This window comes from Molossus molossus, unplaced genomic scaffold (genome assembly GCF_014108415.1).
Source record: "Molossus molossus isolate mMolMol1 unplaced genomic scaffold, mMolMol1.p scaffold_m16_p_4, whole genome shotgun sequence".
NCBI lineage: Eukaryota > Metazoa > Chordata > Mammalia > Chiroptera > Molossidae > Molossus > Molossus molossus.
In genome coordinates this window covers 104,893,198-105,181,555 of record NW_023425377.1, presented here as the reverse complement: position 1 = coordinate 105,181,555, position 288,358 = coordinate 104,893,198, and the positions used below count along the sequence as shown (strand labels likewise).

The 288,358-nt window shown below is 38.7% G+C and overlaps 1 protein-coding gene across 14 annotated transcripts; it reads right to left on the bottom strand.

Annotated features, from left to right (window-relative positions):
- Positions 1-75,144: 75,144 nt before the first annotated feature.
- FBXW7 (F-box and WD repeat domain containing 7) lies at positions 75,145-240,619 on the bottom strand. Of its 14 annotated transcripts, XM_036242023.1 has the most exons (14): positions 240,607-240,619; positions 224,764-224,811; positions 167,650-167,699; positions 166,462-167,034; positions 104,927-105,009; positions 101,813-101,954; positions 92,291-92,425; positions 86,976-87,099; positions 84,915-85,051; positions 83,889-84,002; positions 82,505-82,686; positions 80,327-80,552; positions 78,630-78,840; positions 75,471-77,345 (listed from the first exon to the last, which is right to left on the bottom strand). In XM_036242023.1, the coding sequence occupies exons 4-14, from the start codon at positions 166,963-166,965 to the stop codon at positions 77,077-77,079; spliced, it is 2,127 nt and encodes a 708-aa protein (XP_036097916.1). In that variant the 5' UTR covers positions 166,966-167,034; positions 167,650-167,699; positions 224,764-224,811; positions 240,607-240,619; the 3' UTR covers positions 75,471-77,076. The 14 variants fall into 14 exon arrangements, with proteins under 14 accessions (XP_036097925.1, XP_036097916.1, XP_036097926.1 ...); XM_036242033.1 differs by lacking the exon at positions 167,650-167,699 and having other exon boundaries at positions 240,607-240,613; XM_036242021.1 differs by lacking the exons at positions 167,650-167,699; positions 240,607-240,619 and adding an exon at positions 177,332-178,154.
- Positions 240,620-288,358: the final 47,739 nt, after the last annotated feature.

Genomic DNA, 288,358 nt, shown 5'->3' with positions numbered 1-288,358 from the left:
GTCTCGTGAGCCCTTAACTTGTGGGGTCTTCAGGAACTCCAGTGAGGGTCAGAACTGAGAACTGCTTTGTGTGGGGAGCAGCCCTCAGTTCTGGTGGCAGGAATGTCCCGAGTGTGGCAGTCGCGTGAGAGCTGAGACAGTGGGGAGCGTAGTTTCTTCTTTGCACAGAAGAGGGACGTGAAGAGAGCAGGGTGGGCAAGTACCAGCCGCAAGAGGTGCAGAGGTCCCTCGGTTCCCCGGCCGAATCTTGATCTTCCTCTCCCTCAGCTCTCTCCTTCGGAGTTTCAGCCTCTATGCCCTTCAGAACAGTCCAGGCCTGCCCTCTCTGCCCACATGGCACCCTGCCTACTGCACGTAGGACTCCTGGCCCCGGGTCCCCGCTCAGGCGGCCCAGAGCCCACCTGGTGCTCCACGGCGTCTGACTCCAGCCCAGCTCCGTCCTGAATGGGGCCTGGATTTCATCTCCATCCTCAGCTACCACTCCACGCTTTCTCCTTTTCCCTCTCCTCCTCCCACTCCATGAAAAGGGCGGAGAATGTGAGGGCCACATAAGCAGAAAGAGAGTAGGTAAAATGGAATTCATGAATGATTTATAGCAGGAACAAAAACAAAAACAACAAAACAATCCTTCAGTTCAAGTGAGCCCCTCTCCGGGAAGCTGGTATGCAGTTCCATCTTGCCTTATCCCACCTCGGGCCCCAGTGAGCGAAACCACGGAGCTGACAGAAAAGGAGAAAATTCGATCTGACAACTAATTTTTCTACATACTGTCCAATGTCCCTTTTAGATGACTTTTCATTAGATTGTCCAAATATTTTCATTTTTCATTATAGATCCTGGGACATGTGGTATTTTCAACAGAACCCTAGTTGACTTCCATAATGGTTTTATACTTTTGCATCTCTTTGTTCCCAAAGTGCCTAACCTACTCAGTAAGTTAATTTTGAGTGAACGAATGACTTAAATTGTCCTTGGGTTAAGTTTGAAGTTGCTTAAAGGCAAAACCCAAAAAAGAAAAGCTCTCTCGTCCAGGCACGGCGAATTTGCTTTGCAGAAATCACCGCTCCGGAGAGGGCGGGAGGGCAATTCCTAACTTTTCTAACTGGCTGCTAATCAGATCGATACCAGCTGTTTACCACGAACAGAATGCATCCAAACCACCAGTAAGGCAAACTCTGCCCAAAAGTATTTCCTCTGTGTAAACTGTCCAAGGCCTTGTTTCTGTGTCAGAAACAGAACTGTGGCAGAAAAGAGAGAAACACTTTCTGCAGCAAATGTCCGAGTTAATAACGCAGAACCGTCCCGAGGCTGGCTCTTTGGACTTCGCCTTCTCCCTCTGCCTGTCTAACAAGCCCCTCTCTCCGCACAGATTTGCAAAGCACTCCACTGGATCCTCCCTCCGACCCAATTTGCCATAATGTGTAGTTAATGGAATCTGGACCTGGGACGCCATCCAAAATCATTACCAGAAGGACCAGAACAGTCCCACGGGGACATTTACACCCATGGTACAAGCCCATGACAAGTGCCCCCGAGACTTCCAGTATTTTATATTTGAGACCGCGGGGTCCTTTTGGTTTGGGTTGGGGGGTAGACATAAATGCTTATTTGGTTGCTTGTCTTACCCTTCCATACTTCCTGCACAAATCGAGAGACCACAGTAAAGCTGTACGTGGCGATACTCTTAGGAAGCCCGAATTTGTAACCTTTTCTCAGACACCCAGTAAGCAGACAACAAGCAAACAGGCCCCGGCGTGGAGCCGGCAGCAGGATGGGCTCCTCGCTCGGCCACCGCGCTGCCCTCCGACGGTCCCTCCACAGAATGACAAACTCTACATGCTGTGCACTTTAAACTGGAAAACAAACAAGCCCTGAAAGTGACGGTGTCATCTGTGGAGAGCAAGACTCTGCCATAAAGTAACCTCCCAGATTTAGGTGCTTCCCGGTTAAAACAACCTTACAGCGTTGTCCCTGATGAGCGTGGGGTGAAGCTGGAAAACCCTCCCAACAAGTCTGAAGGGCTCAAAGGTCTTCTGATACAGGAGCACTTACTACAGCAAGACCAACCCACCCTGGAGGGCAGGCCAGGCACGTTCCACCCCTTCGGAACCCTTTGGGGCAAAGGTAAAGACCTGGAGAAGGCAAGGGTGCACGCCCACAGGAAGGGCCTCCCGCCTTTGCTGGACACGGAGCTGGGCTGCCACTCACGCTGTCCCTGGATGCCTGGCAGAGGTCCCTGCGAACACGGGGCAGGTGAGAGGGGCTCCCTGGCCAGAGGCCACAGCTGGGCACAGAACGCAGACTTGGTGGCAACTCTGCCATTTTGCCCTCACATGTCCCTTTTCTCCCAGGAGTGCTCGCTGCTGATGAGGCCGCGTATCATCTGATCCTGTTCATTAAATGAGAATTGGAGACTGTGGAAGGAAGGAGGAACGTGGCTTCTGAGCTCAGCATCAATGTCCCCTTACGTACGCGCATCAAGAAGCCAGTTTCCCAGAGAAAGACGAGTGTCATGACCTCACTTATATGTGGAATCTAATGAACAAAATAAACTGACCAACAAAATAGAGCCAGACCCATGGAAGTAGGGAACAGACTGAGGAATCTCAGAGGGAAAGGGGGAGGGAGGGTGAGCAGGAAGAGATTAACCAAAGAATTTACGTGCACATATGCATCAATATAGACTAGGGTGGTGAAGACCTGGTGGAGGGGTTGGGGGCCTTTGCATCCCGCCCAGGATTGCTCAGGCAATGAAGTGTGTGCCACCTCGGGCCTGAATGTGCCTGGAGCACTCGGGATCCCTGAGCCAGGTTGACCAGTGCAATCAGGACACTTCCTGCAGGGGGACACCCAGCCCTCCCCCTCTGGACACCCGTGCCACAAGGAGAGGGCCACAGGTGTCCTCTGCTGCTGCCTCCTCGGTTCACTGGGCAGCCCTTCTCCCGAATGTCATCCGCGCAAAGGCGGTGCCTCCCCAGCCGCAACACAGCAACAGCCACTCAGTGCCCCGGACCCATCTGGCGAGCTCGCGAGGAGAAACTGCTCACCTGGCAGCATCTCTCCTCGCCACCCCACGCCAGAGCCGAATCTGCGTGTGAAGGCCGCGAATGCTCTCCTGGGGGCCACAGCTGAGCTCAGTCTAGAATCCGCTCCCTCGGCCTCTGCCCCGCTGCTGCCCCGTTTCCCTGAGGCCATTTTCTCCCTTTCGTTCTGAATGAGGACGAGCACTCTCCTGGGCCTCTGTTCCCCCAACCACGTGAACGTGGAGCTCCCAGGGCTGTCACCCCCGAATGTTCCCAGGGCACCCCGTGCTCGAGCGGGAGAGATGCCCCAGAGCACTCCCCAGGGAAGATTTTCTTCTCCCCACCATGTGCACAGCTCACACGACAGACAGCTGTGATCCGCCCTGGGGACCAGTGTGATCAGGAGAAGGAGAATAAAGAGACAGGGAGATAAAAGAAAACTAAAATGAAAAAAACCCATATAAATATATGTATATAAGTACATCTACAAACGAATCACTAAACGTAGAGGCAAAAAGACAAGTGGTTCGTTTGGCAGATCCATTTGTTTGTTTAATAACATTTCTTTCCTTTTAAAAAAATTTTTTTTTCTTTATTGATTTTTTTTAGAGAGAGAGAGAGACAGAGGAAGGGAGAGGGAGGGAGAGATAGAAACATTGATGAGAGAGAACATCAATTGGCCGCCTCCTGCATGCCCCCCACTGGGGGTTTGGCCCACAACCCAGGCATGTGCCCTGACCAGGAATCGAACCGGTGACCTCTTAGTGCATGGATCTACGCTCAACCACTCAGCCACACCGGCCAGGCTCAATGATACTTCTTTAGCCTTATTAATGTGCCAGACCCTGCTCTGATTACCCCATGACAAAGGGGTCTGAGTGTGGGAGACAGCACTCTGCTGGGATCTCCAGGATGTTCCTATGACTGTGGTTCCAATAGCCCCCACCAACCTCCACCCTAAGACCTTCAGAGGAGAAAGTCCTCTGGAATCGCCCTGTGGGGGCTCAGTGTCTCCTACAAAGGCCATGGTGGTCACAATTGGATGGGAAGGGACGTGTGCCTGGCCAGAGGCTGAGGACAAGTCATGAGAGCTCCCTCTGGCTCGAGGTCACCTGCTCGGTTCAGCTTCCTCCATGTGGCGCATCAAATCCCCTCAGATCAATAAGGCCCGAGTCAAAGAATACACTCCACGCTGCAGCTTATACACAGAGGGTAGCTTAGAGCAGTACTGTGAAGACAGGTGATGTGTAGAAAGCTTATGTAGATGGAAAATGAAAGGATTTCATAATTCAATATTTCCTGATATATTAAGGTATTTTTATAGGGCTGTCTGTGCTGTTAACCATAAAGAATATTAACTGATTTCACAGGATTTGAAGAGTAGGTATAAAACAACCATTAAGCATTATTTTTTTATTAACAAAAATAAAATAAGGTTATGTGTGTACAGTGTGTTTATATTCAGCTTTTATAGATGTACCTGCTGCTTTTGACTCCAGACCACTCTCCTTAGCTACACAGACAGATCTCAGGGGCTCTCCCTGTAGGGTGGGTTGGGTCAGGAGAAGACACTTGTTACAAAGAGGGATGATGATGGGAATGAGGATGATGGTGGAAGTGATATGATAGTGATGGTAGTGATGGTGGTGATGGTAGATAGTATAATAGAAGATTGGAAATGAGGTAAATCAGTTATAACAATCGGCTATTTTAATATTTTTAAACAATATCTTATAATTTTAAGCACTCAATGAAAGATTAACTTTCACCATCTGGCCTCAGTTCTTTCTTTCTTTCTTTTTTTTCCTTCTCTGTTACACCTAGAGGACAGTCCATTTCTCAAAAGTCAAATCATAAAGGTAAATTATTTTATATCTTCAGATTCCAGGGTCATTTCAGGATTAAACTAAGACGTATTCACCCCCAGGCACAGATCACCCTCTTTTGAGGCTTCCTCCAGGAAAGCAACTTGTAATTTATTTATTAGCCTACTATCTGCTTGCTAAAGACACTCCCCTCATGATCCTGGCATTTTCCCCTTTCCTTTTGGCCCCCAAGATACTATGGCACTACGACCTAAAGCAAACCAATTGCATGCAACAGGGAAAGGGGTAAACAAAGCTAGAAAGAGAGTCTAGAAATGATGCCTTTGTTGCTTTGCCCCTCTGATAAGAGAGCTTCTACAACACCCATTCATTCATTCCTCATTCATTCGACAAGTATTTACTCCAAGCACAGTGGACAAGGTCCTGGGGGGAAATGGAAAACCAAAGATTCCCATCCTTCCCTGAAGGATCTTAGACTCCAGAAGACATAATAAAGAGAATATTCCCAATGGAAAGAACAGCCAGGGCAGGGAGGGCCCTACACACCCCAGGAATATGGAAAGGAAAGATGAAGCAGTTGCTGAAGTATGATTTTCTGAATGCTCTATGGAAATTCTTTTAAGATCTCCTTTAAGAACTATAGGATTTCATAATAACTAAGAAGCTAGAAGGATGTTTCTCATGTGAGTCCATGGACTAATGGCATTATAATCACCGAGCAGTTATTAAAAAGGCAGATCCTGGGATCCCACTGCAGGCCTACTCAGTCAGAATTTCTTTTTGGAGAGGAAGGGGTATGAGATCAGGGTGCCTGCTTTATGAACATGCCCCATAGTAATTCTGCTGCACACAAAATCGCTAAGCAAAAAATAAGGAAGGAGATAAAAAAAAAAAATAGAGAATAGAGAAGGGTGTTTTATGACCAAGGTATGAAAATGAAGATGCCAAGAAACAGTTAAATAGAGATTGTGTTTAAATAGTAGAACATTTGAAAAATTGGACTGGGACCAAGAGACCTGGTTCTAGTATTGACAAGCTCAACGGCCTTCACCATCTCACTTCCTTCCCTGAAGGATGCAGCCCCTTCCTCTGTAAACTGAAGGGAATGGTCCAGATCTGCACCATCCAACACAGTGGCTACCAGCCATGTGAGAATACTGGGCCCTTGGAATGTGGCTGTTCTGAACTGAGATGTGATGCCAGTGAAATACATGCCAGGTTTGAAAGACTTTGTGTGAAATAAAGAATGTAAGATGCCCCAATAAAAACAAACAAAAAAATCCCATTTATCATTGAAAAATAATAATAATAATAAAATACCTAGGAATAAACTTAACCAAGGAGGGAAAAGACCTGTTCTCAGAAAACTACAGAACATTGAAACAAGAATATAGGAAGATATAAAAAAGTGGAAACATATACCATATTCATGGACTGGGAAAATCAACACCATTAAAATGTTCATACTACTCAAAGCAATCTACAGATTCAATGCAATCCCTATTAAAGTAACAACAGCTTATTTCACAGATCTAGAACAAATACTCCTAAAGTTTATATGGAACCATAAAAGACCCAAAATAGCCACAGCAATTCTAAAAAAAGAAGAACAAAGTGGGAAGGATCACAATATCAGATTTCAAGTTATACTACAAAGCCATTATAATCAAAACAGCCTGGTACTGGTACAAGAACCGGCATATAGAGCAATGGAACAGAACAGAGAACCTAGATATTGACCCAAGACAGTATACACAATTAATATTTGACAAAGAAGGTAAGAGTATACAATGGAGGAAAGACAGTCTCTTCAATAAATGGTGTTGGAAAAATTGGACAGCTACATGTAAAAAAATGATACTAGACCATCAACTTACACCATACACAAGAATAAACTCAAAATGGATAAAAGACTTAAATGTAATTTGTGAAACCATAAAAATCCTAGAAGAAAATGTAGGCAACACAATTTCAGACATTATACGCAACAGAAATTTCACTGATACATCATCTAAGGCAACAGAAACAAAGGAAAAAATGAACACATGGGACTACATCAAACTAAAAAGCTGCATGGCAAAAGAAACCAGCATCTAAATGAAAAGGGAACCCATTCTCTGCGAGAACATATTTCCCAATGATACATCAGATAAGGTGTTAATATCCAAAATATACAACTCAACAAAAGGAAGATGGATAATCTAATTAAAATGGACAGAGGACCTGAACAGACACTTCTCCAAATGACCAGGAGACATAAAAAAATGCTCGACTTCTCTAAATATCAGAGAGATGCAAATTAAAGCAACTGAGATATCACCTCACACCTGCCAGAATAGTACCATCAACAAATCCTCAAACAACAAGTGCTGGAGAGGATGTGGAGAAGAGGATACTCTAACACACTACTTGCGGGAATACAGACTGGTGCAGCCACTATGGAAGAAACATGGTATTTCTTCAAAAAATTAAAAACTCAACAGCCATTTGACCCAGTGATCCCACTTCTTGAAATATGCCCTAAGAAGCCTGAAACACCAATCAGAAAGAATATATGTACCCCCATGTTCATAGCAGCACTATTTACAATAGCTAAGGTCTGGAAACAGCCCAAGTGCCCATCAGTAGATGAGTGGATAAAAAGCTGTGGTACATTTACACAATGGAATATTATGCGGCTTTAAGAAAGAAAGATCTCTTACCCTTTGAGACAACAAGGAGGGACAGGAGAGTATTATGCTAAGCGAAATAAACCAGTCAGAGAAAGACAAGGAGCACATGATCTCACTTATTTATGGAATATAATGAACAAAATAAGCTGTCAACCAAAAGAGATCCAGAGTCATGGAAGTAGGGAACAGACTAACAAACATCAGAGAGTTGAGGAGTGTGGGAGGGGGAAGATAAATCAAAGAACTTATATGCACATATCCACATGCAATGGACACAGACACTAGGTTGGAGAAAACAGGAGGAGATAGGAGTGGGAAGGTGGAGGTCAGTGGGAAAAAAAGGGGTCATCTGTAGTACTTTCAACAATAAAAAATAATTAAATAAAAAAAATGTCCAAGCCCTGGCCTGTTTGCTAAGTGGTTAGAACATTGGCTCGCGGACCAGAGAGTCCCTGGTTGGGGTTTTGCCGGTGGCAACCAGTCAATGTCTCTCTCTCACATCCATGTTTCTCTCTCTCTCTCTCTTCCTCCTTCTCTCCCTCCAGCTCTATCTGAAGATAAATGCAAAAATATCCTCGGGTGAGGATAAAATAAAGGAAAATGATAATATTTTGGATATAGTGGGTTAAATACAATTAAGTTAAATTAAAATTAATTTTACCTATTTTTTTTTTTACTTTTTAATGTGGCTACTAGAAAGTTGAAATTACGCCCTACTGGTTTGGCTCAGTGGTTGGAGCATCGGCCCGTGGACCGGAGAGTCCCAGGTTCAGTTCCCGCTAAGGGCATGTACCTCGGTTGCAGTTTGTCCCCGGCCCTGGTTGGGGTCGTGTGGGTGGCAACCACTCGATGTGTCTCTCTCACAGGGGTGTTTCTCTCTCTCTTCCTCCCACTCTCCCTCCTGCTCTATCTGAAAATAAATGAAAAAAAAAAAAAAGAAAGAAAGTTGAAATTACACATGTGACTTGTATGTATGGCTTGTTGGATATTTTGACATGATATATGACGTGATGTTGGATGGCACTGGTCTAGATGATCTCTAATCCAGCATTAGACATTTGTGCAATTTTTAGATAGATTAATGGAGAATTGACAGAAGTGCCACTTGAATTGGTCCTGGATCAGAGCTTTGGTCCCTGGTCAGAAGTCAGTCAACTTCTAGCAAGAAGTTCTGCTCACCCAGAGCAGGAGGAAGCTGCAGAGAGGAGATAAACTGAAGAGCTGAGACACAGAACAACCTCAAACACTTTCTATAATGCATTTGGGCAGTGTTTAGCCTTTTTAAATTTATTTTTATTTATTTTTATTTTTTTACCTTGACATAATAAAGCTTTAATAAAACATGGGAAAATTACATTGAGGGAGATAATTATTCTAACATAAAATTTAAAGGGAACTTAATTTCTTATTCTGCATGTTTAGTACTTTAAGATTAGTGTCATTAATGTCCTTTTTTCTCATTGAGAGAGGATACATAAAAATATTCAACCCTCTCCAATTTGTTTTCTTTTTTTTTTTTAATTAATTTATTTTTTTTGTTACAGATGTTTTTTCTCCCCCCTCCAACCCCCGCTGATTCCCCCCTCCCTCTCCCTCCCTGCCCTGTCCCCAGCTTTGTTGTCCATGTCCATTGTTCATGCATACATGCATATAAGTTCTGTAGTTTATCTCTCCCCCACCAACCCCCTGCTGGGGATTGTCAGTCTGTACCCTTCCTCCACGTCTCTGGGACTACCCAAGGCAATATGCTCAATTAATATTTGACAAAAGTGGCAAAAGTATACAGTGGAGTAAAGACAGCCTCTTTAATAAATGGTGTTGGGAAATTGGACAGTTATATACAAAAAAAAAGGAAACTAGACCATCGACTTAAACCATACACAAGAATAAACTCAAAATGGATAAAAGACTTAAATGTAATTTGTGAAACCACAAAAATCCTAGAAGAAGATGTAGGCAACACAATTTCAGACATCATATGCAGCAGAATTTTCACTGATACATCACCTAAGGCAACAGAAACAAAGGAGAAAATGAACACATGGGACTACATCAAACTAAAACTCTTCTGCACAGCAAAAGATACAATCATCAAAATGGAAATACAACCCACTGAATGGGAGAGCATAATTGCCAATGATATATCAGATAAGGGGTTAATTTCCTATATATATAGCCTTTTCTTAAAGATTTTTTTAAATTGATTTTTAGAGAGAGAGGAAGGGAGAGGGAGAGAGAGAGAAACATCGATGTGAGAGTGAAACATCAATCGGCTGCTTCCTGTATGCCTCCTACCAGGATGGAGCTTGCAACCCAGCCATGCGCCTTGACTGGGAATGGAACCAGCAACCTTTCAGTGCATGGGACAACGCCCAACGAACTGAGCCACACAGGCCAGGGCTGTTTAATCATTAAAAAATATATATATTTTTTTCTTTCTTGATTTCAGAGAGAGAGGAAGGGGAAGGGGGAGAGAGATAGAAACATCAATGAACGAGAACATCAATTGGCCAGTCCTGCACACCGCCCACTGGGGACCTGGCCCACAACCTGGGCATGTTCCCTGACCGGGAATTAAACCAGTGACCTCTTGGTGCATGGGATGACTCTCAACCACTGAGCCACACTGGCCGAGCTGTTTGGTCATTTTTAAACCTTCGTGGTCATTTACCATTCCTGGGCATTTTGTTGGATTTCCTCTGATCTCTGGTCAGCACACACCTGAAGGTTTTCTGGACAATCTGACATTCCTAGAGTGATATTTTGAAGTGAGTTTTCTTTCTGTGCAGGCTTCGTCTTGAAGACCATATGGACTATACTGAATATTAGACATCTTCTTTTGACTTACCAATAATAAAAATAAATTTTATTTTTCTCTCTTTCATAGGAATGAAAATAAATGTTTTAAAATTTCAACTCTGCCTTTGCTAACTGGACTGTGTTAAGTATGCCTAAAATAAACAGATCAGCTTCCTAGAAAGTTCTCATACACTCCTAAGTCGCCAGGATTTTGCCTTACATTTCTAATACTTATCGCTCTCCCATTCATCTTGGCATTTCTGTCCCTCCTTCCAGACCCCAGTTATTCCTCTCTTGATTCTCCTGCAACCTCACTGGCTTTCTTCTCAGTCTCCTTTACTGGGTCCTCCTGCTAGAATGCTCCGAGCCTCAGGACAGTCCCATCCTCTTCCGTGTCGATCTCCACACCCTCGGTGATCTCGTGCAGTCTTGAGGGCTTACAGTACACCTGTGTATGAGTAACAGCAAACTCTCATCTCCAGATTGCACCTCCCCCTCAGCTCCACATTTGTATCCACCACCTACTCACACATGTCACTGGTCACCTGCATGCCTAATGAGCACCACAAAGTGAACAGTCCAAGCTGAAGTCTGGTCTTCCCCACTGATCTACTCATCCCAGAGTCCCCCTGTCTTGGCAGAATTCGCGGAGTCACCTTTGACTCCTTTCTCTAACATATCCTCTATCCTATTGATCAGCAAAGCCTGTTGGCTGTCCCTCCAATATATCAAGCATCTCGCCACTTTCCACTGCTCTTCCTGGTGTAAGAAGCCACCATCTTATCCGGAGGCAGCAGCCTCCTGACTGGTCGGCTTGCACCCTCGCCCTTTACACACTGAGCTCAATAGGGCAGCCAGAGGAAGCCTTTTGAAATGAAAATGATGTAAATGAGATTAGGCCACTACTCTGCTCACTCAGAACACTTTACAGTGACCTAAGATCTCCTACAAGGTCTGGTCTTTGCTGTTTATTTCTTTCACAAAACTTGACATAGTAAATATTTCCTTTATTATCTGTTTCTTTCCACTAGAATATAAGGTCTTGAAGGCAGGGACTTTGTTTTGCTTAGACCGAATTTTCAACAGATAAGCCAGTGCAAATAGTTTTAAGTACAGTATTGAATGAGTAGAAGGTGTTCATGAAGTGAGTCAGAAGATGAGTGAGTGGTGAAATCGGTTGGTGCACACATGCCTGAAGTTGCATTTACAACCCTGGGAACCCAGAAACCTCTTTGCTTGGGCTCATGTGGCGGGAAGGGGGCTTTATGGGAGTAGAGCATGATCATGCCTTTCTCCTTTTCTCTCGTCTAGACCTGTATTCATTCAACTGGCGTGCACTGATGTGGGCTTCCACTGTGCTGCACATGGGGAACATACTCATGGTCTCCCATGAGCTGTTGTTTACCCAGAAGACCTTAGAAACATATGACCTTAGAAATGAGGGAAGTGGTGGTGCAGAGATGTATCTGGGGGGCAGTGAGCTCCACACAGGGAAACCGTGGGAGGCCAGGGAAGACTTCTCCAAGGGGAGGCAACGAAACCAAGTCTAGAAGATAAAGAGGAAGTCTTCATACAGACAAAAATAGAAGCACTCAGGAAAACAGGACCGGAGGACAGGGGACAGCATGGCACTTAGAGGGGCTACAAGTTGTTGGGAATCCCACGGTCCAAACAAAGCGTCAGAGAGCTGAGAGACATAAAGCAAGAGAGATCATCAAACATCATCGGGGGCTTGTTGGTACATTGGGTCTTCATTCTCCAAGCCATACAAAGGCTTGTTAAGCAAGAGGTTAGCACAATGAGGCCAGAAAGCAGTAATACAATAAAGCCCGGTGAGTGCAAGATTTGAGCTGTGCATTGAGTTCTTGGACATACAGGGGCGGGGTAGAGCCTAAGCCAACAGTTTAGAGGATTGGGGCAGGAAGGAAGGAGGGACTGACAAAGTATCCCCTAGGAGGGGTCACTAAGACAGCTTTAAAAGAACAGGGAGGAGTAAGACAGGCAGGCAGGAAGGACCAGGGCTTTCCTGGGAGAGGAACAGATTTCAAAGCCAGAGCTGAGTGTGGGCCACAGCTGAACGCCCACATTAATACTCATTTTAAAACCTAAAAGGGTCACCTAAATGCTTTCATACTTGCATCTTGCTTAATCCTCCTTGATCTTCATCAAACCAAGGAATCCTCGTTCTGAAGGGCTGAAGGGCATCTTAGACACATCTAGTCCAGTGCTTCTCAGTCCTCCCCACACAAGTTCCCTGAGCAATAAAGAATATGAACTAACTTTTTTTTCACATTGCCTATTACAGTCTTTTTTTTTGTAGTGTTAAATTTTGCATTCTGAGTCAAAATATCTGCATTTGTATTAATGCAAAAACAACAATTCCTCCTCAAAAATCTTCTAGTAAGGTTGATCTTCCATAGGAAGTTGCATCATCTTTATTCACAAATATCCCTCAGCCACACCCCCAGGAGTGTGGACACCCTTGGGAAATGCTCCATTTACACATGAGGACACAGAGGCCAACAGAGAGGTTAAGCCACCTGCCCGAAGTCACACAGCAGGGTAGGTATAGAGTGAAGCCTGGGAACAGCACCAGAACTATCCTCGGACCCTCTTTTCTCATGGGCCCTGTTTCACGGACTGCTCCTCCTTTACCCGCTCTTGCCTCCCCCAACCCCATTAGGGATCCAGAGGGTTCCGAGGCATAATGGAGAGAGAAGAGAGAAAGCCCTGCCAGGAGAGGAGGTCACAGGAAACAATACACTGAACAGCACTGGTCTGATTCTTAACTGCTACAGCTTCTCCTTCCTCTAGGATCAAAGGTTTATGAGGGCTTTTTAGCTGGTCTTGATTAATTATACCTTTGTTTTCTGGAAGCACTTAGAACATATTTCTGAGTGACAGCTTAGAGCACAGAAGGGAACACCAACAGCCCCCGTGCCTGTCCTGGAAAGGCTCGTGCTGACCACTTTCACCTGTGCTGAAGGTTTTCCGAGCATCCAGCAGGGTCCCCTGGATGGACAGCACCCACACTTCCCTCCCACAAAGCTGAAGAGTTGCTGTTTCAGAAAAGTCAGAATATTCTGGAGTTCCCTGAGCCAGGCGGCGCAGGAAAACAGCTAGGAAGCTTGCATGGTTTCTCTTCAAAACACAAATCTGATCTGGTCACTCCCTCTGCCTAAATCACGTCAGCAGCTCTCATTGTTCCCAGGACAAAGACATCTCCCTGAGGTGGCCTCTCAGAGCCCAAGTCTGTTCCCTCCTTGTGGTTCCAGACAACACCTGCACCCCTCTCTCTCCTCTTCCGCTCCAGTCACAGTGATGCCCTTTGCTTGCCCCTCTCCCTGAGCAAGGGCTTTGTGACTGCCCGACCCTCCACCTGGGGGCTCCTTCGTGCACTCTTTGCCTAGTTTACGCCTCAGCATCCTTCAGCTCTCAGCTCCCACCTCCCTCCTCAGAGCAGCTGACTCTGGCGCCAACAGTCAAACCCTCCATGACGGGTTCTCGGAGCACCAGGGGCCTTTCTTCACAGCACTTACCACAACCACAAATTTGCATTTACAATGATATCTGCAAAGACGTAATTCATTAAGAACAGCCGAATGTGACTGATTACTTGATTACTATTTGTTCTCCCGCAAGACTGTATGTATGACCCACAAGGGCAAAGTCCACGGAAGGAAATGCTCATCTTCGTATCTTCATCACCTAACATTATGCCTAGCATACAGTAGATACTTTAAAAATCTGTTTAAATGACAAATTATACAATGAACAAATAAATGAATAGATTTGCTAAGTTCAAAAAGTATTTGGGGAATGAATGAATGCCCACTATTATTTATAAAAGTTGCAGGGAACCAGAATTTAATGCTTGGACCTACCTGTCTGCTGAGGAGCATTTCTCATAGTAAGCAGCACTACCCCTCATTGGTTGTCACTGCACCATCTGGAAGTGTCCTTTATGTGCCTGTCATGGGGAGTATTCTGCTAAAAACTCCCTTGGTTATCCTCTTTCCCTCATCATCACCCTCTAGTCCAGTCATCAGGAAATTCTACCGACTCCATTCCAAGGTACATCAAATTCCACGAGACATATAAAAACTTACTTTATCACCAACACACTTTCATGAAAGGAACTTTAAAAGATCGAGTTTTGGAAGAAAGAAAATCATCTCTGAGGGAAGATCTAAGATGCAAGAAGAAATGTAAGCCAAGAACTGGCAAAGATACAAATAAATCTAAATAAATGGTTACTGTATAGAACTACAATAATAATGCATAATTTAGGAATTGCAAAAAAGGCAGTCAATAATAATGTGTAAGATACGAGGGAGTGGTCAGATTTAATGCAATGAAAAAGCTGTGGTACATTTACACAATGGAATACTATGCAGCTGTTAGAAAGAAAGACCTCTTACCTTTTGAGACAATATGGAGGGACCTGGAGAATATTATGCTGAGTGAAATAAACCAGTTAGAGAAAAACAAGTATCACATGATCTCACTTATTTGTGGAATATAATGTACAAAATAAGCTGACGAACAAAATAGATTCAGAGACATGGGAGTAGGGAACAGACTGACAAACCCCAGAGATAAGGAGGGTGAGGGGTAGGAAGAGATAAACCAAAGAACTGATATGCATATATGCATAACCAATGGACACAGACAGCAGTGTGGTGAAGGCAGGGGAGGCAGGAGTGGGGAGGAGGGTGTCAATGGGGAAAAAAGGAGGGAGGGACATCTGTAATGCTTTCAACAATAAAGACAAATCAAATAAATAAATAAATGTACTAAAAGTTTAAAAAGGAGTAGGAGACACTGGTAACTTTAGGCTTTGTTAAATACAATTAAACTTTTAAGGCTAACCAATAATGAAAATAGAGTTTATACTTTTCAAAAAGTAATAGAGAAAATACTTTATTAAAAAATCCTCAATCAAAAAAAAGTCACAAACTAAAGAAAAAAAGTATTTAAAATATTTAAATAAATAGCACAGGATGGTGAAAATAAGTTTAAATATATAAGCAATCACAATAAATGTAAATGGGCTAAAGTTGCCAGTTAAAGATGGAGATTGTCAAATTATGTTTTTAATATCAGCTCTGCTGTCCATAAGAGACATATCTAACATATAAGGAAAGGATAAATTGAAAATATCTAATAAAAAAGGAATAGTATATAAATATTAACTAAAATAAATCACATATAGTTATATTAATATAGATAAAACAGACTTTAACCCTTTTAAATATTAGGGAGCCACTTCATAATGATAAAATGTTAAAGTCACTAGGAAAAAAAATAACAATTTTAATCTTGTATGAACTAACAACCTAGCATCAAATATATAGATCATATTTGATAGAATTACAAGGATCAGTTGAAAAATCCATATTCAGACAAAAAATTAATATAAGTATAGAAGATTTGACAACACAATTAACGGCTTGATTTCACAGACATATAGAAAGCCCTGGATTAAAAACCAGAAAACACATGCATAAATTTATTTTAGAACATGTGTTAAGGGGTACGTGTGTAAAATTGACTTCATAATAGAGATCAATAAATAAGTCTCAATGTATTTGAAAGAATCTGTATATTTACAGACCATATTTTATAACTCTATGCAATTAGCTTAACAATAAATAAAAATATACCTTAATAACATTCATTTTAAAAATTAAAAGCTTATATCTAGAGTATGTCAAAAATGATAATAATCACGAAATAATGACCCATAACGATAATACTACCTGTTAAAATTTATAGGATGTGGCTAGCGGTCCTTAGAAGGAATTTTGTAGCCTCAGGGCCCAGTGAAGCTTTCCTTCATTTCTCCGATTATGCAGTTCATTGATTTATATGTTCATTCAATACATGCTTACTCTGGCACTGTGGAAGTCACATGGATGGAGGCTGCACAGCCCTCAGCTCCTAGAACAGCTCTAATAACTAACAGTTGCTAATAGCTGCAAAATGAAAACCCTGAGCTGCCCGGTCTGTTCTCCACTGCAGAGCAGCAAGAGCTGCCGGGAACTTAGATTCTCTCCGAATCAGGACATCAGAGGCTATAAATTCCCCGTGACTATTCTGCCACCAGTGAGAGGTATCGACGGTAGTCTCACGTTCAGACAGACTACAGGTAGTGGAATTCTTCAAACCAAAATGTGATACAGATCATCCCTGGATATGTTCTTGTCTTCTTGACTTTCTACTTCATCGACTGTGTTTCCCTTTCTCTCTTGATCGTAAAGGCTTCCTCCATATTCGCTCCACCCTTAAATAAAAAATCTCATGCGATTAAAGGCGGGAGGTGGGGGGAATCTACGGGTTTCCCAGGAGCAAATTTCAAGTGGAAATAAAAGGACAATAGCCACCAAAGCTTCCTCACATTTGCAGTGACAGAACAACATGATACAATTAGCAATGGTAATGAAGTCGAGTTTAAAGAATTACACAGAGTATATTTGTTTTTACAGATGTGTGTCATTATTTTTTTTAAAGCATGGTCACTTTCCACAGTAGAATCAGGATAAGGTCAATCTCTAGTCCATTTCTTTTTACCTTTCCAGGTTGTCCCAGGTTACCAGGTCTTGTCAAGTAAATTGTGTTCTGTATTTCTCTCAGTCAGTTGTCTAAATCCCACGCTGGAAAAATTGCCCCTCATCTTATTTTCTGTCATCAAAGGCTGTTACTCATTTCTCAATGGCAGGGACACATTTAAGGCTATATAGTAGTAGCTGAATTTTAGGGCCACCTAAATCCCAGCATTTGTTTGTTCTGAAACATAATACTTGCTGTTCTTTATTGATTAGATTTCCTCATTATGCAGGACATTTTAATTACAGTGCTATCATAGATTACATTGGATATGGCTCCTCTTCTGCAAGTTAAAAATAGTGTGCATGACGCAGCTGACTTTACAGATGCTGCGTCTGGGCAGATAACACTGAGTGTGTTACTGCAAATGCAAACTAGGGAAGATGAATACTGCTGCTAATCACAGGAGCCCGCTGTGTAGCTATTAGAGTTTGACTGTTCAAGTTAAAACAGTGGCTATGAGTCAGGCTGTTCCTCCCTCAGGCTTCAGAAGACTCGTCTCTTTAACCAAGAGGGGTTTACGCACTGGGTTGTGCATGATGAGGTTCCAAGGCAGGGCACTGGGAAGCCGGAGAATACACACCAAAGCAGAGTGCATGAGTCCTCTCCTCGATAACCTCCTCTCCCCAAAGATTTTCTGCTGTCTATTTAAAGCTGAGATTCCACAGATTGGTCTTCATCCCAGGGCAAGCTTGATAGACGACTGGCTTTAAGCAACACACTATTTATGGGCATGGAAGACGCATGCGCTGCCTACAGGTCCCGGTTCTTTATAGATGAACTTGCACTATCGGGCTCAGGATGCTCGGGTAATGGACAAACCAGCATTAATAAATCTCTGCAGAGAACACACTACATTCCTCTTCCTTTTGAGATTCAATTAAAAGCACCCTTTTAAATGCCTACTTAAAGACCATGACTGCACACTTTATATGGTCCCTTTGGTTTGACTCCAATAGTAGATGCCCTGAGCTAGTATAATATAAACTTCAAATAGAAAGCCCCACTTGGAAGAAACCAAACAGACTATCCTTTGAAATAGCATTCATAGCATTTTTTTTCTCTACTATAAAAGTAATACATTTCCATTGTAGAAATATTAAAAACAGAAAAGCAGAAACAGAAAATAAAAGTTACCCATGATCTTCCCACTGAGAAATTATTCCTTATATCCTTTTAGTCTTTTTTTCTAGGCACACATAGTTTTATAAGCCTGGACCATACATATATGTATGTATGTGTATAATGTGATCTGCAAGTTTTTACTTAATATGTTATAACCATTTTCTCCATTATCCTGGAATATACTTTTTGATAGTATTAAGTCATATGAATTTACCACAGTTTTGTAGACGAGCCCCCTATTGTTGAACATAAAATTATTTTCAATTATTCACTATTACAAGTCTTACAATGGTGAACATCTTTGTACATAAAAACCACCTTTGCATTGTTGGCTATGTGTATTAATTATTTAATATACTATTAAATTTTCCAGCACTGCATTTTATTTAGAAGTTTTGCATCTTTTGCACCTATTAATGCACTATTTCTAAAACTTGTGAGAAGTGCATGCAACCTAAATCATTGTGTCCCATGTTTCAGAAAGAACTGTCTTAGGGAAGAGGCTTGAAACGGAGCAGACTTGGTAACCCAGCTATGTACCGCGGTGTTTGCTACAGGTCCTCTGAAGAATGCAAAGCCAAAGTAATTCAATTGGCATTGGAATTAGAGCAACTGTTCTATTATTGTGTGCAAACTCCTGCTATAAATAACCTGACAGTATCCATCTGCATGGGATGCAGAAAAACAAGAAACATACAAAGTAAAGACCAAAATAGACTTGGATCCATCTGGTACACCCTCTCCATGGGGCCCCAAACAGATGGTACAAATTCCCAAGATATACCTGCCTAATGGCATTGTCCTATCTCAGGGAGGAACGGGGATTCCTTCCAGCAAATGGGGCCAAAAAGGAAAGGGAAACAAGCTGCTGAGATGCATCCTTTTATTTAACAAATAATCTGTGAACACCTGACATGTTCCAAGTATTATTTTAGATTCTAGAAATACAATGATGAACAGGAGAGACAAGTTCTCTCAACTGACCGTCTGGTGGTGGCGACTATTTTCCAACCTCATTTTGCCAGCTTTTCCATCTCTCTTCCCACCTGGTCTTCTTCTGTTCCCCCAGTTACATTACCCAGGCTGAGTGTCTGCTTTCCACTGAGTTTTTCTCTAGACCAGTTTGCAACAGCTTGTAAAAGTTCAGTAATTAGTAATGTCTTCAGCTTGGTTCTTCATCCACTAGACTTATTGGCCAGTCTGGAGTGCAGAGACTATGACCTGTTCTTTGAACTTCAGGCCCAGCATAGAGCCCAGCACCTAAAAATTGCTCAGTAAATAATGAACCTAAGAAGATATTCACCTTTCAGAAGAGACCCACCATCTCTGAAGAAGCCCTAGAAATTGGCGTCATCTTCTCTCCCTGATCTCTTCTCAGAGGACTAGAAAACATCATTATACTGTCTCGAGGAGGTGTGATGGAGAAAAATGTGTGTCATTTCAGGTATATACTGAGGTGTGCTTACTATACATTAAACTTGGAGGAGCTTTCTTTATGGGTCTCGCTAGCATTTGTCAACTCTGAGCACAGAGATGGAGATATATATATATATATAGAGAGAGAGAGGCGGACAGGTAGATATATCTATAGATAGACCAGTAGATAGAGATAGATGGATGACAGAGGAAGTGGAAACTGGCAGGAAACACCATGTGTCCCAGGCAGAAAAGAGATGAAAGATGAAAAGAAAGACTGATTATAGCCCAAAGCACCAAAGCTCTGAGTGATCCACAAAGGGGTGAGAATCATCGGGAGACTTGAGAATTAGCACTTTCCAGTAGACAGGGGCAGGGCTTGAAAGGTTTTCGTAAAAGGGCTCCTCACTTTTACTGTTTGCAGCTGGAGGGAAAAAAGAAAGGACAGTCGTTGAATGCTTTCAGCAAAGGGAGACGAAGACATGCGCGCATAGGTGCAGAGTGAGTCCTGTGCACTCAAAAGGTAGCGGGATGGCCTCCAGTCATCCATTTCTGACCAAATCCAAGCCCCGGATATGTCTCGGGATATGTTCCTTATGGCAAAGTTGCCTCAATTCCTGAGAGAGACAGAGTGAGAGAGATCTGAGATCCTCGCAGAGCCTGGTGCTGGGATTTGGAGAATGATGACTTTGAAAACAGGTGACCCTGCCCTTCCTTACCCACTGCCTGAGTCCCGCAGGGGGTTTTCCCCTAAGGACTCTGCAGTGAGGGGGTGCCACCAGTGGAGGTGAAGCTACATGGCCTCCAAAAGTAAGCTGGTGAGAAAACGAGGGCAGACTCAGCAGTCCCTGGGCTTGGCCCAGCACCTCTGAGCTTCCTGGCAAGCCATGACTCATGATAAATCAAGCCAAGTAACTGAGAATGAACTCGAGTCTGAATGTGGCCGTTAATCCAACCCAACCATCTGTGCCAAGAGAGAAAAAATCAAGTAGACAAACTTCCCCTCTGCCAGAAATATAACAACAATCAAACAAACCATTGCAAGAAATGTCCAGTTAAGTCTGCCCTCTTGTAAGACTGCTTGGTGTGGGCGCTCAGCTGGGCCTCTTCTGTTTCCTTAACCTCCTTTTACGAAGTCCACTTCTGCACACGCTGTGCTGCAGAGAATGGGATTCAGAGTCACGGGGATGTGGACGTGAATCCGTTTCAAACACTTACCTAGTCATTTTTATTCCTGGGAAACTCTGGTCACCACTGGATCCACAGAAAGCTCAAGCCAAGGTGAAAGCCCCCCTTTGGGAGGCTGAGCGCCCCCATACATTGTCCCTTTCTCTCCTTGAGTTTAACAGGAGGCATGTCTTGAAACCAAGAGAAGACTAAACCACTAAACAAGCCCAGAGAGACGGGCACAACATGGGTATTAAATGTGATCCATCATCACCGTGTACAAAAGACGTCTCAACCCATTTCTATTCATCCGCTTCACGAACACGTTCAATGGCCTTATTGTGAAGAATCACCACAAATATCAATCCTGCCAGTTCACCTCTGAAATTAGCAAGGCTTCCTGGAGGCTGCCTCCCCCACCTGTCAGAAGCAGCACTCTGCTGAGCACGAGGCCGAAGGCGCTGTGGAGGACAGCCCTGCGCAGGTGGGAAGGCGGTGATGCAGACCCAGTCCCCTTCTCTTGGCAGATACTGGGATGTGCTGTCAGGTCTAAATAGAGCCTTTTAAGAAAATAACTCAGTTCTTTCCTTGGCAAGTACGTTGGCCTATATTTTTAATCCATGTGGGGGTGTGCATAGATCATATTTATGCAGTCGTGTTCTCACTGAAGGATGAACCTGCTGGCAGTGTGACTGCGCACGAGTGTGACCGCAGAATCTGCCATATCCCTTCATCTGTCCATATGGGTATTTGGATGAGCTCTCACAGGGGCAGCAGTGGCTGGGCTCTCATGGACTCAGAGGCCCCAAACTGGGCACTCTTGAGATTGACTTGGTGAGTTTCAATCAATTTCTGCCTGCAAGTAGCCTACTCACAGGGAAGGAATGGGGAAGAGAGAATACAGTCACAGGTTTAAGGTAGGGTGACTTTCTTTTTTTTTTAAATCCTCACCCAAAGACATTTTTGCATTTATCTTCAGATAGAGCGAGTGGGAGGAAGAGAGAGAGAGAAACGTCGATGTGAGAAAGACATATCGACTGGATGCCACCCACACATCCCCAACCGGGCTGGGGACAAATTGCAACTGAGGTACGTGCCCTTAGTGGGAACCAAACCCAGGACTCTCTGGTCCACTGGCCAACACACTAACCACTGAGCCAGACTGGCCAGGGCGGTAGGATGACTTTTCTTTTCTTTTTCTTTTGGTACGTGCCCCTAGCGGGAACCAAACCCAGGACTCTGGTCCACAGGCTGACGCTCCAACGCTGAGCCAAACCGGCCAGGGCTAGGATGACTTTTCTAAAGGGAATGATAACTTGTACTCTGCCCTACAACATTTGTGAATGTGATTAAAGATTTATTGATTGAGTGCGAGGTGCATCCATGTACGTCGTCTCATTTATTCTTCAGAGGGCAACCTCAGGATGTAGGTATTACTAGTTCTACCTTTGTCAACGGAGGAACTCAAGCTGAGAGAGGCGACATGCCTTGTTCAATAGCACCCGAGAGTGGATGGCATAGCTGGGATTGAAATCTGGTGTTCCAGGGCTCCTGAGCCTGTTCTTACCACTGCAGGTCATTGATGGACGCATAGCCCCAGCCAGGCAGTGTTCTGAAACCTTCAGGTGGAGAGGAGAAAACAAGTTGAGGTCAAGCATGTGACCCACATGGGGCAATATCTGAAGGAAATCAACGAGGGCAGCTGGTAAACCCATTTTCCTTAGGAAAGAACCAGCAGAACCTTAAACTGAGAACAGTTCAGGTCTCCACAATGCCCAAGGTAGTTGGCACAGAGCCCAGCATGAGGACTTCGTTCCGGACAGTGGAGGTTTTTCCATGAACAGTGGGATCCTGGGTTGTCTGCAGAAGGATCTATTTAAGCTGAACACATGGGACAGCAGAAGTCAGGGCAAGCTTTGGAGAACACAGCATGCAGGACAGGGTAAGAGAATGTGCTTCTTAGTTCACAACTCCCCAAGAGGAGGCAGAGCAAAAACAATGAAATTAAGCTTCAGAGTCCTGTTTATGCCTTCCTGGGACCACCCGAGCCGACCTGTGAACGGCACCCTGAGGGGCAGCTGGCCACTTCTCCTGCCTGCTCCCAGGCACACCTCCCTACTGCTCCCCGCATCCTCTTCCTGGATTCCACATTCCAGCAGCTTCCCTGTGCCCCTTTGCCTCAGAACCCAGGACCACCCCCACCACCACCACCTCCACCTTCTGCTTCTTGGATCTTAGATTTCTCCCACCTGGTTTCTTGCTGAGGTGCAAAAATGAAAAGAGAAAAATTATTTTCCTGGCCTGGTCCCAAAACATTACTAAAACTGCAGCCAGTGGGGGTATCTGTGGTTCCCTGCCCAGTGGGAAATTGGCTGGAACTGGCTGGTGGGACTTCATAATCATCATGAGAGTACTTTAGTGGGTTTGAGAGGATGAAGCTAGATACTGTAAGTTGTAATGTATGTTCCAACTTCAGGGAAAAGTGACATGGTGGGTATATTGTTGTAGGGAGTTCAATCCAACTTGATTGAACAAGGTTTGAGGTGAGGGAGCATGGTGTTAAACATTGCTTGGGTGTTGGTTCAGGAACGGGTATTTAATTGCTTGCTTGCCCAATGCTTCCCATTGCTCTTTTTAACTCACTGTACTGAGAACTACAGCTAAGTCAGTGGAGACAGATGTATCAGTGGGAGATGGGGACGTCCCCATCCAGAATGTAATGGTCTTGAATCACCGATACTCACGGCCGAAGTTAGCAAGACCCCCATGGAGACACCCCAAAGAACCAAGGCATAGATTCACCCCTTACCAGGAGATGCTGCCCTCGAGGTTCTGTAAGGAGGCAATGGTCAGGGAAACAACAAGCAGAGGCAGGACGATGAGGGGACTCACACAGCCAGAGGAGCCCTCGAGAGGGGCTGCAGGGGAGGAACACGGAGGGTACAGCATTGCTTGCACAGAGCTTTATGAGCTCCAGGTGCACCCTGTGCAGGTCCCAGACCGTGGCTGTCCCATCACAGCTGCCACGTCATGCCATCTGAAGGAGCATTCACAGACCTACCTTGCCACCGTCTGCACTGAGTCTCACTGCTTTCTGGAAGGCTGGACAGAAACTCGTTTGTCCTGGGACTTCCAGCTTGGGTCTTTCTGCTGTCTTTGAGGGCCTGTCCCTGACCACCCAGCGGGCGGGCGGGCGGGCGTGTGTGTGTGTGTGTGTGTGTGTGTGTGTGTTCTGCACCACGCTGGGTGTGAGAGACTACTCAGAGATAAAGGGAATCGATACAGGAGGCTACCCTCAGGGAGTTCATAGTTTAGTTTTCCAAAATTTTCTTTTATGATCTTTTCCTTCCAGAATCATTTTAATAATACGTTCCCTAATAATTCTGTGAGGACTTTAGCTGACATTACATGACATTAAGTCTATACCTTGTCCTGGGTAGAAGGGATAGCTGTACAATACGTAGTTGTCCCATCTAAGACCAGGTGGCCTGGCCACTCCTTCTCAAGTTTTCTTTGATCTCTTAAAGTTTGTCATTTTTCTTCATATAGAGTCCACACATTTCTCTAAAGGGAGATTTTTCTAAGCAATGTTTTTACAGTCTTGAATTCCTTCAACGACATCGTGCAAGACACTAGGACTCTAGCAGTAGGCCGGACACCTCTACCTTGCCTTCTAGTCTAGTGGAGAAGCTACCTGTCCAGTAGGAAAGACAGAAATTTAAGCTGGAATTCGTCACTCCAAAGAACAAGGTAAGTATAGTGCTCTGAAAAGACAGCAGGGGGTCCCTCAGCAGTCTGAGGGACCTGGGAAGCCCTTTCTTAGGGCACAATATCTGTGGTTACATCTGGTTAACAGGTAGGAGGTAGTTTGACAACCCCATGGCAGTTCCAGGCCAAACATTTTTTTGTTTGTTTGTTTACCTCTTGTATTTTTCTTGAATATTCTAAGTATATTGGATACACTTGAATGTTATTAATTTTTTTTTTTTTTATCCTCACCCGAGGACACTTTCCCATTTTTTGTTCAGGTAGAGTGGGAGGGAGAGAGAGGAACAGAGAGAGAGAGAGAAACATCGATGTGAAAGGAACACATCGAGTGGCTGCCACCCGCACGACTGACCAGGGCCGGGGACAAACTGCAACCAAGGTACACGCCCTTAGCGGGAACCAAACCCGGGTCTCTCAGGACCGCAGGCGGACGCTCTAACCGCTGAGCCAAACCAGCCAGGGCGAATGTTATTAATTTTTATATCCTCTCCCGTTTATATAAAATTTTATTAATTCTAATAACTTTTTAATTAATTTATTTGGGTGTTCCTGGTAAATGATCATTTTATATACATATCTAATCTTTTTTTTTTTTTTTATCCTCACCCGAGGATATTTTTCCATTTTTTGTACAGATAGAGTGGGAGGGAGAGAGAGGAACAGAGAGAGAGAAACATCGACGCGAAGGGACACATCGAGTGGCTGCCACCCGCACCACTGACCAGGGCCGGGGACAAACTGCAACCAAGGTACACGCCCTTAGCGGGAACCAAACCCGGGTCTCTCAGGACCGCAGGCGGACGCTCTAACCGCTGAGCCAAACCAGCCAGGGCGAATGTTATTAATTTTTATATCCTCTCCCGTTTATATAAAATTTTATTAATTCTAATAACTTTTTAATTAATTTATTTGGGTGTTCCTGGTAAATTATCATTTTATATACATATCTAATCTTTTTTTTTTTTTTATCCTCACCCAAGGATATTTTTCCATTTTTTGTACAGATAGAGTGGGAGGGAGAGAGAGGAACAGAGAGAGAGGGAGAAACATCGACGTGAAGAGACACATCAAGTGGCTGCCACCCGCACGACCAACCAGGGCCAGGGACAAACTGCAACCGAAGTACGTGCCCTTAGCGGGAACCGAACCCGGGTCTCTCCGGACCGCAGGCCCACGCTTTAACCGCTGAGCCAAACTGGCCAGGGCCATATCTAATCTTTTAAAGACTATTTATAACTTCAATTTTTTCCTCTACCCCTTAGGGAGAGAAGTTTGAAAGGTCTTTTTCCTGCCAGATAACAGGCGTTTCCTTCTGTTGGTCCTAAATGTACAAACCTCACCAGGTGCCCACTAGTTCTGGAATTCCATAATGTGGTGAACAGGCCATGTTCACCCTACTTCTGCCTTGTATGAAATACACAATTTATTCACAGACTAAAAGCAAAAATACATGTAGTGCAACAAATTGGAAACCCTCCCCTTCTTTCATCAAAAAAATCCAAAAAAATATAATCCAAGCCAGTGCCGTCCCTCCTGGGTACATAGAGAGTTGCTTTGTTGTCAGTGCGGGGCTCTTGTAACGGAATACAATGGCAGATTCAAGGAAAAAACAAATGCTTCTTCGCACAGTAAAGGCAGGGACTACGGTTCTGAAGGGGCAAGAACAAAGCTCTCCCAGTGGGGGCAATGCTATTTTTTTAATAAAGTTAAGATTGTGTCATCTCCAAGACAAGTTAAACCTTACATAGGTGAGGTGTGCCACCTCTTAGGTGAACTAGTGAGGCGGCAGCCACCGGAGGCCGAATTAGCAGAGACAGACCCTCCGTGACTCTCCTCTGTGCTACTGGTGCAGACAGCAAGACGTGGGAACAGTCAGGGATAGACCCTCCTGCTCCTATGGGGATGCATAGGGTCTCCCAGGGAAGAGAATAAAGATGGGGAACCCAGGGACCTGAAAGAAAGAGAGGTTGGCCCTGGCCGGTTTGGCTCAGCGATTAGAGCGTCGACCTGTGGTTCCAAGAGACCCGGGTTCGGATCCCGCTAAGGGCACGTACCTCAGTTGCAGTTTGTCCCCGGCCCTGGTTGGGTCGTATGAGTGGCAACCACTCAATATGTACCTTTCACGTCGATGTTTCTCTCTCTCGCCCCCTCCCACTCTATCTGAACAAAAAATGGAAAAATGTCCTCGAGTGAGGATAAAAAAACAAAGGAAAGAGACACAGGTTGGATGGGAAGAACATGCATGGTGGATACCCTTTTTCCAAGATTCAGCTCTAGAAGGACCTTTCCTTATGTTGGGCGAGGGTATTGATCAAATTGATGAAGGTTCCAACTTTTGCCCCACCCCTTACCCCCGAAATGTTTACTAATCTGAGAACTTCTTTTTTACCTCTCTGTCATTCCTGCTTGCTGGTCAGGGGTGGGGGTGTTGATGAGACAGGGTGGCTCTGAGATGGTATGAACCCCACCTGTATCACTCTTCCTAAGGATCATAGGAAGGACTCAACACTGGAGCCAGAAATGAGCCCAGACTGTACCACTCACTGGCTGGAGACACCCTTTGAGACAGAAAACAAGTTCCACCATATTTGAATCACATGAGTCATGAACATCAAGAAGAAGTCAGTTACAGCACAGGAGGCCAGCCAGCAGGCCACCTGAGGACTGGCCATGTCTGGTGGGAACATTCCAGCACGAACTTCCATCGCTAGTGGAAGCCCGGTTCTCTGGTCCTCTTGGAACTGAATGGGAAGCACACCCAGGCCTGTGACTCAGCCTCTTCTGGAGAAGCTCTATCCTGCTAACACCCTGTCTATGACAGAAAAGTTTAAATCCTTGCAACAGGATTATTGAGGTGCATTTACAATCCCAGTTTTACAGATGAAGAAAGAGTATCAAAGAGGGTGCAGCAGATACTATCAGTTGCCAACCCAACAACAGCTCATCCCTGCCCTCCTATCCAATAGAAGCCTGGTTTTACTTAGGTATCCAGACTTTCCTGCATGGCCCTGAACGTCAGGGATCCCATCACCAGCCTAGGAGGTAGCAGGAGAAAACTATAGTTTATCTGGGTCAACCATGATGATTCTATTTCCTTTGCCAGTGATTCTTTAGAAGGTGGGCACGAGATGAACTTCTGGGAGTAGAATGTGAGGGTGTGTCTCCCAGATAGCTTCCGGGAACTGCCTTCTTCCTCGTGAAGCAGACCAGCCTTCTTCTGCAGCTGCACATTGTTGGGTCTGCATGAGGTTCGTGGAGCTGAGGCAGCCTCCTGCCATCACAGACCAGGTCAGGAGCCAGGGCAAGTCCATGCAAGGCGGCAGAGGAAAAGGGTGGAAAGAATCTAGGCTCTTCACATACCCTGAGCTGCTGCATTCCACATCCTCAGAGTTACCTTGAATCAGAACTTCTTACTCTAGGACATAAAACACTTTAATTTCAGTCTTCTGGGTTGGGATTTTTCTTATTTGCAGCCCAAAGCACCCTGGCAGATACAGAAGGCGAGTGACTTGCCTGGAGTCATAGCTGGAAGGCCGTAGAGTTGGACTAAATGCCAGGTCTGTGAGTTTAGAAGTGGCACGCTTTCTCCTCTGCTGGGGTGCACAAGTGTGAAGAGTCATTTCGCAGAGTCATCAGAATCCCTCCCCACCCTGGGATCTCTGTTCGTCAGGCATCTGTCAACTTTCTAGTGCTAAAAAAAGACTCCGTGAAAATGGCTTTTTAAAAAATACAAAACAAATCCCCTTCTCTCTCCTCACAGTGTTTTTCCTCTCTGAAGCATCATAACTGCTTTTTATTCTGCCCGTGGCATCAAGATAACAGGATTTAATTATCAGATTTATACACCACCAGCATGGCAAAAGTGCACCGGCCTGAACAGAGATGAAGGCAGTTGTTATAAAAGGAAAGAGATGCTGTCCATACAGTGGCAGCAGACTGGAAGACGGCAGTCTCATTTACTCTATCTCCTTGAAGGAAGCTGTTACGCCATTTCAAAGAGATTATTGGGTTTTAATGATCCAGGACATTATGTGTCCCAGTGACAATGGCACTGTACCTCAGGTAGAGGAGGCAATAAATTCAAGAAACAATGGGCTCTTTGTGACTGTCCCCACTGTGGTCATCCACCAACCAGTGCGGGCCGCTGGCGGGGACGGCCCTGAAGAATGCTGTTTAGCCTTCTGAGCAGGCGTGGAGAGCTTTCCAGGTCAAACCTCAGGAGCAGCTTTCAGGCTCCACCACGAAAACCACAGCCGGCGCCGAGCCGTTTCCAGGTGCCACAGAATTCCATCGCCCGTGCGCTCCAGCTGCCTCACCCATCCAGGGCTAAGTCCAGGCCCAAGACCCAGAGCCTCCTTCGGGTCCTCTGGGGCTGCTGGGCACTACCTAGACATCAGGTAGGGAGAGGTTCCCAGCTGACCTGTCTGATTTCCAAGGGCCCTGAGCAAATCAGCGCCAGAGAGCTCAGCCAGAGCAGTCTCCTCATCTGCCTTACACTTTGGACGTTCATAACAGGCTGTTTTCGAAGAGAAAGGAATGCAATTTTAAATGTCTGGAGACTGCGGATCTGGTCCAACCTCTTTACTTTGCAGAAACTGAGGACCGGAGAGGGGAAGCTGTGGTCTGGAGGTGTTGAAGAGAAAGAGAATGCTGGAGCCAGGTCTCCTCTGTCCCCAGGCTGTTCCTGGACCCCTGAGGGGACACGGACGGCACTTGAAGGGGTGATTTTTGAACCTCTAGCCTCCTTCCCCTTCCAGCAACCACACTAACCGGTAGCTGCGCCTCGTCCAGGTAAGTAAGTGGATGCGAGCGCTCCTCTCCCCAGGTGGCTTCTCTGAGATTCACAAAGGAAAGATTCAGTCATTCATTGGGTATTACCTATACAGTCAAAATTGAGTGAACTTCCTGGTACTTCATAGCCTCCTCAAGTTTTCTATAAGAAACCTGCTCCAGAGCTGTTTCCTTGGAGATGTGAAGAAAATAACTTTGTTAACCATTTTCCTAATGATATTCCTCCTCCGTAAGCATATTGGCACTTGGCTGAATTTTGCAGAAATCTCTGGACTTTTCTGCTGAGCTTAACAAGAGTACACCATTTAGATGCAGCTTCAATACGGTCATGGTCATCGGAGGTGATCTTACCAGCTTAAGTGGCGCCCTGCTGCTTTGTCGTGGAGGAACCTCTTGGACCACCGAGGCCAGAGAGCCCCCCGGAAGCGCATTTTACTGGGAGGTCAGGGCCCCAGCATCTGGGCAGCTGAAGACACTCAGCCCAGGGCGGGCCTGAGGGGGAGCCTGTGTGAGCAGGTGTCATGATGAGAATGTGGTCGGCTTGTGAGTGGGGAGAAATGGATGCTCTTGTCAGAGAGGGACTGAGGTGCCTGGGAGTGAGGAGTCTCAAGGGGGTCTCTGCAGAAAAGGGAGGCATCCCTAAGGATAAGGGAGCCCCAGTGACAATTCAAGTCCCAGATCTAGATGGGAAGCCAAAGGAAATAAAGATCATTGCTGGCTACTCCCCAAATAGTGCTTACAATGCAGACATGGAGACAGGCAGATTCCAGGTCACCTCTTACCAACGTAAAAAGAGAGAAAACCCAGGATGAGGTGGTCCAGCAGCAGCCAGCAGCAGCCAGCGGTTGGAGCCAGCCTGTCTGGGTCTCAGCCAGTCCCCCAGCCTGAAAGCTGAGCTACATGGGAAAACTCTTTTGCCTCTTTAGGCCTCAGTTCCCACAGCTGTGAGATGGGGCTACGCTCACTCACCCTTGGAGAGGCTGAGGTTGAAAAGACAGCAAGCCCTGGGGGCACTCAGCAGGGGGCCTGGGCCTCAACACCGGTAGCTACTGTGAGGGCTAGGCTGTTCTTCAGTGAGGTCTCTGTGGGCCAATCAAGTGCCGGATTAGAAAATCCCACAGAGCAATCCTTCCACCTTTTCAGAGACCTACCTGGTGGCCCCAGCCAGTTCTGGGGCCAGAGCGAGGTGTTGGTTCTAAGCATCTTGGGAATAGGAGGTGCAGGAGGGGGTATATCCTGAAATCTTTCTAGGATTCTCAGAGAGGAGGGGAGCTACAGGCTGCGCTACCCAGAGGACAGCCTGGAGTCCACTCGTAGGGCGGAGCCGGGAGGCAGCCCAAGGAAGTCCCACCTCCTAACGAGAGCAGAGGGTGCTGCCTGGAACATCTCTGGGCTCCCTTCTCCCTCCTTTAATGTGGTGACTGTGCGTGTGCTGTAAACAACCCTCAGGAGAACAGAACTAGCAAGACTTGGCCTCAGGAACTGTTTGAGTGGAAGCTGGATGATCCAGTGCTGGCGTGGGGTGCCCTGTAATGCACAAGGCTGGGACCAGGGGAGCCCCCCCTGGGGCATAATCTTCTACAGCTAGATTGCAGTCTATATGCCAGCAGGCCCAAGTCCAAGTGCTTAACACACTGTTACTGGCTCCATCCCCGACAACAGCAACACGAGGCAGGCACTACAGGTAACCCGGCTGTACAGAAGAGGACACTGAGGCACGCAGGTGGTGAGTCACTTGCCCAAAGTTGCACAGTTACTAGAATACAGAGCCAGGGTCCAAATCCAAGCACATTTCAGCTCAGAGCCTATGAACTAACCATTGCTCTGCACGGCTCCACCCAGGCAGTGTTCATCATTCCCCTGTCTGCAGGCTACTTGTGGCCAAGGCCTTTGGTGACAAAGGGGATGGGAGGATGCAGGTCTGGGAAGCAGGTGAGGGCCAGGGCAGGAGGCTGGCAGTTCCTTGCTGGCATTGCCCCTCTATCCTGGGGCGGGGCCCTGGCCCACAGCTCTCTGTATGATCTGAGAGAGATGACCCTGACTGGGGCCAGGAGGGTTCTGGGATGTGTCTCTAGCAGCACCGCTGGGTAGTTGCTTTACATGCCTACTGCTTCTGAATGTAGTAGGCATCTGATGCCCCACGCCTGCCAGCTCCCCATCTGTCTTCTCTTCCCTGCACAGTGGAACCTCGGTTCTTGAACTTGACTCATTCTGGAGGGCCGTTCGAGAAGTGATTTGTTTGAAAACGGAATCATTTTTTCCCTTTGGAAAATATTCACAGCACAATTTCCTGACTCACACTCATGCATTCTCTCCTTTGTTTGTTGCCGGAGAGACGTGTGACTGATCATACAGGTATCAGCACGAATGGGTTGCCAAACTAAGGATGAAAGTTTTGTTCAACAACTGGGACATTTTTTTCTGTGAACAATTTGGTCAAGAACTGAATTGTTCAAGATGAGAGAGATTCGAGGACCAAGATTTGACGGCATACCCAGTCCCTGAAAGGCACTGTCACCTGGCAGAGGTGTGGCTGTTGCTGGGCTTGGGACTGTCCTCCTTCCCCCAGCCCCCATGTCCCCATTCCTTCCCATCCCCCCCAAAATATGGAATCATTGACAAGAAGTGGATGAGAAGAAACAGAAAAAGCAGAATCAAGAAATAAAAACCCTAAGGGCAGCAACAATTATTACTATTATTTTTGTAGTTTCTTTCATTCCGTTGACACAATAGAGCAATCGATGTATGTGTTTGGGTTAACATCAGACTGTGCCTCTGTATCAAGGCATATATTTACTTAGATGAGAATATCAGGACTTCCCAGTCTCAGCATTTATACAATTTCTCTCTGTATATACTTTTCAGTCATATCTGAGCCAGAAATTTTTGCACAAATCTTTTACTCATGGAATGTCTCTGCCTTTTTCCCTAATGCTTCCCTGTGACACAGGCCGGCCCACTGTGACTTCATTCCATTTGCTAGGAGCCCACTGTTTACTGCTGTGTGAGGGACTGCAGAAGGCACCTACAGAGTCACCACAGTAACAAGGTGTTCCCTCTGCAGGACAGCACTGGTCTGGGGTGACCAGTGACTCTGAGGAAAAATGTACCACCCAGACTGAGTGAATTTTGTGATGTGCACTGAAGACTGACTTCACTTGGAAGGCTTTCTCACATTCATTGCATCCACAGGGTCTCTCTCCTGTGTGAATTCTTTCGTGTTTAATGAGAGACGTGTTCTCTGGGAGAATTTTCCACATTCCCTGCACACGAAGGTTGTCCTTCCCATGTAAAATCTCTGATGTGTTGTGAGGAAAGTCTTCTGGCCTTTTCCACATCTGTTGTATACGTAAAGTTTCTCACCTATTTAAGTTTGTAGATGGACCATGAGACTGTGGGATGAAGCTTTTCCCACAGTCACTGCATACAAACACGGTTTGTCTCCTATATATTTTGTAATGTATACTGAGCTGTGATCTCTTGAGAAAGGCTTTGCCAAACTGTGCATTCATGAGATTTCTCTCCTGTGTGCAATCTCTGTGTTTGTTCAGTGTGACCTTTCTATAGAAGGTTTTCCCACAGTGGCTACATCGATGGGGCTTCTCTCCTGTATGAAGATTCTGGTGATCACTGAGCAAACGCTTCTTCATGAAGGCTTTCCCACATTCACTGCACAGATGGCGTGTCCTTATTTTCTAAGACTGCTGATGCTTAGTGAGGGGGAACGTAGGGCTGATAAGTTTTCAGCTTTCTGGGAATCTCATTTTAATCTGAAACTGTTCACTGTTAGCATGGAGAAAATGATTTCCCAACTCCAGAACATTTACCAGGCTTCTCGATTTCATAGCTTTTGCTCTGGTTAAGTAAAGATAAATTTGATTTCGTACTTTCTCTTTGTGAGTCAAACATGACATGATTATGCTGTAGCAGAAATTGAGTTTTGCTCTGATGGACAGAATTTTCTAACACGTTCTTTTCATGCCACTGTTCTAGGCTACTGTCCATGCTTTCATCCGGCAGATGATCATCAAGATTTCCAATTTCTGAATGGGTTCGACAGTAGCTTTCACTTTCCATTGCCCGTGGTGGTTCTCCGTGACCTAACTTAGAGAGTGCATCTGGTTTGCTGGCTTGATTACCCACTGACGCCAGGTTGCTGCAGTTCTCCATCATCACATCCTGGGACAGGTTCTTCTGAACAGGAGTCAGGAGCTGCCACTCCTCCAGGTGAAGTCCACGGTGACATCACTAAGTGTCAGGATTCCTGAGCCTGGAACATTTTCTTCTGTCCTCTGAAAAAAGCTGGCAACGGGGAGGCTCTGTGTTGGTGAGTTCTGAGTCTGCTCTAAATTTCTGTTCAGAAACCCGTCTTCAGTCAAGTGTGTCCCTGGAAATGCTGATACCCTACCCTGCAACTTCTTCCCCATCACATGATTCTGTTGTTTCTGAGAGGCAGACCCTGTGCCTCTGAGGCGATGCTCTAAAAAGTCCCACCATTATCTGTGTGAAGTTCTGCTCAAATGTCGAAGCTGAGTGTCAGGAGTAGAGACACCATCAGAGAAATCCACTCTGAAGGGCACTCTGGCCTCCTCAGCACCCTCCGGTCACACTGGGGGCTGTGACAGAGCCCTGCACACTTCCGCTTCTGACCCCAGCATTCAGGGCTGTAGGACACGGGCCAAGGCCACTCCTGGCACCTCCTCCCATCACCCTCAATGGGCTGCCCAGGAACCAGTGCCAACAATTAATATTTAACTTGAAAATTGCCTGGGAACCAAAGTACATGCTATTCATGTGCAAATCATATGCAAACAACTCCACACCAATCCCTGGAATTATTCTGTAAACCTGCCTGTCCAGTTCTAAGGGCCGGTTTGAGGACCACCCCCAACCTCCCACCCCAACGCTGCTCCAGCTGCACAGTGCCCTATGCCAGGATTGGTAGGGGCCTCTGGGTGACAACTAGCTCGCCCTAGAACTTCTCAGGTAAAAGCCCCTTCAAATTCTGAGGGTCTGCTCCACCTGCAGGGGGTGTCCCTACCATGCAGCATAGCTCCCTCACCACTCCCCACAAGTGCCTTCCTGAAGGTCACACCAGACTAACTGATACTGAATCCCTGTAAAAAGAACAAAGTTGGAGGAATCATGCCACCTGATATCAAACCATACTATGAGGCCATGGTAATCAAAACAGCATGGTACTGACATAAAAACAGACATATGGTTCACTGGAACAGAATAGAGAGCCCAGATACAAATTCGCACCTTTATGGTCAATTACTATTTGACAAAGGAGGCAAAATCATACAATGGGGTAAAGATATTCTATTCACTAAATGGTGTTGGGAAAATTGAACAGATATGTGCAAAAAAATGGAACTAGACCACCTTTTTACACCATACACAAGAATAAACTCAAAATGGATTCAAGACTTAAATGTTAGACTCAAAATCATAAAAATGGTGGTTTTGAGAAGAAAACACAGGCAAGTATAATCGCAGACATTTCTTGTAGCAATACTTTTTCTGATATATCTCCTTGGGCAAGGAAAACAAAAGAAAAATAAACAGATGGTGCTATATTAAAGTAAAAAGCTTTTGCACAGCAAAGGACACCATCAACAAAATGAAAAAAACCACTGAATGGGAGAACTTATTTGCCAATCCATCTGATAAAGGGTTAATATCCAAAATTTATAAAGAACTTATAAAACTCAACATCAAAAAAACTAACAATCCAATTTAAAAATGACATACAGATGGCCAATAGGCATGTGAAAAGATGCTCAAGGTCACTAATCATCAGAGAAATTCCAATTAAAACCATAATGAGATATCACCTCACATCTGTCAGAATGGCAATCATCAATAAATCAACAAACCACAAGTGTTGGCAAGGACGTGGAGAAAAGGAAACCCTTGTGCACTGTTGGTGGGGATGCAGACTGGTGCAGCCACTGTGGAAAGCAGTATGGAGGTACCTCAAAAAAAGTAAAAATGGAACTGCCTTATGACCCAGCGATTCCACTTCTGGGAGTTTATCCAGAGAAACCAGAAACACTGATTCGAAAGAATATATATACCCCTATGTTCGTTGCAGCATTATTTACAATGGCCAAGATTTGGAAACAGCCCAAACGCCCCATCAGTAGCTCAGTGGATAAAAAAGCGGTGGTATATATACACAATAGAATGCTATTCGGTTGTAAAAAAGAAGGAAATCTTCCTCTTTGGAGGGACCTGGAGAGCATTATGCTAAGTGAAATAATCCAGTCAGAGGAAGACAAGTACCATATGATCTCACTCATGTGCGGAATCTAATGAACAAAATGAACTAACAAGCGAAATAGAGACAGACTCATGGAGAGCAAGCTGACAGCTGATGAGGGGTGGGCCGGGACGGGGGTGGAGAAAGTGCACAAAAAAGGAAAAGAGAAAAAACCTCATGGACACAGACGACAGTGTGGTGATTGCCGAGGGAGAGGGAGAAGGGGAGTAAAAGAGGGTAGAGGGGGGATAAGTGGTGATGAACTGCAACTTGACTTGGGGTGGTGAGCACACAATACTGTGTACAGCTGATGTGCTATAGAATTGTGCACTTAATACCTGTATAATTTGTTAATTGGTGCCACCCCAACAAATTCAATAAAAATATATATCTATGAAAAAAATAAAATACTAAAATGAAAGAAATCCCTGATACTAATGCCTCTGCTCCATCCTCCATGTCCAGGCAAGAACCGGCTGGTGCCTGAGCTGGCTCCTCCATGACACTGCCCGTCCCCACCCTCCCCCTTCTCTGTCCCTGTTGGTATTAACTCTAAGGTCAGGGTGGCCTGAGTAGGCTCCTCTCAGATAGGGGCTGGGTAGAGTGGGTCTCTCCTGAGGATGTGGGGTCAGGGAGGAGGCTAAGCTTTCCAATTATTCTGCATGTGTCAGGAAAAGAGTTCGGTGCCCCCTCCCTTCCCCGGGTCCCCAAGGCCCATCCCAAATGGGGCTAACCGGGAGCCCAGAGTTCACCTGCAGGGTTGGGTGACATGGCCTTCCAGGCTGAGGCCACAGGCTGAAGACAAACTTGGGGTGAAGAGCCTTTCCCTTTCTCCATGCAGTGGGGGGCTCTCTGAGCGGGAAACAGCCCACAGGCCTGCTCTCACCACTCACCTGGGCTCTTCCTGGCCCCGCCTCAAACTGCAGCCAACCTAGGAAAGGCCTCTTGGGCCACGGCCAGCGGCAGGTTCCCAGCCCCGCGGGGCAGTAGAACCTTCCGCACAGGCACCGTCTCCCACCTGGGCCTGAGCCCCTCACTCTGAGGCGTCAGGGTCTAGGAGGGCAGGGCCAGGACTTATTTATTCTGCATCCCAAGCACCCAGCCCCCAGCCCCCAGCCTGGGAGCCTACCTACAGCTGACCCTGAACAACGTGGGCGTGAACTTACATGCCGGTGTTTGCAGTCAACGCGGTCTGCCCCCTATCCTCGAGCTGCCCATCACGTTTCCCATCTGCGGGTTCAGCCAACCTGGGTATCAGTCCTTTTGCATTCCCAACAGCAGATTCCCAACCCTGGATGAAAAACTATTTTTGCATTCCCAACAGCAGATTCCCAACGTGAATTCCTAACCGAGGATGGAAAATACTGTTTTTGATCCACAGTCGATTGCATCTGTAGATGCAAAGGACCGACTGTAGTTAAGTTTGCCGGGAGTCAAAAGTTATATCTGGCCTGGCTGGTGTGGCTCAGTGGTTGAGCAGCGGCCTATGCACCAAGAGGTCACCAGTTGGATTCCCAGTCAGGACACATGCCCAGGTTGTGGGCCAGATCACCAGTGGGGGGGCATGCAGGAGGCAGCCAGTCTGTGTTCTCTCTCATAGATGTTTCTCTCTCTCTTTCCCTCTCCCTTCTTTTCTCTCTTAAATCAATAAAGGAAAAAAAATTATTTTTAAAAAAAAAAGTTATATCTAGGTTTTCCACTGAGCCAGGTGGGTGGGCACCCCTTACCTCATGGTGTTCTAGGGTCAGGCTGCATGTGGAGAGAGGGCCTGCCAAGACCTCAGTACATTGGCTCACGTTCGGCACCTAATGAGTGCTAACTGCCCTTGACAGTTAATGTTGAAATGTCTTCCTCCATTGCACTCCCACGGCCTAGAGCAGTGTGCTGGGAGGCCCTGGGCCAGCATCCGAGGCCACCAGGCCCAGGGCTGGGTGGAAAAGGTTGGTGGTGAGGGAAGGAGCCCCCAGCCTGTGCGCCCTGCTGGGCCTGCAAGAAAAGTTCTGATGCTGCCCCAAAAGGAGCTGACGGTCCAATTGCTGAGTTACAGAAGGGACAGCTTTCCTGGTGGTGATATGGAGACGGCAGGGGTGAGGGACCCAGGCAGCCGTGATGTTAATGCATTGAAGGCGGGTTTCCCTCAGAAAGCTCTGAGGAGGGAGCGCGGGGTGGAGACTGGAAAGTTGGAGCTGGAGCTTAAAATGACAGAAGAGAGAATGTGCTCTGGGTTTGGAAACAGCTTGGGCCAAAGTATCAAGGTGGCCGTGGACCACAAGCCCGGTCCTGGGAACTGTGCCTGGGGCATCTCCTCCCTTTTACTCCTATATGACAATCCCCTGATTCGGTGACACCCATGACTAACTGGGTCACTCATTCCACTGAATATTTAGTGAGTATCGGTGTGCCCAGCACTGTCCAGCACTAAACCAAAGCCCTTCCCTTCGCGGTCTTTCATGATAATGGAAGAGGTTGTTCTTCAGACGAAGCCTGATTGGCCAACAGCTTTGAGAGGAAACACACACACACAGTGTTCACTGCATTAAACATAAATAATGAGATCCAAAGTGAGATCAAAGTGCATCCCATTTTCAGAACCATTAAATGTGGGAGGAAATGTGCCTCTGAGATCTGAAGAATTATAATAATATAATTTATAGTAAAATAATCATAGTGACGTAGAGTAAAAGGTACAGTGTAGTAATATAATGATAAAGGGAGCTTAATTTTAATTACAACTCACCTGGTTGCAAAGAAGAGAAACTCCATCACATGTAAAAAGAACACAGGGCAGCCCTGGCTGGTTTGGCTCAGTGGTTAGAGGGTCAGCCCTCGGACCAAAGTGTCATTGGTTTGATTCCGGTCAAGGGTGTGGTACCCCAATTTCGGGTTCAATCCCTAGCCCTAGTTGGAGTCATACAGGAGGCAGCCAATATATGTGTCTCTCTCACATCGATGTTGTTTCTTCCTTCCTCCCTCCCTCCCACTCTACCTAAAAAATAAATCAATGGAAACATATCCCACTGTATAAATAGTGATGCAGCAGATGTTCCATTTGTAAAAGCATTGAGGGTGCCCATTTAATGATGGGACTTGGAGAGAGGATACCCATGGTGACCAATGTGGGAGAGATTTGGGAGTTTCATCTCAGAGAAAATCACTTTATCTGTTTAAGCCAAGGAAAGTATATTAGGTTTAGGTTTGGTAAGGAGAGAAGAGAAACCCACACAAGAGAGGGAACAGGGGGGATTTACAGTGGTCAAATTCATAGGTAAGGAATCTTACCAGAGTTTCCAGCAAATTCCTACTCTCAGTTTCCTCATCTAGATAAAAAAGCTCTCAAGGAGGACGGTAGGGAAGAATATTTGAGACAACAGGTATAAGGTACCAGGGGGTGTCTGCAACAGTAGGCGCTTAATAAATGGTAGTGTCTTTAGATTTGCGTGCACAGAAATGCAGTGCCCGGCCCAGGGCACTGCTCAGTCCGGAAGCTCAGACACTCCTTCCTCCCCTTTTCCAATCCTTGGGGATGTGGTCCTCCAATTCTAGAGGGCGTAGAGTCAACCCCACTCCCAGGGATTCTGATTTTGGTAGGCCTCGGGTGCACCCAGGGACTGCGTTTTCTTGCCATGGAATTTGGGGCCGGTGGTTGAAGGGCTGAGTTTTGAGAAATACTACAGAAAGGGAAGCGCCATCTCTCAGGCTGACTTTTCTCATCGACACAATCATCTTCTTACACAGTGGTCAACTCTGTGCTCCTAGGAATACAGCTTCTCTTGTTACTTTTTATGTGGTGTTTCCAGGGTGGTGGGGGGTGGGAAGGGAGTTGTGGGAGGGAGGGTGAGGTGATGGTGGGGTCATTTGGTCGTAAAAGCTTATTTGGAGCATCCACAAGCCCCATGATGGCTTCTCCTTTCACACTCCATTAGAAAACGAGCTCACCATTTGGGCAGCATCTGTGGTTGTCGCTGGGACCAGAATGTGCAGACCAGTTGGAGACACGGAAGCTCTATTAATAGTGGGGCTGGGTGAGGCCAGGCTTAGGTGTGAAATGCTTCTTCAGGGAGCTGACAGGTCCTTTGAGAGCCCAGGTCATCTCAGACTTCTAGTCATCTTGGCTGCCACCTTAAGTGTGACCTCTGGTGCCCCGGGTGAAGCAAGGACCTGGCCACAGGTGACCCAAGGGCAGCCCTTCCCGAAGTTTTCCTTTCACGCACAAGACACAGAGTAGGCCCTCAGTCCTCTGTACCTAATATCGATTGGATTTTTTTCCTGATTGCAGAAAAAAAAATATGCAATCATCATAAAAAGTGTTTTATTGGAAGATAGAGAAAGGCACAAAAGAAAAAGAAAAAGCCACCTGTAATTCTATCATCCAGAAATAACCACTCACATTTTAAAGTAACACGCTACTAGTTTTTCCGGTGCATATATTTGCATAAACTTGCATATATCCCATTTGGATTTTACCTAGTTCCCCTGCACTGTAACTCGCTTGCTTCACTTAACAGTGTATGATCCCCGCATCATCAACCGGTCTCCATCCTCACATCTTTGACAGCTGATCACGCTCTAACATATGGGCATACAACAATTTAGTCTGAGCATTTAGGTTTTACCTATTTTTTTGTTTTTATTTGTTCTATTTTGCTATTATCAATCTTATTTCATGTCAGTGATGGCTTTCCTTAAGATGGATCATGAAAAGCTAAATTCTTAGATCCAAGGGTTTTTTGTTTATTTGTTTTAGACATCTGTCACCGCAGTGTATATGCAAGAAGATATTAAAGACGTTGTAGACAAGGAAGAAGGTGTGATGAAGGCCAGGGATCCACACCAGGCTTCCGGGTGTGGGCAAGGCGGTCAAACTGAGGAATGTCTAACCGGAGCTCAAGTCTGGACACCACACAGGGGCATCTGGCCAAGCTGGGGATGTTAGGAGGATACCCTTCTCCCTGTTCCCTGTCAGAAAGCCCTAAGGGCCCCTTCATGACCCACTGAAGACTTCGCTTCTGTCTGTGCTCAACCCATTTTAGGGATTCTATGCAAATCTCTCTCTGGCCCACAGCAATTATTTCTGAAAACCAGACTTTTGACAGAAGTACATTTAACTTTTTTAAAAATAGCATTTTTAGTGCATGCTATTATCATTGTTACTTATTCAAATATGTTGACGGGGGAGTAGGTGGAAGGGTGATGTTTGCATTGGCATGGCAACCGGTGACTAATTGAATTCCCCTCACCACCGGCTTGGCTCCTCTGACTCACATGCGGCCAGAAATGGGTTTTCTCCGCCTGTGTGTCATTGGCGTGTGGCAGGGAAGCGGTCACCCACTCCTGGTCTCACCATCTTCTCTTCCATTTGTACTTGCAGGTTGGGCCACCGTCGGGGCTAATCAGTTCGGCAAGTTGACTTCCCAGCCTGTGAAGTCCACTTTCTTTTGCTCTAGTTACCTCTTTTTGGCTGTACAACATGCTAATTATTACAAAAGCTAGTATTTACTGAAACCTTACTGTGATCCTGGGGACTCACTAAGGTGTTTCACATATGTTATTTCTTTTCATCCTTGAAGAAACCCTAGGATTCGGGAACTGTCCTTTACCGTCCTTTCTTAAACTGATGAGGAAACTGAGGCAGAGAGCAGATGGCTTGCTGAAGGAGGCCCAGTTCACAAGAAGAGAATCTGAACCTGAGAAGTTGGACTCCGAGGCCGAGGGTCTAACCACTACCCCACCCTGGCAGCTGGGGGGCGGGGCTCCTCCTTCTGCTCTGGGGAGCTGGGATTGGATGAACCGGTCCGCGGGCCAGCACAAGCTTTCCTTTCATGCTGGAAGCCTGGAACAATGCCCTCTCAGACTTCCGAGGCTGGAAAGTGTGAGCAAATCTGTCTGTGCTCGTGTAAAAGTTCAAACCCTGGGAATTAACCAAGATTTTCCTCTCCCTTGTCTGAGTCACTGATGGTGCCTGAACCTCACCGGCTCTCAGCTCCTGCATCTAAAACACATGCACTCTGCAAGCTAGCTCCCCTGAGGGGTGGGACGGGGGCGAGGGACGGCCTCTGTAAAGGCCCTTTGCACCGGGCCGGCCAACAGTAGGTGCTCAATAAGGCTTCCTTCCTTCCACCTCTTGTAGGACTTCCGAGAGTAGCCTGTCCCCATCATTGAGATCTGGACTGTGGTCATGTCCGGCATCTGCACGCTTGTCCTGAGGGCAGAGGGCAGAGGACAGAGCTGACCCTCCTCTTTGGAGGGCTTCCACGCAGGCCCCGTCGGGACCCATGGTGCTTGGATTCCGGCCTGGTCCTCTGGTGAGTCATGGGGCAGGAATGTGCATGTTTGGGTCTATGCAGTTCCATCACATGACAAGTCTTTTTTATAGTAACCCAGTCAACACCCCCCATCCCCAGGGAAAACACTAGGAAAGTTGAACTGGGCAGGTAAGGCTGACGATCTCACCTCTTAATAGGGTACTTATGTTTGAAACATTAGTTTATGGAGAACGGTGGGACTAACGCAGAGAAAACAAGAGTTTTTAAATCTATCCTGAGGAGTCTGTAAGGTAGTGGACATTCGTAGGTTGACCCTGCCAGCTTCCAGGCCCCCTTCTGGTGGCAGAACTTGTATTTTGCTTCGAGAAACTGTCTCTCCGCCACTTGCCGGCCACAGGTGCAGGCGGGTCGCCCACGTGCTGAGCTTTGAGGGTGGGCACCTGGCTCAGGCCTGGCCTGGCCACCTGTTCCATCTGCCTGGCTGCAGGCCTTGGTCCCAGGACTTCCTGCTAATTCTCTCGGTGAAGACATTCTCGCTTCACCTGAGTGGCTACGCTGCTAAGTTACAAGCTTGGATTTCTGGGGGCCACCTGATAAAGAAAGTCTGGCTGGGAAAGAAGTCAGCTGGAAGATGGAGTTAGGAGACCGAGTCTTGACATGGAATGGTCTCCTAGAAGGAGCCGCGCCTGAGGGCCGCTACTTTTGGACTCCCCAGCTGAAGGAGGTAAAGAATTCTCGCCTCTTATTGTTGCACAAACCGGTTTGAATTGGGTTTCCTGACCCTTGTTCCTAAGAGTGTTTGAGTCGTGATTTACCTTAGTTCCTGATGGTAAATAGGGTACCCAAAGGAGGGTGGTGGTATTCTCCTCTTCCCAAAGTTTAAAGGGAAATAAGTACAACAGAAGGGGACACACACATACACAAACACGTGCGTGTGTGCATATGTATATTTCCCCATCTACCTAAGGGTTTCCAGACCAGTCTGAGAGTTCGCATGGTTATGTGGGTACCTGCCGACAGACTGATGCGTTTTCCTTCTTGAAAGAAAACCATGTGTGCCCTGGCCAGTTTGGCTCAGCAGTTAGAGCGTCGGCCTGCGGTCCGGAGAGACCCGGGTTCGGTTCCCGCTAAGGGCGCGTACCTCGGTTGCAGTTTGTCCCCGGCCCTGGTTGGTCGTGCGGGTGGCAGCCACTCGATGTGTCCCTTCACGTCGATGTTCCTCACTCTCTCTCCCTTCCTCTCTCTCCCTCCCACTCTATCTGTACAAAAAATGGAAAAATATCCTCGGGTGAGGATAAAAAAAAAAAAAGAAAGAAAGAAAACCATGTGTGTGGGGATCAACAAATATATGTAAATGAAGCCTCACACTGGGAGCCTGTAAATGTGGGTATTCCAATTTCCCTTGATATGGACAGATACAGCCTTGAGAGTTTCTTGGGTCTTTTGTCATCTGCCATTTACCAAGAGTGGGAAGTTAGGCAGCAGCAGCCTCGTCGGGGGGAGGCCAGAACGTGTTAGCACCAGCCGCCCCCAAAATGCATAGATGCACCCGAGAAGCTACTTAAAAAAATGTAAAAAGAAAGGTCCAAATTGTGAAATTACATCTCGTTCTTCTGCTTGATCTAAAGGGCAGCCACTTGGTTGCTATTGTGTTCTTGAAATGTACTGTAAGGAAAGTTTATGGCACTGGGAACTTAACTGTGGCCTGTTCCGAAGGTTTTGCCTTTTGCAGGAAATTACACTTGAGCTTTCCGAGCCCTGTTTTCCACGGTTGGCCAGTTCGGCTGGGCCAACCGTATTGCTCCTCGATCGTTGCTTCTTACTGGCAGTGCGGGGCCCAAGGTCTGAGGACAGCCATGCGCAGCTCGGCTCTGGCCTTCATGCTGTGCAATCATGACGTGTTCGCTGCTTCTCTTTGAGCCTTGGTTTTTCCTACATATAAAGTATCATACTGATACCTATTTCAGAGCTTTGTGGTAAAGATCAAAAATAGATAAGACACTTATGATCCCTTTGTAAACAAAAAACACTATAAACACATAAGATGTGACTTTGCAAACTCCTAAGGCCATGTTCTAGAAGCCACACGGTACGTACACACACACACACACACACACACTCCATCAGACCAGCCGTATGTGGGGAGAGTGTGATTTTCTACGACGAAGTAAGTTTAGTAAAGAATGGGTAGACTTTTACACTTCAGGGTTTGTATTGAAAATAATCAGAAGGGACTCTAGTTTGAAGGATGATAAGGATGCAAAAGGTCCCTCAAAATTCTGGGGAAAACAGGAGGAAGTTTCTGGAGCTGACCCTCGGGCTCCTTGGCATTGGGCAACTACAGAATGGTTGTGAGTGCACAAGTCTTGCAGCCCGAACAAGCAGAGTTTGAATCCTTGCCTGTGGCCTCGCCCGCATTTCCTTCCTTAATGTCTCTGCGCGGTAGCGTTAGACAGGATACATGCCAGAGAGGGTTAGTGTGAGGATTAAATGAGATAATGCAGGGAGGCTTTAGCTCCAAGCCTGGCAAGAAAGAATGCCAAGAATGCAATTATTTGAGGAAACTTGGGATTCCAGGAGAGCTAAAGAAAAGCATTTTTTTTTTTTAACAAGGCAAGAGAGAAAATAGAGACACATAAAACCACCCAAGGTTTGCAACAGATTAAGCTACATCTCTTCTGCTTTCATGTTACTGTTTCCTCTGTCCCTCATTGTCACCCCATCTGCATGCTGCTCTGACGTTTTCTGTCCTGTATCTCGACAGGCAAACCCTGTGGACATGAAACGGTATTTCCAACTTACAGAAAGTTTTCAGGAAGGGCAGCCTTGTTCCGGGTGATGCTTTGCATCGATCCAATGGATGAAGAGTCCGTTCCCAGCACCGGGGCTGTGAGGAGAGGTGTGAACGGAGGGCCAGGCTAGGGAAACTGGGCGGATCCCCAGATCCAATCGAGTTGGGTCTTTTTCAGCTCTGCTTCATCATGCTGTTGGGAATAAATTCCCAGAACATAAGATTCTGCCATTAAAACAAGATCCCAAAGCCCCATAGAAATGTTATTTTTCTGATCAGCGTGTTAAAGATGGTCAAGGCCGTTTTTCTCACCATCAGTACAACGAACCAAGAGCTGGCTAAATGGGGACTATTTTAGAAATACCATAAATAGTATTTTTAGCATTTGATCATAGCTCATCTTAGGATGGCCAAATATCATCTCATTTCCTTCCTTCTCACTCCAAGCAGGGGCTACACATCCTATTTATACAGTGAGTGACGGATGTCCCCAGGGTTTGAGGGAGAAATGAGGGCTGTATCTTATTCAACTTTATTTGCACAGTGCTGGAGTGGATACTAATGTGCATAAGCAAATAAATGTGAGATTTCTCAAAAGAAAAGTTTGCCTTCAACAAAAATACTAACTGGTTAGAAAGAGTCGTACACGGGTAACACGCCAATTCATATCTTCTATTAACATGTAATGAGGGCCCACTATGTGCTACACACTAAGTGCTAGAGATGTGAGCGTGGTTTGGTTCCTGCCTCCGAGATCCAGCCTGGCAGGGAAGAGGCGGGGATGGTCAAGGTTCTTGGTTGCAGACAATATGACTGACTCTAGCTGCTTTAAACTGAAAAGGATTTATTAAGGTTTATAAACATCTCACAAAATCACTGGGAAGACACAGGCTCTAGGATGTGCCTCCAGGGCTCCACCAAACTAGGGGCCCGAAGACAAGCTGTCGCTGCCATGGACAGGAACCCCTGAGTTGGTAGCCACCACCACCCCTGCGAGCTCCCGACCACGCCACATCCGCCATCATCAAGCCAGCAGAATGAATGGAGAATGATGTGACAAATGTACTCCCAGAGAAGGTTTCAATAACCCAGCATGACGGAGGCTTCATGGAAGTTAATTAACTTATTTGGACCTTGACTGAGTAGGATTTAGCCAGGCAAAGAAAACATTCCAGTGACATTCAACATCCAAAAAACAGTCAAGTCAATGTGAACAGACTGGCTTTATGCTCGTACTGAGCAGAGAGTTGGGAAGAAGCAGACCCGTGCCCTGCCCAGTGGAAGTCACGCCAGGGCCCAGGGAAGAGAGGCACGCATCTTGCTGGAAGGCTGCGTGTCCTGCCATAACCTAGCATCATGGTGCTGTGCTTAGGACATGCCACACGTGGCTTACTGTCCTCTGTCCTCATACTAGCTGTTGCGTGGACACCAGCCCAAGGACGGCTAATCCATGTCAGCCAGTGACCTCTAAGTCGCACTGAGCAACACTTCTCCCAATGGTGATTGGCTGCTGAAACTGGAATCTCTTTTTCTAAGGACTGAATCGGGGAGAAAGTGAGAAAACTCATCCATCGATTCATGGGACCAGAAGCAGAAAGGACTCATCTGCACATCAGAGAGCTGGAGCTCGGGGGGCCAATGGAGACCTTGAGTTACGTGTAAACAGAGGACAGGAATCCATGCGGGATTCCCAGTGGGTGGGACTCAGTGGTGGCAGAGGGTCTACACCCACCTGTGAGGGGCACAGTGAGGGAGCCGAGCCCCGGAGCATCACATACACCGCTTCCTGGGCTCTGCTCCCGTCTCTGCAGGGCCTGGCTCTGTGGCAGGGACCATGCTCCTGGAAGGTCCTGTCTCTTTAATTCCCACCTGCAACCTTTCCTGGCCACCCTGTGAGGGCGCTGCCCAGCACCTCTAGTCCATGCATCAGCTAACACACTGGAAGTTGAAGGTCCTGGAATTTGGTGCAACCAACATGGAAGGGTGAAAATATTTTTCTTAAAATCAAAAAGGAAAGCAGAGTTAAACATTAATTGATAACTGTTTAAATTTTAGATTTAATTATATTTAATTTATATCTATATGCTCATTTCTTACCAAAATGCTATATAGTGTTCATTGACTTCAGTCGCTATGAAAATGTTACTAACAATGAGTAAAATAGCATGTGCCAGGATCATACCCTCCCACCCCAACGCCCTTTGACCCCTGGCTCCCTTCCCGGAGGTGAGGTTTGGGAGCTGGGGTCACCAGGAAAGCAGGGAGCAGGAATGCATGTTGTACTTGATCATTGTAAAGGAAACCTACTTGACATTCAGAACAACCCAGTTCTCACTCAGCCTCTGCATGCAGTAAAATGCTGAACACATATCTGGTGCTCTTAAATGCACATTGATTGATAATGTTTAAAATCAAAGGACATTCAAAAACAGTTTTGCTTCTGTGTGAAGTCAGATTGGAGAAAGAAAGGCTGAGGGTTGCTGACCTAAACGGTGCAGATGTATCCTTTCCCGGAGCATTTCCTTAGCAGAGGGAGTTTGTTCATCCTCTGCCGGCACTGAGCTTCAGCGCGTCTCCCTTGGCTTCTACTGCACCTGGGAAGGGAGGGACACGACAGTCCAGGTGCAAGGCTAAGAGGTGCCGATGGACACCCAGGAGAGAAGAGAGGAGGAACCCGAGCTCCAGGGACAGGTGAGGGCCAGAGCAGGTGGTGACCCAGGAGGACTCAGGAGCGAATGTTGAAATAAGAGAGGTGTTAGGGCTGGGTCATTTTTTGATTTGTTCATGCATTCATTCAGCAGAGATTTATAGAGTGAAGATAGAACTAGAAGACTTAATCTTTGTTCTCAAGAACAAAGTTACAAAGTTACAAGTTAGGGAGTCCGGTCATCAGGGTGATCTCTATGAGGTGACATATGCAGGTGATAGAGAGGAAAAGCCCAGCCTCGTGAAACGGACTGGGAGGAGCTTGAAGGGATGAATCCCCAGCGGCCACCTGTGTTCCTGTACGGGCTTCAGCGCTGTCACGGGAGCAGGGTAGAGAGAGGTGACTGGCACACGGTTGCAGTAACAAAAATCAGTACCCAGGATCCCAGGCAGAATGTCAGTCAGGAAGTCTGCTATCATGATTATAACCATTAGCTGAGTGCTACATTTTCTTGAGCATTACTGCTGTGTGTAACACTGTGCCTGGTACTCTCTGTCTTTCTCCTTTCATCCTCACACCCACCTTAGGAGGTAGCGACTTTACAGGGGAGGGGCACCGAGCCAAGGGCGGCGAAGCTACAAGTCACTGTTACACAGTAGCAAATGCTAGAGCAGGGATCCAACCCAGGGGCTCCCAGGGCTGCTCCCCAGGCCCCCAGGGCTCAGTTCACGTGGAGGTCACAGGCACCTAGGAACACGGCCGGTCCTGACCCCACTTCTTCTGGCGGAATCACAGCTAGAGCCTGAATGTGCTGCTGTCACAGTCCTAGGGTCAGTGGGACCTCGGGCTAGGACAGAAAGGGTCGGACGTTCCCGCATTGGTAGAATTGGTGATGAATTGGCTCTCAGAGGACTCCCCCTCCCTCCAACAGCTTCTGCCAGACATTCTGGGTGTTGAACGAAGTTTAGCAGATTGACACAGCGCAGGGGTAACAGCGGCTAGAACAATGACGGCTGTTCTATAGAGAGATTAGGAGGTTTCGTTCCCGACGTAAGGTGAAATTGTCGGAGTTGGCTGGGGAAATAGGAGGATCCTGCTGAATGGAGCAGGGTCAAGTGGTGGGAAACTGAAGGGCTCCCTGTTAACCACGCAAGGGAGCAACCGCACAGGTGGCCAAAAGGAAAATCAGGGTGAATTAGGGAAATAAGTCTTAGAGAGATGTTTTTATGCATGCAGTTGGTTTTACCTTTAGGGTTCCCGTCTTCATTGAGCCCTGTTCTTTGGTCCTAATATTCTGTTCCATAGGGATGTTTTATTGAGTGCCCACTGTGAAGAAGTGGGCTCATTTAAATAAAATTTAACATTAATGTGATAATCAATCTTTAAACTGGAAACTAGGGGGCCAATTTGTCTTGATCGATCACATCCCCATTTAGATGCTGATTTATTTCTGTGGCCTCCCGTTCCCTTCCCTGGAAGTCCCCCCAGCCCCCGTCACTGTCATCATCATTAACGGCCCCTGCATCCAGTCCTCCCTCGGCAGGCATGACAGTGGCTGGCAGAGGTGACTCCAGCCACATCTTGATTTCCTTGTGCTCCAAGAGCTTCTTTATTTTATTTTATTTTTATCATCCTCACCCGAGGACATTCTTCCATCTTTTGTTCAGGTGGAGTGGGAGGGAGAGAGAGGAATAGAGAGAGAGAGAGAAACATCGATGTGAAAGGGACACATCGAGTGGCTGCCACCCGCACGACCAACCAGGGCCAGGGACAAACTGCAACTGAGGTAGGTGCCCTTAGCAGGAACCGAACCCGGGCCTCTTCGGACCGCAGGCCGACGCTTTAACCGCTGAGCCAAACCGGCCAGGGCTGTGCTCCGAGAGCTTTAGAAAGGGTGCAGACAGGTGCTGCGGGACTTCAGCGAAGGGAGCGATCCTACCTGCTGGGGAGAATGAGGGCCGGCCTCACGGAGGGTTAGCAGGTCTCCGTCAGGTGGCATTCTTAGGTCAGGGGAGGAGATCCAGGGGCAAGAAAAGAAAATGTTAAGGCCAGAAGAGAGGGGTGGGGGCGTGGGTGGGAGCTGGGAGAGATGGACAGGAACGAGAGCCAGGGGAAGGATGAGTTCGTTTTACAAGGACGAGCCTATTAAAGCTGCTACCTGCTCTGGCCATTGCACAGTAACAGTAGCCCCCCCTTATCTGTGGATGTATGCTCCATGACCCCCAGTAGAAGCCTGAAACCATGGATAGTACCAAACTCTGTATGTACACTGTTTCTCCTATATATACACAGCTATGATAAGTGTATTAGTAAATTAGGCACAGAAAGAGATGAACAACTAATAATAACAGAACAATTATAACAACATACTGTAATAAAAGTTACACGACCATCTTTGAAGCATTAGTAAGTAAAATAAGGGTTACTTGAACACAAGCACCGTGTACGGTGACAGCTGAAATGCTAACCCAGACGGCTCCTAAGTGACTTGGGGCAGGATCCTCAGCATGATTCACGGCCCTGGCGGCACAGAGCGGGAGGGCGGGAGGTTTCAGCTCAGTACTCAGAACAGCAGGCAATTTGACTTACGAATTATTTATTTCTGGAATTTTCCATTTAGTATTTTCATACAATGGTTGACGGAGAGTAACTGAAACCTCAGAAAGCAAAACTGGGAGCAGGGGACTACCGTGTTCTGACTGTGCACCAGGGCCCCTGGGGCGGAGTGTGAGCAAGGTCTCTCTCCCGAGTCTTCCCCAAAGCTCCATGAGAACGCGCGTCACTTTCCGAGTCACGAGTCACATCCCAGGCTGTGGGGCCCAGCCAGCTCTGGCTTCCAACGCAGTGGAGAAGCCACACTTAGTATTTCCAACAAGTGGATGCTGCTGGCCCGGGACTGCACTCTGAGAACCACCGCAGGCCTTCTGCAGAGGGCTGAGGCATCGCGGTAAAAACGACCTTTGTTTTTGTCAGGATAACAACTTGACTATCCTTTATAAAGAAATCTTATCAAATGAGATGAACCAAATGGAACACCAGGACACCCCCCCACCACCACCAAATTCTCGAGATGTAAACCGTCAAGTTAGATGCAGAGCATGTGCTAGTAAGTAGCAAGTGCCTGTTGGCAGGACCCTGACTGCACAGGGCCAGGAAGTGGGGTGCCTGGTCTGTGGCAGCTCTTTAGAAGCTCCTAAACCTGGGACTCCCTCCTCTGTAACCATGCACTTACACACCCCCGGCACCCACGTGCCAGGGCAGGAGGCATCAAAGAAGTTACCAGAACAAGCTGCTGCATCTGGAATCCAAGGCTGTGCTGGGTTCTCAGGAGGCCTCCTGAGCCCGTCTGGAACCCTTGCGGAGGGGAGACCTTGCGTCTCGGTCCCCTTGCTGTCTCATCCTCCCAGCAATCGCTCAATGTGGGACTACCTGGCTCAGATCTTCTTCTCCATCTATGGCTGTTACAGAAACAACAATCTCCTGCAAGCGTAGGAATCAGGAGCCATCTCACGACTCACATCTGTCCAAACGGAAATCTTTGAAATGAATGTTAAGGTAGTAATTTCCTTCATGCGTGTCACAGAGAATTTCTCTAGCATTAATGTCCTCCTTCTCCAACATGCTCACAAGTCTGTGGCACACAATTTATTTGGAACAAGAGGGTAGAGGGTGGGGTGGGGAGGGCTTGGGAAGAAGAGTCCTCTAAAAATCATATTTTGAAAAGATTACATATTTTTCCATTCCAGGAAAAACTACCAGATATGTAGAATATCATGTTAATAGTTGTTATCTTTGGTGGTAGAATTATGTGCGTTTTTTTAAGTTAGTTATTCTTTGCTTTTGTGGGTATTTGCAATTAAAAAAAAAAAAAAAAAAAGCATGTATTGGGAAAAAATCAGTCTTGGTCCCACCGCCTCTGGGGTGTGGTGTGTGCGCAGGAGCCCAAACCACAGGCACATGGTGGCAGAGACAAGGGTCCAAGCAGGAAGGGCGTCTGCGGGCCAGGGCAGAGGAGCCCAGGAGAAAGGGGTCCGCTGGTGCCTGAGGGCTCGGCTCCTCTGACAAACACGAGAATGTATATAATCTTATTTCTGAAACGAGAACTGCATCTAATTCGAGAGAGAGGAGGAGGAGGACACAGACTGCCCTTTAGGGAAGGCAGGGCTGGATGGATCGGACGTGCCCTCACCCTGGCCGGTCCCTCCGCCTGGACCGCGACGCCCTCACCTTCCCCCAGGGACCCTCGGAGGTGGAGGGAGAGCCGCAACCACTGGGTTTCCATACCTTTGCTGAAGCCTGAGTCCTTTCCTTCTTTCTTTCTCTTCCCCTCTTTCCTCTACAAGTGTCTTTGTCAGGAGCATTACACCTGATGCTGATGGTTCCTATAAAGTCTCCCTTCCCTTTGGGTCCTGCCCTCTTCTCGTCCTGAGTGGCTCGGCTCCTTTCTTCCACGTGCCAACAGCTCTGGGAGACGACCCTTACCTGAGCCACATACTCCGCTCACAGGGTGCCACCCTGCGGACCTCAGGGCTCGGGAGCCTCATCCCCCATATGCTTGTCGTCAGTGTTCCCTGAGGATCTTTCTTAGATTCTTGGACTAGAAATAACCTATAGAAGTCCATGATGGCCAATTCACAATAAAATGAAGGCTCATTAGAACAGCGAGATCTCATTTCTTACCTATCAATTGGCAAAGATTTTTAAATGATCACGTTTACACTCCCTCGTTTACCATTGTTGGAAGTAGACACGGAGGCATCTTTCCGGGAGGGCAACTTGGCACTGAATGTACAAACACCTGTAAGACCGTGTCGTGCCCCTTGACCTAGCCATTCCACTTCTCGTAACTAATCATAAGGAAATAATCAGAGATGGACACCAACAGTCATGCACAAGATATTCCTTGAAGCATTATTCACACTATTTTTTTTTTTAATCCTCACCTGAGGACATTTTTCCATTTTTTGTACAGATAGAGTGGGAGGGAGAGAGAGGAAGAGAGAGAGAGAGAGAAACATCGATGTGAAATGGACACATCGAGTGGCCGCCACCTGTACGACCAACCAGGGCCAGGGACAAACTGCAACCGAAGTACGTGCCCCTAGCGGGAACCGAACCCCGGTCTCTCTGGACCACAGGCCGACGCTCCAACCGCTGAGCCAAACCAGCCAGGGCTATTTACACTATTTTTAAAGGAACAAAATTAGGGGTTGATGAAGTAAATGTAAAATAACTGCATACAATAGAGTTCTTGGCAGCAATTAGGAACCATGTCGCAGAGGTATATTTGCTGCCATAGGAAATTGTTCGTGCCAAGTTGCCAAATAAAATACTGAACTGCACACCCTGCCTGCCATGACCACGGCCTTCTCCGGAGCAGGTGTTCATCGACAGCCACTTGTGTTTGTGACATGCGACACACCTCCTCCTGCCCCCACTACCCTGAGGTCTGAGGTCTAGAAGATTAAGACCAAATCAGCTTTCCCCTGGGTAGGCTTTTTGAAAATTATAAGTGAAAGAGAACCAAAAGCAAACAGGCTGAGGAATAAAGGTATTTAATTGGCTAATCGCCCAAAGGCAGGGCTGGCTTCAGTGCGAGAGACCATCTGTCAACGGTGTCACCAAGGGCTCGGCTTCCTTCTGGGGAAGTTACTTATCTCTCCCCGTTTTTTCTTATGAACGGCCTCTGAGTTGGTCATTGACAAGGATAATTGCCAATTTTCAATCTGGTAGAGGAAGCTGCTGGAGGAGTCCCTCATTTTATTACCCCTGAGGCGGAGCAGGTGCCCGACTTCGGCTTATCTTCATTGGTGGCTGCCGTAAGTTCATCTCTACCTCTGATCTTCCAAGGAGCCAAGGGAAAATGTTTCGGAGCTTCTGTGCGTGAAGTTCTGGGATCAGTGCTCTGGGTGCCCAAATTCTTTCACGTGACCCCCGACCCATCCCCGAACACGAGGGGAGGGGTAGGATGGGATGCCCAAATCGGCTACAGCTGGTCATGAGAGGCGACCGAAGGAACCCATGCTGAAATGAAACCCACCAGACACGGATTACATAAAGACAGTCAAATAAATATGGAAAATGTTAAATTAAATAAAGTTACTCAGATTTCATCTCAGCCTTTAATATGCTAATGTGCACTATAAACCACCAGAAAACAGGTGGGAAGAGGGAGGATAAAATATAATTTTACTCTGGAAAATGCTAGAGAAAACATAAGGGAGATCAGTGCCTATAAGTGAGGTGAACATACATCTGAGTGTTCCTGCGACAGTCTCAGCTTATTTCTGCTTCTCCAGGTAAAAAGTGTGGTATAATTATGACTGTCACTCACACTCACTCTCCAAAGGATCCCCACTTTAATGACAAATTATATGGTTACCTCCAGTGACCTGTACTGAGGACTTCATGTTGCTCCACGTTGAATTGTGACTCATTGACCCAATCAGATCTTCTCTTGAGGGTTGAGACTTAGAAAAAGAGACACAAGGAAGAAATCCAAACAGTGAAGCAGAAACAGCAGCTGCATAGACAGAGGGAGGCAGGGTCCTGAGGCTGGTGGGTCACCAAGCAGCAGCGGCCTGAGCATGCTCCCCCAGAATGGTAGCAGCGGGAGGGGTGGGGATTGTGGGACGGAGACTCAGCAGGCGCCTGCCCTGATGCCCCAACATCTCGGCTGCTGGGCTGCTGTCCTGGGTCTGCCCCCTCCCAGGATGCTCGCAGCCCTCATCCCACAGCTCCCTGAGCGCGGCTGCACGGCCGCGATGACCCTGGTCAGTGTGGTTCTCAACCCTGGCTACAGGCTCTCCAGGCAGCTTCCAGGGTGCAGGACCCCAGACCACCTCCATCCCGGCTCCAGGTTTCTGATCTATGAGAAAAAATATTTCAAAAAATACCATGAAACCAGGTTTCCAAAGCCTAGTTTGCTCTAGATGATGAGATTACAGCAGGTTTTAATATATCTGCTTTTGTTCTTTGTTGTATTTTCCAAAACGTCTGCAATGAACAGATATGTCTTTTGTAACAAGAATACAAAATGGTTATTAAAAAACAAGGCAATAGAAAGGAGAACTTTCCTCCTTGCTGGAGGTCAGCTCTCTCCGATTACAGAGTAATGGTGCTGTGCGGGGTTAAGTTCTGCCTTCCTCCAACCATCGCCCAGAGACCCGGGCTGGGGCACTGGCTCTGCCCCTCGGAAGCCGTGTGAGCTGAGGAGGGCAGTTGCTACCTGTCCCGGTCTCTTTTCCCCAACCTTCAAATGAGAAGCTGTGATGAGAGTTGCTAAGTCCATGACTCTAGTTGGAGTTTTGTGCGGCGTCTTTGTGGGCAAGGACAGTCAACTCCCTCCCAGGAAACCTGTAAAGCCACTGGTCTCATCCGGGGTGTGCATGAGAACCACTCACAAAGCACTGAAAACTTAGCTCTGCACAGAATCCCTCCAGCCCCGAGAAGCCTGGTGCTGTGGTTTGGACACAGAGCTTGGAGAGTTTTCTTTTCCTTTGTTTTTTTGTATTTCCTGACGATTCCCGACTGATTGACAGACCAGCTGACACATCTCCTTGCTTGTATCTCCAATACAAAGTGTAACGGATGTATCTAGCTATTATCTTATTATTAAGTTCGCTTGAACAACCACAATTACCAAAGAGGATGATTCTTGACAGGAAACAGAAACGCACAGGCTGGCTTCTGTGCCCTGATCTGTCGCTGGGAACTGGGGTGAGGTTTCACAGTGTGACAGCCAGAGCGGAAACAGCCCGCGCTGCAGCCGGGGTTGGCCCTGTCGGCTCTGACACAGCTGTGGCGGCAGAGCCGGGGCACGGGGGAAGCTCCTCTGCCCCTCTGTGTTGCGGTCCCCTGGAAACTGGCAGAAGGAGGCTTGCCGGACACCGAGGGTCTGTCATGAGCTGCTTTCAGTTCCTGGAGGTGGGTCGGAGGGGGTTGATCTCCAGGAGCTGTCATCATTTTAAAGACAACTGTAGGTCGGGTGGGAAGGGGCAGCCCGGCTCAGCTACTGCGGCTGAGACACACTCACCGGCCCACGAGACGTGGGGCCTCCGAGCTTTGTCCACGCACCTTCCCCTAGGTAGGCTCATATCCGTACTGTGAAGCTCCAGGACTTCCCCAACGTGGGAGACGCAGGGAGAACGGCACTGCCCTGGCCCGGGGCTAAGTTGGCTAGAGTGTCATTCCCAAATACTAAGGTTGGGGGTTTGATTCCCGGTCAGGGCACATACAAGAATCAAGCAATGAATGCATGGATGGGTGAAACAAGAGGCCCATCTCTCTCTCGCTCACTCTCTCTCGCCCCCATTCCCCCCCAAATCAATCAATAAAATGAAAAAAATTAAAATTAAAAAAGGAAGTAGAAATAAACCCTTATATTTACAACAAGGGTGATGAGGTCATTCAATAGCGGAAGGAATAGTCCTTTCAACAAATGACGCTGGGGAACTACCCCACCTGTAACAGAATGTAGCTGGACTCTTACCTCATGTCATACATAAAAATTAAGGTGGCTTACAGACCTCGATGTAGGTGCTAAAACTGTAAAACTCTTAGTAGAACATGTAAGCAATGGTTTCTTAGATACAACACGAATGGCACAGGAGACAGAACAGAGAAAGATATATTGCACCTCATCAAGATTTTAAACTTTGTGCTTCAAAGGACGCCATTCAGAAAGTGAAAATGCAACCCATGGAATTGGAGAAAATATTTGAAAATTGTATAGCTTCTGAGGGACTCATATCCAGAATATGTAAAGAATTTTTATAACAAATAATACAGTTTAAAAATTATTTCTATAAAGAAGATAGGCAAATAACCAATACGTACACAAAAAGGTGCTAACATCTGGCATGATGTATTAATTAGCTTGATTGTGGTATTTCACAATGTATACATATATAAAGACCTCAAGTTGTACATCTTACATATATACAGTCTTTATTGGTCATTCACATCGCAAATAAGTTGTAAGAAAGAAAAGAGAAAAGGTACTCAACATTAATAGTCATTAAGGAAATCAAAATCACAATGAGATACCTGACTTCACATCCAAAAGAAAGACAATAACAAGCGTTGGTAAGAAAAAAAATGGAACCCTGATACATTCCTGGTGGGACTGTAACATGATTTGGCCACTCTGGAAAACAGTTTGGCAGTTCCTCAAAAAGTTAAACACAGAGTTACCATATGACCCAACAATTTCATTCCTAGGTATATACCCAAGAGAAATAAAAACACATGTCCACACAAAACTTGTACATGAATATTCATAGTAGGATGAATCCTAAGGGCCCAAAGTACATCAACTGATGAATAGATACATAAAAGGTGATGTGTCCAGACAATGGCATGTTATTTAGCTGTAAAGAAGGAATGCAGCCCTGGCCGGTTTGGCTCAGCCGTTAGAGAGTTGGCCCATGGACCAAGGAGGCCTGGTTCGGTTCCCGCTAAGGGCACGTACCTCGGTTGCAGTTTGTCCCTGGTCCCGGTTGGGGTCGTGTGGGTGGCGGCCACTTGATGTGTCTCTTTTGCATCGATGTTTCTCTCTCTCTCCTTCCCTCTCTCCCTCCCGCTCTATTTGAAGATAAATGCAAAAATGTCCTCAGGCGAGGGAAAAAAATTTTGGAAAAAAAAAGGAATGGAGCAGTGATACACACAACAGCATGAAAACTTCATGCTAAGTGAAAGAAGCCAGTCACCAAAGATCACACATTGTATGAGTCCATGCACAGGAAATGTTCAGAATAGTCAAATTCATAGAGACAGAAAGTAGATTAGTAGTCACCAGGGTGTGCAAGGGTGGAGGGAATGACTGCTAATGGGTATGGGATTTCTTTTGGAATCATGAAAATGTCTTTTTTTTTTTTTTTAATTTTTTCTTTATTGGTTTTAGAGAGTGAGGAAGGGAGAGGGAGAGAGAGAGAGACAGAAACATCAATGAGAGAGAACATCGATTGGCCGCCTCCTACATGCCTCCCACTGGGGATCTAGCCCACAACCTGGGCATATGCCGTGACCAGGAATCAAACTGGCAACCTCCTGGTGCATGAATTGATGCTCAACCACTGAGCCACACCAGCCGGGCATGAAAATCTCTTAAAATTAGATAGGGGTGATAGTTGTGCAACTCTGTGTATTTCTGTGAATATACTAAAAGCAACTGAATTGTACATTTTTATGTACTTTTTATTCTTTTTTTTTTTAAGTTTATGTGTTTTTAAAAAAATATTTTTAATTGATTTTTAGAGAGAGAGAAAGGGAGAGGGAGAGAGAGCTAGAAACATCGATGAGAGAGAACATTGATTGGATGGCTTCTACGTGCCCCCCACTGGGGATTGAGCTCAAAACCTGGGCATGAGCCTAACCGGGAATTGAACCAGCAACCTCTTGGTCCATGGGTTGACGCTCAACCACTGAGCCACACCAGCTGGGCTGAATTGTACATTTTTAAAAGAATGAACTTTCTGGTATGCCATTATATCACAATTAAGCTGTTATTAAAAACAAAAACAAAAAACAACAATAATCAAGGAAGTCAGTGGTAACAAATGTGGCAGTGAACTCAGGGCGTTTTCAGAGGTGCTGAGGTTGGAACAATGGGAAGGACTGGGAAGGAATTTGAAAAACACACAAATGAGTGGAGATGAGGGGGGTGGTCCCCTGAATTTATCCCCATCCCACTTCATGTGGCCCACTGGTCTGAATCCTTTCAGCTATCATTGTGTTCTGGAGCATTTTTTTAAAAATCAAAAGATGATTGAGGGGCCAGTTATATCTTGCTAAGTCATCTGCTCCTGTTTTTAAAGATACATTTTATATTTTAGAACAGTTTTATATTTACAAAAAAATGGTGACGATAGTACAGAGAGTTCCACACACCCCACACTGGGTTTCCTCTACTAGTAACATCTGACACTAGTATGATACATGTGTTACAATTAAGGAACCATGTTGATACATGACCATGAACTGAAGTCTATACTTCATCTTAGTTGTCCTTAACCAATGTCGTTTTTCTGTCCCAGGATCCCCTCCAGTATACTGACTTCATTTAGCCACTGAGTCTCCTAAGGCCCCTTGGCTGTGGCAGTTTCTCAGACTTTCTGTTTTTCAGGACCTTGACAGCTTTGAAGAGAACTGGTCAGATAGTTTGTAGAATGCCCCTCTATTGGGATTTGTCTGTTTTTCTCATAATTAGACTGTGGTTATAGGATTTTTGAGGAAGGTCTTAGAGGTAAAGTACCATTTTTATCATATATCAAGGGTATATATTATCAACATGACTTACCTCTATTGACATTGACCTTGATCACCACCAGGCTGAGGGTAATATTTGTTGGGTTTCTTCTCTTGTAAAGTTACTGTTTTTGCCCTGGCTGGTTTGGCTCAGCAGTTAAAGTGTTGGTCTATAGACTGAAGGGTCTGGGGTTTGATACCCAGTCAAGGGCACATACCTGGGTTGCAGGTTTGATCCCTGTCCCTGGTTGGGGTCGTGTGGGAGGCAACCAATTGATGTCTCTCACATTGATGTTCCTTTCTCTCCCCCCCACCTTGCCACTCTACCTAAATATATTTGGAAAATATCCTCAGGTGAGGATTAACAACATTAATATAAAAAATGGTAGTTACTCCTTTCCCCTCCTTTTCCACACTCTACTTTTGGGAAGGAAATCACCATGCACAGCCGACGCTGGGGAGTGGGGTGTTAGGCTCTGCCTCCTTGAAGTCAGAGTATACAGAAACCCATGAATCATTTGGAATTCTGCACAGAAGAGTTATCTTTTCTCCTTCCTTATTTATGTATGTATGTATGTATTTATTTATTTAATCACTGTGATATTAGTGTGAATATTTATTTTATACTTTCATTTATAGTCTAAAGTACTTGTTTTTAATGCTCAACTTATTCCAGCGTTGGCTCTTGGGAGCTCATACACTCGGCCTGCTCCCGTAATTGTGGGTATTTTGCTTTTGTGCTTTTTCCAGCCCTGCCTTACTTTCTGGCAGTACAAGATGAGAGCTGTTTTTTTTTGTTTTTTTTTTTCATTATTGCTTTTAGAGAGAGAGGAAGTGAGAGGGAGAGAGAGATGGAAACATCGATGAGAGAGAACACTGGTTGGCCGCCTCCTACAGGCCCCCACTGGGGATCGGGCCCACAACCTGGGCATGTGCCCTGACCGGGAATGGAACTGACGACCTCTTGGTGCATGGGTCGACACTCAGCCACTGAGCCACACCAGCCAGATGAGATCCTACTTTTTACTGAAAAAAAAAAAAAATCTCAATCGGCCCAGGCTGGTGTGACTCAGTTGGTTGGGCATCATCCATGTACCAAAAGGTCGCAGGTTTGATTCCTGGTCAGGGCACAGGCTCAGGGTTGCGGGTTCGATCCCCGGTGGTGGGCATGCAGGAGGCAGCTAGTTGATAGTCCACTGATCTTTCTCTTTCTCTCTCCCTCTCCCTTTCTCTCTCTCTAAAAATCAATAAAAATGTATTTTAAAAAAATCTCAAACAAAGGTAGAGAGAATAGCCTTATACTCATCACTTAGATTTCACAACTGTTAATATTTTTGACATAGCCACCTCACATCTGTTTTTGTTTTTATGTCTAACAGATAAAGACTTTAAAAACATAACCACAGTATCACTATTACACCCAGCAAAATGAATACTGATGCCTCAATATCACCTATTACAAATCAGTGCTTAACATTCCCTGTTTAAAAAAAGAAAGCATTTTTACAGTTGGCTTGTTACATTGGATTTTGCTAACTGTATGACCATGGTGCTATTTAAGACGTTCATCTATCTACAATATTCCTGATAAACTAAACTAGATCTGGGAGCCTGACTATGTTTCTTCCCAAGTTAAAAGCACGAATAAGGGAGCCTACACCCTGAGTCCGACGATTCCTCTGGATGGAAGTTACCTCTAGTGGAAGCGAATGCCCTCTAGACCACATTTGGAAGGAGACAGTGAGGCCCCGGGAGAAGAGGGCAGGTCGGCTTTAAGGTTTCAAAGAATTCACAGCAGGTAATGCCCAGTGCACATGCCAAGACGGAGGGAACCAGGCTCGGATTTCATTAGGGTGTGACTGCTCTCGCTAGTGCTCTGGTTACCGAGTTCCACAGACTTCTATGGACTGCACGCCTCTATTTTTCCCACACGCCCTATGATTTTTCAGCATGCCATTTTGTAGAAGCCAGGGGCTTGGGCAATGTACATGAGATGCTAGAGCAGAAATGCCAGCACCTCCTCAGTGAACAGAGTCAGGGCAGCTCTGGAAATCTCGGACGTCTGGTGTCTCTACGTCCAAGCCCCTCCTGCGCTTTGCCATCTCTGCAGCTGGTCGTGATTCATTCACAGTGCGGGGGGATAGGACTGTTCTTTCCTCTAGGTCTCTGGTTTATTCCCTCTCTTCCTTCCCCATCAGTGTTTCAACAAGTGATTCTGAAGTCTTGGTGCAAGTATCTTAAGAGCCATTGAGGAAATTAAATTTAAAATGTACGCTTTATAAAACAAACACACAACCAAAAACACTTTATGGTGCTTGTAGGAAGAGGCCTGGCTGGAAGACAGGTGTGAACTGACGGAGGCCCGGAAAGAACTGCTTTGCGTACACGGGCCTGGGGACCCCCCTCTGCACTGGGGCCCGGCTCGTCCCTGTCCCGAAGGCTAGGGCAGTACCACCGGCAGCCGTCTTTGGCACATGGAGTCGAGTAAACGGAGACTGGCGTCAGGACTGCTTCCTGCTGCTTGGGAGAGTGTCCCGGGGAGGGTCCCTGCTATCTTCTGGGCAGGGGTCATTTGGGGGAGGGGGTCTCGGGCTGCAGCTGTGGTTTGGTCCATGATGGAGCGTTTCAGGACTGGTTTGTGCTGTGTCCGTCCAGGCTCCTCCTTGGCTACGGTCCCCATACTCGGGGCTCCAGGAAGTTTCTGAGGGTCTCGGCTCCAACAGGGTGAGAGGAGGAGAGCCTCCCTCCTCACCGCCCAGAGCTGGGGTGACCACGGCTTCCTCCCACGCCTGATACCCTCTCTCTCCTTCCTGGATCCTTCTCTCTTGTGATTTCTTTCCCGAAACGCCACTTCCTCCACTCCTCTGGCATCCTTGCTCCCTCCCGCAGAAATCACATCCCAAGTCTCCTCTCCTGTCTGCTGGTCCTGCTCCCAGCACTCCCTGGGGCTGGGCAGAGGGGAGGCCAGCAGGGTTCCCTGCGTGGAGGCTGATCCCCAGCCTCACCACCACCTGCTTGGCAGACACACACTCAGCTCGTTTGTTCACTGCTCAAACGCACCCATTGCTCGGGCTCACTGCAAAATGGGCTCACAGCCGGGAGGTGGCTGTGATTACCATCATCATTTTAGGGCTGTGTTCCCAGCCCATTCAGCCGCAGCAGCATCCTTCCTAAGTCAGACCTCAAGGCTGCAGGGCGGCCTGGATGGGGCGCGCCTGCCGAACCCCAGCTTCTCAGCCACTTTCAGGTTCCCCTCTGGCCCCTCCAGTGAGCGGCCACGCTGCTGCTGCTCTTCCAGGGATCGGTTCGGCCACATGTGGCACCCACAGCCTTCCCTTTCGGTGCAGACCCAGGGAGCCAGGGTCCCAGCCTGCAGGCTGCCCACCTGGTCTTGCTGGTCTACCACTGCCATCCAGCTACAGGAAGGGTCTCTCCCAGTTCACCTCAACTTTCTAATCATGATGCCTGGGGAGGGATGGTTGTGGGGTGGCGCAGACCTGTGAAAGTTTTACAGACCCAGCATGGCCCCCTCAGGATTTCTAGTTCAGCTGCTGGAAAGTCAAGTTTTACAGGGTGGGGGCTGGATCACTGGGGTTTCATTCCTTACAGATCTCCGGGGGCGTGGGGGTGCTGCAGATTTGGTGCTGCCCCAGGACATCTCATGAGATGTATCTTCCTCCGGGAGTCAACTTCTTCATTTCCCCAAAGTTGTGCCTAGAACCAGGCCTGGTAATGCAGGCCCCGGGGTATAGCATCAGGAGTCACTGAGGACTCACGTCAGGGCAGCTAGATAGTGCACAGAGTTTTCTCCAAATCAGCTCTGCTGCAAGCTGGTCCCTCCCATCCCCTGAGCTCGCGGGAAGCTTCTGGTGTGTGCAGCAGCAACTCAACGTCCACTTGGTGAAAAACGGCCTTCTTATTTACTGATGGCAAAATACTCTATCAAATCATTCCAGGGTCCTCTGCAGACACAATGGAAGGAAAACCCAAAAGGAAAATCAGTGCTTTAATGCGGTCTCACAGGCTTCTGCTTCATTACCTTGTAAACTGAGTGCGATAAAACACAGCCAGGCAGCTGTATAATTTTCCTTTGTGCAAGAAACTAATCCTGAACGAAAAGCCACAACCTGGCAGTAGACTGGGGTTGTGCTAATAATAATAATAATAATTATTATTTTTTTAAAAAAAGGCTTTCTTAGTGTAGTCACTAGGTGTGACTTGCCAGCTCTCATCACTGCCTGTTGCAAAAGTTGCATGTTTTATGGCTGTTTGTTTCCCCACGTGGGTCTCCCAGGAAGGCTCTCTTACTTTCTTCAGGTGCCCTCCCTTCAGCTCTAAGAAGTTAGAAAGTGAGAAACAGTGGAGTCAGGGGAGGGGATTCCCACCTGGGCCTGGTCCCTCAGCTGTAGGGTCTCTCTCCTTTTAACACTTTGCTCCTGGAGGGTGGTACTGAGTGTTCATCTAAAAATTCAAGGTCTTTCAAAGTGAGAGGCAACAAGCATTAATTTGAGGTCAATAAGAATAGCTATTCAGGCCCTGGATGGTGTGGCTCAGCTGGCTGGAGTATTACCCTGTGCCCCGAGGGGTCACCGGTTCGATTCCTGGCCAGGGCACATACCTGAGTGGAGGTTCAATCCCCAGAAGGCAACAGATCCAAGTTTCTCTCTCACATAGATGTTTCCCTCTCTCCCCCTCCCTTCCTGCCCTGGGGTGTGGATTATTAAAAGGAAAAAAAAGAAGAAGAAGAAGAAGAATAGCTCTTCAGGATGCACTGATTCAGGCAGAAGCCCAGATAGTGTTCTGATTAGGAAATAAAGGCGGTGGTATTTATGAGAAGGGAAAGGGAACATTGATATCAAAAGAAGGCTTTTCTATTGGTGCAGATAAGTTAACAGAATGATGCTGATTCTAAACAATGTTTCTAATTTTCAGCCCAGTAGTGATCATTTATAACTGCTTTCCTGTTATCCTTGAAAACAGATCTTTGGGGCACAATGTTGCTTTAGTCCCAGTCCAAAGGTTATTTTGACCTGTTTCACATTCCACAGATGGAACGAAGGTCGTTCCTCTGGGATGGCAGCTCGACTCCGTTTTAAAGTGGCTCCATTTCTGTTACTTAGAATGCGGATAATCTAAGAGCTAATGGTGACTGTGCATTTCACTTTACTATGACTCCTCAAAGCGCAGGGTTGGAGAGGGAGGACCCTGCAGGTGCTGGCCTGGAGGACGAGCCACGGATTCCGATTGATCCCGCATGTCTGGGCGGGACCGAGATTCTGCATTCCCGGGAGCTCGCTGGCGAGGGCTGCCTCGGCTTCCAGGACCACACTTTGCGTCCCTTTGCCCGGGCTCTCCGATTGCACCTTCGTTACAACCTATGAGGCAGGTACTGCTTCACAGATGAGGCCATCGACGTGCAGGGAGAGTGACACAGACCTGAGGTCACCTGGTTGTAGGCAGCAGGGCCCGGTTACTTCTGCCACTGCAGCCTGAACACACAGCTGCTGCACATCTGCCTCCCGTGCTCAGCGGGCGCTCTTGTGACGAAGATAGGAAGTGGATTTGACACGCTGATCTTAGTCCAGAAAATTCTGTGCTGAGTCCTTGGTCAAGCTAAGAGCCCATCTCTTCCTTTACCTGGTGGCAGTCGAGGTGGGCATTCATCCAGGCGTGGTGGTATTGCCGTCAGGAGGACCCAACCTCAACAAGCCTGCCGGGACCAGCCCAGAGCTCCATCAGGGCAAGGACAGAGCTCTCTGGTCACGTCTCTGGAACGCTGGCAGCAGCCCAGAGAAACCAATCCGTACTCTCTCTCCCTGCTTTGATTCAGGGTGCTCAGAGGGGATTGCGGCCAGGAGGGGTAGCTTTTGCACCTCCCTTGAAGATTACAAATGGCGCAATAGACCTCTGGGCGTGCTTCTCCAATGTGCTAAATAACCCGCCACCTAACATGGTGCACCGAAGTCAGGGTCCGAGGGGAGAAGCAGCGCCACCTGGCAGTTAACTATGCAGGAGGGAGCCAGCCTCCTGGGCTCAGCTCTAAAGAGTTGCTATGGGCTGGCGCAATTTGCATCATCTCATCATCTCTCTAGGCCTCAGTTTCCTCGCCTGTGGAGTTAATGATAATGATAGTATCTACCACTATTGTGAAAGTGTTATGCACTAATTCATGTGAGGTACCTGCCATGAGAAAACTCTCTCAAACAACATGAGCTACTGTTATTGACAGGGAGCCGGAACCACCTTTCTGAGAATGTCCCCTGACGATGCGGGTGGCATTTTTGTTTCTTTACATATGTGTAAGGCCAGGTAGCTAATTTTACTAATTCTTCCCAATAGGAAATAATGGGAAAAGACCTGCCACCCGGCCCTCCGCAGGCCGCACCATCTGGAAAGAACTGACAATAGTCCAAAGCGGAGAGAGAGGAATGGACGGGTGGGCGTCCGCACATGCTCGAGTTGTGCTTCTGTTTACATGTCTAGTCTGGAAGCTCTTTAAGATCCTGTCCTTTGATGATAACTGTGTATAAGGCAGTGTTTGCTGAGCCCAGTGCCTGCTTTCAATGCAGGATTGGAAGGCAAACATACTTGTAAAGTGGAAACACACTTTTATTTCCTAAGGGCTCTGTAATCAAGGCAAAAGCTATTACTTGATCGCATAATTAACCTTAGGAATAGGAGTGTAAACAGCACAATTCATGAATTTGTTAATTGGTCTTCCCTGCTATTGATATTAGCCCCAAGTTGATGTGTTGTTCTCCTCTGTTGATTTATCTTAAGTTTTCTAATCTGGATTTCTTTCGGGCAAGCAAAGAAAAAGAGTGAAGGAAGAGCTTTTTAACAACTGGAGGGTACTCTGAGTAAGTTTTTTTTTTTCCTTAGAGGTGGACACAGCTTGAAGGAAGTTAGTCTCTGTCCTAGTAGATTCAGACCTCTGGAGATCCAAATTTCTGTTCTGGGCACTGATGAGCCAGGTTGCCACTTACTGCGGTGGGAGGCCACCCGTCCGGGCCGTAGAGACAGAACACCACCAGCCACGCTCCTCGACGTCATGCTTCCAGGCCTCTGAGTCTCGGTCTAATTTAGTTCTAATTTATTTTGTTCATCACTGTGACGCCCTAGCAGAGTGGAATTGAACAGAAACACTAGGGTGTGTGTAGGCTCCGGCTCTGCGGTGGGAGGGGGTGTGTAATCAGTGGGGAGAGGCTTTGGTGAGCAGAGGACCAGAATCCCTCTCCCAGGAGTTTGGAAGAATGCACTCACCAAAGCAGGAGACTGGGATTTGGGGGGCAGAGAACTCTCACAGCACTCGTCTCGTTGCTGTTTCTCTTCCAACGTGGCACACCTGTGTGGGGCCTTGGGCCGATTTGCAGAAGCAGCAAATCAATATGTAAAAGATTCTTTCATTGGAGCCCTGGTTACCTGGTCATGAAGCGGAGTTGCTTAATTAGCCCCAGGCCTCTGATGGCTGCTTATAAAAAGGAAAGAATTCACCGAGGGTAGTGATACTGCCTGATCTGCTCGCACATACTTAAAATCCGAGGACATGTCTTGTGAATAGTCCCTGAAGACTTCAGGACAGTGAGAAGCTGCCCACCTCAATAAACAACGGACTTCAGCTGACAAGTGATGGTTAAATAGCTCAAGGAAGGAAGGAAGGAAGGAAGGAAGGAAGGAAGGAAGGAAGGAAGGAAGGAAGGAAGGAAGGAAGGAAGGAAGGAAGGAAGGAAGGAAGGAAGAAAAAGAAAAACTTGCCAATGTTCCCTCCAGCTGCTTTGAAACCTCCAGGAATCCCGCTGGGCAAGAGTCTAGATCACCAACCAGAAGCCACAGGGAGATGTACACAAATGAATAAATAGCCTGTGGCACCAAACCCAAACACTACATACCGCCAGATGCAGACATGAAAACTGTGGCTGGGGGCTTTTTGGCAAGCTAGGGTGTGTGTAGAAAAATCTGCCTGTCTGTCTGTCATTTAGACCTTAGGACTCGCCTGAAGAGCTGAGCTGACAGCCTCCACCCCACCCTAGCGCCCCAAGCCTGTGGGCTGAGGGTTGCACCTCTAGGACCTGTAGAGAGAGTAGCCAGGGCACGTGAGGAATCCACAGGCACCGCGGTGACTGTGGTAGCTGGTCTGAAGGGTCCGCAGCTCCCAGGGACAGCACCGTGCGCGGGGCAGCTGGGGCCCACTGTGCGCCAGGCTGGTCCCCACCTCCCCCCACCCCCAGGTATGCGGCAGACTGAATCCAGGCCCCAAGGGAGCTCTGCCCACCCATTGCTCCTGCTCCCACTGGCCCCACTCTGGCCTTTTCGAAATTCTGACCTGGAATTTCAAGGGAAAAATAGTTTCCGAAAGAGAGACCCTGAACTCCATTTTACACAAAGTTCAGTCATTTTCATTTTGCTGAGAAGTATTTCCAAGTAGAGAAAATGCATAAGTAGCTGGTGGAAGAATTTGGAAGTAAAACCCAAATTGCTAATTAGCAAGAGATGATGGAAAAACAGGTTGAGGGTGGGGGTGGGGTGGGGAATGACTATGTCCTTGGGCCTCAGAAACGCCAGCCCTCTTGATCTAAGCTACATGGGGCTACAACGCAGTGTGTCCACTACGCATGCTCAGATCAGAACCTGAAGTCCGAAGCTCTGGGTCCGCTGGTTCCAGACCTTAACCCAAGTTCTTCACCTTGACCCTGAAGGAGGGTAGTGATAATAAAGAACCTTTAGCAAGAGCTCATATGCCAGGGACTATGCTAAGCATCATCTATTCAATCCTCCAACAGCCTACAGAGAGGGGTTATTATTGGGCCCTTTACAGGAAAAAAAAAGAAAAATAATCGAAAACTTAGGTAATTTGCCCCATCGGCTCTCATCCCAGCCTGTCCTTTGCTCCGAACTCTCTGGAAGGAGCGATCCCTTCAGTGCCTCAGGCTAGGCGACTCGTGGTGACGCCCACGGCTGTGCTTGTAAGGATACTGACTGGAAGGGGTAAAGAAATGTCATTCTTTCTGAAAAATGCTACACTGGTTGTTTTTGGCTTTGCTTTAAAAAAATTTTTTTTTTTTTTTTTGCAAAGTAATACAAAAAAGCAAAGCATATCAAAATGCAGCACCCACCTCATTCCCCCAACCACAAAGGCAAACCGTAGCTTTCGGCTGATTTTGCTGATGCGTATGCCTGTCCTTCATGATACGTGTATCCTCTTATTTCTTTGTTTCCTTTTTTCATTTTAGACATTAATAATTTTCAATTATGATAAATGAGGATTGAACTTTTTCCCCACCTCCCTCCCTCCCCTCCCCTGTAAAAGTTTTAGCAACAGTGTTAATCAGTATTTACATTTTTATATATAAAAATGGTTATATATATATATATATATATATATATATATATATGGTTTACTGCAGGCTAAATAGTGCACTGTGCCTATGTTTCTTTCATGCCCTATTTAGAATTAATAATTGCCTCATTTATATCTGTTGCATAGCTTTTAATACATTGAAACTTAAAAACATTTTTTCTAAATGTATCATTAGATGTCCTGAGTGCTGAGGAGCTTTTTCTCTGAACGGTCTGTGGTGAGGGTGAGGTGGTTTATCACGTCCCTTCTCCTAAGGCCCTCCTGCTCACCCCTCAACTGGTAGTTGCTGGGTCCAAAGGCCCATCTATCACCCTGGAACCCCCTTCACCCCTCTCCTGCACTGAAATCCCTGTTTTCCGTATACCATGCTGTCCTTTTGTGTTTAGTTCCTTGTTTTATTGGGCCACATTTCCCACAAGCTTCTTTCTTTCTTTCTTTTTTTAATTTAGTGTATTGGGTGACATTGGTTAATAAAATTAAATAGTTTTCAGGTGTACAATTCTATAATACATCATCTGTATATTGTAGTGTGTGTTCATCACCCAAAGTCAAGTCTCCTTCTGTCATCATTTGTCCCTTTACTTTCTTCTACCTCCCCTCACCCCTTTTCCCTCTAGTAACCCACACTGCTGTCTGTGTCTGTGAAGTGTTTTTTTTTGCTTAATCCCTTCACCACTTTCACCCAGCCCCTCCAAACTCCCTCCCCATGGACAGTTAGTTGTTAATCTGTTCTCTGTATCTATGAGTCTGTTTCTATTTTGTCTGTTGGTTTATTTTGTTCATTATATTTCACAAGTGAAATCATATGGTATTGTCTGGCTTATTTCACTTAGCATAATACTCTCCAGGTCCACCCATGTTGTTGAAAAGGTAAGATTTCCTTTTTTACAGCTGAGTAGTATTCTACAGTGTACACGTACCACAGGCTTCTTCTCCACTCATCTACTGATGAACTCTCTTAAGAAACTTGTGGACTGGAAGATTTGGAAGCAGTCTGCAGGCTTCTTAACAAAGAGTTTGTGAGAGGTGGTGTTTAGAGTCCTTATATGTATGGAAATGTATTTATTCTCCCTCTGACTCACTCAATAATTTGGCCAGATGTACAATCCTAAATTGAAAAGAATTCGCCTGTCGAATTTTGAAGAGCTTTCTGTTCTAGCATCTGATGTAGCTACTGAGAAGTCTCAAGTTCCGATTTGCAATTTTTAACCTGATTTTTCTTTCCACAAGACCTTAGGGCTTCTTTTTAGCCAGCCCATGTGCTCTAAAATTTCATAATGATGAGTCATGGTATGGATTTATTTTCCATTCATTTATTCAAAGGACATTCAGTGGGCCCTTTCAATCTAGGGATTTTTGTCCTTCAATTCTGTTAATTTTTCTTGTATTAATTTTTGAATAACTTACTCTGTGCTATTTTCTTTTTTGAAAGTTCTATTATTTAGATGTTGGATGTCTCAGACTGATCCTCTAAGTCTTTTACAGTTTCTCTACTAACTTCCATCTCTTTTTACTTTTATCTTAATTTTTATTTTCTAGCAAAGGTTTTTCTTTTTCTCTTTAAATTTCTATCACATTTTGGTATCCATAAGGCCTTTTAAAAATTGTATTCTGTCCCTATATTATAAGATGTAGTATCTGATCTTCTTGAGGCTATTAATTATAGTTCTTTGTCTAAGTTTATTTCATAGATCTTTTGGCTTACTCATTAGATGTCTTTCTCAGATGTTTGGTGGTTCTTGACTATTTTTTCACATTTAAGAGACACTTAAAATCAAATAAGAAACTCCTTCTGCCTTGTTGGGGTTTACTTAATGAGAGGTTTCTCCTTTGATGGAGTGGGGAGCCAATAATTTATTTGGAGAAACCTTTGCCCGTGTCCAATGCCAGTATACGGAGAATTTTTCTCCTGGGTTGATCATTTCTCTGGGGAGGAATCCCCTGGTTATGCCAGCCTGTTGGCATTCTGGGAGAAGGTGAGGGAGAATTGCAGACTCTCCATATTCATTTCTGAGCTTTCTCCTGTGGTCTCAGTTGGGATCACATCCCCTTCGGCGTTCTCATAAATGATGTGGGGGGATGTGGGGGTGGTTGCATAGGCGGTCCTCTGGCTGCACGAAAGGGAAGTGGGCCCCACCCACTGCACGTGCCCCTCCTTTCCCTCGGCCCCCCAGTTCTCTGCCCCATGTCTTGCCCTTGCCTTCCGCAGTAAAGGAATGAGCTCATTTGTCATTATTTATCCCCCTCTTCCTGGGCACTTAGGTCGTAGTTTCTCTCATCTACCATCTGGACACCACTCCACCATCTGCTCTCCTTCATCCAACATTATTGATATCTTTTGTCTATAAGATTTTTGTCTCCTGTTCCCCTTTGGGGGTTATTATGCCTTTTTGATTTCTCTGTTACTTAAGTAGGTCTTTGGAGAGAGATGATCTGTCATTTTAAACTGGGTTGCACATTACTTTCTAACACAGGAGGTTGCTCTCTTGGGTTCCTGGCACACTGGGAAGGTGGTTTGGACACTGTGTTCTGGAAGTCTTATAGATGTCCTCTTCCAGATGAAGCCTGAAATGATGCCCTGGAAGATGGTCACCAGCCTCTCTGTTGTTAGTGGCAGTGATAATACTCGAGATGGCTACCATTTATTGAGCCCATAACTAGCCAAGCCCTGCACCAGGTGCCACCGTGTTACCACATCTAACATCACAACAGTCACCTTCTCCTTTACTGATGATGAAAGATGTTCAGAAAGATGTAAAAAAATCTTCCAGTTACACAAATGGCTGAGAGGAAAATTAAACACAGCTGTATTTCTCATTAATAATAATAATAACAGCCCTGGCCGGTTTGGCTCAGCGGTTGGAGCGTCGGCCTGTGGTACAGAGAGACCCGGGTTCGGTTCCCGCTAAGGGCATGTACCTCGGTTGCAGTTTGTCCCCGGCCCTGGTTGGTCGTGCGGGTGGCAACCACTCGATGTGTCCCTTCACATCGATGTTTCTCTCTCTCTCTCTTCCTCTCTCTCCCTCCTGCTCTATCTGAACAAAAAATGGAAAAATGTCCTCGGGTGAGGATAAAAAAAATAATAATAATAATAATAACAATAATAATAATGGTTGCTAAGATTATTGAGGATATACTAAGGACCAATATAACTTCTGCGTGGCCCTGCCTCTCACTGTCAGAGTGCAGAAGCCTCATTTGCCCAAAGTTATCTCAGAAAAAAGGGATCGGCATCCAAGGCTTCGGTAATTGTTGTGATCTTCATCATTCTAGTTGTTCAGGTGTGGATCTAATTGTCTTGTTTTTCAAGAGGGTCCTTTATGAGATTCAGGTCCCCAAAAACCCTTTCCAGAGTTGCAGACAGTTCCACTTGTAACCTCTGTCCCTTCCTGTGTCCTTGAGGAAGCTCACTGCAGGACTGGATAGCATCCTCAAACTGAAAGGCTCCTGGTGGCGGGGGCTGTGCTGTCTGGCTGATTGCCTAAGGCACTGGGTTAGGTGGTCTTAATGGGCTTCATCAACACACGTTTAAAAAGTTTCACAAATCACCTTCCTCTTGTGGTGAGTAGTGGTTTGATGTCTCTTTTATAATCTATGAGCCTTCCTAAAAAAAGAAGGTGCATTGGCAATATATTTTTGTGGTTTATTATATTTGAACCTTTGATGTGCAAGAGTGATTTCAATGTAATTTTTCTTTTTGGGGAGCATGACTGCCAAAGCAAAACAAGCCGAAGATAAAGTCTTCGTAGGGGTTGCCACGATAGATTTTTCCGAAGCAAAGAATGAAACACCGAAACGTCCACTTGGTTCCTTGTCCTTAAAAATCTCGGGGAGAATCAGATCATCTGAAATAGAAACTCTGCTATTTTTATACCCAATTGCAAATTGGGAAGTCGCCAGCTTCTGGTCTCAGCAATGAGCCTTCTTAGGAACCGGATCTAGAATTTATTTATACTTTACACTCTGGGAAAGGTGCACTCTGAATCCTTCAGCTTTTGGTGCCGTTCATTTCCCTGAAGTACCTTTGAAATTGCCTTTTGACATTTCTGGTCTCCTCCACCTAAACAAGAAGGTGGTAGAGGAATGGAATTGGCAAGGACCTCACTCATTCGGGCATCCCTAGTACTAATAGAGTGGAAAATGAGACATGTTGGCTAATGAACAACACCATGCTATGCTTGTTTGTAATTCAAATCAGTGACTAAGCACTCTCATGGAAAGGGACCTGGGTGCTGCCACTTGGGATCTAACATCAAGTCTATCTCCTGGAGAGCAGAAAATGCCAAAATCATGAACTGTTCATCAGCTTTTCAAATTGCCAGATGGTTGCTTAGTGCAGGACTCCAAGAACATTGTGTGAACACACCCATCGTCTTCAGATGAAGAGGCCCCTGATCGATCATGGAAAAGACTTAGCATGTCTCCTCTTGGCCACCAACCTCCTTCCTGTCTATGACCCATTCCTTTTTTTCATGGACAGAAAGGGGAAAAGCCTAAGGGAAACGATGTTATGAATCACTGAGAACAGAGGCTGATGCCCAGGTTCCCATGTAGTCTTGTGTCACACAGACACACACACACTCTATCTTCAAAAGGCAGCAGGCAGGGACCATGACAACCACCTGCATCAGAAGCACTTACTCAAATGTGTCCATCAGCTTTCACTCTTAGCAGAACTACAAATGGTGTGAAGAGAACAGGAGGCTCTCCTGGAAATGTTGCGAGGGCCCATGAGGCTGACTCCCTCATTAGCTGAAGGTTACAATCCTGATGGAGGGGGAGGGGGACTAATAGAAGGAAAAGAAATGAAGATGTGTCTGGGGGAAGGAATCAGAAAAATGCTGCACCAAGCTGTTTGTTTCTGGTTTCAACATGGACGGGGAGGAGGCGCAGGAGGGTGGAGTTGGGCAGGCTCCTTCCAGCGTCCTCTCTCCACCCTGTCCCTTTGTTCCTGTGGCGAGTGCACCAGGGAAAGGCCCTGCCTGGGTCCGGGAGGTGCCCTTGGTCCCTGCTCACTGTAGGTTCTCATCAATCCAGAGAAATAGAAAGGAGACTTTGTAACAGACTAGCTCAAAAGACATAAAGAACACTGCTTAAAAATAGTTAATACAAAGAATTACATATCAATTACTTTTTGAAATTAAACAAATAGGTTGAAACATTAACTTAACCATTTGGTGTGCAGTTGCTGTTGCAAATTAAGGAAATAGCTGTGGTTATTGAATTTCAGTAAGAACGTTTCAAAGTGTCAAAATTATAAACACTTCCATTGGAGAGGAGATGGGGGGAGGGGGGGAGAAGGGAGAGGGAGGAGGGGAGAGGGAGAGATCTCCCTTTGCACAATTCCACAAGTATTCCCTGAGCACTTGCTCCGGGCTTTCATGGGTTACCTCTGTGTCCCAATTTTAGCTTTAGTTCCAGGCAATGTTTGATCTTTGGGAACCTGTGACATCTAAATGTGGGGACACCTTATATTCTGATATGAAGATTTAAAAATTCAATTATATAAGGTGGTGAGTATCTTCATTAAAGAGGCCACAAAGCAGAGTTCCCTTCGTGATCTTTCTTACTCTAACGACAATAATTTCTTTAGAATGAGGTAAACATTTTCCCTTTTGGAAACAATGATTATTCATTTATTAATAAAAAACGAACACCTACGTACATACAAAATTACCAGTCTATCTCACAAGGTTTCTGTAAGGGTCAAGAGAAATTTATGTTGCTCCACTCTAAAAGATGTAAATTGCTACATATAGAAATGCTATTTTTATTACATTCCTGAATGAGTCACGAACACGTTCCCAGCTACAGAAGCTACAATTATCTGGGTCTGTTCTCTTCAGTGTACTAGATATGCTTTACAACATATCTCGTGTAAACCTGCAGTCACCGTAGAAGGGGGCTACTCTTCACATTCTAGATGAGGGAACATGAGGTCAGAAACATCAGATGAAGGTCCCACCACTAGGAAGTAGTATCTTAGAAGAACCGGGATTTGAATTCAGGTCTATTTGTCTGCAAAGCCTGTGCACTCACTCTATTCCACATTGGAGATGATGCCTTTCTTCAACTAGATTACCGTTAAGTTACATTTATACTATGAAACATCAAGTCGTTTCCAGACTGCCAAGTAGAATTACAACTTTCCTTGACCATCAAGAGTCAGCGTTTACCCTGAAGCGGGCGGGGCTGCTCACTCCTGCACTTCATGGCCTAATGGGACTTTCTGCCTTGTGTCATGCGGCTTATCTGTCATTTCCTTTAACCTGTCACTCCTCCCTGATACTCTAGTGCTTGTAATCTTCTGTGGACGAAAAAACCGAATAACCAAATGCACTGGAATGGTATGCAGGGCAGTGGTTCTCAAAGTTGTGCCCAGAACACACCTGGTGAGCTAGTTAAATGCAGATACCCGAGTCCCACTCCCAGATGTTCCGATTTAGGCGTTTTGGGAAAGAGAGGCACTCAGAGTAAAGCATACATACTTTGTGAGAAATTGATTCATTAAATAGCATCCGTTTTTAAGTTTCAGATTTTCATCTACGGCTTGCAGAGCTGAGATGGCTGGTGAGTTAAGATTTCTATCTTAAATATAAGGGAGAGAGAACCTGATATTTGAGCGACTAAATAATTTGGATAACTTTCATTTTTTTTCAGTTATATGCGATGTACTACATAAAACGGTGACAGAAGAGCCTGAAAGTACCACAAAAAGGATTTACTTTTTTCCCTAAACCTTACACTGGTTTGTCAAAATTCTAGGTTTCTTTCTTCTTGAAGAAACGGGGTGCCCTGCTAGTTACCTGACTTCCAGCATCACCTAAGCAGCCTGAGCCGCAGGGCCCCCTCTTCACAGTGGAAAAAACAGTACAGAGGTCCTTGGGTAACGTCATTTATTTCAGTGCTGTTTTGTTTTAACGTTGACAAGATGTCCTAGGAACGTACCTTGTTTATATCAATTAACCTGTGGTAAAACCGTTTTCGTTCTATGTTGTTTCATTTCAGGTTGCAGAACCTATTGGCAGTAAGCGAGACCTTACTGTACCTACTTCGAAGGGGTAGTGGGAGCCCCACAGACCATGCACGGAAAGTTCCTAGTTGCTATGAAAGATGTGGTCAAATTTTTTTTTTCCCATTTTTTTTGTTCAGATAAAGTGGGAGGGAGAGAGAGGAAGAGAGAGAAACATCGACGTGAAAGGGACACATTGAGTGGCTGCCACCCGCACAACCCAACCGGGGCCAGGGACAAACTGCAACCGGGGTACGTGCCCTTAGCGGGAACCGAACCTGGGTCTCTCTAAACCGCAGGTCGACGCTCTAACCGCTGACCTAAACCGGCCAGGACGTGGTCAGATTTTTTTAAATGGACTGTTTATAGTAATTCTAGTTGTAATGGTCACAGAAGTTTTGTAACTTCTGTCCCCCTTTGGGGGACTCAGGTCTCATATTTATACATTCCAATGTAATTTTAGAGAAAGAACAGAGGGGTATCCTTTAGAGTGTAAGGAGAGAAATAAAATCTGCATTCACAGCACAGTATTCTCACGTTAGCTGTATAAAATGGGCCGGAACGTATTGATTTCTATGTCACACTAGGGAATGCAAAGAAACCAAGACTTTGCTATCTTAAATATTAGAGTCGAACCCTAAATATTTATAATGAAGTATTATGACCTCAGTAGAAGAAACAGGCATACTAACATGAAAAAACACATTTTATTGCACTTAAGTTATAAGAAAATAAAATTTCTAAGTGAATCAAACCATAGACACAATCCCTTTAAAGGTTGTTTTCCTCCATCATGTCAGGTTGTTACATAACTAAAATTAACCAACTTGAATCTGATTGCTTTAAATCAGACTATAAATAAAACAAACAAAAAAAAATAAACAGGAGGAGGAAAAAACGATCGCCTAGGATACAGTGTTAAACCACTTTCACAGTTCAGCTTGAGTTGTGGCTCTTGGAGAATGAGGCAAACCATCGACCTTTCCATTCGTCCGTGTGTCTGCACGTGATGTCTTTACTACAAAAACCGAGTCGTTTCTGCTTCGTCAGTTACTCAGAGCAATCAGACTGTAACAGCTGTTTTCCCAAATACTGTAAAACACTGACTGACCAGCAACTTTCTTTTACTTCTGTGTTTTATGTGTTTTTGAAATATTTTGTCAGTTTTATTATGTACTTCATCCATTCACCACAGCCCTCAAAAAGAAAAGTTTCTCCGCAGAACAGGCGGCAACAGCGCTGTTCCAAGGAATGTGTTTTAATTTTTGCCCAGATAAAAGAAAATAAGCTTTGCACACACTCTCAATTCTTTACTTGCAGGCAAACTTCACTCTTTATTATCTGAAACTCTTCCATTCTCAGCCTCTTAGAGGCACAGATGGTTCAAGTTTCAGTGGCAAAAAGTCTTTTTTCTGTAACCAAACTAGAGCAAATTTGGAATTCAGTCTGGGACTAAAACGTCACAGCAGAAAAAAAATAAAAAAAAATAATTTGCTTTTTTCTTCCTTTCATTTAGCAGCATAAATAAGTTTGGCCACTGGGAATACAGTACAGGGGCGGGACCACAATCCCATGTTTGAAGACCTACTTCTAGCACCAGCATCGAGAATTAAATCCATCTCTCAGGACTCACAGAACCCAGGACAACTTGCCGCCTTTGGGCAACATATGCACTGAAGAGTGTATGTGGAAGCGACAGGAAACAGATTAACAGAGGCTAATACTGTGATTGATTGACATTGGCAATGGTTGGCAAAAAAAAAAAAAGCTTTTCATGATAACTGTACAAAAACAATTCACAGTAATATATCTTTTTAGCTTTTCCACTCCAGAAAAAATGACTTTTGTTGCAGACGCTCTCTGATTAGAAAGTCAACCATACTTATTTCGATGCTATTGCAGCTCCTTTCTGGGTCTCAGTGGTAAGAGAACAGACTCGCAGAATCTGTAGCGATGTCCCAGCATTCACGCTGCCCAATGACCACTGGAGAAGAAACAAAGAAAATAATTGCACCTGGTTTGATTTAGAAAGTCTCACTTTGCAAAGCTGCCCTCAGTCGAAAGTGAAGCCGTTCAGGTGATGAGACAGCAGCGGCCTCTCTTGTCAGTTAGGTTTGTCATCTCTTCCTCTTTCCTTCTGAGTCTGTAGGTCTTTTCGTTCTGTTGCCCCAAGCCAACATCCTGCACCACTGAGAACAAGGGGTTTTTTTACTTTTTCTTTTTTTTCTTTTTGCAGGGGGAAGGGCAGGGAGTATATCGTCTACACATTTGGACAAACTCATCTTTTCTGCTCTTCACTTCATGTCCACATCAAAGTCCAACACCAGCAGCTTGGTTTCTTCAGTCCCATTCCGACTCCCAACTGCACACACCAGCTTTGTGTTCGAGGCTCTGATCCGCCACACGACTCCCCCACTCCCCCCACTCTCCAATGTGACTAGGTTTCGAATAAATTCACCCGTTTTCAAGTCCCATAGTTTTACAGTTCCATCATCTGAGCTGGTAATTACAAAGTTCTTGTTGAACTGTAAACAGGTCACAGCACTCTGATGCTTGTTGGGACCTAGGCAAAACCAAAGGAATTTAATTACTGGTTAGTTCCCTTGTAATCTGTAGACTTCTACACTAGAATATATAATACATGAAATATTTAAAATGCTGCATATTTAGAAACTGTGTTCTGAATATTTTAGGATCAGCAGGGATGTAAGAAAATCTGGTAGGTGCTTGTGACTGAAACATTAATTTCAAGAGTCTGTCTTCCAAGAAGCCTGGTTAGCTGCCCGCACACATTGTTTTTCTGGCTGTGGAAATGAGAACTTTCTGGGGGGGGGGGGGGGAGTGATACAGATAGTCCCGCTTCATGAATTCTGCTGATGGACAAGTGAGCATAAGAGACCCACTGCCCTACTGTTTTGAACTGACCAGTCAAGGGCAAAGGCTGAATGGACACTATTCCAAAACTGAGAAAGAGACAAAACCAATAAGTAAAAAACTGCAATACGGCCCACCAGATGGCCTCGTTGAAGGGAAAAAAAACACTTTCTAAGGGCTGTGACCAATAAAAAGTTAATCATGACTTTAGATAACACTGTTGTGCCTCACTTCATAATGATGGCTTTTATATTTTTCTTTCTCTAGCTCAGCGGTTCTCAACCTGTGGGTTGCGACCCCTTTGGGGGTTGAATGACCCTTTCACAGGTGTTGCCTAAGACCATTGGAAAACACATATTTCCAATGGTCTTAAGAACCAAAACATGGCTCCTCTCTCCGTCTCCAGGCGGGTCCGCCCACATGCAGATCCGCCCACATACATGAGGAGCTGTGTTAAAGGGTCGGCATCAGGAAGGTTGAGAACCACTGCTCCAGCTGAGTGGGCACTTCATTCCTTCCTATTCTGGTTAAGCAGAGAGTTAAGTGTCTAAATTGAGGCCAGAGCAATTTTCCATCAGATTAGAGAGCTCCCCACCGCCCCCCAGCAGGACAGCTCTTTAATTTAAAATTGGACTACAAATCCCAAATGAAATGATCACCCAAATAATAACATTAGCACGTTGCTTCTGTGATACAGAGCTTTCTTTGCATTGTTCTTTAAGGTTAGACAGAGTTAACTGTAGATGCAGAAAGTGATTAAATAATTTCATATCAAAAACAATTTACACTTTATATTAGAAACACAATTTAACACTTTCTCAAGGATAGCCTAGTTTTATTATGTCACGATGGAAATGCTCATAAACTTATCCAAAATTTTCATCTGTATGAGATTAATTCTTTTTGTGACACAAAGCTCCATAGTTCTCTAATGTTTAACAAACACAACTGAAGGGGAGCAGTCAGTTCTTACCTTGCAATGTTTGTAAACACTGTCCCGTTTTGATATCCCAGATTTTAACTGTTGAGTCTGCATTCCCAGAGACAAGGATGTTGTCTTTGAGTTCCATCCCACTTGTTAACGACTGGTGACCTGTCAACGTGTGAATGCAGTTCCCTGTCTCCACGTCCCAGACCCGGATGGATGTATCAAGAGATCCACTCACCACATGGATGCCATCAAACTACAACAGATACCGTTTATTAGACCAGAAGTACGGATATTCTTGACATTATTCACTGACCTTAATCTTAATGGGGAGGGGGTGGGGCACGAAGAACAGGTCATGCCCGAGCAAAAGGAGGTGCTAGGATAGACCGCGTGAACCAAGCCACTCTACACTGCATGTTCTCAGAAGCTTCTGTCCGAAAGATGCAGAAACAATTAAAAAGAAAACAAAACACCTAAGATGAACATATCATTTTCAGAGCATCTGGCCACACATAGTAGCTACATTCTATGGAAAGTTAATAAGGACTGCCGTTTAGTTTTACTTCCCAACAGGAAGCTGAAACTACTGCCACAACTTGTGCTAAGGGTGTGCTCACGACACCTCAGGCATGAGAAGGGCTAGAGGTACTGATGATGTTTAAAAGTTAGTTACAATAAAATTTGTATGTAAAATAAAAATTTCACTTAAAATAACCTAAATGCTCATTAGGAAATGTACCAACAGATAATTATCTATTCCCAGTTATACCAATAGTCAATAAGTAGCTATTACTTCCCAGATCTATGATGACGTTGCTACCTCTTTTCTAAATCTAAAGGATTATGTAAGAACATTATTTTCATTAAGGTTCTGAGCATACCACAAAGCATAAAAATAGTTGCAGCCAATGCCCTCTCCTCCAAATTAATAACCTTTTCTAAGTTAACAAACATCTTTATTATGTGTATTTCATGGCATATTCAGTATTCCATCAATTAAGACACAAATACCCCAAGAACAGGTCTGTGTTAGCACTGGGACCACATACTAATTTGCTGATCACTAATGAGCAGTAACTCGTAAATGAACTATATAAATAATTGGAAATATTTTTGAATGCAAATGCTGTTATTCAGAAAATAAAATAAGACATTTTAAAAACTTGCTATTAATTAATTTATCTCGAAATATGGCAATCTATCCAAGGACATCAAGTTCAATTGTAGACAGAAAACGAGTTTAGTCAAATTTCTTCCTTTATGACTGCGAGTCAGCCCTGCGAGAGTAGAACAGCTTTATGCAGAAAGGCTCCACTTTACTTTGAATGGGGATGGAATCACAATTACATGGTCCATCAACTTTCAGCTATCAAGGCAAAGGGACAGCTTTTGGCCAAATTAATCCTCTGCTAAGGAGTTTATTAAAATCCAGTTATTCTCCTATGAGGCTATCTACCCATTAATTAATATAGCAAAACTTAGGGCTCCAAAATCCCAGGTTCCAAGACAAATATTTATATTTTGGAGGTAAAACAAATCACAGAACAACTAAAACAAATCATATAAATAATTTCAAAATTTATGCTTTCTTCATGCTAACTTTATATGGAAACAACAAGTAATCTGGTTAGTATTTTTGGACTGTATTGGACCAACAATTTCACAGTGGTTATCTGAGTAAAACTATGTTGTGATTCACCAGTAGAGCATCTAAGGGTGGGAGAGATATGATCTCTTACCTGTAATGAATAGACTCTATTAGTATGCCCCTGCAACGTGTGTAGACAGGTTTCAGTCTCTGGATCCCACACCTTCACCATAAAATCATATGCTCCACTAACAACCCTCCTGCCATCATATTGAACACAGCGAACCGCTGCTACGTGACCCATCAGTACATGTAAACACTGGCCTGTCTCAATATCCCAAACCCTAAGAGTGGCATCTCGGGAACCGCTAACAACTCTGTAGGGCGGGAAACAGAAAAAAAAAAAAAAAAGTATTACAATTTTTAATAACATAAGAAAGCATGATATATAGCATCAGTGATTATTAAACCTTTGTTTTTTCTTTTAAGTAGGAACATCTGTTTTAAAGAACCAAATAAAACCCTGATATATAAACATAGAAAAGCTGAGTTACTCTGATGGGGATGGGCAGTTGGGAAGCCTGTTTGGCTCCCCGCCTACGCGAGACTGAGCGGCTCGCTGGGGTTCCGTGGAGCAGGCTGAAAACTACTGTACTGTGTTTAAAAAGAAGACAATGACGCAGCAGCAGGAACAGCAGCAAAAGCAGCCAGCTCTAAATACATCCAGCAAGATCTTAACTTTTAGAAATAAAATGCCAATGTGCACAATACGTAAAAAGTGCTAATGGGAGAACTCTGGGTGACAGTATTTCGAAAAAAAAATTTTTTTTCTTTATTCTTTCTGCCATTTCCCAAAATTCTGATGATGAACACATACATAGTCCCTTTGTACTATGGGAAGAAATTCAATAAAGGTTATTCAACAAAACAAATCAGAATTTGGAATTGAAACAGCTAAAGATATGTGCTCTACACCATATACTTTGGCAAAATTAACCTGTTTTAGACATGTCCTCAAAGGCTGCATATGTTAATATTTATAAATATTCAATAGGCTATATATGGGCATTATGATATACAGATTTTAGAAGATACTTATGTTGAGGCAACAAATCCCTTCAAAATTTGGCCCAACATTACTGAAGTTATACTCTTCTGAAGACCAGAATGATACAGATACTGCGCCATCTCTGGATTACATAGGGGAGCTGAAAACACAGGTATCTTTATGTCACTCCTAAGAAATAAAGAAAGGCCACAGTTTCCACATTTGGAAGAACAGAAGAGGAAGTATTGAGAGATTTAAGTCAGAACTAATGAAAACTGAAATGCAAAGTCTCTTCATACCAATCCCCCAAATTTTAATAGTAGAGTGCACTGCTCAAAGTAGATCCAAATTACAACAGAAAAGGTCCATTTTCTTCACATATTACCAATCCAGTATGAAATCTGCCTACCGTAACGGTTTCTAATAAAGATGACGCTACGGGGCAGAGTTAAGGTAGAAAGACTGGAGCGCAGTCACTTTAAGGGCCTTCACAAGCCCTTTCCTGATACATGGAGTGGGTACTCTGTGTAACGGTGCACCATGCAGACATGCCCATAGGAGACAGAGAGGACTTTACACAGGAGGGCTTTGCAGGAGGAAGTAACAGAGGCACTGAGAGAAAACAAGCAGCTTGGTTGGGCTGAAACCATTCTGAAAATTGACGGAGGGCTCTGTCCTTAACTCGGTAGGCAACCGCTCCCAAAGGGCAGTGATACAGCCACTTTAGAGGAGAGTTGTCCGTCCACTGGGTGAGAGGTGAGAAGACCAGGTCTGAAAGCTATGTCAATAGGTCAGGTAATAGGTAACGAGAGAATAAATTAAAAATCACAGGCCTGAGCTTTTGCCTAGATATAGAGAACATGGTGCAGTAGGGGTAGGATGAGCACATGGTTAAAAAAACTTGGAGACTTGAACCCTGAATAGCTTTGTCCCACTAGCAGAAATATGAATAGAAAAAAAAAATGATTTTTTAAAAGATGATGAGTCATCAAAGATGTAGAGCAATAAGGTAAGATGTTATTAGAGAGCAGAGAGTTTCAAGGAGGAAGCCAACAACACTAATAAATGAGGAAGGAAATTTAAAGATGATCCTCCAACTTTAAGCCAATACACTACTGCTTTCCTAGTACAGAAACATCCGAAATCTAATAATTAAAGTCTAATTTAAGAGCACCTTATCACTATCTCTTTATTAGACAGAATGTTTAAACTCTACACAAAACACCCCAAATTCACAAGTGACAGACGAGGAATTCCCACCACGATGGGCTTCTCCCTCACCTTTTTTCATGAAGATGCATACAGCGGACGGTGGAAGTGTGCCCATATAAGGTGTGTATACATTCTCCAGTCTCTGCATTCCACACTTTGAGTGTCCGATCTGTAGATCCACTAATGATGATATTGTCTCTCATCTGTGATGACCATACTCCACCTGTGTGTCCCACTAATGTCCTCAGACACTGGAAAAACACTTAAGATAATTAATTTTGGGTAGAAAGAAAAATGATTTAAATAACATTTCAGTAGCTCATTATAATATGGAGTAAAGTTATATTAACTCCATTTGATTGTTTGGCATACCAGAAAATAATGTCTCACATCAATAAAACATGACCTCATCACTTTCTTGCTTTGTTTTTCAGTAGCATTGCAGATTACACATGCACACACAACTGGGAAACAAGTACACAGAAAGTAAACATTTATCATTCAACTATGAAAGCTCCAGCCTGACCTCTTTGATGCAGTAGTACTAAAACTGTTTTCATCCAGGGGAGTGGATTCAATGAAAGAATGCCAACAGTGTTGGGTGTGGCTACATACCACGTTTCATCTCGTCTGCCACAAGGCAGTAGTTAGGAGCCAGGTAGGGTACTTTTAGACAAGTAAAGACAGACATTAAAGCCCTGAAGTCAATCAGAACTAACATGAAACTATGGAAATGTAAAGCTGCTTTAAAAAATGTTAATATCTAACTTGGAAAATCTAGAAGATTATTGCTTGAGAAATCAACATGATATAAAACATCTAAAAAGAGATCTTTGTCTCCACACTTTCTTCCATTATTTTTTAGGTGGTCAATTCATGAAAATATTCTCCATTGGACAGATAAATATAAGCATTCACTAGAGAACCATTAAGGTATAATAATATTGTATGCAGTGACTGCTTTTCTCTTCAAACTCCTATCTAAATGCCTACCTAGTCTGCTTAACTTTCAACCTTACAGGGCTTGAGATAAGGCTAAATTTACACGATTGATTTAACTTCTAAACTGTAGGTAGGTTACCAACAAAGCAGTTTACAAGGAAAAGCAAATATCCATCATATTTTTGAAAAAGATTAAAAAGGAAGAAGATATAATCTAGATGGTTAAAAAGGTGAGAAAAATTAAGACAAGAAAAAGATAAAGCACATCTGTAAAATCTGAACAGGTACATCACAGAGACAGACAAACTGTTTAAAAAAGAAGAAACTAACGACATTCCTATCATGAGAAACATCATCTCACGCCAAAGCAGCAGCTAAATTAGAAGCTCTGGTATTTGCTATCAAAATAAGCTAGAGTGAAAAATGGATCCTTATTTTACTCTGACCAGGATCCTTGCAAAGACAGATACAAAACGGTGACTCTATGAAGTGCAGAGAGAAGTACACTTACTTTGCCTGTGACTGCGGACCAAACTTTTAGAGTGTTGTCATCAGAACCACTAACTATCCGGTTACCACAAAACTGTAAGCATGTAATCACATGATCATCGTGTCCTTTCAGCACCTACGAGGTCGATGCACAGATTAGGGAGGTTAGTAAATTCTGTTTTTTAAAATGCTCGTGAAAAGAAAAATGAAGCCATAAATAGGAACAGTAATCTGTAGTATACTTCTAGAATTAGAATTTATATGAAATATGAAGCATCATCATTCCTGGCTGATGAATCAAGTATTAAACATTTTATTGTTTCCATATTCTATTCCTTATACTTGAGATGAACTGCTACCATTTTACTGAGTCAAGACTTCATAAAGACGGTTCAAACACAATGTATTTTATAGTCATGTATTTTATCTGTGCAAACCAAACGTCTAAGGTTTTACAATTTGACACACAAAAACAAAAGCACCTATTAACTAGGAAGACAAGAGCAACAATAATTATCAACTTTTTAGCTCAAAACAAAAAGAGCCTCTCTCCAAATTGCTTTTTTCCAGTTATAAAAATAAATCTAAGAATTTCAAGCATTTTTGCTATTCTTTATATACCTGAAATAGGACAAAAAGTCAGAATAGTTGTATTTATACAAATAAACCACACAAAAGCTACCAAAACAAAACATAGGCAGTCCTCAAAAATCATATTCGGACTTTGTGGTCAGAGAGGGAGCAAATTCTTAGATAGAAGAAAGTACATGACACAAAATTCAATGAGATATTCTGAAATTTCCGTAATTTTTAAGATAGAACTACATGCCAATCAACTCATCTTTTATTCAAGACAATGAGCTGTCAGACCAGAGAAATTCACAATAGAAGGATATTGTCAGTTATGCTTTCAGTTCTTCCAAAATATATTATTTTCTTTCTACTGGAGATAGGTATCAAGTTATACTGGGTGCCAAGAAGTAGAAAAACATACCAGGTACCAACACTGATTAATGGTTTCTGTTACAATGTGCATGAGTTCAGTTACCTTAGGAGATTTGAGTTCTCCTCGCCTCCAGTTAGTATCAATTCTATGCTGTCTGATGTACGCACTTTTCCATGGACTGTGTATGAAACCTGGTTTAATTACTTTTCTTCTCTTGATGTGCAATGGTTCATCAATACCTAGTTTTAAAGAGTTAAAGAGTATAATTGCTTTCACCAATAATAAATATTATTTTATAATGTATCTCATTTCCCCCTATGCTGAAAACCACCAAAATGCAGGATACTAATTTCTAACACTGTTACTACAAAACAAAATAACGTAAAGTTTATTATATTTTGTATGGTGCTCTTTTATATTAACCATTTCATTTTCTTTCTCAAAATGGTCCTATGAAATGTTGGTGAGGACGTGCGAAAATTGGGACCTATATGCAATGCTTGTGGGAATTTAAAAGGGTGCAGCTGCTGTGGAAAATAGTATGGTGGTTCCTCAAAAACGCTAAGCACAAAATGACCCTATAGCTAGCAACTTCCCTTCTGGATGCATACCCCAAAGAAAGGAATCGGTACTCGGACAGATATTTGTACTCTCATGTTCGTAACAGCATTGTTCATGATAGCTAAAAAGGAGAAGCTACCCAGGTGTCCACTGATGAATAAATGGATAATGGAAATGTGGTATATACATACAATCGAATATTATTTAACCTTAAAAATATTCTAACACTGAGCTTGAAGGCCTTATGCTAAGTGAAATAAGCCAGTCACAAAAAGACAAATACTCTATGATTCTACTTATACAAGGTACCCAGAGTAGTCGAATTCACAGAGACAGAAAGCAGAGTGGTGACTGCCAGGGGCTGCAGGGAGGAGGAATACGAAGCTACTGTTATATGGGGATGGAGTTTCAGCTGGGAAAGTTAAATAAGTACTGAAGATGAAAGGGTGGTGATAGTTGTACAATGTGAATGTAATTAATGCCACTAAACTGTATACTTAAAAATGGTTAAAATTTTAAATGTTACCATTTTTATTTTTTTCTTTATTGATTTTAGAGAGAGAGGAAGGGAGAGGGAGAGAGAAGAACCGCCAATGAGAGAGAACATCGATTGGCCGCCTCCTGCATGCCTCCACTGGGGATTTAGCCCACAACCTGGGCATGTGCCCTGACCGGGAATCGAACCCGAGACCTCTTGGTGCATGGGATGTTGCTCAACCACTGAGCCACACCAGCCAGGCACCATTAGTTTTTTAAATCATTAAAATAATGATACTATGAGAGAAGTAAGGCAGAAATGATTAATCCCACTCTATGAATACAGACACTTGAGAAGAGATGGTTTCACTGCTGAATCCAAGCCATAGACAGGGCAGAGGCAAGACTGGAAACCAAGGTCCCTGGGTCTTCACCTCCAGCTGTCCTACCCACCAGTGCTCTGATTTCACCACAATCTCCACGAAGGGGAGATAACCTGTGGAGTATCTGTCCCATGCTCTAGGATTCTTTCTAAAAATGGTGCCTGTCAAAGCAAATAATATTTTTACATATTGTTTCAAAAATATTTCTCTAGATGACTGCTGGGAAAAAAAAGTCCTTTCTTTAATTAATATGGATGATACCTATTCCTCTACTAAGAAAGGAGATTCTTTTTTTTTTTTCAGGTTTCAAGAACATAAGCTCCATGATGGGAGGAAAATGGGAGTTTATTACTATATAATGCCCAGTTCATAAAAGGTGTCCAAAAAATATTTGTGGAGGAATGAATAAAATATGGAATATTTGAGTATTTAAATGCTAATACACCATTGGATTTCCTTTAAGTCAGCCTCATCTTGACTTCTGCATTGTTCATTACTTCTACTGGAGCGGGAAGCGAACCAGCTGTGCTTGCTGTTAGTTACAGTGTTCATTAACAGGACTCGCTGCAGGGTTTGGCTCATTGGAACGTGCGGAACCACCCATGGATTCTGTGAGCAGGTAAATGCACAAGAACACTCATTGTGGATTCTCTGATAGGCTGGCAAAGGTTCTCTTTTTTCATTTACCCACCACTTTATTCTGCTTGCATGTAAAACTTATTTTTCTCTGTATGAACCTTACCCTCTTCTTTGCATTTCTCTCTCCAGAGAAGGTTGTCTTCAGCCAAAATTCTCCAGTAGCGACATGTCTGAGCCGCTTGTAGCAGGTCTTTGGGTTCCAGGAATGAAAGCACATAAAGTGCCAGCTATAAAAAGAAAAGGCATAGTAGACCCACATTTTTACATATATAAAATAATATGTTAATTATTCTCTATGGGACAAAGCACTTATAAAAGTAATATAATTCTACATTCTAATTTCTAAAATTATGAAAGGCAGTACCTTCTAATATTCAATTATAATAAATATATACCAGATTTAAAAAACCCAAACATTCAATTGGTATTTATGAACTTGACTCTACTAACTCCTCACCTCTTCAAGGAATACTTATTTAATCTCCCAGCCTCTGCTCCTGCCTTTGCTTGGTCTCAACACAAGAATTCTACTTACTCAATTACCATCCTACCCACCTACCTACCTACCTATTTATTTGACTTTAGTAGTTGTTTAAATTCTGTCTTTTTTCTCTCCCCAGTACAATGTAAATTCATTGAAGACTGGACTTAAGATTTCTTTATATTCTGTGTGGTATGATTTGAGATCACTTCTGATAGATATAGTTAATAGTTTTGTTTTTTTTTTAATCTTCATCCAAGGATATTTTTCCATTTATCTTCAGATGGAGTGGAAGGGAGGGAGGGAGGGAAAGGGAGAAAAGAAAGGAGAGGAGGTGGGGGGAGGGGGAGGGAGAGCCATGGATGATTTGTTGCATCCCACATGACCCCAACCAGGGCCGGGGACCAAACCACAACTGAGGTATGAGGTACATGTCCTTGACTGGATTCAAACCCATGACTCTTTGGTCCACAAGCCGTGGCTCTAACCTTTGAGCCAAACCGGCCAGGGCAGTTAATAGTTCTTTATCACATCAAAGTGTTTATTACCACAATGATGAACTTTTCAAATATTTGCACCCTTTATTGTAAATGACAAAGGTGACAATTACTAAACCTCTCCATAGGTATATAATAGTAATTGGATGCTAATTACTTTACATTGCTTAAGGGGATTTTCATGATGGGCCAGGTAGTTATATATGGGAGCCAGCTTTTTGGTACAGCATTAATTTTAAAAATGTGTTTCCAATACTTGCAAACCATCAGTTTCTTTACATTGTGTAAAGTCAATTCAAATTACTAAAGTAAATAAAAAAAGCTAAAGAAGGGAATGAAAGCTTCTGAGTATGCTTATTCAATTAGCCACAAAAATCACATTGAAATTTAAATGATAATAGGACAAAAATGATCTAAACAGAGCAATACAGTTTAGCTTTCATATAAATTACAAGAATTAAAACAAACTATTGTTTAAAGGGCCAAAGACCATATAAAGAAGTAAAAGTACAATGTGAATTATTTTTTAATGCTAGACAAAAACTACATGGAACTCATCATTAATCACAACTTTACTGAATCCATTCTATATAGAGAGTACTTCAAGTAGTCAGTATTCAATTTAATATTACAAATGACAGTAGAAAACTTTGTGGAGTAATTATTTTTGGTTTGTTAAGAAAGATCATTCAGTAGCATATATAGAAACTGAGTCATTTAAAATAATAAGGCATAAATATGTTCAACAATGTATGTTCATGTGTACACATACACGCACATATACATCTCCACATTGTAGGGTTTTTTTGTTTGTTTGTTTTTTATCCTCACCCAAGGACATTTTTTCCATTTTTTGTACAGATAGAGTAGGAGGGAGAGAGAGAAAGAGAGAGAGAGAGAGAGAGAAAGGGACACATCGAGTGGTTGCCACCCACATGACCAACCAGGGCCAGGGACAAACTGCAACCGAGGTACGTGCCCTTAGCGGGAACCGAACCCGGGTCTCTCTAGACCGCAGGCCGACGCTCTAACCGCTGAGCCAAACTGGCCAGGGCGACATTGTAGTTTTTTTTAATGGATACTTCATAAACCACTTAATTTAGAAATTATTAATCAATCAAAGCCTAGGCAAATTTACTTAGAGTCAGTATAACAGTAATGCAATACCACCATATTATTAATCTTCCTAGTGAAATTGATATTTAACACAGAAATTACTAGGAACAAGCCCTAGCTGATTTGGCTCAGTGGTTGAAGCATCAGCCCATGGACTGAAAGGTCAAGGGTTCAATTCCCGGTCAAGGGCGAGTATCTGGGTTGTGGGTTCGATCCTCCTCCCCAGTTGGGGTTGTGTGGAAGGCAACCTATCAATGTGTCTCTCTTGCATGGATGTTTCTCTCCCCCACCCCTTTCCACTCTATTTAAAAATCAATGGAAAAGTATCCTTGGTGAGGATTAAAAAAAAAAAATTGTTAGGAACAAATTTTATTTTGTAAGAGATGCTATTTTATGCCCAAGAGTTTTAGAATGGCCATATGAAAAAGTCTATTCTTTGTTCTAGTTATCTAGAAATTGGGTAATTTACAGAAACAGTCCATTTTAAAGGCTAGAAAACTAATCCAGAGCATCTCATATTTCAAAGGTACGGGTGTGCTGAGGCAGGCACACGGGTGTGCTGAGGCAGGCACACGGGTGTGCTGAGGCAGGCACACGGGTGTGCTGAGGCAGGCACACGGGTGTGCTGAGGCAGGCACACGGGTGTGCTGTGGCAGGCACACGGGTGTGCTGTGGCAGGCACACGGGTGTGCTGTGGCAGGCACACGGGTGTGCTGTGGCAGGCACACGGGTGTGCTGTGGCAGGCACACGGGTGTGCTGTGGCAGGCACACGGGTGTGCTGTGGCAGGCACACGGGTGTGCTGTGGCAGGCACACAGGTGCGCCACAAGAATTTCTAAAATTACCTGACTATTTAGCCAGGGGCACTGACCCCTTTTACCTTAGATGGTCAAATAAAAATAAAATAAAATAAAAACAACAGGCAACACAACAAAATAGTGACTGATTCTATGTTAAGAATTTAGGTTTTGTTCTAATTCATCTACTGTTATCACTATACTTTTCTTGGTATTAACTTACAAAATAAGGAAGGGCATTGTCCCAAATGCTGTTTATCACAAGCCTCCCAAATGAGACTAGTGAGATTTCTGGCAAGGTTTTTGAGGTTAGTAAGTAAATGCTGGTAAAGAGCTTTAAGATGCGTCAAAAGGAATTATAAGAAAAGTATTATATGTCTATTTCTTGACATGAAGGGAATGTTTTAAATAATGATAATACTTAGTCTCTGAGGAAATAATATTCATTTCCTTACAGATTTACATCTATACCATTATTTCTCCACATACAAAATGAAGCATTTTTCAAAAAAGAAAAAAAATGTTTCTAGTAGTTTAAAAAAAGGGTGGGGGGGGGGGTGAGGACAGCTGGACAGATGATATGATATTCTAAGTCAGGGCTCACTCTCATTTCCCAACCTAACCTAACTTCTTCTTCAGGTGATCTTGAAAAGGACACTTAATCCAAAAATATTTTTTGTTTGTGCTTAATTTTTAGACTCTCAAAAGTACTTTCATATTCTTATTTAAAATCACATTTTTGTGTGTTAAAAAGTAGAAATACAAATAAAGGTAAAACAAAAAACTCACCATTATCAGAGATAAGGGGCAAACTAGACTAAGAGAAAGTCTATCTTTCAACAAAAATACTACCTTCTATAATAAGAAGGATATCAAGGGAAACTATGACGCACATATCAAAAGTGAATAAATTCACTTTCAGTCAAATACTTATAAAAAAAAGTGTTCCCTATTATTAACATCCTTCCAAAGGAAAAGAGCTTATACCACTTTCATAAGCCAAATCTATTCAAAGAATTCAGTTTTAGAATTAGCCAGCAAGAATAAAAGTTTTTTTCTGGGATAATGTCATTTAAAAAAAAAAATCACTCCAAAGAAGGAACATTTCAGGAATGAATGTTTTTTCCACTTTGTTTTTCCCTGAAATTATGCGTAGTTCATATATTTAATAAAATAAAATTATTTTACTCATATGCAATGTGAAATTATTATTAAGACTATCTTAAATGCCTTTAGGATACCTAGAATCATTATCTGAAAAATCCTTTTCTCTTCAAATGTGAAGTTTCAGGATAATTTGCAACGGTGTATTAGCCTTTTTAGCTGACACATACTGGTGGCGCACACATACTCTGTGAAAATGTGGTGATGTTGATTAATATACTATTTCTGTTGACAAAAAAATGAAACTATCTAGCCTATTATATCAATAAAAGACTGCAACAAAACTATGCCTCATTTATACAGTCAAGAATGCCCAAATGATAATAAATTTACGATTAAAAAATAGTGTCAACATATATAAAGATATAAAAACAAATAAGCATAAAATATTTCAAAAGAAGTGCTCTAAGAGACAACATGGAGGGACCTCGAGAGTATTATGCTAAGTGAAATAAGCCAATCAGAGAAAGAAAAATACATGATATCACTTATTTGTTGGAATATAATGAACGAGGTGGGCTCATGAACAAAATAGACCCAGAGACATAGAAAGTGGTATGGTTCAGACTGACAAACCTCAGAGTAGGGGAGTGAGGGGGATGGATGAGATGAACCAAAGAATTTATATGCATGTATGCATAACCAATGGACATAGACAACAATATCGGGGGTGGGAGGATGGGATGGGGAGGAGAGAGTCTAGGGTGGGAAAAAGGAGAAACATCTGTAACAAAAAATAAATTAATAAAAATTGGAGAAAAAAAAAGAATGTAACTGGTATACAAAATGTGTGTGTGTGTGTGTGTGTGTGTGCGCGCGCGCACGCACACACATACGTTTGTGATGGGGGAGAAAAGAGGGATGATTAATAGATAAAGACATATATATTAAATTCCATGTTTCAAAATAATTACACAATGTAAGTAACAGAGGACTACAATTCAACAGAATCATAAAACTTAAAGGGATTTAGAATAAACAAACAGCAACAAAATGTTATTTTAATAAAATCAGTATTTTAAAATACCTACTATGATAAACGTACCAAAACAACTAAAGAGTGGGTTTCAAATAACCTGGGGAAAAATTCTTGGTGAAGCAACAATCAAATTAATGAAACTCAACAGCTTACTCCCATATGATTCATTCCAGTAGCAGAAAGAAGTCACCCAGTCCATAAGTATACTTTAATATGTAAATTATATTATTAATTCATGGCAGGTTCTCATTTACAGCCCTCTTTAGCACTAATTAAAAGTGCTAAACTGGCAATACCGAATACCATAGGATGACAATGTTTAAAGGTGGTAACTGCTGAGTTACATTCTCAAACAGCACACAGAAGAATATCGATCATCCTTACCTCTTTAGGAAGCAACGAAATGAAGTCTCGTTGAAACTGGGGTTCTATCACTTGCATCATATGTTTTACTTGGGTTGGTTCACAACTATCAATAAGTTCATCTAAAGCAAGCAATTTCTCTGGTCCACTCCAGCTCTATCAAAGAGGAATTAGAAATTTTATTATTTTCATAGATGTCTCGAATTAAAGAAAAATCCTCACACATACCATGAAAAGGAACTGCTTATAGTGACATTTTCTCTAGAAGACAATGAAATGATAATCACTGAGTATCACCAAATTTATTAGATACCTTAATTTTATAAAAGCTTTAAAAATGTCATGGTTTTAACAGGAAAATATTTTTGCATTAACTATTATGATTATTATATATTCATCTACCACTAAGATACTGGTTTAGAAACCAACATTTTATTCAGAAACGTCACTTCAGTTTACTGAGTAAACAGGGAATTCTGACATGATTTTCTTTCCTCTACATCTTTCAAGTGGGTGCCATACAACGTGATGGTCTGAATGAAGTAGTCGTCTGAGGAGACTGTCAACATCATTTAGAGAAAAATTAATAACTGGACATACTGCACATATGACAAGTGTCTTCTACAAATCAAAAGGACTTGGATTTGTTGTGTGAAAAGAACTTCAGATAAAACACACCAAACAGTAGAAAATAGTAACTAACTTAGTAGTAAAATTTGAATATGAACAAAGAGGGTAAGAAATAAAGTACTGCATTCCAGAAAAACAAAAACACATAATTATACCTCAGAAATATGAACTCCTTTAAACTATACTAGGGAATTCTTTAAAAAAAAATTTTTTTTTTCTTTTTAGTGAGGAACACCTGCACAGAAAAGCCATGTTCTTTAAAGGAAAAACTAAAAAGGGCATATGAGTAATTTAAAATGTTAAGAGTTTTCCCTCAAAATATTCATGTAAAACAAATAACCTTGGAATTCTTAAGTGAAAGAACATCCGTGAGGAGGCTGATTTAAGGACCTTTGTGAATTATGTCCATTTTGGAAGTGGGTAAAGAGAGAACAAGAGATGAGGTTTGAAGCTAGAAAGATCTGAATTTTGATTCCATTTCTTGCTCAAATTAGGAACCTGCATTTTGTAATATGTGAAATAGTTAATAACTGAAAACTGAGATATACTGAGGACACAGGAAGCCTTATTTAGAACACTTTTTATTTTTAAATGTATTTACGTATACTCTACAATAAACTTCATCTAGTTTCCTACCATAAAGTATACATTATGATAATACTATCCAACATTTCAGCAGTACTTCCGGAAAACCTGTCACAAACATAATCTCATTTAACCATTACACAAACCTGGGAACTGTCCTCATTTCATTACCGAACATGAGAAAACACAGGCTCTGTCTAAGAAGTGGGCCCTTTCCTTTTACTTCTGCACATACACATTCCCAGACCACTGCCCTTGAGTTCTCACCTTGTCGCCTTCGGGTTAGGGTGAGGATTCATGCATAAAATTAAAAATACATACATGTATATGCACACACATGACCAATTAAAAGTAGTTAATTTGAAGTTTGATTATTTTGTTCAGTTCCCCTCAAACAGATTAAATTCCTGGTTCAAAATTAACCTTTTTGACAAAACTTACACTGACCACCAATCTCCACTTGTCCCTGATCAATTAGTATCAATGCTATAAACTCTGATTTATTGATTTACATTCCTCACAAGATTTGAGGTAGCTTTTTATAATATTGTTGTTCCTCTCTGTCTACATGATAAAGGTTCATAAACACTAGTATTAAGGAGATATACATTTTGGGTAAAGGATAACCATGCTGACTTCATTAAAATGCAGCTTTAATTAAGTTACTTGATAACAGAATAATTTTAATATAAATTTCTTAATCTCCTATACATATATTAATGCATTTCAAAATATTTTTTAGAAGTGGTTAGGGTTAAATATTGATATAAAAATAAAGCTAGCCTATGTAATCCTCTATAGTAAAAAGACAGTGAAATGTATTTCAATGTAGTACTACCTTATACACTATATATTTTACAGCTACTATGAATACATCTAATTCAAAGTGATATACTATACATGATTAATGTTTTCTTTAAGTTAATGTATTATTACTAATTTTAAAAAGAAAGAAATAGAAGAACACTACCAACACACAGTATACAATTGCTAAAAGATGCAAAAAATACCTTTAATCAAGGATTTGAAGAGATGGAGTATAAAATAAAAAAAGCCAGAAGAGAACATAAATAACTAATTCAGATATCAGGTAAATGTCAGAAACTTCTATATACTTAAGGCAATGTCCATGATGAAAATTAGGCTGCATAGTAAAATGTTTCTAAGACTTTAAACTATATTTTTTATTTTGTGTTAAATAATATTTGATTTAGTAAGTCAAATAAAAGTAAAGTTATATCTCATTTAAATAATACATGCATTTAGCAGATGTTACTTCGTGACTTTTTAATAAAAATATATCCCATGCAGATCAGTAAGGTAAACTATAAACTACACAGTGAGTGAGACTGTTCCCACTGACCAGACATACTCAGCAGTCTAACTGCTCACACCCACATATCTTAGGTGGTTCCAGTAAAAGTCTGGACCACACAGACAGCTCTCTGCCCAGCCTGGATTTCTTCCCTGAACTCCAGACCTGTATATAAAATTGCTTACTCAACATGTATTCTTGGATATGTGATGGAACCTAATATGCCCATGATCTTTCTCCTCAAGTATGCACATCCACAGTGCTCCCTATTTCAGTAAAACGCAGGCCAAAAACTGTGGGGCCATCTCTCACCTCTCACTCCCTCACTCTCACTGGTAGATGGTTCCGATCCATCGATAAATTCTAAGGCCTTAAACTGCAAAATATATCCAGAAGGTGACTATTACTACACTGGTCTAAGCTCTTATCTCTTACCTGGATTATTCCTATAACCTCTTACCCACCTCCCAGCTTCCCACCTTTGCCCTCCTCATTCTATTCCCCACAAAGTAGTCACAGTGCCACTGCTAAAAGTCACTCCCTCTTCTGCTTAAACCCCTCCAGACCCACTTCACTCAGAGTAAACACCAAAGTCTTTCGGTGAGCCTACAGGGTTGTACTTTCCTATTCCTTTTCCTCATTTACTCTGCTTATTCAGAGACACTCTTCCTGTGCCTCAAACACACCAAGCGTGCTCTGCGTCAGAGCCTTTGCACGGGCTGTTCCCTGGAACATCACTCCCCCAGGCACCCACAGGGCTTGCTTCCACACATCCTTCTCTGGGCAGCCTTTGTGAAACCGCAAACCGGTTCCAAGCCCCCCAGTCCTGTCACTCTCCCAACTAGAATCTAAGTTCTGCAAAATTGGTGTTTTGACTTTTGGGTTTTGGGGTTTTTTTTAGAGTGAGTGAGGGGGTCTTTTTTGCTAACTACTGCAGCCCGTATCTGAAGTACAGCCTAGCACCTAACAGGTGCTCAATAAATATCTGTTAATATTCAATGAATGAATCCCCAAAGAGTCAACAAATACTGTCCCAACACTATCTCAACACACTCTCTGGAGTGTTTTTATCCTTTATATATGATGGTATCACTAGAACTTTCTTGCTTTGTCTGGTTCCAAGACTGGATGCAAGTTTTGTAGACATACATGCTTTAGCAGCAAGGTGAAGTATGTATTAACTTGAAAACCTTGCAGCTAATAACTATATTAAAACAAAATAACAACCCACACCAACCTTTAATGAGGAAGAATGGAAAGAGCACTGAACTGGGGATCGGAAAATCCACATTTAAAAATGTTTTCATTGATATTTTAGAGAGAAAGGATGGGAAAGAGAGATAGAAACATTGATGGGAGAGAGAAACATCAATCAGCTGCCTCCTGTACACCCCCTACTGAGGATCGAGCCCAAAACCCGCGCGTGTGCCTTGACGGGGAATCAAACTGGGACCTCTCAGTCCATGAGACGACACTCAATCCACTAAGCCACACCAGCCAGGCAGAAAATCCAATTTCTGGAGGAGATACTGACATTAATTAGGTTACAACTTAACCTCTGCAGCCTTAGTTTCTTTTTTTTTTTATCCTCACCTGAGGACATTCTTCCATTTTTTGTTCAGGCAGAGTGGGAGGGAGAGAGAAGGAGAGAGAGAGAAACATCGACGTGAAAGGGACACATCGAGTGGTTGCCACCCACATGACCAACCAGGGCCGGGGACAAACTGCAACCGAGGTATGTGCTCTTAGCGGGAACCGAACCCGGGTCCCTCTGGACCGCAGGCCAACGCTCTAACTATTGAGCCAAACTGGCCAGGGCCAGCCTTAGTTTCTTTATCTGCAAAAGTGTTAGACAATTCTGATAATAATTAATTTATTTCTATTCTGAAAAGTAGTTGTATTGAAAAAGAAAAAAACTTCCATTGGTCTTTCATGGTAAAGCTATGTAGGGACATGTTAAAGGGGTCAGGAAAAACATCCCAAATTCAGAAAGGTTCACAAAACACAAACTTTAATTTGTGGACAAAACTGCAAATGCCAACTTGAAAACTGCCCATGAAAGTGATATTTCATTTCAGATAATTAGAGAATACAGGTAGTAGAGAAGAACGGAAGGAACACTGAGCTGTAATCAGATGCCTGGGTTATGCTGGTAGATTCACTGTGGAACCACTTGGAAGTCCCATAATTAGTCTGAGTTGCAGAGACCCCACCTGTATAATGAGGGGCTTCGTCCAGATCAGTGGTTCCCAAATGCTGGTTGAGGAATGCGAGAATCATAGAGTCCTACAACCCACCATCAAAGAGTCTGATTCAGTGGTCAAGGTGAGGTTGAGGACATTCTGTTTTAAATAAACAACTCATCCGGGATTGATGCAGGTGATTCACACACCAGCAGTAAAGCTGACTAACACACCTGGATGATCCTTAGTATCCCAGTCAGACATATACATTATGACTTTGGACAGTACTAGAGAAATCACTGCTCTCGTAAGCCCAGCAGATGGTATCCAGTCTGTTCCAACAGTTCCAGGAGTAGAGTACTTACTATCTCCCATTCTACTGTGGGCCAGTTCTAATTGTTAACTTCAACTTATATCCAAGTCTGAATCAAAGAATATGATCCAGGTTTTGTTTTCTGAAAAAACCAAGAATCAGCCTGATATATTTTTATACAAAATTCTTCAAAATGTTAGACACAATATTTTTCCTTAGTCTTCTCTGGCTTTCTTCAACTCTTCCTAACACAACAAGGTTTCTTGATCATACTGTTTCAAATACAATTGCAAAATAATACTGAATTCATGTCCTGCTTTAATATTTATTTGGTTGACTGTCAAAAAATATCTAAATAAATAAATTAGAAAAGTTTTGTATAATTTCTAAATGTTACCATGAAGCTTGATTAAATCCTTCAATAGATTAGTTTTTACTCCTTTCAATTTTAAAACACAGAAGAGTTTTCTAGTTTATCATTTAAACAGTATTTTAAGTGTAACAGGTATTTTCAAAGTACATTTGCAGTTTTAATGCAATGCAAATATGCTCTGATTAGAATAATGCTAATAATGTTAAGCTAATGCATCAGTGTGAAGCTGGTGTTAACAGCCCCTTTCAGACATGAGCCATCTGAAGCTCACAAAGGCTATTTCTGGACTAAGAGAGGACACTAATATTTATTGAGTCTCCACTATAATTCCAAGTATAGCTTAAGCATATTTACATGTTTCTTCCCTTTCGACAACTTTTTAGAATTATATCTATGTTACAGAGAATAAAAATAAAGGCAAGAGTGGTTATATAATATCAACAAAATTACTCAGTGATTAAGAGGCCAAAGCCAGAATTTGTACTAAGAGCTTTTCCAAATCATATGTGCTTCTCATTCTATCAGGTTGCCTCTGAATATAAATTTCAACATAAGAGAATGTCAATGTTATTGGTGTCTTTACCTAGGCTAAAATTTTCAAGTGAAAAACCATTTATTAACACCCAAATGGCATAAACAACAAAAAGTTTTCTTCCCCAAAATTAACATTCTAAAGCATCAATCTGGCTGCCAAAACAAGCAGAATCAATGACTACTGAAAATTCAAACAGTGCGAAATTTCGGGCGGGGGGGGGGGCACGACGACGACTTTGTTTTGTTTTTAATTTGTACTTCTATTTTGCAGCGGCATTCTGTTTCAATTTCCCTTTCTCCAAAATGGTGTGTCATTTGTTCTCATTCAATTTATAAATTGAGAACAGAGTAGTACTCTGTTAGAATAGATGGAACTGGACCAAAACAATGCTGTATCACTGCCTCAGGAGCAACAGCAGAACAGTAAGGGGACAAACTCTCCCATTTTGCTTGTTATGTAACAGAACAGTCATCATTAAATCCCCCACAGCATATCTGTAGAAATCATGCCAGTTTAATTACCCCCAAGTATCCAACAACGGTCAACTCATGACCCCCTGCCCCCACCTTAAAAGTGTATCTCTCTGCAAGTTAGGCATTAAAGCATTGTAAGCCCTTAGGCAAATGATTCATTTCTAGTTACTTTGGAATCAGCCTTGAAAATAAAGGGCAGTGAACAACAATGAGGCCTTGGGTGTGTCAGATACAGGCATGGTAGTCAAAGGATTAGGGTTCTGATCTAGCTGTCTAGGTGACCTTTTGTTTCTAATAGACTTCCATGCTATAGAATATTTATCTGGAAAAAAAAAATAGTATGATACCTACAGGGACAATTCTACATACTATTCTTATGAACTAAGAACAAATTTTCTTCACTGCATCTACTTTTCATACGTAAAACAATCAAATAAGCCCTTTTTACCAAACAAAAGCTAGCCTAATATTCTTTAGTTTACTGAATCTCATTAATCCTAAGAAACAAGTTAAAAAAAAAAAAACTCTTTCAAGTTGTGATGCATCTAACAACCTAGAATGTCTCAGATTTGATGATATACAGTATGTGGTAATGTGGACATTTCATTAAGAAAAGCACGTGCTACCTAAACAAGCAAACATTGTAGCCAGGACTCCCTAACTGCAAAATAATTCACAAATGCCCCTACTATACAGATCAGTATTTGAGAAAGTCCCATTAAAAATGGGGGGAAAACAAAACCAAAAAGCTAGCAAACAATATTTTGGAATATTGGAAAAAATGGGCTCATACTCATTTTAAATCTCACTCTGGACAACTTTCTCATAATAAGTAAAGCTTTCCATATAAAACAAATATTTTGGAGGCTGTCTACAATGATGATAAAACTATTACTATTAGTGTAATTTTCAACCAGGTGGTACTTTCATATAAAAATGAGATGAAATAGGTTCTGCACTACCTTCAAGTGCTGTGTTGCTCACACTGTGAGCATACGCAGTGTGACCACGCACACCCATACTCGCATTTCCTTGGTTTAATCGCAGGTGGTCAAAGTCTTGAAAGTATTTTTTAAGATTGTATTAATGTCTGAGTCCTATTTTTACCTCTTATTGACACATAACTTTCTTTTGAAAAGGATGCAACAAAAAAAAATTAGACTCTAGGGCCTGCATATGAAAAACACTTAAAAAAATTTTTTTAAAATCATGAACCTGGGCCCAACTGGTGTGGTCAGTGGCTGAGCATTGACCTATGCACCAAGAGGTCACCGGTTCGATTCCTGATCAGGGTATATGCCCAGGTTGTGGGCCAAATCCCCAGGGTGGGGGGGCATTTAAGAGGCAGCCAATCGATGTTCTCTTTCATTGATGTTTCTATCTTTCTTTTCCTATCCCTTCCTCTCTCTCTAAAATCAATAAAGAAAAAAAAAATTTTTTAAACCATGAACCTGGAAGGAGGAGAGAGGATAATCCTGGGGGAAGGTAAAATTAATCAATAAATGACTGAAAATGAAAAAAAAACCCATCACAAGTCTTTGTAATTGTAGAGCTTCATAATACTGCAAAAACAGTGAAATACATTTTTCATTCCTCTAACCATAAATTCTCAACCTCAGCACTATGACATTTTGGGCCAGATGATCCTGTTGTGGGAGGCTGTCCCTTACACTGCCTCCTCCCACTAGAAGCCAGCACTGTCCTGCGGGTCCTGTCTGCCCTCCCCCATGCCTGCAGTCGTAACAATGGAAAATGTTTCAACCAAGGGAAAACCTGCCCCCTGTCAAGAACCACTGCTATAACCTTTCAGTTACCAATTGGAAAAAAAAAAGTTATCTTAGTTTTTCTGAAATCATGTGAAGGGTAGAAACAATGTAAAAAATCCATTTAAAAGAAATATTGTTTCATGTGAATATTCTAGCTATTGAAGAAAAAAATTGGGACATTTATTTATTTTTTTGCCCATGTATTTAAAATACTAGGATTTACATAAATGGACATCTTAAAAATCTGAAATATCAAATAAAGTATCCTCTTTTCAACCATTATTCCCTTATGCATTCATAAAATACCACCAATAAAGCAGCAAGAGGTAAGAAAATAGATTCATTTTATATTAGAATGGTGACTAATATCACAGAAAGCTTCACTTTACATAATTTATATTATTTACTATTTACAAAGAATAATTAAGCAAGTGTTTAATCCATGTCAACTCTTTTGCTAAATATGTGATTTATATGCATAATCTCATTGGAAGAAGGGAGAAAAATCAATATGACTATCATGAGTCATGAAACTCATAATTTTCAAGGCTTGGTTGTAGTTAATCATCCTGGTAAACTTTTGAAGAATTTAAATACTACTATAATACAGTAATCAGAATTGGAACACAATAAACCATACGCAAGCACGGCACAATGAAAAGAAGCTGCATCAACTATTGGAGGCTACTAGGTGGAGTAATAGTGGTGGGTACGTTACCACCAGTGACTAATTAGTGGAGTTCTTAACATTACTCCTAAATGCTTAGCTTCCAAGCAATGCAGTTTAGAACATGAATACTTTTAGCAGCCTCAGAAACCCAAACATAAAGGGGAGAAGGAAGAAAGATCTTATTACCTAAAAAGCAATAAAAGAAATACAAATGCACACCTCCATAAAATAAGCACTCTCTTGAGTAATACACTTAAAAATGAAAATGAGCTCCCCTATTTTTAATAGCATTTTAAAATTGAGATATACTTCACGTAACATAAAATCCACTATTTTAAATGTACACTTCAGTGGTTCCCAGTACAGCCATCTTGCTGTGCAACCATCACTACTATCCAATTCCAGAACATTTCCATCACCAGAAAAGAAACTTCGTGCCAATTAGCAGTTAGTCTCAACCTCCCCTACAACCACAGCCTAGCAATCACTTAATACACTTTCTGTCTTTATGGATTTTCCTGTTCTGGAATATAATCATACAGTATGTGGCCTTCTGTGTCTGGCTTTTTTAAAATTTAGCATAATGTTTTCAATGTTCATCAAAGGAGCATGTAACAATTCCTTTTCATGGATGAATAATCTCTTATATTTTTTCAGCAATTAAGTGAAGCATTTCAAGTACTATTTTTAGACATGTCACCTGAAACATTTTCAGCCATTCCTGGAGGCCTGTAGGTGGTTGGACAGATGTAATTCGGCGACGCTGTTGCCCTTGGCCATTGGCTGCTCTCAGATCTCCAAAAGTCGTTGGTGTCGCTGAACATGGTACAAGCCCAGTGGTACTAGAAAAAATATAAGAGTGAAAGCAAACACAGATATTTATTAAGAATAACAGGTTCAAATTTAATAAGAATGATGATCTGGCATATTTTAAACATCAATCAAATTATTATTTTTATTTGCTTATTCCCAGAGAACAAGAATACATAAAACCAATTCTGCTATTCTTAGAGTAAGTTTCCTGCCTCCTACATAACCACCTGTTATTATCCCAGCAATACTAATTGCAACCAAATGACAGAATCTCTATGGCAAAAATGCAAATTGTTGATGCATACAAATAATGTTAAAATATTTCCTTAGAAGATAGAGGTTCCACGTCTCTTTTGACTGGTCTTCAATGACACAATTAAATAAAAGTTAAAATTTTCTTTATAGGGGTGTGTGTGTGTGTGTGAGACTCTCAAAAATTCAAATGTAGAAACAGTATGTTCAGATGTTTTGGACATTTCACTAGTCACACTGTTCCTTGAGTTTGCCCCAGATGCCTTCTAAACTGTTTATAGTATGTGCCCATTTCTCTCCAATTTTTGTTATTATAAAGCGTAGTCTAGATAATATTTGACAGGAGCAAACCTTGATTAGAAATGTATTTCCTCAAAACAGGTTAAGTGTTAAAAACATACTATATGCAAAATTAAATGAGATCATCCAAACAGTTTTATTTAAACTTTGAGATTTTTTTAAAAACTTGAAATTCAATTCTACCACTAGTAAAATAAGGAGTTAAGACTAGATTATCACCCTCCAAAACTGTCCAACTCTCCTAAAAACGACTAATTAGAAAAAGTATAGTTATAACTGTTATTCATATATTAAAAACCTTACTTTCTAATTTCAATAACTAAACCATTTAAACTCAAGGTAAATACTATACATCTCCTATTTTAGAGACAGTTAAAAAAGGAGCAGAAAGATTTAGTTAACTAGATACATTTGTATAATAATCTTGAATTTATTGAGCTATGATAATAAAGTGTTTTAAATCCAAGAAATTGTACCCTAATGGTTGAATATCAAGCTCTGATAAATGACTAATGAAACAACTCCAATTCTTTTCTAGTCAGTGTATCTAATTATTTTGTTAAAAATGTATCTCAGTCACCATATTTTTAAAAATTTTCATATCTACCACCTTTAAATCTTTTAACATACATCTATGACAATTTCTCTAACATTCAACAATTAAAACTATTTTTTTCCTCTATCAAATTTCACAGGTAAGCTCTATTTTTTTCTCTGAAATGAAACAATTTTTAAACAGTGATAACTTAAATTTTCTAATAAAAATGATAGAAAATTCTAATTTTATCTTATTAGAAAAATCTGTCAAAAAATTAGAAAACATCAAATATATACTGAAAACATCTCCAAAAAGACAGGGTATGCTGTTTGGTTTGCTTTGACAATATTATATGTTAAAAGCCTAAAAATAAAATGTTCACCTTTTCAGGTGCTTTCTCAATATAAAAATAAGCAACTAAAGATAAATTTTACTAAATTGTGTTCTGCAGTAAAAATCCAGCATTCATTTATAAGCTCCCTTAAAAAATAACTGAACAATTTAATACCTTTGTCCTGGTATCAGCCATATTAATAAAAGACCAAAAATTATATGATTAACTGGAATCTACATTTTTTTTTAATAACACATTTTTTAACATTACACTCAACTTTCTTATCCAAGAAATACTTTATCAAGACTAGGAGGAAAAGGCAAAAATGAAGTGAGTAGTTTCACTTGTCTCTGTGTCACTCCACACCCTCTGGTGGAAGTACCAAAACACAGTGAAACTGTCAAGAGGCAAAGGGTTAAGTAAGAGGAAGGGGGACAGTTAACATGAGAAAATAACACAAAAAGCATTTTCTGAATAACTAAGAGATAGTTTAATTTTTGTTTTCTGTATCATCTCTGCATTTTTTGTATATAAAACTATTCTAATTATTATGATTTCTAAGTTCCATAAAGAAGCATTTGAAAGAAATATTTCCCACAACTGAATGAAATAAAAATATAAACTGTTTTCTGTAAAAAAGGATGCAATCTGCAACAAATTCAATCACAAACACTTAAGTCTGAGCAATGTTAATTTTACTGCATCTTATAGAATAAAAATAACTCTAAATCAAAATATTTAGGGAAAAAGAAATGTCACCATCATGAAGTTCTTATGGTTTCTACAGCTAACTTTGAATCACCTATCTGAAAAAGTGACAATTATGCAAAAAAAGACCAAAAAAAGTTTTTAAGATACTTTTGTCATTTAAATTTTAAAATACCACATTTCCAGTGATATCCAAAGCCATTTTTAATGGGCTGGGTAATAGATATTGTGCTTAACTTAGCCTAATTAGCGTGAGGGTGGGAAGTTTTATACTGATGCAAAATCCAAAAATGATGGAATGGTGCAGGAAACAAGACTACAATTGTATTTAGTTGTTATGGAAACTATTGTACTGGTGTAGAAATGTATGTGTTAAAAACACAAGACCTACCAAGCAAATAAAAGGGGATTTCTAACATAGTAATTTTATGAAATATGATTTAGCTAGTAATTACGAGGCTTTTTTCACTGCTAATAAATATATCTTCAATTTTGCATATATAAAGACACTCCCTAGAACAACTGTTGCTATAGTAACAAGATACATTTGCTCATATTTACATTTTTGGATTTACTTTTTTAAAATTCCTGAAAAATTGTGATTTAAAATTTTTATTGACAAGAGAACTTCTGCTTGTATCTTACGTCAATGTATTTGTAACAGAATATAAAGCTATAGTGGTAACATTCTTCTCCTTATTTTAAATGAAGTATTTCCCAATTTTCAATTATGTGAAAATGTGTTTGTCAACAGTGCTAGTGACATTATAATTCTATGAGAATAAACTGAAAGAAATGCTTTTACAATCATCAACTCTTTGAAAAAACACGAGAATTATGAGAGAATCAATTATTATATTTAATATTACCTTGTATATTCTGAGACTTTGCATGGTTTCTTTCCCAAAGAAAAAGAGCGGACCTCAGAACCATGGTCCAACTTTCTTTTCATCTATAAGGTAAAACAAATAAGATATGTGTTTTTTTTAATCACCTGTCCAACTATCAAATTTTAACATTATCATTGGTACTACTGAAAAAATCTTAAATTTCCATCTGTCTACAATGTTATTAGGAATAGTTAAATAATATAGAAAATAAATGTTTCATAGTTTCTTCTATTAGTTCTACTTTGTTCTACTCTTTATAAGACTGGAAAAGTGAATTTTCCCCCCTAATATTTTGTCCAGAGAACAGTGTATGGGGACTTAAAAATTGATATCCATCACATATATTTCTTGAGAGTAATATACCTTTCATGCTTTCCAGTTTAAGAACCAACATAGAGGAAAATGTCATATTAATCCACACAGAAAAGAACCATATTTAACATGCCTTTCTTATTGATCTTCATTTTCCTTTAAAAACATATCTTAAGAAAGATCAAATAAACAAAATTCAAAACTTCAGATGGAAAGTAACAGTAACTGAATTTAAAACACATATTATTATAAAAGGTAAAGAGAACAATGCAAATAAAATGATCTTGAAAAGTAAATATAATAAGGCATAAAGCAATGAATATGGGTAATGAGGACAGTAAAAAAAGTAAGTCCATAATAAGAGAGAAATTTGGAGATGGTTAAATAAAGGTGGGGGGAAGTCATCAATTGATATTTATACAGAATATAGTTCTACTGACAGATACTCAGGGCAAATAATTCTGATTTGAAAAGTAACAAGAAAAAGACTTAAAAAGAATAAGTTATCCATCTTTGTAAGCTATATCCAATATTTTATAGCTTTAAAGTATTTCATTATGCTGTATTTATGTAATACTATAAATATATTCAGAATTATATTTTATCAACATGAATACCGAAACATTTATTTTTTATGTTTCACTATCAGTTAACGGAGGTCATCGAACTACACATATACCATAAAACCAGAAAATAAGATATAATAGGATTCAACTTTTTCTATTTCAACAACCCCTCTCAGATGTGCATCTGCTAATTAATTACTGTATTACTGAAAATCACATGGGGGGAAAAAACCCAGATAGACAGCTATCCTCATTTTTATAATAAGGTGAAATCCTTGCTTTGCAGAGCCTTATTTTCTTACCTACTGCCTCACGTGGGGACATCATAACACATTTATGCTACACTGTAAATACTGAAGAGGACCAACAAGACTCTAAAAATCTTTTTGAACCACACTCTGAATCATAAAGACTATGTTTTTATCACCATGAAGAAAGTCTTCCAAAATACATGAACAATCTTACAATATTAGGAGCTAGGGGTGAGAGTATAAGCTCATCCACAATGTATATCTTAGTTCATGAAATACCTACTGGAAACAAATTGAAGTGGTTTTATTTCAACCCTTTAGAACTTTCTGCACTCATTACATTGTTTTAATGTGATTCCTCTAAAAAACCATTATTTTCTTTCTTCAAATAATTTTAATAAAAATGAAAAATAAGTATGAAAGATTTAATACATAGGTAGCCACGTGCTTGCATGTATCTAAATTATAGACACGTACACATATACTCAAATGTATCCATCAGGAAGGTCAGTAAGTACAGATTACCTTAAAATTCTAGTTTTTTTTTTTATAACTTCCACAGATTCCTATTTTCAAAATTATTATGAAAAACTTTGATATTTATTCTAATTAAGTTTGGAACACTGCCTTTCAGAACTTCCCTGGGTATCTTGTAAATACATTGGTATAAATGCTATTTGGCACTAAAAGCAAACTTTATTTCCATCTTAGAAAACATTCAATGAATAAAAATGCCCGATATACACATCAAGGGAACCACTGAGAAAGGATTTTTACCTTTAAAATATTTTATAAAATAAAGCACTTTCTGTACGACTACAGAAGTCTTTTAAATATTATATCTACTGAAAATACTGACTTTAGAACCAAAATGTAATTCTGCAATTTTTAAGGGTGCAGAAAGTAAATATGATCTTTTAAATATAAATTCCCAATAGCTTATAATTCTATACTTTAAAAGAGTCAACTAAAGGAAAAAGAAAAAATATATAGATATAAGGTATAGAAAAATTAAAGGCAAAAGGTTCACTAAAAGCCAACTATGGGTAGAGTATTTCCAGGTCAGCATTTAACGGAGCCACATTTCTAAAGTCTGAATATATTTTTAGTGAAAAATTCTTAGATTCCAATATCCATTTTCTTTTCAATTTAAAGCTTTTTTTTTTTTTTTTTTTACAGCTCACGTCTTTCCCGTTTGCTTACATTCACAATATAAAACAGAATAGCAGACATCCAGCCACCCACCAAAATTAGAGGATACTGCAGCCATCTCTGATGATACAGATTTTCCTTCTCAGGCAGGCACACACTCACACACACGCACACACACACACATACACACAATCATACAACACAGGAAGAAAACAGATTACTTACTTTGTAAAAAATCATTTTTAGTGTGCCGTAGAAACCCATATTTTCTGTATTTTTCCCCTTCAGTGCTTCTGTGCCCCCGTGTGTCCGGCTGCTTGGCAGTCTCTGACAATATAAACCTTTTTCAGGTAGGTATGTCACAGATTCTAATGTGGACATGCTCAGGCACGTCAGAAAAGGAAGATTAGGGAGCAGAACCGGCAACAAAACTCCACAGTAAAGGCCAGTGCAGCTCAGTATCAAACCGCGTCTCGGGACACACACACATACATGCAGCTTGACTGAAGAGAACTCGAGGGAATAATGAGAGAGAACCGAGAAGATTATTGGAGGAGACTATGCCCTGTCAAAGCCTTGACTGAACAGATTCCTCCCTCAGCAGCAGAGGGATCAGATTACATCTTCCCTTGAACACAGAATGGTGCAGTCCAGGATTCAGCAATGCAGACTGCACATCAATTATATGGTGATCCGCTCCAGGGAACCCGTGAGCACACAACGCACTGAACACAGGGAGGATGTGGGCAGCAAACGAGACCGCCCCCACACGCCAGCCCCTCTACCCTTTCAAACTTTCACGAGGTTATTTTTGCATTTTGTAAAATCTGCCTTTTTGAAGACTTTGAAATGGCAAGCATCATTTCCACAAATCAGTCCTTTCAGAAACATTTAAAAAATGGAATAAATTTCCATCGGGTCCTCCCAACAGAAGCCAAGCAGGCTATTTTCACGAACTTATCCTGTTGCAGTCCTGGCACAGACTGACCAGATTTTTCAAGTAGCTGGATGGTACAAAATGGGCAACCCCTAAGGGAGAAGTTAAATATTCTTTGGGGTATTTACAATAAAGTAAACCAGTTTGAAACATATGGCATTTGCAGAAAATATGTATTATTTTTCAACCTGTATATTTCTTATATTAAGATTTAATGAAAATATTCCCTATGCTTTTCCATTTCATTCGTTTCAAACATAGCTTTCAAGAAAATTACCAGACACTTCATCAATCCTTAGTAATTATAAAACTATCTCTTTAAGATGAACAAACTACTACTAACTGTATAAAGTTTACCTAAAGGTTCTATTTCTCCAAGGGAGCAAAAACTGTGCTCATAGGAGAGTTTTACACTTATTGTTAATCTTGAGTAAACAGGAGGCACAGGACTTCTATCTCCAGAATTATTTTTACAATATGTATTGCTTATCATTAAAAAGGCCTTTTACATAATGATAAAGGTACCAAAGTTTGCCTGAAGGCAACCTTTTTCTTAGAATGACAGCAACACAAATCTAAAATTTCATTTTAACTGTAAAATGAAATCTAGATATTTCATCTTGCAACCTGCTACACAACTAGCTTCAGAGGCAATTTATTAGATTCCTTGGACTAGAAAGACCCATTATTAAGGGTCTAGTTAATTAACTCCTACCCTCCCCATTTAACATTCTTTATTACAAGTAAACTGTGTGCCAGTAGTTATTTAAGTACTTAGAATTCTTCAGAAAAAAGAAGCACCATTTAGACTTACCACATTTTAATACTCTCTGCTGTGGTAATAAATGACTTTCACTAGGAAATGATTCTAAATACTGCATAAAATAGTATCATAATTTAAAAAATAAATGTTTACCTTTATAACTAAGACATGAAGTCAGAGTAATGCATTTTACTTTGAAACATAAATGAAATAATCTAAAATTTTATTTTGGGTCTTCTCCTAGAAATTATATTCTATAGTCTATCATCTTAAAAAAAAAAATCTACCTGACTCTTAAACGAATTCTTATCTTCAGACACAGTATATACACATGTACCCAGGAGAAGTCATCTTCTAAGTAAAAAATTAGGTTACTTCAAAGGAAAGTTCCTTTTAAAAAGAAATCTCCTACTCTAAGAAAAAAAATCCAACTGCTAGGAATGGACCCACAATCCCTTTTATTAGAGGCCTCAGAGGACTCAGGATTTAAAAAAACAAGATGAGGAATTCTTCCCACCTCCCCTCACCATTTCTGGGCTATCTGAAGAAATTAACTGTAAAATGAACACCTGAAATTTCCTCTAAAATCAGTGGTATCTAGCTTGTCAGAGAATAAATGGACTACCTACCAGTCACAGAACAGTATATACCTTGACTTCAATTGAAATAATTTCCTATTTCTAGTTGCACTATCCTTTTCAAATTAAGTCTACTTGGTTGAAGACAGACCAACTTTAATAAACCAGGGACACTGTCTCAAAATCTATGCTATTTAAAGAAAAAAATATATATCTTAGTTTGTATATTCAAAGAATGCTCTTGGGGTTACATGGATCCTATGTATGGCCTATGAATTTATAGGAAAACCTGATTTCCACAAATGTATGTTTATATGTAGGTATGTATATTCATGTTTTGTTTTTGAATAGACAAAATATTTACAAGGTTCAAAAATCAAGAAGATATATAAAAAATATACATTGGGAAGACTTCCCACCACCCCACAATTCCCGTCTACCATTATTCTCACTTAGTACTGATTTTTTATTTGCTTACCCTTTAAGTGAGAATGAACATGTTTATAAGTACTCACGAAGACTTTATTTTCCCAAGTATTTAAATAATTTCCCCTAATATCTTGTTTACAATGTTAATTTGAACTATCAAGAAACAATTTGCTAAACAAAGCTAGTCAACCAAGTCTCTAACTAGATTTCAAATTAATAGAATAAAAATGAATGATTTTCAATATTCTCTGAAGTACTATTAACAAAAATTGTGATCTATTATATTATTTTCATCCTAATCTATATACAAACACAGCAAATAAAATCATTCTTCCATTCCTATTTCTGGAAGTCTTGGCTAAAATACAGATGTTTGAAACTTTATGTAGAGATTTAAATTTTTTAGTAGTATGATTGAAAAAGCCTTTGTCTGTCTGTCTGTCTTATTTAAACATTTAAAAACTGAGATCAGCCTATACGTACGTTAAGTAAGTTTACCAAAAAAAAAAAAAAAGTATTTTATGCTTGATGTTAGAATGTTAACTAGTAAGTTCAGAGAAGGTTAGCTAATCAACCATGATAGCTAAGAAAATAGTTGTGCAAAATTTTAGAATATCTCAATGTAGTAAATATATTTTACTATAATATACTAAATCTTGACGTAGTTTTAGTTAAGTAACATGTTTCCCACTTTATAAAAAATTATTTCTTGCCCTGGCCGGTTTGGCTCAGCAGTCAGAGCGTTGGCCTGCAGTCTGGAGAGACCCAGGTTCGGTTCCCGCTAGGGGCATGTACCTCGGTTGCGGTTTGTCCCTGGCCCTGGTTGGTCGTGTGGGTGGCAGCCACTCGATGTGTCCCTTTCACGTCGATCTCTCTCTCTCTCTCTCTCTCTCTCTCTCTCTCTCTCTTTCTCTCTCTCTCTCTCTCTCTCCCTCTCCCTCCCACTCTATCTGAACAAAATATCAAAAAAAAAAAAAATGTCCTCAGGTGAGGATAAAAACAAAAATTCTTTCTTGTGGTGAGTAACTTATAAGCCTTATTGAAAATCGATTAGCAAGGGGGAATGACTGACAATGAGGTCCTGGAATACAGTCTATCGGATAACTTAGACCCAATGCTCAATCATATCATAACTCCACATAGCTAGGTGTACAAGGAGAATGGATGAGAGCAGTAACTTAAAAAAAAAAAAGTACAAATATATAAAGATGTACTGCTCAGAGTCTAAGCCTCTGGGAATAATGGCCATAGAATGACTAACCTGTGAGCTAATACAAGAGAAATGGCTTTCTGAGCAATTGGGTAGGCAATACGTTTTTACAAGAGCAAGTTGTGGCTATGGGCAAAAACAAAATTAATCTATATACAAAGTGAGAAAAATATAAACAGTAAAAGTCTTGTATCTTCAGAGAAGTATGCATTTTTATACATGGTATCAATAGAGGAAGGAATAATTAATAGATAAGAGTTCTCCTCCTCACTTTGACCACTAAAATTCATTACTTTCATTAAAAACATATTCTTCCATTATTGCACTTATCATACCTCATTGTCATTCTTTTTATACATCTTTCTCCCCTACTATCTGCTCCTTGAAGGTTCACATCTTACTCTAAGACACTGTGCATAAATATAATATTTTGAATAATGATCCATATAAGCAATACTAGCAACCACAGCATCATCCTTCTAAAGCACATACTATGTTATAAAGTTTATCTATTATAATTAATCGATGATACTATGAATACTACTGATTCTCTTTTCATTACCTTGCTGACATTTTTAAGAGTAGGAAAATGTGTTTATATTCTTATGTCAGTGATTTTCTTTACTATCATCATGAAAACATACTTTACTCTGACATTACACCAGAAAAACCATCTACTACAGTTAGATGTCTTGCCCTGAGCATAGAATTTAGATTAGAGACAGTTCAATATTTCAACATCAAAGAACGGAATGCCAAGCATGTTGAGGCTGAAAATTTTTTTTTAAATCTCACTAACATACTGTCATTAACTTTCTGGGATGAAAGTTCTTATTAAAAGGTTCATGACTGAAACTGGGAAGTTAATAAACTTGTTTTATCACAGGTTTTATCAATTAAAATAGTATATATGCCCAGTATCTGTATTTCCTCTAATGCAAGTAGGTGGCAGTATTGATCAATAAGCTATAGTCATTCATTAGGCACTTATTTAACACTTATTATGTGTTAGGCACAGCAAAGCATATAGTTAAGAAAAAATTTTCTTCCTCTACTGAATTTGTGGACAGTTTAAGACTAAATAGGATAATACACACACATACACACACACATATGACTCTTAGGACTCGCACTGAAATCAGTTCTAAACATTTTTTGAGAATAGGTAAAATTAACAAGGTGAGACAGATTTTCTTTGAAATTACCATCCAAGCAAACAAATATCAAAATATTACTGCATTAGAAAAAAATTGCAAACACTAAATATTGTAAATATCTAACTTATCTTTAACATAAACTTGTTTGGAGAGGGGGAATATTTATAATATTACAAGCAAATAATATAACAAAATCCTAACCTCAGAAAAGCAAAACACAAGTCAAAACTTCATAGCTCAGAGTGGTTTTAAATTTTTTTTCACAACACTTATCATTATAGAACTGGTATAAATCTTATTTTTCATTAAAGTTTAAGGCATTTTTACCTCTTTTTACAAAAATGCAGCACCTGAGGATTTGACACAAACTGCAACATTAATTCAAGCAGAAATATTTTTCCATCCCTTCAGACTGGGCCACATTTGTGATCTAATAAACGCGTGCACCAATGTATGCATCTACCCATATGTAAATATCCACATACACTGAGTTTGACACAATAACAGAAGTTAAGAGTTTGATTTATCACAGCCACAGAAGAAAACAATGACTATGGTAGTTTTCCTTGCTTGTTTTCTGAAATTTATATTGTTACAGAGCTGTCAGAGAGACTTAATACATGTATTAGAACATTTCTTACAATATTTTAGACAGGCAACACCTGCAATCCTGCAATAATTTAACAAAGTTAAGTCACTCTGGAGTTTATCTAGAAAGCATAATCTTTACATCTCATGTTTCAAACCTAAAATAAATTACCAATAAACATCTTAAGTTCATATCCAAAAATTTCCTCTCAAATTTTTGTATAAAAATTTTATAGTAATCCCTTTACTAAAGTAAGAAAAATATTATGAGAAACTATAAAAAAATAAGGTTGACTTTAAGAAAAAAATAAAACAGCAAATATAACCCAGGAAAGAACTTAACTAATAAGCAGAAAGAATGATATCAATATTCCCTCACTGTAAGGCCTAGAATCTTATTCACTCTTCTCCTCTATCCAGTTCCATATTTACCACTGCTATTCGTGATGTTCAAATATATCACCTGACTTGAGAAAAATTTCCTATAAATTGTGTATATCAATCTTATATTTTAGTATTAAAATAAACTTTTATTTCAAGGATTGTTTAAAATTCTGTAATTAATTTCTTAAATCACCTAATAGTCAATGACCATAAAGTTTTGAGAAAAGAGCTAAAGCCTAAGAAGTAAAAAAAATTTCATCCCCTGAATCAACAGAAAAGCATTAATAACAGAAAACCACAGTTTAGAACTATCAGGGATCTTGGAAATCATTTTATCTAATTTCCCTTTGTTTGTGAAATGAACATGAGCTTTGGAATCAGAGAAACCCGTGTTTAAAACCAGGTTTGCCATTATCAGAGTGTAACCTAGTAGGGGTTACTTGACCTTTATGAGTTTTCTCTTACTCATTTCTCCCTCACCAACCTAACCCACAGAGTACCTGTGAGGACATAGTAGATGCCTAGCACACAACACATATCCTATAAATACCCCATAAAATAATAACTATTATTAATAGGTGAGAAAAGTGAGGTAGAGAATTAAGTGTCTGGCTTGGGTTATACAGCTATATTGGAACCTCAGACTCCAGTCCCAAGTTCACTACTATTTTCTGATTTCTATTAGATATGTGATAGTAAAGGTTGAGCTAAAAAGAATTAGACATTGCTAAAGAAGAAAAAAGGGTTACATTTTGCAAAAAGCAATTAAATATGTGGACTACAACTACATCTTGATCATTCATTCAGTTCATGGAATGATTATCCAGGACCATATAATTATGCTTCTGCTACATGTGGGAAAACTGAGGCAAAGACATGATGATTGGGGAAAAGGTGACAGAACAGATGTAGGTGAAGAAGAAATCAATCAAATAAGAAATAATCACCTACTAAACCCTAACATCTCTAAAATGCTTCAGAGGACAAATAAAAACATTACAATAACTCTCCTCCCTCAAGATTCCTAAAATCCAACTAGCAAGACAAGAAACTCATTGAGAACAATATTTGACTAGATATCAAGTACCAAATGAGGTAGTGTAGGAGGTCAGAAAATGGGGAAATAATTTAAATAGTCTGAGAAGATTGTATAGACGATATGGTCTTGCTTCTAAGTTTAAAATCAGAAATTTAGTAGATGTTGAAGAGAAAGAAGGACCTGAGTTCTATGTGGAAATGCCACTGCCATTAACTTGAAGGATTAACAACATCCTTCTAGAAGTCACTGGTCTTAAAGGTTCATTAGGAGATAACCTATTTAGCTCTGTGTCTCCGAATTCAAACATTTAATATTACAGTTAGAATATTCATTTATTCGTTAACTTACAAGTAACTGTTTCTTCAACAGTACTCCCTGCCATGACTCATTCTTCCATTTTAGGGCTCATATGTGTCTCTCTGTATAAGCAGAACTTTATACTGTGTGGGTGTGAGCATTGTTGACTTTTTATTGTAGCTACAAACACTGACTACTAAGGAGTCCTGTTTCAAGAGGCACTCCTACTAGAAATCATACATACAAGCAGGCTGTACTCTTTCTTTTTTTTTAATCCTCACCTCAGGATATTTTTCTATTTATCTTCAGATAGAGTGGGAGGGAGGGGGAAAGAGAGAGAAACATTGATGTGAGACAGAAACATCAACTGGTTGCCTCCCGCATGACCCAACCAGGGCCGGGGACTGAACCGCAACCGAGGTACCTTGAACGGAATCGAACCTTTTGACTCTTTGGTCCGTGGGCCAACATTCTAACCACTGAGCCAAACTGGCCAGGGTACAAGTTGCACTCTTAAATATGGGGGGAAATAGTACAAATCATTTAGGATCTTGTAAACCATGGTCAAGAGCCTGGACTTAATTCTAAGTACACTGTGAAATCATTAGAGGATTTCCAGATTGGGAGTAATTTAACACAGCTTCCATATATATCTTTGTTTATATTATTTTTATATTTTCAAAAATGTATATAAAATTGAAGACTGCTCACAAAGAAATTCTCACTTGCTAAAGTCATAGATACAGAGAAAAAAATACATAACTGTATTTGAACTCTTTTCAACTCCTTCATGTAGCAATCACTCTTCCATTTCCTTCATCACTTGTCACCACACACTAACTCTCAAACTCAGCACCTATCCCAAAAGATTCCTAAACTTGGAAAAGAATTGGAATAGCTGGTAAATACTTAATTAACCTATAATGTATGCCAAGCACTATTCTAAATTGTTTTCATCTAGTAACTCAATTCTACAAGGAAGGGGTACCTACCAGATCACATCTCTGATTCTTTGCTCTTTAACTTTCTGTGTTTTGATTTTATCACTCCAGTTGATAATTTACTCTTTTTGAAAGAGAGAGAGATTGGGCTCAAATCTCTAGACTATCAATGCATCTGCCAGCTTATGTTAGCAATGTCTACGACAGTGAAAGACATGCTTACCCTGAGTTATTGGAGGTGAAAGGATCCTACCTATGGTACACTTTTTTGAACTGCTCCTCTGTGACTCTAAAGAAATCCAGAACATAATCACAGAATCTCAAGGTTGGAAAAAACCTTCAATTAAAGTTTAATACAGCCTCAGGTACAACTCTTAGGTTCACTCTCACTAGCATGTAGTCCTTCAGGATCCGCTTAATCTAAAATACATGTTACTCTCAATTCTGTGAACTTCTATTATTTGGCTTACTGATTTGGTTAATTATGTCCAATTATACATATCTGACTAGCAGATACATAAAGTCCAGGTTCAAACTATTATATTTTAAAAAATACTGCCCAGCTGGTGTGGCTCCATGGTTGAGCATCTATCTACCCATGCACCAAGAGGCTGCAGGTTCAATTCCGTCAGGGCACATGCCAGGGTTGCTGGTTCAATCCCCTGGTAGGGGGTATGCAGGAGGCAGCCAATCAATGTTCCTCTCTCATCAATGTTTCTATTTCTTTCTCCCTCTCCTTTCCTTTCTCTCTAAAAATCAATTTATATATATATATTTTTATATATATTTTATATATATGTATAATATATAAATATGTCTTCTCATCTCAAGCATCTTACAAACGTACCAGAAGAATTCAAAATGAGAAAGGATACTTTAACTAAGTCTATGGACTTATTTCACTTATTTAAAAACACTGATTAAGTAGTTATTCCATATTGATGTTGGGCCAAGAAGGAGTATGAATCACACCAGATCCTTGCTTTACAAAGTGTACATCATAGTGATTTTTAATCAATTCTTCACTTATTTTGGAGTAGTTTGCCTGCTCTTTAAGTATTCAAGTGTTAGAAGTAGCTGTCAAATGAGTAGGGAAGAAGCTAGTAGTCAAGCCCCCACTACATTAAAAAAGGATTCTAACTATCCATTTTAAATACATCAATTTACATTTAAAGCAATTACCATATATATAATTTAACAAACTGCATTCCTTATTTCAAAAGAATCAAGCACTATGCTTACATGATTCCCCCACCTTTTCAGGACATTCCAAAAGACTGTGAAGACTTGGCAAATTAAATCTGAATACAAAGAAATATTGCTGGAAATATGTGGGTCAAGGTAGGGTTTGTCATAATTTTGCCTGTCATGGAAATATTTCCAAAATAACTGTTAATCGGAAAAAGTATCTCACCTATAGTAGTCTTTTATTTCCAGTGAACTATGAGACTAATGGTTAGCAGCACTTTGAGATCTTGGCAAAACTATTATAATAAAAGTATTTTATTTGTAAGTTAATTTTCTTTACTAAAATATTCTTTAACGTTTTAGTATATAATTTAAAATATATATATATGTATATATACACATACATATAATACATATATATATAAGTACTCAAGGACTCCAAATGTTTAAAAATTAACTTTGAAAGCTTGTCACATTTGATATATGACTCTAAAAGGTTCTTTCCATAGGAAGAACATCATGGGTTTCCAGCAGCTGATTGAAGACATGGTATGAGTGACAGCATGACTACCACTAAACAAATGTGTGTTACAATGTAACCAAGAAGTGCTCTGCACATACAGTTGGTCTGTTGGGAAGTAAAACATGGTAATTTGAGAAAGTTTTTAAAAAACTAAATCTTAAGTTTTTTATTGAGTCGATGAATATTCAAACTTCTACAAAAACAAACAAAGCCTATGAGGAATAGCTTATTTAACTCTACCAAAGACTGTAAGTCAAAGCTAGCATAAAGGTGTTAAACTTTAGAATATTCTTAAAATTGTGATATTTTGTTAGTCTTTGGGATAAACACACACAAAACTCTTGTTTTCAAGCCTTTCCTTTAAAGTTATTCTATCAAGAGACAAAATAACATATTGAAAACATAAAATATTTTTCAAGAGATGTTAAATAAAGACATGTTAGTCATCATAATAAAAATGTAAGCAGCAAAGATTATAATAAAATAGCATTGCCCTGGCCAGTGAGTCTCGGTGGGTTGGACAATGTCTTACCCACCAAAAGGTTGCCAGTTCCATTTCAGTCAGGGCACATGCCTGGGTTGTGGGCTCAATTCCCAGTAGAGGGTGTGCAGGAGGCAGCCTATGAATATTTCACTTTCACATAGCTGTTTCTCTCTCCCTCTCTCTCTAAAAAAACAAAAATCAATAAAACTATTAGAAAAAAATAAAAATAATAAAATTAAATGGTATTTTCTAAGATAGTTTTACCCAACTAGCTTTTATTAAACAATTACAATAAACAGATTTTGTTAGACCAAGAAACAATTTACTCCCCACCAATTCATTTATTTCAAAAAATTTAACTCTATATATTCACTGTATTTGTTTATAGAAAGGAAAAGGAAATTATTAGAGAAAAAATTATGGTGAGCCTCTAACCCCAACTTCTACCAAATTATTATCAGTCTCATCCATATGAATCCTATGAGTCATATAATGGTTGTCTATTTTCTAAACAATAAAACAAGAGGGGAAAAAAAAAAACTAAACAGTGATTCAAACATTTTATTTTTACAGAGCTAGATCCATCACATTCAAGAAATATGTAGCCAGGGTTACTAGAAACCAAACACTAAGTAAAAAAAGGATGTGAGCCCTGGCCAGTTTGGCTCAGCGGTTAGAGCGTCGGCCTGCGGTCCGGAGAGACCCAGGTTCGGTTCCCGCTAAGGGCACGTACTTCGGTTGCAGTTTGTCCCCGGCCCTGGTTGGTCGTGCGGGTGGCAGCCACTCGATGTGTCCCTTCACGTCGATGTTTCTCTCTCTCTCCTTCCTCTCTCTCCCTCCCACTCTATCTGTACAAAAAAATGGAAAATATCCTCGGGTGAGGATAAAAAAAAAAAAAAAAAAAAAAAGGATGTGAAATTGAGCACGCTGTAGTCTCTATCCTCAAAGAACTTCCAATTCAGGGGGAAGAACAGATAAGTCAATAAAAAAAAAGACAAATCAATATAACTGATAAATGAAACTGCTTAATTCTTTAAAAAAATCCTCACCCAAGGATAGAGTGGGAGGGAGGGGGGAGAGAGAGAGAGAAAAACATTGATGTGAGAGAGACACACTGATTGGTTGCCTCCTGCATGACCCTGACCAGGGCTGGAGATCACACCTGCAACCGAGCTAGCTACGTGCCCTTGACTGGGAATAGAACCCATGACTCTTTTGGTCCTCAGGCCAAAGCTCTAACCGCTGAGCTAAACTGGACAGCACAAAATTGCTCAATTTTTATGACAATGCATAGAGCTAGAAAGAACAAGAGATAAATATTTTCAGGAAATGCATATGGCAATATTTTAAATCAAAAGAATAAAGGAAACATAAATACTAGATTTTTATCTGACTTGAGTGCTCCTTAAGTACGTACTATTAAAAATACTACTATTTAAGTCTGTTAAACAACTAAAGAAAACTTACTGTATGACAGGTACTCTTCTATGTGCTCTACTTACATTAACTCATCAACAGTGTATTATATTAACTCACTGAAACCCTGTGAAGCAGGTACTATCATTATTCCCCCTTTACAGATGAGGAAACAGGCACAGAGGGTTTAAGTCTCTAAGGTCACATAACAATTAAGTAAGGGAGCTAGGATTTGAACTCTGGCAGATCTTTGTCTCTAGTTTACAGAAAATGAAATAGGGTTTTCTACATACATAGCAAGAAGTACTAGTGGTAAAGAAATCTCCAGGATGTTTCCTGAGATATTTCAATGTGCAAATATATGATATGTGGATGAAATATAATTCAGGGTCACAGCAGACACAAAGAAAGAAGAGACAAACTAGGCAGCTAACTGTGTACTCTGGCACACTTCTGGGAATTTACCAAGAACTTGACAAAGAATTAATACACTACTGCCAACACTTTCTTGGTGAAGAATTGATCCCATCATCTTTGACATTAAGTGATCAGTAAGCACAGTGAACGATGTTCACACTATACGTGTTTTTACTTCCTTTTCCTAATCTCCCTAAGAACTTCTATATCCAATCTTTACTTCTTCATGCGCTATGCTTTATTTCTCTAAAACATAAAATGACGAAAAAATGATGAGAACAGAATACACCAAAATAACTCCATTGAAAATCCTTTAGAATGAACTATTATGTCTTTCACCCTAACCAAAATGATTGGAACACTACAGAAAGCTGACAGAAGTTATATGCATCATAACATTTACTCAAGAAACTGTTTCAAATGCTCCTTTATTGGTTACTTGTCAGGGAATTATGACTTTCACTTGATTTTGATTTTTTTACTTTAGTAGACAGCCTAAAAAGACTTGACTTATTAACCAAGTAGTATGTGTATGTATATATGTATGCATGTGCGTGTGTATGAGTGCATACAGAACACACTCTTGAATATGTAGCTATCACTTGACCCTGTTTCTTAATTTCACCACATATGACCTTTTCTAAGAGCCAATCCATCTTCAATACGTGTAGATTTGATCCATGTGTGGTATTACTTCCTAGCAGTCAACATCAGTGTTGACACATGCCTATCTCTGTGATTCTATCCTACACTTTGTTTCAACTACCTCTAATCACCTTTATTCTACCTAGAATACATAATCATAACAAATAAAGATTTATATGGTTACTTTAATCTCCCACAGACATTCATTCAACAACATTTATTTGGGTGCCTATTATACATAAGCTAAAGCAAGTATGATCTCAGCTTTATGGCTGGAGTGTAGTAGGAGAGAAAGATAATGAAACAAAACAAAGCAAAACTGAAACTGTGGTAAATGCTATGGTGTTAGAAAGGGGACAATGTTAAAGTGCTGACTTAGTCTGCAGGTTCAGAAGCCTCTCTTCTCTAAAGAAACAGCTAAGTTGTGTTATAGTGGAGGAAGGGCACCACTATAGCGCAGTGCTGGAATAAAAGTACTCTGACAGGTATAAGACAAGCCCAGAGAAGCAGGCAAGGGACAGATTGCACAAGACCTCATAAGGGATTCGGTCTTTACCACAAGAGAAATGCAAAGCTAATGCAGGATGTTAGTCAAGGGAAGGACAAGATCAGATAAACCTCTTGAAAAATCATTCTGAATGTAATGTTAAAAACAGAATGGAAGTGAGAGTGGATGTGGAGCAACTATGTGAGAAGTTATTCCACCAGACCAGGTAATGTTGGCCTGGACTAGCAAGGTGCAACAGAGATGGACAGAAATGAACAGTTAAGAGATATTTAAGCCCTGGCCAGTTTGGCTCAGCGGCTGAGCGTCAGCCTGCAGACCAGAGAGTCCCGGGTTCAGTTCCTGCTAGGGGCACGTACCACAAAAAAAAAGAGATGTTTAAAACATAAAACTGATAGATCTGGTGACAGATGGGTTATGGGATGTAAAGGCGAGGGAGTCTGTAAAAGATGGCAGACACAGGTTTTCTTATGCAATGGCACAGAAGATGGCAGAGGGTACTGGGCAAGCGCAGCACTTGTGCCTGCTTCTTGGGGTAGGGAGGGTCACAAATCCAATTTCTGGTCATATTTGGTTAGAGGTGTCTTTGAGACATCCAGGTGAGGAAGTCACACTCCAACTAGCTCTGGTGCTCAGAAGAAAGTTCTGAGTTGGAGCTGAAACATGGGAGTCACCTGTGTACAAGCCAGTTCCAGTTTCCTTCACAGAGCCTCTCCTCCCCATTCTTTATTATTTTTTTAATCTTCACCCCAGGATATTTTTACACTTATCTTCAGACAGAGTGGGAAGGGGAGGGGGAGGGGGGGGAAGAGAGAGAGAGAGAGAGACATTGATTGGTTGCCACCCGCATGACCCCAGTCGGGTCCAGGATGAACCGCAACCGAGGTATGTGCCCTTAGCAGAATCAAACCCAGGACTCATTGGTCCGCAGGCCGATGCTCTAACTGCTCAGCCAAACCAGCCAGGGCCTCCCCATTCTTAAGGTGTTCAGCACAGTGCTTGCACATTAGTGATATGACTATCTTCCCCATTACACTGAGTTCCACGGATGCAGTGACCACTTCTACTTTGATTGTTGTCATACCTCAGCTCCTCATGTAGTTCCTGCACATATCAGGGTATCAATAAATAACATTTATGAGATATTTATGAGATAATTAGCAATGTAAGACATACTCTAATCAACAATGACAGAACTACAGAAATAATAACTGAAATATTTTCAGCATAATTTCAAAGATTCATTGTTTTCAGAGTAAGGTAAGGTAATGTGGGTAGGAAATGCAGAAAAATACATTTTATGTATTTCTCATTTAGTATTAATGTATTATATATAGTATTATTTAAAATATTTTATATATTTATATGTATCTTTTTCTTTAGGGAAAAGTAATAAAACTTTCTAGATATTATCTGTTACACAATTCTAGCATAAATTAAATTGGACAAAAACACAGTTTGATATGCCATGAAAATGCAATTATCTTTGTTATTAAAAGACAACCTCATTCAGGATTTCCTGTACCTTTAAAAATGCCCAAGAGAATATAAACTTTTACTGTGAAAAGAAATACAGTTTTAACAACAACAATGTACACCATTTCCCACAGATCTTAAAGTAGTATTTTATGTATTTGCAGGTATTAACCTGAAAGGTAGCATTTTTGCACCTCCATTTTACTGACAACAAAGTTTTTGAGAGTTACCAAAAGCATTATAACTAATTTCAGCTAAACAAAAACACCTTTGGCAATATACATTTTAATCTCTATGAACAGAATAACAGGCCGAGTTCCATTTCCATTAAAATTAAATTGAATACTGCATATCTTACATATAATTGCCTAGCTTTATGCTACTTTGCCTGCTTTTTATCACCATATACCATTGAGACAGAATGTACCAAGAAACACTACACTTAATGAAAAGGGTCAAAGGGTTAAGATCCCACTGAAATACCTTTTGAAAAAATATTAATAGTTATTTCATTTACTACATAAATTTTGGTTTGGGAAATATGAAAAATATTCAAGTAATAATTTCAACAACAGATACACTTCGTATACACCATTCACTTCTAACTTCGAATACAGAGAGATCATATGTATCTAAATCTTCCAAGCAGTCGACACTATACACACGAATTTCAAAATCCTCTTTGGCTTCCAACTTCTAATAAATACTCTAATATCATATATCCAAACTGAAGAATGTTATTACATTGCTAAAAGCATATACATTTTTGTATATAAACGCAGTCCAGAAATTTTAAATAAATATATTGAAGACTACAAAAGATAGCGCATGATTATGAAAGATGCAAGCTAACATAATGGAGGTTTTTAAAATTATATTCAAGAGAAACAAAATATACTAAAATAAAAAAGGAAAAACAGATAAATATTTGGAAGAGGTGGTTGGTCATTTATTACTTTTCTGCATTAGAGTTAATTAATATTCTACAAAGGTCTACAAAAGGCTGAACAACCTCTCAAGCTCTGAATTCATGGCACTGACCTTAGACTTTCTCAGAATGATTTTTAGTGCACTGTTATTAGTAAAACCTGTTCAAACACATGCCCCATCTGCCAGCACCCCATCTGCAAGAGAGCTTCTTATTCTTGCAGACAGTACAACTTCTGCCTGTTTCCTTCTCTTCTCTACATACCAGCTGTATGGTAATGAGTATGAGCAGCTGAAAATACTGCATGATAACAAAGCTAATATGAACACAGCAGAACAACACTTCCCCTCAATGAAGCACTTGCAGCATGAACATAGCAGATAAGCTAATAAACAGAGGTCGGGGCGGGGGGTGTATTGGGGGGTGCTTGTACGTATGTTAAATATGGGGTTTCCACATAATTAAAAATAAAAAGCAAGAGCAGCACGGGGTACAAAAATAAATCTAAATTTCTAAGTACTTTTGTTAAGACTTGTGAATAAATTCTTTAAGTGTTTCTAAAGTCTCAATTCTGATATAGTGATGATGATATACCCAGTACCCTTTTGACAAGCTAGTTTTCAAAGATGTTAACAAGTATGTTCCATTTCCCAAGTAACTGACTTGGGGCCTTTAGGGAAAGAAATGGAGTCAGAACTTAAAATCAAAATGGCAACTATTTGTTAGACATTTTAGCAGCTAACATAATGTGTAAATCAATAAATTCTATGTTATAAATTCTTACACAGCAATTCAAATTTTTTTAATTGAATGGTATTTGAAGCCAGCAAATTTATTCTGAACATCTGAGAAACTCCAAACAAAACACTAAGATGGCCCATGTTACCTTCTTAATTGAGAAAGACATAATGGGGCTGATTTTTTCATTTATGATAGTCACAATGCATGAATCTACATAATGTAAGTAGAACAAAATTACATTCCTTTTTATGTGCAGTATCTTTCCATTCAGAGATTAACAGTCACTCAGAAACCAGTTTAAGAAACATGATTATTCAAAATTGATGCTGTGCATTTTCCCACAATTTGAAGAAACTAAACATGAAAAAAATATTGAAAATACTAATTGTAAGTAAAAGAAATAAGTACTAATATATCATAAGAATTATAATTTTTACCAACATATCTTTAAAAAAGTCTTATGTGGGCCTGGCTGGTATGGCTTAGCGATTAGAGTGTTGGCCCTGGGACCAAAGAGTCGCGGGTTCGATTCTGGTCAAGGCCACGTACCTCGGTCGCGTTCGTCCCTGGCCCTAGTTGGGTCATGGGGGAGGGCAACCAGTTGATGTGTCTCTCTCACATCGATGTCTCTCTCTCTCTCTCTCTCTCTCTCTCTCTCTCTTGCCCACCCTTTTCTCCCTCCCACTCTATCTGATGATAAATGTAAAAATATACTCAGGTGAGGATTAAGAAAAAAGTCTTATGTGGATTTCAAAACAGACATTAATGTGTTATTACATAACCATAGTTTCTATAGGTTATTTCATTTCATCCTTACAACAACCCTATGAAGGAGAAACTATTATCTCCATTTCACAGATGAAGCTAAATAAGTGGTGGAGCTAAGAACTTAACCCGGGTCTAACTGCTTCTATCACTTATGCTCTTAGCACTCTGCTTCTGATATAAACTCCAGCAGAGCAAGGATTTGGGTCTGTTTCTTCAGTTGTACTCCAAATACCTAAAGCCAGTCTTTATTTTTTCCCATCATCTTTTATCCCTTCTATGCCTTCTTCCACCTCCACGCTTCTCCCTCCAATCCCCCCAATCACCATGCCCATGAGTTCTCTCTTTTTTTTTGCTCCATCCACCCACCCTCCCACAACCTCCCTCCCAGGTATCTGCCTGCTCTCTATCTATGAGTCTCTCTCTATTTCGCCATTCTTGACTCTTAGGAGTTGTCGAAGAGACTATAACTACTCAGTTGTTTTCTTTTTAGTGTAAATCACTTAAAGTGAAAAAAAAAATCAATAAATTTTGTAATAGCTCTAATTGCTTTGATATTTAAAATATTTACTGATTAAAGAATCTTTAGACTGCTCAGTAACCTAAGCTTTGTTCACTTGTTAGTTTGAAAAAATTAAGACTTTATTTTTAAAAATTCACATAATTAAACATTCATTTTGAAAGGCTAGTACAGAATGAATAAGGACAAAATTGCACTAATTTTAGTATTTTGCATATTTTCACTAATTCACTTGTCCTCATTTTTACTGTTTAAATATAAAGACACATTTTTCCTGTTGACTAGTTTAACATATTCCTTGACTTCAAATGTAAATCAAGGCCACAAGCTTCTATAATATGAAATCTTTTATATAATATGTATATAAGAGAATAAAAGAATAGTTCCAACTTAACAGTGCCAATTATCCTTTAAAAAAACATACAGTTGCATTTTCTCAAAGAGTAAATTTTTAACACTTATGGATTAAAAAAAAATTTCAGATGAGATTTACAAAAACAGTACTATACTGCCCCTACATGTTCAAACTCATAGTAACGACATTTTAAAATCTAAAGAGATAATGCAGAGATTTCTGTGGATTACTGAAAGGCTGTTTAAGCTTAAATTGTTCCCAAGTGAAGTATATGAAATCACCCACACATAAAAATGTAATTAATATAGTAATAACCCATAAGTTTCAATTTTCACTTTCAATATAGCAAGGAGAAAAAAAATTAAGAGAATTTCATCCAACATTATCATATATTTTTTTCTCTCAAAACAGATTTCCTCATCATTACATGAAGATGCATAAAATAAACATAAACAAATGGCTAATTCTTTTTGGGTTAACATTAATGTATAATGTTTGAGAAATACTGTTATTTGTTTCCCCTCTAGACCTAAATAAGTGTCAATAAAGTTTACAAGTATATACATAAACACATATATAGACACTATGAAAGTCATAAGAGAAGCCTTTATTTAACTAATATCAGATTTACCTAAAAACTTTTATTCTTTATTTTACCTTTCACATTTTAGGAATAAAACACGATATGCAAATAAAGAGATGTGCTGCATCAACAGGTACTTGCAGGAGGAAAGAACTGAATTGTAACTTCTGACATCTAGCGTGTCATTGGCTTTACCACAAATGGTAGTCCTACTGCTATTACTTCTACAGTAAAATTTACATATTAAAAATCTTACATTAGATTCATCATTTATAATTACCATAAATTATATCTATCATTATTTAACTGGTTTATATGTGAGACACACATTACTTTATACAAGTTTCCACAAGTCAGGGATAGGGCCAAGAACTTCAATTGTGATTCAGGAATAAACCGGAAAGAAATCACAATGGTGAGCATGATGGGATATTAAAAATTGAAGTTTCCTTGCAAGAACATAAAAAATAGAATAAGATGAAATACTATTTAATCTTTCACAGCCTCCAAATAATATTCTGTACTGGATACTACCTAACAGTATTTGAAAGCCAGTAAATTATACATTTCATAATCCGCTCGCTACCAACATAATCCTATCAAGTCAGGGAAAGCGTGTATCTGTGTATGTAAGTATCCATATATACATATGGAGAAACCATAAGACAAAGTATCATCTGTTGATTTAGAAATGAAAAGTGTGTAATTGAATAAGGAGCCTGGTGACACACTGTACTGGAGCCGACCAAACATGCTGCCCATGCCTCTGCAGAATTCTCAGTCACTAAAATGTTAAATTATATAAAAGGTAGGACTTTTTCTGCTTTGTTCAATAATGCAACTCAAGTACCTAAATCTGTGTCTGGCAATTAGTAGATACTTGTTGAATTAATTAATCAATGTTCCTCTGATTTTGACATGTGACCACAGAATGGGGACAATGAAATAATGCAGCCTCCTTTAGGGAAGGTCTCTGCCTTACTTGTCTGTTATGCTAGCAACACACACAGGGAATATGCCTAATATGTATTAGCAGAATTAAAATTAATTTAGTGGTGTTAGTTTTCCAAGGAAATACTGGGACAAGTAAAAATGTGGTCAGAGTTTCTATCGCTCATTTTAAGTATAAGTATGCTAGCATGAGTTGTAGTTAATCACTGAAAAAAATAATATATAAACTCTGAACTGCTTTTATATTATATGGAGCTCCCTATAACTAGGTTAGTCAAATTTAGGTATTCCTTTATATATGCTTTAAAGCACTTAAATATGCATGTACTTGGAGACTTAAGGCTTAGACTACTGCATTTCAAAGTGTATTCCATTTTTCGTGTGGGTAATGTCTGTGGAGTTATTTCCACAACTTTAGAGAAAACTGTGTTTCTGACTTTAGAACTTTTTTGATTTAAAAATAATAATATGGTACATATACAGTATACTACAGAACATTCCCAGTACATTACACATTAATATTTTTACAGCAAAATATAAGAATATTCAACTAAATAATAAAAGTGATGTTCTTGTCCTAGGATCAGATTTGGCTAACTTTAAAAGGTTTTTTTTTTTCTTCAGTTTTCAAGGCTTGTTGAATTTATGGTCTGCAGACATGTAACTGAATTTATTATTTCATATTTTTTTTACCTTCCCAGGAGCTTAGTGCTGTTTCTTTTTAACGTATTTTTCATCTGTCTCTCATACTGTAAGTCTTAATATTCAGTTAATTTCTGTAAAACATAACCTACAAATTTAAACAGACTTGCCCTGTGATGTTAAAATTACTACAGACTGTTATCTATCAACAAAAGGGATAACAACTCATAGCAGTTATTTCTATGATGCAGTTGTAGATTTATAAATCATGTTATAATTTGTTCTACATTCATATCTGACAACTGAGGCACAACCTAATCATTATCTGATGACAAGAACAACTAGATAGCAATGTTATCAGTAATGAGATATTGAGGCCACTATAAATTGTGGGAGCAAGTGAGAATCCCATAATTAAAAGCACAGGATTATATGGCAAAAGTTAACCCTTAAAACATTTGGAAACTAAGGATCCGTTGACTCAAAAAATGCTTACCCAGGTCAGCATAGCAGTGTTTGTGATGCTGGAGCCAGACACCTGACTTAGAATCTCAGCTCCATCACTCATTACCTTTGGGCAAGCTATTTAACCTTCCTATGCCTCATATTTCTCATCTGTAAAATAGGTTATTCATAGGATTAAATGAGTTCATACATGTAAAATTCTTAGAATAGTGCCTCCCTTGCATCCCAAGTTAGAATATTCTATTACCTTATTTTATTGTCAACAAAACATTAGCCTTAACAGTTATTTTTCTATTCCCCTAAATTAGAATCCAAGCTCACTGTTATATTCAAATGTTCTAGAAAAGTTCCCAACTAAGTGCTCGATATATATTTGGGGGCTGATATTAATATTAATAAATTTTATGTCAAGTCATAGGTGAATAATCCGCAGTAGTATAATTAACATGAAAAATCAAGATAGGAGCCCAAGTTCCTTCTGGCCATCATTTCTCTGATCATCTGCTTAGTGAACATCCTTCATGTTTTATTTTTTATTTATTTATTTTTTTATCCTCTTCCGAGGACATTATTCCATTTTTTGTACAGACAGAGTGGGAGGGAGAGAGAGGAAGAGAGAGAGAGAGAGGGAAACATCGATGTGAAAGGGACACATCGAGTGGCTGCCACCCGCACGACCAACCAGGGCCGGGGACAAACTGCAACCAAGGTATGTGCCTTAGCGGGAACCGAACCCAGGTCTCTCGGGACCACAGGCAGACGCTCTAACCGCTCAGCCAAACCAGCCAGGGCACATCCTTCATGTTTTAATCCAAAGTTACTGTTGAGCCTTTCCTGACCTATTTGCATTGAGACTTCGGTGACCTGCTCATGCTCCCACCAGTACTCTGTACATCGGCCCATTTAAGCAATTATCCTTTTGTACTCTAAGGGTTGATTTATGGTTTTACCACTAGACTATAAGAAGCTTAAAGGATTGTGACTTTTTTCACTTTTGAAAATGAGGATGAAGAATCATCACCTTTTTATTTATAAGCAATGCCTTCCACAGTGCAGAGAATAAGACTGCAAGAAACTTACAATTTATATTGTTTACTCATGTTTCTGCATGAGACATGAAACATTCTTAAGAAAAGACTGATACGATCTAATTAATTAATTCCTTTATTGATAAAATAAGTAGTGGCAATAAGTGATCTGAAAATGCCAATTTCCCCCAATTTCTGATGGAATATATGTATCAGAAAACCACTTAGGAAGTCACATTTAAAAAAAAAACCTGGTACCCCATTGAAATTTCTCTCCAAACTTGCTCATACCACCAAACTGTTCTTCCTACTCACCAAATTATTATAATAATTCTTCTTTATTTCAGCATTTTCTGACATTTCGGGGCTATTATAGATGGTCTAAAGTACCTTCTAAAGGACTATATCCTATGTTTGTTTCTCCTTCATTTTCAAAATTGGTAAGTAGTAATTTATTTTAAAATTAAATGGCAAACTGTATCTGAGTTTAGTTAAATTTAGAAAATAAAATAGTCAAAATCACAGCTGTATAGTCATTTAAAAACATTTAGTAAATAAAAACATGCCATAGGTTTTACAGTATCAGAAACTCCTTAAAGAATTTTCCAAGTTTAACACATACTTCAAAGAATTGATTATACAAATATTTATACTCACTTTTTCCTTCAAATCACTGGGAACATTAAAAGATATTAAACTCTCTGAGTTCACAGCCTAACTGAGACAGGAAACTATATGAGGCTGCCAATAACCCCACTGAGCAGTACATACATGCTTAAGGGCCAAAGGTAATGGCAACAATGACAATATGTTCCACTAATGGATGACGACAATGGTGGATGCAGTAGCGCCAGGAGAAAGGTTCCAACCACAGAGGTAAGCTAGACTGTGAAGTCATGGAAAAGGTCTGGAGAGACAGAGGCACAAATGTATCTGGTTGCTACCGAACAGATTAGTTTGAGGAAGAACATGCTGCTGGCTTTTTAAAGATTTCACATTTCTGTACGTACAAAAAAAAATCCATTTATTATTTCTACTTAACTAAGAGTTCCATGAAATGGATGTTGAGTTTCATGAAATGTCTTTCAGGCATCAAGACATTTTAGAAGAGCAGACTTGCTACAACTACTTTAAATGAGGATTAATCATGGCTGGACTAGAATCTTTTTCTTTTTCGTTTTTTTTTTTTTAGAAGGCAAACCTGGATTGGGGCTAAAGGCAAAGCTATGTCAGAAATGTGAGACTAAGTAGTAGTGCTATAAGAAACAGGCAAGTATTTCTGGCAGCTGCTCTTGCTAGGATGAGAAGTACTCTTGTAGTAGAGCTTATTAATAGCAATATACTTTGGGAGAGGCTGTCATTTATACTTACAAATATCACACTAAAATCCAGAAGTGAAAAAGTATAAACTAAGGTGACAAATAAAATTTGAGTCAATTATAAAACTTGAAGTAAAAATAATGTGTTAAATAAATGATAAATCATGAAACTATACATGTGGATAGTCTGTTTAGATGAAAACAAAGATATAGTTTTAAATTATGGGAAGAGTAAAAGAAATTGTAGTTAAAAATAATACAGATGACAGATCTATGACAAATATTATTTTCTAGAAAGAATAAAAAATAAAATCACCATGAGCAACAAATAATTTTTTTATCTATTTACATATTTTCCTCATGAAGCTTTAAGTATAAGCATATATCATTATTTTCATTTTTAAAAAGTCCTCTGTAGAAAACCTAGAATAATAAAGATGGAAATGCAATAATAAAGTATCAACTATGTAAAATCCACAAAACTTCGCCATGGTAGGAATAAACTGGCTTAGAATATTATTTCTTTCTCTCCCTCTCTCTTTTTTAATCCTCACCCAAAGATATTTTTCCATTTATCTTAAATAGAGTCGGAGGAGAGAGAAAGAGACTTCGATGTGAGAGAGAGAGAGAGAGACATCATCAGGGACGGGGAATCCAACAGCAACCAAGGCACGTGCCCTTGACCGAAATTGAACTGGAGACTCTTTGGTCCATGGGCCAACGCTCTAACCTCTGAGCCAAACTGGCCAGGGAAGATTTCTTCAACATTAGAAGTCCCTCATGCTTTTTTGTTTTTTCTTTATTGATTTTTTTTTTTTTTTTTTTTTTTTTTAGAGAGAGAGGAAGAGAGAAAAAGAGAGAGACAGAAACATTGATTAGAGAGAACATTGTTTGGCTGCATCCTGCATGCCCCCCTATGGAGATGGGCCCACAACCTGGGTATGTGCTCTAACAGGGAATCAAACTGACGACCTCTTGGTGCATGGGTTAATGTTCAACCACTGAGCCACATTGGATGGGCGCTCATGCTGGTTTTTAATTGGTACAATCTTTCTGGAAAACAATTTAGCAATAAAAAAAGTTCATACTTCTAGACCCAGTAATTCTACTTGTAGAAATCTGTGTATAGAGATGTTAAGGATTTATGTATAAAAAAGAGTTCAAAGCAGGTCACTGTCCAAATCAACAACAGTAGGAAAACTGTGGTACATTTACTTGTCAGATGACACACATTTGAGTAACTACAGCCATGGGGAACCATCAGTAATACATTAAAAATATATTAAAGTATCAATTTTGTTTAAAAAATTATTTACTTAAAATTGTTATTATGGTTATTTCTGAGCAATGGAATTAATAATAATTTAGAAAATTGTAAAGAAAAATTTTTTTTTCTAAATTTTAAAAATTGAACATGTCTTATTTTTATCAAGAGAAGTAAAAGATGGTAATTATTGGAAGAAAATAAAAATTCCTGTATCACCATTCAATTCCGAGAAGTTGGGGAATTAAAATTTATTAAATTCAGTAGGATAATAGCTCTCAAATTTGCTTTACCAATAGAGCTTATTATAATCTACGTTTGAGCTACATACAAAATCTTCATACAAATAAAAATTTCATTATAAATAAGTAGAGATGTTTTCTGAAGCAAAGGCAATACAACTGATAAAACTAGCAGACCTTAGTTGAAAGGTACCAATGGACTAATCAATAGTCTATTACAGAAGCATAACAGATTAAAATTATATACAGCTTGAACTAACTGATGATTATACATACAAAAACAACAAATTAGATTATGCATGAATGAGATTAAAATTTTGAATACAGGTATGTCTATTATCATCACTAAGTAAACAATGAAGAAAAAACTTAAACCCAAAAGACTGAAGCTAAGAGGTATTATACTGTTTTTACTTTTTGTCATCACTGTCAAAAGTATAATTAAGCAAATTGATGAGAATGATACCTCATTGCAGAGTTAATGGTTAATGTCAGACACCTTGTTCCCAGTTACTGCCTCCCAAGCACAGACCCTGAAGTATGACAAAGATTCTTTCCTTGACTGAATTCTAGTGAGGCTCCTCTGATTTCTTTTTCAATGAGACCTTGTCCTTGGGCATGTTCTCAAGAGCCAAATTTTGGCAAGAACCCTACTAAGTCAGTTTAACTAGAATCTCCCAACCTCGATATCTGACCACCCTCCATACCAGATAGCCCTCCATATCTGTTGGGTTCCTCATCCTCCACCATCTTCCAGGTCATGTCTGACCACTTTTGGTGAAGATGATTGAGCCAAAATTCTCCCTTTACCCCTGATGTTTCCTCTTAGTAATTTTCTATCCGCTACCTCTCACCCTGTTCCTTGGCTATAAATTCTCACTTTTCTTTATTGTATTTGGAGTTTAGTCCAATCTCTCTCCCCTACTACCAAAACTCCTTGTAGTAATCTCTATATCCATGGTGATTGTCCCCCAAATAAATTCTGTCTTACTGTTTTAACAATGTCATGAATAATTTTTCTCTAACTGGTATCATTCTTCAGCTTACAAAAATACCAGAGACACAAATACTGTTCAAATACTTCCAGTCTTTTATGACTATAACTAATGCATTATCTGTAGAGTAACTTTATAAGTGAAACATCTTAAAAGACATTACACAAAAAAAATCCTAAATTTATAATGGACTATGCTACTAAAAGTTATTTGTAGGTCAACTATTTCGGTCTTTGAATGTATTTTCTCCTAGAAACAATGTCAACAGTGATAGGCTCCCAGGCTTACCCTCTCAAATACTAATGTGACAATAGTTAAAAAGTGTTAAGTTTACAAGAAAAAAATTTGTATAAAGGTCACAAAATATAGTAGAAATAGAATGACTAATGCCTGAAGCATTAGAGACTCCTGGGGTTAAATACCTGCTTTACTATTTAGCAAGAAAATTGGGGAAAGTTAACTTGTTTGAGCCTCAATGTTCTAGTCTATGAAGGGAGATATTACCTAACCTATATTACTTAATAAACATTTAAGTCATTTACAGACTGAGTTAAAATACACAAAGTAGTTGGAACATACATAGTAGGTTTTTTAAAATGATAGCAATTGCCTTGACTGTTATGACTCAGTAGGTTGGGCATTGTGCCATGCATTAAAAGGCTGCTGGATCAATTCCTGGTCAGGGCACATGCAAGGGTTTCAGGCTTGATCCCTGGTAGGGGGAGTGCAGGAGGCAGCCAATCGACATTTCTCTTTCACATTGATGTTTCTCTCTCTCCCTCTCCCTTACTCTCTCTCTAAAAATCAATTTTAAAAATCTTTAAAATATATATATATATATAATGACAATTATTAGTAGCATTATACTAATACTATACATTAAGAAAATAATAAGTAGTATGTTAAAATCCTACTGATAAGACACGCAAAGATTTTTCTCTACTTAACTACAGAAGAATAAGAAGAGCAGATAGGGTTTCAAAGCAAATGAAAGGCTTAAGGTTCTAACAATCTCATTCTAAAAATTTACCATAACCTGAAACTCATATACAAGCTAAAAGATATATGCACAAGAAGATCTACTACAGTATTATTGTAATTGTAAAAACCTGTATCTCACTGTTCTATAAATAAAGTTTTATTAAAACAATCATGTCCGTTCACCAATTCGTTTAAGTACCGTCTACGGCTGCTTTCCTGTTACAATGGCAGAGCTGAGTAGTGGTTCTAATAATGACTTATGAGGTTCATAAAGCTCAAAATATCTAATAGCCTTTCACAGAAAAAGTTTGTGGATCCATGATTTAAATTAATCTTCAATGATAAAACACAGGAGTGAGATCAACATTTTCTCAAATGGCACAAATATTTTATTTTAATTTTATTCCTATATTCACTTTAAATAAAAAATTTAAATGCAGTATTTTTAATAGAACTTGCTATGGAATACAAGCATTACAAAATTATTCCCAACTAACAGAAATCCCAGTCATATATTTCATTACTGCCTGAGCTCTTAGGTTTCAGGTAAGCAAGTACTTGTCCCACACTGTCCCTACCTCACCTCCCTGCCACTTCACCAGCAGCTCTACCCTGTTCTCTTAGTCAGCTGTGTTGCCGATGCTCATGGGACACACAGTCTGTGGTTCAAACCCAAGAATATATAAAGCACTCTAAAAACAACTTGTCTATAGACCAGCACAGTCAGCCAGATTATCTTAAAAACTCCTAGATATACCAACAATTGCCTGTCATTAGAAATCACTACCAAAATAGTAACATTTAAGCATAACCTTATGAGAATATCCTAAATGCTTAAATGTCTCCAAACAAAACCAAAAAGAGTTAAGAAATGAGATTTAAGCATTGAAGTGCATTTTCTTTCAACATACTATTTTTAATTGTAAGGCAGCATTATTTCTCTTATCACTTAAAAAAAAACACTGCCAGACAAGCTATGAAATTCCATCAAGCTGTATCCTTATTTTATATGTGTTTAAAATGTAGAAAAATAATGTATCTTAGGATTTAAGAAAAAGTATTCCCACAATTATGCATTCTAATTTCAAAAAATAATAATTTTTCAGAGATTTTATAGGTAAGTTTTTCCTGTAAAATTTCTCTTCCTTAAAGGACAATCAGTTATTTTTTTAGAATGAAAAGTTAAGTACTCAACTAGTATTCTCAAATTTTCCTGAGATACTTTGGACTTACTTATAGGACTTGTAAGAAATACATATAAATCCCTGAGCCTTAATCTAGACCTTTTATATAAGACTATCCAAAAGAGGGAACCATATGTTTTTAACAAGTATTCTAGGTGATACTTATAATCAAGAATGTCTGAGCAAATACAAATTAATTATGAAGACCTTAATAATAAAAACATTTTTGTTTTAGGTAACTGATTAATAGCTAGATTGTTATTTCTTTACTATTGCTAGTATTAAGTCCAAAGTATCTCTGATGCGAAACTAGAATAATTCAAACAATAATATATTAGACTACCAGTACTAATATTATAGTTAATAACAGAGTTAATAAATTTCCTGAAAACACTCCAGAGATATAAATTGAAGTTGTAGTTATAACAACTATTTTAAAAATTTTAAACAATTTTCAAAGTTATTTTATTGTACAAACACTAAGAGGGTCAACGTCTATGATGGAGGGACAAGATCATGTTTTTCAAATTTTAATAGGTCAAGGCTACATACAATCTTATAAGAGGTCACGGTACTTTCCATTAGCTCACTACTTGAAAGAAAAACAATGGCTTACAAAATACAATAGTATATCAGCTTTATGTACTTTGTGTATAACAAACTGCTTAAAAGAAGCTACCCCTAAAGTAAAAGACAAACTGGATGCTAGACACAAGATACAGTTATATGCCACACCAAAAGGCCTTTTTAAGTCTTTGATGAAGAAAAATATATTTTAAAAATATTTATCATTAACTTTACCAAGGGAAAGTTAGCAAAATGAATAACAAAGAACATGTAAATCAATTTAAAGCTACCTATATAAACCAGCTGCAAAAAGGAGAGAGGGAGGATATCACACTATCTCTCTAATATTTCTCGTAGTCAGAGTCAATGAGTTATGCAATAGTAAGTTATTGACAGGCAGGTAGTCTAAAACTGAATGTGTTAATTTTGGTTTTTAACTCTCTTCTGAAATTTTCTAGTTTGAATTTTACTTTTCAAATTTAGTCCCCTTCTATTATTGAAAATCCAAAGCTATAATTTAATATAACATAGTAACCTAGAAAAGTCAAACTGAATAGTGACCCTGGGAAGCCCTCAGGGAAAGCCTTGAAGTTCTCTATTAGTTTTCAGAATAAAATATCTTGATTGTTAATACTTTAACGCTTTAATTAAAAAAAAAATGCCACACTTCCTTTCCTCAATTAAAAAAATGTACTTGTATTGGTATTTTCTTTTACAGAAGAATTAAAATAATAAGCTAATTTATTAATGACTTTAAAGCTAGTAGAGGCCTCTGTGTAAATGCTTATATCAGAGCAATGACCTCATTCAAAAGTTTAAAAAGCAACAAAATGAAAGAAGATAAAATAAAAGAAACACTTTCTGAAAACAGTAGAGAAGAATATAAAAGAGTGATGGAAATATTTGCATTCCATTCTCAATCTTTAAACTGTATTACATTTAAATATCATTTGAAAAGTTTTTCAACATGGCTACTACTTGTTTGGAGTTGAAGTAGAAACTACTCAAAAAGAACTAAGATAACAAAAAACATATTTTACAAAGGTTATTTTAGTCCCAGCAAATAGCAGATTCTCTGTACTAAGAAGAAAAATATTTTTCAGGTGTTATGAGTTAATCTACTTATTTAATACAATGTTTCCCGTTTAATTGAAAAAAAATATATAAAAATAAAAATGGCTACTAAAACAGTAATAGCACTGAGATATGCAAACACTCATTTAATCTCAGACAGGTTTTTTTGGTTCCTTAATGTGTTCAGAATCATAAACATATTTTAGATCTAAAAATACATCACTTAGATAATAATTCAAAATGGCAATACCAAGTAACTCAGAAAATACAACAAAACTGCTTATATTAACAGGGTCATTATCTGGCAGGGGAGAGAGGGCAAGGCATCCTAAAAAACATTCAATAGATCATAACTTGATTATACGTTAGCACAAGTCCTACAAGATGTTTGTTAGTTCAGGATTGTCTATATATAAACTGTTATCGTAACAGCCACACAATGGCATGTTACTTTTATTTTACATAACAGCAAAAAGTAATGTCTCTATTATGTTAAGTTTGAGTTTAAGAAATAGCAACTTAAAAATGACACAGCTTAAAGTGCCAGATAAATCTAGGACTCGGAATACTCATTACAAGAGCTAAATGCTGTAATTCCCATGTATAAGGAGAACACCACCAGCTTTTTGCTTTTCCGACAAAATAAAAACTACAAACTTTGGACTTTAGCATTTGCCAACATAATTCAAAACATACTTTTTATGTTTACCAATGTAAAGTAAGAATTCTAATATCATAAAAAATACACAAAGGAGAGAAAAAGGTGGATTGGGTAACCTTGCCCTAGAGGCTCTCTCTCATATCATCAAAACTATCACTTATACAAGTTTTTGCTAGCTATGTAATGCACTGCGAGTTTTAGTTATAAAAATCAACTGAAAATTGAAGCGTTTCTTTAGTCAAGGAGGCAGAAGTACTTCATTTAAATAAATATTCCTGTTTTTCAAATGTGTGAGACTTACCCGTCTTCGACAAAAGGGGAGGCCTTGGGCAATGATGCTAATGCTAAATATCTTCATCACAGTTTGGTGTGGTAGCGGCTCTTTTGCACTTTTAAAATCAACAGGAACCAAGCCATGGTTTAGAGAAGCTTTTCCCAGTTTTGACATTTTAAAACTCTTCCTGATTGATGAATACTCTCTACATGTAATATAAGCACATTACTAAAAACTCTAACCACCAAATTAAAATACAATTTTCTATTTAAAAAAATAATAAAAAAGGCTAAGAACCCAAGGCCTGCTGCTTTTGTCTTTCAACCTTCTCCTACCAAATGTCCTGACCTGCCTGAGGCTTGGTGAAGTGCAAACTCTCCTAGAATAGCCCGGAATTATAAACTACTGAAGTGCAAGCTCCTGCTCCTGCCAGTCAAACAGCTGGTGAGCCTCCCGTACAAAGTCAGTAATGTGAACACAACTGAAGCAGGGCTATGCTGTGTAGGCCCTTTTAAAATGGCTCCAACTACCAATGTAGGTATTCCCTAGAAAGTGAAAGTAAAGTTTTTTACAAAAATAAAAAAGTAAACACCGTATTTCCTCATGAATATCTAAGCCTTCCTTAACTGAACAGCAGCATTAATATTTTAGGAATGTTTTGGATTATACCACAAATTTAAGAACAGTTTTTATGCATGCTCGAAAAAAATATATACACATTTGTTCTATCTTAGATGCATTCAGAATGAGCACTATATTTTCAAGTATTTGTCTTAAGCATGCTCTTTCCTTTCCCATATATACCAGTTCATTCTCTATCTCATACTCACCAAGACATTAAATCGACTGAGCTCTCTATTAATACGCATTTCAGATTAATTTTAACAGCAGATATTTTAGTTGTTTGCAAATTTCAGTTCAATCTCTATAGTTTTGAAAAACTCAGTGATTCCACTTAAAAAAATAACAGGCATGTGTTGTGATTCATTACGGATATTAAAAAAACAAGTATTTATAGATGTAACCTGTGATGAAAAGTAATCATAGTAAAATGAATAATAACTAACCAGTTCATCGCCAATCCTTAGCGTCTAATTATTCCAGCATACTACGACCATACAAAACTTTCTAAAGCACAGAGAGGGAATGTGGTGTGCAATCCACTCCTCAAGAACTTTCAATGGTTTCCAATGCCTAAGATAAAGTTTGGAGATGAAGACTCTCCTCTAAGTGACCCCAAACTAATCTTTCCAGCACGATCTCAAATATTTCCCTAAATTAACCACTTATGTCAGTGTTAATTAATCTTTATACTACATTTCATATTTAAACCCATGAACTAAACGGTTACAAAGATGATAAGAAAGAAAGCTCAGTGTGAGGATAGCAGTTTTAATAGATGGCAGATAACAGATGTAAGCTATCTGCTCAGAATGCTGTTAATTAGTTTGTTTTCTCCTTCCATTTTATATTCTTCATTCAACAGCCACCCATCTCATTTATCTCTTCTTCCAAGAGCTTTTATGGATCTTTACAGTGGGCATTTAGAATGTGATATGGAGAGAATTAAAAAAGGAGAATGTCAGAAGTGGGTGATTTCCTTTCTAACTTTGGAAAGAACTGTCTTACCAAATATAAAGTGGGCTGTTGGGAAGTCAATACATACACAAGAAATACTCTGAGTCCTACCATGATACTACTTTCTTAAAGTATACAGTTCTCTCACCTCACAATTTAAAATGTAATTAAGAATGCAAAACCATTAGCAGAGGTAACATTTTTTAAATACTCAAAAGTAAACAACTGAAATTTCTCCAAAGATATAAAAATGAGCAATAAGCACATGTAAAGATTCTCAATGTCACTAATCATTAGGGAAATTTTAAATCAAAACCAGAAGAAACCACCAATGACCACCCATTAATGAACACCAATGAACACCCATTAGGATCGCTATTATTAAAACAAACAAAAAATGGGGAAGGAGGGAATAGGGAGAGAAAATAAAAGTGTTGGAAAGGATGTGGAGAAATTGGAACTCTTGTACATCGCTGGTGGGAATGTAAAATGCACATAGCTACTGTGAGAAATGGTATGGCGGGTCTTCAAAAAATTACATTATCCAGCAATCCCACTTTTGGATATACACCCAAAAGGATTTAAAGCAGAGACTCAGATACTTGTACACCCATGTTCATAGCACCATTATTTACAATTCACAATAGCCAAGCAGTGGAAGCAACCCAAGTAACCAATGATGGATGAAAGGGTAAGCCAAATGTGGTATAAACATACAGGGAAATATTCAGCCTTCTGATACATGCTGCAACATGAATGAACCTTAAAGACATAATGAATGCTAAGTGCAGGAAGTCAGTCAAAAAGGGACAAACATTGAATGATTCCACTTATATGATGACCTAGAGTAATTAAATTCATAAAACAAAAAGCAGAATGTTGGTTGCCAGTGACAAGGGGAGAAAGGAATGGGGACTTTGTTTAAAGGGTATAGAGTTTCAGCTGAAAAAGACGAAAAAGTTCTAGAGATAGACAGTGGCGGGGGCTGCTCAACACTGTGAATGTACTTAATGCCACTGAATTGTACACTTAAACATGACTAAAATGGTAAGTTTTATGTTATAGATATTTAATCACAATAAAAAATTATTTTAATAAAAATGTAAATGATTAGGATAGAACTAATCATCATAAAAAAATAAAGCCCTGGCTGGTTTGGCTCAGCATTTGGAGCGTTGGCCTGAGGACCAGAGAGTCCCAGGTTCGGTTTCCGCTAGGGGCACGCACCCAAAAAAAAAAATAAAATAAAAAAAGAAAGAAAGAAAGAAAATAAAGAAAACAGAGATCTGAGGATAGAACAGAGGGTACTGGAAATCTGTAAGATGGAATGGAAGAAAAAAGGTGAGCTGGATGTTTGAGCTAACTATGTCTACAGCCTCACTGGACAGCTGCTTTGCAGAATAATTGTCTCTAGCCTCTCTCTCGTCTCAGCATCTCCACTAATGCTCACTTTATTTTTTAACACAACACTAAATTTTTTCTGTATAACAAAACCTTCAAACACACTGTCTTGTTCTCCTCACTAGAAAAATTTCTTTGAAGTAGTTCCCTTAGAGTACTCCCTCTCCAAATTATTATAAGTACCTATTTTGTTAGTGTAACACATAGTTTTATGCAGACCGACATTCTTTATTCTCAAAAAATTCTGTGATGTCTTTGAAATTAGTTAACCCCTCAAAATTCCTTTCTCTGAACCATATAGAAGATATAATTTAAACTGTTATTTCAGTGCAGAAAAATTAGAAAAGCATATTATATTTCTCCAGTTTAACACATTCACTCTAAAGAGAAAAAGGAATCAAATCAACTCCAAATTTAACTTTCACTTAATCCATTGGTTAATAAAGATAACATACTAAAAATATTAATTTTTTACTTTTATACTTAAAAGCCCTCAAAGAACTTTATAGCCACAAGTATTTACATGCAGACAATTTAAAGATAAGAAAGATAATGAAGCTCTCTTATCTCTGTGGAGTCTGATTCTAAGGAGGGGGAAAAATAGAATTGAGAATAATTTGGACTGGGAAAATTAAAACTAAAATCAAATGTTCATTCTCTTGCTTACAAGAGGGCAGAAATTATTATAAAAGTAAATTAAGTTTTTCATTTTCAGTAAATTGTTTACAATAATAGGAGTGTAAACTAAGACTGTTTGTATATCAAATGTTGTGTTTTACACTAGATGCCTGGTTCTGATAAACACAAAGCGGTGACATTCTAATTCAACCTCATCTTTTAAAAATCAGTAAATAGCTGCCCTCAACTGGATAGTACAGGGAATTGCAACTCTAGCAAACTAGACACTAAATCAAATTATGTCTACAACTATTTATGGTTTTGTGAAAAATATATATTTATGAATGATTAAGCAAAGCGAACGGTAATTTCCAAATGTCTGTACCACCATGCTTCCTCGTCTTTGGAACATTCACGTCAACAGTGCTTCTAAAGCAATGGTCTTAGCCAGCATGGAAACATTCAAAATACGGAATCTTCAAATACAGAAGAAAACCCATCAATGAGGGAAATCACAGAGAATGCACAGGAGAACCCCAATTGTTAATACTTTTAAAACTGCAGCTATTTACATGTGTTCAAGAAAAAAATCAAGTTGTAGTTTCAATTATACTTTTAAAAACATTTAAGATACTCTTATTAACCACCCCTCCCAAAATAAAACTCTTCAAAACAGACAAGCTCCTTTTTAGGTGATACCAACAAATTCTGAGGAAGTAAGTATAATACAGTAGGTAGGAGCACTGGCAGTGGGGCCAAATTGCCTCAGTCCAAAGTCTGGTTCTACCACTTATCAATAGTATGACCTTAAATTTGTGCCTCTGTCCCTCCATTTCATCTAGATAGAAACTACCTCACTGGATTGCTGAGGATTAAATCAGTTAATGTAAGTGAAGCACCTAAAATAATGCTTCACATCTAGTAAGTGCTTTATAGATTACATTTCAATTTAAAAGTCACTAGGGAAAGCAAGTGAGATTCCAAAATCTGCCTGTAATAACTTTACAGAATATTTTAACACATAATCACCTGCAACTTTTAGAAAGATTTCCACAATGCTGTCAAAATTTTTACCTAAAAATGAAGCTGTACTATCTTAGCTGCAGTGTCTCGGCATCTGAAGATTCCAGATGTTACTGACTATCCATCCAGAACCTCAACATTGAGGTACTTGGCCCACTTATTGCTTTCTGATTGTCCTTCTTCTAAGAGTTTGCATTGGTCAAAGGTGATTATATATAAATGCTACATGCAACAAAATATCACCAAAATGGTATTTCTAAAATGTATTACAGTCCCACACATTCCAATTCTCTTAGAACAACAACAACAAAAAGATTTATAGCAGTTTATTCTGGATTTTGACCTTTACTTTCATTCATTATTATACAGAAAGCTAGGATTTAACTGATCTTGACCAAAGGCCACAGCATATGAATGGCATCAAGTTTATCCATTTTTCATAAAGTATTTTTGAATCAGCTAAAACAAATCACTTGGCAGATATAAGTTTACCAACAAGTATGAATGACTTTAAACCAAAAGATCTGAAAGGCTCATATCAAAAACTTCTGACAGGGAGACTTAGCATATGTCATTTAAACTAAGTGTTATTCATTATGTCTATGAATTTAAGAAACACGTGATTTACTTTTTCATAGAAAAAGATAAATTCCAGATGCTAAAATTATACCACTAACATAAAATGAATTTGAATCAATATCTTTTTGAGATTAAAATATGATATTATAAAGCATGCTCATTTATTCAGGGATATAGAGTAACACAGATTATTCACTATATCTAAGTCAATGTTTCAGTCTTTGCTAACACCTTAGATACCATAATGTTAAAGTATCTCCCTAAGTCTAAGCAATTCATGCACAAAGAACAATGTAAACACAGAGGAAAACAATATAAATTAAAAAATTAAGTTCTTTGCTTAATGATAAATGAATTGTCAAGCTTACATTAGTAACAAGTTGCAAACACTATATCATTACTTCAATTTCAGAAACAAAAGTACAATTAAATTTAGTATGAAAGAAAAATGTAAATATATGACATTCAATTTAAAGTTTTATTATTCATAAAAGGCATAAGTCAAATAAATAGAAATATTTTATAAAAATTAAAATCACATTCAAAATAGTTCCTTAAAAAGTTCTAAAAGACATTTAAATGCTTAAAGTGTTCACTAAGAAGGATTACAATTTTCAGTTATAATGTATTTCAGATATTATATTCACATAAGTACTTAATGGATCAAAACATATTTTTGTATTTCCCTGACAATTTTCTTTATCCAGGCAAAAAACTGCCCTTAACTACTTAAGAGAAATTAGCTTGGTTACTGAAACAGCACATACAATTTATATAAGTGCTATAAAAATGTGACCTGATAATTAGATATTTGCAAAAAAAAAAGTAAATTTTCAAAATAAAACTGCTATAACAGTAGGTTAATAAACTACTGTAACTGCTGTGATATATAATCAAAGTCTGATTGCTGGACATTTAGGTTGTTTCTGAATTTTCCTAGTAACTTCCAGTTATTTCTAAATAATTGACTAAAAAATAAAGTTGTTACACTAGAAATTCCATGATTCAAAAAACCCAACTATTTATTTCCTTCCTTACAAGTTTATTTACAACAAAACTATTCCTGACTTAACTGCTGCCTCAATCAGCTTTTGGTCAAATTATCTGGAGTTCACACTTCAGATAAAATTATCAGTACACAAAAATACCGAGTGAATTTTAAGTTCTAGTTTCAGCTCCTTTACTAATCAGCCACCTTAGATAAAAGTCTCTTAACTTGTCTCAGGTTTCAGATCTCTAGAATAAGGAGGCTGGCCAAATGACTGTGAATGAACTCCCTTGCAGCTTTCAGAGTGTATAACAGGTTTTTTTGTTTTTTTGTAATCCTCACTCAAGGACATTTTTCCATTTTTTGTTCAGATAAGAGTGTGAGGGAGAGAGAGGGAGAGAGAGAGAGAAACATCGACATGAAAGGGACACATCGAGTGGCTGCCACCTGCACAACCCATTCAGGGCCGGGGACAAACTGCAACCGAGGTACATGCCCTTAGCGGGAACTGAACCCAGGTCTCTCCGGACCGCAGGCCAGCGCTCAAACCACGGAGCCAAACCGGCCAGGGCTAACAGTTTTAACAGTACCAAGTACGGAGCTTTGTTGTAATGTGTTAGATTGTCAATTTGGTAAGCCTTCCTTTACTATAGTTTAATTAATAGAACAGTTTTACAAACTATAAAAAAATTCACTACTCAATTTACTTATGTATAACTTCTAAAAATAGACCTCTATTCCTGTGTTGTGATTAGTACTGCTTAATAAGAAAATATTTTTATTTGGGAAAAAGTTACAGGCATAAATGATTTTGTTTTTTTAACTTTTTTTTTTTTTTTATCCTCACCCGAGGACATTTTTCCATTTTTTGTTCAGATAGAGTGGGAGGGAGGGAGAGGAAGAGAGAGAGAGAGAAACATCGACGTGAAAGGGACACATCGAGTGGCTGCCTCCTGTGTGACCAACCAGGGCCGGGGACAAACTGCAACCGAGGTACGTGCCCTTAGCGGGAACCGAACCCGGGTCTCTCTGGACCGCAGGCTGACGCTCTAACCGCTGAGCCAAACCAGCCAGGGCCATAAATGATTTTTTTAAAATGACTTTAAAAGATTAAAAAATTTTTAAACTCAGGATTTTTTATTTCATACTATACCATTATATATATTTCCTTTCCTACCTACCTACCTACCTACCTACCATAGTTGTCTAAACAGTGACATACAGAATATATTTGATTTTTTTAAGTCAACTTTGGATTTTATTCCCATATTTGTGTCTTAGAACTTCAATTGTTAACATAAAATGATATTTTTCCTCATTCTTCATTAAGCATTTAAAGAAATAGTTGAGATAAAACAAAAACCCAGCCTTGGCCAGTAGCCCAGTGGTTAGAGCATCAGCCTGGGGACCAAAGGGTCTCAGGTTTGATTCCCAGTCCAGGGCATGTACCTGGGGTGCAGGTTCAATCCCTGGCCCTGCTCAGGGTCATGTGGGAGACAACCAGGCGATATGTCTCTCTCACATCAATGTTTTTTTTCTCTCTCCTCCTCCCTTTCCTCCCTTCCACTCTATCTAAAAAAATCATTGGAAAAAACATCCTCTGGTAAGGATTAATAACACACACACACACACACACACACACACACACACACACCCACCCAACTACTGGATTAAATTTTTGAAGTATTTCAGAAATGCCCAGTATGAAGTCTCAATGACTATAACATAAGTTTAACTCTTACAGTCTGTGCTGGGTTACCCCAGTTGTTAATTGGTCTTACACAGCTGCTCACCAAGAATTTAGTTGATGGTTATTATAGTTACACCTTTAAGTCAACTATGACAAAAATGACACAGTAATTATAGGTATTTCAGTTATGCAAAAGCCTCAAGTGATGACAGAGTAAGTGATTTAAAGCAACTTAATTTTCCACAATTCTCAAAATATAATTTAAGTGTAGGAAAGAACACAAAAACTTCTTTAGTATCAGTTTTTTTAAGGTCCCTCATCTAAGTTCCTTTTATGCAAAATTTAAGCATAAAAGAGTCATTAACCTCAGTTAAACTATATGCTACTTATCAATTATTTATTTCTCCTGTAAAAATTTAAAAGCGTGTTGTGGGCCAGGCAATCATAAATAAGGGTACAATACTAATAACTCTTTTAAAGCACAGTAAGTACAGCAGGTGGTTTTCCTATACAACTTAAAACAAATTAAGGTATAATGCAGAAAGTTCACCAAAGTGATAGTTTAACAAGTTTCATAGTTTCATAGTTTCATAGTTTATCCTATGAAAATACTGAACCTATGAAAATATAAGATGTTTAAGTGCTGACAATTTTTTTTTTTCCTCACCGGAGGACATTTTTGCATTTATTTTCAGATACCGCAGGAGAGAGAGAGAGAAAAACATCGACATGAGAGAGACACACAGACTGGCTGCCACCCACACAACCCCAACTAGGGCCGAGGACAAACTGCAACCCAGGTACATGCCCTTAGCAGGAACCGAATCCTGGACTCTCTGGTCCGCGGGCAGACGCTCTAACTGCTGAGCCAAACCGGCCAGGGCTAAGTGTTGACAATTTAAAAAAGTAAAATAGTAAGGAGAGGGGAGATAATTTGTTCCTACACTGCTGCAATTACAAATAAAAATAAATTATTTTGAGTGAAATAAACATAGTTCCACCACTTCATTTACATAATTCTTAGTAATATGCTATGGAAGCATATGAAATTTATCAATATTCACTAAATATTAATAAAATTTCATTGATAAAACATTCACTTATCAATATTCACTTCAGCATCAAATTAAAGTATGAATTACTTTTATCAAATAAAATACTTTACGTATAGAACTAAGCTATAGAAAATACATTATGTAGGACCTCATTCTTAGATGAGCTGACAGTTAATTCAACTGGACTTTTACAAAGTCAAAATTATACAGTCAATAAAATGCATTATCTGATGAACATCAACATTAATTTTATAGCTGAAGTTTAAATTAAACTGACAGTCTAAGTTTTCATTCTTTCCAATAAATAAAACACTAACTGGTTATCAAGAAATTTTAAAAACAAAAAAAAATCAAAACTCATCTCTGGATTATGCCTGAAACAGAGATCAAGAGTTGATGTAAAGGAAGTTTGCAGCTAAAGGGCTAAGAAAATACAAATGTGTTATTTCAGATTGGTACAATGATGTGGGAGAAGGATTCAATACTGACAGAGTTCCTAGTAGACCATGTTTTATTTCACTTTAAATATCAAAGCACGACTGTAAGGTACCATTATCCTGCATTTTACAGACAAGGAAACTGAGGCTCAGAAAGGTTTAAAACTTTGCCCAAGTAACAGCTGCCAGGCGGTGGAGTTGAGATTTCTACCCTAGCATGTCTAATTCCTAACTTCATGCTTTTGGAATAGAACATATATTCTATTCCATTGAATGTTAAGCCTAACCTATTTGTGTTACTCTCTAATCTAGTTGGAGATTTACTTGTTGTTAATGTTTCAGATATGTAAGTTTGGCAGATAACTGAGTTTTAGATAAGTGAAATAAAATATTATATAAGACATATTATATATGCAATATGATTTAATGAGCCTGATTTTTGTAAAGTCCAACTGAAAAATAAAAAACAGCCTAACTGTTGTGGCTCAGTGGATTGAATGTCATTCCATGCACTAAGAGGTCCCAGGTTCAATTCCTAGTCAGAGCACATGCCTGGGTTGTAGGCTTGATACACAGTGTGGGGCATGTAAGAGGCAGCCAATTGATGTTTCTCTCTCTCTCTCTTTAAAATCAATAAAAACACATTTAAAAGAAGAGAGAGAGAGAGAGAGATGCGATTGCCTGGCTGGTTTGGCTCAGCAGTTAGAGTGTCAGCCCTTGGACCAAAGGGTAAGGGATTCCATTTCTGGTCAAGGGCACATACCTGGGTTGTAGGTTTGTCAGGGTCGTGTGGGAGGCAACCAATCAATGTGTTTCTCTCACATCGATGTTTTTCTCTCTTCCTCCTTTCCTCCCTCCCTTCCACTCCATCTAAAAATCGATGGAAGAATACCCTCCAGTGAGGATTAACAACAACAAAAAGATGCAATTGATTGTTGCCATGGAAGCACATGAGCCCAATAAGGACAGATATTCCACATTTGCAAAAGAAGGTGAAAAATCAATATTTTTATGTAAACTCTCCAAATTTTTAAATGCTAGCAACAAATTTAAATGTTTTGAAAAATACTATAAAAGACACCAGTTTGTAATCTCTGTTCTATTTCTTTCTGGAGTAAAAAAAGCATAAAAATACAGTCAAAACAAAATATAAGATTACTGACATTTAAATGATACAGAATAATAATTCTACCTTAAAGTTTAGTCTTCTTTTCTATACCAGTTAACAGAGTAAAATAGCAATAAGAAATAAACCTGAAAAACTAAAACTGTCATAAACATTACAGCTGTTACCTCAGCATTTTAAAATTTTTCACTGATTAGATCCTAAGACAGATGGCAGCATATTGGTAAAGTACAAACAATTCCTTCCAGAAAATTAAATGTATAATGTAGACATATAAAACCAACATCTGTAGCTAAGAAAATGCATACTCTTGGCACTTCCCAAATTCACTAGTACTTTCTTCATACTTCCGTTCTTCATTGCATCTGTTTTTAATAACCAGAAATTGCCATTTAAGACCAACCAGAAACACACAAAATTAAAGCATTTTCACTTTGAAAGTAAAGCATCTTCTAAAAGCAATTGTTATTTCTAAAACACAGAAGCTATCTTTAATAACATCATCATCAAAGACCAACTGAACAGAAGAACATGATACATTTGAACAAAGTCAATCTTTTTTCTAGACAAAAAAATCTTATATATTATCCTTAGCCCTAGTGATCTATGAAAACAATCATCATTCTGTATTTACATTTCATATAATTAGAGGTTAAAGTTTACATGCAAGATGCTACCTTAATAATTCTTACTACTAGTAAGAATCAAGTTAATATTCTATATCAGCCCTGGCCAGTCTGGCTCAGCAGATGGAGCATTGGCCCTCAGGTTGCAGGTTTGATTCCCGGTCAAGGGCATGTACCTGGGTTGCAGGCTCGATCCCCGGCTCCAGTCTGGGTTGTGCAGGAGGCAGCTAATTGATGTGTCTCACTCACATTGGTCTCTCTCTCTCCCCACCCCTCTTCCACTCTATCTAAAAATCAATGGAGCCCTGGCCAGTTTGGCTCAGTGGTTGGAGCATTGGCCTGTGGACCAGAGAGTCCCGGGTTCAGTTCCCGCTAGGGACATGTACCAAAAAAATAAAATAAATAAATAAAAATCAATGGAAAAATATCCTTGGGTGAGGATTACCAAACAAAAATATATATATTCTACATCAGATACAGCTAGTAGCTATATCAACATTCTTCAATACATGTTCTCTATAATACATCCTAAATAGAGATAATTTCAACCTGACTGAAACTTATTCTTTCGTTTGTAATGACTGTTTTCATTTGTTTACAACCATCTCTTAACTGAAAAATTTAAGTATTTCTTGTAGTATCAAGCAGCAATCCTAGAATTTCTACAAAAGTACCAAAAACTTTTCCCTTGTAGCTATTCAGGTCAAGAATATCCAAGTATCATTACAGAATAGCACTAGAATTGTCATCTCTTCTGAACATTTTCATGCGAGAGGACTCAAAGCCCCAAGACTACCAAAATGTACTTCTAGGTTCTCTTTCAAATTCCTTCTAGGTTCAGCATTAAAACCCAATGGGAGCCCTGGCCAGTTTGGCTCAGTGGTTAGAGCGTCGGCCTGCGGTCCGAAGAGACCCGGGTTCGGTTCCCGCTGAGGGCACGTACTTCGGTTGCAGTTTGTCCCCGGCCCTGGTTGGTCGTGCGGGTGGCAGCCACTCGATGTGTCCCTTCACGTCGATGTTTCTCTCTCTCTCTCCCTCTCTCTCCCTCCCACTCTATCTGTACAAAAAGTGGAAGGATGTCCTCGGGTGAGGATAAAAAATAAAAAAAAACCCAATGGGAGGAGGGCAGTGTGTGTGTGTGTGTGGGGGGGGGGATTACTGTAGAAAGCAAAAGTGCTTCACAGTTAACACTAACAAAATTTACAATATCAAATAACTGACCTCGATGCTGAAAGTCACAATAATTTAGGCCAAAAGAATTAGTAGAATAGTTTCAACCCAACTAAGAAAGTAGGTATCTTTGAAACTAAAAATTGCATAGCATATTATCTAGCCTGGACTAGTAAATTAAGCTAGTTTCAGTATTGTCTTATAACATTTCAATAATAAATCTTATGAAATGTAATAGCTAACACTTATTAAGGACTTACTATCTGCCAGTTATTTTTCTAAGTACTTTATATACATTATCTCAATAAATCCTCACAGTAATATTATATTATTGTTGATACTACTACTATCCTTAAGATAACTCTACAAGGAAGGTTAACAGTTTGCACAAGGTCAAGGGACAGAACTGCTAGTATTTGGAAACCCCAAAGTCTTATTTCAGAGATCACACTCTCTACTCACCATTACTCACAAGCATTGATGCATTTGTTATAGATATTATGCTACAGGGAACAAAGCCTGCTGGATCACTTATGAAACCTATGAAAGAAATCCCTTTTATATATTAGAAAAGGGGATTGTGTATGTGCATGTGTATCTGTGTGATGACATGTTTTCTCTTCCTGGGAGAACTTGGCATATCCTCCCCCAATTTTATTACAAGGAAGCAAAGATAAACTAATAGACCAATATTTTGCAAACTTTAATCTATACCAGAATCGTGTGGAAGCATAATAAAAATGCACACCCCAACCCTAGAGATTTGGTTAGGCACTTCTGGTGTGTAACCCTGCACCTTGTATTTTTAATAAGCACTCCAGGTGTTTCTGATGCATCTGGTCTAGGGTCACACTTTAGAAGAATACGGGTGTAAGCCCGCATGAGTGGCCAGCCTGTATCCTATTAACAGCTTACTCCAACTCATCATAACTCACTTTTTACTCTTCTCATGGCCTTGTCTTCATAGTCTACTCCAGTATTTTCCCTGGTTCTGATTTTCAGGTACCCTTGATCATTTTACTAAAATTGTTTCTCCTACACAGGCCACCTCAAATTCCTTGTGGAAGTTATGGTACACATTTCTTTTAAATGAGGCCAGTTCATGTGTAGTTCAACACCTAAAATCAGTATATTAAATTCATAAAGGAAGAGGTCCTTAGGTCACCGACGGAGGCTCTGACTGCGCTATGCATATGCTGCACTTACTCTGCAAACCACTCAATTCCCTGAATGGATCTGCACTGGATGCAAACTTTGTTCCTTTTGCAATGAGTAATAAATTGCACACTCTTCTTCTACATATAATGTCCAGTGAAAATGGGTGGTCCATAGGTCAAACCAGCCCACAGAAATGCTTTTGAAAAATTTGGCAGTCAACATATAAAAAAAGAAATAATTGCTTAAAAACTGGGAATCCCAGTGACTTCTGAGAAACTGGAAAATATGGCAATATCAGGATCACAATTTTCAGTTACCCCCTTTAGTGATACTTTGGCTCCCTGGGTTTTATCTTTAGTCCATTTCATTCATTTAAATTACCTTTCTGGCCTGCACTGCCTCTTGAGTTTGTGTCTCCTATAAACTGTGATATGGAGAAGTGAGGTTAAGAAGTTTTTCTGGTTAAAAATCATTTCAGGGTAGTCAAGGAATCACTGATGGAAATTAGTTACAATACAGGAAGTATTCTAGAAATATTTCTAGTACTCATACTAACCCGGTTTTCCCAAACCCTCTGAATTCTGAGGGAATCTAGGTGATCTTTTACCTTTGTAAAATACCACATACCCTCAATTCTGCATTCGCACCTCCCCATTAACCTTTCCGAAATGAAATGCCCTTAGTGAGGTATGCTTTTAGCATAGTAATGTGCTCCGACACCTTCTTCCTCCTGCTCCCACAAAAACTGGTATCAAATTGTGGCACATCTTAAAAGAGAAATGGGCATTTTTTCAGTGCTCAATAATATTGCTAAATTGAACAAATGTTTAACTAGTAAGCTAACGTTTTCTCTAGACACATGTCAAAAACACAATACTTCAATCCATCAATAATATCTAATATCTCTCCTTCTTGAGAAAAGAGCAATTTCGGCATTTTTCACCATTATCTAATACTGATTTCTGTTTTTACTTGTTTTATATTTGATCATTGAACATTCATTCACCAAATTGTGCCATTAATAGCTAATCTATTTACCTGAGCAAAAAGATCAGAATTCAAGCTCAGTGCTTAAGCACTTAAACTCATGTTAATCAAAATACAGCAAATGGAGGTGATATAAAACACACCCCCCCACCCCCTCACCCCCCCACCCCCACACACAAAATGTAACTATCAGAGAATACCACTTATCATAGCAATGACTTCAAATTGAGAAGTTTGTCAATATTCAAGAGGACTAATTCCTCAGTAAAATTTAGAACTAAAGATCAAAATTTTGTCACCTCATTATAGTAACTAATTTGAAGAAATAATTTAATATATTAAAATGAACAAATCTAAGGAAGAAAAACTCTAAAGATAAGGTTCTTTTAAGTCTTCGGAAGTGTTATTGCTCTTTCTCTGTTACAGGATCCTTTCATGCTCTCCTCTGGGTATAAACAATGTGCTTCCCCTGAATTCATCCTAATCTTCCTTCACAAAAATAGAAGTGTTAATACTAGCTGAAGAGAAAATGTCCTTATTTCTCCCCTGAAACATAATACATAAATTAATAATGCAAAGTACTCTCCAAAGTATATTTAAGAGAGAATAAAAATTTAACTAAGACTCTACTGAAGAGAGTGAACTTGGTCTTTAAAAGCAATCAAAATCGCCCTGGCCAGTTTGGCTCAGCGGTTAGAGCATCAGCCTGCGGTCCTGAGAGACCCGGGTTCGGTTCCCGCTAAGGGCACGTACCTCGGTTGCAGTTTGTCCCTGGCCCTGGTTGGGTTGTGCGGGTGGCAGCCACTCGGTGTGTTCCTTTCACATCGATGTTTCTCTATCTCTATCTGTTCCTCTCTCTCCCTCCCACTCTACCTGAACAAAAAATGGAAAAATGTCCTCCGGTGAGGATTAAAAAAAAAAAAAAATAAAAAATAAAAGCAATCAAAATCAATAGCAATCCATAGGTCAAATGTAGCTTTAAGACCATTTTTTTGGAGCCTGCAGAGTGTTTTTCTTTTTCTTTTCTTTTTTTTTAGCTGAATGCTAACTACCACCTTTTAGGAAAGGCATATTACTCTGCAGTTCATAAGAGCCTGAGCAATCTTACTGGGAAATCATGACTTTCGTCATTCACCTACACTACCTATTTGGGCTTGTCAGTTAAGTTTTCTCATTTTTTCACCCCAAGCAATCAAAAGAAATTAAGGATGAAGAATCATCTGCTCAAATATTCTTTAATTCAGGATGGTCAGGTGGTAACACCCTGCAAATTATCTTCTATGCTAATAATACAAGAGAAAACTTAGACAAGAATTTAGAGGGATCCTTCTTTTCTCACATATTATGCCGAGGAAGCCCAGAATAACTAATAATGAAAAGACTTTTAAATACGTCTATGTGCAGATACTTGAGAAAGTTTAAAAAAGAATACTTATATTCCCAAAGCACAGTAAGTTTGTGCACATGTCTACATTTATTCTAAAGCTCACTTTCTTCACCTTTGTTGCACTGTTGCTTTAAAATAGCGAAAGGAAGATATGCTAACTGCTGGTTAAAAAAAACAAAACCCTAGGTATCTCACATATAACTACTTCAAATATTAATTTCAAATTCCTAGCAAGAAATAGTGTGCTGGAACACAAAGCAGAAGAGAGACAGCACTTACTAAACATACTTAAATACATTAAAAGCAGCTCTATCAGTAGCACTAAAGTACTATATGGCCCTCTAGTGTTCAATGAAGAAACAGATGTATTCTTAAGGGATTAATTCTTATATATAACATTTCATAGTGAATATAATACTTCATGATTTATTAAATATGCTAAATAAGCTCATGTATGACTTCTACAAAAATCTAAATATGTTGTATCTTCTGTGACTTTACTTCTCTGTGCCTTCTTTTGAACTACTATCCATATTTAGAATATGCACTGAGAGAATTCTAAAATGTTTTTACAGTTTTCCCATTAAAAAAAAAAAATGTCTGGGTGAGTTGGGTGAAGGGATTAAGCAAAGGAAAAAAAAAAAGACTCATGGACACAGACAACAGTATGGTGATTGCCAGAAGGAAGGGCATGTAGGGGGAGGAAGAAGATAAAGGGGAATAAATGGTGATGAAAGGAGACGACTTGGGGGTTGTAAACACATAATACAATATACATATAATGTTTTGTAGAATTGTATACCTAAAATCTATGTAATTTTATTAACCAATGTCACCTCAATAAATTCAATTTAAAAATTTTAATCTCCATACTAAATGAAAAAGAAATAGCATTTCTCAATTAAAACCAAACAGTATTGAATTTAAGAAAATTTTCAAAGAAGAAACAAAAATAATAGTGTCATGACTATAAATTCGGTATTTAAAATACACCTAAATTCTCTAAGCATATTTTTCTTTTCTCTGTGTTTTACTTCTGTAATTCATCCAACTGGTTTTTTCTCTTTATCATAATTTATAGATAATAGAGATTCACTACAGCAACCAAAGCAATGAAATACATAAAAACTATGTCCCCCAGAAGAGATGTCAAAGATGGGATTTGAGACTTAAGGGCAAGAGTCAAGTAAAAAGTACACTCACAAACAAAAAAGAATCTTGTTAAGAAGATTCTTAAAACTGTAATCGCCAGTGGAAAGGTTTAAAAATTAATATTACCATCAAATTAAATTTGGTAAAATAGTTGTTATATTTATATTTATTAATTACATATTGGAGTTTTAGAAGGTAGTGTGCGGGAGGGGTATATGAACAAGATCTAAATTATACTCCCAACTCTGTCATTCAATTTCTGTAATCTTAAGCTAATAATATTTCTAAGTTAAAACTTCAGAAACTACAAGATTTTGTGAGGTTCCTGTACTTGCCATTAAGATTAATCCTCCAAATATCAAGGAAAGGTAAGTTGCCTACAACATGGAAACTCTGCAAACAACCCTCCACAGTACCACCTAGCCTTCAGCAAACCATTAAGAAACAGATAGGATATAAACAGAAAATTTAAATAAATTTGCCCAATATAAACACATAGATATTTGGAATATATTTAAATATTCACCTAGGGAGGTTCTATACTTATTTCTAAAAATTCTGCCAATATTTAAAAAAGTTAGTACTCTTTATTTTCATTTCTGTATAACTTCCCAACACTGTCTAATCCTGCTTATCCTTTAGGTCTCAATCTAGCTTTCATCACCTCCCTGAAGATATCACTGATTTAATTATTTGGATGTGGTTACACATGCAATGAGAACTACAAAACTGAGAACAGTGAAAATGCTGAAAGACAGAATCTTGACAGAAACTCACCTTAGTAAGGAGGAACTTGGTAAGGAAGGACCCAGAATGGAAACTGAGTGAGGATGGAGGCACCATGTCAAATAACAACAGAAAATCTAATAGGGGCACATTTAAAGTCTTGTACTTAGGTTCAAAACCTGTAAAAATCCACACTAAGTAGAACAGGATTAAACCAGACCACGTTTATAAAAACGCTTAAAGATTTTGTTTTCTGAAAGTTCAATTCAATTTTTCAAGCATTTCCTGTATGCAACATACAAGGCTTTGTAAGAAATAGTAGCATCTTGGAGGATCAAATCTGTCAACAATCTAAATTTGGAAGGAAAGGAAGGAAGGGAGGGAGGGAGGGAGGGAGGGAGGGAGGAAGAAAGCTTACTATAACTATCACAATTCTGCCTAATATTACCTGCCCAATCTGTAACACCAGGATTATGATTCAATAAAAAACAAACAAAAAAACAACTAGCCCATAATGATTTCCACAGGTTACCCTACGGGGAAAAATGTGAATAAAAAGAAAAAAGGAACAAAATAAACAGCCTAAGAATAAACCTACATTAATAGAATAATTTTTGACAAAGGAACAAAGGAGCAAGGGTAAAGAGAGTCTATTCAACAAATAATGCTGGAAGAACTGGACATGCACAATTCAAAAATTAATTCAAAATGGATCATACACCTAAACATAAAACACAAAACTATTAAACTCTTAGAAAATAACCTACAATACCTTAGTGATGACTTTTTAGATGTAACACCAAAAGTACAATCTATGAAAAAAATAACTGACAACCTGAACATTAAAATAAAAAATTTCTGCTCTATGAAAGACAATGTCAAGAGAATAAGAAGAGAAGCCACTGACTGGGAGAAAGACTATATGATGGAGGCCTGTTATCCAAAATAGACAAAGAATTCAATTAAACTCAACCCAATTAAAATGCAAAAATGAGAAAACAACCCAATTAAAAATCAGGCAAAAGATCTGAGCAGACCACCCCTCACCAAAGAAGACAATACAGGTGAAGATAGAAGCTACTGAACATCATATGTCATTATGGAATTTCATAAGAAAATGAGATGCTACTACATACCTATCGGAATGGCCAAAAGCCAAAAACACTGACATCATCAAATGCTGCCAACAGGAACTCTCATTCATTGCTCGTGGGAATACAGAATGGTATAGGCACTCTAGAATACTGTTCGGTAATTTCTTACGAAATTAAGCATACTCTTTAACTTTCAATCCAACAATGGCACTTGTTGGTATTTACCAAAAAGAGTTGAAAACTTATGTCCACACAAAAACTTGCACATGGATGTTACAAGAAGCAGGAATGCAAAATAGTATACACACTGACCCTAGCTAGCCATGTAAAATATCTATCCATGTGTTCAAAAACTGGCTAGTAATGTGTAAAAATGGATTCAATAATTATTTATTGACAAACTATTAGGCATTGGGATGTCTTATACATGACAAATATTATTAGGCAAGATAAATCAAAGGGCTTGAATAGGAGAGAGGCAGAAAAAGAAGTTTAATATAATGTGACATGAATCATAGTAAATATGCCATGGAAATAGGTATTAAGTTAGGGCAACTTTGGGGACGGCATGAAAACAGAGGTTAAAGTGGTGTCTTTATGGGTTATTCTACAGCCCACCTCCTCTCAAAATTACTAACAAATTTTAACAAAAGTTCAACCAGGACTCAGAATGAAATCTGGGTTCAAATTCTAGCTGCACATTGATGAATTACTTAATCTCGCTCACTTGCTTCTCATCTCTGATGTGGGGATAAAAATTAGAACCTACATAAACAGGACTTTTAAGATTAAATGAGATTATATGTGTGAAGTATTTAACACAATGTCCCGGCACATAGTAAATAGTGTTCAATAAATGGCTTATTATCATATTACTAATACCATCATTAATGCTGTTTTCATTGCACTGATGAGGTTCAGAAGAAGAACAGGTGATAGCCTGGCCCTACTGCACCTCAGCAGCACCATGTTAAATACAGGACACAACATTCAAGAGCAATTTGTCCAGAAGAACAACCAGGGCGGTGATCCTGAAAGACACATTGATGGCATTCAGTCTGGAGAAGGATTATGGAGGAACATGATGGCAGTCTTCTCCGATAAGAGCTGCCATCTTTAGATGGAAGAACAAGGACCAAAGAAGAGTAATAAATGTGAACATAAAGAACTGTGTAGCCCTGGCTGGTTTAGCTCAGCAGTTACAGCATCGGCCCTTGGACCAAAGAGTCGTGGGTTTGATTTGGTCAAGGGCATGTACCTCGGTTGTGGCTCAATCCCCAGGCCTGGTTGGGGTCGTGTGGGGGGCAACCAATTGATGTGTCTCTCTCACATCGATGTTTCTTACCCTCTCTCTCTCTCCCTCCTTCCCTCCCCCTCTATCTGAAAATCAATGGAAAAATATCCTCAGGTGAGGATTAAAAAAAAAGAAGTGTAAATATATAATGTTATTTCATACTGTAATATTCTCTAGAAATGACTTCATTTTCATGCCCAAGTCTATTGATAAAACTGCTGGGCACAGGTTCAGACTTGGTGATCTCAAAATTCCCCCTCTAATTCAGATTCTATCTCAGGAGACTTAAAATTAGGATGGAAAACCTAAGCAGTTTAAATATATTCATTAGTGTGAAGAAATGGGGAGTTGAGAAGAGGGGAGGAGAGGGAAAGTACTGGTGAATTCCTGGTAAAGCACTTTAGAATTATATTTTAAAACACAGACTTTGAAATTGCTCACAGTAGGATTTTAAAATGAAAGACATTCATGTTTCATGGAAAGCCAAAAGTGCTATCAAGGCTCCTGTGACTAACTCTTGAAAGAAACCTCATTTTAAAATAAATGTCTTAAAAACAAGGAAGGATACCACCATGCTAAACTATTACTAGAGCATGTGGTAAAATGACCTTATATAAGAAAAAAACAGAACTAATTCGATCATACTCAGAGAAAATTACTAACACTTGGTTTAATTATTTCTGATCTTTTCCCATGCGTGTATACAGAGATTAATGCATATCCGCTTCATAACTAAGATCATATTGTATACATAGTTTTGAGTTCTACATTTTTAGTAAACATTATTTATAAACATTTCCCTGCTATTAAATTTTCTCTAAAAATACGTTTTGTAATGGCTGTATGAGTTACCTTCAGTTGATTTCTGCACCTTAACAACATAGTTCTTAAACTGGGATTTTAACTTCTCCACAGGGAGTCTTACTCTAGAACTACTAACTGTATTGTAATATTCCTCAATGTAACCATCTTTATATTGAATGCATGAATTTTAAAAATAAACATAAATGGCATACCTATTTACAATTTATAGTCTAGCCTGGGTACACCTTAAGAGCTAAAATGAGAATCATTTACATTACAATTTGTGAATCTTCAACTCTCAACCAGAATCAGCACTAGAGAAAAATATATCAAATTTCTTCTGTTCAAAAAAATAAAAGAATTAAATGTCAACTCAAAACAAAACTTACAAAAAAGTCACGACGTGATAAATACCAAATGAACTGCGCAATGTAGAAAACCAACAATGGGTTCAAAGATTTAAAGTTTCTAATTCTAACAAGGTATAAAATAAAGACGGAACTTGGCCTGGATTTTTAAGGATCTGGCTAACTGGAAAGGAGCAAAGTCATAAAAGCCAAGTAGAGGCATGGAGATGAAATCAGGTTGAAAGAAACTGTAAGATTATGAAAGACTTCAAATATCCACTTATGGATTTGGCTTCATCAGTGGGAAATGGGGTACCAGATATAAAGATTGAGGTTACAGAGATAAAATCCATTTAAAAAAATTCACCCAGTCTTCATACTGCCAACTCATTGTCAAGGACATGCCATTATAGCCTAGTGCAAACAGAAACCTAAGCAAAGATGCTCTTAGCATTTTTCAACATTGACTCGCCAATTTTTACTTTACAAGCACCTGGGGGTAAGATAAAGGAAGTCCAAATGTTCAACTCTGTTTAATTTTCAGCAGACCCATAGAATTAGGTAATAAGAAAAAGTCAACCTATTTTCCACCAAATGACCAGAAGACCAGGATATTAACAAAGAATGTAAATCTGGGGAGGAAAATAAAATATCAGTATAGAGAAAACAGTAGTTTTAAGTCTACTCAGCTGACGATGCCCAATATTCGGAAGTGCAGGACTAAGGCCTAGGTACATGATGGGAGCTTGAGACATCATTCTGAAGTTGTCTACCCAAGTTAGAAACAGAATCCACTATGACATATTCCTTTATCATCTTCACAATATCTTCCCTAATACCAACAAAAACAACATTGACACAGATTAGGTCGCTGTAACTACACACAAATAAAACAATTTGCCTCAGGAACATGTTGGGGATAACTATTTGCGGTATTTGTGGATACTCAGAGATGTTTATCTTCTCTGTGTACAAACCAGTGAAACACTTAAAATTTTTTTTAGTTCTCCATTCTGTGGGGAGACTATTTTTTTTTTGTCTAGAATAAAAACCTGTAATCAAAGTAATCTTTAACTGCTTGCAGTGAAACAGATTTAAACATGACCAACATTTACAGCTGTTATGGTTTAAAATAACGTTAACAAATATTTTTAAAACTGAACTGATAAGAAATATAAATTGACCATAAAATAAAATTCACATTGGCACCCAACTGTAAGATTCGAATATTTAGATATATAGATGTTTTAGAAGAAGAATGTTTAGAGAAACTGACTTAAATTCTAATGAAAGGAAATGGTACATACTTGTCAACTAGAAGATCTGTGAACAGCAATCCCTTGAAAGTTTGTCATATTTTTATTTTTATTAGCTATGGGCCCAGCTTATTATAGTTTTCCCAATCCTCCTGTGTATCCTTTTAAAAATATGTATCTATTCCTCTATCTATATATCTTTTTCCACTAGAGGGTGATAAAATGACTCACTTCTAAAGGTCATAAAAAACACACAGATAAACTGGTATCTGCTGAGGGGAATAAGATTAGGGGTGAGGAATGACAGACAGACACAATGAGGGTGCAGGCCTATATCTGTAAACTACCTGAGTGTCCCAGGCACTATACTACTTGCTTTATATATGCTACTTCACTTAATTCTTACAAAAATCCTGAGAAGTTGGTACTGTGGTCTTATTTTATAGCTAAAGAAACAGCTCAGTGAGATTACATACTTACAGTCATATAATAAATGGCAAAATCAGACTGCAAGCTCAAATCTGAAAAGCTCTCGTCATTCTACTATGTTAAGGGAAAAACCTATCTTCTCTAGCGTGCCTCCTTTTCCTCCACTTCTACTGCCCTCTCCACATATTTAAAATTAGGTTAAACTAAGCTGAGTGATTGTTTCCAGTTCTTCCTCCTTCACACAAAGGCAGGAGGCATGGTTATTAGTTGGGCTGTGCTTACTGGTGAATGTTATTCAGGATGACTAACATTACACAACACTTTTTGTTCTCTGGACGTGTCACCTAACAGAATTTGAACTTGAGTTCTTTGTCTCACAAGAACAAGACAAGACCAAGGATGTCCTGGAGCTGCCATACTCTCTAGGTTTCTACCCATAACAGAGTAGACTTTAGTGCCCTATTACATTTCAGATATTAGCCACATTGTCCTAAAGTTTCCCAATTGCTGTGGTTCCGGGGAGAGTGGTTGGAAGTTGGTGGACAAGAAGCATTAAACATTTATTTATTTGCGGCAAAAAGGATTTTAAAAATGAATTAGTTTTAGGATGGGAAAAAGACTCATCTGAGATCAGGACTGAAGTTGTGTGAGAACAGATGAAAGGCACTAAGGCAGACAGGGAAGCAGCAGAAATTGGTGCTCAAACATGGTTCTCTTCATGAAAAGATCAGGAGGATACGAGATCTGGTGTAATGGTAATCTCTTTTGCTTTTCATTTCAGTAGAAAATGAGTGTAACTCTGCATTAAACATGTCAAAGAAGTCTTTAGTATGGGCTGGGCATCTCTTCAGAAAACAAGTTTCTTTCTTTCTTTCTTTCTTTCATTCATTCATTCATTCATTCATTCATTCATTCTTTAATGTGATAAGCCTCTTGACAGAGGGAGTTAAAACTGAAGCGATTGGCTTTCCTATCTGGGAAAGCAAACTGACTTCAGAATTTATAGGCAGACTAATCAAACTGACAGAAATGGCCAGCATACAACCCCTGGATAAGAAGCACATTTGATTATCTCTAGAGAGAGTGGTATCTGTTATCCAGTCTCAAATGTCATTGTCATATCTTCCTGTTACAACTTGAGCCTTGAGCACTCCTATCGTCAACACTGTTAAATACACAAAGAAAAGACTGAACAGAGCTCTGTGTTTTCTAAAGGGTAGCTCTGGTGATTGCAAATGTGACATGGCATTAGAAAGCCACCACACTCCAGAGTCTAGAACCTACACAGACTTGTAGTTCTGCTGAAAATCTTAGTCATGTTTGCCAAATCCTACCTAAGGGGCAGCATAGCACATGGAAAGAAAGGATGTTCTGTCTTGTTTTGAAATTAGACAGATCTAGATTAAACTTCCCGTCACAGAGTGATTTTTGGGTAAATCATCTGGTCTCTCTAACTTCTGCTTACTTATCCATCATAGGAACTTGCAAACAGTATGGTCTTAATAAATACCAATTCTTGCCTGATAATATGCTTGACTGGAATGTCTATATTATCACCATAGGCTCCCATAAAAACAAACCTTTGGTGACTACGGGAAGAAAAGATTGTCCTAAGACTTTTGATAGTTTTCAAAGAAAAACTAATGCAAAGAAGGGCCAAAAATGATTTTTTCATTAATATCATATCTACATATACAACATGTTCAGGAATGATGAATAATTCAGTCTAGTTGTCCAACTGGGTATGTTAAGAAACTGTCAAAAAACAAAATCTGAAGGATATGCTGGGTAAAACAATAGAAGGCTAAGCCTTCTATTAAAAATGGGATTTTAAAATGATTATTACACCTCTACTCTTCTCAAAGACTTCTTAAAGACTTGAAACTGTGGCCTAGGGTAATGTTTATAGAAGTGTCTTATGTATATAATCAAGAATTTAAGGCTGCTCCAAAATAAAGTATATGAAATAGAGAGAGCTTTCCCCCATTTACAGTACTAAATACATTTATACACATGTGTGACTAACATTTGCTTTTTAAGTGATATTATTTAAAAAATAAAGTACTCTTGGAATGATCCTAAAGAAGAGTTTCAGCAATGGACAAAAACAGGCCAATTTCAACTGAAATCCTATTTCCATAGAAGGGCTTCGCCACCTTGGCAATTAAATCATTTTATATTCTTTTTGCCATATTTATGGAGACAAATGACCTCAAAATGAAGAACATATCAAAAGCACATATACACACATATATGTATATGTGTATATGTACACAACATATAAATGCATACACACACCTATCTCTGCTATCAGTACTCAGTATATGCCTGTGGGCTTATATGTACAAAATAGTAATCTGTATTCAGAACCCAAGAGTCACCAAATTCAGAACAGTTTGTTTTGTTTTGTTTTTTAATCCCCACCTGAGGAGGTTATTTTTTCATTTTTTGTTCAGATAGAGTGGGAGGGAGGGAGGGAGGGAGGGAGGGAGGGTGGGAGAGAGAGAGAGAGAGAGAAACATCGATGAGAAAGGGACACATCGAGCGGCTGCCACCTGCACAACCAACCAGGGCCGGGGACAAACTGCAACCGAGGTACATGCCCTTAGCGGGAACCGAACCCTGGTCTCTCTGGACTGCAGGCCGACGCTCTAACCACTGAGCCAAACCGGCCAGGGCCAAAACAGTTTGTTTTTAAACAGTTTGTTTTAATATATATAAAACATATCTAAAAGTTCTGTTTATGGTTTCATCTTGAAGGAAATATATAAATAAAGCACCTGTCAAACCTGTGTGCTAGAAGTTTCCCCACTGAACTTTGTGACGTCGTCTCCTTTTAGAAAAAGGTCTGTTTTTTCCAGCTAGCTTTCTTGTTTTTTATTTAAAATGTAGCAGAAATCATTGGTGGTTTTGCACTGTTCAGTAAGGCTTAGTTTTGATTAGATTTTTTTCTTAAATAAGACAATGCAATTAAATACTAAACCCCCATTCCTCCACTGAATCCTCAGAAAAAAGAGGAGAGATATAAACTCCTTCTTTGACACAGTAACCTTGAAGGAGAGAGAGATCAAATGGTGGGGACAGAAGCTGGACAAATTGCACTATGAAGGGTCTGAGCCTTACCAACAAAGCAGGCTAGTGTTAGAGCCATCTGGCTGAGATTCAAAGCACTGCGTCAACATCTGGAGAGAGGGATGATAAAATGGCTGAAAACCACAAAAGGAACTACCTGAAGGCAGTTCTTTCTTAGATCAAACCTCTAAATAAAATCTACACTAGCAGACAGGCTAGGGGAATTAGGGATAAACATGTTAAGAGTTTAAGTTTCACACACTGATGCAAAAACGATATTGCAATTCAAGTATTAAACTAAGTGTCTAGGATATTTCATTCCAGGTCAAGTTAGTTTAAAAGAGATGATGTTAAATCTGTCTGTATATTGTTTATGGGCTAAATCAATGGTTCACTGTAAAATTTAAAATTAAATAAATAGGAATAATAGGGTAAACTACTACAGCCCTGGACAGGTTGCTCAGTTGGTTGGAACATCATCCCATACACCAAAAAGGTTGTGGGTTCAATTCCCAGTTGGGGCACATACCTAGGTTACAGGTTCAACCCCCCACTAGGGGTGCATATGGGAAGCAGCTGATCGATGTTTCTTATATCGATGTTTCTCTCTCCCCACCTTCCTCTCTCTAAAAAAAAATCCAGAATTTTTCATCTAATTTTCAAATGATAAATAAAGAACCAGAGAGCATGCAAATGTAAAGATCTATGGGCACTGAAGCCTGGGGGTGGGGATGGGGGGGTGAAGTATAGAAGTTGTTAAATACCTCATTCATTCTGAGTAAAATTCTTTTTACTTCCTCCCCTCTTTGAATAGAGCATTAGATAGCAACACTGCCTAAAATAATGATTACAATAAATTCTAACTCCAGTGGGGGAAAAATACATGATGTCTTATTAAATTTCCTATAATTTCAACAGTAAAAATATTCAGCTAAAATAAAATTCAACGTGGAAGAGAAGTCAGCACTTATTTAAGAGCTAGTCAATAAAACCAAGGTATGTAAAGAAAACTCCCATTTCCAGTTTTGGTTATAATGTGGTGGTGGTGGTGGTGGTGGTGGTGGTGTGTGTGTGTATTCACTTTCTTGACAACAAGCACATTTTATCATGGAAAACTTTAAACATACTTGAAAAACTACACAGAATAATATCCATGAACCCTCACATCCCTATAATCTAGTTTCAACAATTAGTAACTCATGGCCAATCTATACCCTCCTCCTTTTTCTCCCCTTCGGTATTATTTTGAAGCAAAGCCCAGACACTATATAATTTCACTTTGACTAAATTTTGATAGGGGTGGGTGGGGAGAATACACTAGAAAGACTGGGTAGTGAAAGAAATAATGCATCTTCTTTCTCTCCACAATTCCCGCCCCTGGTCATGATCACAATTTTAAGTGATACAGCATCTAGGAACGTATTGAGGAAAAAAGCCCACATGCCACCCCAAAGAACAAACACTGAGAAGACCAAATTTACTGCAGCTGCCCAACCACTTCCTCCCTCCAGCTCAGACAGACTTACACATTTCAGCACCTCCCTGCCTGTCCAGTAGCAAAGATAAAACTGAGAAGCATGACAGTATGACTGGTTAGTGTATTCTAGTTCCTGACCTCTGGCATAGCCTCAAAGGACTATACCCAAAGAAACTGTTTTTCTCAGCACTAGACTAATCAGCAAGTCCCCGAGATGATAAGATTCCTCCAGTTTAGATAGGAGTCTAACCGTTCGTTCACCTTTTAAAATATGTCTATGGCTAACTCCATGCTAAATGAGACAGAGAGGCAAATACAACAGAGATTATCTCTCAGGAATGGGATGGGACAGGACAACTGCAGGCAAGGGAAGCAGTGGCAGAAACTTGACAGAAAATGGAAATCTCAGCCTCTTCACATCATCTCCTCCTATCTCTCACAGTCTAAACGATTTGTTACCCTATAGTAAATATTCAAATCCCTTTGAGAAATAAACAGTGTCCTATTGAAATGGAGTTAGAGAGAAAAAACAATGATTCTGGTGTTCCTGAATATTGTATTTATAATAAAATCTGGAGGAAAGCAAGCAGTGAAGATAGCACCATGAATTCTTGTTGTTTCATAATGTAGGAAAAATCTTAAATGTCAGTGTTTAGTACTTTATAACTTTTAAAAACACCAATTCAGATTTCACCAAAACCAAAAATTCATATTCAGGCTGTAGTCTCATCTTTAACTACATAATAAAGAGAAGACTATTTACAAAGAATACAATTTAATCATCATAAGAAAATGAATTTAAGGTAACTTCTGGTAACGTGTGCCTTGGAGTAACACCTGTGAATACATAAGCCATCCCACAGGCTGCATTTTGTAATAAGACAAGATTTTTTACTGCCTAATTTACACAAGTCATGTTTCACCCCAACCCCTTCCACTGCACACAGCCCACTAACCTCTTTCCCAGGGACAAAATTTATAATAATATTTGATATTAATGATTTTTCATCATAATAAATAGGATCAATGACCTTCCCTCCATTTGTAATAAGAATGTCCTATTATCAGTATTTCTATTTCCAAAATTTTCTAATATCTTCTGTAAAACAAAAATCAATCCATTTTATTATTACACATCTGAAGAATAATTTTGCAGTAATACAAAGACTGGGAGAAAACTTTTATTGAAATTAATATAGATAAGTAAAATTACTCAAGTGCACAGCAGACTAAATATACTCACTTTTGTTGTCTTTGTATAGAATGGGGAGGAGAATTGGTGAATAGGCAGGTCCGCGATACTACTGGAGTTTGTGACACTGTTACTATGTGTATGTTCATCTTCCCTGCTACTGTCATCAGACTGATCAAAATCATCACTCTCCTGGTCCATTTCCTCTTCCTCTTCATCCTCCTCATCCTGTTCCCCAGCACGTTCTTCATCTTCCTCTGGTTCTTCTTGGTTTCCTGAGGAGTCCTCATCTACTGAAATAAAGCGATTATTGTTTTCTTCCAACTGTCCTTGCTGGGAATCATTTTGGTCTCCAGGTCTAGGTTCTGCTCCTATGATTTCACCATTCCTTGCGGTGTGCTCCTCCTCTGGCTGCCTTAGCTGTTGCTGCTGCTGTTCCTCCTCCACCACACGATTCATCTGTTCCTCATCTGCCTGGCTTGAGGAAGGGTTACCTCTCAGAGAGCCTCCAGTTCGTCGTCTTTTGCTGCCCACAGAGAGCAGTTCCTGATTCATTTCCAAAAGCCAGCTTGCTACTTCTTGGACCTTGGCTAGACTATCAGAAGATGCAAAGGTTTTCACATTCTGTAGGGGAAAATGAAGGGGGACAAAAAAGGTTTGTACAATTACATCATCTTCTACTTTTATGTTTTATGTCTAATTTGAAATTTTATTAAAGATGATAAAAAGTATATGATGCCACTGAGGCATTAAGATGTTCTTTAGGAATCAATATAGAAAGTCTAAATTTTACAAGTTATGAGACTTTATAAAGGCATAGCCAAAAATCACATAGTAAGCAGCTTTATTTAATCTCCTTTTAAAAAATAATTTTAGAATGAAGATTTACTTGCTCTGACCACTAAAAACAATTTGAAATTTTGGATCAGTAGTTCATAAACTGTATCTTTTGTAAAACTTCCACAAAATGCTAAAAAGTGTATCACACACAGAAAACATCCAATACTCAGTTAAGTTCAGGAAATGCTGAGGTAAGCCAAGTTAAAAAGGCTTTTTTTACCCCAGGAATTTCCCGAACTTCTCTGATCACAGAACCTTGCCTTTAGACACAATTGTCTGCCAGGTACCCAGAATAATCATTATGGTTTCACTTTTCACAATGAATACAAATCAACTGGATAACAAATAAACTAAAAAATTTTATTTTTTTTTTAAAGAAAAAAGTTCAGAAGATCATACCCTCTGACCCAGTAACTCCACTTCTGGCAATCTAGCCTAAGGAAGTAATCCTAAAATAGAAAAAAAAATTATGCATAGGATGCTCACTGCAGCTTTATCCACAAAAGTAAAAAAATTAAAATGTCAATAAAAATAAGCAAAATCTAAATGTTCAAGACAAAGGAATCAGTGCAATCCCTAAAAATGATGCTCAATTTTTAATGTGAAAACATGGATGCTTATATTAATTATATTATGCTAATAGCAAAAAGTAGGAAATGATATGATCATAGCATGACTTTTAAACTACATAAAGACTAGGAGACAATATTTCAAAATATAAACTGCATTTAGGCAATGGTATTATTTCTCCATATTTCTCAAATTTTATATATCAAGCATATTTACTTTTATATTTTTTAACATAGGCTCTAAAATCTAATCTGACAGAAACTTTTCATAATGTTTATTTTTAAATTTCATCCTTTGAAAAAATATGGACATGTTCAAATAATACCAACACATTACACAAGTTCATATAAAAAATTTTTAAGGGTTTGCAAGACATAAGAAATACACTATCCATTTCTATCACACCTCAAGAGTAACTATATTGTATCACAGTGGTCTTCGGATAAAACAGTCTTATTTACATTTCCAACCCTTGCTACTATATGGTTAATCCCACAGAGGTCCACAGTTCTCATTGCAAGCTTTGAAACAAGATCAAGAAAGTCTGATAGTTTGAAAATAGCAATATTTAATTTCATTTTCTATAATCTACACTTTCTAAGAAATAAGCTATACTGTTGGGGTGGGGGGAATTCTTGAATTTTAATTATACTAGAAACATTAAGTGTAGAAAAAGTTCCAAAAATTAAGCCCTGAGGCACTCCAACATTCTGAAAGAAGAGGCCGTAACCAGCAAAGATGACTGAGAAAGAAAATCAGAAATGAGTGGTATCCTTGAAGCCACATAAAAGACATCCAAGAGGAGAAAGAAAATAACAACCACCATTGTGACAGATCAATGGAATGAAAACAAAGAACTGACCACTGGGTTTAGCAACTCAGAAGTCGCTAGTAATGGGAGCAATTTTTGATAGCTGAAGTCTTATTAAAGCAGAGCTAAGATACTGGGATAAGAGAACAGGGGTCGTCAATATGGACAAGTTAGAAGTTTGCTGCAAAAGGGAACAAACAAGGGAGTGGTATTTGGTAGGGAAAATGGGTAATGGTAGGAAAGATGTTTTATTCTTTAAGATTGGATAATTAGCAGTATATCTGTATAACAAGAATGATCCAGTTCAAAATAAAAAGTAGATAATACAAGCAAGAAAAAGAATGGTGATGTCTTTAGTTGTTAAAAGGGGATGAAAAAGAATTCAAAAGTGGAGGAACCAGTTTTAGTTAGGAAAATGGATACACTGTTTATAGTATTATATGGAAAGCACAGTTGTATTATAGGTACTTAAATTAATTTTATTTATTTATTTTTACTATATTTCTCAATGTGGAAACAATTGAAAATAGGTAAGATTTTTATAGTGGCAGGAGTCTTTGGAAGTTCCTTTCTCATTCCTTCTTTTTTTGAATTGATTAAAGTAGGAAGCAAGGTCATCAGCTGAGAGTGATCTTGGGAGAGGAGGTATTCGAAATCTGAAGAGGGAAATATGAAATAGTCCTCTAAGGAGAGAGGAAGGGAACTTCCCTTGGCGCATATGATTTTGATGATCGGATGTAATCAATAAACCATGATGTAATATATATGAAATGTGGCTTTTAAAGGTCAAAAGATTCTTATTTACAACTCAGGCTAGCACAATAAGATAAACTCCAGAAAATAAAGGTAATCAAAATCTTACCATCTAATAATACTTGTCAAAGACAAACTGAAAAACATCACAGGACAGCAGGTTAAAAATAAGACACTGAAAAACACTGACAAAAATCACAAATGAATATATATAGTATCCCAATTATATAAAGGTAAATCTCTTGGCCCTGGCCGGTTTGGTTCAGCAGTTGCAGCGTTGGCCTGCGAACCAGAGTCCCAGGTTCGGTTCCCGCTAAGGGCACTTACCACAGTTGCAGTTTGTCCCCCGCACCAGTTGGGGTCGTGTGGGTGGCAACCAGTTGATGTGTTTCTCTCAAGTCCATGTTTCTCTCCCCTTCCTCCCTCTCTCCTTCTTGCTCTATCTGAAGATAAATACAAAAATGTCCTTGGGTGAGGATTATAAAAAAAAAAAATTAATTAAAAAAAGTAAATCTCTTGTTTATAGGTTTTCTTCAAAGAGAGAATCAAAATCTTGCCTTAGTAACTATATTTAAGGCTAGCTTTCCTAACACTAACAAGAACATTTTTCACTTGCATATTTATGCATAGAACGGCATGAAATCAGGGATGATGCCTGGGATAATGCAGGCCCCCCCAAGCAAATTGTCCTTTGTAGGCCCAACCTAACAGGCATAGTTTTACAAGATTGAAACAGGTTTAATGACATATTAAGAGTAACTTACAAAGCAAAAAGATGAGAGAACAAAGGTCATAAAACAAGTCATAAAGAATAGCAGTCAACCTATCAACAAATAGAAAATTTATTATTGGCAGAACTTGTCATCAATGAATAGTTCTGTTACTAATTATAAATAATAAAAATTCAAATCTCTATCATTGTGTAACTTTAATGTTATATTGGGGGGAAGAGAAAAGAAAGTGTCTTAATTTAAGCCAATAAATTGTGTATTTACAGTGTAACATGTAAATATCTTTACAGTGTAACATGTAAATACCTTTCAAAATAATACAGATTCTTATAAATAGACCTGGTCAAAACTGTTAAATCCAAGCTGAAAAGTCAAACTTAAAGCATAGCTAATGTAAAATAAACAACACAGCTAAAAGTCAGAAGACAGGAATTCCAGAATATTAGAAGCTGAAAATATCTAATTGATGGGCATATAAAAAATTTCTTTAAAAAAAAAAAAGTTTTCATTTATTGATTTTAGAGAGAGAGAAAGAAACATCTATGAGAGAGAACATTGATTGGCCGTCTCCTGCATGCCCCCCACTGGGGACCCAGCCCACAACGCGGCATGTGCCCTGATCAGGAATCAAACCAGCGACCTCTTGGTGCATGGGTCAACGCTCAACCAGTAAGCCACAATGGCCGGGCTAAAATTTTTTCAAACAGTATATATATTGGATTATATATTTCTAACCTATTTTAGTAATAAAAATGGGAATGAAGATAATAAATTTTCGCTTTCTGTTGATATTCATAAAATTATAATTAAACAAAAATAGTATTTCTAAGCCCTGGTTGGGTGGCTTAGTTGGTTAGAGAGTCATACTGTACACTAAAAGGTAGTAGGTTTTATCCTGGGTTGTGGCACTTACAGGAGGCAACCGATTGATGTTTCTCTCTCACACTGATGTCTCTCTCTCTCTCTCTCTCTCTTCCTCAACATACCTCAGGTGATGATTTAAAATAAAATAAAATAAAACAGTATTTCTAGAAAATTAGTTCTAATAATAATTTATTAAATAAATGAATGACCTAATTAAAATATTTATCTAGTAGTTAATAAGAAATCAGAATCCACTCCTAAATATTTTAAGGGGTAAAAAGTACCTTTTAAAAAATAGTTTATATAGGAAGAAGGGTGTCTGCAGGGAAAAAGGAGAAACATCTGTAACAAAAATAAATGAATTAAAAAAAATAGTTTATATATGTCCAGGCGGTGTGGCTCAGTGGATTGAGCATTGTCCCATGGTCTGGGAGGTCCCAGTTAGATTTCCAGTCAGGGCACATGCATGGGTTGTGGGCTCGATCCCCAGTAGGGGGCACGCAAGAGGCAGCCAATCAATGTTTTTCTCTGACATTAATGTTTCTCTCTCTTTCCCTTCTTCTCTCTCTGAAAAGTCGATAAAAACATACTAAAAAAAAAAAAAAAAATACATATATATAAATAAAAAAATGGTTTATAAAGCTCCACATTAAAAGAGATTTTAAGCACCCATGATCTAAAACTTGAAACTGCCACACAGGAACATTGATAAATGACATATTATCAAAAAAAAAAATGCATATTCTTGCTTTTTAAATTCTAATTCTAAACTTTTTTAGATAAAACTTTTTATATAATTTTGGATACTGTGTCATATAAAATACAAACAGAATCCTATATCCTTGGGGGGAAAAAATGTAAAATGCCAGGATGTTCTCTTATTTCTTCTTACCAGTATATAACGTCAACATAGATCAAATATGTAACTTACATTTTTATAAATAAGTGGTGAGACTACACTACAGGTCTGTAAAATAAAATCTGATGACTAATATATCTGACATCAAATTATACAATTTCCTTGACAATTGAGCATAATGAGAATGCAAATAATTCAAAGTCAGGAATAATACTGATTTTCAAAAATCATAGACATTTTAAATTAAAACTGTTTCTCACTTCACAGACAAGCAATTGAGCTCAAAGAGATTAAGTAAATTTCTCAGATGGCTAGCTTCTAGCAAAGCAGGGACCAAAAATTGACACTCAACTGAGTTTTCTTTTGTGTACCTCAGTCTACTAACTACATAAGAATATATTCTCTAACAATGATATTGCCTTCTTTTTCCAAAACCAGAATCACTACAATCCTTAAAGATTATTACTCTAAAACAAAGATTTTCTGAGACCTCAATATGTTTCAGGAACACACTAATTTTCTAAAGGATAATATTTAGAAACATTTCTTTACAAGTTAATCAAGGGCTTTTAATCTGACCAGAATTCATAGTAATATTAGATTTACAGTTTAACTCTGAATACATGTGTTCAAACAGACCTAAAACAGTCATTTCAGAGGAAGGAAATTACAAAATGTTTTAGATACCTTAAGTCTCTGTAAGTCACCACCTTTCATTAAACATAGTCCATTCTCATTATTAATGGTAACTGTTCTCTGTTCTATAAAGTTGCCACAAATACTGAATGATTGCTCGCTTCCAGGAGAGCCACAGGGTTAAGTGCCTATAAGCCTATAGGCATGACATTTCTGCCAACGGATCAATACATAATCTTTTTATGTATGGGTTTCTATGTGAAGACATGCTATTTAAATGACGTTTCTATTCGGTAACTCTGAACTCATGGCCAACAGCACTATAACGCATGCCTGAAGAAAGCTCATCTAACACATGTATGTTCTGCATAAGGCACACCACAACTCTAGACAGCACCTCATCACTGCTTGGGGCCAATTTAAACACCAATAAGAGCACGAAAAACTTTTAATGAAAAATGTTTCATTAAATGGACTAGGAAAAGGAAACACTCATAGTATAAGCTGAAACAAGAAAGCAAGGGTCACCCTGTTTGACCTCATCTAGGAACATGAGTGCCAGGTGACAAATGCTTTTGCCCTCTGTGCACGGGCATGTCCATAACAACTGTGAAAGCACTGATTTGATGTTACAAATACATTTTTCTGAGTAGGGGAAATCACAAATACAGTCTTCAAATAGTTAAAATGAACTGCACCTACTTGATCTAAATCCTCTAGACAGGGCACTGCTTGCAATGCACGATTCACAGGGTATTCTGACCTATCAATGAAACAGCCACTGCATTACCCATTGTTCTGATTCTGGTCATCTAGCAGAAGATAAATGATTAGTGATACTAAAAGCTTCAATATAGATATAGATATTCATCACTAAAATTTTTCAAATATATCAAAAGTTCATATAGTCCATATTAAATAAAGTTGGACTTTGTATAAAGTAATCACTGGATTACTTTTCCTCCTGTAAGAGGGGATGACATTCTTGTGGCATCTTTCACTGTACTGTGAAGCCCAGAGAGAGCCTAACCTAAGGTAACCAAAGGGGGAAATACTTACAGTCAGCTCCATCCCAAGATGAAATAATATAATAATTTTACTCTTTTTTTTTTTTTTTTAATCCTCACCCGAGGACATTTTTTCTATTTTTTGTTCAGATAGAGTGTGGGAGGGAGAGAGAGAGAGAGAGAAACATCGACGTGAAAGGGACACATCGAGTGGTTGCCACCTACACGACCCAACCAGGACCGGGGACAAACTGCAACCGAGGTACGTGCCCTTAGCGGGAACCGAACCCGAGTCTCTCCGGACCACAGGCCGACGCTCTAACCGCTGAGCCAAACTGGCCAGGGCAATAATTTTACTCTTAAAAATTCAAAATTAAGATTATTTAGGTAAAACAGAACTACTTCATGACTTTTCCCAAATCCTAAAAAATGCAGGGCAACTTTTAGTTATTATACCTGTTGACTCAGCGGTACCACCTTCAGACCAAATTTCAGTGCATTTATTTTTTAAATCAGTGTCTCACAAACTTTTCAACAGGTTCTCATGAACCTTGCTTTCAAAAGACTTTTGATTATCTAAAACCATTTGAACTGCTCATCTCTGAATGCTTAAAGGAATCAAAGTGGACAAAGTACATATGCTAAACTGAGCTCTGAAAACCTGTCTCAGAGTGAACTAGAGTTATAAGCCTCAAAACAAGAGTCCAAGGCAAAAACTAACCTTGAAATCACAGAAGACAATGAGGAATACTGGTTACACTAATAAAGCAAGGGATGACTTTAGCAAATTGCCAAAGCCTCCAAATGACTGCACAATATTAACATTTTCAGAAGCTATATGGCAGGCAGGATTCATTAGGTTTGAGCTACAAAGTCATTTAAGAAGCTTTAAGACAAAGATGACAGGAAAAGAAACCACAATGTACTAATCACCAGAAGGATAACTCAAAGCTTGGAATCACATTCTGCAAGGAGTTAGGAAGTTCATTAAATCCTAAAAAGGCTTCCGTAATCACCATCCTCTTCTGGCCACACCACTTACTAACACTCTAACTTCATATTGTAACTCTCTACACTCCAAATTAGTAATTTATTTGTTCATTACTATAGCCAAACTGACTAGTACTAAGTATCTGGAATATATGATAAAGTAAGTCAGATCACTCTGCTAACTCAAAATCTAACGAAAGTCTCCCATCTCATTCAGAATAGAAGTATTTCTACCATTCTGCACTCATATTCTACCAGACTCTCTTTTTCACTTTGCTCCACTCTTTCTGTCCTTGTTTTTTTTAAAAGAGGAAAATATGCTGCTACCTCAGTGCCTTTAAACTGGCTATATCCCCTCTGCCCAAATGCTCTCCCCATATAGCTGCATAGTTCTTCCCATTACTTCCTTCAGGTCTATGTTCAAATATGTCCTGACCAATTATGCTTTCCCTAATCATCCTATTTAAAATACTTCCCTTGCATCACTTTCCCTGTTCCCCTTGCCCTGCTTTACCCTTCTCCGCAGCACTGTACAAAAGCACTGGAATGGTGCCTGCCATGTAAGTGCCTGTCTATCCATTTATTCATGTATTACAGTCGTCCCTCGCCACCTCATGCTTCGACTTTCGCAGCTCCACTCTGTCACGGTTTTTCCAAATATAGTATAGTATTGGAAAAAACCGCAATAGAGTGAAGGCGTGAAAGTCGAAGCGGGAAGTGGCAAGGGACAACTGTATAGTACTAAATACAGAATCTCACTTTGCGAAAATTCATTTATTGTGGTAGGGTCTGGAACTAATTAATCGCGATAAACCAGGGCCAACTGTATCTGCCTCCTCCCACTAGAATTTAAGCTCCATAAAGAAAGAGAAAAGGGGGGGAGGGGCAGACATCTGTAACACTTTCAACAATTAGAAACAAAACAGAAACTATCCTTTTCACCACTGTTATCTTCAGTATCTACAACATGTGTTTAGTGAGTAAATAATGATTAAATCCTTTTAAAGCCAGTCATATGCTGAGCATTCTTTCTCCACCAAAGAAGAGCTTCAAAGCAGGCCACAAATATTTTATCAGTTACTTTAAGCACATTATTATTATTATTATTTTTATCCTCACCCGAGGACATTTTTCCATTTTTTGTTCTGATAGAGCGGGAGGGAGAGAGAGGAAGAGAGAGAGAGAAACATCGATGTGAAGGGACACATCGAGTGGCTGCCACCCACACGACCAACCAGGGCCGGGGACAAACTGCAACCGAGGTACATGCCCTTAGTGGGAACTGAACCCGGGTCTCTCTGTACCACAGGCCGACGCTCCAACCGCTGAGCCAAACCGGCCAGGGCATAAGCACATTATTTAAAGATGGAGTTTGCCCTGTAGTGCTTTTGAAACTGATAACGTATAAATAGATCTTAACATTTATCTATAAATTATCTTCTAAGTCATTAAAATAATTTTTATATCTTTATCAAATTTCTTGTTATTTTCAGCAGAGGCTATAAAAAAATATATGTGATTAAAAAGATTAATGCTTCTAAAACACATACTTTTTTGAGTGATTGTAGTTCCACAGCTCCTATACTGCAGATAACTGGGAAGTCATATATGTAACTTAAGGTGAAAATCTTCCAGAAACTGCAAAATTGGCTGAACAAATCCTTAGCAATGCAGATTAACAAAATGAACAATATGGAGAATATTATCATACAAACAGCAAACTATTCAAGTTTTATGATTTTGAACTGAAAAACTTAAATCCACATGCTTCATCAATCATATATATCTATCTTTATTAGAAAAGACACGAAACACTATTTCTCAGTCCACATGACAGTATCTATTTTTTATTTATAATATGTGTTTTTGTATTGGTCAAATGTAATTCTTCATTCCCATTCAACTCCACTAACAGCAATCTGGGTTTACTATATTATAACTAAATTTTAAACTGGTTGCTAAATCCCAATAGATCTTTTACCATTTTTGTAGCTTTTTACATTGTTGAACAAGCACACTCCCTTCTTTACACCTCTCTTGCCCCATAGTTCCCCTTGATGTCATCCTTGTCATGGTATCATCCCTCAGACAGCACTGTTTTTCACTGCCAGCTCCTTCCTCCTCTGCAATTTCTTTGAAACCTAGGGCTTCAATGATCACACAGAAGCTAATGACAACCAATTCTATTATCTCCACCCAAACTCTTCTACTAAGCCTATGAGTTTTACTAGGATGTCCCACAATCACCCTAAATTCATTATTTTAAAACCCAAACTCCTGTTTACACACACAGACACACACACTTCTCTCCCGTTGCCCCCAACTATGTCCTTAGATCCTCCTCTTATTTTCTCCACATCACTAAATGGAACCATATTCTAGCCATTTACAAATTTAAGAAACCCAGATGGCTCTTTCATCCCCTCCTACTATGTCCTCCCTCAACAATTTAGTGCTAAAGCCATTATGTGAAGCAAAGCAGATATATATGTGAGAAGTAGGGTAACAGTCCAGCAGTGGGGGGACAGTCCAAAAAGAGGATGATCCCATGTATGTGGGGGGTGTGCGGAGGAGAGGTGGATCAGCATGAGGTGCCACAGCCTGACTATGACAAAGGTGAGAAGTGATCCATATAATGGACCAACCCAATCGGCCAAAGGCAGAGTAGAATGAAACACATCTGTTTGAGTGGGGGGTGTCAAATGTGAGCAGGGTAAGAAAGGTGTCCACACAGTGGATAATGTCAAAGTCCAAATCGGATAAGGAAGGTATGGTTTGCCATAATGGTGTCTGCTCAATATCCCTTTGCCAGAACCTCTTATGAGGAGCAGAGCTGCTTGAAAGCCCCCGGCTCCCTCACCTTCACATCCTCTGCAACATTCACACCTGGCCGTGCTTCCTCTAGGCTTCTCCCAGCAAACGACTGAACATGGTGAGAATACTCCAATAGCCAACTCTGGATGGGGAGCTTCCTGCACATCAAATCTTGTGTTGACATCTGTTTCTCTGGGGACCTGAATTGACTCAGAAGGCATCCATGTAATCTGGTGTCAAAAACTCTTGGGATGAAATTAAAAAGTTCTGGAAGATGCTACAAAATGCTTAACTTCATTAAACAAAGGTCATTTCACTCCAGAATGTTTAAAGAACATCTCCTACTACATACATAAAGAAATCCAGTGGCTTAGCAGAGAAAAAGTTCTCAACAGGGTGGCTGAGCTGAAACGGGGTCCTTTTAAGACAACAGAAGGCTAGCTTTTTGTTGACTACTTTGAAAATAAAGAATGGCTGTAGAAAGTAGCCAATGTAGCACTTAAACTTCAGTCCCTGGAAAGTATGAAAAAAATGTTTTTGACTTTAAGGGACAGAATTCTTGGATTTAAAAGGAAAATGCACTTTTGGAAAACATCATGTTACAGAAAAGAAATCTTGGAATGTGTCCTCTGCTGCTTGGGCTTCCGTGTAGAAGGATATCAGCAAGTCTCAAGTCTTATTGGAAACCACCTGGAGAAGTTGCAGAACAAAACTGAACAGTATTTCCTTCCCTTTCAACAAGTGTATCACTGGTGAACTCTTTCTGAATCTTCTGATTGTGAGAATTTGACTTGAGAAAAAAAGAAGAGCTGCAGTCTTATACATTCAAGATGAGTTTTACTGATCTGCCCCAGAGAAGTTCTGGATTTCTGTGAAGAAAAGAATATCCTGCTATTCATATGAACATTATGCTGCAATTTTTAACTCCTCACACATTTGAACAATCTTTTTCTTATTCAATAAACATCAGGAGCAAGCTGAGAAATGGTCTCATTTCCATTGAAAAAGAAATTTGTATGTGCTCACTTATCTCATGTTTGACCCTGAATTGATATTTGTAAAGCAAAGAACAAGCACAGGAAATAAATATAATTTTTACATTAAAGAGGTAAATTCACACTAAAGAGGTAAATACAATTTTTTTTTATTTTTAAGATTCAAAAGCATATATGTGAGCCTATAAAAGAAATCATCTAATTGCTAGGTCTACATTTGAGCCTGATCATATCACTAAGAAAATGTTTTTATTTTATTTTTCAATTACAGTTGACATTTAATATATTTTATATTAGTTTCAGGCATATAGCATAGTGGTTAGACAATCACATTCTTTACAAAGTGATCCTCCTGGTAACTCTAGTATCCACCTGGCACTATACATAGTTACTACAATACTATTGACTAGACAAGGAAATGTTTTTTCAAAATCCTGTATAAAATTATACCTAGGCACCCTGGCCAGTTTGGCTCAGCAGTTAGAGCATCGGCCTGGAGAACAGAGTCACGAGTTCAATTCCAGTCAAAGGTACGTGCCTCAGTTGCAGATCAGTCCCAGGCCCTGGTCGGGGTCATGCAGGAAGAAGCCAATCATTGTGTCTCTCTCACATGGATGTTTCTCTCTCTCTCCCCCCCCCATCTCTCTCTCTCTCCCTCCCTCCCTCCCTCCCTCCCTCCCTCCCTCCCTCACACTCTATCTAAAGATAAATGGGCCCTGGCAGGTTTGGCTCAGCGGTTAGAGCGTCGGCCTGCGGTCCAGAGAAACCCGGGTCCGGTTCCCGCTAAGGGCACGTACCTCGGCTGCAGTTTGTCCCCGACCCTGGTTGGGTCATGTGGGTGGCAACCACTCGATGTGTCTCTTTCACGTCGTTGCTTCTCAATCTCTCCCTCCTACTCTAGCTGAATAAAATATGGAAAAATGTCCTCGGGTGAGGATTAAAAAAATAATAATAATAAAATAAAGATAAATGGGTGGGGGGGGTTATACCTAGGCAATATTTTTATTCATATTGCTTTGGCTTATGATTTTAGTAGAGTTACTACTCAACACTGTCAAGAAATTTTTATATTGTAAGTAACATTAATTAAAATCAATTTATAATCTTTATTTAAATTGAATCTGCTGTGGCTACATTAAAAAAACTTAAGTCCCATTTTGGCTTAAGCTAGTTATGTAAACTTTTTACATTACTTATGAATTTGTAAAATTTATGAAAATATAAAATAGATTAATTTCAAGGAAAGTAAGCTAGGCTTAATTACCAGGGGACTGTGTTTTCTCCCAAGAAAAGTTGGCTAAAATGTCATTTTTAGTTTTAAATGGGGGGGGGGGGGGCCGCACACTGCATTTTCACTTATTATATCTCATTTGGATCTCATATAGTAGAAATCTGTGGTAGGTTTGGTAAGTTCTCCCTGGAAAAGGTAAAAAACATAAAGTAGTGAAGTAAGAAAAAACGAACTGAAGTTTCCTCTAATTGCTCTACTAACTTATATTACACCTGACATCCTTTGTGAGAAGGGAAACTACACAAAAAAGGCTAATGAATTTGCCAATACAAATAGATTCACAGAAAAAGAGTATTCTCTAGTCAAAAAAGCACTGACAATTATCAATGAATTATTTTATTTACAACTTACTGATCGAGCTAAGATAGCATGAGCTGTAGATATAATAAATTTTATATAGGGGTTCTCAAGATCAGAATTTATTTTAAGTGTTCCCCCAGTGTCAAAAGACTGAGAGAGACTGGAAGTAAACATCAGAGACCGAATAACTGAAATTATGTTTACCTAATAGGAAGCAATGAGTAACAAGACATCACTTCTGCGATATTCCTGCTAATAATGCATAATCTGTATCTACTAAAGAAGAAACATCAGATTAACCCAAACTATGTTTCCTTATTCAAAATGACCAGCCTATAATCTTCAAAAGTATTAAAGGAATAAAAGTAAAGATAAGGAACTGTTCCAGAGACATGATAACTAAATGAAACCCATGATTCTGAATAAAATCTTTGTTATATGAGATATTATTTGAACAACTAGGACCTGAGGATAGATAATAGATCAATGCCAGCATCCTGATTTTAATGGTCATATTGTAATTATGCAGGAAAATTTCCTTGTTTACAAGAAAAGCATACTCAAGTGTTTAGGGAAGAGAGTGCATCATGCTGGCAACTTATCAAATGGTTCTGGGGCAATATAATTTCTTAGTACTGTACTTGGAACTTTTCTGAAAGTTAAAAAGGGGAGGTGGGTGGGTTGAGTCATTCTGGTTCCCATCATCTGTTACAGCTATCTCTGCCTTGTTCTCATGCTTCTCTCACTCACTAATGTCATCACTAAGTCCTTCTACATCTACCTCTTAAGTAGCTCTACAACCAATCCACCTCTCTGGTAGTATTTAATAGGTAGATGCCATAGGTCTCTTGCCCAAACTATGTAAATAGCATCCCTACTATTCCCCCTAATTTTGTCTCCCACCCTCTCATCTACTCTCTATACTCCTGCCGGAACACAAAATGTCAACACTTCAGTGGCAGTTTCCAAAATTTTTACATGCTGAATGTTCACATTTGCTCAATGAAGGCAAAATATCAAACAGGTAAAGAGAGAGCTTGTGAGGAAGGTAGGCACAGGGAAGAAGAGAACAGTGTACACAGAGAACTGGCAACCTCTGGGTGACTGCAGAACTTTTGAAAGCTACTATTTTACAGGATAAAGCCTAAATCCCTAAACACAGCACACCAGATGTTTCTAATCTGATCTCACCTCAATACACACTGATTTGTCTAAAACTGTGCAGTATCCAACAATATTGATCTACTTGTATTCTACCAATATGCTATATGTTCACTATGTCTATACCTCTGTAAAGAATGTTTCTTTCTCTTGGACATGTTTCTTTGTTCACGTTTTGGTAACCCTATCTGGCAATGTAAGTCACCTTCCCTCACTCTTCTATTCCTCTGTGTCACAGAACTTGCTGAAATTGGCAAGTACAAGTCTTGAATACAAGAGCATCCCTCTTCTACTTACACAAAAAGTAGAAAATGCCAGATACGATCACATCAGAGAGTCAGGAGGATTAAAGCCCAGAATACTGATTTCTCCACTACAACTGGAAGGTGGTAGTTTTCCCAGAGTCCACAACTCCTGGTACTGAGGAGTCAGCACTGTGAAACACTCTGTAGCAGATAGAATTTTGAATGAAGAATATGATAGGGCCACATAAACAACTGCACTAGAAGGAACAATATCTGCAGTTACTACCTTAATAAGGAGCTGATAACCACAAAACCAAAGAAAACAGAATCTAATAAATATCAGGAATAAATTAGCATCTTTAAGGAAAGCCTGAACACTGCAAAAGAAACAAACACACAAACAAAAAACAAGTAAGATACCTAGAAATAAACTTAATCAAAGAGGTAAAAGACTTGTTCTCAGAACACTATAAAAAGAAACAGAGGAAGATGTAAAAAAGTGGAAGCATATACCATGTTCATGGATTGGAAGTATCAACATCATTAAAATGTCCATACTACTCAAAGCAATCTACAGATTCAAAGCAATCCCTATTAAAGTACCAATGGCAAATTTCACAGATCTAGAACAAATACTCCAAAAGTTTATGTGGAACTAAAAAAGACCCTGAATAGCCACAGCAATCTTGAAAAAGAAGAACAAAGTTGGAGAGATCACAATACCAGATATCAAGTTATACTACAAAGCTATCATAATCAAAACAGCCTGATACTGGCACACAAAAAGGCATATATATCAATGGAACATAAGAGAGAACCCAGAAATCAACCCAAGATATTATGCACAATAATTCGACAAAGGAGGCAAGAGCACACAATGGAGAAAAGACAGTCTCTTCAATAAATGGTGTTGGGAAAATTGGACAGGTACATGCAAAAAAGTGAAACTAGACCACCAACGAACAGCATACACAAGAATAAACTCAAAATGGATAAAATACTTAAATATAACTTGTGAAACTATTAAAATCCTAGAAGAAAATGAAGGCAGCAGTAAAATCTCAGACATCACATACAGCATAATTTTCACTGATACATCTCCTAGGACAAGAGAAACAAAGAAAAAAAATTAGTACATGGGACTACATTATATGTACTTAAAAGTTTCTACACAGCAAAAGAAACCAGCCTCAAAATGAAAAGGGAACCCACTCCCTGGGAAAACATATTTGCCAATGATACACTGGATAAGGGGTTAATTTCCAAAATATATAGAGTACTCATACCATTTAACAAAAGGAAGACAAACAATGCAATTAAAAAATGGGCAGAGGACCTATTTGGCCACTTCTCCAAACAGAACAGACAAATGGCCAAGAGACATATTTAAAAAAATGCTCAACATCACTAATCATCAGAAAAATGCAAATTAAAATGACTATGAGATATCACCTCACACCTGCCAGAATGGCCGCCATCAACAAATCATCAAACAACAAGTGCTGGCGAGGGTGTGGAGAAAAGGGGACCCTAGTACACTGTTGCTGGAAATGCTGACTGGTGCAGCCACTGTGGAAAACAATATGGTGTTTCCTCAAAAAATTAAAAATGTAACTGTCATTTGACCCAGCAATTGCACTTCTTGGAATATATCGTAAGAAGCCTGAAGCACCATTTAGAAAGAATATATGCACCCCTATGTTTATAGTAGTGCTATTTGCAATAGCTAAGATCTGAAAACAACCCAAGTGTCCATCAGTAGATGAGTGAATAAAGAAGCTGTGGTACATGTACACAATGGACTACAAAGCTGTAAGAAAGAAAAGATCTCTTACCCTTTGAGATGACATGGAGGGACCTGAAGAGTATTATGCTAAGTGAAATAAGCCAGTCAGAGAAAGACAAGAAAGTACCACATGATCTCACTTATTTATGGAATATCATGAACAACATAAGCTGTCAATCAAAATAGATCCAGAGACATGGAAGTTGGGAACATACTGACAAACCTCAGAGGAAGTGGGGTTGGGTTGGGAAGAAATAAACAAAAGAACTTGTATGCACATATGCATAACTAATGGATACAGACAATAGTTTGGGGTAATGCGAGGGGAGCAGCAGGTTGGAGGGGGTCAATGGGGGGGATAAGGGGGTATCTGTAATACTTTCAACAATAAAGGTTTAAAAAAAGAAAAGAAAGCCTGGACACCATCACAGTAAGCAAGCACTGACTCAAATACTTATAGCTTTGGCCTCTGCTCTGCCTCACCACATTTTACAAGAAGGTTTTGAGCTTCAGAAAAGGCACACAACTGTAATATAGAAAATTACTATCTGTAAAAAACTGGTGAGTCTTTTTTTTTAATAGGGTTTCCATTTTTAATAAGTATAATTTTAGTATGGCAACAATTCTGGAGCACAAGGGAAAAAACTGTCTTCTTGTTACTTGCTTTTTAGATGTAGGGATGCTATTCTCACTTGCTACTGCTTGATGCCCCCTTGCCTGGGTTCTTGGGAATTTTAGTTGGTATGTGTGCTTCAGAATTCAGGTAACTCCTGGCCAGATTTCCTTTCTTGGTCTCTGAAGCAAAACAATTATCTCTTTTAGATGAATATGCCAGAGAATCAATATTCATGGACAGACTTCCATCATCCTCTTCAAATTCTTAGCAAGAAGGTTGAGTGGACACATTGGGGACGATACTGCCTAACTGTATCGCACCCAGTGTGGTTTCAAAAAATATGTACTGAAACTGAAAAGGAGAAATACCATGTGCCAGGCACTGGGACATATGCCAGGCACTGGGGATGTAATGCTGACCAAAGACATAGCCTTGCATACTAAAAAATTATGAGAAAAACATCTTTATATATATAATTATGTTATATAATTATAGTAGAAACCAGGCAAAATAAATTTCATTCTAGCCTGGCTCCATTACTGCCGACCAATACCCTAATCTGCCAATATTATGGTAACTGAAAAAGAAAATTACACACGTCTGCACACACCATCACCACCATCAGGAAAATCCCACACATCTAAAACATAATTCTAATACCATAAAACATTTATAATCCACTTAAGACTGCTCTTTCTTTCTTTCTTTCTTAGTAAAGACTGAGAGTTGTTATTTTTTAAATGGTAAGCAGTATCACGATTTTTCTTACAAAGATCTTCTCTATCTATGTAGAAATAAAGCAACACTGTGATGATTAAATCAGTAAACTAGACTCCTTATGTAATGAACTGTCACTTTTCAGACGAGAAATTTTTAAAATTTTTCAGGTTAGAGAACAGTATTTCTGGATAAACCTAACAAGGCAGTAGTTGTAAAACACTTCCAAACTTCTAAACATCCTCAATTTCAGTACAAACAATGCTGTGTTGTACACTCAATCTGACACTAAGAGGAAGCATTGTGGGTTGGTCACAACTCGAATTCCTTATCACAATGAGGATTGCCCAAGGATCTTACCACCAAACTCGGCCACTCAAATAAACGGGAAGACCGTAACAATGCTCACTGCTCTCCAAAACTCCTGCTTTTCAGATTTGTTAGAAGAAATATGTCCTAGATCTTCAAGTTTCTGGATAGGATTCCTTCATTCTGAAGTTATTACTCTTACCCACACAAAACACAGTGCTAACTCAAGAGAATAATAATAATTAATTGAAATCATTAACTTATAAAAATATGCCTTCTACTCTAGGAATTCAAAAACCAGACTCAAGATACAGAAACCAAAATATTAGCAGGAAATCTTATAGGTGAAGAAGCCTGTCTGATATGCAGATTAGTAATGATGCTACACTGAACTCATGCTGTCAGCGAACATTTACCTAGCACCCACTAGAGACCAACAGTATGCTAGTTACAGCATATTCATTTAATCAAGAACCCTGAGGTCATTTCACAAAACAGCAAACAGGCTTGGATTAAGGTTACTTGCCCAAAGTTTATAGTTAGTAAGACTCAGTAACATGTTTGAAATTCAAGGTATGTCTGAGCCAAGGTTTATGTCCATTCCGCTAGGTCAACCTGTCTTCCAACATGGCATAATAAAGATCTTGCATCAGCAAGAGAAATCAAAGGCACAGGTGACAGTGATATGATACCACTGCAAGTATCTTTTTCATATAAAAGCCCCTTCCTAAGATAGAGACCATTCTCCTTTTTCAGACCCCTAATCATCGCCTTTCTTCCAATCAGGGCCACAGACAATGGGTCTACACCCTTGGAGGAGGGGGAATGGAAGGGAGCTTTTCGTTTCCCCCTAGCAAAGTAAAAGAAATTATATGAGATTTGTCCTAGGCCCCCTTCAGGACCAAAGGGGCTCAGTAATTTGTACGAGCACCCCACAACCAAAAACTTATGCACATACTCTAAATTGCTTTTGCTATCCAACTTTATCATCTTGCTTCTTTATCAATTCTCAACACAACTGCAAAATAATTATTACCCATTTATTGAATCTTTCTTTGTGCCAGGCCTTGCTAAATGTTTTAGATATGAAATCTGATTTCACTGTCAAAACAAACATATGATGTAGATTCTATTTTACAGATGAAGAAATGATGTTTAGAAACTGTGCTATAATGCCTCTCAAGCACTATCCATCTTTACAAAGTAACTGTCTCTCTGAACCTCTATCTTCTGAATCATACTCCCAAGGCAGCAGAAATCCCACAGTATTGTGGTCCAAGACAAACCATTCCTAGCTCCAGCAAAGCCAATGGTTTTATATCCAAGATAAGAATAAGGAATAATATCAGTGAAGAACATTAATAGATAATTTCGCCCTGGCTGGTTTAGCTCAGCAGTTAGAGCGTTGGCCTGAGGTCCAGAGACCCGGGTTCAGTTTCCACTAAGGGCACATACCTTGGTTGCAGTCTGTCCCAGCCCTGGCTGGGTCGTGTGGGTGGCAGCCACCCGATGTGTCCCTTTCACATCGATGTTTTTCTCTCTCTTCCTCTCTCTCCCTCCCACTCTATCTGAACAAAAAATGTTCTCGGGTGAGGATAAAAAAATAAATAAAAATAGATAATTTCAACACAATATCAAAGCCAAACAGAGTAAAACAGCTTCAAAAAAATTAAGGTAATAAAACCCAGGGATTAAGAGCCCAGGTTCAGTAGTTAGATGACACTACAAATTCTAATTCTACCACTACCTAGTTATGTCTTTAAATCTGTTACCTCAGCCCTGGCCAGTTTTGCTCAGTGGTGGTTGGAGCCTCGGCCTTCGGAGCAGAGTCCTGGGTTCGGTTCCCGCTAGGGGCACGTACCAAAAATAAATAAACAAACAAACAAACAAACAAATAAATAAATCTGTTACCTCATCTGCAAAATGGCACCTCCATCCCATAAGACTGTTGTGAGAATTAGAGCAGCTTTGGGCCCCATCTGCATGTAGGGATCTCAGATACCGCATGGTGTGTGGCCCTCTAACTCACCTCTTTATCTCCAGCACTTGAGGCAGCCCTTAAATTAGAAACCCAAGGTCTCGCCCTGGCCAGTTTGGCTCAGGGGTTGGAGCATCGGCCTGCGGTACTGAGAAACCCAAGGTCTCCAGGTTTTGTGGTTCTCATCCCCCATATCGGGCATAAGTTGGCTTTTCCCACTCTTAGCTTCCAGGGTCTCTTGTTCTTAGTCATTGTTAATTTTTCCTTTTCATTTCAACACTGTGGTTAAATAAATCTATCCAGCTAGCTAGCAAGCTATTTATATCTTTATTTTATCTGACATTTTAGTTGTTTCATTTGAGAGGGTTTTCATAGTACCTATTTGGTATTCCACCATACTGCTACGAACAAAAGTCCTAATTAACTCTTTGCAGGGAGGCTTTGGATGATTTTACAAAGAATATAATAGTTTGAATGAGTATTGAAGTACTATTAGGTGGCAACCTGGGGTGGTGTAGAAAAAACATATTACAAAAGTAGCAAATTAAAGAAATAGAGTTAAGATTGAGATGATTGGCTTTGCTGGGCTTAAATTAATTTTAGGATATAAAATTGCTGGAAATAAGATAGATAATGGACTAGAAGATCAAGCTAAAGACCTACAGGGTCCAACTCTTGAAAATCTTGGTGTGTCATGACAAGGAATGTGAACTTGAGACTGGGAGTCACCAAAGGCCTATAAGCAGAGAACTGACACTGTCATACCAATGCATTAAAAAGATTATTCTGGCAGAAGTGGAAAAAAAGCAATTAGAAGAGACAAGAGAGTACAGCCTTGCTATTCAATATTTGGTCTACCACCAGCAATACTGGCATCACCTGGGAGCTTGTAAGAAATACAAAATCCCACTCCAGATCTACCTAATCTTTGGCATCAATTGACTGTGTATATTTTTAACAAGAACCCTAGGTAAATCATCTACACAGTCAATTGATGCCAAAATGATGATCTGCTAATTCAATGAACATTAGCTTTATTTTAAATTTTAAGAAAAAAATCTTAATTATTCTAGAATACATGGCATTCATTTGGTGTCCAATTTGCTTTGTTCACCTAATAATGAGCCAATTGTTAACACTGTTAGATTAATGTTAGGTTTAGGCACTAGACTTATGATATGTGGTGATTTGTTATTTAGTTGTGACATAAATTTGAGTCAATAACATGCTGCTCTCTAAAAGTAAACCGTTTAGTAAGCCCAAAAGACTATTCAGAATCAGAGCAGGTTTTTAGTTCTCCACTCATTGTTGCATGTATGGTAACTCTTTAGGTTAAAAAGTGGGGTAGGAAAGACCTTCCTATTTAGTGAGAGAAGTGAAAAGGTCTAAGAATCTGATGTTTTTAAATAAAAATTATAATAAGGGATGGAGAGAATTCTAAGCTATAGAACTATTCTGTATTTTGGACATTTACTTTAATGTCCTAGCTGTGTCCCTGTTTAACAGCAAATGCATAATATATTTGAACCATTGTATTTATTAAATTTAATAAATATTGTCATATTAGTCCAAGTTTAATAGAATGCTTTTTAAACAGGGTTTTCCCAAAGAATGCTGCATCAAAATTACTGCAAGGGGTGGGATGAGAGGTGTTAAGTGAAGAAACCAGGGTGTAGCCTAACCTAGATCCATTGAATCCCAATCTACATTTTTTAATAAGCAGCTTCCAAGTCATTATGTACACATGCTAGTTGTGCTTTCCAAATCTGAAAAACATTATTGTTTTTTGGGGTTTTTTTTTGTTTTTTTTTTACCTTTTTATTTGAATATAATATGCACACACAAAAAGTGCCAGCATCCAGATCAAAAAATACAACATTATGATACTCTAGAATCCTTCTAATGACTCCTTCTAGAAACTAGTCCTCTATTCTAGGAATTAAAATTTACAAAGGGAAAAAGACAATCTCATCACTAAAAATGGAAAGCCACATGCAAAAAAATAAAACTGAACCCCTATCATATACCATATTAAAAAAATCAACTCAAAATGAATTAAAGACTTAAACATAACACCTGAAATCATAAAACTCCTAGAAGAAAACATAGGAGGATAAGCTTCTTGACATCAGTCTTGGCAGTGATTTTTCTAAAATATGACACCAGAATGTAAAGGCAACAAAAGCAAATTAACAAGTGAGACAACATCAAACAAAAAAGGTTCTACATAGCAAAGAAAACCATCAACAAAATGAAAAGGCAACCTACAGAATGGGAGAAAATAACTGCAAATCATGTATCTGATGAGTTAATATCCAAAATATATAAAGAACTTATACAACTGAAAAGCAAAAAAAACCCACCACTATCCAATTAGAAAATGGAAAGAGAACTGAACAGACTTTTTTCCAAAGACAATGTACAAATGGTGAACAGGTACATGAAAAGGTGTGCAACATCACTAACTATTGAGAAAATGCAAATCAAAACCACAATAAAATATCACTGCACAACTGTCAGACTATCATCAAAAGACAAAAGATAATAAATGTTGGGGAGGATATGGAGAAAGGGAACCATTGTGCACTGTTGGTGGGAATGTAAACTGGTAAGGCCACTATGGCAAACAGTATGGAGGTTCCTCAAAAAATTAAAAATAGAACTACCTTATGATCCAGCGATCCCACTTCTGAGTATATACATTCAATGGAAGTGAAAAAGGGATCTCAAAGAAATTATCTGTATTCTCATGTTCACTGCAGCATTATTCACAATAGCCAAGATATGGAAACAATGTGTCTATCAATGGATGGATCAACAAAGAAGACAGGGTATAAATATATACACAATGGAATATTATTCAGACATGAGAAAGAAGAAAATCCTGCCATTTGTGACAATATGAATGGACTTTGAGGGCATTATGCTAAGTGAAATAAGCCAGACAGAGGAAGAAAAATACTGCATGGTATCACTTATATGTGGAATCAAAAAAAAAAAAAATCAAATTCACAGAAACAAAGTAGAAAAGTGGTATTCAGGGGCTGAGGGCAGTAGAGGGGTTGGTTTTAGGGAGAATAGGAAGAGGTTAGTAAGAGGTTACAAACTTTCAGCTATAAGATGAATAATGTCTGAGGATTTAATATAAAACATGGTGATATCATTGTATTATATAACTGAAATTTTCTAAGTTAAATGTACTCAACGACTCCCCCAAATAAATATGTGAAGTGATGGATGTTAACTAGATGGGGGGGGGGGGTGTTCTTTCACAATGTATACGTATATAAAATCACCATGTATGTACTTCAAATATCTTATAATTTTTATGTTCATGGTAACTCGATAAAGCTGAGGTTTTTAAAGAGAGAATATTCTGATATGCCAGAACCCCATCTAGTGATACCTAGAAACTCCTTCTATCCCTCTTCATCCACAAGGATAAACACCATCATGACTTCTAACACAATAGATTAATTTTGCCTGTTTTTGAACTCTGCACAAATTAAATAATGCTCTTATGCCTGTTTTGGGGTATTTTTTTCCTCAGCATGATGACTTTTAAATGTGTCTATATTGTTATCTGTATAGGTTCATTTTCATTCTTACTGCTGTATAGTTTCTATTGAGTAAAAATACCAATAGTAAAATTACCACTTACAAGTTCTGTCTCTGATGGGCATTTATACAGCACAATCAAGTTTGATAGCAGATTATTTGTGAAAATTTGTAATCTTGATATTTTTGGCAAGTTTTTATTTCTCCAATCAAAAATTTAAAAAATTATAGTTGTTTATAGGGTTTTGGCTTTTAAATATGGTCCTAATAGCTCAAGTAGTTTATGCTACCTTTCTTAAATGAACTACAGCACTAAGGACTCAAATGGCAAATAAGAAGAGGCATTCCTTTATAACATTATTTCTGTTAGTAAATAAAAAAGAAATGAGAGAATTAGAATTCCACCATTTTGCAACCTCCAGTAACTTAATGCATGGAGGCACTGAATATCAACAGCTGCTAACATCACAAAAGGAAGGATGCCAGACATAGGTGACTCTTAATGGTATAATACACCACTCTCTGGACAGAGAGGTCAAACAAATCTAATAAAGCCTCTGGATACAGCTGCCAGTTTGAAGAAATAAAAAGAACAGATGAACTATGTGTATGCAATTAGTCAAATCCAGACTATGAAAAACAGGTCAAACAAATTTTAAGGTATGAAAACTAAATCTGTAGATTAAAAGAGATTAAGAAATAGTAACTTTTTCTTTTAATGGTTGAAATTAACGATTTCATCCAGAAAGACGTACTTGGCTGAGAGAATCATAAGCCCAAGGAAGGGATCCTGTAAGAGAAGCCTAGAGGAAGGAAGTAGGGAAGGGGCTATGACTGAGTCAGGACACGTGGAGGAGTTTCTAGGGTAGCTGGCAAAATTCTGTGTATTGAGCTGTGTGGTAGTTACGAGAATGTCTATCTTAATACTCTAAGAGCAACATGTGGTGTACATAGTTTCTAGATCTATAGTTTATTTTATAAAGAAAATACAGCCGTCCGTCGCCACTGCGCGCTTTGACTTTCCTTCACTCTATCGCGGAACCGCAAAGTCCAACCGCAAAGCCGAACCGCAAAGTCCAACCGCAAAGCCGAACCACAAAGTGGCGGGGGGCGAAAACCGCCATAGAGTGAAGCCGCAAAAGTAGAAGCGTAAAGTGGTGAGGGCCAACTGGAGTTTTAAAAATTAAGAAATTACAGATAAGATCTGCTACTCTAAGAACTCTCCTAAAGATTCTTCCGCAATGAGCCCTGGCCAGTTTGGCTCAGCGGTTGGAGCGTTGGCCTGCGGACCAGAGAGACCTGGGTTCGGTTCCCACTAGAGGCATGTACAAAAAAAAAAGAGAGAAGAAGAAGATTCCCCCTCAATGGGCCAGTGTCAACTGGATTATTTTCGTTTATGTATTTTTTTTTTTTTTTTTCTTATCCTCACCGGAGGACATTTTTCCATTTTTTGTTCAGATAGAGTGGGAGGGAGAGAGAGGAAGAGAGAGAAACATGGACATGAAAGGGACATATCGAGTGCCCCCACCATGACCCAACCAGGGCCGGGGACAAACTGCAACCGAGGTACGTGCCCTTAGTGGAACCGAATCCGAGCCTCACTGGACCGCAGGTCAATGCTCTAACCGCTGAGCCAAACCGGCCAGGGCTGGATTATTTTCAACAATCATTTTCATTCCAATCACAGTATCATCTCAAAATAAAGAAGAAAGAGAGACACAATTTCAAAAAGTATTTTTAAATGCCTGATGCATGTCTTAATGGTTCTAATGAAACTATTCAACACAATATGCATTGCTCCCACCAAATCTGGCAAATTCAACAAATTTAGGAATACAACACATAGCTTGAAGCCGGTGAATTTACTTTTAGACACTCTTCATTCCACTATTACACAACCAGTGTTCAAAACAGTATAGTAATTCACTTATGCAGCTGCAGAACAAGCTTGTCTAGATTTCTTCTAAGGTTAAAGGCACCATAAGAACTCAAACTATAAGGTGTCAGGATGTCACCTTTACTATATAAACACAGGACTTTTATATCTCTTTAAAATTAAGATAAGTATGTGTTTGTACACAAATACTAGGCCATACTTGCAAAGTCACCTAGTTTCAATAAGCAATCTGAAGAATTTTTTGTTGTCTCATTTTAGAATTACAAACTCAATTATATTTTACATTACAGCATACTCATATAGATTCTTTTTTGAGGTATATGCTCTATTTCTTTTTCCTAACACTTTGAACAAAAGTTCATTAATCGAGAAATCACAATGAATTACGAATATGTGCTAGTCAATGAAGCAGATAATGTGACATGTAAAAATCAACACCCTGGCCCTGGCCGATTTGGCTTGTTTCTCTCCCCGCCCCCCCCTTCCTCCCTCCCACTCTATCTGAACAAAAAATGGAAAAATGTCCTTGGGTGAGGATTAAAAAAAATTTAAAAAAACAAAAATCAATACTCTTGTCCTAAGATAGCTTAAAATCTACCTGGAGATATAAGTACTTTGTATTATCATACAATTACTAGGTTTGGTGTTACGACTTAAGATAGTGATAGAAGTCCCAAGAAGGAAGAAATCTTATGTGACCAAAAACAAGACACATTTTGGCACATAAAAGACACTCAATAAATACTAATGAAAGGAATAGATGAATGAACAAAAAAAACGCACAGTTGCACATATATAGAGAATTGAGCTGGGTCCTCAACAACTGCAACACAAAATTTGCTCCTTGCCAAAAAAGAGCCCTAAAATATGAATACACACCTGCAATATTCATTGATTTTTTAGAGGCACATTTTGTTTTTCATATTTCAGCTCCTCAGAAACTGATGGCATGCCGTTGTTTAAGTAGCAGCATTTTTAAGTCAATTAATTTATTTCATTAATCCTCACCCAAAGAGATTTTCCCATTTATTTTTAGATAAAATGAAAGAGCGGGAGGGAGTGAGAGAGAAAATCAATGTGAGAAAGACAAACTGATTGGTTGCCTCCAGCATGACCCCAACAGGGGCTGGGGATCGAACCTGCAACCCTTGGGTCTGCAGGCCAATGCTCAAACCCCTGAGCCAAACTGGCCAGGACAGCATTTTTCTTTTTTTTTTTTTAATCCTCACCCAAGGACATTTTTCTATTTATCTTCAGATAGAGTGGGAGGGAGTGGGAGAGAGGGAGGAAGGGAGGGAAAGAGAGAGAGAGAGAGAGAGACAGAGAGACAGAGAGACAGACAGACATTGACTGGTTGCCTCCCACACCACTCTGGATGAACTGCTACCGAGGTACGTATGTGCCCTGGACTGGAATCAAACTCGCGACTCTTTGGTCAGCAGGCTGACACTCTAACCGCTGAGCCAAACCAGCCAAGGTGCATTTTTCTTTATAATAGTTTGAATAGGTGTGTACCATAAGCCTCTTAGATTTAATCAAATATATCAATTGATTCTAAAGAGAAATATAGTATTATCATGATTTCAAAATTAATCATTTACTATATACAAATTGGGGTACATTATTTCAATTTTTATAAGTAACAGTACAAAATTTTAATATAAGGCAAACATCTTGCAATATCAAACCTTGTGAGTTCTGATTCTTAAAATTTCAAAACATAAAATAACATAATTTCAATCACTACAAACTCATACAACACCTATGAAATCCATAGCATGCATTGGTTCTCTGACATTACTGCAAATGGTACTGTGAGGTAAACAACTGCATGTAATGTGAACAAATCTCAGTTATAGAAACAATGAGGATGTTTCTTCCTTCTAACACTAAAATGTAGCAAGCTGGATGGAGGAGGAATAATCTTTGTTGCTGTATTTTTATCTATAATCAGAAGGATAAAATAATGACCACCTTAAAAAGTTTTACTAAAAAACAGATATAAAGGGGTTAATTTCATATTAACCAAATAAATGTCATATTATTTATAAATTAACCTAAAGGAAAATTCATAGGATCAATATAACACAGTGGTATAAAACAAGCTGTATTTTTTTTTTTTATGTTTTATTTTTACCTGGGGAGAGGCTATGTTTTTTGAAAAAGTAAAAAATGAATTTACCAATGCCTGACTATTATCATTTGGCTAGGAAAATACAGTCTGTTGAAAGAGTACAACCAGGAATGAATTAAACTGCTGACACGACCTTAAGTACCACATCCTTCACTCATAAGCAGCACTAGTCTAATTAGAATAAGAATTTACATCAAAAGCCTCCCTACCTACCAAACTTTTATTATCATCATCAATAATTAAATAGAAAAAATATGAATAAGTGAAACATATTAATCAATTAAAGAAAGAATAACCTTTACTTACATCAGTAAGAGAATCTGCATGTATGTGTGCACCCACAAGTATGTGCACATATCTTTACAGCTCCATTTTGAACCTATAGTTAGGTTCAATTTTGCTTTTCTCCATATAAAACTAAAGAATATGGTAGTCAATGAATCTGACTTTTGTATGTACAGGGGTAACCCTGAGCAAGTCCCTTAATCTTTGCAGTCTCAAATTTCATCATTAGAAAAAGAAGTCATATTTGAGTACCTGCTATGTGCTGATCACTGTGCTACTTTATATAAATTATCTCTTAATCTTCCAAATAATTCTACAAGATAATTAGTATTATCCACACAGAACCAAAATCCAGTCACCTAAATCAAATTCAATCACAAGTCTGCCTAACTCTAAAACTCTTTTCCTGTACTGCATGGTAATGATAATGCCTAAATCAACACCTAAACTATCTGAATTACAGAACAATGCTAACAAAAGTTGTCATAATCCACATGGCCTATTTTGAAATATAAAGCTATACAAGCCACAAGAGACAAACAGCACTCTCTTGGTACACCTATTCCACCACACTACTCCCCCACCCCCGACCCCTCCCTGGGAGAGATGCCTGACACTAACACAGGAAAAGTATAAACATAAATGTACACTAAGACAGTTCGGTGCATGAAATAGTAATGACAAAACAATGAGAGAGCAGTCTGTTTTTCTACAAAACACCCTTCTGTAATGGGGATTAGTTCATTCATTCATCATTAAGGGATGAGGTCAGTATAATGTGAAAGTCACATTGGTCTACAAAGAATTTTCTCCATCCCAGTAATGCTTTAAAGCCATCAGGGAGAAGCTTTCTCACAGAGAGCATCTTAGTGGTACATGATGACCTTAACAAAAAACCTGAAAATCCTGTAGAAGAGAGCAAACTGAGTCTGGTGAATGGCTTTAAGAACTGCTGGGCTTTCCACATTGTTAAACTATCTGGTCAAGCTATAAGTATAGATAAAGAAGCTATGGAAATATTTTCTCCATATTTATTTATTTTAAGGGGTTAGAGGTAGAAAGAAGTGATAAAGAAGGCTATACCCCGGAATAAAATTTTTAATTTTGACAATTTATCTTCAGTGGAAATGAATGGCCTCATGGACCTACATCTCAAAGAAGAAGGCATAATAAATTCCAGGACTTAAAATTGGCTGACTGATATTGGGTATATATGTTTAGCTGTTATTAACTTTTTTATTAGAATTGTTACTGGTTTAATTAGTACAAAGATTACAAAGGTACATAGGTTTCTGAATGGCTTGTCCCTATTTTTAGAGTCTGACCTTGCAGAACTTTACGTTTTTTCCAGAGATATATATATTGCTTTATAACAGAACTGACTATACTATGATACTGAAGGAAATTCAGCATCACCACCTGCTTTATTTAGACCCAGATTAACTTCTTTAGTATTTGCTAGTATAGGGTAAAACCAATCTGCACTGAGAGGTCAACCTTTATTGCTGCTAAACACTTAGGAACTACTTTGTCAACCAAAATATTACCCATTATCATTTTTGCTTTAAGAAATACTAATTTTAAAAGTTGCAGTGAAATATCTAAAATGAATAACAATTAGACATTAAAAAAATACCAATTGAGCCCTGGCCGGTTTGGCTCAGCGGTTGGAGAATCGGCCTGAGAACCAGAGAGTCCCAGGTTTGGTTCCCGCTAAGGGCATGTACCAAAAACAAACAAACAAACAAAAAAACCAATTGTAATAATAGAGGTAAAATACACCTCAAAATTCTCTCAAGATCATTTAAAATTAAATTTAAATTCTAGCATATACTATTTTTTAAAACCAGCATTTTGAGTCTGTTTCTTTAATTTTATACTAATACCACAAGAAGGATGACATTCATTAGAATGATACAGGCTTTTTTTCCCTTAGAAAAGATTGTTTTGGTTTACAGTATAGCACACTTGAAATTATCTTCTTTATGAAAATATCAAATTATTAAGGAGAAAGCAATCTCTACCTACCTTGGTCACAGAGAATACACTTCTCTACTAACTTGAAAAACTACAAAAATTGACTTCAGCATTTAAATCTCTGTCTGCAATGTGTGTCTAAGACATTTCTAACATTTTAAGAATGTCAAATCCTAATCAAAATTTAATTTTGGTAATACAAGTTTTTAAAAATTGAAAGTTATTAAATTTTTTACTTGAAGTGTTGTTTTACACTAAAGAAATTTTAAAGCATTTTTTATGCTGCTCTGAAGCATATGCATCCTAGAAATATCAACTCACTCAAGTTAGAAATACTAGGAGAGTATGCCTACTACTTTGAAAATGAGAGGGAAAGATACAGGAGCTGGCAGAAAAAGGGAGAAAATCATATCTTGAACAGAACAAAGATACCAACCTGGTAAATCAATGTAATCTAAGCAATCTCCACAAACCCAAATCATATCCTATCTGCTTCATATCAAGTGTCATTTGGACCTTGATGGTTCATATCATCTTCTATTCTTTCTGCCAGTTAGTGCTAATTACTGTAACATTCTGAATCAAATTCTGGTTTAGGGATTATCAAAAGGTCAGTAACAGCTCTGAAAGTCTGTTTTTCTTTCTTCATTACCTAAGGTTAGATGATTTGTTTTCCAAAACTTTCACTAGGGAACATGTCTCCTCTGTGCAAAATTTTCAAGATGAAAATGACAAGTTTATCTTATTAAAATAAAAATGCTGATCAAGAACAAGTTCCACTATGATAAGACAGAAAACGACACAGTCCCAACTAAAATGTTTATAAACAACTTGCGTTTATACTTCCTAATAAGTACTTTCCTTATTAAGAGAGTAAAACTTTCAGAACTTTGCTGTTGTCAATTTTCAACATCTTAATCTCAAAGACTCTGTTTCTTTACTCCTCCTTCCTTCTCACCAGTCTCTTAAGAAAAAAGTGATCCCTCCCTGGCAGGTGTAGCTCAGTCGGTAGGTGCGTTGTCCTGTATACTGAAAGGTCCCAGGTTCGATTCCCGATCACAGCACATACCTAGGTTGTGGGTTCAATCGCCAGTCAGGGCAATGAACATATCCTTGGGTGAGGATAAAGAAAAAGAAAAAAAAAAGCGTCCCTGTCATTTCCAAAACTCTATCCCTATACCTCTCCTCCAGAAACTTGCTCCATTAATCATCCCCCTCCTGCTTAAAGATTCGATTTGTTCAATCTCACTCTGTCTCTCTTCCTGTGAATATTCACAAGTATATGACATTCACTTATGGTTGCAAAACAAGGTAAATGAGGTGAAGCCTTATAAATGGAAGGGAGTTGTCCCAATCCAACAAGACAGATTGTAAAAATAATAAAATTCAGTATTTTTTTTCATTTTACTCATTAATAAAGCTCTGGTTATAGAATTAAAAATAAAGAAGGAAGTAAAAGTTAGTTAATATTATAAAATATGTCATGAGCAACAGCTATATGGCAATGACTTCTAATCTTTATTTTTCAGCATCAACGACTTCGTTGTTACAACAAAATTATCTAAAAATTATTCCAGATACAAGTCTAAGAAATGAATTTTAAGAAGGTACTCTTTAGAGGATAAACTGCTATTACATTCAACAAGTCAATTCCAAAATTTAGGAATTAATGTTCTACATAAAAACAAAATAATGTTACAAAACTTTGTTCTTGCTTTTATGCTTACTTTTAAAAATTAAACCAATCAGATTCTTAAACATTATCTTTGAAAAGTTAACACTGTGATTTTTATTTACTATTATTAATATCAGGGTTGGGGGTAAAGAGTAACATTTTCCCCCCTAAATACTATAATCTCAATCAGAATTCTGAGGCTTTTTCTGCAAAGTTTGTGATTTTATAGGTTTATAACATATATAATGGAGCAAGTTTCTGGAGGAGAGGTATAGGGATAGAGTTTTGGAAATGACAGGGACGCTTTTTTTTTTCTTTTTCTTTATCCTCACCCAAGGATATGTTCATTGCCCTGACTGGCGATTGAACCCACAACATATAACATACATATAACATTTATAAATTCAGAGATTTATAAAAGTTTAAGCATGAGAAAAGCAAAAAGGGTGCACCTGTAACTCACAACTTTCCATCACTGTCCCTCCCTTTCTTCTTATTCCAGCCTCAAATAACTTCCTCCTCAATTATTCTCAACTTACACAAACTCAGTCATGTGCAATCCTATCCCTAGGCACTAAAAATACCACTTATATTATATTAATTTTACTGTCATATTAATCTACCCCTGCAGCATCTTGATCCAATGACAAAGCTGCATTATAGTAGACTTAGAAATTTTGAAGAATATAAACATGTAAAGAAGAAATATTTTAAATGACCTAAAATCTCAGCATCCACAGATAATCACTTAATAAATTTACTGTTTCTCCTTTCAGTCTCCCTCTCTACTGTGTGCAACAAATATATATTCTCAAAATTAATGTCATCTTAGGTTAAACTCCATGAAAATGCTGATATTCAACCACTCACTGACCTAAAAAATGGCAATTTTATATGGTTCAACTTTATACCATATATGCTATTTGTGCATATATATAAGTACAATTTTACATTCTTCTTTTGAGACTTTATATTAAATCATGAGCATTTTCCTAGTCTTCAGTATTCTTCCCAATATGACATTTTAAAGCTTGATGGTGGCTCAAACAAATGGATATAACAAACTCATTTAACCATTTCCATGATGTCTAAAACTGAATCATTTCCAGTTTTTCACCATTACAAATGATGCTGGTATGAAGATCCTTGTACCTAAATCTTTCTATAGATCTCTGATTTATTTCCTTAGAATAACTTCCTAAAAGTAGGCTTACTAGGTCAAAGTTTATGAACATTTTAAATACTACTTAAACATGTCTTTTAAGTGCCTACCATAAAAGAATTTACAGTACTAATTTCACCATTAGTGTATGAGATTGCTCATTTTATCTCAAAAGTCTTTGTTTTCAATAGTCAGAGATGATCTTACAAGTCACCTATGGTTTGTAAACCAATTCTTAGAGAAAAGGAAGCTGACAGGCAACATACACAGAAAGGTAAAACAGGAGCAGCACATTATCAACATCAATGGTTCTCAAAATTTGGTATGCATAAGAATCATCTGAGAGGCTTGTTTAAAAATAAAAATCCCTAGATCCCATTACAGGGACTCTGTCAATGGGTTCTGATATAGATGTGTGCTTTTACCTACCACCTGAATGACACAGATGCAAATGACCTCTGAACCACACTTGAAAAACATTACTGCAGAGAACAAGTACTTTATATGAATAATTACTGCAACAATGAAAAGTATATTCCAAATAGCTGAGTAAGAGGTGAATGCATTACTCATTTCTTATTAAAAACACAAGAAGTAGGTAACCATATAAGGTCTTCAACCCAAAATTTGGCTCATCTCTGTAGTCACTGATTAATTAAAAGTGCAAAAACTTTGCCTGGCCAGTGTGGCTCAGTGGTTAAGCATGGACCCATGCACTAAGAAGTCACCAGTTCGATTCCCGGTCAGGGCACACGCCCAGTGAGGAGTGTGCAGGAGGCGGCCAATCAATGTTCTCTCTCATCAATTATTCTATCTAATCCTGCCTCTCTCTCTAAAAGTAAATAAAGAAAAAAAATTTATTTTACAGTGCAAATACTTTAAAAGTATACTAAAGTACAGTATTTTGTCACAATTTAAATATATATAATATATATAAAATATTTATACATAAAGTAAAAGTTTGAAAATTGGTTCTATTTCTTGGCTGTGTGAGTTAAGGTAAGTTATATAACCTCTCTGAGTCTGTTTCCTCATCTTTAAAAATGACAGTAAGAATATAAATCTTGTAAATGACATAATTAATATAGAAATGCTTAGTACAGCATCTGGTCCAATTAAGGGTTCTATAAATGTCTGTTAGAATTATTCTGACATAATTATCACTTCAAAGCACCTAATTCAATCAACCCACAAATCACTTTGCCTAGGCAACAAAAAAGGACTGTATTCAGCTTATGATAGGCCATGGATGGAGCAAGCACGATTAACATAAAGGCTACCTTAAAAAAAAATTTATTACAAAGAAATAAGCTAGGTTCTGAAATAAATTTTTCAACAACACTACCTTTGTTACAGAGCATAGGAAAAATTGGCAGTGCCAGAAGTTAATTCAAAATTTGTTCTTTTAAGAAATAGGATAATTAGCCCTGGCCAGTTTGGCTAAGTGGTTGGAGCATCAGCCTGCAGACCAGAGTCCCGAGTTCGGTTCCCACTAGGGGCACGTACCAAAAAAAAAAAAAAAAAGAAATAGGATAATTATCCAGAATAATTATGCTATTTAGAGAATACTGCATATCAAAAAGATAAAACAGTGCTCTTTGCAAAAACATGCACCTCCCCACACCCCAAAGACATAAAAAGTGAAAGGAGACATTTCATTACCACCTAGAAACTGATCTTTTAGAAATTTCATCTTTCCTCCTAACTCCAACTTCTACAGCTTCCAGGTCAACTGTTATACCATCTCACACCAGTATGGGCAAATTGATTTCTTTTTAAAATAAATTTTAAGACTGTGTTTAAGGAACCTTAAAAATGTTCATACATAAATTTTATCAAGGTCATCTAGTAGATTAGTGGCAGAGTCTGATTAAATCAAGTACAAGTAGGCTTTTAAAAAGAACAGGCAGTTCCACTGGGGGTAGAACTTCATAAAGTATACTGCCTATTTATTTTACATGAAATACTGTCTAAATACAGGGTAGTCATAGTTCTCTGTCTTTTATGACACATCTTTTTAAAAAAGTAGTCAATATTTCTGGTATGCCCTTCCTTTCCTATTTGCTTAATCCTTTGCAGAAAAGCTTTAATGTACACCACTCTACTGAAACTTATAGCAATAATTATTTTGTTGATTATCTTCCATTTAACATTTCAATATACAGTCGTCCCTTGCCACTTCACACTTTCGCGGCTTCACTCTATCCCGGTTTTTTCAAATATATTCATTAAAAAGTTGATTGAGACAGTGAAAATGATACAGCACGCGCTTGTTTGTCTGAGTCAATTATGCACCCCTGTATTACAATTAAAATTAAAATTACTGTAAGTATGGACTGTAGGCCTATGTATTTGAGCACCCCAGGAATCCTTCAACGCCAGATGCAACCACTAGAGTCTGGAATGGATTAACAGTGATAGACAAGGGACGACTGTATGTGAAATGTAGGTACATCCTTGACCAAATCTCAAATGATATTAACATATTTATATTAATATTATCAGTATTCAGAGAGGGTTTCTGGAGGGACAGGGGAAATAAACTTGTTATCTAATGAATAATAAAATACTACAAACACTAGTATTTAAATTATATTACAGTTTTCCATAAGTAGTGTTTTATGTATCTGAATTCAGGGTAAAGTACAGAATGATATTGGTAATACTTCTTTCAAGAAACATTAAGGTTCAAACAATAAGTGCTGGCGAGGGTGTGGAGAAAAGGGAACTCTAGTTAGTACACTGCTGGTGGGAATGCAGACGGGTATAGCCACTATGAAAAACAATATGGTGTTTCCTCAAAAAATTAATAATTGAACTGCCATTTAACCCAGTGATCCTACTTCAAGGAATATATCCTAAGAAGCCTGAAACACCAATCAGAAAGAATATATGCACCTCTATGTTCATAGCAGCACTATTTACAATTGCTAAGATCTGGAAGCAGCCCAAATGTCCATCGATAGATGAGTGGATAGAAAAATCTGTGGTACATATACACCATGGAATACTATGCAGCTGTAAGGAAGATCTCTTACCCTTTGAGATGACACGGAGAGCATTATGCTAAGCCAAATAAGCCAATCAGAGAAAGACAAATATCACATGATTTCACTTATTTGTGGAATAGAATGAAAATAAATTGATGAACAAAATAGATCCAGAGACATAGAAGTAGGAATCAGACTGACAAACCTCAGAGGAAGGGGGGATTATTAGGGGGTGGGAGGGCGCAAGAAAAGATAAACTAAAGAACTTATATGCATATATGCATAACTAATGGATATAGACAACACAATACTGGGGGGGGGGGTCAGGAGCAAGGAGGAGGGTGTCAATGGGGGAAAAAGGGGAAACATCTGTAACAAAAACTAATTAATTAATTTTTAAAAAGAAAGAAACACTAAGGCCTTAAACACGAATGCAAGTATTTAAGTACATCACAATGAAAAGCTTTCTTCACACAGTGATTTGAATAGTATATATAGTGATAATTTTATGCTCAACTTCTTCTATAGCAAATTATTAACATATTTAATTAATATAAATGCTTTTAAATGTCATTGGAAGAAACAGTGTCTCCATCAAGGCAAGAACATAAACTCGGTTAAATAACATAGATTAGAGAAGGACAGTATTTTTATATCAGATTCTATACAAAACACTGTATAAACTAGAAAGTTAAAGAGGTAGAAGAGCTGGTGAGGAAAGGAGAAGAAAGATAATTTTGCTTCCTTAACACAAAGCACTCAGCAAAACTTGAATGTAGACAAAGTCATGAGCATCTGAGTCTCACTTTTGTTTCTGCAACACTAGGTCTATTCTACTTTAAGCTCTAGTCCTATATTTCTATATCTGTAACAAATTATTTGTTTAAAAGGCATAGAATAATGATGAAAACAAAGGTTATTAAAATATAATTACTGATAATTCATAATCTTGGCTATTAAGGTTTTAATTTGCTATACCCTTAAACAATACTTGAAAATAGCTACGTTTTCGTCAATAATCTTTAGAATTGGTCCAACTCAGATTTCCTACATCTTCTTGTATCTATGAAACCAGTAAGCAAAAGACCAAAAAAGGGTATAAAACAACTCTTGCACAACTCATTAGTACAAGAACGTACCATAGTTCTATTATTATAATTAGAGTTTGAAACTGATGAAATTTGCAAATATTAAGAATATTCTGTTTCATTTAAACAATATAGAATAGTTCAATAAAGTCTTATATTTTCAAGATATGTTCTGTGATCAATACCAGAGTATGCTGATACATATGTTGATGCCGAGCTGAGAGTAAGGAACAGAGAGATTATATTTCATTATATTTAAGGCTAGTAGTACCAACAAACTTTTTATTAATTGATGAATGAAATAATATATAGTCTATAAAATTTCATGGGGGCACCCAAATTAACCAAAATTACTGAAGCTACCCAAAACTTAAAGAAAACAAAAAAAAGAAACTTAGTTTTCTAATTTTAAAAATAAGTGCTGCTGCTTTAAGTGACCAGCAGTCTCACATCAACTCCAGGCTGCAATCACAACATCCATTAGAGTGCTCCACAGCTCAGAGCAAGCAAGCAAGTGGTTGTCAGTGCAGCTAGTAAATCACCTGATCCTATTACAAAATCAATTACTGCAGTGCATTTCCATTGCTACACAATCTGATGATGACAAAATGATATTGGATAGCTACTGCAAGGTCAAGAAAACTGCTAAGAACATCTTTAATTGGTCTTTTATTTTTAATCATTTGGTCCTAGTTATAATGCATCCATTTTAATTGTATATTTTTATTTGAAATAAATCTATGTAGTTACCTTTGGTTGCCTGGGACATTCGATGGATAATCTCTGCAACTGGTCTGATGTATTGCTACAAGAGAACAGATCGGAGCAGCAAGTCGAACGGCTCAACCTCTTCATTAAAGAAGAAATAATGCTGCAGCCACAGCCACACATTGACTTGCTCATTAGATGAGAATTTAACTTAAAAAATCAGAACTGATAATGTCCCATATATACTCAAAATTGGCTAAATGCCTCATTCTGCAGCTCTCTGGCTGAAAGAAAAACTGTTAAAAAAGAATAAAACAACAGCTTCCCTACAGAAGATACCAGCCACAAACTCATCGCCAAGAAAAACTCGATATTAAAAACAGAAGTCTCCCAGCTACTCTTTAGGAAGAAGGTAAGGTGCTTTAATATTTCCAACTGTTTCATATTAAAACCCAAGTACTTAATAAAAGAGAAAACTTAATATAATACATCCCAAAATTATACTAACCACTCTTTCTGTCCTCCATCAGTTTAGATCTGTTTGCCTACTCCTTCAGCTCAGCCTATCCAACCTGTTCCCTCTGTAAATGCACACTATCTCAACAACCAACAGGAATGAGCCACACCCCTCCCTGTCCCCATACACACTGTTCGAGAACCGCTCAATATCTGGAAAAGAACTGCTGCTGCATTGCTTTGAGAAACAACAGGGAGCAAATTACTGGACGGATTCTTTAACTTACCAATCAGAATTGCTGACCTTTTATGACTCTCCGATTCAAGAAGCCTGCCAAACCCTCACAGTAAGAATAATCAACTGATTTTACTTGTATATTATAGATTAATTTACAGGATCATTTTAAATCTTATTATTCAATCTAAAATACGGAAACATAGGCATAAGCATTTTTTTAAAACAAAATTTAGACAGCAGCTACGAAAAAAATAATTGTGTATTACTAGGATGGGGCATAATAGTGGCTGCTGTGCAAAGTAAAATATTCTCTCTGAATAGTGTACTTAAACTTGTGAAATATAGAGCAATAAAATTCTATAGCAAAAACAGGGTGTAGATAATGATGGACTAAATAAGAAAGATAATCCAAGGAGGCCTCTGCCATCATACATGTTAGAGGAGTTTTAATGAGAAGAAAAGGGTATGTGGCTATAGACAGGTCTGACAGTAAGTGAAAAGCTGTCAAAAATGGGGTTGTTTTGATACTAAATCTTCTCCCACTTGGTTATTTGCATCTCATTAAAAAGATTCAACAAACTACCCTAAAAACATAAGCAGTAATGTTACGTATGTTAGCCATACTCTAGTATCTTTTGTACTTAAGCATCACCTTTTGCCTATAAATATATTTATGTATAGTATATAGTTATAATCTACAATATTATTTCCAGCACAAGAGACGATAACATTAATACAAGTACTTTATAGCCTTCACAAATAATCATACTTCAAATAACTGTAATTTAATAAACATTCATAGACCAGTGATTATCAATCTCTTTAAACAGCACCCTTTTTGTGGAAGATAGTCTAAAAACTAAATATAATAAGAAACACCTTAAATTAAAATGTATATTTTTAAAACTTCCTGTTTTCTGTGGCACTGAGAGGTTCTTTATTTGTGTGTGTCTCGTGCTCAATTTCTGCCTTGGTTTAAAGCTAAAAAGAGCCAGGACTGCCTCTTCCTTCACCTTGCACTGCCCTTTTGATATTCATGCTATACATAAATCAATTTCCAGAATATCTAAAAACAGGCATGCACTTCACATTGAATTTTAAAAAAATAAGAAAAAACCTTTTGTAGATAACAGGCTATGGAAACAAGCAAAGTAATGCAGTAACCTTTTACTCGCCTGCTGGAGGTACTGTCTGCTGCACAGAATTTTAAATCCTCATCTGCAGATACAATTGAGTTGGTATTGCCAAGTACTCTGCTTTTCCTGTGTGCTGCTTGCTACAGCTAGCTATTCATCGAAAGAGCACATTATGTGGAAAATGTGAAATACTATCAGTTTAAGTTTCTTATATGATTTAACCAAAGAACTTCTAAAATCTAGCTATAGCTCTGCTCTGTCACATTTTCAGATGCATGTCAGATACACTGGGGGAAAAGGCCTTATAGCTGCTGATGCACTGCTCCTAGCAAATGTAGAAGACTGAGAAGCTGAGAGGTAATGGAAATATTAATACAACATCCTAACGCAAGAACAACAGATCGTGCATTAAAACCTCATACAATTTATGTTATCAACAAATATATAACATACCCATAATAATTTGAGATTTTTATTAGCTTTATACTTAACAAAAGCCTGTAAATAAATCATTGAGTCTAATATTATAGGCAAGCATAAATAAAAATCCCCACCAAATGCTATTAATGAAAGTAAGTTATTTTACTAGCTACTCAGAATCAATAATGCTTTTAAACAAAACCATGAAATAAAAGATCCAAAGTATAGATTACTTGTGAAATAATTTGACATGTAATGAATGCTTCACCCCCCTCATCCCCCCACCAATACCCTCTGGATCTTATATTAGTTATAACTAAAGTAGAATGTAAGCAATAAGGGCTATCTTCATTATTTATTATTTTTCCGTCCATGTCAGCTAATTTAATGTATTATTGATTCTTAGGTTGCATACAGATGGAGGTACAAGGCAAACCAACAAAGATAAAGCTTTAAAAACTCTCGGGGAAAAAACAAACACACAAACCATAATATTATTTAGAAAAAACAGTTAATATTTATCTTTGTCTAGCTATATATATGTTTAAAAAGAGACAGCATTAATATTTGCTCACTAATGACAATTAAGCATCATGATTATTTTTAAATAAACGGCACTTTAAAGCTGTACTTTCATCTTTAATTGCACATAACTCTAAATACATGTATTCCTTTGAATTAATGTCTACTTCTCCAAGAAAGAAGGTAACCATCCGGTAGTCTGAAAGATGTGTAAACAGAAGCCTTGCAGGTCAGAACATCCTCCCCTCAATGCCCAAATTTATAAACACAAGTAAGCACAAGCTAACTTCAACAGTTTCCCTAAAGTAAAACGTATCAAACAGAAACTTACCCAATTGACACTATTATATATTTTAAAACTATTCTTTCATGTAAAACTCTATGTTGCCACATATAGTATCCCAGTGAGAAATAATTCCAGTTTTCAAAATATGGACCTTGGAGCTCCCTGAGATCTTTATATGAAGTCTGTGAGATCAAAAGTATTTTCATAAGACTGAGACATTATTATATTTTTCATTCAATCTATCAGGAGTTTACAGTAAGTATCCTCAGAGTACATGTTATGTAACATCATAACGAACTGAATACATAAGTAGATATGAGAATCCAACTACCTTCCATTAAATCAGACTTTAAATACAGGGTGGGGCAAAAGTTGGTTTACATTTGTGAGTGTGAGAAATGGAGTTTATTCTATTGTATTATTTTCCATACCAAAAACTGTAAACCTACTTTTCCCACACCCTGTAAATTTGCAGAAATGTAAAACAATTTCGTAATTCTCAGTGACTTTTTCACTTCAGGAAAACATGGCTATTTCCCCTAAAACTATGTTGTGTGAATATGTAATTAGCTGTTCCTTTTAAGTGAATTTAATAAATGCATACTTTTAAACTCAGTCTTACTTTCTAATAAGGTAACTATTGAGAGATCAAACCCAAATACATCAAAGTTCTTTGGGGGGGGAGGGTCTTCAATAATTTTAATAATGTAAAGGGGTCCCAAGAGCAATAAAAATTGAGACTCACCAGATATTTTTGCTCACATTTTTCCTTAAATCAAGGCTTACAGTTATGATTATAAAAATGTATTTGGTGATTTTAAAAGCAATGATTCTAAAAACCTTCACTTTAGAATATCAAATATAAAGTGTTTCTAAATTTTCACTGATGTCATTTTCAATACTCAACCTCAGTCATCTTAATATTGAGTATAATTATTATCAGCTGTGTCTCAAAGTACTGCTAAAAACATCTATTTTTCTAAAGTTGTAAATAATTGATATTTTTGGTGTTCATGTAGCAAGATATTAAAATCTAGCTGGTAAACACATAGATTTTTAAAATCAGTTATTAGGAAAAGGAAAAAGATTGTGTATTTTTAATATAAAAAGAAATCATAAGAACAGTTTCCAAAATTCATCTTGCCTGTACAAAATCATTAGTTTTACTTTTTTGTTCCTGAGGAGAAATATATAAACTTTAACTAAATACATCTCAAGAAGGGATTGCCCTTCAGTAGAAAAACAGATGATTAGGGAGGAAAAACTTCTAAGACTATACAAAAGACAATCAAAGGAACTGCAATAAAATCTAATTACTTTATAGCGATTCCTATTGCTGAAAATACGTTGAATGTTTGATATTTTAAGCCTTTACAGTTAAATGGGAAAGATGGTTTCTCACCCCCTAAATGTTTACGTACTGGCCCACATTTTCCCTTGTAAGTCCCACAGAGTTAATTTTCAAAAGGGTTCTTCTTGGTTCTGTCCTTGTCCAACCCTATGTCGTCAGTTTTCAAAAGTTCTGGTTTCCATTCATTTACTCAGTCATTCAGCTAATTACTAAGAACCTACCAAGTGCTATAGGCAATGAATACGTAGCAATGCACAAAACAGATAAAAGTCTCCCTGCCTTCATTAAACTTACATTCTGGGGGAGAACAACAAACAAATATTTACCCTGATGAACATAGATGCCAAATTCCTTAACAAAATATTAGCAAATCAGATCCAGCAATACATTAAAATAAGTGTTCACCATGACCAAGTGGGATTCATCCCAGAGATGCAAGGCTGGTACAATATTTGCAAATCAAGAAATGTGATTCACCACATAAATAAAATGAAAGATAAAAACTATATGATCATATCAAAAGACGCTGAAAAAGCATTCAACAAAATTGAGCACCCATTTCTGATAAAAACGCTCAGCAATGTGGGAATAGAGAGATCCTATCTTGACATAATAAAGGCCATATATGAAAAACCTACACCCGACAACATACTCAATGGGCAAAAAAACTAAAAGCATTTTCCTTAAGAACAGGAACAAGACAGGGATACCCACTTTTGCCACTCTTATTTAACATAGTACTGGCAGTCTTAGCCACAGCAATTAGACATGAAGAAAGAATAAAAGGGATCTGAATCGGAAAAGAGGAAGTGAAACTGTCATTATTTGCAGATGACATGATATAGTACATAGAAAACCTTAAAGACTCCATCAAAAATCTACTAGATTTAATAAACAAATTTGGCAAGGTAGCAGGATACAATTAACATCAAGAAATTGACGGCATTCTTATACACCAATAATTAACTCACAGAAAAGGAAACTAAAAAAACAATCCCATTTACCATTGTGGCAAAAAAAATTAAGATACTTAGGAATAAACTTAACCAAAGAGGTAAAGAACCTATTTGCAGAAAACTATAGGACATTGAAAAAAGAAATTGAGGAAGATATAACAAAGTGGAACCATATACCTTGTTCATGGATTGGAAGAATTAACATCATTAAAATGTCCATACTACCCAAAGCAATCTATAGATTCAATGCAATCTCCATTAAAGTACCAATGACATATTTCACAGAACTAGAACAAATACGTCAAAAGTTCATATGGAACCAAAAAAGACCCCAAATAGCCACAGCAACCTTGAAAAAGAAGAACAAAGTAGGATGATCACAATACTGGATATCAGGTTATACCACAAAGCCACTGTAATCAAAACAGCCTGGTACTGGCATAAGAACAGGCATATAGATCAATGGAACAGAGAATCAGGAAACAGACCCAAGAAATTATCCACAATTAATATTTGACAAAGGTGGCAAGAGCATACAATAGAGTAAAGACAGCCTCTTTAATAAATGGTGTTGGAAAAATTGGACAGCTACATGGAAAAAAAGGAAACTAGACCACCAACTTATACCATACACAAGAATAAACTCAAAATGGATAAAAGACTTAAATGTGACTCGTGAATCCATAAAAACCCTAAAAGAAAATGTAGGCAACAAAATTTCAGACATCACACAGCAGAATTTTCACTGACACACGTCCTAAGGCAAGAGAAACAAAAGAAAAAATTAATACATGGGAATACATCAAACTAAAAAGCTTCTGCACAGCAAAACAAACAAACATTAAAATGGAAAGGGAACCCACTATATAGGAGAGCATAATTGCCAACGATACATCAAACAAGGCGTTAATTTTCAAAATATATAGAGTACTCATACAACTCAACAAAAGGAAGACAAAGAACCCAATTAAAAAATGGGCAGAGGAGCTAAACAGACACCTCTCCAAAAAGGACATACAAATGGCCAAGAGACATATGAGAAAATGCTCAACGTCACTAATCATCAGAGAGATGCAGATTAAAATGGCTATGAGGTATCACCTCACACCTGTCAGAATGGCTGCCATCAACAAATCATCAAACAACAAGTGCTGGCGAGGGTGTGGAGAAAAGGGAACTCTAGTTAGTACACTGCTGGTGGGAATGTGGATGGGTATAGCCACTATGGAAAACAATATGGTGTTTCCTCAAAAAATTAAAAATTCAAATGCCATTTGACCCAGTGATCCCACTTCAAGGAATATTTCCTAAGGAGCCTGTAACACCAATCAGAAAGAATATGTGCACCCCTAGGTTCACAGCAGCACTATTTACAATTGCTAAGATCTGGAAACAGCCCAAGTGTCCATCAACAGATGAGTGGATAAAATAGCTGTGGTATATATACACAATGGAACATTATGCAGCTGTAAGAAAGAAAGATCTTGTATCCTTTGAGATGACATGGAGGGACCTGGAGAGTATCATGCTAAGTGAAATAAGCCAATCAGAGAAAGACAAATACCACATGATCTCATTTATTTGTGGAATATAATGAACAAAAAAAGCTGATAAAGAAACAGACCCAGAGACATAGAAAAGAGTATGGTTCAGACTGACAAACCTCAGAGGGAGGGATGGGTGGAGGGATGAGATAAACCAAAGAATTTATGTGCATGTATACATCACCAATGGACATAGACAACAATGCTTGGCGGGGGTTGGGGTGAGGATTAACAAAAAAGAACCACTCTTTGTATGTGGTTATCTCTCTTATTTGAGAGCAACCCCCCATGCTCCTCCTTTTTATACTACTGACTTGCAAAATCCATGTTAGCTGTCCTATATTCTGAAATTGTATGCTTCTTCACTGTCACTCACTTTGTACTCCGATCTCTCATATTTCTTACAAATAAATTTTGATAATGACTATAACCAAATTCTAACCTCAAAAGAAATACTAGAGATATAGGTAACCCACATAAAAGTCCTTCTAACTCCAGATAATCAAACAGCAATTTAAGTCTATTGATCATTTTGAACACTTACTGAAATCAATTTTAAAATTTTAACACAGTGCAATAGCTCTAAAAAGACAGAAGAGGGAACTATAATATCTAGGAATTCCATATTTAAATAGCACTAAATTTTGTTTTAAATTTAAACAGTGATTTTCCACTTTGTAATGATTAAAAATATAGTAATTATATTTTATATAATTTTATATGATTATATAAATATTCTATATAAGTTTTCCTTCCAAAAAACAAAAATCCTAGCAAATAGAAGAAAAAGATTCGTAAGAATAAAGACTGAAAATACATTTATAAGTTGTATCACACTAATAAATTATAACCATTTACAAAAGCTACTATTTAAAATTACAGTTGACCCTTGAACAACCCGGGGGTTGGGGTGCCAACACTTGTGTACCTGAAAATTTGCATATAACTTTTGACTCCCCAAAACTTAAGTTATCCTTCAGTAACCATGGGGGATTGGTTCCAGGACCTCAGGTGGATACCAAAATCCAAGGATGCTCAAGTCCCCTATATAAAATGACATAGATCAATGTATACAGTTGGCCCTCCACATCCACAACCACAGATCGAAAATAGCACAAGCATTTATATTTTAGAAAAATCCATATGTAAGTAGACCCATGTGATTCAAGGGTTAACTGTATTCTAACAAACAATGCACTTTCATTTTCTAAATAATTTCTTTAATAATAAGGATACCTAAATAAAGCCAATTATGTGTTTTTTAAGTAACCAATTTTGTTCACATTTTTTAATAACTAGTTTTTGTTTTAAAAAAAACTCATCAGGAAAAGTCATAGCAAGTTGCTTTTACATACCCACTTTTTTCAAAGGGAAAATTGCAAAAAAAACTTTAGCATTAATGGCATCTCAAGAATAAGTATACATAGTCCACTAGGATGTTTGTTCTAAAGAATACTGATATTTTTTAAACATAAGTTTAATTTATATAAAAATGCCAACCTGTCACTTTAATTAAAACTAAAGTACTTTAGCCCTGGCCGGTTTGGCTCAGGGGTTAGAGCGACGACCTGTGGTCCTGAGAGACCCGGGTTCGGTTCCCGCTAAGGGCATGTACCTCGGTTGCAGTTTGTCCCCGGCCCTGGTCGGTCGTGCGGGTGGCAGCCACTCGATGTGTTCCTTTCACATCAATGTTTTTCTCTCTCTCTCTCTCTCTCTCTCTCTCTCTCTCTCTCTCTCTCTCTCTCTCTGTTCCTCTCTCTCCCTCCCACTCTACCTGAACAAAAAATGGGAAAATGTCCTCGGGTGAGGATAAAAAAAAAAACAAAAAAACTAAAGTACTTTATGCAAGAATGTAATAGAAGAGCAAATTTATAGTACACAAATGATCACTATACCAAGGCAAGATGGAACAGAACTCCCATGTAACTATAGGCCAGAATTCAGGTAAGCTTTATGTTACTATCTAACAAGGCTCCCCTTAACCCCAGTTTCCCATACCATGTTCTTTATTTCTTTTGGAGTCCTCATCAGCAGCACCTTTAATTTTCATATTTTCACCAAAATTCTGCTTATGACAATTTAAGTATTTCTCTAAGTTTTCTTTAACATGAGTCCTCATGTTCAGCATCTTTAACACCCATTTCTACCAATTCTATTTATAATGATTTAAGTAATCTCTAGGATGACATGTTTTCTCTGCTGTGCTCCTCACTTCTGAGAACTCACCAGCAGTCTTTAACATCTACATTTCTACCAACCGAACATTCAGAGCAATTAAGATTTTTTTCTATCATGCTCCTCAAAATTCTACCCATTACCTAATTTCAAAGCCACTTCTACTTTTTTTGGTATTTGTTATTGCATCACCCTCCACTTCCAGGAACCAAAATCTGTATTTTCTTTCTCTAGCTGCTATTAACAATACTGTAAAATTGGGGGCGTACAACATGATTATCTTATAGTGTTTGCTATCAAAGTCCAAAATCCATTTCACTGGGCTAAAATCAAGGTGTTGGCAGGCCAGTGGTCTTCTCTAACTTTTAGAAAGCTTTCTGAATTCCTTAGCTCCCGGTCCTTTCCACCGTCTTCAAAGTGCATCACCCTAGCCTCGACTTCAGTCTCCCATCTCTTTCTTGGGCCCTGACCTTCTTACCTCCCTCGCATAGGAGTCTGTGATTACACTGGGCAACCTGGATAAACTAGGATAATCTCCTCATCTCAAAATTCTTAACTTAATCGCACATGCAAAGTTCCTTTAGCCTCTTAGAATAACATATTTACAGGTTTTACAAATTACACCATGAACACCTGGTGGGGGAAGGGTATTATTCAACCTACCACAATGCAAATCACAAAAACACATGAAATATAAAAGAAAAAATATATAAACTAGTTTCTCAAAATAAAAAAACTTTGGAACTTCAAAACATTGGTGAAAAATAAAAAGGCAAGCCACAAACTGAGAAACGCCTGCAAATAGTTATCCTGCGGACTTGTTTCTTGTTTCGTGTAAAGGTAAACATACACCTATTATATGACTCCGCTACTCCACTCGGAGGAAAAATGAAAGCACATGTCCACATAAAAATCTGCCATACAAATTTTTGTAGCCACCTTACTTTTAAAAACCAAAAACCGTTAACAACCCACTGCAGCAACAGCTAAATGGAAAACAAATGGTGATATATTCCCAAAATGGAATGCTATCCCATAATAAAAAGGAACAAAGTATTGAAAGTTCATCCAACAATATTGATAAATCTCAAACTTACTGACTGGGGGAAAGAAGCCGGGCAAAAGAGGAGACAAACTGTATGATTCTACTATGTAACATTCACAAAAATACAAACTAACCTATAGTGACAAAAAGTAAAATCAGTGGTCACCTGGGAGGGGTGTGGGAGGGAGGAATTACAGAGTTACAAAGAGGCTCTGGAACTGATGTATATAATCATTATGTTGAATGTGGTGGTTTGATGAGTACATGCATATGTTAAAACTCTTGAAATTATGCATTAATGTATCACAATAAAAGTAAACTTTTTAAATTAATAATGAAACTGAAGCAGAGAAATTAAAATCTGAAACCTGTTTCCTGATAACAGTCTGAAGACAAAGTAAAGAATCCTGATAAACAGTCTGAAGACAAAGAATCCCAAAGACAATTCAAAAGATAAAAGAATCAAAGATGTTAAATTAATATTGTAGTATACTAAATATATATATATTGGACTTTGGTCCCAGTTCCTAGCATAGAGATTCAAAAACCCTTGAAGTGTCTTCTATCATTCTCTGATACCAACTAGGTGTCCTGAAATTCAATTCAATTCAATTCTGACACTAACCCCATCAGAGCCTCCATCATCCATACCTAAATTTATACTAACGAGGTAACTCATGTGGTGTCTAGAAAGCCTCAGGAGGGGAGCTGGTCACCAGAATAACTTTCAACCCCACTTCTCAATCTCCAGAGAGGAGAGAGGAGCCAGAGATTGAGTTCAATCTCAAAGCATATGATTTAGTCAACAATCTTTACATAATGAAATCTTGATTAAAAACACTGAAATCAACACTCAGTGTATCTTCCTGGCTGACGGTGTGCTGATGATGGGAAGGTGGTATGCATGGATACCAGGAGAGGGAATGAAATCTGTGTAGCCCCAACCCCACCCCAGACCTCACCCTATTCCTCACTTTCTTTTGGTTGTGTCTAAGTTGTATCCTTTATAATAAAAGTGTAATTGTAAGTAAAGAGATTTCAGCGAGTTCTGTGAATCATTATAGCAAATTATCCAACGTGAAAGTACTTACAGAAACCTCTGAATGTGTAGTCAGGTCAGACAGAAGCAGAGGTTGCTGGGAAACCCCACTTGTGGCTGGTGTCTGAAGTAAAGGCAGTCTTTCTGGGAACCCTGTCCTTTAACTTGTTGGATATTACACTAACTATGGGTAGTTAGTGCCCAAATTAAATTGATTTTAACTGTAGGTATCCAGCTGTCAGGGAATTGGTGTAGGAACACAGACATTAACTGTGGAATTTAGGAAAGATTTCTGGTTAGATGGTAAAGGGTGGTATTCAGTTCCCAATGGATTTCTCTACCACATCTATCCTCCCCAATGCAATAAAAAAGAGAAAGTTCAGGAAACTTTTATAATTTGATGTTTAAGATAAACTTTCTAAACAGACTGACAGAGTAGTCAAAAATAAATTGTACGAGTAATACGGTATATTTATTTTCATCTTCTAAGAATTTCTAATATTTTCCACAACATTTTTTAAAAAATATTTTTTCTTTATGATTTTGGGGCGGGGGGGAGGGAGGGGGAGATGGAAACATCAATGAGAGAGAACATCAGACTAGCTGCCTCCTGCATGCCCCCCACTGGGGATGGAGCCCACAACCTGGGCATGTGCCCTGACCAGGAATCAAATTGGCGACCTCTTGGTGCATGGGTCAACGTTCAACCAGTGAGCCACACTGGCCGGGCTTTCATGACACTTTTAATTCTTAAAGGTAAAAGGTATGTATCAACTTAACTCAACTTAAAGAATGATAGAGCATACCACAGGGACACTACTAGGAACCAACACATTTGGGCTCTAGGTCAGGCTATCCTCCAATGGCAGTATTATCTTAGGCAAGCCACCACTCTCTCATAAACAACCATTTGTTCACTTAAAGAGGACAACATAATAACTCGTACTAGATCACTACCACAGTCCCATCTCTTCGTAAGCCAGCTCCATTAAGAGTAAACTTACTTTGCCCTGGCCGGTTTGGCTCAGTGGTTGGAGTGTTGGCCCTCAGACGGAAGAGTTGTGGATTCAATCCCCAGGCCCCATCAAAGTTGTGCAGGAGGCAACCAATCTCAACCTCTCTCTCTCTCTCTCTCTCTCTCTCTCTCTCTCTCTCTCTCCAGGCCCCATCAAAGTTGTGCAGGAGGCAACCAATCTCAACCTCTCTCTCTCTCTCTCTCTCTCTCTCTCTCTCTCTCTCTCTCTCCCCCCATCCTACTCTAAAAAAAAAAAAAAAGAAAGAAAAGAAAAGAAAAAATAACCTCTGGTGAAGATTTAAAAGAAGAGTAAACTTATTTCTAAGTGGGGAGAAGGAGCTCAATGGGGGGAAAGGCTGTAATACTTTCAACAGTAAAGATTTTAAAATAATAAATAAAGGATATAAGAGAATGTAAAAAAAAATGTTTTAAATATCAAAAAAAGAAAAAAGGAACTTACTTCTAACTGGGAAAAACTGTTTACATTGTATGACAAGAAACTAGGCCAAAAAGAAAAAGGAAAATTGAGGGGCGGGGGGAGCCACCTGGGCTATGTTCAGTTTGTCAAGCCACTTCCATGGGTCATAGAGAAAGTTTTAGCATGTGATGAGAAACAGATAAGTAATTCAATCTTTTCCATTTTGTAGCCAACACAGTTTTAACATAGCCAGATAATCACAATTAAAATATTCCCCAACTATTAGGACCTTAGTAACTTACTCTCTGCATATTTCCTCTAAGGTACAGTAAAAGGACCCCAAAAGAGAGGTGAGGAGCCCTGCCTAGAGAAAGTGGTATTCTCCACGAAGTTACTAGCCAAAATAGTACAGCTAGTTCAAACTACATCATGATTTTACTACCTAAAACAGCATTCAATCTGTCACTAATGCTATTAAGAAATACAGTCAAGCCAGAGGGATGACTTCAGTATCATATTTTCAAAACCATCAGCACTCCCACTTTTTCCAATCAAACCCATTTTTTCACTAACTAGTTTCTGCCTAGCAATAAGCAAGATGGTGTTATTACTCCATCCCTTTGGAACAAGTAAGGTACTGCAGTACCAGGCAAATTTACTACAACAGCTCAGCCGGTATGCTCAGTGGTTTGAGCATTGTCCCATGGTCTGAGAGGTCCCAGTCTGATTCCCAATCAGCGCACATGCCTGGGTTGCAGGCTTGATCGCCAGTAGGGGGTGTGCAAGAGGCAGCAGATTGATGTTCTCTCTCACATCAATGTTTCTATCTTTCTCTCCCTTCCTCTTTCTCTAAAAAATTAATAAAAACATATTTTTAAAAATTAACTACAAGAGTAGCTACAACAAGCAAAGAGCAAACCCAACAGCCATACCCAAGATTCTTTTATACACAGCAGTTAATTCAGTCAGCCCTGGTGGTCGGTGGGGAGTCACATCACAGGCAGAACGCTCTTTACAGTCATACAGCATTGATTCCAAACCAGGGGGTAGGGCAGAGCAAGAAGTATAGTTTGAAAAACCACAATCAATACTACAATAAATACACCAATTTTCTTTGTAATACAAACTACAGGAAATAATGCTTTATAAATCCCTAATAACATCTTCTGACTACCTGGGGATAATATTAGGTATGGGTGGAGAATGGGCAAACCTTCCTCCATATCTATAAAATGAAAAATAATGGTTTTAATAGGCTTTAGAGGAGGCGGAAAGAAGGGAATCTAGGGAGAAATATCTAGGGCACTAACGTGTATTTCTAAAAGTGAGGGATGAGTTAACCTGTAAACTCTCTCCAATGGCATTGTTGTATAATTAACTGAGATTCAAACTGGAAAGCCTAAGTTATCCAAAAATAAAACTATGGTCAAGACATATCATTTTAAAAATATCAAAGTATATATTATTAAAATTGTTATATAAAAAACATTTTTTTTTTTACTATCCAGTACATCTTTTATAGAACTTACATTTTACCATAAGGTTTTTAATCATATTGGAACAAGAATTCTTAATTTCCATAACAAATGGATTCAGACAAGTCAGAAATCCTCAAAAGCAAGATGTGGGGATGTACTACATATAAATATATATTACTGTATAAATAAAGATGTACTATACTTATTCTGAGTTAAAGAAGTAGCCAGTCATCCATGGCAAGTAACAATACTAAACAAACAGAAAATTTTTAGTTTATACTATTAATAGTGTAAGATAGTGATATTCAACCATCTTCCCCCAAAAGAACTCTTTCCAAATGAAATGTTACTTCCTTTAGAATTGCTTGTAATAATGATGAACTGACGAAAAAGCTCATGTTTTTGTTTACCTCTTCAATGGTTCTCTTGCTTCCAGGATTTCCCACAGTAAAATTCCAGCTGCTTGGCTAGCCCTAACTTCTGTCAAATGCCAATGCAACTACAGGAGGCTGGGATGCAGCCTAAGACAAAAAAGCCACAACACACAATTCTTACATGTTGCGGTTGCAGGCTTAAAGGATAACATCACCTGGCTTCTGCCTCCTTTTGATCATTATCCACTGCTTTTAAATAGTTGGAATTTTTGTTTCAATATTTTATCCAGATTGTATCGTTGTTATCTGAAGGATGGTTCATTCAACTACTTCACTGGCATTGTTGCATCCTTACAGGATTTAAGAATCTCAAAATTCTATTAGTGTGGACTGAAAAATTCACAGCCTTGATTTCCATTCCTCCCACCAAATTAGGGCCTTCATATCATCACACAATAAATTAAAGTACTACCACCATCCAGTCTTCTCTCCCTTAACTTACATGGTGCACAGAGAGTAGTTTCTTGCCTGTACACTCAAAGAATGTTTTCTGTGAAAACCAAGAAAACATGTTATCAGAAATCTCATTTCAATTTTCTACTCTACCACTACCTGTGAAACCATAAGCAAATCAGTCTCTGTGACCCTTATTTCTACCACCTGCAAATAAGAATATCCTCTGCCTCATTGGTTAAGCTTAGGACCAAAATACGATAACTAATGTTAACAAGTATAGACAAGAGTTTGCCACAGATGTTACAGGCCTTGTGACATGAGAAGAGGAAAATGGTTAAAATCATTATCTAAAAAAAAAGAACAAACTGAACAGACTGGAGGACTCAGATAATGAATTCATTCACTGATTCAACAAGCATTTAATGAGTTCCAACAACATATCAAGCATTTTAACAAAGCAAAATTTTCAGGTTGAGAAATAATAATTTGGGGTGCTGAGATCTTAATGACTGAGGTAAAACAGGTAATGAAAGAAAATGTGGCATTTGTGAGTCATCACAAATTTGTGTTAATCCACATAATGAAAACAGAGACTATCTCCTAGAAATGTATCATAAAATTAGGTGGGGCAAAGAGCAAAAGCAATAACAAAGAAAGCAAATATGTAGTCTGAGAGGTCTTAGAAAGCCATTGAAGTAGAGTATCACAAAAAAACAAGAAAGAAATGACTGTTAAGAAGCAAAACACCAAGTGCTGGAAATGAAAAGGTAGGTTGAGAAATGAAAAGATACAGATTTAGCAAATGGAACTCAATCTTATCTTGGGGATGATACAGAGCATTTTAACAGCTTAACCAATGCCTATCTACCATGTTTTGTGAGAAAAGTGGTTTACTTTCACTTGAAAAAGCAGAACTCTAGTAGAAACAATAGTCAAACAGAAGGTGGTTGAATAAAAGTTAAGAAATTGGACACATAAAGTCAACTATAAATCAAATGATCTCAGTGATAAGGGAAAGGATAAGAAGAGTAGAAGTAAGGTATTTTTCAAGATTAAGTGTAATAAGGCAAGCAACCCAGCATAGAATACAAAAGGGAGAACACAGAAAATAGCAGAGCTCCAGTGAAGGGAAGAAGGATTAGACTGGAATAAGGATGTTCACTTTTTAAAAAAATAAAAACATTTTATTCTTTGAGTAAAGATAGATTGAAGAAATAAAAAGTATAAAATATGAAATGAAAAAGGAGTAAGAAAAATAGGGATAGAACTAATAATTTGAGGGCAGGAAGCAGTGGGGCTAAACGATGGGAGGAAATGTGAATATATACTATGAACCTCTCAGAAGAGTAAACTGATATAACTCTAGCAAAGCCAGGCAGTCCATGAACAGCGCAGAAGAAATGAGAAGCAATAATTATTTAGATTAATAGCCTAGAAAATTTGTGACAATCAGGAGAATGAAAATCTTGGGAATTAATAATAACAACAATGAGATGGCTACTAGATTGAATGTGGATTATTCTGGAATAAGTTTTTCATTTTCAAAGTGGTTTCTGAAGGAATAAGCTTTTAGGAAAACTTCACTACAAGAGGTGGTTACTACAATAACCATACCCGGAGAAAAGGGAGTCAATACTACTTTTCAATCGTTTTCAGGTTTTTGTACAAAAATTGTGTGACATTTAGAATAAAGTTTAGGAAGTAGTGAAAGACCCTTCTGAGGAAAAATAGTTCTGTCCATACAACCCTCTGCAACCCTGACCAATATCTCTAAGGCATATTATCAATCAGCAGAGTAGCAAACTCTAGGACATGTGCTGAGAAGCTGCTACCTATAGTATAAGGAAGCAACTATTGACTTTAATGACAAATTAGTGGCTTAACTAAAAAATAATCCTGTTTTAAACTTTTTGAGGAAACATTTACACAATGAAATACTATGCAGCTATAAGAAAGAAAGATCTCTTACCCTTTGAAACAATATGGAGGGACCTGGAGAGTTATGCTAAGTGAAATAAGTCAGTCAGAGAAAGACAAGTATCACATGATCTCACTTATTTGTGGAATCTAATGAACAAATTAAACTGATGAACAAAACAGATCCAGAGACATGAAAGTAAGGAACAGACTGACAAACCTCAGAGGGAAAGGGGATGGGGGTGGGCTGGGAAGAGATAAACCAAAGAACTTACATGCATATATGCATAACCAATGGATACAGACAACAGTGCAGGGGGGAAGGGGGGGCAGGAGAGGGGAGGAGGGTATCAATGAGGGGGAAAAGGAGGGATATCTGTAATACTTTCAACAAAAAAAGACATTTTTTTAAATAAAAGAAAAAATACAGAAATAAATAGCATTGCTAAAAGGAGAAAAAAAAAGAGTAATCCTTACCCTTGTAATGCAGAGGGGTCTCTACTAATATTAAACCCCTATTTCAAATATAAAAACTGAAAAAGAATTAATATACACTCAATAATTATATTAATATGTACACAGAACAAAAGATGGGAAAGGGGGAAAGCTGCACAAAAGCCATTTTGCCTTAATTCAGCCATAGCCAGCCATAAATAGGTCATCAAAATCCCTTAACTACCACATTTAACACATACCATAGGAGGATCTAACTCTCTCAACTAAATATTTTACATATTTTTTATCACAATGGAAAATTTAATTCCATCACAAATGGCATAACATCAGTTTTCATTTCCTTTTCCATTGCTAAATGTCCATGGATAGTATAATACAAACCACAAAAAGATCAATGTGAAAAACAATATTACCCATACAATGGGCATTTAAGTGACTGTTAACCAACAGACACCCATGATTTAAAATCAACTAACAAGAAGAATATTAATAATCGTAACTCTATAAAATTTCATTAAAATAGATTTTTGGTTATTCTAAGTTAACACAGAATAGTGTTAGACAATACAAAAGACAGTAACAAAATTAAATTTCCCTAATAAAAATGCATTTATTACAGTATATTACAACGCCTTTGCCCTCACTAGTAAGAGTAGTGACATTCCACTGTTAAATAACATTTCCCTAAAAAAAACTAAATGAGACAATATTATAGACCAACATATCCTGAAATATGTCTTCAATTGATAAAAGCCACATTATGATAAAAAAAAATAAGGAATGAAAATGGTCTTATAAAAATTTAAATGATATATACTTAATAAAGCAGAGGAAAATAGACATATTCCATACATAGGTTTACAAAAACATTGAAATATTATTGACTACAAATAACCTGTACAAGATTAAAATCATTAAGATTCTCAAAATCTATGGTCTCTTCACAGGAAAGATTTAAAAGAACTGTTACTACGCTTAGCCTAAAAAGCAGTGGTTTTATTTAGGCACAAAACTCAAATACACAGTAAGTGCCATAATACACTAAAGTATTAAATTCCTCTCTAGTCCAAAAAAACATGAATTCACAAGACTAATATCAATAAACATGTCATATACAGATAACATTTTCATGGTAACACATGGGATCAAATCATAACATTTTGCTTAAAACAATTAGCTGAGGAATTGAAGCACAAATACAAGAATAATTGCTTCCTTTGGGCTTTGACTGTCAAACACAGGAAATGCCAATGCTTTATAGTCCAGTGATAATTAAAACCTTGTCATAGACCTAAACTATCAACAAATATTTAAAAGTAAATTTGCAATTTGACACCAAAAGCATAGCAACATAAGAAAGAAACAGATAATTTGGATTTCAAAAGATACCAGAAAGTGAAAAGACAATCCAGAGTAGAAGAAAGTATTTCCAAATTATATATCTCATAAGGGACTCGTTTCCAGAATATATAAAGAATGCATACAATTCAACAATAAAAAGACAACCCAATTTTAAAAAATGGGCAAAGGATTTGAACAAACAATTCTCCTAAGAACATATATAAATGGTCAATAAACACATGAAGTAATGCTCATCATTAGTCATTATGGAAATGAAAATCAAAACCACAAGGAACTACTACTTCACATCTATGAGGATGGTGAAAATCCAAAGAAGACTGACAAAAACAAGTTTCTGTGAGAGTGTGAAGTAACTGGAACCTTCATACACTGTTGGTAAAATTGCAAAATACTGAAGCCATTTTTGACGGTTCCTTAGAGCTAAACAGTTGCTATATTACCCAGTAATTCTACTCCTATACGTATACACAAAAAAGGATGAAAACATATGCCAACACAAAAAATTATACAAAAATGTTCATTGCAGAAGCATTCCTAATAGCCAAAATAGATACCACCCATCAACCGATAAATGGATAGACAAAATGTTAATATACAATGGAATTTTTTTTAAATGAATAATAAATGCTACAACACGAATAAGCCTTGAAAATACTGTGCTAAATGAAAGAAGTCAGATACAAAGTACAAATATTGTATGATTCCATTAATATAAAATGTCCAGAATAGACAAACACATAAAAATTAAGAGGGAGTTAGGAACAGGGGGTTTAAGGAAAACAGATAGATGCTGTTAGAAAATAAAGAGGTTTGGGGGGGTATAAAAATATCTTAAAATTAGATTGTAATGATTACCTTACAATCCTGAATACACTAAAAACCACTGAATTGTACACTTAGGGATGACTTTTCTGGTATGTGAATTATATTTCAAGGAAGCAGTCACTAAACATAAATGAATAAATTTGCACAAAGGAAATGCATGTCATAAACGCATACATTGCAAAGATAATTACTACACTCAGACTAACTTAAATATATGGAAGGGGAAATTTTTAATAAATTACTCTTCTTCTACTTAATATATCTCCAGATGTTGGTTACCACATTTTAAAGTAGTAAAAATTTGTTTAAAAATTTCTGTAAAATCATTTGCTCCTAAAAATGTTACATTTATTAAATACAGTAAAAACAGTAATAAAATTGTTGAATATTTAAGCATCAAATATGATTTTACAGAATTTTAGAAATATCATTTGGTTGAATATTTACTGTTTCTTTTTTTTTTTTTTTTGGTATGTGCCCCTAGTGGGAACCAAACCCCGGACTCTCTGGTCTGCCGACCGACGCTTCAACCACTGAGCCAAACAGGCCAGGGCTATTTACTGTTTCAAACACATTAAAAATACAATAAAATAAATCAATGTTTATTATTAAATATTTTTTCATGTAGCCAGGAAATTTCAAATTTTCATATTATAATGTTATCACAAAGAAACTTGACTAGCCCAGACAAGAAACAGCATAACACCTGACCAGAGTGCTGGTCTTCATGTTGGCTTATTGTGGTAAACAGGGCCTAATGTAAGGAGGTCTCAAGTAATGGATGGTTAAAAAAGAAATAAGTACTAGTAACAACAGCTAATAGAAAACTGTTACAAAAATCTTAGGCAGGAAAAATCCTGTTTCATTCACAAAGTATTAGCATTTCTGCTAATAAGTCTTTCTCTGAGCTCTTTTAATATTTAGGCTGCGCACTAATAGAATTTTGTGAATACAATGTGTAGAAAGAATCAGGGCAGCAGAATAAATATAAAGAAAAGAAATTCCAGTGTCAGGTAAAAAATTTTAAATATAAATTATAATTTTCATTTACAGTGGCTATTGTAAATGTCATTAATATTACATACATGTAAACTTATGTAACATGCAAACTATTTAAAATGAAAAGTATGTACTTACCAAATATTTAAATAGTCTTTTAAAAATCCCACTGATGGTTGAGACTCCCTAAATAAAAAATAAGAAGAAATCATTTTTCAACTTCAGAAGTGAACCCTACTCTGTAAAATCTACCCAAGAATCCCATTTATGAGCAATTTGCCTTTTTCACAACACTTTAAAACCCAAATCACATGCTGAAACTTTGGCACATAATAAATATAAAACATTTTCCCCTAATCTTATAAATAATTGAAACTGTATATGTAATAATATGGAAAGGCTAACAAATTATTAAGGTATTAGCAGAATTTGCTGGACTACAAAAAGAGTGAGCTCTATAAGAAATCCGACTTTTAAAATTACAGACCAACTCAACAGCATGCTAACAATGTCTTAGAGAAGCATTCATATGTTAAATTCTTCTTGGCCATCAATATACAAAGTTATACTCTCTATTCTGGTATCTAGTTACCACCTCTGAAGTGGCACCTACACAATCTAACTAGCATCTACAGAGTTAAAGTAGAGCCAATGACTTGGAAAGATATTTTACAAAGTGTTTATTTTATTTGTATGTGAAAATTAACATAAGGAAGCATTTTTAAAATCCACCTATGTGCGTACTAAAAAAGTTAAAATACTTTAACCGCAATAAAAAGAAATATATAAACTGACAAATTAATTTTACTATTTACAAAAGTTAGCTGTAAATAATTTTATAATAAACATAATATATATCCTTTCAGTCAAGTCTCAAGTCAAAATAACCTTCAAAAATTCAAGAATAAAGCACTAAATACTATAGAACTCTTATTCTTTGTCAGACACATTGCTCAGGGCTTGAAAAATACACACATTTTTTAAAAATCACCTCTTTTATTCTCCATATTATAGACAAAAAAGCCAAGCCTTATAGAGATTAAGTCATCTGCTTAAATACTGCAGCTGCCTTTCACTGCACAACCCATGTCATTAAGGCACCATACTATGAATCCTCAAAAACAAAACAAGCAAAACAGAACATGACACAATAAGAAGTAAAACTGATTGCCTCTTTTAAAGTCAGAAAAAAAACAGAAGTTTTAAATTCCTTTTAAAGAATCTTTGGAATAAAAAATCATCTATTTTAACTGGCATAAATTACCATACTCGAAATTACAATGCCATATATAAAAATAAAATAAAAATCAGTAAGATTTTCTATCACTACTGTTAAAATCAAAATCAATCAAATGAATTACATCTATATCCACAAGCCATGGAAAAGAGGGGAAGAATAAAGTATATTAGAGACCTAAACAATAGTTTAAAACAATAAAGTTTCTATAAGATGACAGAAAAATATCATCTTGATTTTGAGGTAGGCATGATTTGAGGTAGGCACAGAAAGATGAAAACAACAACAACAATAAATTGTTCTTCATTAGCATTAAAAGTTGTTCTTTAAAAAGTGAAAATGAAAACTACAGAGTAGGAAAAATATCAATGCACATGTCCAACAAAAAACTAATACATATAAAAAATATTTTTAAAAAACCCTACATTACCAAGAAAAAGACAACCCAGTTTTTAAGATAGGCTCAAGACCAAACACCAGTTCACAAAAGATAATTTCAAAACCCAATAAACATGCTGACAAGGTGTTTAATGTCACTAAACATAAGGAAAACACAGTACAGATAGAAAAAACACAAGTAGATACTATTCCCTACATGAATGACTACTTTTTGCCTAAAAAACAGACAATATCAAGTGTAAGTGAGAATGTGCAACAACTGGCATTCTCGTACACTACAGGCAGAAATGTAACTTCGCATAACTAGTACACAAAACTATTTGGAAATATCTACTAAAGGTGAAAATACACATAGCCAATGACGAATATTACTGGAATACTAGTCCTAAATATATACAGCCAATGACTAATACTAGTCCTGAATACAACTGGAATACTACTCCTGAATACATATAGCCAATGACTAACACTAGTCCTGAATACCATTGGATATAATAGTGAATACTCCTGGGTATGCAACAAATAGCTATTTAAAGTGCCCAGAGTGAATATAACCCAAATGTCCATCAGCAGTAAAAGGGGGAAATAAACTAGTATATTCATACATGGACTCCTAAACTTCAGTGAAAATGAGAAAACTAATGCCATACACAAAATAGGATACATCTCACAAACACAATACTGTATAAAAGAAGCCTGGAATAGGGTGGGAGGGGTATGCATATATATATAAAAATTTTATTAAATTCAAAAGCAAGCCAAACTAATCTCTATGATCACAAAGTCAGAATAACAGTTATCTTGGGGTGACAGGATTATTTGACTGACAAAGGGAGGCTTCAGAGTAGTTGATATGCTGATCCAGGCTATAGGTAAAAAGTGTGTTCACTTTCTAAAAGTTAATCAATACAGAAAAGTTTATCAATAGTTTTCTGTATGTAAATTTTACTTCAATTATTTTAATGTTTTTAACAAAACAAATGAAAATTATGTTATGTGCCATGAGTCAGTTCCAACTCCTGGCGACCCTGTGAATGAGTGATGTCTACAACATCCTGTCCTCAGAAGCCCTGCTCTGCTCCTGTACTCATGCCTATGGCTTCTTTTATGGAGTCAATCCAGATGGAAAAGTACTCCTTAGTAAAATAACTTCAGCTCATCATCCTAATGACACAAAGCTCACTAATTTGAAAAACTGAATTTCCTAATAATGTATTTTAATAAAGTTAGAGATGAGTAACAGAAGAATATCCCGAAATCCCAAATATAGGAATTCAATAATATATCTAAATATTCTATGGGTCAAAGAAGGCTCAAAAGAAATTAGAAAATGTTTTGAACTAAAAGAAAATAAAAATACAACATATCAAAATTAGTAGGGTGCAAAGTAGTATTTAGAGGGAAATTTTATAGCATTAAATGCCTATATTAAAAATAGGAAAGAAAGTATTAAGACTTTTGAGAATATCTTTTTATACAGTTGTCACTTGTAAGCATTTTACTGTTTTACTACACTAAAAAAGAAATAAAATTAAATCAACAATGGGGGCAGCTAAAATACAAATAGAAACAAATGAACCTAAGTCTTTATTGAATTGGTGACATAAAAAATATAATTGATAAAAATAACTTATGAGCATACTATTCTTACTACATACCTTCATTGAGATATATTGTATGAAAAAACTGCATAAAAGTCTTAAACTTTTGTAACTTGTGCTTATTGTTGGCAGTGGTTAGTGTGACAATTCCAACATTATGTCATGCCTACTATAGGACAGAGCAAATGCATAAACATATTGACATTATTCTTAACCAGGATCCTTACTGTGGGAGAACAGAGACCCACATATGCAACAGGAGGAGAGAAGAACCCTGAGAAGAAAAGAACCCTGTGGTACCGGATTGGAATGACAAATATTAGTGGTTTTCTTTAAAAGTATAGTTCCTTGCTCTGTCCAAAGAAAAGACTACGGAAGCAATGACATCCAGTAATACAGAACACATCCAATAAGGAGAAATAGCCATTTTCCTGGTATAGGGTAGGACAAGTGTAAGGTAAGAATGGAATATTTGTTGTGCCAGAAAGCAAGTAAGTGATGCAAAAATGATAGGACATATAAAAGAGACATGAAAACCAGATTGAATGAGTTCCTACTGGCTAAATTTTAATAATTTGAACCTTCAAAAGAAATATAACAATAATGGATACTAGCCCACTGAATAACAGAAGAATCCATGAACCTACAATGATAATGAAAAAGGAAGGGTAGCCCGGCCGGTGTGGCTCAGTGGATTGAGCATCGTCCCATGGACTGAGAGGTCAGAGTTTGATTCTGATCAGGGCACATGCCTGGGTTTTGGGCTCAGTTTCCAGTAGGGGGCATGCAGGAGGCAGCTGACCAATGTTTCTCTCTCACACTGAATTTTCTCTCTCTCTCCCTAAAAATCAATAAAACCTGTTTAAAAAATAAAAAGGGTAGAAACTCTTCCTTACAGAAGACTTCCAGCTATATGAATGAAGAATATTCGAACTAGAAAATCATCATTTGCAAGCATCAACATAATCAATGATTCAAGCAAAAATCAACAATGGGTGTTAAAAATCATTGGATGAAAGACTGTTGAGAAACTATTCAGCCTCAAGGCATGGTTTAATTCCCAAAGGGTAAAAGATACCTTTATAATGGAGAAATTTGGCAGCACCAGCCAGCTAAACCAAATAATCCAGTTTACCATCACAAATAATGTAACCAATTAGTAATAGAGATTAAAATAAGCAAAATTTAACTACATACATACAAACATGGATAAATCTTGAAATGAAGATGGCCTAAAAAAAATTACAAAGGTATAACATTATTTACATTTTAAACCAAATTAATATTATTTACTCTTTTTACAAATGTGTGCAAAAACATATACAAACTTAAAGGACACCTTTGGTTTAGCAATTATTTCTCAGAAGGAAGGCAAAATAATTATACTAGTAATATTAAAGTATAGTTATAATTTACTTTAAAAGTTCTGAAACAATTATATCAAAATGTTAATATTTGCTCGTTTTAGCAGTATGGACACACGAGCATCTTTAATTCTTCCTTGCATTCTTTATATTTTTAAATATTCCATTATTTAGAAATTCAATTTTTAAAATGAATTGCTGCTACACAAACCTTAGTTATGTGATTTCTGGTGTTTAAAAATTATTGCTTTGAAGAACTTTAATTGAGAAGCAGGCTCCCAATAACCTCTTCTACTTTAATCTCTGATGAAACTGAATGGAAGCAAATCAACACTTCCAAATGATTCTAATAAGCAAAATGCATTTCATTTACTTAAATAAAAAATAACTTGGGCCTGGCCGGTCTGGCTCAGTGGTCGAGCATCGACCCATGCACCAAGAGGTCACTGGTTCGATTACTGGTCAGGGCACATGTCCGGTTTGTAGGCCAAATCCCCAGTGGGGGACATGCAGGAAGTGGCCAATCAATGTTCTCTCTCATCGATGTTTCTCTCTCTCTCTCTCACCCCTGCCTCTCTCTCTAAAATCAATAAAGAAAAAGAAGTTGGCCCTGGCCAGTTTGGCCCAGCGGGTGGAGCGTCGGCCTGAGAGACCCGGGTTCAGTTCCCACTAGGGGGGTGTACCTCGGTTGCAGTTTGTCCCCAGCCCTGGTTGGTCGTGCGGGTGGTAACCACTCTATGTGTCTCTTTCACGTCGATGTTTCTCTCTCTCTCTCTCTCTTCCTCTCTCTCCCTTCCACTCTACCTGAAGAAAAAATGGAAAAATGTCCTCGGGTGAGGATAAAAAAAAAAGGAAAAAGAAAAAAAAGTGTGTGTTTTTTTAAATAACTTAGAAAGTATGCCATAGGAGTGGCATTACACCTTCCCTAAAGTTTAATATTTACTGCATCTCACATTGCTCTTAATATGTATCACCATTTGGAGAATCAAATGGTTATCCATTCTAATAATTCGGTTTTTCCATCATTTAGACCTAACTCTATAAAACCATCCTATTAAAGTTATTATTTTAATTCCAATTAATAAGTCTATTTTAAAAACCTACTACTGTTGTAAAATCGGTACACAAAAATATTTTTTAAAAACTCAAAAATTTTTAAGTGACTTGATAATAAGTTAGTTCTTTATTACATTCTCTTTAATGCTTTAATCTATTTGTACAAACTTTCTATTTTCTGCTTAAGAGAAGGTCAACGGCTTTCACTTCACTACTCTAACATAATCATGAATTGAAATAAGAACTCTTAGCTCTTTGGACCGACAAAGCTACCAGTATGCCTAAGCCAATAAAGCGATTCGTTCATTAACGCTGCTAATAAAGCAACCTTTTGTTAGTCTATGAAACATCAGAAACCTCAGAAACCTCAGAGACTCTAACTTTGCAATTTTTCCCTGTTTTTGCCATATGAACTTAAAGTTCTCTAACGTGCCATTTACTTTAACAACTAAAATATAATCACTCTAGAAATTTGACCCTCCACTCTAGGTAATTTAATAACTTAACACTTTAGTTTAAATTTCAGAAAACTGTTCCTAGATGAAACTACTAATATTTTATTTAATTATTCTCTTCTGTTTTTCCATAGAGCTAATCTGTCTAGAAGTCTGTGCCATCTTCAAATAAACAACTAAAGGAACAACCCCTATAATATTCTCAAAATGAAAAACAAAAATGTTCATTTGTCCAATCAGCATTAATCGATCAACTACAGTAAGCAAGGCATGGAAGGTACTGTGAAGATTAATACATGTCTTTGCCCTCAAGCAACTCAATTTAAAAAAAAAAAGATGGGCATCTTTGTTTTGTTTTGTTTTTTGTTTTATTTTTTTATCCTCACCCAAAGACATTTTTTGCATTCATCTTCAGATAGAGCAGGAGGGAGAGAGGGGGTAAGAGAGAAAGAAATATGGATGTGAGAGAGGCACATCAACCAGTCACCACCCACATGACCCCAACCAGGGCCGGGGACAAACTACAACCAAAGTACGTGCACTTAGCAGAAACCGAACCCGGGACTCTCTGGTCCGCAGGCCAACGCTCTAACCGCTGAGCCAAACTAGCCAGGGCAAGACGAGCATCTTTTAAAAAAATAATTGTAAGGTAGCTTTTAACAGTTTAACTAATAAATATAACAGCATGAGGATATAAATAATTGAACTGAGACAAGATAAAAAATCTCCAATGAAGAGATTTTTGAAGCTAAGTAAAGTATATTTTAGGCTTAGAAAATAGCTTATATACAAAACAAGTTGCATAAATGTAAACCAATGTAAACTCAAAATTTTTAAATTACTTTAGTTAGGCTGGACTGTATCATGCATGTAAGGAATTAGCAGAAAATGTGTCAGTTCTTAAAGAGGCACATTTACATTGCTCTAAATTTGGACTTTATTCCATGCAATGGGCACTCCTTAAAAAGTTGTAAGAAAAGGTATATGGTGTCCAGGTCTGTTTTTTTGTTTTTGTTTTTGTTTTTTCAGAAATATCACTCCTGAAGTACTTGAATGCCCAAAAACTTCTATTTTAAATAACTTCAGATCCACAAAGCAGCTAAGTCACACAGCTTAGGAAATAACGAAACCAGGATTCAACCCTGACTTGAGTCTTCCACACTCAACCACGATAATATGCTGTCTGCCAAGAAGAGACAAAAGTTAAAAGCAATCATAACAGAAATCAAACCACTTTGTTAAACTGACCAAGTATTCCATAGAAATACAAAATAGCAAAAATCAAAACACAATCCCTCCCCTTCAATACTTTTCATCTGTATTTGTATTAGAGATAATAATATATTTAATGGTACAATTATAAGCAAAGCATTTTTATCAATCTTTATTATTTATTAGTTCATACCTTCATTTGGAAGTGAGGCATATCAGAGTTTAAAATATACTCTATCAGTATAAAAAGGAAGAAAACAACAAGCCCTTAAAGATTGTCATCCTTGATAAACATCAAAACTAATAGGCAGTCCTGGCAGGTGTGGCTCAGCTGGTTGGGCATCGTCCAGTGTACTGAGGGGTTGTCAGTTCCATCCTGGTCAGGGCACATGCCCAGTTTCAGGCTCGATCCCCAGTAGGGGGAGTGTAGGAGGAAGCCAATAGATATTCTGCTCTCTCATCAACGTTTCTGTCTCTCTCCCTACCCCTTCCTCTCCCCCTAAAAATCAACAATATTTTTTAAAAGCCCTGGCTGGTTTGGCTCAGCAGTTAGAGCATTAGCCCACAAACCAATGAGTTAGGAGTTCAATTCCAGTCAAGGGTACGTACTTTGGTTGCGGTTTGTCCCCAGCCTGGTCGGGTCATGCAGGACACAACCAGTCAATGTGTCTCTCTCACATCTATGTTTCTCTCTCTCTCTCCTTCCCTCTTCCTCCCTCCCACTCTATTTGATGATAAACAGAAAAATATCCTCGGGTGAGAAATTTAAAAAAAAAAAAAATCTTAAAAAAAAAACAATAGGCAAAGGAGAAGAAAGCACATTAGAGAAGAGAAAAAGAAGGGGTCTTTTTATTTGTATGGCTTCCAGGTAAGAAAATAGAACAACAACATAATAAAGCTCAAGAGCATTTGAAAACCAAGTGGCAGACATTTTGGACATGGTTCAAGATCAAAGGACATAGCATTGTTTCTCCTATTTTTTTTTTTATCAGATGCCAATAAAATATAAAATAATTACTCTTATCAATCATTCTCTCACATCCATAACTTTTTATAATATACCAACTCAACAAAGTATACAATAGAATAGCTCTTCAATTTTTTATCTTTAATAAAAAAAGAAAAAACTGCAACAGCACAATCATCCAAATGCTAGTCACTAAGATAGCAAGAATAAATATACCCTGCCCTATGAAAATTTAAGTCTACTAGAGAGATTGATATAAACTAATCAGAGAAGTCACAAATGTGATAATAGCCATGACTGCACATAACAGGGGCATTTAACCTAGTGAGTGTTATGAGTAAGAAAAGGCTTTCTTTCAAGGAAATGACCTTTAGATTGATATTTAGAGAACGTTTAAAACTGAGGAGGGATTCAGGAGTGACTGGTAGGGGAAGGGGTTATGGAACCATGGTGTGGTTCGCAAGGGAAGACAATTACATTGGCAAAGTTTTATTTATTAAGCTGGTGGTAACATAGGCTCTATTTATGTGTTTTCATAACATTTGTATTTAAAGAAACGGTTTATGTTGAAAACTTCAAACATAAAGTAAACAGAATAGTATAATAAACTCTTATGTATCCATTACTCAACCTTAGTAACCATCACATACTACCATTCTTGTTGCATCTGAACCATCCACTCTCTGCTACCCAACTTTTTATATTTTAAGGTAAAATGTTAATACATTGAGATGCACACTCCTTTACCACACTCCTCTAACAAGTAACCTCTTATAATCCACACCTCCACAAGACACTGAGCATTTTTATCACTTCAGGAAACTCCTTCATGCCCCTTCCCAGTTGAGCACCAGCGCTGCCCACAACCAAAGAACTGAACCATTGTTCAATATTCCTTTTTGCCGCAGATTAGCTTTGCCTGTTCTAGAACTTAATATAAATGGAATCATACCATATTGTATCCAGCGTTTCACTAAGTGAGTTTGTGAGTCATCCGTGTTATTTGGCATGCATGTTCCTTGCTTTTTATTACTTAGTAGTCCAGTTATGAATATATCAAAACTTTTTAACCAATTATCCTACTGACTGACATTTGTGTTGTTTCCAATTGTTACCTACTATGAATAAATCTACTCTGAATATTCTTTAAAAATGCCTAACAGAAATATATCCTTGGGTAAGGATTAAAAGAAGATAAAAAAGAAAGTGGCATGTGATAAGGCTAAGAAGGTAAACTGGGATCAAATCACATGGATAGAGATTATCATGAGGTCAGATTTTTAGACTCATTTTGTTTCTGGGATAGTTGAGTTATAAAATAGGTCTGGAACTTAGATAAGTAAGGGCTAGAGAAACAGATACGTAATTCTCTTCATAAGTAGAAAGCAAAGTGGTAAGACAGCCTGGGGAAAAAGAACAAAAAAAGCAAGAGAAAGCAGGCTAGGACCAAGACTCAAGAAATTATCATTTTAATACCAAGCAGAAGAAGAGAGGACTATAAAAGAGGTTAGAAAAGATATCTGCCATGCATAATACCAAAATCCTTAATATTCAGATTCTTTTTTTAAAATGCCACAAATCAATATAAAACCCAACACCCAAAGAAAAAAATATATGTTAGCAAAGGATACAGAGGAAAGATTCATGGAATAGAAGACCAGGATGACCAAAATCCATGTAAAGATGTACTTTACTAGAAATCAAAGTAATGAAAATGAAAACTACAAAATTCCATATCTTATCTTTCAGAGATGCAAAAATTAGTAAATAAAATAAAATATTGATAAATAGGTAGGGAACCATGCTGATGGGTATACAGTACCTCCACTTTGGACTGGAGTTGGCAATAGTCAGTAAGATGAAGTGGCACCTATACCTTGTGATCCAGCAATTCTACTCTTAGGCGCCTATCCTAGTACACTGACTAGGTACTTATGTACAAAACTTCACTGCAATACTCTGCCAAAAGGTAGGTAGGACCTAGTTATCTAAGAGGATGAAACAGTTTTATTCAACCAAACAGCAATTTAAACGAATGAACTAGCCCTGGCCGGGTGGCTCAGTTGACTGGAACATCATCTTATGCACTGAAAGGTTGCCAGGTCAATTCCAGAGCAGGGTACATATGGAAGGCAACCAATTGATGTTTCTCACATAGATGTCTGTCTGTCTGTCTGTCTGTCTGTCTGTCTGTCTCTCACCCCCTCCCTTCCTTCCTCTCTCTAAGCATGTCCTTGGATGAGGACTTAAAAAAAACAACAACAGAATAGAGAAATGATGCACAAGGACTTTAGGATAATGGGTCCAGTACCTCTGAAGGTGGGTGGAAAGGATGGGGAGAGCAGAATTTTAAAACAACAGAAAAAACAGCCCTGGCCGGTTTGGCTCAGCTGTTAGATGGTCCACTTGCAGACCAGAGAGTCCCAGTTCAGTTCCCGCTAAGGGCACGTACCTCAGTTGCAGTTTGTCCCTGCCCTGGTTGGGGTCGTGTGGGTGGCAACCCATCGATGTGTCTCTCTCATGTCAATGTTTCTCTCTCTCTCTCTCTTCCCCCCTGCTCTATCTAAAGACAAATGCAAACAATGTCCTCGGGTGAGACTAAAAAAAAAGAAAAAAACAAACAAGGCAAAAATTAACATCTGCTTGACCTTCAGACTGGGTACACAGGTGTTTATTATATTACTTTATGTAAGTTTTTGCATATTTGAATTATTTCATAATTTATACAAAATTTTAAAATTGAAAATTGGACCCCAGGACCAGACTATTTTGTCTCACTAGGATCAAGATAAAGTAAGTTTAACCAGTTTGTTATCTCAACTCAATTGGTCTGCCATCATAGCGATTCTCAGTAGCTCTAATCACTACATTATGAAAGTGATTGCTGAACCTTCAGTCAAAATAGATGCAAGACATTCTGCTAGATAATGCAAGGGACAGAAAGAGGTGTATTACCAGTTCTCAGGAAGCTTTCATTTAGTGTGAGAGCTAAGATGCATAGAGAAAGAGAAGAAAACTAACACTTAATGCTGAAACAAGTGCTACTAGAATTCAGGGAAGGAAAAGAATCCATCAGGTTGCTGGGATGTATAAGAAAGGTTTCATCACAGATGTGGAACCTGAGCTGAGTAATAAAGGACAGGAAGCAATTCAAAAGGTACAAAATTGGCATTCTAAGTAGAAAAAATGATGGATAAGAAATGTATGCCTCCAGGGATTAAAAAATAAGAGTGCAACCCTGGCCGGTTTGGCTCAGCAATTAGAACGTTGGCCCAAGGACCAAAGAGTCACGGCTTCGATTCCGGTCACAGTCAAGTACCTCGGTTGTTGGTTTGATCTGAGGTTGCAGGTTCGATCCTCAACCCTAGTTGGGGTCATACAGGAGGCAACCAATCGGATGTGTCTCTCTCATATTGATGTTTCTCTCTCTCTCTCTCTCCCCCTCCCTCCCTCCCACTCTATCTAAAAACAACAACAATGGAAAAGTAGCCTCAGGTAAGGATTTAGAAAAAAAATAGAGTGCAAATGCTTGGCAATTTTTGGATCTTAATTAGAAAAATAAAATACTTGGACAATAAACAAAATCTTTACAATTAGTAGATCAATCAAAATTCTTAGCTGCAAACAACAGAACCTGTTCCAAGTGGTTTCAACAGAAAAGAAATATATTAAAATATATTAGGTGATTCAAAGAATTCGCCCCAAAGACCCAAAGAATTGGGTTGTGGGTATGCAGCCAAGAAAAAGACCTAAGTCCCCCCACCAAATTTTTCCCACCCTTTGAGCACTGGTAACATGAAAGTGGAGCCTCAGACAATAAGGTCACAAGGATGTCTGCCACTGCTGCCTGGAAAGGCTCAATGTCTCACCAAGGGTCATTCACATTAGGAAGTAATTCCAAGCAAGAGCTGTTACCTTGCAATTCTCTATTCTGAATTCATGTCTTACACAGATGCACCTGATAAAAAAAATCTAGGTCATATGATCATGTCCTAGCTGCAAGGAATGCTAGAAAATTGAATTCTGCCTTTTATAGGATCTTAACATACAAATTTCTCCAATATTGAGAGGTTATTTAAAATGAGACCAAATACAGACCAAGTCTAGAATCTCATACACATTTATCCAAACTTCAAGCTCCAAACAAGATTCTCAAGTCTGACAGACTATAACTAAGCTCTGTAGGAATAAAACACTTTGTGTTCCTCAGAGGGAGATGAGAACCAGGGTCTCATCAATTACTGCACACAACTCCAATATCAGAATCGTTGGGTGATGTCCCCTCCTTCTGGTTTGTTCTATAACTTATGAACTAAACTGCAAAGGGGTGTGGGAATAAAAAAACAAGTTAAACTATTTTTTTTCATGAATAAACACATAAAAAGGAAAACTTAACACGTTATACAGACCTGACACAGGTCTGGGAACTGTGTGAAGAATTACAGCTCACTCTTATAATAGTTCAATGCAGACCTTCACCGGCAAGACCTGAAATTTTGATTTATACAGATTAAGTAGAACCTCAACGGGCTGCCAATCTATTTCAAACTTCGATATCATATTATGGTTATCAGGCCTATCATATTATGTTATACAAATGATGCCCACCTTGCCTATGAAAGTTAGAGCTACCCTAGAATCTCACCATCTGAAACCAGAAAGACAATTCCAACAGAAGTATCTCCTACCTACAGACAACCATTATAGTAGGCCCCTTATCCATGGGGCATATGTTTCAAGACACCAAAACTGCAGATAATACTAAATCCCATATATGCTGTTTTTCCTATACATACCTATGTTAAAGTTTACTTTACAAATTAGGCACAGTAAGCAATTAGTAACAATAACTAATAATAAAATAGAACAATTATAACACTGCATTGTAATAAAAGATATGTGAATATGGTTTCCCTCAAGATATCTACGCACTTAGACACTGTAGACCAAATTTTTAGGGTTTGAGGTCCAACAGCAAAGCTAGGATAAATTTCTCTCATCTTCTTCACAATTTCACAGGCAGAAGATTTGTTCTTAACATAGATCTTAGCAACCTTAGCATACAATTTTTTCTTTCCTTAAGTTGGAAACTTTCACCTCTGCACGTAAGGAAGCACTTTACAACTTCTCTTTGACATATCCAAATTGCCAGCCTCACTACTCTTGTGCTTTGGGGCCATTATAAAATAAATTAAGAGTTTCTTGAACACAAGCACCATGACACCACAACAGTGAATTGGATAACTTAAATAGCTACTAAGTGGCTAACAGGTGAGTAGTGTACACGACGTGGATATGCTGGACAAAGGGATGATTAATGTCCCCGGCGGACAGAGCAGGATGACACATGATTTCATCATGCTACTCAAAATGGTGCACAATTTAAAACTCATGAATTGTTTCTTTCCAGGATTTTTTATTTAATATTTTCAAACTTTAGTTGGTCATGGATAACTAAAACTGCAAAAAGTAAAACCATGGATAAGGGGGGACTACTATGTACTGCTTTCCATAGATGCTGGAACTGTCATCAAAGTATTTCTCATTACCTTGGTGAATGAAGTATCTTCTAGACCTCTCTGTGGATAATGGTGGACAGGGAAAAGGAGAGGTGGGAGTAGTGTCATTGAAAAACCCATTCCAGCCCTGGCCAGTTTGGCTCAGCGGTTAGAGCGTCGGCCTGCGGTCCGGAGAGACCCGGGTTCGGTTCCCGCTAAGGGCACGTACTTCGGTTGCAGTTTGTCCCCGGCCCCGGGTGGCAGCCACTCGATGTGTCCCTTTCACGTCGATGTTTATCTCTCTCTCTCCCTTCCTCTCTCTCCCTCCCACTCTATCTGTACAAAAAATGGAAAAATATCCTCGGGTGAGGATAAAAAAAAAAAAAAGAAAAACCCATTCCATCAGTCCAATTTCCCTTAGTCTTTTGACTTCTTCCTCTAATTATATTATGAGTTTGTAGGCATTCAACTTCATTTAGTATAGATCAAAGGCACAAACAGTACAACTTCTCCTACCTGCTTGAGCAAGAATATGAATCCAAAATCTCTGGTAATTGCACCATGCCAATACACTGAGCCAAGCAAAAAGCATGATTCCTACTCATCATCAGAACCCATTTCTCCACATATTCCTGAAGTTTTTGCTAAGATGCTAGCAAAAATTTTTTAATGTTGATAGACAATGTTTTTCTTCCTACCTTAACTATGCAAAGGTAAAGCATGCTACAATATGACTCCAGTTACAGATCTGGAAAGAACAGGACTGTGGGAAGGGGTATGAGGAAACTAGCTTCCCTTGAAGGGTAACTATCATAAGCAAGATAGTTACAGGTGTTCAAAGAAGACAAGGAAAGGAAGCTTCTGTCAGCAAGAGGCTTCATGGAGTTTGGAGACTTGTATTATGTTTCCATAATTCCCTATATAAAGTAAATTTACTCAAAAGATTATTACTCTAGCTGTGACTTCATTAACTTCATCTCCATTCAAAACATGAATCAGTTAAAAAAAATTATTAGCAGCCATAAATATAGCATATGTCCAATAAGAAGGAGGGGCATTTATTACATTGCTTTCCATCTCCCCAAATTTTCTTAAAATTAGACAATATAAGATTTTCTATTTGGTTAATTTGTTATGTATTTAATATTAACGGTCACAACTTCTACACACTAAGATGAGGCAGCATTAAGGCACTCAAATGCAAGAGCAATTAAATTTAAGCCTCTAGAGGGCAGCATTTCTCATAGGATAGACAAGTTTGATTTTAATAAAAAAAGGAATTCTACTGTCCAAGAAGTTTAAGAAATGCAAGATAAGCAAGTTTTAGCAATATTTTTCTTGTAAGATTTTCAGTGTTTAATATATCATTGTTCATTATAAAGCTTTAATAGGCTATTATTACAGTACAGTGTTCCTTCAAACTTATTTAATCCCAGAACCCTTTCTTCAAGGATCATCTCTAGTAACTATTTCTATAGAGTGCATTTTGGGAACAATACAGTGGCCACATTTTTCTCAAGACAAGTTTTACTTGCTTCTTTATTCATGGACATACTCTTCTAATTTTGAAAGCAAGTCTTTATAGACATCTCCCTGTATTCAGAGACCATGACTGAGAATGGAACAAAACCTGGCAAGAGCTTGCGTTTATTTTGTGGAAATCAGAAACATGGAGAAATTGATGCTTGGCTTGCTCAAAGGACAACAGCAAGTAAAAGGGTTGGCAAAAGTGGGTTTACATTTGTAAGTATGCAAAGCACAGAGTTTATTATTGTATTATTATTTATTCTTCTATTACACATTTTTTTCCCTATGAATAACTGGAAACCTACTTTTGCCCACCCCTGTAAATAAAAAAGTTTAGTGCTATAAATAGTTAAAATATGGACCCTCTTAACTTTAAAAACCACAAAGGAGTTGAAGTATACTTAATAAGATATTTTCATATTTATCCAAACTCAGAATATTAAATATTTGAGCACCATTCATAATCTTTCCACAATTCATGTCAACTGAAATTCAGTTTCCTAATCTAAAGGTCTATTGTAAACCTGATGAGACCTCTATAGATCTCTATAGATAAAACATTCTTTTTTTAAAATTTTTTATTTATTAATTTGTTTTTGTTACAGATGTTTCTCATTTTTCCCCCACTGACACCCTCCTCCCCTTCCCCCTCACCCCATCCCCACTTTGTTGTCTATGTTCAATGGTCATGCATACATGCATGTAAGTTCTGTAGATAAAACATTCTTAATTTTACTTGCAAGAGGGAATTTAAACAAAATTACTCCCCAATTTTTGGTCTTTCACCAAAATGATAAAAAGTTTTTAGAATACTGTATAGACATTTTCCCACTCTCCAAGTATTCTAATAATAGGAGATCAAGCCATGATTTCAAATAAAATGTATGTCCAAATGCTTTCTTAATTACTAAATATAATTTTACCCATAAAGAGGGCTTAAAATGTTTCTTTTTTAATGTTTCATGACTATGAGGCATGCCACAAAGTAAATGCATGTAATTCTGAGCAGCTCTTTCCAGGGTTCTTGATTCAGAAGTCCTCTTGGTACTCGGCCAGTGACATTAGCATTATCTAAAGAGACTATAATCCCTAGTCTCAAGTCACCAAAATACTTTAAGAAAGTATATAACTAACTCTCTAAGTTTTAATTTCCAGACCTGGAAGTACAGTACATGACCAACAACCAAAGCTTTTATTTCTAATACAGTTAATTTCCATTTCTATTATTACACAGAGAAATAAAACTAGTCAGTATCTATTAACTATTCAGCTGAAACAATTTTTTTCTACACACCAATGTAGTAATGGTGCAATGTATTTACTTAATTTTTTTTTTTTTTGTAAATAACAAGTTGCAGTGATGCCTATGTAAGTCAAAACTGGTAACTAAATAGATAATTTTTCACTTTAATTTTAACTTTCTTCTTATATTTTAACATTTTGAATATAATTAAGTTACTTTCCTTAACTATAAAAACAAATGGACAAAGTGGGTGATAGACACATTTTTTTAAAATTAAAATGAAGGTATTCTACCTATGCAGCATCAAGTGGCGATATAGAAACTAAGGTACTACTACCAGAATAGTGAAATGAGACTGCAAGAAGGTATTCCACCAATTTTACTATTAATGATAATTACAATTAGCTGTGGCAGAGCAAAATAAAAAGCTGTTTCTTACATAAAATTTTTTTCAAATAAAAATGTGGACAATATTTAGAGGCATTTTCAGCAAATACACAGTTAATTTTATATGGATATTTTACAAAAAGTAGACCTTTAATTAAGCCACCAAACAATTGTCCACTACATGAAAGACCTAACAGTATCAAAAACCAATAGATTCAAAATTTGAGAAATTATTACTTTTTTTAAACTTTAGTCATGTGATATGAGACACTGACAAATTAAAAATTTAGGAATATTTTATTTGACAAAAACTTCCAAATTTAAGAAGAAATGTTGATATGTAGCTTAAAAATCAAAATCATGACATAGACATTTTTATCTTTTACATTTGTCAAAGAATTTCAGCTATATACGTTAAAAAATTCCTGTTTATCAAACAGAGAGCTGTAACTATGTCAGGTTAAAAATCGGCACATATGGGGTTTTAAAGGAAGAAGTGATGTTTCTCTTACTGTTTTGTTCCACTCTATGATGCACATTGAAAATATTTATGTTCAGCATTCTAAAGCAGACTATAAAAAACATCATGGATTAAATTGTTTACATTGTTAAGTATGTCACAACAAATTATGTGAATCCCAAGCACTTCATGAAACTGTTTTAAAAAATCAGAAAACAATGCACTTCATAATTTTGTGTTTTTTCTAATTGGTTAAATAGTGGAAGAATTTCACAAAGATTTACTATATTGTTAACACTGATTCAAGAAAGAATTTCTTTTCAATATTCAATCGTCAAAGATAGAAATGGTAGTATTCTTTACATTTCTCACTGGTATCTCACCTCACTACATGTAAACAAGCTTAATCTGAAGCATTTAAGAAAGGAAAAGTTTATTTATGACCTAGTAACACAGCTATGGAAAATTATATTGAAATTGAAAGTTTTTATAATATAAACCAATAATAAAGATGTCACATCTTTCCCTAACATGAATCAATATACATAAGATTTTAATCATAATGAACAGTGTTATGAAAACTGGCGGCAAAAATGACAAAAAATAGTTGATAAAATTTAGAGTTGTTTTTCAACTTATGCAATATCCTTTGGAATTTGATGTTAATAATACTGAGTTGACACAAGAGTTAGTGAATTTGCTTAATTTGAATAGCACAATTTTGAAACTAATAAGCTTTACTTCAGTGTGTAATAAATTATACTAAAAAGCATGAATCGGTTTTATCAATTTGGGTGCAAATTTTGAAAGAAAAATATATTTTGGTACTTAATTCAAATATTACAAACCATAAGTATGTTGGGAACAACTTAGATATGTGAATCTATGTTTTCAACCATAAACTATGAAATCTAAATGGAAGTCAAGCATTTCTCATGAAAATTTAAGTGACCAAATTGAGATGTAAAATATCTACCAGGTTTTGAAGAGTTGTGCCAAAAAAGTAAAATATCTCAATATTTTTATATTGATTATCAGTCAGAATGATATATTTTGGATATATCAGGTTAAGTAAAATATATTCACACTAATTTACTTGTTTTTATGCTTTTTAAAATGAGGTTACTGAAAAATTTTAAATTACATATGTGGCTCAAATTATATTTCTGTCACAGTGCTGTTCTGCGCAAGATCAACTAAGGATGAACATAATTAAGTTCTTAGGAGAAGAGCACATTCTTTAGAACATTGCTATCAACTACAAAAAAAAAAAAAAATCACCTTGAAAGTTCACATTATGATTGCCCATCACATTATATGCACAACACACAGTGAACAAGTCTCAGCAGAATATAAATTTGTCCAAGGAAGATTCAATGAAACACAATGTTTTGAAGCATTTGCCACTTCAGTATTACAACAGCTTAGTCTTTTATAAAAACTAAAACAGGGGAAACCCATTCTCTAGGAAACTAGTTGTAGAATATAACAGCAGCAAATTATATAAAGACAAGAAGGGGTAAAATAGGATGCTTATTAAGAACAAAGACACAACACATATGAAAGCCAAAAAAATGTGATACTATAATAGTTACACATTCCTATTTTGCTGCAACAGGGATAGCACCTCACACAAACAGCAGAATGGCAAACCAAAACTATAGCACTTTTAAGTTAGTGAATTGTAATTTGTCGGAAAATAGAAATAAGTATTGTGCACCCTCATGCTTTCCACAGAAGCCCTGGAGAGTACCCATCATACGATACTAAATTTATTTCTTTAGAATTGACTAAGTATAGTATGTTAAATGCTTAAAGTAACTTATAATTTTGGTTTTCTTAAGAATGAAGAGTAAAAATAGCACTTAAAGTGCCTAAAGAGTTTTTTTAAGTAAACAAACACACGAAAAATTTATATTCTAAACACCATGATACATAAGGATAGACATATACACCAATGGGACAGTACTGAAGTCAGACATTAAACTATACATCTATAGCCAATTGATTTTAAGCAACGGTGCCAAGTCCACCTAATGAAGAAAAAATAGTTTTTCAACAAATAGTGCTGGGACAACTGTACCATATACAAAAGTAAACTTAAACTTGACCAAAGAACCAAATATGAGCTAAAATCATAACCTCTTCCACAAAAACACAGGGGTAAATCTTCATGACCTTGGACTGCCATGATTTTGGCAATGGATTCTTAAATATGACACCAAAGTATGAGCAATCAAAGAAAAAATAGACAAACTGGACTTTATCAAAATTAAAAACTTTTGTGCATCAAAGTAAGTCAGCCAACCAAATGGGTGAAAATATTTGTAAACCATGTATCTGATAAGGGCTTAATATTCACAATATATAAAGAATTCCTAACAACACAAGAACAAAAAGACAAACCACCCAATTTAAAAATGGGCAAAGGACTGGATAGACATTTCTCCAAAGAAGGTATATTAAGTGGCCAATAAGCACATGAAAAAATGCTCGACATCATTAGTTATTAGAAAAACACAAGCCCTGGCCAGTTTAGCTCAGCAGTTAGGGCGTCGGCCTGCGGTCCAGAGAGACCAGGGTTCGGTTCCCGCTAAGGGCATGTACCTCGGTTGCAGTTTGTCCCCGGCCCTGGTTGGGTCGTGTGGGTGGCAGCCACTCGATGTGCCCTTTCACGTTGATGTTTCTCTCTCTTTCTCTTCCTCTCTCTCCCTCCCTCTATATCTGAACAAAAAAAGGAAAAAATGTCCTCAATGAGGATAAAAAAAAAAAAAAGAAAAACACAAAACTTCTTAAAGTACTACTCCAGAAAATAAAGTCTGGAATTCTATTATTTCTCTTCAAAAAGAATTTGGCATGATTTCTATTCTCTTTTGCTTATCAAATGCAATATGGATGTAACAGAAAGAACAGGAGTTTGCTTGCTTGCTTGCTTATTTATTTATTTATTACTGATATTTTAGAGAGAGATACAAACATCAATGTGAGGGAGATACATCAATTGGCTGCCTCCTGCACACCCCCTACTGGGGATGGAGCCCATAAACCAGGCAGGTGTTCTGACCGGGAATCGAACTGGGACCTCTCAGGCCAAGGAATGAAGCTCAATCCACTGAGCCACACCAGCTGGGCAAGAGCTTATTTAAAAGCAGAACTACCTGGCCCTGGCCAGTTTGGCTCAGCGGTTAGAGCGTCGGCCTGCGGTCTGGAGAGACCCGGGTTCGGTTCCCGCTAAGGGCACGTACTTCGGTTGCAGTTTGTCCCCGGCCCTGGTTGGTCGTGTGGGTGGCAGCCACTCGATGTGTCCCTTCACGTCGATGTTTCTCTCTCTCTCTCTCTCCCTTCCTCTCTCTCCCTCCCACTCTATCTGTACAAAAAGTGGAAAAATATCCTCGGGTGAGGATAAAAAATAAAAATAAATAATGAATGAATGAATGAATGAATGAATGAATGAATGAATGAATGCAGAACTACCTGGATTAGCATCCTGACCTCTGCATTGGTGGCATGACCATAGGCAATTACTCAAAATTTCTAATCCTCCACTTTTTAATCTGTAAACAAAGTCCAAAAAATCCATAGTTTCCTCTTTCCTGTTTGTACTCCCTTATCTCTTCTCCTCTGCTTACCAGTTAAGGTAATCAAATTTCTAGTGTATATACCTTTTGATCCAGTAATTTCACTTTGGAGAAAATATCCTGCAGAAAATAAGAAAGTTCTGTATGTGTTATTACTATGAAAAGATCTTTAAGATATACTGTGAAATAAAAACATAAAGTCTGTATGCCATGCTCTCTTTTCTATAAAATGGAAGAGAATACCACTACTTATTTAGATATATCTGTGTGTGCATGCACACACATGCATGCACACATAAAGACATTCTGGAAATATTTTTAAGTACTATATATATTTAAGGATTTCATGTTTACTATTTCAGCCATGTTAAAAGGAGGAAAAGATGAACTTCACTTGGATAAGAGGAAAAATAAAACTGTGGCCCCAGAATATACAAACTGCTAATAGTTTTAACCAGAAAATGAATGATATGAATGAGTTCCATGTATCAAACCCTGATTCAAATGAGGTGTTTTTTCACATTATATGAAAATGAATAGGTCTCTGTTTGACATAATGAACAAATCCAGGAAAGAAATTCTCTTTGTTCTACTATAGTGTTTCTCTTTATTCTGTTCTAATACTTGTCTTTCTGAAAGTCTCCAGAATACATACATATACATATACAATGTTTATACACATTCATTCATTCCTTGGCTTATCAATGTAGATGTTCACTGTTAAAATTTTAGATCATTTTAAAATGAATTGATTTGACAAATTTATCTAAATTGTCCACAGAGTCTATCATTCAGATGTAGCACATATTTTAAAAATACTAAGAAACAATACAATAGAAAAGAAGAGTGAAAACAAAAGTAACTTGGGGCCAAATTTTGTAAGACTTTTAATGCAAACTAAGTATTTTCTATTATGTTGTATGAAAATATGAAAAAAATGAGGGAAGATGTGAAGAAAGAATGTTCTCGGAAAATAAATGTGATCTCAAAAGCTGGTGGATTATTCAGACTAGTCAAAAATTAGAAGTTACCCAAATGTTCATCAGGTGATGAATAGATAAACAAAATGAGGTATTTCCACACAATGGAATACTATTCAGCCATAGAAAAGAATGCACTACTGGTACACAGCATAAAATGGAAGAACCTTGAAAACATTATGCTAAGTGAAATAAGCCAAACACAAATGGCCATATATTGCATGATTCCATCTATATAAAATGTCCAAAATAGGAAAATCCGTAAAGATAGAATATAAACTGGTGGTTGCCTGAGAATTGGGGGCAAGAAATGGGAATTGACTGCTAATGGACATGGAGTTTTTCTTTTCAGGATGAAGAAAATGCTATAGAATTAGATAGCAGTGATGCTTGCAAAATTTCATAAATATACTAAAGCCCACCAAACTGTACACTTCAAAAGGATAAATTTTCTGGTATATACTTTATATCTCAATAACAAAGAAAGCTGGCAGTATGTGTAAAAGACTGCAGGCAGGAAAAATAGAAAGCAACTGTTTTGGTTTAGCAATGAGTACATAAAAGCCATCAAGGCTTCCACAGTTAATCCCAATCCAGGGAGCACTATTCAGAGTCTTATGCTCCAGAGAGCACCCCTCACAGATACCCTGTAGACTGGATATAGCCTGGAAATACAAACAATAAATTTAAACAAAGAGGCAATAGGACTGTCAATGATACTTAAGTGTCTGAAAAAGAGGAAGGAATTAAGACCAAAAAATAAAATCTATTTTCTCTCTGATTGAAAATGCAACATTCACAAAGAGAAAATTCAACAACGGTTAACATTTATTATCTTGGGATTAAGGAAATAAGGTCAATTTGTAGTCTCTTATCCAGATTTCTCCAAATTTTCAACAATGACATTACTTATATAATGAGGAAAATGCAGAAAAATGTATTTAACTTTATAAAGAAAACACTTTGTATCTCAATCATATAAACCATTCTGAAACACCAGCGCCCTAACCTATTAGAGTCAAACATCCTTAAAGCCAATTTCTTGAGGAGGTCATACACTACAGTAATTAAAAAAAAAAAAAGTTCATAATTACATCTGCACTGTCTAATATGGTAGCCACTAGCTAGTGACACTTGAAATATGGCTAAGTCCACATTGAGATGTCCTATTAAGTATAAAAGTATGCACCAGATCGCAAAGTTACTTCTAAAATAAGAATCAAAACCTCATTAATACATTTCCACATTAATTTCATGTTGAAATGATATTTTGGATACATTATATTAAATAAAATATACTATTAAAATTATCGTCAGCTGCTTTTCATTTTTCCTAATGTAGCTATGAAATCACTTTAATTTAGATATCTGGCTTGCATTATATTTCTATTGGACAATGCTGTGTTAGATGGCAGCTAAATGAGCTTTTTGAGAGCTTTACTAGAGTTCTCCCGTGGCCCTCCTTTTTCTTATGCTCCAGGAAGACTATTCCCAGAGTGCTTCCTGCACTAGAAAACACTATATGTACCAAGCAACATGAAACAAGCAATAATCACAGGAAGTGACTAGGAGGGACATCTTTTATGTTTCCTAAAACTCAAACTGTACTATGAATCTTAACAAGAAAACCTGAGATGAGCACATTTTGAGATTGTCTTAGGGGTTATGACTATCTTAAGTAACAGATGAAAAGCCTCAGATAGTAACATTGTGAAATTTTTTTAGGAGCTTGGAATTTCTAGTTTATGGCCCTACAAAGATAGTAGTAGAAAGGTGGATGAGGAAACTATGCAAGCATATACAATGGTTAGGAGAACCAACTTTGAATATTCTGGAAAAAAAAAATACATAGGCAAAGTAGAGGTTAAGAATATCCCAGAACTGTGTTTAGAAAGCTTCAAGGAGAATCATTTCACTCCTACATTGAAGAAATAAATCTAAGACCTAATAAAGAAAGGAATATTTTACAGATATAATTAAAATCCCTAAATAGTTGACTTTAAATTAGGGAGATTATTGTGGGTAGACTTAACCAACAGAAATCAGTTCTTAATAAAAAGCAGAAAAATTCCAAGGGAGATTATCCTACTATCCCTGAAGTAGCAAACAACCATGTTGATCCTCCACAGAGAGGATAACATGCTAAAAACCCAAGGGTAGCCTTGTGGGGACTCTAGGAGAGTGAGTGGTCCCTGACTGACAGTTAGCAAGGAAAACAAGAACACTTCCTACAAACACAGGGACTGAATTCTGCAAACCACCAGTGAGCCTGGAAGAAGACCCTGAGCTTCACTCTGATGAGATCTCAGCCCTGGCTGACACCTTGGACTTCATCAGGGTAAGACTCAAGGTCAGGAACCAGCTAAACCATGCTCAGACTCCTGACCACTAGAAAATGTATGACAAACTGCTAAAATTATGGCCATCTGCAATGCAGCAATGAAAAATTAATACAGTTGACTATGTCCGGCTGGTGTGGTTCACTGGTGAGCATCGACCCATGCACCGGGAGGGAGGTTGCCAGTTCAATTCCCAATCAGGGCACATGCCCAGGATGTGGGCCCAATCCCCAGTTAGGGGTATGCAGGAGGTGGCCAATCTATATTCTCTCTCATCAATGTTTCTATCTCTCTCCCTCCTCTCCCTTCCTCTCTCTCTAAAAAAAAAAAAAAAAATCAATAAAAAAAAATTTTTTAATCAATAAAAAAAAATACAGATGACTTATCAGATTTGAGGAAACATGGTTACATTTTTTTCTCTAAAAGGCTACTAATATTTGCTCTATCATCAAAACAGTTTCTAGTACTTCATGTTATTATGAGTGATATGATTCAATTTCACAAGTCAGCAGAATTAAGAGAATACTATTCTCAAAACTTTATAGGGTAAAAAAATACTTTATATCATCTAAGAATTTATTTCTTCTAACTGGGCATGCAAACAATACTACAATCTTATTATATTTGTTTCTGCCTTTCAAAAGCAATGACATAGCCCTCACCTCCTCCCAAAAATCTCAGTCCTTATCCATTTTTAAAGGAATAAAAGTAAACTTGAATATGTGGTAAGAAAAACTAATTTTGAGGTCTAGCATGGTCATATAATTTTGGGCAATCATCTAACTTCTAAGAATCTCAGGGATGTCAGCTACTTTAAAAAAAAGAAATAATAGACATTTCAATAAAATCTGGAGTGTAATTAAGAGAAAAAATACATATATACATACATACATACATACATGTATAAATGAATAATAACATATGCTCTGCCAACCTTAGAGTATATAATAAATGCCATTGAAAATAGCCTGCATTGTAATGTGTAACCAATTGACACAGACAACAATGCTGGGGTAGAAGGTGGGGAGAGCAGGATCGGGAGGAGGATGTCTAGGGGGGAAAAAAGAGAAACATCTATAACAAAAATAAATAAAAATTGTGAAAAAGAAAATAGCCTGCATTTCTATAGATCTTATTGTGTGCCAGGCACTGTCCTACAAATAACATATCAGAAATTTACTTACAGAGGATAAATATAGTATAGAATAGTGATTAAGGTCCCAGGTTCTAGAACCAGACTGCTCAGATAAAATCTTTGTTCCACTAGTAACTAAAGGTGAGATCCTGAGCATGTTTAACTTTCTCTTTGCCAAATTTTCAGCTCTAAAATAGGGACATTAAGAATACTTATCTCAGAGGGCTATCATGAGGATAGAATGACTTAATACATAAAGAGGTCACTGAAGCGTACTTGGCACATATTTAGTACTTGAATGTTGATATCAATATTATTTGTATAATAGTAGCATATTAACATTCACTTCTAGGAAAAGCAACCTGTGTTAGACAATATAAAAGACCACTAACAAGCCTAAAACCTAGAATCCTAAACTCCTGATATGATTATCTGATTTCCTGCACCCAACCCCCAACTCCTAAATTCTTTTTTACCAAAATTAAATTATTTAACTTAGGTATTTTTTTAAAATATTTTTTCTTTATTGATTTTAGAAAAAGAGGAGAGGGAGGGAGGGAGGGAAAGAGGGAGGGAGAGAGGGACATCGATGAAAGAGAACATTGACTGACTGCCTCCTACATGCCCCTCACTGGGGATTTGGCCCACATCCTGGGCACATGCCCTGACCGGGAATCAAACCAGCAACCTCTTGGTGCATGGGTCAATGCTCAACCAGTGAGCCACACCGGCCAGGCTAACTTAGGCATTTTTAATCTTCATTAGAACATCATTCAGCACACTGCTCAGTGTTTGCATAAAACTGTTGATAAAATTTTATAAAAGCATAAAATTAAAATTCAGGAAGGGGAAAAGTTCAAATGTATATAGCTCTGGTTACACATACAGTGTTTAAAATGCAACCAAGAGGAAAAAGAAAATCTTTTAAGGAACATGTTTAAAGGCCAATATCCAGGATCAGCTCTCTTTAAGGTAACAAAATAGAACTATGAAAACTATTTAAATCTCATAATTAACAAATAAAAATCACACTGCACAGATGTCAAAACTATATTCTCACTGTATTTATTAAATGTCAAATATCTATAAATAATCCAACTGAATACCGAATAGACCTGTATGAAGAATGGGAAAGAGGAAAAAGAATTTTTTAATGACAAACACCACCTCAGCAAACAAAACTAGTTTAAGAAATCACATAAAGGAAACACTCCACAAATAACCCACAAATAACCATTGACTTAAATTATGTATACCTTAGAGACTAACAAATGTTCTGCTATACCTTCCAAGTATGCCAAATCACAGGTTTTTAAATCCTAAATAATATATTTCAGGGGCTCATCCCCTAAACAAGAATCTCTTTCAAAAGATTTAACTGTAACTACAAAACACATTTTACACATAGAAAAAAATTTGTAAATAGTACCTTGCTCCCCCATCTTTTAGATAGATTTTACCTAGACAAATTTATACTGTTAAAGATGTATCTGGGACACCTGTCCTGATGGTGATACCAAGAGCAAGACTAAATTTAATTTAAAAAATGCAGGTCAGTGTAAGTCAGTTAAAATTACAGGCTTAAATCTCATCATTATTTTGTATAAGGACATAAACCTGGGAATTGCTTCTCCACGAGTCTGTTAATCTTTTTCCTTCTAACATCTATACAAGAAGAAATCCTATCATTTCCCCCTCCTTTCTCAGTATAACCAATGACTTCCTATTTTCAATACAAAACTCCACTGCAACTTAACAAGCAGCATGCATGGTAATGAAAAGCATAGATCACAGAGTCAGATGAATCTGGATTTGAATCCCACTTCTGTGAGTTCAGATTCCTAGCTATATGTTCTTGGAAAATTCTATGAATCTACTTCTTCTGCCATAAAACAGGTTTATCAATACCTATTTCATAGGGACTATTGTGAGGAATAAAACGATGCATGTAAAAAACCTAGCACAGTGCCTGACATAAAATAAATAGTACATAAGTGGTAATGTTGATCAAAACAATAATTATCAAATTATCAAATCAATATTCTTATATTCTAGATTCATACCCCTCTCCTTCCTAGATAATTCTTCATAAATAAGTGGGGCAGCCCTGGCTAGTGTGGGTCACTTGGGCTGGAGCATCATTCCATGCACCAAAAGGTTATGAGTTCGCCCTGGCCAGTTTGGCTCAACAATTAGAGCTTCGGCCTGCAGACCAGAGTCCCAGGTTTGGTTCCCGCTAAGGGCATGTACCTCGGCTGCAGTTTGTCCCTGGCCCAGTTGGGGTCGTGTGAGTGGCAATCACTGCATGTGTCTCTCTTGCATCGATATCTCTCTCTCTCTCTCTCTCTCTCTCTCTTTCTCTCTCTCTCCCCCTCTCTCTCTCTCTTCCTCCTTCCCTCCCTCCCGCTTTATCTGCAGATAAATGCAAAAATGTCCTTGGATCAGGATTAAAAAAATAAGAGGTGGTGGGTTTGACTCCTGGTTGGGGCACATACCTAGGTTGCAGGTTCAATCCCCAGTCAGGGCATGTAAGGGAGACAACCAATCGATGTTTCTCTTGCACATCAATGTTTCTCTCTCTCTCTCTCTCAAATCAATGCATCTCCTTGGGTGAATATTTAAAAAGTAAAATAACTGGGGAAGCTCTCAGGTAAAAATCAATCATCACCAAAAGAAAAAAAGACCCAACCTAGTACAGGCACCTTCCTCGCCTTCTCTCTCTCCCATGCTTCAATAGCATCAGTCATTATCCATTCTTGAGAGTAAATATGTACTCACTCTGCTTGAGCCCAAATGTGCAGAGGCCTTACTTAACAATTTTACTTAATAACAGCTCATCCAAAATGTAAGATTAATATTAAACATTCATCTTTCCAACAAGCTCAATACTAAAATGGGCCCACAGATAAAAAAGGAACCAACCCAAAGCATCTTTCAAAAAGTATTTGTTGGATCAAAAGTCTCATCACTGAACCAAGAAAAAGGTAGACTCTACCTAATGCATCCTATGTACCAAATATCTAGGCTGTTTTACTTCTAGGATATGCTTTCTAGGAATGCAAAAGAAGAAAGTTCATGTAGAACCCTATCAACTAATGGAACTGACTTCTATTCATTAAAATAAATAATTGTTGAACACCTATGGTAGTACACTAAGCACTTGGTAACAAAGGTGACAAGATAATATCTTATCTTGTCCTCACCCTGGCCACATAGCTCAGTTGGTTAGAACGTTGTCCCAATACTCCAAGGTTGTAGGTTTGATTCCCTGGTCAGGACACATACAAGAATCAATCAATGAATGCACTAATAAGTGGAACAATAAATCTATGTTTCTCTCTCCTTCTCATTAAAAATCAATTTAAAAAAATAATATCCTCCTCTTATAGATCCTATTTAAAAACCTTCCCAGTTTTTTTTTCTTCCATTCATTTGTTAACTACATAGCAGAAAATGTTAGGCACTTGGAGGGTGGAGATATTAACTGAAAAGATAAATAAGACACAACACTTGTCTTCAAAGAACTGACAGACCACTATAAGAGAAAAATTCAAGTAATTATTTTAAGTGCTATAAAAGCTACATAGATACCTGTGGGTAACCAGAAGGAAATACAACTCATTCTACTTATATAAATCAGGACTATCTTCCTAGAGGAGATGATATTTGAATCTTAAGAGATAAGTATTTCACAAATGAAAGGGAAAAAAATACTCCAGGAAGAGGAAATAATGAAGTGCAGAGACAAATTATACATGAAGATATACATATGAATACACACACACACACACACACACACACACACACACACACACATTAAAATGTATATGTGTTGTATATACATGGGTATACAGTCAGTGTTTAGATATAAGTGAAGGAAGTTGTCTGAACTATATAACACAGAAAATTATGTGACTATTTTCCCATTTCTCCCAAAGATGTATACAACTAATAGCATTTAATTTTCTCCAGTAAATAAAGGGCTAATGCAGGGAGGTTTGAATGGCAGACCAAATCCTGGACTAGAAGGGCTCTCCCCTATGCAAAGTGTGCATTCAGGTAGGAAAATAAAGGATGGTAGCAAAGAAATCAATGTAGAGGCTCCAGGGAATGGGAAGGGCTCCATTTCAAACAGAGAGAAAAAGGGGAGAGAAAAACAAGACCCCATGTTAAAGAGCAATCAACTTGGTGAGTGATAACACGTAAAGGGTGTAAGGGAAATAGGACAAGATCCTAGTGGTCTCTCAATAGATCATTCCATTAATCTTGAGACTTCCTTTTTCCATTAGTGTGTATTTGACTTTATGAATATTTACACATATGGCGCTCACATCCCTTAAGCCCCCTAACCCTTGATATACTTTTACATGAATCATTTGCCACTATAAAAAAGAAAATCCACCTAGAAAGTTTTCCTAGTTTCTGAGTGAGTTTAAGCACTCTTGGATTACATTTGGAGTGACTACGATATAACTTTTTCTAAAAATTATAAAATCAATTCACTTTCCTTTATGTCTATTTTTAAAACGAAAGTTAAATGAGCCTATTCCATATCTATGACTTATTTTTATCAATAATCATTATTTATACAGAACCTAACTGGCAAAGTTCCTTACGCAAAGAAAATATTCAAATAAGGAACAGAGAGCAGTGTTTCCCAACCCTGGCACTATTGACATTTTGGACCAGATAATCCTTTGTTGTGGGGCACTGTCCTGTACATCATTTCTACCTGACTTCTGCCCACTAGATACTAGCAGCACCCCCATATAAATACACCTCCCCCAAGTTGTGACCCTCGAAAACATCTCTGGATATTGCCAAATATTCTCTGGGGCCATTATGTGCCAGGCACTGTTCAGCGCTTCTTACCTATTATTTCATTTAACCTAACAACACAGTATCCATGAGGTAGTTGTTGTTTTCCCCATCTTACAAATTAAGAAAATGAAGCCAAAAGAGATAAGCAATTTGCCAAAAGTCAACCAATAAGTGTGGTAGTCTGTATCTGAACCCACACAATAGTGACTTGAGTCCCCTGCTCTAATCACCATTAAACCATCTCTTATTAATACCTCAGCCTTTATCATCTGATAACTGGAAAGTAGTATTTGACTTTCATCCTGGAAATAAAAACTAAAATTATCCACACAAATTGAAGTTAAAAGGCTCACAACCTCAATTCAGGATAAATTAACAAGTATTTTTTAAGTACTGACTGTATGTCTAATACCAACTTTAAGTACTAGAGTGGTTCAAAGAAAAGAAAAATGCCATTTACTAAGGATTTGGCTCAGGGCCTTTTTCAAACATTATCTGTCTGAAATCTTACAACACCCCTGTGATATAGGTATCTTTTTTTCAAATGAAGAAGCTAGGGCTTGGAATAAAAAAGTGGTCCCTGACATAAAAGGGATTACAATCTCATTGAAGAGACCAAAAAAAGAATTAAAGAAAAGGCAGCAAATAAGCAAGTTAAATACCTCAGTTAATAATACACCGGACGTGTGCATAGAAAATAGGTGATGGGAAAGTGTACAGTTAAGGAATACTTCGCAAAAGAGATTTCTAATATCCTCTCTTAAGAAATGACATGGATGAGCAAAAGGTGAGAAGCTGGGGAGGAGCCACACATCTATAAACTATATAAAACCTGTGATGCACTCAATCCTCTTAACTACCACATGAGAGGTCGGTACTAACTATTATTACCATCCCAGCTTTCCGGAAACACACACAGAATATACAACTTGTCCAAAAACAAGTTGTCCACAAAGCAACACAGTTGAAACCCGGGTCTATCAACCTCAAAGCTTTCCTCAACAGCTATGTCACATATATAGAATTATAAACATCTTTCTTAGGCTAAGCTTGAGAAATGTGGCCAATGAGAAAAAAAGGACAACAAAACAAGACCAAAAAAACAAACAAACTCCAATGTAGTTAAACACCCTTCGTGAGTCCTTCCTCCTATTAGGAATTATGGAAAATTTCCCACACACTAATTATCCCATGCAGATTAAAATTGCGATGGTTTTTAAAGAATCTAGATGTTGAAAAGCTAGGAACTAGAGTCAATCATCTAATCAACATTTCAAAGGATGGAAGATAACAAGTGGTAACACCCCACATCCACAACCCAAAGAAATAACAGGGTGTGACCTCTGACTAAGACTGACCTCAAAACTTCCGGAGCCACTGTCCCCAGTATCTGCCTCTTCCCTCACTCCTTTGCTGTGTGTCTCTCCCCTCCTTGGTATATCCCATCTCTCCTACTAAATGGCCTTTACAAAAAAACTGAAATTTTGTTACCTTCTGCTCTAGTCTACTAAGTTAAAATTTGAGTGTTTCTCAAATGAAAAAATTCTACCTGTGTAATACTAAATAAAAAAGTTCCCCCACTCATTATAGCAGCATTCCAAAGTTTCTATTACCAAATTCACAGTAGTCAATTTAGAACCACCAATCATGCAAAAGAAAACTAATGACCTACATACTTATCTAACCTTCTGGCATTATTGCCTACATAACAAATAAGCAGGAAGAAATTAAACACACTAGAGAGACTATGCTCTTCTCCCATCTATCCAGTAACCTATTCATAATTATAAAATTCTGTTTTGAAAATCTCTAAAATGGAAAGAAGCATAATTCCATCATTACCAACAAAGAAAAATACTGAATTTTTTAAAAAACTACAATATTCATTAAATTAACCACTTAACCAGAGATCCACTAATATTTAAACCAATCTAATTTCTGCATGTACACCAATATCTAAAGCAAACTTGCCTTGAAAGAAGAAATTAGAGAATAAGGACAAGAGCTGGCAAGAAAATCAATGCCAAGATATATTTTAATCTTTCCTTTCTGCCTGTAGTTTTTCAAAATACACTTTTCTTAAATATACAGTTCTAATAAATAAACATATTATGAAGGCATAGTCAAATTGTTCTCAAAATAAATACTTTCCAAAGACAAAAACTATCAAGAAGGATTTATTTTTTATATTGGCCAATAGAATGCTAATTACGCCAAACATGAAGGAAATGTTATTTCTAAAACTGATCTTGTATTTAATAAATGTTAAGCATAAAAGAGAAATATCAAACACTAACACAACTAACACACTCTAATTATTTTAGGAAAATGAGAAAATTAAAATAGAATCACCTAAATAAAATTCCTTCAATCTTAATTTGAGATGAGATGTAATAATACAGATAAAACTTATTAAACTTCTTCACAATTTATTTAACACTTTTTATTCCCAACAGCTAAAGAGATGGACAGTTAAAACACTTGAAAACTGAATTACATCCTGACATTTCTAAATTGACAATTTAAACCACCACTACTTTCGGAGATAAACAAACAAATTATTTTAAGAAGTCCTTTCGGATCTAAACTCTACTGAGGTCTATGGAAACTAATTCAAATCTCGGTTGTGTTCAAATAAGACTTTCTTTTCTATAAATAATAAATACAGTAGTTCTGCCATTTCTCTAGCTTTTCCAAAAAAAAAAAAATTTAAATGTTAATGAATCATACACTGGTTCAGATACTTTTGAAAACACTGCAGAATTACTTCAGTATTATTTGTCAAACTCAAGAGCTGAAATGAAATGTTGGGCAACATAAAACTTGACTTAGCCTTCTGTCCATATCACACTTTAAAAGATTTTAACTTAACACATTAACAGTGATTGGTCACATTACTACATGCCAGACACTGGACTAAGAGCTTTGCACATGTTTCGTATCATCTCATTTAATCCTAACAACAACCCTGTAAAAGACATGATTTTTCCCCATCAACAGATGATACAGCTAATATTAGAAGGATAAATAGCTTATCCAAAGCTATGTAGCTAAGAAATGAACTGCCTAACAAATGAGTCTTCTGCCTCCATAGTCTGACTATATTTTGTTAGGGAAATGAGAAGTGATTTAGCAGCATGTTGCTGGCTTCAAGTATGCACAATACTTTCAACCATTACATAGTTATAAGTTATTAGTGAAGCAACTCCTTCTCAGATCTACAGAATGTCATGCAAAGGTCTATTATTTATTGCCCCTTACACAGCCCTACAAAACATAACCATCGTAAAAGTCTGATAAGATAAACATTCTTCCCAAACCAAACCAGCAATTTGCCATGAGATTTCACATTTGGCACTAATATACAGATGCTCCTTGACTTATGGTGGGGTTATGTCCTGATAAACCCATTATAAGTAAAAAAAAAAAAAAAATGCATTTACTACTCCTAACCTACCAAACATTGTAGCTTAGCCTAGCCTACCTTAAACATGCTCAGATCACATTAGCCTACAGTGTGGTAAAAATCATCTCATTGCCGCTGTCCAGCACCACAAGAGAGTATCATACCACTTATCGCTAGCCTAGAAAAATATCAAAATTCAAAACTCAAAAACTGATCACGACTGAATGCATATTGTTTTTGCACCATTATAAAGTTGAAAAGTCTAAGACACATCATTGTAAGTCAGAGAATATCTGTATATTGATGGGTTCGTTCAAGATGCTGTGTAATGAATAAGCAAAAAGAAAACAGTAGCTTATCCAATGGTGAACCTCTCAAAGGAAGGGCTAAGTGACATTTAAAATTTTTGCACTATATTTTAATATTTCCTAAATTCTAGTGCAGTTACACAGAAAGGAGAACTTGGCATAATACACTAGGTACGTGCACACAAAGACACACTCACAACATGCTATTTCCTTCCTAAATCCACCCAGGTTTCCAAGTAGCATCTTTCAGCTGGAAAGAGGGCAGAAGAGACACAGCACAGCAACAAAAACTGCATAATATCTGGCTGATCCACAAGCTATCCCTTAGATGATGGGGAAGGAGCAAAAGGTAAGATACTAAAGCAATAAAGTCTCTTGTGCATTCTTGTTTACTGTCGTTCTGCTGCCTGCATTGCAGCTACAACACAAATGTAGGCTCTCATATTTTCTTGTATTAGCTTGCTGTTTTAGAGAAATCAGTGTTACTCAGAAATTTTAAAGGAACATTTTAGAAAAATGGTTAAATATTAGTTTGTCATTCACTGTCCAGATCAAGTACAGATGTTCCCTCAAATATTTCACAATCCTGGAACTGTAAATATACTTGTGTGTAAAAGTATAATTATTAGAAAATATATATCCGATAGAGTTCAGGAAATGTCATATATATTTAGAAAATATACTCTAAACGCACTGTGAAAGGTATCATGAGAAAGTATCATTGAGGTATCAGGAGAAAATGACAAAAATCTAAAAAGCACATTAATACATAAGACAGGCTGATTTTATACATAGTGGGGAAAGTCTCAAAGTAGGAAGATTTAACAGCTAGAGTTCATAATTTCAAAGTAACTTCAGTCATCTGTTTGTAATGACAATTCAGCTATACTTAAAAAAATACACCACTCTCTTTCCTGGTCCATGGAAAGTGTCACCAATATAGAATATTTCTACTCAGAATATTTGCAGATATGAGATGAATACCTCATATCTCTTAATTGTCACCCATCCTTAAGCTTGAGAAAATGATAAAAATTACATGAAAGGGCAAAAAATTAAATTGAAGATTTTTAAAAGAATAAGGGAAGAGCCCTGGCCGTTTGGCTCAGCGGTTGGAGCATTGGCACGCAGACCGAAGGGACTCAGGTTCGATTCCCAGTCAGGGGCATGTACTGGGTTGCAGGTTTGATCTGAGGCCCCAGTTGGGATTGTGTGGAAGCTGGCCAATTGACATGTCTCTTCCCCCTCTCCCTTTCCGCTCTATCTAAAAAAAAAAAAAAAAAAAAAAATCAATGGAAAGATATCCTCTGGTGAGGATTAACAAAAAAAGAATAAAGTTTCCTCCCCTGATGAATAGGAAAGCAACTTTGTCGTGACCCTCTAAAAGGCATACTAAAATTGTCAAATTACATAAACTCTTTTTTATTTAAGGAAGAGAGATTGAAGTGCCAATTACATGTGTACAAAAACTACATAATGTAAAAGGCTTGAAAATAACTAAAAACTAATCACTTTTGCAAGAGTAACACCCTTCCCTGCCACAAACAGGAGAATACTAAGATAAATAAGATTTATGAAACCAGGGCAAAAATACAGCATCATTCAATGCAGGTACTTGTTGATTTAAGAAACAAATGTTTTCATATTAGCTACAATATAAAATTACACAGAATGAATTATCCTTTCTAAACAACTCATTTGAGACAGACTCACCTAAGAAATTAACCCATGGGACATTTACTCTAAAGGATACAGCAAAGCTTTTTAAAGGATACTTTTAAATGATTTACGTGATTAGTTAAGATATAATACTTGAAATTAACAAAACAAATATTGTGGAGCCAATGATGCTACACACTGAATTGTCTCACTATAAGAGATTAAGACTTTAGAGACAAGTATCAAACCATAATGTTCTTATAATGTGGCTAATGCTTTCATCTGATTCAAGCCAGCCATAAGCACTTCTAATTTTATATCTAAAGTAAATGCTTTATAATTTATTTTCACAACCTTTCAAAATTATATCCATAAGTATCTTCAACGTTTGGCCATGATACATAGCCAGTATATCACTATATGCCAATTATGGTATCTATGAATAAGAACACAAGTAGTCCCTACTTTTAGCTGCATCCCTTTATAGATGGCATTGTCACTGCTCTTTAATCCTAGTTTTCATCACTATCGTTTACGGTAGACTCTACACTTTATGCAGAATAATATTAATTAAGACAACCCCCCAAAGAACACATCTCATTAAAAAAAAAAAAAAAAAAAAACTAAAATAGCCAATCCAGATTTGTAATAGATGAAGCTCATACTGTATTGTTCGTGGATTTGGCAGATGTCTACACCAGGGATCCATAAATTACATGCCAAACCCAACGTACCTCCTGTTTTTACATATAAAGTTTTTATTGGAACAGAGTCACACTCATTCACTTACATACTGTTTATGGCTTCTTTCACACTACAAGAGCAGAACTGAATACTTGAGACAGAGACCACGTGGTCCATAAAATCTAAAATCTATTTACTAACTGACTTTTACCAAAAATAGTTTGCAAACCCCTCCTCTACACAGTGAGATAGCAGAGGAAACATAAGACTTCCAAGAACCATTTCCAATGTACATGAATTGGCTGCTGCTAGCCTAGCTGTGGGCTTTGCAGTCAGTCATCTGGTGCTAAAATATACAATGCACACCCTCAAGTCTCTTTAACCTTCCCATATCAATCCCAAAGTTGTCAAAGCAAAGCACATGGGTTACCACTCCCTACTACCAGAGTCCCACCTTTCCCACTGTCTTTACTAGTAAATCATGTTAACCTAAAAAAGTTGCCCTTCAAGTTCATCAAAACATGGTTTCACCTGCATTAAAAAAAAAGTGGAAAGTACAGGTGAAGACAGCAGGCATCCATACAGCATATATTCCAGTCCCTATACCCTCATCCTGGAATCAACTTAGATTTAAGCTTTTTGTCTAAACATCTCTTCCCCAGAAGGTTCTGCCATTTCAATGATCACTCTTAAAAAGAGGCCAAAGAAGCTACTAGGAAGGTGGAGAATTCAAACTAAGCAAGATAAGAGTGGGGATATATGTATTCCTTACCTCACAATTCTTTTTGTTGTTGTTGTTAATGCTCACCCAAGGATATTTTTCCATTGAGTTTTAGATAGACTGGAAGGGAGGAAGTGGGGGGGGGGCATCAATGCGAGAGACACATGTGGGTTGGTTGACTCCCGCAGGACCCCAGCCAGAGCAGGGGATCGAACCTGCAACTCAGGTACGTGTCCTTGACCAGGAATCAAACCAGAGACCCTTTGGTCTGAGGGCCAATGCTCTAACTGCTGGGCCAAACTGGTCAGGACCACTTCACAATTCTTAGTCCTTGTTAGAGTCCACACTAAATGCTAGCCACACCAGCTGCAGGGTTCATCACAAGAAGAATAAGAAGAAAAAAGAATGGGCCGTCTTCCAGTGTTTCATACCTCAAAGACATCTGAAATTTTTTAAGCGGTAAGTTGTTTTGGGTTTCTTTTTTAATAAAAGGATTTTTTCAAAAGAGAATTTTCAGCACTCCTGTGCCAACCCAGGGACATCCCCTCCATTGTACAGGACACAAAGACACACCAACTTCAAGCAAGGGAAACAGCCTTCTCTGCCAGTTATTTTTAGCCCTACTTCGTCATGTCAAAGACCAAACTTAGGATAATAGTGCTGGGTAAACTTTAAAAACATGAATATGGTGAAAGAAATCTGTTCTTTTATGTTTAAGTCTCTTAACAGTGAAATTCTATATATTCTTCTGAACTTAACCTCAGGGGACCAATATACTCTACAAGTATGTCATAGCTGATTCAAAAACAGAATCATATGCCCTAAGACTGAACTGCTGACCATGTTTAAAGGCTGTTCCTCTCTTTTCAATTTCAACTCTTACTCACTTTTAAAATATTTATTTTAAGGAGAATTCACCCATTCTCTGTTCTTACTATATCTTTGCTAACTCACAGATTTCCCTTCCCCGCCACAAGTAAAAATACCCATTTTTCATTCTCCATCAGCACTCTCAAGAAACCTTAATACTTTGAAAATGACTCCCAGCTCTACATTTTCAGCATATCACTCATTAGTTTAACTCTCTTATGTCTTGAGATTGCATCAGTATCCAACATTTACCCTAAAATTTAAGGTCCAAAACAAAATATAATGCCCCACTTTTGAACTATTTTTTACAAGAAACCACTAGAGCACCATACTAAAATAGTGGTACGATCTTCCTTTTCACTCCTCCAATTGTATAGCTCTTTTCGTTGACTATGGTGTAAAAATGTTGGTTCTCTAGAAAAAGTCCTCTTGTCTTAAAATACAGTTTCTCCTCAATCATCTAAAACTACCGTCTCAGGAACATTCTTCTCAATTGCTTCTTTGATCTGTAAACATGTATCTACACAAACACAGATTGACCCTAAACCTATTCAACAACTTCCCTCTGTATTCCCACCAAGCTAACTCCCTAATTACATTTGTCCCTCACACCCTCCAATTCCAAAAGTCTTAAACACTTTACTTCCCAAAAAAGATCTTCCCAGATTTGGTTCAGACATTCTAATTAGTCCTCCATAGTTAAACACCAACAATTCCCTAATGAAAATGTCAAAGATATACATTTATATCTATAAGGTACCAAACATACAGTGGCAGTAGACCAATAGTAGTCCATTCTCACTTTCCTACAATTTCATACAATCTGTGATTCATTATCTTTGCCACCCATAAGTAAAAGCATCTCAAAGGCAGGGATCCCAAATACTTTGTTATTTCTTTGATACCCAAATATGCAATAAAACATTACCACAGTCAAAGCAATAAAAAGTAAGTAAACAACTTTGATGGAGTACAATCTACACTTAAACTATAGTTTGTTGGTTTGTCCTCTCTTCCTTCCCCCCAAAAAAGACTGTGAAAAGACTAGACTTTTCTTCCTCCTATTTCGATAAAACATGTGATACTGAATTCCTCAAGGTCACACAATAACAGAACAGAACCAGAGAGAGAAATTTTCTTTTTATTTCACGTCTAATATTATATCCACTACTCAATATTTTCATGTTAGTACCCATTCAAAATAGAATTTAAGCCCTGGTGGGTCTGACTCGGCAGTTAGAATGTCAGCCCTAGGATCAAAGGGTCCTGGGTTCAATTCCTAGTCAAGGGCATATAGGTCCCCGACCCTAGATCACCAGCCCTGTCGGGGTTGTGTGGAAAGTAACCAATCAATGTCTCTGTCTCTCTGTCTATCTGTCTGTCTGTCTGTCTCCCCGACCCCTTCCACTATATCTTTTTTTAAAAAAATCAATGGAAAAATATTCTCAGGTGAGGATTAACAAAAAAAAAAAAAAATTTTTTTTAGGGTTCCTTATAAAAGCATATCAAGAACATGGCATATAAAGAAAAACAAAACAGGTGGAGAAGTTCCAGAGGAGAGCAAAGTGATCAAAAGAAATAAATTAGTCTAAGACATACAAAGAGTCAGGAAAGATAATGGCAAAAACAAACAAACAAAAAACAATCAAAATTTGTAAAACCAGAAAAAAGGAAGTCCAGCTTATTATAGCATTTTCAACATAAAACTCTGCTTGTGTCCTGGAATGTTAAAGAGACAGGTTTGGGATGAATGAATGAACTGTTACATAATTCAGGGGCTAATAAACTTATAGAACTCATCACTTCAAAAGACAAAAAGTACAAGATGGAAACATTGTTTGAGAAAGTTTTAAATACATTTAATCAAGATCCTGAATGGAGAAGTTACCACAGATAACCCCAGACTTAAATTCGTTCCCACAAAGCTTATCCCAGCAGTGGCTTCAGAGAGAGCAAAACCACACAGTTATCTTCAAGGACCATCATTCTCTATACAGTACTCCATATGTTCTGTTATATAAAATTCAACTCTATGCTGAAGCTTTAAGATCTGTATAAATTACTTTCTTGTACCTTAATGTGGCACTCTGAGAAGATACCTAAAGTACAAATCAAAGATTTTATAGACGTCACCTCTAAAATAATGGAAGGGCAAAAAAAAAAAAAAAATCACAAATCACCCTTCAAAATATTAAATATCAGCCCTGACCGGACTGGCTCAGCGGTGAGAGCACCAGCCTGCGGACCAGAGAGTCCCAGGTTCGGTTCCCACTAAGGGCACATACCTCAGTTGCAGTTTGTCCCCGAGGCCAAATGGGGTCGTGTGTATGGCAACCACTTGATGGTCTCTCTCACATGGATGTTTCTGTCTCTGTCTCTTCCCGCCTTTCTCCCTCCCACTCTGTCTGAAGATAAAAATGCGAAAAATGTCTTTGGGTGAGCATAAAAAATATATTAAATATCAAAAGTTTCTCAAAATATTAAATATGAAAAGGTAGAGAAGTAAAGAAACTCAAATAAGCAAAGCCTCCAGTCACTCTGCCAAATAACAAGTGCTGGCAATTAGGAGATATGCTACTCCCTCCACCCCAAAAAATCATTTGGGTAAGGAATAACAACTTTCATAAACTGGTTACAGGACCAAATGCTCTCCCCCAATTAACTTGTGATTCATAAGAAGTCAGAATTTCCCTAGTAATCGAAATGTTACCGTGTCCTCCTGATACACAGGAATTGGCCCCAGGAAATGAGAAAGTAAAAACTCCAGTACGGACAGGTACTGAAATGAAAATCTCTTCAAGGAACAGTGCACGAAATAAAATTAAATTAAAGGAATTTTACTTTCAGGGGCTCACAGGGTAAGAGGTTCCCTCTTGAGAAGCCCAGTAAGAGTTGCCCAGAAACAAAAACTACAGCGCAGTTTTTCACACCTGGCGTACCAGGAAAAGGTATATTACAGAGATGTCCTTTGTATGCACATACACACCGGCTTCCTCAATTTCCTTTTGTCAATTACTAGCCAGAAAGGTGCAAGTGTCCACTCTGGAGAAAGACAGAACTCTTCTAAGAGAAGCCAGTAACCTTGCGTATTACACGTAAAAGAGCAAAAAGGTTAAACACGGGACTGCCTAATACCGTCTCCTGCCGGGAGGAATAAAGGCACCTCCTCTCATCTAGGCACTCCCTACACTCCTGGAAACCATCAGCAAAACTCCCGGAGGTCGCACCAGCATCTTCCCACTTCCCACCCCTCGATCCCCTTCCCGGGGCCACTCACACTTTAGAGACGAGCCTTGGCGCTGAGAAAGGGGGCTGGTTCCCTTCCTCCTCCGGACCGAGACTGCAGCTGCCGCGGCTCCGACCCGCGCGTCCCTGAGACGAAGCGGGGCTCGTGTCGCTCAACCAGGCGGCCCGCCGGGTCTCTTCCGCGCTGCCGGAGCAGAGGCGGCTTTGGCCCCGCGTAGCTCCTCTTTTCCTCTTCCTGGGTCCCTTCACGCTGGCTTCTGCCTGTCCTAGGCCACTTCTCCCGGGACAGTCACGTTCCGGAGGCTCCGGATTTTGTGTTTATAAAGTTTCCTCTGGGCGGAGGCAGCGGCCGGCCCCCCGGGTCCCCCCGGCCCCGCCGCCCTCGGGGCTGGGGCGGGGGAGGGGGCTCTAAGAACTCCTCCCGGAGTCCTGCCGAGGAGCCGGGGGGCCGGCGACTGGCCCGGGGAGAAGACCCCCGAGGGGGATAAGGGAAGGGGGAAGGTAAGCAAAGGACAGCGGCGCCGGTCCTGCTCTCCCCGCCGCCCCGGCCACCGCTTCACATCGGGATCCACGCCCCCCGGCCGGGGGTGGTCGCTGGGCTTGGGGCCCCGGCTCATACACTCCGGGGCGAGATGCTAAGGCCCCGGGCGGGTGGCCGAGGCGGCGGCAAGGTGGGGGACCCGGCCGGCTCCGCTCGGCGCCGCCCCCGCTCCCGGCTCCTGCATGTGTCGCTGCGGCTGGGACCCCCTCCCTATACCTTGGGGGTCCCGCGCCCCGCGCCCCGGGACCAGATAGAAGCTCCGACCCCTCCTCGGCGTCCTCTCACCGCGGAGCTGCTGACTAGCCCGGGCCCGGGGTAGCCGCCTCCCTGCCCCCCAGCCGCCGGCTCCGGCTCGGGCTCGGGCTCCGGCGTGTGCAGCCGCTGCTGCCGGCCGGGAAGGTGAGGGGGGGAGAGGAGCGGTGGCCGCGGCTCCCGCTGGCCCAGGCTGGGGCGGAGGTCGTGGCGGCAGCCAGTGCACGGGGGCGGGGTCTTTCGGATGCTCCCAGGCTCTCACGCTCTCGGCGGCGGCGGCGGCGGTAGCGCCCGGAGCTCAGCTCGCTGTCTCGCTCGCTCTGTGCGGGGCTCTCGCCTCACTCCAGAGAGAGGGGCGGGAGGAAAGCGTCGCGGGCCGATGACGCAAGTCACCTAGCAACCGCTCTCCTCCCCCCTCCCTTTTCTTTCCGCTCGGAGGCTTCCTCGGCAGGCCTTTTTCCCCTTTCCACCACCCCGCCCTGGGCGACTCGGGCGCGCTCTGATGACTCTCCAAAGGAAGAGGAAGTCCGGGCTCGGCGAGCGGGTGGGTGCGCCTCGGGCCGCGGGACTCACCGCCGCTGCCGCCGCCTCTACGGCCGCGTCAGAACTGAAGAGAGGAAGGGGAGGAGCCGAGGGGAGCCTAGGCTGCCGCCTGATCTTGCCCCCGACAGGAGGGCGGCGGACAGGCTTCCTCTTTAGCGGTTTCCTTCAGGGCAGGTGGTGACTGCTCCTTTGGGAGCAAGGAAAAGGATCAGGCCGCGCGGCCATGCTCCGGTGCGCACCACCTGAAGGTGAGGCATTTGGCCCCAAACAGGCCTTTGAAAAGCTGTACCGAGCGAGAAGTTGCCCTACAACCTGATCCGCTCGCTGCACCTGTTCCGGGGAGCGAGCACCCACCCTTCCCGTGGTGTGAGGCGAGACCCAGCGCCGGATAACGTGTCATCGGACCGAGTAACTGTTTAGTGAATGGGTGGATGAATGAATGAACACTCGCGCAGCTCAGAAGAGTGGATGAAGTGCTGGCGCTCTGTAAACTGCAGAGCCTTGTAAAGATGAGTTACAATGCACCCCCCTCCCCAAAGGAAATACGGGTGAGGCTTGAGTATCGAGTCACAACTTGAGTCTTATTAGAGAAAAAGGAGGCGCATCGCCCCGGCGAGGGAAGGGAGCCATCCTCCTAGAGATTGTGGAGTATTTTTGACAGTTTTTCGCGGCGGGGGGGGGGGGGGGATTCGGGGGGCTGCGGGGATTGAATTAGTGCCTCACTCCTAGTAATCATTTGTGCTTGTGGTTTGAAGCTTTGGAGAACTGACCTTGGTTGTTAATCGGTGTACATTACCGTCATCAAGAAACTGGCCTGTGTTGCAAGTCTAACTCAAAGGCTATTTCCTTTCTAAAATAAATGTTATTACTGTTGTGCAGCTTTTCCTACAAATGTTATCCTGGAAAGTAAATTCAAGTAAAACCTCAGGAAGCTGAAAGTGTAGTTCTCTAGGAAAAGAGGTTTTCAAATAAAAGGACCCAAATCCTCAGATTGAACCTGTCCTGGTGTTACAGTGTGAGAAGGAGATAAAAGCAGCAGCGATGGTGAAACGGAGCAGATTCCACAGTCCTGTCGTTGGATCCTGGCGCGCCCTACCTGCTCTCCAAGGTATAGGGAGGGGGTCCCAGCCGCAGCGACACATGCAGGAGCTGGATATTACAAGTCTTTCGGCCTTGGGGGATAAGGAGCACGTTTTTATAGGCAGATTTGGGGAGCTCGGGGTTTCTGCCACTACTGCCACCACCATATGCAAACCGTAGACCAAGGAAACTACTAACTGGATAAATCCAAAGCCTCATTTTTATTAAAATGCTGCAGAAAAAGTGATGGGAGGGGGCAGGGGGGTGTTGCAGAAGCAAGGAGAAACAAAGTGGCACCTGCCCAACTGCCCTTAATCCTAAATTCCAAGAGCCAGGTTAGCTATCCTGCTTAAGCTACCCTGAATTTGACTGCCCTTTCATAACATGCCATGTCTATGTTCTTCCAAATAAGACGCAGAGGAATCAGACTATCAAGTGCACATAACTACAGAACAAATCTTTTTTGGTTTTGCCTGCCTTCCTGATTTCCTGATGGAAGCTGAAGGAATGGAATGCACAGATTTGGGGGATTTTGTGAAGCTGAGCGCCTCAGATTTTAAGTTCTGTGGGGTTTTATTTAATATTTATTACTTTTTTTCATTGATTTTTAGAAAGAGGAAGGGGGAGAAAGAGAGAGAAATACTGATCAGTTGCCTCCCCAGCCCCCACCTGGGATGGAATCCATCTCTGAACCGGAAACTTAGGTTGGTGCCCTGACCAGAATTGAATCTGCCACCTTCTAGTATACTGGAAGATGCTCCATCCAACTGAGCCCCCCAGGCCAGGTCAGTTCTGTGGGTTTTGAATAAAAAGAGTGCAACCCAGCAACCAATGCCTCAAGGAAAGTGTGTACCAAACAGGCTTTTTCATCAACCTGATCTTTGGCTCCACCTTAGAACCTTAGTGCTCAAAGCAGAATGGCACTCCTGAGAGCCCTCCACCACCTAGGTAAGAGATAACAGCTCCACTATACTTCCTGGGCAAGAGCCACTCACCTCACCACCCAGCATGATAACTGGAGGAAACAGCTGGAACTGGCAAATGGAGAAGAGGAAGTTCATAAATGTCCAACTTGGTCAGCAATTTTTTTAGTTCTTGTATTGTTTTTTTTTTATTAATTCAGAGAAGAAAACAGCTAGTTCATTCAAAATTCAAAAAATTTTGAAGTTTTAGGTAACATTTTTTTTTCCTGGTTCATCAATTTGTTTCTGAAAAATCTTCATTTGGTTTTGTCATTAATAGTCACTAAATATTTTTATCTAATAAAATCTAGCTATTATATTTTAAATTTAACATTGAGTAAAAACAGCCTTAAAGAAACAACTTCATAAAATATCAAGGTAAGCTCAGCTGGCCAGAGTGGCTCAGTTGGTTGAGCATTTGTCCCATGCACCTAAAGGTTGCTGGTTCGATTCCCTGCCAGGGCACAGGAGGCAGCTGATCAATGTTTCTCTTCCTCTAAAATAATAAATAAATAAAAACATATTAAATATATATTAAGGTAGGCTTAGATGTAACAACACTGAAGAGCAAAGGCTTTACAAAGTTCTGACTTGAAATTTAAAGTTGAGTCGTTGAATTAAAAACGGAGTTGCCGCCCTGGCCAGTTTGGCTCAGCGGCAGCAGCTAGAGCGTCGGCCCGGCCCATGTACCAGAGAGTTCTGGGTTCAGTTCCTGCTAAAGGCACGTATCTCGGTTGCAATTTGTCCCGGCCCCAGTTGGGGTTGTGTGGGTGGCGACTACTCGATGTGTCTTTCTCACATCGATGTTTCTCTTCCTCTCTCCTTCCCACTCTATCTGAAGATGAATGCAAAAATGTCCTTGGATGAAGATTAAAAAAAAAAAGTGTTGCCAAAGGTACCAAATACATAAATATAATTGTATATTTTTTGTGTTAAATTCCAAAAGCAATGATCTATAGAACATCAAAGGGTTAGAATATCTATCATAAACATAGAATTTTCACATTTACTTCACCATTCAGTGAACAAAAACTTACCACTTACTATTTCCTAACACTGGACTAAGTACTTGCTGGACATATAATGGTGAAAAATAAACAGACCTGCCTGGCTGGTGTGGCTCAGTGGTTAAGCATCAACCCATGCACCAAAAGGTCACTGGTTGGATTCCCGGTCCAGGGCACATGCCCAGGTTATAGGCCAAATCCCTAATAGGGGGCATGCAGGAGGAGGCCAGTCGATGTTCTCCCTCATCGGTGTTTCTATCTCTCCCTCTCCCTTCCTTTCTCTAAAAGCAATAAAAGAAAAAAAATTTAAAAACGATTTGAATATGTCTGGTAATATATTCAACAAATAAATGAGTGACTGCTTTAATTCTCTTAATAAGCAAATAAATGATCACATACTAGAAACTTTCGATCCTATTGTTATTTGTCAGACTATCATTATAATTTTGAAACATTCAAAAAGTAGTATAATGTGTATCCATACACCTTTACCTTGCTACATTTGCTTTCTAAACGTTTTCTGGACCATCTAAAACTAAGTTGCAGGTATGATGCTTCACTCCCAAATACTTTAGCAGGAATAACCTAAGAAAAAGGATATACTAACCCAACCTTTAATTAGACTTAAGAAAATGAAACAAAAATCTTTATCTAAATATAGTTCACATTTAAATTTCCCTAATTATTTCAATAATATTACTTTCCATCTTTACTGGTATATAACTAACAAATAACATTGTATAAGTTTAAGATGTACAACATAATGATTACCACAATTAGGTTAGTTAGCATACTATCACCTCACATAGTTACCTTTTTTGTTTGTTTGAGTGATGACATTTAATCTACTCTCAGCAGATTTCAAATATAAAATACCAACAACATTCTTGATAGCTGTCCCCCCCACCGCAACCTGGATCAAGTCAGGGTTCACATATTGTATTCTTCAGTCATATTTAAATGTAAATATTTTAAAAACTAGACTCTCCAATATTTGAAAGTAATTGCTTTACATTATATCATTTCTCTCTTTTTAAAGATGTTAAATTTTAAGTCTACTAAGAGCATTATGTGTTTTTAGTAAGGAATGGTCTCCCTTTTTTCAGTAGCTTTTTCACTCACCTTTGACATCACTTAAAGCAACTTTAGTAGGGGGAGTCACTCACTGAAATACTGAGCATTCCACTATTTTCCTAAAGTAATCTGTACAGTGTCTTAGACAATACTTTCTTCCACCTTTGCCCCACCATACCATCATCTTTCTCCCAGGCAAAACCCTATTACCTCTTTTCCTTCTAACTTTCTAGGAGCCCATTCAAGAACATCTAACTTTGCCGTTCATATCTTATTCTCTACCCATGACCTCTGCTGAGCTCCACCAGAATCTGCACCTGATTTCCTTTACCAAAATCTTTTTGCTAGGAGTCCTTCACAAAACCTGGTAGAGTAAGTAATGATGCCTACATTCCTTTTTCCTCTTCCTGGACACATAGAAAGACTGTATTTCACAGCCTTCCTTGCAGTGAGTCTGAGGCCATGTGATTAGTAGAATGTGGGCAGAAATAATGTGTGTGGCTCCCAGGCTTGATCCCTAAAGTCTCCCATGAGATAATCAGCTTGTGATTTCTAACCCGTCAACAATGCTTAGAAGCAAAGATGTTAAGATAATTGGATCACATGCTAGGAGTCCAGATTCCTTAGTTGCTGCTTGAAGGAATGCTAACCAACCTCAATCAGACAGTGACCTGAACTAAACATAAAGTTGTATTATGTTAAATTGTTGAGTTTAATACTAAGTTTGCATTTAGAAACATAAAGAATAACAAGTCATTATGTTAGTAGTCTAGTGAGGTGGGGTTATATAAGCTTTTGTGAACAGACATGAGAATGCAACCCCTTTTTGTTATACTGTTTTTTGAAGAAACGTAAGTTCTGAGTTCAAATCCAAACAATAAAAGAACTTCTAGGGATTGACTTCTCTGTGAAAGAAGTACCACACATTAGATCATTAGCATCCTCTGGGTTTTTTGTTTAAGGCTTTCTTTTCAACAGATAGACAAGATTCCCATTCAGGTTCCCCAGCCTTTCATTCCAGGGTTGACAATTCTTTTGATAACCAAATAAAATGTCATGAGCTACCATCTTATATGTTATGAAAAGTTCAAAGCCAGTTCTCTCCACTGTGGCTGGCATAGTCAAATAATGATAATACCTTGTCCCACACTGTACACTATCATTTCATTTCATCAACATAAAACTGTTGCATGTAGTGAACTTTTAGGTTGAGTGATAACAAATCATTATAGTATAAGAATCAATTTATATCAGAGGAAACAACTTTAAATTCAACATCAGATATTACCTTTTCTAAAACTGTTGGCCAGTTGCAAGCTTGGGAAATTTCTCACGGATTATGTCTTAAGTCTCTTCCTATCACTCTATATATGCTTCTCAACCCCAGCATCCTCCTCAGATATCTCCAGAGCAATCTCCTTCAGCACAAGGTTCCTTTTACTTTATTGCTTAATACAACTCTCTTGGTTCTCAACCTTTTGCCAAAAAAAAAAAAGGCTCATTGAAATTGTTGTTAATAATGTATACAGATGCAAATAAGATAATCCAAGTGGCTTAAATATGTAGGGCATCCGCTGTTTCTCTTTAATGAAGAATACACTGGTAGGGAGCCCAAGATTGGTGCAGCAGTTCAGTAATGCCATCAAGTACCCAGGCTATTTTTTTCTTTGCCATCCTTATTGCTATCCATGCCATGTTGACTTTTATCATCAAACCTGTGGCCCGATGAGTCACAAAAAGGCTGCTGTTCCTCAGGAGTCACAGCCACATTGCAGACTGGAAGAAAGAGGAAAGCATAATGCCCGTATGAGGAAAAGTGGATTCTTCTCCCAACATTTTCAACACAATTCTGTTTAGGTCTTATCGATGCAGTGGTGCCTTGGGGACACACCAAGCTCTAAAAAAAAGACTGAGAAGTATTTTAGCTGGGCATTCTTGCTCAAAGTGAGGTTGGAATTCTGTTTATAAGGATATGGGAAAAATACCTAAGGAGTAGGGTATCAGCAGTATCTGACACTTTTTCTTAGTCTGGTGTGAATGCTATAAGAAAATATCATTTACTGTGTGGCTTATAGACAACAGAATTAGTTTTCCACAGTTCTGGAGGCTGGAAGTCTGAGATCAGGATGCCAGCATGGTTGAGTTCTGGTTAGAGCCCTCTTCTGAGTAAGACTGTCAACTTTTCATTGTATCTTCACATGATGGAGAGCAAAAAATAACAACCTCCTAACTCATTGGGCACTAATCCCATTTGTGAGAGCTCCACCCTCATGACCTCATCTAATCCTAATGACCTCCCAAAGGCCACACCTCTCAGTACCATAACATGGGGGCAGGGTGGAGATAGGATGTCAACATGTGAACATTCAGTCCATAACACACTTCAAGGTGTTTTTCTTAAAATGACCTTCTACCCCAGAGATGAAATGTCACTGCCTAATCACCAGATAAAGTTACTGTTGGTTTTTGTTTTAAATAACAGTTTTCCCCATTGTTTTGCATAGAAATTTCAGTAATATGTAGACGCCTCTCTTTTGCTTCTTGTAGTTTAAAAATTTTAGTAACTTAATTTCAGGAGCATTTTAAATAAGTTTTTGATCAGATGGTTGGTGTTAGTCTCTTACATTATCACTGCAAAGCACATCTTATTAGTGGCATTTTAAGCTATTTTTTAAACCCATGTGTAAGAATGATTAAATACTAATTTTCCTTAAAAAAAAAAAGTATTATTTTTAAAACAATCTGAAACTTACAGAAAATTTGCAAGGACAGTATAAAGAACTTCTTTTGTCTTAAACTATTTGGAAGTAAGTTGCTGACCTAATGGCCCATCACCCCAAAATACTTTAGGGAGTGTATGTAGTACATTATCCCACATAATCACAGTACGACCATCAAAATCAAGACTTTAATATTGATCATCCATACTACCTAATCCTGAGGTCCCCATTAAATGTCATCAATTGTCTCAGTAATATCCTTTATACAAAATAAAGGATACATTTAAGAATGTGTGTTGCACTGAATTGTCACATCTCTCTAGTCTGAAATGCTTCCTCAATCTTTAACTTTCATGACCCTGGTACTTTTGAAGATTACAGCTCATTATTTTGTGGAATATCCCTCAACCTGGATGTGTCTGTGTTTAGCAGGAATATCACCAAAGTAATGCTGTGTTCCTAGCATCTCATCGGGTGATGCTCAATTTCAGTTTGTCCTATTACTGATGATGTCCACTTTAATTACTTGGTTAAAAATTATGTCTTCCAGGCTTCTCCACAATGAAGTAAATCCAAAATGAAGTTACTATTTTTTTTAATAAGTATTAATTTTGTGAGGAGATGCTTTAAATCTAAATAAATATCCTATGTCTCATCAAACTTTAATTTTACTCTTTTATATGTATATCAGTATGAGTTCATAGGTTCTTATTTTGTTCAATGGATTATAATCTCTTAATACTATTTATTTTGCTGCTTAAATTGTCCCCTATTTGGCCACTAGGAACCCCTGCAAAATGGCTTCGGTGTCATTTTGTCCCATCATTCTTTCCCAGCACAACAAAAAGTTCCAGGCTCACGTTGTACTTCCCTTGCCCCAGGGTAAATTGGCTATTTCTCCAAGGAATAGTGTTACCAAATTTAAATTTGAATTTCAGATAAAAACCGAAGTATAGATATGTCCCAAGCAGTTTACTTGTTTGCTAGATATTTGCTGTATTTTTATGTATCTGGCACCCTACCGAGGAGCCCTTGTTCCTTTAAGCAGCTAATGGTATGTAGAAGCCACAATCTGGGTAGGTCTGCTGGTTGCAATTTGAGTCCACGGCTCTCAGCTTTTGATGGGCAGAGCCAGGGAACACACACACATTTATATATATATATATATATATATATATATATATATATATATATATATATATCTTGATGCCACATAAAGACACATTGCAACCCATGAGTTCACACTGATAACTTCTACTTCCTATCCAACACCTGAGGTGAGAGTTTATTCTAGTTTTCTCCCTTTCCATATTTATGACTTCATTCCTAGGGTGATAAACCTGGCTCACATTACCCTTAATATATTGACTTAATTGATCAATCGCTTGGTATAAAATTAAACTCACATGACTGTCACTGCCCGCTCACCTATGAGGAGGCCCTCCTCAGCCTGCTTGTGCTCGGACCCCTGTGCCAGGCCATCCCCACAGGAAGATACCCTCTTCACCCAACTTGGGCTCTGATACCTTCTGACACCTCGCTGCAAGCCACCTCACAGTGTAGATCCCTCTTCACCTTTCGTGGAATCTGACCTCCCCCCCACCCCCTGCCCCACTACCACCCTGGCATGCCACCCCCTGCAAGGATCTGCTCCTCTCCCCGCTCAGGCTCTGCCACCACACACCAGGCCATCGTCACGTGGAGGCCTCCTCAGCCTGCTCAGAACTGACTCCATACCCATCCTTCCTGTCTCTACACCCTCCTCCCTGCCCTCAGCATGAAAGTTTTCAGATATAATGATACTTAGTATGAAATATTATATTACTCTTTGTACTCGTAACACAAGCTGAGGTTTTCAATGTAAAACAGGTTTTGACAGGAGTCACTGGAAACACAGTTACTCGGAAATATTTTTAATCATTTACATTGAGCTGATAATAACCACAACTTATTGACTAATAATACAAACCCAAGAAAAGTCAAAATTAGAAATGTAGACCACTATTTAAAACCCGTTTGTCTCCACTTCCTCTCTAAACCCCTAAAATAATAGTCAAAGAATAAAAAGGCATAAAAAGTACAAGAGAACATGAGATGAAATGACAGAAGAAAAGAGATGTCCAGGAAATTTCTAGATGGTAGAAAATAGATGGACAAAGAAAAACTAAGACAAAAGGAAGCTAAAACTAAAGTTCCTGCAGCACAGAATCCAGCAGTAACCAGCTGATTCCTGATGCAGAACCCTATACATGTCAAAAATTGAAGTCACTAGGTGCCTCCGAAGTAATGGGTACAGGGCAAAGCAGGAAAAAGGCCAAGGGTCATCAAACATTTGAGGAGAATCTAAAATGAAAGTGAAAAAGAAAATTAGCCTGGAGAAAACTGAGACAATACAGAAAAAGAAACATAGCAAAGATTAAGATAAAACTTTAAAGTTGAAGGGCATGGGATAGTGGTATGTACATGTATGTTTGTGTATATGTGTTGAGATAATCTTTACTTATAATAGAAACTTAATAGATGATGCCTTGGTTTTAAAAATCATGACATATCTGTATGAGCATGTTATGTACATGCAGATACTAACGGGAAAACCTAAAATGTAGAACGTGCTTGCCTCTAAGGAAGCCACATTAGATGAGGGGAAATGTTTTTCTTTTTTTTAAACAAGCCTATATATTATGTTGGTAAAGAACAAGAATTTAATTTAAAAATTAGTTTTGTACAAATGGAAACATCTTAATATAGAACACATTTGAAGTAGGCTATAGGAGAAAGAACCAAAATTTGATACCTCAATTCAGTTCAATGGGAAATTCTGCACATTTACGGCTTATATAATAAATCTGTATAAGGTCTTAACCTTTGAGATTCAGTTTACACATTTATAACTTTGGGATACTAATACTTGCCTTACTGTATTAGTATGCTAGGGCTGTCATAACACATCATACCACCGACCAAGTGGCTTAAACAATAGAAATTTATTTTCTCACAGTTCTGGAGGCTGAAAATCTAAGGTCAAGGTGTCGGCTGGGCTGGTTTCTCTTGAGGCCTCTCCTCTGGCTTACAGGTATCCCCCTTTGTAGGAGCTCAGCCTTGGGGTTTCTTTCTCTTCCTATAAGGATACCAGTCACAGATAGAGAGAAGCCGCGAAAGTCGAAGAGCGAAGTGGCAAAGGATGACTGTGTATAAAGAAGGAATCCTATTTCGCAGAAATTCATTCATTGCGGTAGAGTCTGGAACTGATTAACCGCGATAAATGAGGGCCGACTGTACATTGAATTAGGGCCCTACACTGAAGGAAGTCCTCATTTTAATTTAATAACATCTTTAAAGACCTTTTCTCTAAATATAGTTATATTCTGAGGTCCTAGAGATTGAGATTTCAACATATGAATTTGGGGTAAACACAATTCAACCCATGCTACCTACCTACTACATTCATTCATTTGCTAAGATTCATTAGGGCTTCTTTTATGTTCCAACCTGTGCTGGGCACTAAAGATTGAATGAAAGGATCAAATGAGATAATGGTATTTTGAAAACTAACTTCAAATATAAAAGACATTGCCCTGGCCGGTTTGGTTCAGCAGTTAGAGTGTCGGCCTGTGGACCAATGAGCCACGGGTTCCATTCCAGTCAAAGGCACTTACCTTGGTTGTGGTTAGTCCCCGGCCCTGGTCAGGGTCAACCAGTAAGTCAGTGTGTCTCTCTCAATTCGATATTTCTCTCTTTTCCTCTCCTTCCCTCCTTCCCTCCCACTCTATCTGCAGATAAATGGAAAAACATCCTCGGGTGAGGATTTAAAAATATATATATTATATTTAAAGCATAACTTATCCAACATCATACTTTGCTTGCAGCAAATAATTAAGTTGAATGATGTCAGATAAGAAAGATAAAAAATTTCTTTTTAATTTTTTTCTTTATTGATTTTTAGAGCGAGAGGAAGGGAAAAGGAGCAAGAGATAGAAACATCGATGAGAGAGAACATTGATTGGCCACCTCCTGAATGCCCCCCACTGAGGATCAGGCCCACACCCAGTCATGTGCCCTGACTGGAAATCAAACCAGCGACCTCTTGATGCATGGGTCGACACTCAACCGCTGAGCCACACCAACCAGTTATAACTGTTATTTCTTAAGCACCTGATATGTGCCAGGCACTGACAATAAGATTTAGGTAAGCTATCTTATTTAATCATGACTACTACCCTGCTGGGTCAATATTATCAAAATCATTTTACTGTAAGAAACTTATCACTTACCAACTCAGTAACTTCCCTAAGCTTGTACATGCAGTAAGTGGTTTCAGTTTGGAGCTATCTGATGCCAACACCCACATCCATGCTCCTTCCACTACTCTCTATTGTGAGTTACAACTAGCAAGGAATTACGGCTTCCTTCCCTCCTTCCTTCCTTCCTTCCTTCCTTCCTTCCTTCCTTCCTTCCTTTCTTTCTTCTTTCTTTTTTTTTTTTTAAATCTTTATATGTTCTACATTTTTCCCCCATTAACTCCCTCCTCCCCACCCCCGGCCCCCTCCCACCTTTTCCCACACTATTGTCTGTGTCCATTGGTTATGCATATAAGTTCTTTGGTTTATTTCTTCCCACTCCCCCAACCCCTTTTCCTTTTAGGTTTGTCAGTCTAGCAATGAATTTGTACTTCTTAATCTCTTCACCTTTTTCACCGATTCCCCCAACCCCCCTCCCAACTGGCAACCAACAAAATGTTCTCTGTATCTATGAGAATGTTTCTGTTCTACCTGCTCATTCTGTTTGTAGATTCCATTATTGATAGATATGTATTGATTGCCATTTGGTTTGTTCATATATTTTATCTTTTTCTTCAAAAAGACCCTTCATCATTTCATATAATAATGGTTTGGTGGTGATGAACTCCTTTAACTTTTTCTTGTCTGGGAAAGTTTTTATATGGCCATCAATTCTAAATGACAGCTTTGCAGGATAGAGTAATCTTGGTTGTAGGTTCTTGCTTTTCATCACTCTGAATATTTCTTGCCACTCCCTTCTGGCCTGCAAAGTTTCTTTTGAGAAATCAGCTGACAGCCTAATGGGAACTCCCTTGTAGGTAACTAGCTGCCTTTCTCTTGATGCTTTTAAGACTCTCTCTTTGTCTTGAACCTTTTGCATTTTGATGATGATGTGTCTTGGTGTGGGCCTCTTGGGGTTCATCTTGTTCGGGACTCTCTGTGCTTCCTGGACTTGTATGTCTGTTTCCCTCACCAAGTTAGGAAAGTTTTCTGCCATTATTGTTTCAAACAGATTTTCGATTTCTTGTTCTCGCTCTTCTCCTTCTGGCACCCCCAAGATGCGAATGTTGGCACGCTTGGTTTTCCCAGAGGCTCCTTACACTATCCTCATTTTTTGGATTTTTTTTTTTTTTTTTTTTTTTCTGTTCTGATTGGGCATTTTTTGCTTCCTTATATTCCAAGTCTATGGTTTGCTCCTTGGATTTACATACTCTATTATTGAAGCTCTGTAAATTATTCTTTATTTCAGTTAATGCCTCCTTCAATTCTAACTGTGCATCCATGATTTCTAACTGGTCCTTTTTTATGCTCTTGAGGCCCTCCCTAAGTTCACTGAGGTTCTCACTAAGTTCATTGAGCATCCTTATAAGCAATATTTTGAACTCAGCATCTGTTAGGTTGCTTATCTCCATTTCACTTAGTTCTTTTCTTGGGGTTTTGTTCTGTTCTTTCATTTGGGACCTGTTTCTTTGTCTCCTCATTTTGGCTGCCTCCCTGTGTTTGTTTCAGTGTATTACTTAATGAAAGGTATGGGGCTCGCTGAGACCAGATGCTGCTTGTTTGGAAGAATTTAGGAAAAACCTGAAGCAGGATCCAAGACAGGCCAATCCTATGGTTAAGCAACTGGCAACAGCATGGGTAGGCCTGAAAGTTGGGTGGGGTGGGGCGGGGCCTCAGGGAGTCAACAGGGCAGGGCTACCAGTGTGAGCCACGTTGCTGGAGTCCCAGATATGGCGACTGTCTGCCGCCCCAGGGAAGGGCTCACCAAAGGAACAAAGGCCTCTTACAGCACGTTTGTCCCGGAGAAAGCCCTCTCTCCAGCCCTCCCTCCAGGGCCAAACCGCTCAGTTCTTCCCTGTATGTCTCCGGTGCCCCTTGAGCTGCCTCCCCTCCAAGCTTAGAGGGAGAGAGTCCCATAAGTCTGTGGGCGGGCCCTTTAAGGAGCCGCCTGGGGCTCCAGCCACGTCAGCTTCCCTGAGCCTCAGTTCCTGCTGGTTTTTCCAGCCAGAAGTTATGGGGATTCTCTTCCTGGCACTGGAACCCTGAGCGGGGCACCTGGTGGGACGGGGACCCCTCAGTCCTCAGGAAGGACCTTCCCAGCCGAGGTATCCTCCTGATTTTTATCCGCCACACTTGGGTGTGGGACCATCCCGTCGCGCCGCTGCCACGGCCGCCTCCGCGCCGCAACCCCCCCCCCCCCCCCGCACCCCCGCACCTCCGCCCTCCTACCAGTCTGGATGTGGCTGCTGCTTTAATTCCGTAGCTGTAGGACTTCCATTCAGCTTGATTTCAGGCGGTTTTGAATGATAGTTGTTCTGTAGTTTAGTTGTAACTTTGATGTGGTTGTGGGAGGGCGCGATACCGCGTTTACCTACCCGCCATCTTGACCGGAAGTCCCTCTCTCTCTTTCTTCATTTTCCCCATAATCCTCAACCAAGGATATGTTTATTGATTTTAGAGAGAAAGGGGGAGAGAGAGACGGAGAAAGAGAGAGAGAGAGATAGAGAAACATAGATGTGAGAGAGAAACATTAATCAGTTGCCTCCCATATGTGCCCCAATGTGCCCCAACCGGAGATGGAACCTGAAACCTAAGTATGTGCCCTGACCAGGAATCAAACCTGTAACTTTTTGGTGCACAGGACGGTGCTGCAACCATCTGAGTCACCAGCCAGGGCTAGGCTTTATTTCTTTAAGTTAGTTTTGTTAAATATTGAATACACTGAAAAAGTATAATTTATGTGTATGGATAATAACAAAAAAAACACCTGTGTACTCACAGTTTGGCTTCAGAAAGAGAATACTATCAATACCTTAGAAATCCTGTTATATACCTCCCTCATCCCATTCTCCTACATCTTCCTCCCAGAACTGTTATGCTAGTTTTGTGTTTACTAACCTATCATGCGCGCCCGCACGCACACACACACACACTTACATTTTCATTTTGCATGTTTAAAAATATAAATAAATCCTGTGTTCTTCTGAGATTCATTGTTCTCCCCATTAACAATAGGTCCTAAGATTTATTCAGGTTGATGTAAGTGGCCATAATTACATCTCAATGCATCTGACAGTCTAGTGCTGCCAGTCTGGCCTCTAGAATCCTATTATTCCCATTGACTCTGGGCATCTCTTACTATCGATCTCAATCTAGAGGACAAGCAGTTCTGAGCTTCTCAGAATGTATTAGCATATTTCTTATCACTTTAGTGAAGAGAGTATCCTCTGAGCCCTACCAGGAAACATTTTTAGCTGGTAGTTTCTCTGATATTACATAATACATGCATTCTTGATTCTAAACTATTTGAATTTTTTACCCCCTTCCTTGTCTTTCTTCTGAGTAATTCCAGCATCTCCATCTCATTGTTGTTTTCAAGTTTCAAGAAGCCATTCCTGCAATGTACCAGTTACATTTCTAGGTATTCTACCAGGATATTAAGTCTTAAGTCACTGGATAATGTGCCCATATTAATAAACTCTCCCCTACCCAGGCTTATATCTGTCCTCCCTAACCTAGCACTTTCAAGATCCAGTCAAATTCTCCCAGCTCCTGCTGGTACACAGTTGCCAGGTTCTGTGGTGCTTTTGGTGAATAATCCCTTTCTTCACATAGCAGTACTTCTCTGCTTGGCTCATAATAAGACTTTTAATTACTGGTCTAGAAGCAATAAAGAGAGGCAGGGAAAGATCTCACAGACAAGCATCATCTTGCAAAGCATCTGCCCTAGCTAAGGCCTTTGCACAATCTCCAGGCAATTGGAGACTGGTTTCCTCTAGCAAGAGGAAGAGCTCCAGAGAATTCTGGCTGAGAGCATTCAGAGGACTCGGGGGAGTTACGTTCTCAATCCCATCCACCCAAACATCTCCACCGGAGGTCTCAGGGCCCCTCTCCTTCCCTTTCCGCTCTCTGACTTCAGCATCAGAAACCGTCTGGGGTGTGAATTCAACCTCTTTTTTGCTTTGCTATATTTAAAGTCTAACTTGAGGTCTTATTTTTCAACTCAGTCTAGACTGTCTATAGGAGATGAGACTCCCTTAAAAAGATGCAATGAAAGATTTCTGGCTTTCTTTCAACCCATGTTCTAAATTACTTGTTAGCTGACCTGAGCCTGTTATTTTCTTCCTTCATGGCTCATCTAGCAGTTTACAGCAACAAAACAACTCCAAAATTTGAATAATTTTCATGCCCCCCCCCCCCCCATATCTTTCAGTTCAAGAGCTACTACTTTAGGCCGGTGCGTTTTCCTGCACCTGCACACCAACCCAATTCACCACAGGCAAGACTCTTTGTACTAGTGATACTACAGCATGCCAGAGACTTTCATGGCCTCACTAACGAACTAACCAATAATAGTAATTTGTTGCCATCTGCCCAGCAAGTGATCCAATTCTAGATTCCCATTCTGAGTGTCTCCTTCCTTGTATCACTTCTAGGACCTACTGACTTAGGCTGGGTTCCTTCAAAACAGGATTTCAGTATCAGTGGTATGTTTGAAAGGTAAAATGTGATAGCAGGAAGAACTATTAGAGGAATGGAGAAGTTGGCCAGCAAAGGGAAGGAAACAATACAGTGCAGGAAGCAATACAAAGGGAAGGAAACTTTCATGAGCAGAGTACCCCTAAGGACAATTGGGATTCAACCCCACAGGGAACCCTTGGGAGCCTAGTAGAACACTTTGAAGTTGTCCCACCCAAGGAAGCAGGGAAGCTGAGATGTTTGTCCTTCACTTCTATTTTCCACTAGCTATGGGCTGTTCCCCAAGGGTGGGCCTCACATGCAAGTAGAGAGAAGCCCTCAGGCACAGGCAGGGTATCACAAGTGTTTCCAGTAAAGTTGGCTTGTGCTAGATCATTCCAGAATGTCTAGGGGATGTGAGCAGTTCACCAATGGTTGTCAGCTATTCCTTCCTTGACTTTCTGTCTAAAATAACACAGCCTGCCTGGCCAGTGTGGCTCTGTGGTTGAGCATAGACCCATGCACCAAGAGGTCGCTTGTTCGATTCCCGGTCAGGGCATATGCCCAGGTTGTGGGCCAAATCCCCAGTGTGGGGCATGCCGGAAACGGCCAATCGATGTTCTCTCTCCTTGATGTTTCTATCTCTCTCTCTCCCTTCCTCTCTCTCTAAAATCAACAAAGTCATCCTGAATAATCAAGCCCCCTTTTGTCCTTCATGTAGATTTTTTTGTCATGAACAGATGGACATTCTTGATATAGAATTAATATATAAAGCCCCTTTCCAGATTTTCTTATCTTTCAGTTACGGAACTCTTTCTTACCCTAGGGATAAAAAGAATTGTCTGTTTGTGGGCAGTCACGTTCTTTGTGATTGAATAGTCATTTTGACATTTCTCGTCTGTGGGCCAAAGACTTTAAAATAAAATCTGTGAAAGTACTGTATTCAGTGAAAAATGGGGTATCTCAGTATTTCCATTGTGTTCATCCATTAAGCCATATATTAATGGCTGAAGATAAGTACCTTCTGTGTAAAAGGATAAATTCTTGCTTCTTAAATTAGAGTAAATTATGATCCATATTCACTGAAAACTTAAAACTACTATTATAATGAAAATGTAGTTCAATCTTAAGAGTGAACAATAACAAACAACAATAAAAAACCCTAAAACGAGAAACATTTTTTAATGAAATAGAACTGGTTTGAACATGGGACTAGAGTTCCTCATTTTGTTAATTCAATTAAAACTAGCACATACAAAATGCATCTTGCCTATCTCAGGGGAAGAAATCAGCTAATGGCTTGGAGGATGTCTTACATTTTCATTTGCATCAATATTACTGGTGATTCAGACATTATCTTTTGAAAGTTTACAATTTTAGATTTTATTACAGATTATAGGCAGAGATAAATTTATACATGCTAGTTATTTGGTAGGGAGGAGGATCCAGATATGCCCCAGGCTAAAAAAAAAGCAGGTGGAGACCACCTTTTGGGGCAGCTGCCATTCTCTGGCTTCATCAGATTTTATCAAGAGTTGGAACAGGATCTGCACTGTGAACCAGAAGGGCTCGTTGCTGTAACACTAAGAAGAAGGAATTGGTTAGACAGGAACAGGGCATATCCCTTGTGGACACATTGGTCTCCTCATAGTTGATGTGTAAGCAAATTATTTCCTCAGGGAAGAAAGAAAAGACCTTCGAAATAATGGGCACAGTGCTTGTTGCCTAGGGAAAGCTCTTACTGCTGGGTACCAAATACCTGACAGCTTCAAAGCTTTGATCAAGTCCACCGCAGTATACTCAGCACCTATCACTCTGCCTCGCACATAGTAGGTATTTAATACATATTGTTGATGAATTTTTTAAAGTCTGTAGTCTTAGAAGATTTGACTTTGGATGGTGAACACACAATACAATACACAGATGATGTACCATAGAATTTATACACTTGAAACCTGTAAAATTTTATTAACCAATGTCACTCCAATAAATTTAATAAAAAATAAAAGTCTATAGGCTTGAAAATACATGAAGGAATCTTAAACGAATATTGCTAAGTGAAAGAAGCCAGTTTGAAAAGGGTACATATATACTGTATGGTTCCCAGTGTATGACATTCTGGAGGGAAAGCTGCAGAGACTGTAAAAGATCAATGATTGCCAGGGTTCGAGGAAAAGGAGGGAGAGAGGGGTGAGGAGGTGGAGCAGAGAAGACTTTTAGGGCAGTGAAAAGTATTCTGTATGATACTGTAATGGTATATATCATTATATGTTTGCCAAAACCCATACAATGTACAAAACTAAGATTGAATCCTAATGTGAACTGTAGACTTTAGTTAATAATAATGTATCAATATTGGCTCATTGACTATAACAAATGTGTCATACTAATGGAAGACATTAATAAAAGGGGACAGAGCAGTGAGGGAAGGGATGTATGGGAACTCTTTGTACTTTCTGCTCATTTTTCTTTTTTTTTATTTAATCCTCACCCGAAGATATTTTTCCATTTATCTTCAGGTAGAGTGGGAGAGAGAGAGAGAGAGAGAGAGAGAGAGAGAGAGAGAGAAACATCGATGTGAGACACAGGTTGCCTCCCATATAACCCAACCAGGCCCGGGGACTGAACCACAACCTAGGTACATGCCCTTGACCAGAATCGAACCCGCGACACCTTGGTCCGCAGGCCAACGCTCCAACCACTGAGCCAAACTGGCCAGGACTCTGCTAATTTTTCTGTAAGTCCAAACTGCTCTAACAAATAAAATCTATTAATTGAAATAAAAAAGTCGATGAAGCATTATCATGCCCCTGACTTCCACTCAAGGATAATATAAAAGGAGCTACCAGAAACTAGGTGAATTAAGGAGACATTTGAGGTAATATTCTTTAATAATCTTTCTTTACTAATTTGAGAGAGAGAGAAAGGAAGAGAGAGAGATAGAGATATCAATGAGAAAGAACATCAATTGGCCACTTCTGCCCCCCCCCCCCCCCCCGCCACTGGGGATTGGGTCCATAGCCTGACCTGGAATCGAGCCAGTGACCTCTTGGTGCATGGGTCAGTGCTTAACCACTGAGCCACAACAGCCAGGCAAGGTAATATTCTTTAGAATTTATTTTATTGTGAGAAAATAAATATCTATTGAGTGCCAACTAAAGCACTATGAGGCAGTGTCCAATATAGGAAGAAAGGACACTGCTCCTTATTTTCAGAACTACAGAGAGCTTTTTATTCTCTAGACCACAAGATTCTTCAGGAGAAAAGTGTTTACTTGCCAAAGAAGAAGGAAAAACAAAACCAAAGATGCATAAACTAGGTAAACGTATGAAGACAGGGAAAGCATCTCAATAAAATGTAATAAAGGTAAAAGAGTCCATGTTGCAAATAAGTGGATACAAGAAATACCATCTCTTGAAGTAGTCAGAAGAAATCTTGTGTATGATTTTGTAAGTCATCTGAGACATACTGGAATCACTTGGTCTCTCTCTCTCTCTCTCTCTCTTTCACACACACACACACACACACACACACACACACACACTAGCTGTACAGGATCTTCAGGTTATAAACAGTTGAATGAGATGTAGGGTTGAGGGTATTTCATTTGATGCCTAAAACAAAACAAAGCAAAACACAGGCTCATACGATTGGGACATCTTTCTCATCACCTAAGAGGCAGCGAATTGCTGCTGCCCAATCCTGCTTCCACACCCATCCCTCTGGCTGACCTTTTGTGACCTCCTTTAGTCTTCATGTCTGGTCTGGTTTATCTGTACACAAACTGCAAAGCAAGTGGTAAAGAAAGCTCATGAGTCTCCTGAATTCTCCCCCACATAAGGAGAGCCCAAACTTCAATATAGCATTTGGGAGCTATGAGCTACACAAGAAAGATTACAAATAAACAAACAACAAACAAACAAAAAACAACAACCAACCAAACAAACAAAAGGCATGGATTGGGGTCATTCCCTGAGAACCCCTGAAGGAGGAGATAATGTGGAGGTAGGGCTTCATAGTCACAAGGCTTCAGCCTAAAAGGTCATATAGTCTGTCAGGACCTCATTTTCCACATCTCTCATATAGGGGTTTAATAACATGTGCCCTTCACAACAGAGAATTATAATGAAGATAAAATGAGATAATGAAAGCGAAAGTTATTGGTACACTGTTATTTCTTCCCTGTCTAGAAAATTACAGGTTGTCCAAAAGGCACCTGGGAAAGTGCCTAAATGTTTTTAGGGTATAATTTAACCCTTGGTGTGACTCTGGAAGACAGGAAATATATACACTTGCTTTCAAGTTCAGCAGACAGTTATCACCAGGGCTGTACCATAGGGCCCTGTGAGCTATGCACTGCACAGCTGCAGGGGGCACCGTTTATATAGTTCAGGACTTGCAGCTGAAAACTAAGGATTAGTAGGTAAAGCTCTCCGATCCCACTATCTATAACACACGCACAAATGACTAAGCAAACCAGATAGCTCGCTATCCAAACAAGTGGCACATGGACCTCAAATTTCCAAATGAATTTGAGAAGTACAATAAATTTTATGAATGAAAGAAATTTCTATCCTAAAGTTCTAAGTGTTTTTTCAAGTGATCAAAGATATACACAAAGATATATAAAATTTTAAAAGGGACAACAAAACGTGTAAGAATTTTAGCCCCCCAAACTCCACTTAATTAAGTCCTACCTTCACTTCTGAGATCAGCCACAAAAGGAGTGTCTTCTAAAATACAAATTTGAATAGCTCTATGAAAACAGGAAGTTTCTGTTTGTGCAGATGAATTTTGCTCTCAAAAAGAGAAAGAATGAACTGGGCAGAGAACAGGTGACAGAACCCTGATCTGCTTGATGGCAGGGAACACTGATCCTAGCCTTTAGGTATTTTCCAGAAATGTTTTCAAAGTTTATGTAGTTCCAATCAACAGCTCACTAGAATCTTTTTTTTTTTTTTTTAATAACTTGGAAGTTATTCTAATCTTCACCTGAAAGAATGAACAAATGAAAATACATGGAATTCTAAAGAGAAATGACTTAGGGAGCTAACTCTACCAGATACATTATAAAGCAACAAGAATGAAGTTTGTGGTACTGGTATGGGGATTGAATTGACAAATCTCCCAGTGGAACACCTGTCTATGAATGGATCCTAGGATGTGTAAAATACATGTTATGAGTTGTATCAAAAATCAATTGTGAAGGAAGGATCATTCCATACATTGTAATGGGCTAAAGAGCTAGCCATTGGGAGAAAAATTAGTTTGTATCTTCACCTCACATCATGAATAAAAAAATAAAGTTTAGAATACGTAAAGAGATGACAAAGAGAAATCAAGCTTTTGATGAGCTAAAGAAGAAAGATTTAATATTTCTCGAGCCCTTGGAAAAGTATGAAAACAATAGAAGAAATAAAAATTTGTCAAGTAAAAATTTGAGAACCATAATTTCGAAAGTTAAATTTTAAACAGCAAACAGTGCCTGGCTGGTGTGGCTCAGTGGTTGAATGTCAATCCATGCACCACGAGGTCGTCAGTTCAATTCCCAGTCGGGGCACATGTCCAGGTTGTGGGCCTGATCCCCAGTGGGGGGCATGCAGGAGGCAGCCAATCAATGTTCTCTCTCATCAATGTTTCTGTCTCTCTCTCCCTCTCCCTTCTTC

Excerpts from the sequence above, each read along its gene's own strand:
- FBXW7 (XM_036242021.1), bottom strand. The coding sequence starts at position 177,469 with ATGTCAACACAAGATTTGATGTGCAGGAAGCTCCCCATCCAGAGTTGG. Across the intron at positions 101,955-104,926 it reads AAAGTCTCAGAATATACAAG|TACCACTGGGCTTGTACCAT; the intron begins GTAATATTAAAT and ends TATTTTTTCTAG. Across the intron at positions 77,346-78,629 it reads GTGTTTACAAACATTGCAAG|GTCCCAACAAGCATCAGAGT; the intron begins GTAAGAACTGAC and ends GGTTTTGCCTAG.